At 46.4% G+C, this 243793-nt stretch overlaps 1 protein-coding gene and 1 pseudogene across 2 annotated transcripts; one reads left to right on the top strand and one right to left on the bottom strand.

Annotated features, from left to right (window-relative positions):
* Window positions 1-32811: 32811 nt before the first annotated feature.
* Window positions 32812-243116, top strand: PSD2 (pleckstrin and Sec7 domain containing 2). 2 transcript variants are annotated; one of them, XM_090020441.1, is made up of 15 exons: window positions 32812-32902; window positions 106231-106855; window positions 137067-137555; window positions 143309-143503; window positions 153585-153665; window positions 154565-154677; window positions 168792-168850; window positions 194395-194484; window positions 197384-197427; window positions 202857-203047; window positions 207420-207490; window positions 227117-227274; window positions 233033-233177; window positions 235773-235916; window positions 241494-243116. In XM_090020441.1, exons 1-15 carry the CDS (start codon window positions 32896-32898, stop codon window positions 241698-241700), a joined length of 2619 nt encoding a protein of 872 aa, XP_089876567.1. In that variant the 5' UTR covers window positions 32812-32895; the 3' UTR covers window positions 241701-243116. The 2 variants fall into 2 exon arrangements, with proteins under 2 accessions (XP_089876567.1, XP_089876568.1); XM_090020442.1 differs by having other exon boundaries at window positions 32863-32916.
* LOC149856421 (uncharacterized) lies at window positions 109167-124660 on the bottom strand (annotated as a pseudogene).
* Window positions 243117-243793: the final 677 nt, after the last annotated feature.

A 243793-nucleotide genomic window follows, 5' to 3' on the forward strand; every position in this document is an offset into this window, starting at 1 on the left:
GAATAGAGAAGTCATGAAAGACTGGGAAGGAAAGTAGCTTAGACTGGTAGTGGGAGAGTCATTTAGACTTTGATTATCTGAATACATACTTGTTGTATTCTAGGTAATAACACCCCTCCCCTCACCAAAAAAGAGCCTATTAAATTACTAATACATATTCTCAATATCATATAGTCTCACTTTAACTCTGTTTTAGGGGTAAAATATCATTATAGTGATATTGCAATTATCTCTAAACCACACAACAAATATTTTAATTTCTTTTATATGTTTCCCTTCATGGCCACTACTGTGCCTAAAAAAGGTATAAAAGGAAGTGGAGAAGAGTGGAATAGGAGTACAAGGAACCAGTTATAGCAAGATATCAGTTTGGCAGTGTCAGGCAATGAGGACAGGGGAGAGAGGAGGGGAGGAAGGGCCATATCTTTCCAGAATCAATTTCCCCATCCATAGTAAAATATTTGTGTACTAGACAGCTGCCCTCTTGCCCTACATTGGGTACCGAATAAGTGACATCCCAAGATAATGTTCCGCTGTTGTGGGAAGTTTAAAAGGCACCAAGAGTGTCAGAGAGAAGGAGGAGAGGGAACCCTGCTCCGGGTGGCTAGAGCTGAGTTGCAGGGACAGGGCACTGTCAAGGGAACTGCCAGAGAAGAGAGGACCCCAGCTGGGGTCAAGCTGGAATAGGGCAGGGAAAGCTCTAGGGTTCTGCTCCCTGAAGTGGGAGTGAAAGAGTGGCTAAGCCGGGCATTAAAGAAAGAGGGAGTCGTTGCAGTAATAGTTTTGTTGTTGTGTTATTATTGTATTCCATTCTAAAGAAGAAAAATAGGAAAGAAAAGGAAGGGAAGAAGACAGAGTAGAGTAAAAGGAGCCGAGAAAGCCTCTTAGTTCTCTCCCAGGGATGAGAGGTAACCTGGGAGATGAAGAAAGGTTGCAAGAGCAGTGAGAGCATCCAGATAAAAGCCTGAAGTAAATGTCAGTGGTTAAGTGTCATAGGTCATTATCTACAGTGGTCAGCGAATGGATGGGGTATAGGGGAGGGGGAGCCCCATGCTAGCCTCAGCAGTACCATCTAGACAAGATCACACTGAATCCCTCCTTTAATTTAATATCAAGTTGTGGCAGGTGAGTCAGGGAAAGGGTCTCACCCAGGAGGTTTCATAAAAATCCATGGAGCTAGCTGAGAGCGTAAGGAGGTTTCTACAAACCTCTGAGCATGATTCAGGAATGAAAAGAAAATTGGTTGGAGGGGAGGGTAAAACAAGGAAAAAAACTGCTTAAATTCACAGCATATTCTTTGATTATATCCAGAAGTGGTTAAGGAGCCTGGGAAAAGCTTTCAGCTGGGAGATGAGCTCCTGCTCTAAGTTAAAAACAGCTATGTGAAAAGGTCCACCAATATTTGCTTTTCTACTAGCAGTTGAGGTCAGCCAAGTTGTCCTTTTGTTGTTTGCATTCCATTTGAGCATTCATGTGGTTAGTACAAGTGCTGATACACAGTAGGGTTTGTGCTTGCTTTCTTTAAATCCAATCAGAAGGAATATTTTAAATTCACTTTCTACAAACACTTGCCCTAAACTGGGATGATGTAAACAGGTGTGATCCAGCTAGGAACAGGTGATTGGACTGGATGACCACCCAGTGTCTTCCCCAGCCCTAATTTCTTATGAAATTGGCAGTTACACTCAGAGAGAAATGATACCATGTAACTTCTGTGGCCAATCAGATATGAGCATTACAGTTCTAATAGCAAGCCAAGAGAGTAAAATGAAGCAGGGGAAGATTATGACACAATTTGTGATAATGACTTCCTCTGAGAAAGTGGCAACCTGTATGCAGACTTACCACAAACAGAAGCAGGCTAAACTCACCAGATGCCTGATTGGATTCTAATCATTCACTCAGCTCTGGTTCAAAGGGATGTTCAAACATAAGCCGTGCCTGAGCCAAGGAGAGCACCAAGCTAGGAAGCAGCTGACACATCCTTCAAAGCTTTTGGTGTCCTTCCATTGTAGGTTGGAGGCTAATGTGCCAAATTCAAACTGGGTAATTCCCTCCATACAGACTAGGGAGGAAGGGCCTGTTTGTTCAAATGCTGATTCTTTTCTAATAGAAAGTAGTGCTATTGAATTTTAAACAGCAAAGACAAAAGGCTGCAAAAGAACCCTCTTCTGTACTTGTTTGGCAAAATCACTGATCACAATGGTGCGTGATTCCAGAAAAATGCCAAGGTTGGCCTGATTTATTACTCAGTGTTGTCGGGTTTAGTTAACTGGACTTCCCCCATGCAGAATGTTACTCAAAGCAGCAACTATGTGCCCAAATAAGCTTTTGTGGGCTATGCCCAGACTAAGAGCACTTATTTCACAGCTGGAGTTTATAAAGGTGTTTCTTACAGTGACCCTTGGAGGGACATGTTGGTGACAGACTGAGACAAATTCCTGTGGAGAGACCTTCTCTGTGAAAATAAAAACAGGAACTTGAGGTTGGGAGTCCATGAGAGGCTAGGAGACAAAGAGGCTCCTTATATAACTATCTGATTTTCTTTGCTTACATTTAAAATAAATGCTATGCTGCTAGGCCGGCTGCCTGGAGACTGAAGTTCCCTGGTCATTCATAAAACTGGTCCAACAGCAATGCAAGCTTTTCTTGAACTTTTTCTGACCAGTGCCTCTCACAGGTGGGAGGGGCACCCCTGCTCCCAGTGCTCTGGACACAGAGGTAGGTCAGGAATGTAGAAGGGAGGCTGGAGTGCACTGTATTCTAGCTATGCTTTATTTCTTGGGTTCATAATCTGTCAGGCACAGGACTTCATGAATTAGAGTAGCTGTAAGACTGTTTCCCCACATACCTTCTATGTCCTGCCCCAAGGCCAGGCACAAAAGAACTGAGAATCAGGCCCCATGTCTGTATTTTCTCCTTGAACCACTTAGGTTTAAAATAGAACAATTATTCTCACAGAGGCAGGAACTAATTCTTTCCAATCTAGGGCAGGTTTGACAACTGCAGTGATACATTTTCAATGTGAGCACTGTGGCAGTTTCCAGCTCAGATACACTGTGACACAACATACAGCAGATACACTAATGGGGATCTATAAAACAGATCAAGGAGATGACTGACTTCTTCGCACACTGATGGCTTAGAGCAAGGACACACAAATAGGCCAAGGTTGATAGTAACTGAAGTCATTGCAACATGTGGGCTCTTTTGTGGCCTCTCAGAAACAAAGTGGTTGGACTCAGGCCAGTCCCAAGGGGTTAGGGCCACATCACAGCTGATACTAGTTAATTCTTTTGCTGGTGGTCAGAACAGAGACACCATACAGGAAATGCAATGTGGTGGCTGAGTCCTTGTGCAATAGGTTTTCCATGGATTGAGAGCAGTTTGTAGAAATACACATGTGGATTGTGTGTGCATTTACACTGTAGAAATACACATATGGACTGTGTGCACATTTACATTTATTAGCAGCCTACAGCCACAACAAGCATCACATTGCTAGGACAGTAAGGCTTTAATTGGCATACTATCTTTGTGTCCTCCCCCTCCCTCCAACCTTATGTCTCAGTATGATGATGTTCGCTCTGCAGCAGAGTAACTAAACCTGTTGGACAAAATTCCAACCAGTGTCATAAACCAGTGCCATAAACCAGTGGCTCTCAACTATTTTAGACTCAAAGCTCCCCTTGAAAATTAACAATGCTTAGCTTTCACTCTTTTTTTGACTATAGAAAAAATAATAAAAGTAATTCTTCTGTTGCTATAAATTCAGGAAGACCACACCAAGTCAGTATGTTTTTAATACTGTAGATTCCAATTGGACATCTCTGTCATCTCAAGAATCATGTATACATGTTTACACACTTACCAGTGATATATTGTGCAGCACCCCATAGTATCCTTAAAAAGATCTTGCAGCATCCCAGTTGATAATTGCTACCATAAAGGGACAAAGTTCATTGAATCTATTAATGGCAATAAACTTTTAGCATAGTGAAATTGACCCAGTTGTCTCACAGCAAAATTCAAAATGAAGCATAATATAGACAGGAGTCTTGCAAAAATGCCCACTTCTTGCATACGATAACAAATGATACAATATTGGTCAGAAGGTGTTCTCATTCTCAATCAGGGAACATGAACATTTTTTGTTCATAATTTGTTTTTTAAATATAACCCCACAGCTAAAATATAAGACATATTCTTAGAAATCTGCAAGCAGGAAAATGGGCTCTTCACAGTAAAGGGGTTTGGGCATATTTTTGTCTTCTAAGATAGATACTCACAAGATCATTTTATATGAAACCCTGCAACTTGCACTCATCTGTATCTGGAATCCTATGATGGAACCAATCCTGGTTCAGTGCTCAAGCAGCTGTGATAGGGACAGCTTTCAATTTGGCACTCTGCTGGAGCTGGTTAATGTACAAAGCCTCTAGATCATTCTGTTGTTGTAGTGCAAATTGACACCCAACTGCTGGTAACTTAAGTACTAAGCAAACATGGATTTAGGAGTGTATAAAGTTATTTTGCTTCCTCTCTTCCTCTTCCTTGGATGCCCTTGACATTTGATTGGGTATCCTGCTAAATGGGGACACTTTCAGTGTTTGACTTAAAAATTTTATTTTGTAAAAACAAACAGATTACTTGGGAATAAGGCTGTGGGATATTATGTATGCCTTCTAGGTCAGGCTAGTCTGCAATCTTTCATGTCCACTGCCCTTGAGATATGGTCAGGTCTTTTTAGCTGCAAGAGGATGGCCCGCTGTTCTTGCCTTCAGTGATGGGCTAAAACAGTGGGGACCAAAGGTTTAGGAAAATGAGTTCTTTACCCTCCCCAAGCACCACTCTGATCCTCTTCCCTTGCCTGATCTGCTGCTCTTTTTTCTGCTCCCAGTCCCATGCTTCCTGCTATGCTGCTTGTCCCCTCCCCAGCCTCCTGTGTGCTGCTGTCCATTCAACTTCTGGAACCCACTGGCCATGCCTAGACTAAAGTATCAGTGTAATTCATCCCTAGATGGATGGAAAAATGATTTGATCATGTCTGTGACTAGCGCATTCTATAATAACAGAGTGCTCTTTAATCCAGCAGACAAAATGCAGACCAAAATTTAACAGCTGGAGGTGAAAAACTGAAGTCAGACTAAAAATAAGCACCCATATTTAAATGGGACCAAGGGAGAAATAATTAATTACCCACTGAGCAACATGTCTAGGAATGAGGTTGATACTTTGCTTCTTGAAGTTCTTAAACTGCTATTCTGCCTTGTGTGCTACAGGTCACCTAGCGCACTGGCTTAATGAAGGAATTGTGGGATGAATTATATGTTCTGTGCTACGTAGGTTGGCTAGGCAGATAATGATAGGCAGAAATACTCATATGGACTATGTGTACATTTAATGGTATCTTCAGTGAATCTGTAATAGCCAAACTGTCTGTCAGCTGAAGTCTCAAGAGTGCTGGCTTTATTCCTATCTCCTCATTCACCGACTGAGCTAGCAAGGTGCGTATGTCAATGTAGTTAAGATCAGCATGTGCATGAAAAGAAAAGTAAAATTCAGGTCACCTAAGACTGAAAGAATGAAGGCTTTTCTTGATCTCTATACCTTGTATCACCTCTGTCCGCACGCATTCCTTGGTGTACACAATAGTTAAAGGAATATTTACAAACTCACCAGTAATCTCTAATGAGTACCTATATGACTTGTATTCTGAGGGCATTGGAAGACCTTGAGATTCTAGTTTCCTAAAACCCACAATGTGGACCAAACATAGAAATAGTCTTGGTTTTCAGAAAAGAAACCCAAAATTGGAGGTGTAGGTGGATTTTTGTGTTACATTGGAAAAATGAACTGTTTTGGGGTGGGGGGGGCAGGGGAGGAAGGATGGAATCATTTGGCACTTGTACATGTGACAAAAGCTGTCCATTCTTGCAGTTTAATTGTGTCACACTGTACACATGCAGGGCTGTCTTATGATTTAAATGCGTTTGTTACTTTGCAATCTAAACCACACCTACATGTTAGTTTAGTTTGTATTGTAGCTATATGAAAAGTTGTAGCCTTTTGATAGCTCATCCCCACATGCCATGGGAGAGATGGGCTGAAGACAGAAGCAGTGAGGGGCCCTATGCTTTTTTTTTTTTTACAGAACCTGCTTGTGTCTCCCATGGCCAGGGGGCACACTGCCACTGGGCCAAACAGCCCCTGAGCTGCAATTGTCCCTGGCTCTTCCCTCCAGAGTGGCGGCACCCCCTGGGGTTTTCTAGGTGGGCCACTAGCAGGCAGGATGCTGCCCCAGCTCAGGCTTGGGAAACAGTTGGATCAGACTGAGTGCTGCCTCCAAGCTGGGGCAACACCTGCCCACTAGCTGCCTGCTTTGGGGGTGCTATCACCATGGAAGGAAGGACTGGTGCCCCCTGCAGCTTAGGGCCTGTGCTCACCCCCGAGCCATGGGAGAGGTTGGCAAGCTTCAGGGGAGCGGGAAAGGGCTCAGGTCCCTCACTGCTTTTTTCTTTTCCTGGCAAAGCCTGCCTGTGTGAGCTGCTGCTAGGCTGCAGAGCCCCTGAGCTGTGGGAGGCCCAGTCCTTCCCTCCACAATGGTGGAGTCCGTGGGTGGGCCCTGGTGGGGCACTAGTGGGAGAGTGCTGCCCTAGTTCAGAGGCAGCACTCACTGGATCCAACTCTTCCCTGAGTCCACCTGCCAGAAGCCCACCGTGCACTACTCCCCAGGCAGGCTTGGGGAACAGCTGGATCGAGGAGGTGCTGCCTCTGAGCTGGGGCAGCCCCAGAAGGCATCACCACTACAGAGAGAAGGACTGGGGATCCCTGCAGCTCAGGGGCTGTGCAGCCTAGTTGCAGCTCATGTGGGCAGGCTCCTTTTGTGGGGGGGAAGTGGGTGAGGGGGCCCGATCCTTGTGTGTGTGTGTGTGTGTGTGTGTGCACGCGCATGCGCGCGCGCAGTGCCTGCCTGCTTCTTTCATAGCTGGGGGCAAGCTGCTGGCTGGCCCTCAGCTTCAGGGGGCTCTGGTCCTTCCCTTTATGGTGCTTGTGCCCCCCAGGATCTCCCTGGTGGGTGGTTAGCAGGTAGATGCTATCCCAGCTCAGAGGCAGCACCCAGCCCAATCCAACTCTTCCCTAAGCCTGAGCTGGGGCAGCATCTGGCTGGCTAGCAGCCTGCCCAGGTGGCCCTGGGGGCGATGCTGCTATGGAAGGAAGGACCAGGGCCCCTCATAGCTCAGGGGCTACTCAGCCCACAGACAGCACACCCCCTGGCCATAGGAGATGTGGGTAGGCTCCACAAAAAAAAAAAAAAACGGATTGGGCCTCTTGTTGTAACAGTGAGATGGAAGCCCCTAAATTGAAATGGTGGGTTTTTAGTCATTGCAAATAAAAAACCCACTATTTAAATGTAGTGGGCTAAACCCCATCACATGTACAAGCGTCCATTGTTTGTGAAAATCAATAGGCATTTTTCACCCTGATCTAATACTGATAATATGAATCTTAAAAGGTTTAATAAAAGTCAGCCTCATGGAATTTCATGCAATTCTGGTGAGATAATAAATATTCCAGGGCTCCAAGTCAGCTAACTCAGGAACTCATCCTCTTTGCAGTGAGGATCCAAGCTAAATCACCTGAATGCTTATAGTCCTCTAGTGCCCTTCCTGCAGTTCACCCCTGATGATCAGAAAGGTTCTTCCACAATGGATGCAGTAGACAGGAAAGAATCCTGAAGCATCTCAGCACAAAGTGCTAGGGGATAAGCCCCAGGCAAACACGGACAAATGTAAAACAGAAAGTATAGCATGAGATGGGTAGGCCTTTGCTGTGGGAACATTTATACACAATCTGGGCTAACCAGGATGTACAGAGCCAGGTATTAATATGGACTGTTCTGTTTTTGCATGGATGACAATCTCTCCATTCTAAAGGAAAGAAGCAAAACTTTATGGGGATTTCACTTATGGGCCAGGTTCCAAATTTACTGGATGGGTGCAGGCATGTCCTACATGGGTATGGTGCATTCACCAGCAGAAACAATGATTTTTTCCCCCCAGACATGTGGAAACAGCAGCTGTCACCCACAGCTATTCTCAAAGCTGAACACTGATGGTTTCACTTGCTGCTTTGCTCAGTTGCTTTGAAGCAAATTCAAAGGTAAAAGCAAACAATGGGTTGTTAGTCCCTGGAGTTACAGTAATTATATTTCATACCTATAGCATATAGCACCTTTCATGATAACAAGAGTCTGCTTAACAACTTCATTTAATGTGTTAATATTAATTTACAAGCCCTACAACATTCCTATGTGGTAAACAAGAAATGGTATTCTTATGCTAATGTTTAGTTGGGGAAACTTAGTCTCAGAGGGCCCAGACAGGTGTTCAGGCCCCACCACTCTAACTCGTGGTGCTTTACATAAAATGCCATGAGTCACAGCACCCCCCAACCCTGCGACGTAACATACATTCTTCTGTTGGATCAGTGGCATCAAGCCTACCTGACCAGCAGGCTGGGGTGCTCCAGCAGCCTCCAAGGAGGCTACCAAACTATCCCTCTCCCCAGCCCCACTCCCTGCTTCCAGCTTCCAGCTTCCAGCTCCAGGGCCATCTTAGGGAGGGAGGGGGAAGCGAGCAGCAGTGAGCTGCCAGCTGGGCTTTGCCTTGCCTGACCTGGGGAAGGAGGGTGGTTCAGAGCCCCACCCCCACCCCTGCCTCCCCAGCTAGGAGAAGCTGAGCCAGGGACACAATGCAGTGAAGCTCTAATCCCATGCGCTGCCCCCCCAACTCAGACTGGGAAAGGAAATAGGGGGAAAGGAGCAGCACAAGCTGCCAGCTTTCCCAGACTGAGCTGGGGGAAGGGTGGATTGGAGCCCCCTTGACACGTGAGCCCAGTCCATCTTCACCCAGGGAGGCCTGGGGGGGCATGTGCCAAGGGGATTCTGATCCACTCCCGACTCCAGCTCAGGCTAGGCAAGCTGGCGCTCAATACTGCTTATTTCCTCCTCCCCGCTCCCCCCTTTCTTCCTGCTGACAGCCCCAGGAGCAGAGCTAGGCTACACCAGCCCAGCCCCAAAGTGCAAATAATTAACCCTAAGGAACACATGTTCCCTAAGGTGCTCTAAAGCAGAGTGCCTTCATCTAATACCTCATTTGAGGAAGGTTAATTTTTCACACCATCAGCCATTTTAAAAGTGCTCTACAGCTGTGCATGTGTGTCATGGCATGGCTGTACAACACTCAGGAGCCTGACTGCATGAAAAATGTAACTTGTGTAAGCACACAGAGAGGTGAAAGGAGTTGATTAAGCCCTTAAAAGAAACCAGTGGCAGAGCTGCAAAGAGTACCCGGCAGTCCATAGAGTTGTGCCTTATTAGGTCACTATATTACAACTTGACTCTCAGGCACTGGTAGCTGATATAATACATAAGCTGTTAAAGTAGAGAAAATCACCCACTATCTACTATATTGAGACTTACTTCCCAGAAGACAATGGCACGCCTAATGCCAGTACATGTCCTCCATATTTGCATATGACATGATCTATTATATAAATATTTGACACACTGTTAGACACATTAATTATAAATATGAATGGAAATGTTTAAAGCTTCCTGAAGGGTTTGGACACCCAATTTTCATTAATTTTAATGAGAACTGGGCATCCAAATCCCCTATGTGGCTTTGAGCCATAAAGCTTTGTTTGACCCCCAACTCTGCAATTTAATAGCAAGATTTGCAAATATGTTATAAATCCTGCAGACTCCTGAAGTTATGCTACGGCCATTGTTCTCTACTGAGGATGGTTTGGCTGGTAGCTTCAGAGGTATTTATAATAAATTCATTTAATCTGTCTCATTATATCCCCACTAGCACTTTGTACTTTTCATGCCACATGGTGCCTGACTGAACCCTAAAGCTTTATAGTTTATGACATAGAAGCTTTGATGCTAGAGACTGACAGTTGCATAGAGCAGGCCTGAAATGAGTGGTTATTGAATTATCTGACTGTTCGACTAACAATGGTCTGTCTTTTGGAATATCATACAGCTAATATTCACTTATATGGCTGACATAAAAAAGTGTGTGTCTGTGTATGTGTGTGGTGGGGGGACAAAGGTGAAAAAGAATGAGAGAGAGAGCGGGAAAGAGAGAGAGAATGCAGCCAGTGGAATGCTACAACATTTATGGGCTGCTTGGAACCACAGCTTCTTTAAACTCAGCACCATTTCAAAAGCTTCAAACCTTGCACCCAGTGTAAGGTAAAACTCTGTGTGGCTGTGGAGATAATCATTATTTAGATGGACGTCAGGAATGGGTTTGGAAATTCATATTGAGTTAAAAGGCACCAAGGGCCTTTACAAATCTGCAGCTGAGAAATGCTGAATTATCCTGCTAAAGTTACCTTCAAATTTTGAGTGTAAAGGAATGCCTTCAATGGACTGACCAGCTAAAAATACACTCTGCAATTGTGGCCATTGTCATGGAGATGAGACTGAGTGAAAGGATATATATTCATGATGAGGAAATGAGATTCAGTCTTCTTCATAATTGTGACCCTGGCCATGATGCCATCTGCAACCATAGTGGTGGTTCTAGTGGTAACACTAAATACCAGAATTGGCTGTTACTCTCAGAAGTCCTCAACCCCCAGCTCCAGAAATGGAGGGTTATTCCAGGAGGAAGTCAGTGCCTCATAGGCTCATGTTCTAATATAGTTCAGGCAAAACTATGGGTTGAAACTGTTTTTCACCAGAAAACCAATTTGACTCACCCCAAACAATTCCAAACACATGGAATTCAACAAATTGTTTCACAGAAAGAAACATTTTCAAAAAGTCCAAATGTCTTCATTTTCCACTTTTCATCACCTTTCATTCTGATTGCCCCAAAAGCAAAGGAAAAGACGTCCCCAGAACAAAATGAGACTTTTTCATTCCCTTTTTTATGTTTTAGTCCGACCAATGAATCGCAAAATCAGATATTCACCTGGCTGTCCACAGCTGCAGTGATGTGGAGCAGGCATTTGTCATTCTGGCAGTGGCCATAGCAACAACATGAAATACCACGTCTGAGCCTTTCAAGAGGACTCCCGATTCACAGTAAAATTAAACAGGGCTTGAATGTCCAGGTCTCTTTGGCTACTCCAGCCAATCAGCGAGACTGAACGGAAAACACTTGCCTTGCAGCAGGTTATTCCATAATTAGCCACGGGTGAGTTTTTTGCCCCTTCCCCAGAGGAAGAGCTGTTTGGCAATTTTCGAACAGAGTGTTGTCTCCTCCCCCCCAGTTAGAAAATGCCAGTTTGTCAAAAACTAGCTATTTGGTGGGAACTTGCCAATTTGATACATCTTCCAAGGGATTAAAGGGAGGTCTTAAAGTTTGCTGCTGGAAACTTGCCTGCTTTCCTGCCAGCTCAGTGCCTGGTTGCTTGCCAATCTATCTGGATTATGGTTAGGGGCTTACGGCTTCCAAGTGTCCTTCTATAGAGTTAGGAACTTGAAAGTCTGGGGAGTCTAGAAGTCCTGGGAGCTTCAGCTGTTCTTGGATCCAAGGAGCTTAGCAGAATTGTATTTTAAAATTTTCTAAGTGCAACGTTTGATTGTTTTCAAACTTTTAAAAAATTTCCCTTCCATGGGAAATGTTATGATTTCTACTTTCTACTTAGAAGCAAATTTATTCACCCTCATAAACAATGTCAGAATTTCCCACAGAAAGGGAAGTCTGACATTCAGCGAACAGTTCTTTGACATACGTGGTGCTGCCCATAATTAAAGAAGGGATATTCTGGGGCACTTGTACATATGATGGGGGTTTAGTCCTTAGGGTTGCATCCTGTTCCCCCTAAATTGAAATGCTGGGAGTTTAACTGAAACTCACCATTTCAATTTATGGGTTTCTGTCACTGTTATGGTGAAAGGCCCAATCCTTTTTTATTTTTCTTTTGGCAGAGCCTGCCTGCAGCTGGGGGGCAAGCTGCCAGCAAGCCAAGCAGCCCCTGAGCTGCAAAGGGCCCCAGTCCTTCACTCCACAGTGGCAGGGCCCCCTGGAGCTGCTCAGGTGGGCTGCTGGCAGACTGGGTGCTGTCCCAGCTCAGAGGCAGCACCCGGCTGAATCCAACTCTTCCCCAACCCCGAGCTGGGGCAGCATCTCGCCTGCTAGCAGTCTGCCCAAGCAGCCCCAGGAAGCACTGCTGCCATGGAGGGAAGCACCAAGGCTGTCGCAGCTCAGGGGCTACTTGGCCTGCCAGCAGCTCGCCCCCTGGTCGCAGGAGAGGAGGGCAGACTCTGCCAAAAATAAGAAAGGATTGGGCCCCTCACTGCTTCTGCCTTTAGCAGGCACCTGCGGAAGGCAGAAGTGGTGAGGGGCCAAACCTTTTTTTTCCCTGTGGAGCCAGCCCACCTCTCCCATGGTCAGGGGGTGAGCTGACTAATAGCTACAACACATTTTTGCAAAGTAAACTACATCAGGATGTAGTTTAGTTTGCAATGATGCAAACTTATTTAAAAAAACCCCAAACTCTTGCATGTGTACAGCACGTTTCCATTAAGCTTCAGAAAGTGACATTTTCATCACGTGTGCATGGTAATGGTGTCATGTGTACAAGCGCCCCTGGACTACACAGAGTTCCAGCATGATCCAGTGTGTCAGTTCCTGTATCCTCTCATCCTTTCATAAGAAGAATAAATAGATGTGCCATTGTCCACCAGTACATAGCAAATATTGTGTGCAGTGTGTATGCCAGTGTGTATATATGGTTTTAGATGGATTGGTCACAAAAGTTATGATCAAATTACCAGTAGTTCTCTTTAGCTCACCCAGTTTTCCTATTCTGAACTGACTTCTGCCAATGCCCTTTGTGGTCATGTCAGAAGGTCCTAACTTTCTTTGTCTGTGGCCTTGTGTTTATGTCATTGTATTCTGCTTACCCTGCTTTTTCTGAGGCCATAGTTCAACTTCTGTCTGTAGCACCCAAAAGAGATGGCATATCCTCAGTATTCTGGATGGTCTAGTGTCCAAAATAAATCCTCTTCTTTATCATGCCTGCTATGGGACAGGGAAATCTGGGTGAGGGGGATCCTCTACCCTCCATCAATGCTGACCTCGTGAAGGAACACCTTGAGAAGCTGGATACCTTCAAGTCAGCTGGCCCTGACAATCTGCACCCCAGGGTACTCAAGGAGCTGGCGAGCGTCATAGCCCAGCCCCTGGCACGGATCTTTGAAAACTCCTGGCGCTCTGGTGTAGTGCCCGAAGACTGGAAGAAGGCCGATGTGGTGCCGATCTTCAAGAAAGGGAGGAGAGTGGATCCGGCTAACTACAGGCCCATTAGCCTGACTTCTATCCTGGGGAAGATCTTAGAAAAGTTTAGTAAGGAGGCCATCCTTGAGGGACTGGCCCAGGCTAACATTCTAAGGGATAGCCAGCACGGGTTTGTTGCGGGTAGGTCTTGTTTGACCAATCTCATTTCCTTCTATGACCAGGTGACCTATCACCTGGACAAGGGAGAAGAGATTGATGTCATATATCTTGACTTCAAAAAAGCTTTTGATCTGGTATCCCATGATCACCTCTTGGCCAAACTGCCCAGTTGTGGCCTTGGCTCCACCACAATCCGCTGGCTGGGAAATTGGCTTCGTGGTCGGACCCAGAGGGTTGGGATTGATGGCAGTCACTCATCATGGTGCCCTCTGACCAGTGGGGTCCCTCAAGGCTCTGTCCTGGGACCCATACTGTTCAACATCTTCATTAACGATGTGGACATTGGAGTCAGAAGCAGACTGGCCAAGTTCGCCGATGACACCAAACTTTGGGGCAAAGCATCCACGCCAGAAGATAGGCAGGTGATCCAGGCTGACCTGGACAAGCTCAGCAAATGGGCAGACGAGAACCTGATGGTGTTTAACACTGAAAAATGCAAGGTTCTCCACCTTGGGAGGAAAAACATGCAGCACCCTTATAGGCTCGGCAGTGCTACGTTGGTTAGCACTACAGAAGAAAAAGACTTGGGGGTCATCATTGACCACAAAATGAACATGAGCCTCCAATGCGATGCTGCGGCTAGTAAAGCGACCAAAATGCTGGCGTGCATCCATAGATGCTTCTCGAGCAAATCCCGGGACGTCATTCTCCCCTTGTACTCGGCCTTAGTGAGGCCGCAGCTGGAGTACTGCATCCAGTTTTGGGCTCCACAATTCAAAAAGGATGTGGAGAAGCTTGAGAGAGTCCAGAGGAGAGCCACGCGCATGATCAGAGGCCAGGAAAACAGATCTTACGATGACAGGCTGAGAGCCACGGGACTCTTTAGCCTGGAAAAGCACAGGCTCAGGGGTGATCTGATGGCCACCTATAAGTTTATCAGGGGTGACCACCAGGATCTGGGGGAACGTCTGTTCACCAGAGCGCCCCAAGGGATGATGAGGTCGAACGGTCACAAACTCCTGCAAGACCGTTTCAGGCTGGACATAAGGAAGAATTTCTTTACTGTCCGAGCCCCCAAGGTCTGGAACAGTCTGCCAGCGGAGGTGGTTCAAGCACCTACATTGAACACCTCCAAGAGTAAATTGGATGCTTATCTTGCTGGGATCCTATGACCCCAGCTGACTTCCTGCCCTTTGGGCAGGGGGCTGGACTCGATGATCTCCCGAGGTCCCTTCTAGCCCTAATGTCTATGAAATCTATGAAATGTCTATGAAATCTCAGCCTCATCCTTTATTTGCCCCAGCAAAAGCCTGTCTAAGTTACAGTTTATATCATGATTTAAGCAGCACTCTTGTCCAAGCCCAAAACAGATGTGGGCATACACATTTCTGGTATGATGCACACAGAACTGAGGCCTAGCACTAGTAACATGACACATCTGGGGCAACATTTCTTGTCATAGCTGGGACTGACACAGAAGCCACATACACACACAAGATGCTACTACAAAGTTGTCACTGTACATTCATTTAGTACTTCTATAAACAAGTACTAAATGAATGTGTAGTAACTCAAGTTACTGCGCAGCAGCACTGACTAATGGCTTTTTTGTGATGCTACTGCACAGTAGCCTAATATTACTGTGAAGTAGTGTTTTGTCATGGGTTTTGCCATGCAGTGCTACTATGCAATAGTATCGAAGAGGCTATTGCTCAGTCAGCATCTTGTTGAGACAGCCAGAATCAAGACGATTGTATCTGAGAGAAGGTATCTGATGTATTTTAAGGTATTGGCCAAAACTTATGCACGCTGGTACCTTCAAGTATAAATTATATCTCTCTACACCAGGTGCTCCCACTGCACTGAGGGAAGAGAAGCCTCACCTGAAGGAAGACATGTGGTTTTGCTTTCACCTCCTGTCCCTTAGGCATTTGTCTGGGTGAAGGCATTTCAGAAGCCAGACTTCTCACAAGATGGCCTTGACTGTCCCAGCGAGACCTTTATCCCAAGCCAAAGGTGCAGCAATAGTGCTGTCCTCGCCCTCTACATTTTCCCCAGCAGAGGGAGGTTTCAGGTCTTTCCCACCACTGCAGTTTCACCCTTCAAGGACCCCCTTCCTGGGTGGAAGTCAAGGCAGAATCTAATCCACCCTGGCTTGGCTCTTCATGTCTCTTGCTTCTAGATTCAGCTCTCTTCAAAATATGGTATACTGTACTCTTGCAATGAGCAATGGCATGTCCAGGAAATCTACTAGGTAGGTAAACACTCTTCTGCCAGGACTGTCTTTGTAGACCTATAGCATCAGGATATTAAAATCCAGCAGCAACCTTCACAGGATGTGAATGTGAGGAATGTTAATACCACTTTCTTGAACTGTGTCACAGACCTGGAAGTCAGGTTGAGAAATTGGTGCTGTGTTGAAGCAGGTATAGAGCACTGGACAGCAGAAGTCTGAATCTGAAACACTGAGGGAGGTATACTAAAGAAGCTTTTCAGTTGCCTGCACACCAGTGCCAGAAGCTCAGGCAATAAAAAGGAGAACCTGGAAGAGTGTGTGTGAGTACACACACACACACATACACACACACACACACACACAGAGTCAGACTGACGAATCCAATCCAGGATCAACAGACTCTGTTCCATATTGGGCACGTGTTTCCATGGGGGGGGTTCATAGATTTCATAGACATTAGGGCTGGAAGGGACTCAGGAAGATCATTAAGTCCAGCCCCCTGCCCCAGGGGCAGGAAGTCAGCAGGGATCATAGGATCCCAGCAAGATAAGCATCCAAATGTCTCTTGAAGGCATTCAAAGTAGGTGCTTGAACCACCTCCGGCAGCAGTCTATTCCAAACCTTGGGAGCTCGGACAGTACAAAAGTTCTTCCTTACATCCAGCCTGAAACAGTCATGGAGGAGTTTGTGACTGTTCAACCTTGTCATCCCTTGGGGTGCTCTGGTGAACAAATGTTCCACCAGATCCTGGTGAGCATCCCTGATAAACTTATAGGTGGCCACCAGATCACCCCTGAGCCTGCGCTTTTCCAGGCTGAATAGCCCCATTGCTCTCAGCCTCTCATCATAAGGTCTGTTTTCCTGACCTCTGATCATGCGCGTGACTCTCCTCTGGACTCTCAAGCTTCTCCACATCCTTTTTGAATTGTGGAGCCCAAAACTGGACGCAGTACTCCAGCTGCAGCCTCACCAAGGCCGACTACGACAGGAGAATGACATCCTGGGATTTACCTGAGAAGCAGCTATGGATGCAAGCCAGCATTTTGCTCACTTTACTAGCTGCAGCATCACATTGAAGGGTCATGTTCATCTTGTGGTCAATCATGACCCCCAAATCCTTTTCATCTGTAGTGCTAGTCAGCGTAGCACTGCTGAGCCTATAAGGATGCTGCAGATTTTTTCTCCCAAGGTGGAGAACCTTGCATTTTTCAGTGTTAAACACCATCAGGTTCTCATCCGTCCATTTTCTGAGCCTGCCAAGGTCTGCCTAAATCACCCTTTTGTCCTCAGGTGTGGATGCTTTACCCTGGAGTTTGGTGTCATCAACGAACTTGGTCAGTCCACTTCTGACACCAGTGTCTACATCATTAATGAAGATGTTAAAGAGTACAGGACCTAGGACAGAGCCTTGTGGGACCCCAGTGGTGACTGCGCACCAAGACAATTGACTTCCATCAACCATCACCCTCTGGGTCCAATCACGGAGCCAATTTCCTAGCCAGTGGATTGTGGTGGACCCGAGGGCACAGTTAGGCAGTTTTGCCAAGAGGTGATCATGCAATACCAGCTTGAAGGCTTTTTTAAAGTCAAGATATATGACACAAATCTCTTCTCCCTTGTCCAGTTGATAGGTCACCTGGTCATAAAAGGAAATTAAATTGGTCAAGCAAGACCTACCTGAAAAAACCCGTGCTGGCTATCTCTCAGGATGTTGTCATCAGCCAGTCTGTTAAGGATGGCCTCTTTTGATAATCTTTTCCAAGACCTTACCCAGGATAGAGGCCAGGCTGATGGGCCTGTAGTTTGCTGGATCCACTTTCCTCCCTTTCTTGAACGTAGGCACCAATTGGCCTTCTTCCAATCTTCAGGCACTACACCAGAGCACCAGGATTTCTCAAAGATCCATGCCAGGGGCTGGGCTATGATGCTAGCCAGCTCCTTGAGTACCCTGGGGTGTAGACTGTCTAGGAGTTCCTCTCAAGGTGTTCCTTCATGAGGTCAGCATTGATAGAGGGTAAGGAATCTCCCTCACCCAGGCCTCCCTGTCCTGTAGTAGGCAGGGGTGTCCCATGGGACTGGTGGAAAACTGACACAAAGTACCCATTTAGCAAGTCTGCTTTTTCCTGGGTGTTGGTTGTCAGTTGTCCCATCTGGTTTAGCAGGGGTCCAATGTTGCCATTGCTTTTCCTCCAGCTCCCCACATATTGAAAAAGGACTTTTTACTGTATTTGATATTTGTATCTAGCTGGAGTTCCATCACAGCCTTGGCTTTCCTGGTTCACTCTCTGCAGGTCTAGACCAGTGCAGAGCATTCCTCCTTGGTGGTGGATCTAGTCCTCCATCCTTTGTAGGTCTGTCTTTTTAGATGCAGGAGGTCTGCTAGTTCCCTGGAGAGCCAAGGGGGCTGTTGTGCCCTTTTGCTGCCTTTCCTCCGAGATGGGATAGACTTTGCTTGTGCATCCAGGATTGCTCTCCTGAGGAGCAACCAGTCGTCCTGCACTCCCCTCCCCTTTGGGTTGTGGCCCTTTAGAGCCTCACTGACAAGCCTCCTTAGCTTGTCAAAGTCAGTTTTCCTGAAGTCAAGGACTTCTATATTACTGACTGACTTGCCAGCTTTATGGCGGATGGTAAAGGTGATCAGCTCATGGTCACTTAAACCAGCTTCCCTTTGATCGTTAGGTTGCTGATTAGGTTGTCCCCAGTTGCCAGTACCAGGTCGAGCAGCGCTTTATGTCTCGTTGGCCTGTAGACTTCCTGCGTCAGATAGAGCTCATCCATGCATGAGAGAAAGCTTTGCTACCACTCGGATTTGGCCGAGAGCTCTTCCCATGAAATGTCTGGGTAGTTGAAGTCTCCCATGACAACCATGCACTGGGAGCGTGCAGCCTCAGCCAATTCCCTGGCAAACTCCTGGTCAAGGTCTTGATCCTGGGTAGGGGGTCTGTAGTAGACTCCCACCATAGTGTCCCCTGTGCCGTGTTCCCCACAGATTTTAACCCAGAGGGTCTCAAGTCATCTGCCCTGGGGCCCAGAGTCGGCTTGCAGGGACACATAGCTTTTCTTGACACCCTCTCTCCTGTACAGGGTGTAGCCGTCTATACCCATGGCCCAGTCATGGGTGTAGTCCCACCAGGTCTCCATTATCTCTACAACATCATAATAATTTGTGTTTTGCAGGAGGATAAGTTACCCCTGTTTATTCCCCAAGTTCCTGGCATTTGTGTATAGGCATGCAAGTGTCCCTTTGGGGGCCCTTGTCTTGTCTACATTTCATTCCAGGGCTGGGGAAAGGGTAGGCTCTCTTAAGTGTCTTGGCCTGCTGGCTTTGCAAGGGTTGCTCAGTGGGCCAGCAGTGACAGTAGTCCCCCCGTCCCCCGGCAGGCTTAGTTTAAAGCCCGGTGGAGCAGGTTGAGAAGAGCCTCCTCCCCAGCGGAGAGAGGTGGAGGCCATCCCTTCTCAGCAGCTCACTGCCTCTCTCTCCAAAGAGCGGACTGTGGTCATGGAAGCCAAAACCTTCCTGATGACACCAGCGCTGCAGCCTTTGGTTCACTACCTGGATCCTCTTCTCCCTCTTCAGCCCATAGCCTGAGACTGGGAGAATTGATGAGAACACCACCTGTGCCCCCAATCTCTTAAGCCCCGCTCCCAAATCTCTGTAGCATTTCATCACCCAGCTGGAAGCACTCTGAGCATAGGGTAGTGGTCAATGGGCTGGAGGAGTTCAGGGATCTTCTCTGCAATGTCTCGGATTTGGGCTCCTGTGAAGCAACAGACTTCTCGGGCTAAGGGATCAGGGCAGAAGATTGCCTCCTCAGTCCCCCTCAGGATGGAGTCTCTCACGAGAAACACTTTGCGTTTTGTCTTAGGGAGAGCAGGAGCTGTAGCTACAGTACAGCCTGTGTTGCCTGCAGGAGCTGGCAACTCAGCAGGCTCTGCTGGGGCTGCAAGAGGCTCATACCTGTTGCAAAGCTCCAGTGGGATGGGGACCTTGGTGCGCTGGGCCTTGGGGCCCTTGATCACCTTGATCCAGCCCCTGGGATGGACACCATGGGAGGTCCTCAAGTCCTCCCTTGTCCTGGAAAGTGACCATGGTCTACCCTCTGCCTCCCAGGAGAGAAGGGCCTGGCAGTAAGAGTCAATCTCCTGCTCACAGTCCCTGATGGCACGCAGTGTCTGGACTGCAACCTGGAGCTCCTCCAGCTGGTACTCCAGAGACCCCAAAAGGGAGCAGACCTCACAAGGGGAGGTGACCATGCTCCCGCACCCCAGAGCCTGAAAAAGTGACAGGCAGCTCCCGCAACCAAGAACCAGGGGCTCTGTCTGTGTGGAGCCTGGAACCATGGGCTCCGCCTCGGTGCAGGCCTCTGAGGCGACAAAAGGGGAGGCCACAGACCCCAAGGAGACCCGAGGGGTGTGGCGTGTGCCCATTCATGGCATGCTGCTAGTAGGTCAGCTATGGCTGGGACTGCCTACACTTGGGGGCTCACAGGCAGGGCCTTGGGCCCCCCCATGCACCCTCCTGTGCAAACTCCCATGCTAAGTCACACACTGGGCCCAGGAGCACACCTGTTTGCATGGCCTATTCGCGAGGCTCTGGTCACGCGGCTTCCTGGGTGAAGTAGGACCTGGTGGGCGGGGACAGGGTGTGACCCTCCTCAACCCACTCAGCCCACTCCCAGCTGTCTAGGTCCCTCCCAACACAGGCCCCTGCTTAGCTACGGGCAGGCCAGGGCTCGTCGGGGGTCCTGGGGTCTCTCCTGGGATCCCTTGGCTCACGGGAGCACAGCGGGCTTATACCTATGTGTCTTGCACCAGAGCTGGGACCAGTATGAAGCTTCTGTTGTTGCCAGGCCCTTTTCAAACTCCGCACATGTGCAGAAGGGCCGGCTGGTGCCTTGCTGCTCTTGGGGGGCTAAGGGGGTTCCCTCCCCTGCACCAGAGGAGGGGACAGGTAAATACTCCTCCCCACTCAACCTGGCTCACGCACTGGCAGCCTGGTCATGTGGCTCCCTGTAGGGCCGGGCCAAGTAGGAGCTGGGGTGTGACCTTCCTCGGCCCACTCAGCCCACTCGCAGCTGTCTAGGTCCCTCCCACCACAGGTCCCTGCTTACCTGTTGGGAGGCTGGGGCTCGTCATCAGTTCTGGGGTCTCTCCTGGGGTTCCTGGGCTTATGGGGGCACAGTGGGCTTACACCTGCGTGTCTCGCATCAGAGCCAGGACTGGTATGAGGTGTCTGTCATTGCTGGGCCCTTTTTAAAACTGGTTGGTGGCTCTGGAGTCTTGATTTGGTTCAGAACATGCTGTTTCTGCCACTCCCACTCTTCTATCTCCTGTTGTCATCATAAGGTTTCAAAGAAGTGAGACTCTCGTGGAAGATTCTTCCTCCATTTGGGGTGGTCCTGAGTGATAGTCTCCTATGAGTTGATGTCGATATTACATGTTTTCAAGTTGGCCTTGACGATGTGCTTTAAATCCTTTCTGTGCCCTGCTCTTAAGCATACACCTTGATTGACCTGGGAGAATAAAACTTGCTGCTGGAGTCTGGAGTCAGATATCTGGATGACATGACCAGCCCAGCAAAGTTGATGTCAGATGATCACCACCTCGATGTCCATGGTATTTGCTTGTGAGAGGATGCTAATGTTAGTGTATTTGTCTTCCCATGGGATTCAAAAGACCTTCTGCAGATAGTACCAATAGTGACTTGAGGTGTCTCCAGTGATTCAAAGTGCATCCTGTACATTGTCCACAACTCAGATCCATACAGTAAGGGTGGGGTTCATGACTGCCTGATAAACTATGAGCTTGGTTTCCGATCTGATGTCATGTTCTTTGAACACCCATTTCCTCAGGTGTCCAAAGGCTGCACTTGAATTTTCAAGGTGATGTTGGATTTCTTTGTTGATGTCAGTCTTCTGCAAGACTTGGCTCCCTAGGTATGGGAAATATGCAGTGAGTCCCCACTGTAAATCTGAATTACTGGAGCTGGGGACTGCTCGCTAAGAGCTTCACAATGGAGGATTAGTCTTCTCAATGTTAAGCATCAGTCCCATTTTCTTTTATGCTTTGATAAAGACATTGATGATTGCCTGAAGATCTACTTCTGAGTGAAGCCCAATGACTGAGCTTGGGTTGGTCTTGGTTTTGACTTGTAGTTGGGTGAAATTAAACAGTTTACCACCCATTTGATAGTTTAGCACCACTCTGACTGGAAGCGTGTTGGTGATTGGATGTAACATTGCAGTAAGGGATATCAAGAAGAGTGTTGGAGTGATGATGCAGTCTTGCTTAGCTCATGCCTTAACCTCAAAGAGATATGTGAGAGGTTCGTTACTGAGACCCACCACACTCATACCATCATACAGCAGGCAAAGAATGGTGATGAATTTCGGTGGTCAGGCATACTTCAGAAGGATCCTCCACAGCACTTCTCTCAGCTGACAAAAATCAAAGGCTTTTGTGATGTTAAAGGAGGCCATGTAGACAGGTTTATGTTGTTCCCTGCATTTTTCCTGCAGCTGGCAAGCGGTGAAGATCACATCAGGTGTGCCCTAAACCAGGGCCCCTTGATGCCCTTAACCAGGGATGGACAAAATGGCAGATATGGCCAGAACCAGACTCCATTTTTCAGGAGCCCTTGCCCACATGGCTCCCAGCTTGTCTCCATGGAGACTGGATGGGAGCTGCGCAGGCAGGGCATGCATGTGAGCAGGGAGCTGCTCTAGGACCAGGATCTTGGGGCAGTGACAGCAAGGGGCCAGGGCAGAGCTGCAATCCACTCCATGACTGCCCTTGCCTGCAAAACCTATGGTCATCACAGGGGTGTGTTGGGCAGCAGATCACGGTTCTGTCCTTGATCTGCCCCGTTCTATCAAGATCCCATGGTCCCCCGACAGGATGGGATCCTGCCCACCCATCCTGCTTCCAACTGCAGCGCCATCCCAGCTGCCTGGCCACATGCCCTGCCAGTGTGGGTACAGGGTGAATGAGCCAGGGTGCCCAGACAGCAGAGTTGGGTTCAGCAGTGGCAGCCAGAAGGAGCTGCTGCTGCAGGGGATGCTGGGAAATGGAGTCCACCAGGGGCCTGATCTAGGCTATGGGCCGGACTTTTCCCACCCCTGCCCTAAGCCCACAGTAAGATTCTGGGAGGAGCTCTCCAGTAAGTGGATGGAGATGGTTCAGGAGGGTTCTCACCATGATCTTCCCTGTGGTGGACAGCAAGGTGATCCCTCTGTAATTTCCACAGTTGATCCTGCCTTCCTTCTTGAAGATTGTCATGATCATGGTGTCCCTAAGGTCACCTGATATTTCTTCATCATTCCAGATCCTTAAGATGAGCGTATGAAGCTGTGCTGTGAGCTTGTCTCCCCACGCTTGAAGATTTCATCAGGGATTCCATCAGTTCAGGGTGCCTTGTTATTCTTCATCTGCTTGATGGCTTTATTAACCTTGTCAAGGGTTGGAGGGATTCCAAGATCATCTCTGACTGCATGTTGCAGGATGGAGTTGAGAATAATGTCATCAACAACAGTCTTGATTGAGAAGGTCTTAAAAATTCTCCTTCCAATGAGTATTGATGGCTCCCTTTTCCTTGAGCAGGTCTCCTCCATCCTTAGGTCTGGAGGGAGTCGGTCCCTGAGTGCTCAGGCCATAGATGACTTTGGTGGCACTGAAAAAATTGTGCATATCATGGACATCATCAAGATGTTAAATCTCCTTCTCTTATCTTCCCACCATCTCTTTTTCATATCATGAGTCCTCCTTTGGACCTCTGCCTTGGGTTGCTAGTGATTCAATTTCTTTTGCTTGGAATTGGTGTCATTTTACCAAGCAAAAAAGGCTTTGTGATTTTGGTTGACCAATTTTGGAACTCCCAGTCATTCTCATCAAACCAGTCTTGATGTTTCCTGGTAGAGAATCCAGTGTCTCTTCACAGGTGCTGATGATGGTGGACATGAAGGCATCCCATGTGCTGCAGACATTCTCCCATTGTTGCTGACTGGAATTCACCAGGTTTTTTTGATGCACTGGTGAAAAAAATCTTGCTTGATTGGGTCTTTGAGTCCTTCAGTGTTGATCTTTTGTCAGCATTGCTTCTGCCGCAGCTGTTTGAATCTATATGAATGACCTAATTAAGCAGACGAGTTGGTGATTTATCCAGCAATTGGCAGCTCCTAACATAGGTTGGGTGATCCGAACATCTTTGTGATCCCAGGCATGAATAATGACATAGTCAATTAAGTGCCAATGCTCAGATTGTGGGTGTTGCTGTATTATCATAGAAGATTTCCAGTCTCTGAGGCATGTGCTGAAGGACTCATGCTGTCTTGAGGGAAATGTTGGAGTTTCTACAGATGACCATTTTAACACAAGAAATATGTAAACTATTTTGGGTAATTTCCAGGGTAGGTGATTGGACCACCTCTGGTCCACAGTCTGGACACCCTAACTGTGAAGAAGTTTTTCCTAGCATTAAGCCTGAAATGGTCTTCCAGGAGTTTGTAGCAGTTACTCCTGGTTTTTTCCAAGGGTGCCCTGGTGAACAGCTGTTTGCCGAGCCCTTGATGTACTCCCCTGATATAGCAGTAAGCTGCTCCCAAGTCCTCTGTCAGCCTTCTCTTTTTTGGGGGCTGAAGAGACCCAAGTCCCTCAGCCTTTCCTCGTATGGCTTGCCTTGCAAGTCTCTGATCATATGGGTGACTCTTCTCTGGACTCTCTCAAGCTTTTCCATGTCCTTGTTGAATTGCAATGCCCAGAACTGGATGCAGGACTCCAGCTGCAGTCTCATCAATGCTGAGTAAAGCAGAAGAATCACTTCCCTGGTTTTGTTTGAGATACATCTGTTGATGCATGCCAGAGAATTGTTTGCCCTGCTGGCTACAACATCACACTGATGGTTCATGTTCATACTATGGTCTATTATTACTCCTATGTCCCTTTCAGTCATGGTTCTAGTTAGTTTGGTGCCACTGAGCCTGTAAGTATGTTGGAAATTGTTTGTCCCCAGATGGAACACTTTACACTTCTCAGTGTCAAATTTTATGTGGTTCCAATCCTCCCAACTTGTCAGCCTGTCTAGGTCCACCTGTATCTGCAGCCTGTTTTCAAGTGTGACCATGCTCCCCCATAACTTGGTGTCGTTTGTGAACATGGGCAGTGAGCTTTTCAACCCCACATCCAAATCATTGATAAAGATGTTGAAAAGCACTGGACCAAGCACAAACCCCTGAAGGACACCACTGGTCACTTCTCGACAGGACAACACAAATCCATTTATTAGAGCCAGCTTCCTACCCACCTAAATGTCGAGCATTTAAGCCCGCAATCCTCCAATTTTCTTGGGAGAGCATCATGAGATACCAGCTCAAAGGCCTATTGGAAGTTTAGGTATACAGTGTTGACCCTCCTCTCTTTTATACATGTGGTGAGCTACTAGAGCTGTGTGAAACACCATCATTTCATTTTGACGTCCATTTCACCATTTCAAAGGGCCAGTGTTTTGTTTCATTTTGAAGCACTGTCCCATTTAATTTTGACAAAGCTGTTTTGTTGTTTTGACTCGTATTGACATTTCACCCATAGGCTATAATGAGGAATCATGAAAATGCCTAACACATTGTCAGTTGTTGTCTGATTCAGATGCAAATTGCAGGGATGGTAGCCCCTTCTGAGGGCATGAAGTCTGCCAAGTTTCAAAGAGATAGATGCAAAGGTTTCCCAGAAACTGCACCTCAAAGTCTTGAAAGCAAAATTTGCCAACAGTGGCAGCCTCCTCTCATCTGGGTACAGATCTGGGATCCCACACCCTCAGAGGGCTGCAGGGCTATCTGGACTCCTCCCAGGGGTGCAGGCCCCCCGATCTGTGCCCCGAATGAGAGGAGGGTGCCCTGTCACCTGGGAATGGCACTGGGTACAGGCTACACCCAGCACCAGAGAAAATTGCTGCTGCTGCCTGTCCCAGGCAGCAGCGGCAGTCTCCCCTCATCCTGCATGCAGTTCTGGGGGCTTACAACCCCAGGATAAACCCAGCAAATCCAGGCAGACCTCCTGGGGGGTGCAAGCCCCTGGATCTGCACCCTGGATGAGTGGAGGTGAGTGCTGCGCCTAGCACCAGACAAAATTGCTGCTGCTGCAGCCTGAGCTTCCTCTCATCCAGTGCAGATCCAGGGGCTTGCACCCCCCGGAGGAGTCTGGCACAGCCTGGCAGCCCTGCTGGGGGTGAAAGCCTCCAGGTCTGTGCCTTGGATGAGAGGAGGATGCTCTGTTACCTGGGACTGGTGCTGGGTGCAGGCTGTGCCTAGCACCAGAAAAAATTGCTGCTACCTCCTGTCCCAGGCAGCAACAGCAGCTTCCCCTCATCTGATGCACAGATCTGAGGGCTCGCACCCCCAGGAGGAGTCTGGCACAGCCAAGAGGGCTTACCAGTCCTTCTGCTACCTTTCCTCTTCATGGGAATGGACTTCTTTTGTGCTTTGAGGATTGTGTCCTTGAGGAATGACCACTCTTCATGCACACCTTTCACCTTCAGTCCTTGGTCCTGCAGCTGACTCCAAGCCAAAACCCAGACCATCCCACCAGTGCTTCTCACTTCCGACCCGCAGTGCCATGCCCCCCACCCCAGCTATGCCAGAAGGGGCCAGCGGTGTCTGAGCTCTATCTGCTGCACACAGGAGGTGGTAGCTGCTGAGCCTGGAGAAGAGCACTGAGCCTGCCTTCCCCCCACTTTCCTCCCCCCGTGGGTGGCACACCCAGAGTGGAGCCAAGCAGAGCCCACAGGGGGCGGGGGCGGGGGCAGGGGAAGGATGCAGGCTGCCCACTGTGGAGCTCAGGGCTCCTCACCCAGCTGCCCTGCCACCACAGGGCCTCCATGGCCAAGTGGGAGGGACCTAGTGTGGGAGGACGGAGCAGGACAGGGAGACCCAGTGCTGCCGCTGCCACTGCCAGGAGCCCTGTATCAGCTGTGCAGCCCTGTCAAGGTGCCCCCTTTTCACCTGGCAAAAGTGGGAGCAGCAGGGCAGCGCAGAGTTGTTTCCCTCCCCAGCCCCAACTGCTGCCAGGAAAGAAGGGGCACCTCACCATGGTGGCGTAACTGGCATGGTACTCTTGGCAGCAGAAGCAGCAGCAGGAGCAGCAGCAGCAGCAGCAGCATTGCGTCTCCTCATCCCATTCTGCTTTTCCATGCTGGGTCCTGCCTCCTGGGCCATGGAGGCTGCCAAGCTGCAGCCCCATGCCCACTGTGGGTACACAAATCTAGGGGACATGTCCCCACCATGCCCCTCAGTAGTTTACTCTGGCATCCAACCCATCCCTGGGAGTGCACACAATTTCAGGGAACCAGCCCCTTCACTGCCCCCTGGATGAGCTGCCCATGGATCTGCCCCATTCCCCAAGCCAGGCCCCACACCTGGCCCCAGGCTCTGGGCATCAGCCCAGCTGGGTAGCACCCCTAGCCTCAGCCCCAGCTGCCAACCCTGCCCCATTCCCTGCTTCATTGGGGTCACCTCAGTTGCTACCCCCCACACCCCTCCAACATTGCCTATGCCCACCTGACCCCTCACAGACTGATCAGCAGGCAGCTGGGGGAGTTGCTCTCCACCACTCCCTGTCTGTATTCTAGGCCACTTGCATGTGTGCGCATGGACATGCACATGGTGCCCCCTGTGTCCCACTCCTCCCAGCCTCAAGCAGCCCCTTGCAGGCTGGAACTCTGGCAGCCTGCAAGGGGAAACCCACAGTTTCTTACACTTTTTCCTTTAAAGAAGAAAATTCGCATTTTTCTGCAGAAATGGAAAACCCAGATCCCTGCTGAAAACCAGGGACCCTGGTTTTTCCTGATAAAAAATGGCAAATTCTTTGATTAAAACCCTAAAATCCATTATTAAAATAAAAGGCCACTATATATATAGGTATCAGTTGAGCACAATGTTTTCTTGATACATTTACAATTTTAAAGCAATTTGAAAGCCTACCAGTGTCTCAATCACTATAATAAAATAAATTGTAAATACCTATAAATGTTGGTATTTCATTTTGGGTTTTTTATCATGGAAAATTAGAGCTCTACCTGCCCCCTTAGCTCGTCAGGATGTGGGTCCAGGTCCCTAACTCCCAAGCCACAGCCCTTCATTCCTGCTGGTGCTCCTGACTGCCCCCACCCAACAACCCCCTGTAGCCCTGCTGGTGTCCCTCCTCCCCAAGCCCCCATGGTTCTGTCAGTGCTCCTCATTCCCCCCCCCCCCCCGAGTCCCCCAGCCCTGCTCGTGCCTCTCACTCCCCTCCCCTGAGCTTCCTGGCCCAGCTCATGCCCCTTACCACCCTGCACAGCTCCCCCAGCACTGCTGGCACTCCTCACACTTCCCGCACAGCCCCTTCCCCCTCCCCCACCCCTGCCAGAGGAAGCTCCCAGGTACAAGGGCTACAGGGCCAGAGACCCAGGTCCAGAGCCTCCTGTCCCCTGCAGCAGCCTCTAAGCCCCGGCTAGTGTCCTTGGAGGTGGCAGTTGCTGCACCAGAGCAGAGTGGGGTAGGGGAGATGGGGGCCAGCACCTGTGCTGGCTCCAGCAGCCTTACCTGGGGTCCTGAGGGCCTTCCAGGGCAGCAGAGATGCCGACTGGGCCACTTGGAGCCTGGCCACTTGGAGCCAGCTAAAGTGTGGTACTGGCCAGCCAGGCTGTTTTTGGCAATGTATGCTACTGCTGTGTGCACTGCATTTCTTCCCTCCGCCTTTTTTGACACCTTTCAGTGTCAAGTTTTGGCACTGTGCTGCAAATTAGCAGTGCAGCAAATGCTTGCACATGCACTACATGCAGTTTGCAGCACCTCAAATAGCTTTGAGGTGCCACGAACCACATGTGCATGCTCATCTGGACATGCCCATTGTGTGCATCTACTCATACAATTAAGGCAAAGCCATGGATTCTAGAGCACTTTGAGCTGGAGTACACTGTTTTGGGGTGCAGAGCTTACATGTGTGCCCAGGACAGAAACATTTTGAGCCAAGGCAAAGCAGGCCTGGGCTTGCAGCAGGCTCAGGGGGGTCAGACCTGGGTTCTGGATGGCAGTGGCAGGTGGCAGAGGGACTGGCTGAGGTACAAGAGTGCTGAATGTGCAGAGCCTTGGGGCTAGGCAGCAGGCAGGGGTCTGGACCCCTGCTGCCTAGGCTGACCAGGTGCAAATTACACCTGCTGTCACTGTCTTTATGAGTGTGTGATCGCAGTTAATTACTCTGTTGTAATTACTCTGCTGGTCTGAATTATTTCTTTGTGCGGAATGATATTTTACCACAGAGCTAATTAGTCATCTCAGCAGTACAGTGCATGTGTAGATGCACCCATTTAGTGTTAAAGAATCATATATAACAGAATAAAAGTGGACAGCTATGGAAGTCTGAGACTGTCCAAGAGAGTCTGCCTTACCTACAGAAAACAATTCTAGACCATTAGGTGTATACCAGCATTGAGATGGACAGATTTTGAGTCTGGGAAAGGGGATTCAGAAGACCTGAACAAGAGGGGACAACATATTTCCCCAAAAAATATCTGGGGAAAGGAAACAAGGATTAATTTTTATGAGAAAAGAAATATATCAATATTTTTTGCCAAAAAAATTACAAAGGCTGCTTTTAGGGGAAAAACCCCCATAAACTGAAAATTTTGACTAGCTCATGTTAATATTTATATTTGTATTGAATAGCATTTGTATTTGAATATTTGTATTGAATAGTAGGTTTAATAATTACTAATTACTAATGTATTATACAGGCAAAATATGAATGTTGGCTGAGGAGGAGAAATGACACAAAATGTTCCTTCAACTGACAGTCCTTCACTGGTCAACAGATATCTAGGCTGTATGGCATCATGTTCCCTTTCAGTCTAGTGGTCTGAATTATTTCTTCTTTGTGCAGAATGACTGGATATTCATATCTAGAAAGTTCCAGGCTCACACTTGTAATGGTTTCTTGAGCGCATGTGGCTATATAATCAATAGGCAGCTACTACATCTAAAAAGTGATTCAGCTAAGGAGATTGTGGAAGGAGACATTTACTGGTAATAGTCACAGCTTCCAAAAAACATTGCATCACAGCTAGTTAGCCATTCAGTTAAAAAGAAACTGTAAAACTAATGGTAATGGTGCCACAATGAAATTTTAAAAAATGAGACAACCAGGACACAGAATCTAATGTGGACCTTCTGCCAATTAATTATTATTAATGGTGTTAATTATTTATCATACACTGTAAGGACAAATACACAGGTCTGTAGAATGGGTGAGGGAAAATTTCTTCCTGACTCCAGCTGTTGATGAGTTCATTCCCTGAAGCATCAAGATTGATAGCTCTTGTCATTTGTATCCCAGCTAGCATATGTATTCTTCTTAGAAACCAGAACCTCATTTTCTCGTGCTTCAGAATGTCACTTCAAAGGACTGGCTGCACAGAAATTGGATTTTGCTACTTGCTTTCAGACCCCAACAGTACAACATACTGATGAATATTGATCATGTTTTTTTAAAGCACCATAACCTGATAATTGGCTGATTACAAATACATTAAAATTGATCAAAGAGATGAGCAAGACTGATTTTCCTCATAGCATAACAGGATCCTTGTATTTTGGCCAAGAAAATCCAGAGGTTAAAAATTCCATGCCTGAATTTGTCAGGCTAACTTACTGGTTGTGCCCATTGGCATGATATTTTTCATCTCTGTCTACGGTGTGGTAACCTTCATTCACACTTGTATTTGTTGGGGAACTCATGAGCATAGCTGCAGGGTGGCTCATTACATGGTTCATTACAGATACTAACCTTGGCCAACAACCCTGTATGCTGTGTTATGGGGCTACCCCTTGTGGGAAAATAGAGCTGTGTTGTACAGAGATGCCCCTGGATATTTCCATTTCTAGTGATCTCACTTTAGTATTTGAAGGCATTACTGTAGATTGATGCAGTCTATTTAATAAGGAGAATTAAGGATTTAGCCATCTGCCTATCATTCTGCATATAATCCAATGAAGAGCCAACAGAAGACTCTTTATTGGCATGCTTCCTATAAGACAAGAATTCCAATAGGATTGTGGTCTACTGAAAAGATCTTTCATGCCTAGAAAGCTGGCATGAATGCTGCAATGAACACACAGCTGTCAGGTATGTCACAGAGAGCACAGAGAATAGGATCTTCATCCCCAAAACATAATTTAGCTGCAGGAGAATCTCCTTTAGTTCTGTATGGTAGAGCAGGTCTTTGGTCCACTGTAAGTAAGCCTTTCACCACTTGAGGGCAATGGCACACATGCTTTTATATAGCATTGCCAAGCAACCCCTTTACACTCCATTATGCTCTTAGGACCCATTTGGGCTACTCCATGCTCCTGTGTAAAACCTGTTATATCCCAGAGAATTTGTATGATTGAGGGAGCCATTCATGCTTCACACCAGAACATGCAGCTTTCTATTGTAAAAGTGGTAATATTTGGAACAAGCATAGACATTCTTATGACTCAGAGTCTTTGTGGGGTTTGCTCTTTTTCCAGCAAAATTAGCTTTATAGCAAGATGTGGTGGCATTTTCCCTTTGGAAGCCACCCTCTTGTGTCTGCAGAGAAACTCAAGGTAGGATCAGGACAAGAAACTGTCATTTCATATTCTTTGGAATTATTTAAATCCCAAACAGACCAGGTTCAAGGGGCCTCTTTTTCCTGGAGAGGAAAAATGTTGCACTCTAGCTTCATTGAAAGTGTTGTCAAGTCAAGAAGGTGGCTCTCTAATAAAAACAACAGAATAAATCTTACAAAGTAAGGGGAGGACCAACATGAAAGGGGAAACAGCTGTGAAGGGGATGAAGCCATCTGAAAGCAAGGTGGGAATGAAAAGAGCAAAGGACTGAAAAGGCTGGGTGTGATCTGTTGAAAGTTCCAGCCAGGCAAGGGTTAAAGACTGTGGTGGTGATAGGGAATGTGTAGGCCCTGTGAATTCATTCACCAGCCTTGTGAGTTTTACCAAGGTTGCTTTTTTTTTCTCTCTCTCTTTACATTTTTTTAAAGACGGCTTGTCTGTTTGGCAGGATTTCTCCAGCTCCAGTTTGAAGGTATTTGATTGGCTGGCAGATAGTAGCTCTATCCCTCCAGCGCTTTGAGAAAATGTTGAATATTCTTAGCAGTTTGCTCACACTTGCTGTAGTGAGTGTCTTTTAGCCAAATGCTGAATTGCTCCTGCAATATATTCCTCCTAGGGTTTATGTAGCAAGGTCTTTTCCTCCACCCTTTCATTGACTGCACTCATCATCACTCTCTACCTCCCCTTTCAGACTTACTCCCAACCCCTCCTCCCTTTTTTTTTCCTTTCCTTCCCATCCTTCCTGCTGGATCTCTAACAATCTCTTGACACCTGAAGGAAAGCCTGGGAGGTGTGACCCATTGCAAGGGGAAAAAAACCAGTACAAGGAAAGTCTATGAAGGTGTGGGGGATGGGGCGACTCCTTGTGTGTAGCTGCTGATTATTTTGCATGGATTGTTGAAGAGAAAAGAGCTGCATTTGGGGGGGACAAACCACGCTCATTGCTCTGGTAAGTGCAAGCACAATGCACACCGTTGCCATTGTTAATCACTTACTTGCTTCATCCCCATGGCATCCTGTATCCTATGTTGCTTGAACATTTCATTATTATGATTATTATCATTAGGTGTATCAGCATCATGCTTCAATCACTAGAGACTGAATTGCCTCTAAAAACACACGTGTGTGTGTGTGTGTGTGTGTGTGTGTGTGTGTGTGTGTGTGTGTGTGTGTGTGTGTGTGTGTGTGTGTGTGTGTGTGTGTGTGTGTCTCCCCGGATGACTATTCTCTGAATATGCTTTTCAAATATTTTCTAACTCAGCCAGGTGTCTGGATTGGGAATGCTAGGTGCTGCACTAGAACACGTTACTGGATAAAAATGATGATCTTTGCTATTATTGATTTCAAAATCCTACATTCATTATGAGGAACACATTAATTCTTGGGATTACTTAAATATCTGGAGTGTTTGAAAGCTGAAAATTAAAATGGGGCTATTTAACCATATCCTTCAGTTATGGGGCTAGTTTTCTTTACCAAGTGCCTGATATATTCAGTATTATGTTTTATAACAAAGCTACATTTAAAGATCAATTCAGCAGTGGTTATAGCATCCAAATTACATGGTTGTCATGGAGATGGTACAGAGAAGCTGAAGTGATATGACTGCATCTGGACTATGGAAGGTCTTTACTGATAAGTGAGATTTTTTTTCTTTCCTCCTGTGTCTTTTTGTCTGTGTTACGTTGCCATTTCTTTTAATCTTGAATGAAGCAATACAGTATTACAGGATTTAAAGGTTTAGCATGTAGGAAGGTTGTGTTTTTGCCCCCATAGCACTGTATTATTATCTTAATTGTTATATTAGCATCTGTGTCTCGCTCTGTATGAGTGTGGATATTTTTTTTTGGTCAGACTTGGAAAGAGGAAGGCACAAGAAGGATACTTTGCAGATCCATAGCTAGATCTGAAAGTACTTTCTAATGAAGTGCCTAAAATGACTGAATCGCAGTGACATTTTTCACATTTTGGGGACAAAAGGAAATATTCTGTATTACTTTAGCCATATTTCATTCCCATTTTTCCTGGTCTTAACTTTGAGAATGTAGAGATATAGTCACCTGAACCTTTATAACCTAGGCAGTATGACATTTTTTGCAACTGGTAAAGGGAATATATTGGCAACTAAAAATGAAAATACATAATTTATGAGGAAGAAATTCTCCTGCCTAAGGCTAGCTAGAATACAAAGAGTATTTCTGTGGAAAATGCCTGTTATATGTTACAGATGTGTATTTCTGTAGAGTTTGTGACTAAATCATACTATTATACCCTTCTTCATTATATTTGGTGTTCTACCGGTTTTAGGCAGCATTTAATCTGATCTCATTGTGTGCTCAAACAATAAATGTGTAATTTGGAGCTGGACTGACTTCCATCTATATAAGACACTGGGAATGCATGGGGCATTGTCTTCATAAATACAGTTTCACCCTTTTTGTTAGCCAGAGTCTATTGTAGAGATGTAAATAAAGTAAAATACATTGGTGGAAAAAAAGCCCATCAGAATGGCAGTGTTTCTGTAATTATAATATCACCAAGCATAGGGGAGAATTAATTGCTAGGATAAACAGAGCTTTGTGGCTGTCGGATCAGGGTAATATTTGCATGATGTTCCAGGCCTGCATTATAGTAGCTGGTATTATAGCCTAAATTCTCCATTTCCAAATGGATAATGTTTTTAGTCCCAGAATGTATAATATTATTATTAGGTACTTTATTAAAAAATCTCCATGTCTCTATCCAATTCTACATTACCAACTATGTCAAAGTGTGCAGTTCAGTAAAGATTTTCTTTAACACGATTTTTCATGTTCAAGTCAAGAGCATACAGTGAGGAAGTCTAAAAGTGGGAGCTCAGCCTGTAGGGTATGTCTGTGAGACGGCTCATTCACAAAATGGATGATTCTCGTCTGGCTGCTTCTCTCCCCAAAAGTTATGCATGGGTATAAATGGCAACCTGTTGTATTGTCTCCAAAAACACCACAAAATGCATAGGAGTGGTCTGAGGTGGTTGGAATGACATGGTGCCATCTTTCTTTGGATCGTATCTACTTTCTGCCCATATTAATTTCTCCGTCTCAGGAAAGCTTTATTATTACCTGGGGAAACTGGTTTGGTGGGGCGCAGGGACAGGGGGAGGGCAGCTCCCGCCACTGCATGCACTCCTGGGCCAGCATGGAGGGAGGGGCTGTGCCCCCCTGGATCTGGGCACGGGGCAAGGGCAGGCTGCCATTGCAGGCTTTGCCCTAGGCACCAAACTTCCTTAGACTTCCCAGACATTAGGGCTGGAAGGGACCTCAGAAGATCATCATTCCTTGCCATGGCACTGGGACAGAATGTCAAAAACATCCACAACCTTGACTTGTAAGATGTTGGTACGCCAGCAGCAGACGGCAGGGGAGCTGCAAGGGGCCCAATCCTTGTGGCAGCACAGCACCAGACCCTTCCCTGCTGTCCACTCCGAGGCACGCTTGCCGAGAAAATGTCTTTGCATGCCACACCTTAGAAGCTGTGCTGGGGGTTGCTAATGCCTACCCCTGTTCTAATCACTAGACTGCAAGCTTTGCAGAAAGGGTTGCACAAGCACTAAAAGACACTATTGACCAGTGTAGAGTTTAAAAGCAAGAGTGGGAGGAAGCAGTATTTTTAATAAGAGACTTAGTCGTTGAAGTAAAGATACCATTTCTTCACTAACACTAGGATTATGGCTGCCTACTGGGTGGGGGAAAGTGAGTAAGGGGCCTGGCTTCATCCCACTGGGTTTCCAAGGTGTGGCCTTCTTCATGTATGTTTGGCCATACATGCTTTCCTCCATGAATCAGTGGTTCTTCCCTCATGCACAAGTAGGGAGTTTCCTGTGGGGCTACATGACACCACACCAACCTTTGCTGCAAGCAATGACTGCATGTGACACCTCGCTCTGAGCCTGTGTTGAGCCTTGGCACAGAGAAGGGTGATAGGTAGAGCATAGGGCTGGGGCAGAGCCATTTTCCCTGAATTTACTTTTCATAACTCAACAGGAAACTGAAATGGAGAACACATCCATCATGCCTGGAGCCATGATTGTTTCAGGCTCAAAGGCCTTGCTGATTACTCTTGATATAAACACCCTAGAGGCTCTGTCATCTGATTATCCCTGTTACTGGATATGTGCTAACATACGTCCATGCTTCATAAATCAGCTCCGTGCAGCCAAATCAAGCTCAGAAGGAACAATATTACGTAAGGGCCACATCTACGTGAAACGCTGACTGCTCAGTACCCCATGACTACTGTGCAGTAGCATGGCATAGCAGAAAGTGTGACATGACACTACTGCACATTAGTCTCAGGCTACTGTGCAGTCAGCATCACGAAAAAACCGTTCAGCATCACTACTGTGCAGTAACTCCAGTTACTAAATGTCTGTGCAGTAACAACCGTGCAGTCAGCATCTCATGTAGATGTAGTCATGTTGCCATTTAGACACAAGATACTGGTTTCAATTCCATAACCAGGAGCGGGTGAGCAGGGCACTAGCCCTAGGGCTCTGATTGAGGGGATACAATATTGGTGGTCACTGCTGCTGCCCAGAGCAGCAACAAACACTGCACTGGGCCTAAGAGGGCAGCATTTCAAAGGCATTTAGGCATCTTCAAGGTCCTCCCTCGACCCCTGTGGTGCAGGGGCTAAATACAAGGTAAAGAGTCCATTCTAGCCCAGTGTGGGTATTACCCTATTGCCACATTTACACACCACCCCACACAGCTGACTGAGCCTCTAAGGAAACTCACTGCCTTTATCTGTAGCATGAAGGAGCTGTCACTTCCAGACAGAAATTTGTCTGCACTGGGGAGAACTCCTAGCCCTCCCCCGAACTTGGGTGCTTTCACGCCCTGACAACAGATGGTCAGAGCTTCTGGGTGCCTTTTAGCCCTCCGAGCACCATGTAGTATTGATGGACAGCGCTGCTTCTCTTGGCCTCCTTCTGCAGGAAGCAGGCTGCCAGTGGCTCTTCTCCAGGGCTGGCTCCTTGCCCATGTCTCAGGACATTTTTACACCACTGAGGGGCAACTCTGTCAGCAGTAACTTCTGTGGGAGAGCCCTGTAGGACTGGTGGGAAGATAATGATGCCAAGAGCAGCCATGGCCCAGCTTCCACCCTAAACTTGCCCCAACCCAAAGACTGTCCTGGAGGTGGCACTGACCACACCACTCAGAAGAGGAAATCTTTTGTTCTTCACAGCACAGTGTGGAGGTGATTTGGCCCTTGCTGTTAATCTTCACTGTGACCTATGCTCTTTGCAGAGCAGGAAGCAGAAAAACCAAGGCCCAACGATATGTAGGTGGGGCCCAATTTGGGGCTGCGAGCAAAGAAACTGGCTCTTGCTGTTTGAGGCCTGCTTTGTTCTGGGAAACAGAATGGTGTCAGCAAACAGGACGGCATCAAAGAAACGCCTGACTCCATCCCCAATTTCTTCTTCTAATTGGGACAGTCCTCAAGATCTTGTCTTTTTGGCTACCTGCTCACATCAGAAGGGATTACAATAATATTGCCTCCTAAATAAATAGCCTGAGACCATACCAGAGTGTTTTTTTCATGGTGGGATTCTTTTGCCAAATCTTGCAATTTTATCCCAGTTTCATAATATTTGGTGATTGTCTTATACCAAGTTCCTAGAGTTGTATTTCAGTTTTAATGAAAAAAAATCAGTTTTCCTTTAAAAACTTTAGCAAATTTCTAGCCTTCACTGTTGCACCAGAAAAAAGGAAAATATAATCTCAAGGCTCCAAAAACTCAGAAAGGCCAGTAAATAGAACCCCACATTAATTATGGTTTATATACTCCAATTTTAAGCTCACCTCATGCCTTCAGTGACTTGGCTCATGATTTGCAAATGCTTGGAAAAGGCAAAGGGAGAGTTTTTTTGTGGCAATGTATGGCTTAACAGAAAGCCATGAGCCTCTAAGTTCAGGGAAAACGAAAGGAGAAAGAACAAAGCTTCAGATGGCATTACCCAGACTCTCTTGGTGTTTCTTTTGAAATTCAGCCACTGCCCATTTCATTTCATAGGCACTACCTGGAGAGTAGTGCAGTGGACAAATTTCTGTCCTATGAGAAGCATGGGTAAACTAGAACCCACAGCCAACTCACTTAGAGGCTCACTGAGTCACACACCCTCTGGCAGGCTCTTTTTCTTTTGGACCTATATACTTCCCTGTCTTGCCTACCCTGGGAACCAGCCTCTAAAGAATCACTGGCCCAGAAAACTGACCTTTGGCATAGTGGCAAGAGCAGAAATCAGAGATGCAGGTTTAAATCTTCTTTAGGTGAGGAGAACACCTAATAGTTATGGGTTTCTGGCAGCTGATAATTTTAAGCCTTATCAGCTTACGTCCACAATGGGTGCATGCACATAGGCATCTACGTGCTGAGCCAGTGAGTAACCTACCTTGTATGCTCAGTCTGTGTGGACATTTAATGCGCTCGCACTGTGAAGGAAATAGAATTGTTACTTGTATGTAAGTGGTATGCAGCTAAAAACCTGCCATTCTGATGCATGATTCTGATTTAACTGGATGTGATTTGGATGCACTAGGCTAGCAAACTTAATAAAAAGGATGGGTGGGGTTTTCTTCTCCTAACTGCTTTTTTGTAACTCAAAATGGTGTGTTACAAAAGTAGGTACAATAATGGGCTTTTAGAGATTGGAACAGGGTGGAATAGAACTGCACTTAGGCACCTAAATCCACTTAGACACCTAATTCCAATTACATGGAATAGAAAATGGCCTCCTGTTCTCATGGCCATTTTCCTTTGGTGTACTGGAATACGTTTATACCACCTCTGTGAAGCATGCTCTGTCCCCTGCTCCCATTCCACAGGCACTTAACTCCTGAAAATGAGGTAGCATAGTGGTGCTGAGCACATGCATAGTGCTGGAGTTAGGCTCCCTGAGCTAGTTAGGAAGAGCTCCTTGGGAATCCACCCTGCACAGGACACTTCCTTGGCCAGAGTTAAGCCACTGTAGGAGCTTAACAGCTATCTCAGCCCCCAGTCACAAGAGTAGGAGATGACTTTGGGGGGCGGGGGGGCGGAAGGCCACAGCACACCATGTTATGGTTATTCCCTGCTTCCTAAGTCTGTAAAATATTAAGTGGTGTTATGGTTAGAATGTGTTGTGAACAGTCACATATTAAGACTTCTTTTCTGCGTAGCTCTGACTTGCTACTAGAGGGCATGTAAGAAGGGGCATGGTTAGGAACCGGGACACCTGGGCTCTATCCCTACTCTGAGTCAGGGAAGGGCTAGAAGCACTGCATCTTGGGATGCCAGAGGACTGCAAATTGCTTTTTTTAAACCTCTGTGGAGCAGACTGAAATTACCCTAACATGAGCTAGGTATCACAGGCCAGAGTTAACCTTTGCCTGAAGTGGTGTAAATCTGAGATGTGCAGGGGACCCTTAGAACAAGTTAATGAACTTTAACATGTGGACACTTGCATTATAAGTGCCTGTAGTATCTAAGTGTAAAATGTAACTTCACCCTTACACTGGGAGCCAGTTGCAAAGCCTAAAAACAGATAGTATACAGATTCCTGACCACGGGAATGGAGTAACAAACATTCAGATGCATATTTTTTTATTTCCTCATTGCTGCCCTTTGTTTCAGTGGTGGGCTGGCCGTGGAAAGGTTCTGAGGCAGCTTCCACCGGGAAGCTGGGCAGACTGGAGCCCTGCAGGTGACTTGATTGTAGGCTGCAAGTTGTTTATGAGCTACATTATGGCTACCAGTGTTCACCCAGAGCACTGAATCTACTCATTGAGTTTTTGGTACTACTCTAAAATTCAGATGAGAATTTCGAGTTTTGAATAGCCACAGTTTACCCTAGAGAGCTCAATGCATACTCACAGTAGGCAAAAAGAGATTTACAATTATTTCCATACCATGACATGCAATTTTTAACACATCTGGATGAGACCTGGTAGCGAAGAGTGAAGTCTGTTACCCTATAGGTAGGGATCTACCTATTCACGGTTTCACATTTTTTCATGGAAACCTGTGAAAGCTAGCCCATGAAAGCTTGTGTTATATCTGTCTGTCTGTTTGCCTGTGTACACACACACTTTGATTAGTCTATAAGATTCAATCTACTCTGCCTTTATTTAACTTCAAACTAGCACAGGTAACTATGTTACTTTGTTCATGCTCTTTGATCTTCGCCAACTTAATTGGCATTGGTTAGTCTATAAGGTGCAAATCTACCTTGCCTTATAATTGGAGCAGTCCCATGTATCCCAGTTGCAAGTGTAACCCAGGTACTCCAAGAGGTACCACCTCTCCAACTGAAGGAATCAAAGCAGGTGATGTCTATATGGGACACTGATTGTGCAGTTGTTACTGCTCAGTTATTTAGTACTTGTATAAACCAGAGTTACTGTGCAGTAATGCAGTAGCATTGCATAACAGCTTTTTCATGATGCTGACTGCACAGTAGCCCAAGACTACTGCGCAATAATATTGCATCATGCTTTCTGCCACATGACACTACTGTGCAGTAATCCCAGGCTACTGGGCAGTCAGCGTTTTGTGTAGACATGGCCACTATGTCCCTGAAGGAAAAGGAATTAGCAGCAGGGAAGGCCAGTTCTCCAGGGCAAACCCTTAGGAAGAGTCAAACTCAAAGGCAAGGGACAGAAGTTACACGTAAACTGTCTTAAGTGATCGGAAACTGGTTTAAACCTGTAACAGAACAGAGGTTCAGTGCACGTAAACCAGTATCAAAATGGCCACAACTGGTTTAAAATAAACCTGATTGAATCTAGTATCAGATTGAATGTAGTATCTTAAACTGATTTAAGAGAAACCTAGGTTGAGTCAAACTGGTTTATGGAACTTCTGTTCCAGATCAGAAGAAAGCTTGGCCAAAAGTTTGTTTTAGTGTCATTTAAATGAACATTTAAAAGCCCTTTCCGCCTGCTGGAGCTAAGTTTCTCAGACTCAGCGTGTTAGGAGCTGGGAGAGTTGAAGTTCCGGATGTCTTAAGAAGCAAAAGTGTTACGTACACCAAGCTATGTACCTGAGCTATTTGCCTCGTCATTGTGGTTCTGGCTCCGTACTCAGTCAGGAACAAGCTGCTGTGTGTTTGTGGTGGTGGACAGTAAAGCATTCCAGCGCAGTTCTCTGAGGATATTTGGGGCCTCTTGCTCCATGTGCTTTCTCTGTGGTCTGTATCTCTCTGCAAGAAGCAGTCTAGTTAATGTACTTTCTTTCCCTCCCGTCAGAGGCTGCGTAGAATGAGAGACAGAGGCAGGGACCTCCCAGAAAAAGAAACAGGTTTGTTCTGCTCCAAGAGAAAAATCCAGTTCTCTGCTCCATGAGGAAAGGGGTTGGAAAAGTAAAAATCCCAGTGCTGCTTGTCCCCCGCCATACCAATTCATTATACATGCTAAAGACTTTAATTAGAGCTGTGCAACTAATTGATTTCTTGGTTTGCTGGCCAAGCCAAAAAATCAAACAGCATTTTAGATTCAGAGAAATCCAAAAACAAAGAATTCTTGATTTTTTTTTTGTCTTTTTTTTTTTTGGAGGGGGCAGAATGAAACAACAAACAATAAAAATCGAACTTTTTGCAGTCTGACATTTCGCATTTGGGGATGATTTTTTATTCTTTTCTCAAAATTAAATTTAGACAAAATGTTAAGTGAAAGACTCTTTCCAAGCAAAATAATTGAAGTGTCATTTCTAAAATGTTGAATTTTTTTTCTTTTTTTGTCTAGTGAAAACTATTTTTCAATCAATCCATAACAGCATTTCAGATAAATAAACAATTTATCCAAAAAATGTCATCCTGCCCTAAGCTACCCAGAGATAAACCTAATGCTTTATAATGAAACAAAGCAGCACCTTTCCTTGCCTGTCTATAAATGAAATTCTACCCATACTATATTTCTCCCCATAGTGTAGATTTTGAATATTTTGTTTATGAATTGCAAACAGCGGGCACCTGGGAAACCCTGGCTGAGACAGGGACCTTGGCATTGTTTCGGCTTGTTGTTGTTTTTTTTGGCATTGTCTGCCTGCCAAGCCAGTCCGTGTTTAGGGACTCCCCAAGCAGAACCCAGGGAGACAGGGACGACACACAGGAAGGCAGGCTTTTGGTTGGCTGGCAAGCAGGGCATACTTGATGTAAGGGATTTTACTAAATTCCGAATATATTTGTATTCTGTGGTACAGTAGAGGCTGGAGGAGCAGGCAGGAAAAGAGAGCTTTATTTAATTAGATTATGAGGCCCCAAAGGCTTCAGACTCATAAAAAGAAAAGAAAAGAAATGAATTTTGTAATTGAGGATGGGGTTCCTGCCAAGGGATGCTTTAATGAGTATTTAGGGTTTATCTCAAGGTTAGCTTTAGCAGGCATGGGCAGCTATTAGAGCCACAGTGTGCTGAAGGCTTTCAGGCTGCAGAAGGTGATGGCTGCTTCTGCTCAAATCCATACCCATTGTTTTCACACCTTTCCAGTAATGAGAATCATTTGCCATCTTTTATTCCTAGTCCTTGATGTATTCTTCTGATATTGAATCTCTGGGAAAGATGTGGTATCTCCATTGTACAGGTGGGTACACTGAAGCACAAAGACAGCAAAGGGCAGGGAACAATTAGTTCAGTGAAACTATCCAGCCAAAATGTTTTCACTATTCTGCTCTCGATAAGCTCCTGTATATAGGGCATTCTTGAGCCAGCTATATAGTATTACCCGGATTCTGGCTTTCTTCATGGCCCATAGGCAATCCTATATGGACCACCACAAATTAAAACAGTTGGGGCCTTCAATGATAGGTTTGAGAATCACACATGCAAGTAGCAGAGTAAAATATAAGTGAAGCCCAGGTAGCGGGCTTTTTAAGAGATTGATGCGTAACCACTTCTGAATGTTTGCTCAGGCTTCTAGCTATGAAGGGAGAGTCCAGGCTGGAGAGTTGAGGCGGCGGGGTCTACCAGACATCTGGACCAGGGCTGGACACTCTACATGGAAGTGCCTAGGGTCCAGAGATTGTTGCAACTGCAGAAGAGAAGTAGAAAATGGCCCAGGGAATTGTTTAGTGAAAGGAGTGGGGCCTGTTTGACTTCCCCTCACAGTGCTTCAGGAGTTTGGCCTGGGTTTTGCTATCTCAACACTTTTGGTCTGAGAAAGAAGATAGACAGTGGGCTACCTACACATTCATTAGAAAGTGTTTGCTAATGCACATCAAATTTAGCATCTCCATTGTGAGATACTAGAAAAAGGCACATTAGCCTATTTTAATACATATTGGTGAAAACATACAGGTGTTTTGTGATGCTTTAATGCAAATGCGCACATGTAGACATGTTGACTGTAACCTAATAGTGCCAGTGGAAGGACTGGAGCAGTAGTACTTCTGGGATGAGTCCTGGGAGCAGAAGAAGGATTTAGGGGCATAACTGCTAACTAAAGGGAGGGTATGCAGAGCCACATGGACTCAGAAGGAAGGAGTACTCACCTCCTACCTTGCTACAGTTTGCTATAACTGACATCTGGGCTGTCCGGGTGCATTCTCATTTCTGGAGCAGTGGTACTGAAAAACAAACTTTCTCTTATACTCTGTGGTCTGCACTGTATTTTCTGTGCCATGCCCATTGGATGTGATACAGCGGACACCAGCCTGGCTGTTGTGGCCAAGAATACATGATACGGCTGTGGCAGAGCAGGGATTAGAGCTATGGTGTTTCTGGGCTCCAACACTGTACTCGTTTCCCTAGAGCTGACCTTGTTGTGGGATGATGTCATATGGAACGGCATCCAGAAACAAAGGTGTTTCAGGTTGGGTACCTGAAAATAGAGGTACTTTAAAACCAGTGGCTACCCTAGAAAGTGTTGTACTCAATCCTTTCCTGAGGGAGATCGGGCAAGTTGCTTTCTCCATGACCCTGCTATTAGCTATCATTCCTTCTTTAACTCAGCAGGATTCATCAAGATCTCCTTGACACCTCTAGCTTCTGGCACTGTTTCTACTTGTGCCAAAAACAAAGGAGGTTTCACATGCCTTTAAGGAGCACTTCACATTATTTGTTTGTCACTAATGCCTGGGCAGTTTTAAGAGTATCAGCAGGAGGCTCGTCCAGATTGGCCTGTCTCTCACTTCCAAAACCACATGTTCATGACCGTACTAGTTCAATTGCTGAAGGCCCTGGTTTTAATTTTAGTTATGGTTGTCAGCTTTCTTTGAGAGACAGAGAATGGCCTCAACTCTCCCAAATGGGAGCTTCATTCAATAAATATTTCTCAATCTGTTCTAATTTGTATGAGTGTGAATTTAATTAGTACTGGCCAAAGGGAACAGGCCAGCTGTCTTAGGGTTGGTGTAGATGAAATGGGGGCCCTAAATTGAAGGGGTGAGTTTTTAAAAACACTGCCTCAATTTAGGGCCCTTTAAACCTCAATGTTGTGCACACACCCTGCTGACTTACCTGCCTCTCCGGTGGTGGGGAGGGGAGGGCGAGCTGCCAGCAGGCAGAGTGGTCCCTGGGCTGCGGGGGGACTAGTGCTTCCCTCTGCGGTAGCGGTCTGCCCTCCCCCCTCCCCAACAAGTGACAGCCGCCCGCAGGCACCTGGCTTGGGCAGTCCAGGGAGCACCACTGCCACGGAGGGAAGCACCGGGCCCCGTGCAGCCCAGGCAGGCAGGCTCCAGGGGGAAAAAAAAAAGATCAGACTTACCACTTTTCTTGGGCAGAGCCTGCCTTCCCAGGCTGCCTGCTTTTCCTCTGTGAACTGCACAAAGCCTGGTGCTTTGCTCCGCGGCTGTAGGGGCAGCAAACTAAAACTCCTCAGAGGACTTTTAGTTTGCTGTGCCCCAAGTCATTTAAGGCGCATTACGCTGCTGAATTTCCTACAGCGGCTGTAATTAATGTACAATACGCCGCCAATGCATGCAAACACCAACACCATTAAAGCGGTGAAAAAGCATTTAGCCCACTTCAAAGTGTTGTGTACACATGCCTCTTGTTTCATCTACACATGGCCATAAAGAGCAAAGACCTCTTATTCACCTGCAGGTCTAGCACTGACCATGTCAATGAAGGCCCCCTCCAACCCCTACACCCAGAGGACTTCATCTCATCATGGACAAACTAGTCCTTGATATAAAAACAGAATTCATTCTCCATGTTCCTGCAGCTTTTAGCTTCCTCTGATGCACATGCCAAAAAGGAGGCTTATTAGAGTCCTTAAGGAAAGGATCTGAGGCTGCTGCCTTATTTCCCACTGTCTGTCAAGCAGCTGTCAGTTGGTGGTGGCACCCAGTCACTCCCATCCTGTGCTATGTTCAGACCGGCAATTGGGATGTGAAAGTCTTGTTATCCTATTAATGTTGCTTGATTAATCTAGCTCACAGTGAAGATCATTCCACTTTAGTGACTGGTACATTTATAACTAACTTATGAAGAGTTGAATGATTACTGGAGGTTTTGAAAAATGTTGGCAACAATTTTTACACAATTTAATGGGATGCTTCCAACCCTGGCTTATAATAATTCATCATTGTTTCTTCTGAGGTGCCTATTATCACCTGCAAGTAATATACTGATACTATCAATTAATCCTTTATTAATCTTTTATAAATGTTTTCTAAATGTGTCCTTAATCTAAAAGGGTGACCTTTAGGATTGTACATCTTTTCCTCCAATTTTGTATCTCAAGGGTTGGCTGCTGTATCTGCCTTTCGGCTTTCCCATATACTTTCAATGGATTGCAGCCACTTTTATTGGTAAGAAGACTTTCTTGAGAAGACTGTATCATTTACTTCCAGAACAATATCTGCTCTTTTCTGAAGTGAAGGACTGTAGGCTCTGGAACTCATATCACCCAGGGTTGTGCAGAAGCTGAGTTGTTGTCCTGCAAGGTACATTTTAAGCATAAACTCTTTATTCTGGGTGCTGCCCCAGGGAATGACCTTGAGTTTCTTGACTGGGGTCCTGGAAGAGGTATCCCTATGTGACAGTGCTTGTGTTTAAAATGATCACAATTCTACTTCTGCTTGAACCTAAATAAGATGCTGGTGAGTACTGTTCATTCTAACAATGCCTTCATTAAATAATGGATGACCTGCATTTTCAGTAGTACTTTACACTAAAGCAAAGAGAATCAAAACACTGCCATGTTAGAGTGAAATAGACATTACCAGTGGACCCAAACATTCAGCGTTCCTAAGTTGGTCCCCCCAAGTCATAACAGCAACTTTACACACAGAAACAATATGAAGTTTAAAATAAAGGATGGGGACACACGTACGTCGGTAGGAGCACAGTTTTCACAGAACAATCATTCCCTTTCTGACCTCACTATCTTCATGCTCAAGGAAAATCTACCTGTAACAGGGAACCTTGGCCCTGTTACTGGAGAGTGGTGTGGCCTGTTTAAGAGCAGAGTCCTTATAGCGCAGGTAGCTAGCAGAGCAGGGGTTAAAGAACAACCCTGAGTTCAGGTCAGCTGACCAGGGCCTCACACCACCAGAAGAAGGCTCAGGCCACAGCTATATAAGCCCAGGGATGGAGCCAGTCAAGGAGGCCAGCCCTGAGAGTCACGAAGTGTGGAGCTCCTGGCAGCAGCATGGTGCTTCCCACCCTCCCCCCCCAAAATTTACAAGGAGGCTGGGAGAAGTGGCTCTGCAGGTGTGGGAACAAGAAAGCTACAGAGAGAGAGAGAGAAAAGGCTCGCTCACGCTCGCTCTCTCGCACTCTAAGTTTTATGTTAAGACTGGTGTCTTGGGTTTGGGACTAGAGGGGTGGTTCAGAGGTCCTATTAGTGCCCTAGGGACATGTGATTGTCTTGGGCCCTGCTGGGGTAGGTTCAAGGCAGAGCAGGGGCTGGGGCCCAGAAGCCCAGCTTAGAGCGATGGCCCTGGGCTTCAGGACCAGCCAGAGTAGAGGGGTGGAAGCCAGGAAGGCTTACCGCATGTTACCCCATGTTGAATTTTTTCACAATAAACTGTTGTAAAGGGAGGTGCTGATGAATAGTAAAGATTTTTTTTCCTCAAAGTGAATAACAATCATTTAAAAAATAAAAAAAACAGTTTCATGCATGAGTTATGATAGAGTTCCATTCTGCTGTTGTAAAAATAAAAGGATGGAAATGCTTTCTTCCAGGTAAAAGTTAAGTTCCTTTCCTGGTACCCCGCCTAAGTAAAACTTTGATCTAAAGAGGACAACATAATAACAATAAAAGAATGCACATACTTAAGTGTTTGGAGGTTCATTCATTAAATTAATCTCCACTGAGCAAGAACACTGTCTCCCTGCATGTGTATGCAAAATTCACCATACTAGGGTCCTAATAAGAGTCTTTAGTTGCTGCTACAATCATAACAGTAGTAAAATAATAACAGTAATAATAATAATGCTACAATGGCATGCTATTTTATACACCTAATGGAATGTTAGTCCTTACAGAAATTAATCCTGCCTTCTTTTTAGCTAATGTAAAACAGTGTTAAGTGCAAGGAAAGGGCCAACCCTATCTATAGAACATTGTAACTATGCCAACCAACAATTCAACATTTACCTTTTCAACATACAAAAATGATTCCTGTCATAGAAGATCCCTCAATCCCTGCTAGATGCTGTAAAGCCATCATTTCCAACAGTGAATCTGATCAGGAATTTTCCAATAAACTTTTTTTTTCCTTTTGAAAAACATTCATTCTTTGAAACCACCTTAAGGGAATGTGTGCACTGGTTTTGAAATAAAAGTTCCAAAATGAAATTTCTGGATCAAAGCCAAGGAGAAAAGTGATTTACTCCAGAATAGTTAAGAGGCTGCAAGTCAACATACTCATGGGAGAGGTGGATGACTGAAGTTCAGGGCTCAGTTCTGAATGCAGTAAATGTTCTAATCAGTGCCTTAGCAAGGAAGTTTGGCACCTGAAGCAAGAACAAAAAACATTGCCTTCAAACTTTAAGATAATTATAATTTTAATTGTGTGCCTAAATGGGAAAAATATTACATTTATTACCATATATGCAAAAATTACAATTCAAAACCACTTTCCAGGCAGGCTTGGGCAGACATGTCTTTGCGGGTAGTGTGAAAGGTGGACTCTACTAGGGCATGAGTGGGCCATACCAATGCCAGTGGCAGGGGGGAAGCATGGGCTATACTAGTGCAGGTGTGCAGCCCTACTAATGCAGCCAGGGAGAAGGGAGGGAGGCAGCGCTGTGCAAGTGCTGCCAGGAAGCGAGTGGACTGTACCAGTGGTGAAGGGTGGGGTGATGGGCCGTGCCAAGCTGGGCTTCGGTGAGGGGGTAGAACCTCCCCCAGGCAGTCCCAAGTGTGGTGTGGAGATGGGGTATGGCAGCTCATGAGGAACCATTGCCTTGTGGAGAGGGGTGGCTGCCCCACCTGGGTTGTCCCACAGGTGGCTCCCTGTGCCACCCCGACCCTCCTGCCCCACCCCGCTTCCTGCCGGGACACATCAGAGGCACAAGGCTGCTCGCTCTCAGCTTGCTAGCACGATTTCGACTTACAACTCACCTGTTGGCGCCCCTTCGCTTTGGTTGCCCTGCTCATCTCACCCTCGCTACGATACTGGCTCTAATGAACGGGATAGTGACTACATAGAGGATCCATGCTATCTCTGATTTGTCAAAAAAAAAAATGCTTCTAAAGCTGTGGGAAGGACAAAAAGTTTTGACACCTAGAAATCCTGTGGCGAGTAGGAAAATCATTTACCATTTATCACCTAGCATCCCACAATGTCCTTGTGGGAAAACTGGAAGATTGTGGGCTCAGCTTCTCAGGGGCTCAGTGGGTGGGAAACTTGCTACAGGGTAGGACCCAAAGAGTTCTCATGAACAGATCTGTGTCATCCTGGTGTGAAGTGGCCAGTGATGTCCCTCAGGGGTCCATGCTTGGATCTGTGCTTTTCAACATCTTTATCAATGATTTGGATGGGGGAGTGAAAAGCTCACTGGGCAAGTTCATGGATGACACCAAATTATGGGGCAATGTGGTCACGTCAGAAGATAGGTTGCAGATACAAGTAGACCTGGACAGGCTTGAGAACTGGGCAGACGGAGAACCAGATGAAGTTTAACGCTTCCAAGTGTAAGGTGCTCCATCTGGGGGCAAGCAATTCTCAACATACATACAGGCTCAGTGGTGACAACTTGACTTGCACGATGGCCAAAAGGGACCTAGAGGTAACGATTGATCATTGCATGAATATGAGCCATCAGCACGAGGCAGTAGTCAGCAAGGCAAATAACACGCTGGCATGCATCAACTGATGCATCTCATGTAAAACTAAGAAAGTGATATTCCCACTGTATTCAGCACTAGGGAGACCACAGTTGGAGTACTGCATCCAGTTCTGGGTGCTGCACTTCAATGAGGACATGGAAAAGCTTGACAAGGATCCAGAGGAGAGCCATCCGTACGATCAGGGGCTTGAAAGGCAAGCCATATGAGGAAAGGCTGAGGGAGCTGGGCCTCTTTAGCCTAAAAAAGAGAAGGTTGAGAGGGGATTTGATAGTGCCTTACTGCTATGTCAGAGGAGTACCTCAGGAGCTCGGTGAACAAGTGTTCACTAGGACACCCCTGGGGAAGACCAGGACCAATGGATACAAACTCCAGGAAGGCTGCTTCAGGCTTAATACCAGGAAAAACTCCTTCACAGTCAGGGTGTCCAAACTGTGGAATAAACTCCTTTCAGAGGTGATGCAGTCACCTACCCTGGAGATTTTCAAGAGGAGACTGGACAGTCACCTCGCTAGGGTCACTTAAGCCCAGTTGTCTTCCTGACTAGAGCAGGGGGGCTGGACTCAATGATCTGCAAGGTTCCTTCCAGCCACTAACAATCTATGCATCTATGAATCTATGAACCTATTTCTGTCTAGTAGAAGTTGATTCACACCAGCCTGTTGTATTGGCAAGGATGTTCCAACAATGCTGACAGCTGATCATCTATCCCACCTGCTCACCTCACTGGCTTCTGCTTGCCTCTTCACCCAAAAGCGTATGTTATCTTATCACACTGTTCCTTCACATTTCTTTGTTAAACAGGTCCTGTAGATGGGCAGAGACTTAACTGAAAATTCCAATTTCTATAACCATAGACAGAAAAGGTTCCAGCTGTGTTGGCTCTTGAGGATCTGTGTGTGTGTGCTGTACCTCCTACTGTAGTTTTAGACCTCAACTTGTAAAATATGGGTTTCTTCCCCTTCCTTCCCTTTTCTTATATGTAAACTGAGGATAGCCCAAGTGATATAACAGATGTTACACGTACCATCTCATTGTGTCCCATACAAGTTGGTCTTAATGTTGCATCCTGTGCCCCAGAACAGAGTTCATATGATTCAGCTGTTGGATTTACTTGAAGATATCAGTGGAAGCTGTCCATCCTGAAAAGGGTTTCCACACAGTCTTATGGTCTTGAAACCAAGTCAGTCTGCAAAGTTTAAGATCCTTCTTCATCCCTGAGCAATGCATAAATGAGGCTCACAGCTGAGCTTGTAGCCCATTATGGCATTGCTAATGTCAGCCTCAGCCTGCACTCCCCCACATCTTTGAAAGTACCTGTGAGAACCAATGTCCAGGGGCACAGAAAGGAATGGTTCTTTAAGAGCCTTCTGTATCTTCATACAATGCTCTGGTGCTGCTTAAAGGAAAGTCTTTTCTGAGTTAGGCCTTGTGTCCTATAGAAGTATTTAACTTCCAGCAATCTGGCAGCTCTCTTTTTCTTTCGTACCTCCAAGGGACTGAGACATCCTGCTAGCCTAATTCTGAATGTGTTGGCACCAATGTTCGTTGACCTGAAGTCAGCCTGGAAATGGTAACTATCAGCCTGATAGCTTTATTCGAACAGAACATTGTGGCTACATAGAAGATATTTGCTCCATCCCATGAAAGCAGTTTCCTAATGTCAATAGATCCATGGCACACTCATCTCCATGGATGTTCTGGAAGCACTAAAGTTGAGGCCTTGTGTTTCCACAGTACTGAGAACTCTAAGTAGCCTTGGTATTAGGCTGATTTTCATCTAGATGAGAATGGTCTGCATGCCACTTGGACACAGCAGAAACTTTCAGAGGCCAGATACATAAGTCTGCTGGAGGAGACAATTAAGGCAAATCATCTCAATGAGAATATGGCTAAGGCCACTTCCTTCATTTTGGAGACTGTCCAGGACTGTAGAAGAGGCATTTTCCAGTGTTTGTAAATGCCCACCCCTATCCCTTGCATATATGGTAGCAGACCCATCAACATGATTTTGAGGAAACTGTCTTTTGCAGAATTTTGCACTGGATGTTTCATAGGAGGCTGGATACAAATGTTTCTAGTATAACAACATCCTTTGCTATTCCCCTTCTCTTCCATGGAAGTCTTGTAAAGGAAAAGGCTCTTATTAGCTGGCTTGCAAAGTCAAGCCACCATCATGCTGACCACAACAGGCAGCTGCTGTAAGGACTGAGTCATGGGCAATCTTGAGGAGGACAGGGTTAGACAAGTACCAGAATCAAAGAAGGATCCAGCCTAGGGGCCGAGGCTGCACAAGAGGGTTAGAATCAGAGAGTCAAGTCAAAGTCCTAGTCAGTAAGCAAGGTCTATGTCCATAGCACAGGCAGTGCCAGAAGTCAGGAGCCAGAGAATCCAGGACACCCAAACAGGGCAATCAAGTTTGGAGAACCAGACAGGAGCCAGGCTGAAAGAGAACAGGCTGTGAATCACTGAGCAGCCAAAGCCTAAATGCAAGATCCAGGCTTTATATATTAGGCCCAGCCTATTCTTCCGCCAATGAGCTTGATCCCAATGAGGGTGCTTATTGTCTTCCTTTCAAATGAAGCCTCCCTGGGTAACTGCTGCCCCTTCCCCTTTCCCACATGAGCACATGTCAAGCTGTGGAAGGAAGAGGGATGTCACTCTTCTAGTTCTTTCCCCAAAGAGCAGAAAGTTTCATTCCATTTGCTGTACTGGGAAGGTATTCTGGCAGCCAGGCTTTGGCTGCAGGCATTCAGTTTTGATGTCAATGATGTGATAGCTGTTTCTGGCAATGATGCCTGTGCACACATAGCTACCTTCTGAGGAGGATCTGGAGAAACTTAAGGACATGCACTATTTGTGGATAGAAGATGCCAAACTACACACAAATGAAGTCTCTGTCATACCATCCAGCTGGTCATCAAGTCCTCATCCTCATATGGAGGAAAAGAATGGTTCTGTTTCTCATCCATGCAGCTTGCCTGGGTAGATCTGGATTGTCCAGTGTAGCTACAGTCATGGCTGCTCAGCAGAATCCAAAAAGTTCTGAGAAGAATGTGGCAAATACAGCCAAAAAGCGTCCCAGTTATTCATAGGAGGAAGTCTCACTGTTGCGGTCTTCTCAAGCCTTCTTTCTTATTTACCTAAAAGCAGTCTTTCAGCAGTGTCTGTGAATAAATGTTGGGGAGAGCAGTCACCTGGGAGCATTGCTGGTGGCCATTCTGAAAAGCTCTGTTATCTGCAAAAAAGCCTTGTTGACCAACTGTGAATGTTGGTGGATAATCTGGGTACTGGGATGGTATCACCTTTTATAAAGGTTAGGTTATCGAATCACAAAACAGAATAAATACCAGGGCTGTCCAAAGCTTCAGCCCCCTGATTTAATTTGGCAGAGATTTGGCCCAATTCAGTGGCCGAATCTCTGAATCTGAATCGAATCAGAGGCCCCTTTAATGTCTCCAAATCAAATCAGAAACCTCCAAATCAATTTGGAGAGATGAAAAATTCAGAAAGATTCATAGATTCGCAGATGCTAGGGTTGGAAGGGACCTCAACAGTTCATCGAGACCAACCCCCTGCCTAGGCAGGAAAGAGTGCTGGGGTCAGATCCAACCTTCTCTTAAAGACTCCCAAGGTAGGGGAGAGCACCTCCTCCCTTGGAAGCCCATTCCAAATTTTGGCCATCCTTACAATGAAGAAGTTTTTCCTGATATCTAGCCTAAATCTGCTCTCTGTCAGTTTGTGACCATTGTTCCGTGTTATCCCAAGAGGTGCCCTGGTGAACAGAGCATCTCTAATCTCTTGCTGTGTCCCCCTAATGAATTTGTAGGCCAGCCACAAGACCACCTTTCAGCCTTCTCTTGTGGAGGCTGAAGAGGTCGAAGCCCCTCAGCCTTTCCTCATAGGGCTTGTCCAGTAAGCCCCTAACCATATGGGTGGCCCTGCTCTGGACCCTCTTGAGTCTATCTACATGCTTCTTGAAGTATGGCGCCCAAAACTGGACACAGTACTCCAACTGTGGTCTGACCAGTGCTGCATAGAGGGGAAGTATCACCTCCTTGGATCTATTTGTCATGCATCTACTCATGCATGATGAAGTATAGTTAGCTTCACTGATGATTTTGGCACACTGATAACTAGTGTTCATCTTGGAGTCCACTATGACTCTGAGATTCCTTTCCACTTCTGTGCTGCTGAGAGGGTCACTTCCCAGACAGTAGGTGTGGAATTGGAGGTTTGGACATAGACACAGCTTTAAATGTTTTTTCTACATACCTCTAGGCAGCAGGTGGTTCATGAACACTGTGATGTTGAGGCGAATGGAGTATCCTACAGAAGTGCAGGGGGCTTCCCAATGCGCTCGGCAGCAGACCCAGAAGTGGAACAGAAGCACTTTGTGTCCACATCCAGGTCCACTGGGGAGCACACTGTGCCCATCCCCCACACTCCCCCAGCTTGGCGACTGGTGCCTTCTGGGTCTGGGAGGCACCCGGGGTCCGCCCACAGCTTATTGCTGAGCTGTAGTTGTGGGGCCCCCCAGCATGCTCCCCAGTGGACCTGGAAATGGACTAGAAGTAGTTACAGCCCACTTCTGGGCTTGCTGCTGAGCACATGGAGGGCCCCCCCCACAGTCCTGTGGGATGCTCTATCCACCCCAGTATTGCAGCATTTACAACCCGTGCTAATACCTTGAGGTATGTAGAAAAAACATGAAAAGGTGCAGCTATGGCCGAATCACTGATTCTCTTAATCAGCATTGAATCTTCAGATCTGGATTCAGCTGAATTGAATCAGGGACAGTGATCCGAATCAACTAATTGAGTTGCTGTCCCAGATTTGGGCTGAATCTGAATCAAAAAGGGCCCACTTCATACTCCCCTGATTTGGACCAAATCTGAATCAAAAAGGGCCCACCCCTAATAAATACTGTAGTTTCATAGTTGGTAGGGTTGGAAGGGACCTGAGCAGATCATCAAGTCTGACCCCCTACTATGGCAGGAAAGAGTACTGGGGTCAAACGACCCCCGCTAGGTGATTATCTAGCTTCCTTTTGAAGAGCCCCAGGGTAGGAGTGAGCACCACTTCCCCTGGAAGTTGTTTCCAGATCCTAGCTACCCTGACTGTGAAGTAGTGCCTCCTGAAGTCTAGCCTGAACCTACTGTCAGTCAACTTATGGCCGTTATTCCTCATTACTCCCAGTAGTGCTCGGGGGAACAGGGACTCTCCCATAGCCTGCTGCTCCCCCTTGGCCTGTTTGTAGATGGTCACTAGATCCACTCTCAGCCTTCTCTTGTGGAGGCTGAGCAGGTTCAGGTCCCTTATCCTCTCCTCAGGTCCCTTATCCTGCCCTGCTGTCCCCTGATCATGCAAGTGGCCCTCCTCTGGACCCTCTCCATGTTGTCCACATCCCTCCTGAAGTGTGGCGCCCAGAACTGGACACAGTTCTTCAACTGTGGCCTGACCAGTGTCACATACAGGGGGAGGATCAGCTCCTTGGACCTGCTTGTGATGCATCTGTGGATGCATGACAAGGTGCTGTTAGCTTTCCTGACCGCACCCTCATATTGGTGGCCCATGTTCATTTTGGAATCAATAATGACACCAAGATCCATTTCTGCCTCTATGCTGATGAGAAGGAAGTTCCCCAGCCTGCAAGTATGCTGCTGGTTCTTCCTCCCCAGGTGCAGTATCTTGCACTTGTCAGCATTGACTCCCATCCTGTTTTCATCCGCCCACCCCTGTAACCTGTCTAGATCTAGTTGCAGCCCGTCCCTCTCCTCCAGCGTGCCCGCTTCTCCCCACATTTTAGTGTCATCTGTGAATTTGAAGAAGGTGCTTTTCACCCCTCGTCCAAGTCACTAATAAAGATGTTGAACAGTGCAGGCCCGAGGACTGAGCCGTGAGGGACCCTACTGCCCACATCCCTCCAAGTTGAAAAAGACCCATCCACCACTGCCACTCTATGGGTGCGGCCCTCCAGCCAATTTGCGACCCATCTGACTGTGTAGGCATCGATGCCACAGTCGCCTAATTTCTTAATGAGAATGGAGTGAGAGACAGTGTTGAAGGCCTTCCTAAAGTCCAGGAAGACTACGTCCACCGCAACACCTGTGTCCAAGGATTTTGTGAGCTGGTTGTAGAAGGCCAAGTTGGTCTGACAGGACTTGCCTCAAATGAACGTATGTTGATTGCCCCTAAGCATGTGGAGGCAAAGAAATTGTTAAATAGGTTAGCTTTGTCATCTGGCATGACCACCAGATTTCCTAACGTATCCTGCAGAGGCCCTATGTTACCCAGTACCTTCTTTTTACCACCTATGTATTTAAAAAAGGACTTCTTGTTATCCTTGATCTGGGTCACTAGTCCCAGTTTCATCTCCACCTTAGCCTTCCTACTAGCCCCCCTATAATCTCGGGCAATGGAGGTATAATCCTCTTTGGTGATGGCCCCTCCCTTCAATTGGGTGTACGCCTCCTTTTTAGCTTTGAGACGTTTGTGGATGCTTTTGGTGAGCCATGGGGGCTTTTGAGCACTCCTGCTCCCTTTGATCTGCATGGGGATTGTCACCCTTTGCGTCTGGAGGATCATCTCCTTAAGGAACGACCACTCTTCCTCTATGTGTCTTAGAGGCTCATTCATACAATACAAATACCAGTTCCAGTGATCATTTTTCAAACAAACCATGTGCTCAAGTTTGTGCATGCAAATTGCTCTTTTAACATTTAGGAACAACACAAATTCTGTCAAATCATGATTTTTTCAGAGATAATTTGTGACAAAAAATGTAAGTGAGAAAATGAAGCAGATGTCTATTTGCCACGAATTACAAGCTCTGGTCCTAAGATCCAAGTACCACAAACAAGAGAAACCTCAGTTGTTTTCAAAGTTTCTATAAACACACCAGCCTTTTTGCCCCCTTCTTTACAAATCTTTCTGACAGAAGAACAGCAGAGGTCATTTATCTCTAATGACCCTTAGTCATCCAGGACACATCAATCTTCAGCACTACTCAAGAGGGCTACAGATGCTGCATCTACATGACTACTACACAGTAGCACTGCATGGTAGAAAGTGTGATGTGACACTACCGCACAGTAGTCTCAGGCTACTGTGTAGTCAGTGTCACAAAAAAGCCATTTGGCAGCACTACTGCACAGAAACTTCAGTTACTGCGCAGTCATAGGTTCATAGATGTTTGGGTTGGAAAGGGCCTTAGTAGATCATTGAGTCTGACCCCCTGCCCTGGGCAGGAAAGAGTACTAAGATCAGACAACATTGCCCCCCCCCCGGATGAATTTGTAGGCGGCCACAAGATCACCTCTCAGCCTTCCCTTTCAGAGGCTGAAGAGATCCAGGGACCTCAAGCTCTCCTTGTAGGGCTTTGCCTTCAGTCCCTAACCATACGAGTGGTCCTCCTCTGAATCCTTTTGATGTTGTCCACATCCCTCTTGAAGTGTGGTGGCCAAAACTGGACATTTATACAAGTACTAAATGACTGCACAGTATCGATTACATAGTCAGTGTCTCACGTAGACACAGCCAGAGTCACTTTAAACAAAGCATGAAATGGTAATACAGAGTAGGTGTCCATTTAATCTAGGGTTCTGCCTCTAGTATTAGGTGCCTCTAGCTGCTTCAGATGAAGGTTGCAGAAGTCCTAGAGTGAGCTATTTGTGAGAAACTTCCTCCGGGAAAAGATTTCTCTCATCCATCAGTGGTTAGGGGAGTCCGAGAGTTTATAGCCCTTCCAAGGCTCTTGTTTATTTTTCAACATTTACTGTTATCAGGAAAACTTTGCTATCTGTATGAATGTTTACTTTATTTTGCTAGTTTGCTAACATGCTGGTCCCAATGACACCATGTGAGAAGGAATTATATGGGCTCATTGTGGATTATGTGTCAACTATTACCTTTTAATAGTTTTGAAATAGTCCCTTACTCCTATTCCACTTTCTTGGATAATGTAATGATCTGGTAAGTGTGGATCAAAGTAATAGGGCAATAAATTGGGAAGGTCCCTTCCATTTATAGCCCATGGACGCATCCAGAGAAGTGCACACATGCAGTTTGTGGTACCTCAAACCTGTTTGTGGTGCCACAAGCCACACATGGTGAATGTGCGCCTGTGTGTTGCACTGCATATTTTCAGTGTGGCACCAGAATTTGATACCAGAGTGTCCAGGTATCAAAAAAACAAAATAATTCTCACAAAAAGCAGCATGGTGTATGTAGCAGCAGTGTGCACCACCAAAAACCCATTGTTTTGCTATAAAGTCTCTGAACAAAAATCTGTTCCAAGTTTACAGCCACATACAGATTTTTCAGTTAGGAGCACAAGAAAGAGCCAAACGCATATTGAGGGAAAGATGGAGATGGTGTAAAATGTGAACAATGCTACTGTAGCTCATAAAGAAAAAGAGGAAAAGACAGAAGCACCTGAATTCTGAAAGCTCCGCACTATAGATTTTAGCTCATATCACGAAGAACAGTGCAGACCACCTGACAGAATCTTGTTCCACCATTGACCATTAAATCAGTTTTGGACAGTAGGACTCATTGATAATTGGTTATAGTAAATTGAGCCTCTTATCTGATGCCATTTGAGTTGACAGGGCACCTGTCCATGGCTCTGGATATTGAACATTAATAGAGCAAGCAAAGCAGTTGTAAGTGCTGAGCAAGATCACTGGCTGCAGCAAAGAACCTCTGATGCACTCAGCAGGATAAGAATGCAGATTAGTGTTAGGCCACCTGTACACTCCAAGGAGTCTGTGGTCACTCTGAGCTGTTCAGATTCCTTGACAATAAATTTGAGCACCCTAAAGGTTGCTCTGAATGACACCTAGTGCCAGTGGCAGCTGGAGATTGTCAGGGGATAGGAAGAGGCCATGGTTCTTTTCCTTTAGCCATATCCTAAGCAAGAGGTGATATGACTCTTCTTATGTGAGGGAATCTTCCATTGCTGAGCAAGGCAGCTTTAGATCAGATTTGGGCCAAGAGAGCAATGCACCATTCCTATGGCACAGGCAAGGATCGAGCAAATCCCCACCAAAATACAAACCCAACCAAGACCATACAGACAAACCCCTGCCAAAATACAAACACAACCAAGACCATACAATCTGGAATGTTCACTCCCCTTTTTCCTGTGAAGTAGCTAATGAGAAGTCACCTTTCTCCCCAGTTTACTATAACTTCGTTTGTTCCAGGCACAGAACTGGTCCACCTGGCCTCTGTTTTGACTCCTTTATTAAGTGTAGCTTGGAGGAGGTAAGGGAACTTCAGCCTTTCTCCAAGCCTTTGGTTCTTTTACAGATATAGCAAGGCTCAGGAACAACTCTTCCCTTGACCAGTGATGGTTGGCTGTCCGTCCACCAACTGACATTTAGAGTCTGTTTACAGTAGACCAGCAAGAGCCTAAAAAGGTAAACTGAGCCTCCAGGATGGTTCTGATGACAAAATGCCAAGGGCTCTTCCATCCAAGTAAGAAGTTTTCAGCTTACCAGCAACAACACTGTGGTCCAACACATCTGAAGTTGCTTCCATCTTGAACTGATATTTTGTAAACAATCCAATCCCCAGCTGAAAACAATTATTTTGCCTCAGAGATGCTCACTAAGTTCTGCACAGTTGCAACGGGCTGCTCATGTGGACCCAACTGCAGGTTTGGACTCTTCAAGAATAATTTAGACTAGACATTAGGAAGAACTTCTTCACAGTTAGAGTGGCCAAGGTCTGGAATGGGCTCCCAAGAGAGGTGGTGCTCTCCCCTACCCTCGGGGTCTTCAAGAGGAGGTTGGATGGGCATCTGGCTGGGGTCATCTGAACTCCGCACTCTTTCCTGCTATGCAGGGGGTCATACTCAATCTATTGAAATCCCTTCCGACGCTAACATCTATGAATCTGTGAATTTCATGGTCTAATAATAGCATTCCCTTCTCATTGCTGAAGCCCAAGTTAGATGTCCATAACAAATATCTTGTTTCACAGGGCTCTAAGGAGGAATGTGTGGAACCAGCTGAGATAAGTGAATTGGTATGAAATGTCATCCAAATCTTGACTGTTAATCTAAATTTATATGGGTAGATCCAGGAGGGTACAATGGTGCTTCTCTTTGCTTCCTGCTATACCCAACCAAGACCATACAGACAAACCCCCACCAAAATACAAACACAACCAAGACCATACAATCTGCTGCAATGGCACTCCCCTTTGCTTCCTGCTGTATCCAAACTTTAAAACTAGCTAGTGCTACCTGGGGGCAGGCCGGGGGGGTGGGGGAGAGGGGCAGCATTTCTATTTAGGCAGCAGTGAGAGAATCAATTGATTTTATGGCTCATTATCATCTACCTGATTCCTGCCCAGGCATCCCTTATTCCTGTCTTGGAAAAGAAGTGGACCCATTTTTCCAACTTGAACTCTTATCCCAATGGGGCAAAAACTTCTTCATTACTTTCCATCTATTTTGGCCAATGAATAGTAAATACAGGGTGTAGTGGCTCAGATTTAGAAAGTGAGCTGCAAAATACCTAGCCTGTCATGTAGACTTGGGACAGACATTACACATAAGCCAGTTTAAGTAATCAGAAACTGGTTTAAACCTGTAATAGAGCAGATGTTCAGTGAACATAGACCAGTTTGAGAATGGCTGAAATCGGTTTGAGATAAACCTGGTTGAATGTAGTATCAGAATTAACTGATCTGGCTCAAACCCGTTTGTGCAATTTCTGTCCCAGGCCCCTTCTCGGTTTAAGATAAACCAGACACCCCCACCATCCTGGCATGGTCTCTGGGCTGGGTGGGGCTCTCTGCTCCACAGGAGGGTTGGCGCCTCCCCTCTGTCCCCTGGATGCAGCTCCCCCACCACCACCGCTCCCTGCTAAGCAGAAATTCCCCACTCCCCTCTGCCTTGCTGAGGAGGTGTTTGTGTATTAGCTAGCAGACCACATGGTGGCTAAATCAGTGCTGAATAAACAGGAAGAATCAACAAGTAGCTGGTAATGTAACTATGTTGTTTTCTTAATTGGGTGATAAACACTGCTATCAATTCCCTGCTGGGCTAATCAGAGCTCCTTCCAGAGCCTGGCCACACCCCCCTCAGCTCCATGCTATGGAAGGAAGAGAGGGCTGCACTTGCACAATAGGTATGTGGACAATTACTCATTCACACTGCATGTGGAAGAGGATCATTAACTGCTCCTAAGTGCCCAAAATAACACCTATGTGCCAGGGCAAGTGCCACCTGGGTGCGTAAAGTAAAAATGGATTCCGCCTATAGTGTCTTTCTTCTGCTTAATATATGTTACCTGGAAGGTCTTTTGGCAGTAGTTAGGGCATTGGTGGTGTCCTGACCTCTCCTGCATGCTATAGATTCCTTGGAGATGCTTTGCAAGAAGGGTCAGAGTAGATATTCTTGTAGACATTTTTGGATAAATGGTTGCCTGTAAATGCAGGGACAAGACTGGATAGGTGGCCCAGGTGGCTCCTTTCAGTGCTATACTCCTAGGCTGCATCCCAGAAGGTGTGCACATACAGTCTGTGGTACTTCAAACCCATTTGAGGCATTGAAAACCACATGCAGTGCACATATATCTATTCTCTGCACTGAAAATTAGCAGCGTGGCAATCCCAGTGTAAAAAAACCCTGCTACTAAAAAAAGTGGCGTAGCGCACATGGCAGAAGTGTGCACTGCCAGAAATCAGAGCCTGACCAGCCAGAGCTATACTCTGGCTGCCAGCCAGGCTCTGAGTGGCCAGCTTGGTACTGCTGCTGCCCTGGGAGGACCCAGCACCCCAGGTAAACCTGCTAGGGCCAGGACAGGTGCTGGTCTGAGCCTCCCATACCCCACAAGGGTTACTTTGCAACATGCCAGATTGCACATGCAGGGGTATACCCGGGGACAAATAGCCGTGTCACATAGGGCTGTGCAAAATAGTTTCATAGTTTCTAGGGTCGGAAGGGACCTGAGCAGATCATCACATCCGACCCCCTGCCATGGCAGGAAAGAGTACTGGGGTCAAACAACCCCAGCAAGGTATACATCTAGCCTCCTCTTAAAGACCCCCAGGGTAGGAGTCAGCACCACTTCTCTTGGAAGTTGGTTCCAGATCCTAGCTGCCCTGACCATGAAGTAGTGCCTCCTGATATCTAGCCTAAGCTCCTGATATCTAGCCTAAAATGTCGTTGGCCATTTCGTTTCGACACTATTGTGACTCATTTCGAGGTCAAAACAGCAAAATCGAAGCAAAGCAAAGGGCGTCAATATAGCCTTGAAACAAAACCAGGCTAGTCAAAATATTTTGAAAGTCGAAATGTTTCGACCATAGTGCTGGGCATGGGAAGTCAGTCCAGCTAGACTAGAAGTCAGCCCATCCCCAACCCAATCTTTCCCCAGCGTGATGGACAGGAAAAATATCAAAACAGCGTTAAAACAGCCTCACTGTTTCAACAAAGTGAAACAGTAAGGCTGTTTCGACTCAAAATGAAATTTGATACAAAACACTGTTCCCTCCAGACCTTGGAACTGAAGTTGGAATGGAATAGTGCCGTTTCGCACAGCCCTAGTGTCAGAAATATGTACTGCTGCAATTTGTGGTGCTATTTATCCTATGGGAAATGCACAGTCATATATGTATGCACTCATCGGGTCATGCCCCTAAAGCATGAGTTTGGGAGTCAAGATTGAAGGGATGAGAGCCTCATTCCCTGCTGGGTAAAAGTGACCTTCAAAAAACCTCTTTCTGGCTTGGGAGATTTCCTGTGGTGCAAGAATTGTGGTGGACAGTCATAAAGCTAAAGCCTTCTGAGGATCCATTTGCAAGTCCTGGCCTTGGGGAATATGTTGGATTTATTAGCAAAGTGTGTTGAGTGTAAGGCCTCCAAGCAGCCTGGTGGAGATAGGGAATGCTGTCATAATTAAAGTAGCCTCAAGAGCTGTCTGTCTTGTCAAGAAATCTCCCCACAGCAGCCCAGGAGTGGAAAGGCATATATGTAGCTTAAAGTCATCTTTATACTCCTTTCATCTGGGCTGTGATTTGGGCAAATGACAGAACTTTACCTGGGGTTCTGTTCCCAGCTCTGCCATTTGTGTTCTGTCTAATCTTATGTGGCTCATGTGACCTTAGTGACTCAGCTGCCCTCTGGAAAAGGGTTATTGTTTCTTTCCCCCCTGTAACAAAGATATAGTAAGGCTTAACTCATTATTGCCAAAGGCTGGAGAAAAGCTTAGTATATTAAGCAGTTGGACTCTCAGTACATGGTAAGGAATAGATGAAAAATAATTAGCTCTTTTTATTTTTCCCCTTTGAGTAACTGCAAAAAGAGTGCAAGCATTAAAGCAGTTACGGGTTTTATGACCTGGCTTTATTGTTTTTTATAAATAGAAAAACTGGCATTTTTCCCCTCCCAAGATGAAATTTTGCTGAGGTCATTTGTTTCCAAATATGGAGTAATTGCTCTGCAGGCTCTAATAAAAATTAAAAATAAGCTGCCATAGTATTTGGTTTCAAGAAAAAGCTGGTTATAGGCATGGTGATTTCTGATTACCCAAGTAGGCTTTTTTTTAAGCATGTGGCTGGTGGGTTTGTGTCTGTGGGATATGTTTGATCTGCAGACTGTTAGAGTCTGAAACTAACAAGGCCAGTCATGTTGTTTAAGCTGACAATCAAGATATTAAAAATACTAGGATTGGCAGAACAGCAATTGTTCTAGTAACAGTCATTGTAAACCAAATGGATAGAAACATGCATACCAAAGGAGGCATTAACGTCTCAGTGTTGATTTTGTTTTGTTTTGTTGCCGTGCATCTGATTTCTAATAATGAGGAGAGGCAGCAGGATGAAGCATGAAGAGGGTGTGTTGGGGGAGAGTTATGGCAAGCACTGGTAGTCATCTATCTGAGGTACTTATCTTGCCTTTATTGCTCCTGTTTGAACCTCTCACAATCTTGGATGCACCTGTCTTCCAGAGATTTGTGCTATTACCCAGCTGGGGAACTGAGGCACAGCAAGGCTCTATCACTTGCCCAAAGTCACATAGGTTATCTGTAACCAAGCAGAAAACTGAGCCTGGGTTCACTGAGTCCCAGCTATGATTTTAACGTACAGGCCAGCCTGCCTCTGGTCAGATTAGACTTCATATCTGCAGAAAGTGTGGTCCCTGCTGTATTGAAAAACTAGATGCTGGGTGAGCCTCTGGCAGGAGTGGGCAGGGGCATTCTGGACATGCATCATTCCTCCTCCATTAAGTTACAGGTTTTGTTGTCTTTCTCATATATTTTTCCCCTTCCACCCACCAAACAGTGTCCCAGCTGCCTGCGGAGAGTTTAGATTGAGAGTGTGGTTGGGGGTAGAAAGGTAAGAAAGATTTATTGACTTAAAAAAAAAAACAACTACGCATAATAACAACACAAACGATGACAGACAAAAGCAATTCACATCGGCAACTTATCGGCAGTCCCTCTGATGCCTGAAACACAGCAAGCTTCTCTTTCCACAAAGTTCAGCAAGGTCAAGCGTCCCCAAGCAACGCTGTCTGACGGGTGCCAGGAAGGACCCTAGAATGCAGTTCTTGGGCTCCTCGAGGTCCAAGGGCCCACTGATCCAGGCAACAGCTAACTACTCTTTTTCACAGAGCTGCATCTTCCTTCTAAAAGGTTGCCAGATATTTCAGCTAATTTATAGCTTCTGAAGGACACTGATAACATACGACTACTTAGATTTATTTTTCTTCAACTGTCCATAGACTGACCAATAGCAATACAAGCCTTGCATTCCTTTGATAAGGTAATTTTAACTGTGCCACAGGGCCTTACTACTTCTAGGCTTTGCTAAATTTACTAGGCCTTACTTTATACAAGGCCTTACTACATCTTAAACTATAATTAGGCTTTTAGCAACAATTTATAGCTTAATAACTAAACAAATACAGAAAAACACTTGGTCTAATCTTCATAGAGCCTTCAGCAAGCACTTTTATCACACAGATATACTTTTCAGCTGCCACACACAGTGTCCTAGGGGCTGCTAGGATTGAGGGAAAGTCCTTGTTAGCCCAGTTCCAATTATACATACTACCAGAGAGCTAAGGACAGAAGGGAGTAAATCAGGGGCACAGAGCCATAGGAAAGGTACACGGCATTTGTGTGGTAGTCACAGGTTCGCTGAGATCTGCCAGAATTGAAGATAGTTCCCCATATATTTGTGTAGCAGGTGTTATGGGAGGTCACAGGCAGCCAGGTCTTGAGGGAGTCTGAGCATAGGGAAAGGAGAAACCAGGAGATCCATCTGAGGAACTGACTCAGAGATCCAGAGGCTCAGGCAGAGTGCAAGGTCAGGAAGCTAGCTGGGTTAGGTATCCAAAGGGTCAGGCAAAACTCAGGATCTATGGACAAGTCAGGTCATAAATCCAGAGATTCTGTCAGGAAACCAGTAGTAGCACAAGCCAACAGTGCAGCAGCCTACCTAGGTAGAGGGTTGAAATTTGTTGTGCTGACACTTCCTCTTCCAGGTCCAGGGTTTATATTGGAAGGGGTGAAGGGTCAGCTGAGCTAAGCTGGCTACTCCAGTGGCAGGGATTGGACATGTGGCTAGGCTCAGCTCAATGGTCCTGGCCAATTATGTCCACCCCAGGGTTCTGTTGGGGAGATAGCAGACTGGAATGAGCAGCTGTCCCAGGCATGCTAGCACCCTAGATTCAAAATCACAGCCTGACAGTGGGTAAAAAAACTCTCATTCACCTGGTGAGCCAACTGAGGGAGGCTCTGTGAGATATAGATGTTGCTCCCACCTCACAAACACAGATCTTGGACTTGATTCAGAGTCTATCAAAGTCAGTATAAATTTCTCTTTTCAGGGGTGGATCCAGCAATATGGTTATACCATTGTTTCACTACCACTGACTTCAGCTGAGCCTGGCACACCATGCGGCCTATCCCTGCAGCTGGAGCCCCAGGACCAGCTGTGGGGTGGGACAAGGAGCACACACAGGAATAGGGGACCTGCCTGTGGCCACTACAGTCTTCAGCTAACTTAGGCCTGAAGGAAAGCCCCAGGAACACTCCAGGCATGGGGAGTGGCTGAGCAGGATAGGAGACAGGCTTGGTAGGAGACATCAGCAAAGGCAGGTTTCCTCCCCCTGCACCTGCTCCCTGCTGATGCCAATGCACCATATCTCCTGTTGATTGGGAGCAGGCACTGGAAGAAGGGTGACGTCATGGTGGGTGTGTACTATAGACCACCACTCCAGAAGGATGAGGTGGATGAGGCTTTCTTCAAAAAGCGGCAGAAGCTTCCCAATCACAGGCCCTGGTTCTGATAGGAAACTTCAGTCAGCCTGATATCTGCTGGGAGAGCAATATAGCAGTGCACAGGTAATTCAGGTGGTTTCTGGAGAGTGCTGGGGAACAGTCTTCTGGTACAAGTGTTGAAGAGGCCAGCTAGAGGCTGTGGTCTTCTTGACCTGCTCCTCACAAACAAAGAAGAATTGTGGAGGGAATGTAGTAATGGATGGCAACTTGGGCAGCAGTGACCATAAGATGATTGAGTTCAGGATCCTGAGGAAAGGAAGAAAGGAGAGCAGAAGAGTAAGGACCCTGGATCTTAGAAAGGCAGATTATGACTCACTCAGGGAATGAATGGGCAGGATCCCCTAGGGAGGCAGTCTGAGGGAGAAGGGAGTCCAGAACTGGGTGTATTTTAAAGAAACCTCACTGAGGGGACAGGAACGTTACAGCCTTCCTGATGAACAGGAAGACTAGCAAGTATGGCAGAAGACCATCTTGGCTTAGCAGGGAACTCTTAAATGAACTACAACACAAAAAGGAAGCTTAGAAGGAGTGGAAATCTGGACAAATGACTAGGGAAGAGTATAAGAATATTTCTCAGGCACGCAGGGATGAAATCAAGAAGGCACAATTAGAGTTGCAGCTAACAAGGGACATGAAGGGTAACAGAAAGGGTTTCTACAAGTATGTCAGCAACAAGAGGAAGATCAGAGAAAATGTGGGTCCCTTACTGAATGGGGGAAGCAAATGATGCAAAAAAGGCTGAAGTACTCAATGCCTTTTTTAATTCAGTCTTTACAAGTAAGGTCAACTTCCAGACTACTGCACCTGGCAGCACACTCTGGGGAAAAGATGAGCAACTGACAGTGGTGAAAGAACGAACTAGGGAGTATTTGGAAAATGTGGACATATACAAGTCTACGGGGCTAGATGTGATGCACCTGAGGGTGCTGAGGGAATTGACTAATGTGATTGCAGACCTGCTGGCCATTATCTTTGAAAACTCATAGAGAAAGTTCCTGGCTGATTAGAAAAGGGCAAATATAGTGCCCATCTTTAAGAAAGGGAAGAAGTAGGATTCAGGGAATTATAGACCGGTCAGCTTCATCTCAGTCCCTGGAAAAATCATAGACTAAGTCATCAAAGAATCCGTTTCTAAGAACTTGGAAGAAAAGAAGGTGATTAGGAACAATCCACATGGATTCAGCAAAGGCAAGTCATGCCTGACCAACCCGATTGCTTTCTATGATGAGATGACTGGTTCTATGGATGTGGGGAAAGCAGTGGATATGACGTACCTTGATTTTAGCAAGGCTTTCATGTATTCATCCACAACTTTCTTGAAAGCAAGCTAAGGAAGTATGGTTTGGGTGAATGGACTGTAAGACGGATAGAAAACTGTTAGCTTTATTAATGATTTGGATGTGGGGGTGAAGAGCTCATTGGTGATACCAGGTTATGGGGAAGCGTGGTGACGCTAGAAGATAGGCTGCAGATTAGAAGTGTGCAAAGTGGGCCCTATTTGATTTGGATTTGGATTCGGCCTGAATTGGGGAAAGTGATTCAATTAATTGATTCAGATCACTGTCCCAGATTTGATTTGGCCAAATCTGAATCTGAAGATTCGATGCTGATTCGAAGAATCAGCGATTTGGTCATAGATACAGCTTTAAAAGTTTTTTCTACATACCTTGAGGTAGCAGGCACGGCTTGTGTTCACTGTGATGCTGGGGCATGTGGAGCATCCCACAGGACTGTGGGAGGGCCCTCCACGTGCTTGGCGGCAAACCTGGAAGTGGACCGGAAGTATTTCTGGTCCACTTGCAGGTCTGCTAGAGAGCGTACTACCCTCCCCAACCCCCACCTCCCTGGCTTAGTGATTGGCAACAGAGGTCCCCGGGTACCCCCCCACCCACCCAAGAGGCACCAGCCACCAAGCCAGAGGGGGAAGAGGGGACCCCCAGCACGCTCCCTGGTGGACCCAGAAGTGGACCGTAAGTGCTTCTTGTCCACTTCTAGGTCTGCTGCCAAGCACATTGGAGAGCTCTCCATGCTTCTGTGGGACACTCTATGCACCCCAACATTGCAGCACTTAGGAGCTGCCTGCTACCTAGAGGTATGTAGAAACAACATTTAAAGCTGTCTCTATGTCCGAATCTCTGAATCTTTCTGAATCTCTCCAAATCAATTTGGAGGGTTCCAATTGGATTCGGAGAGATTAAAGGGTCCTCTGTTTCAATTTGGCTTTGGAGATTCAGCCACCAAATCAGGCTGAATCTCTGCCCAAACAAATCAGGGACCGAAGCTTCTCACAGCCCTACTACAGATACAGGTGGATCTAGACAGGCTAGCAAATTGGGCAAATCAGAATTCGATGAAGTTCAACATCGAGAAATGTAAAGTGCTCCACCTTGGGACGAGCAACCCCCAACACACCTCCAGGCTTTGTGGCATAAAACTGACTAGTACCACGAATGAAATAGATCTGGGGGTAATAATAGACCACAATATGAATATGAGCTGGCAGTGCGATGCTGTAGTCAGTAGGGCAAATAATACTCTGGCAATAATACTCATTAATCCATCTCCAGCAAAACCAAGGAGGTGATTCTTCCACTCTACTCAGCACTAGTGAGATTGCAGCTGGAATACTGCATCCAGTTCTGGGCACTACACTTTAACAAGGACATGGACAAGCTTGAGAGAGTCCAAAGAGCCACCTGTATGATCAGTCTTACATGGAAGGCCATACAAGGAAAGGCTGAGGGATCTGGAACTCTTCAGCCTGAAGAAAAGAAGGCTGAGAGGGGACCTGGTAGCAGCTTACCGCAACACATGGGAGCACATCAAGGGCTCGGTAAGCAATTGTTCACCAGGGCACCCAAGGGGAAAACCAGGAGTAATGGCCACAAACTCCTGGAAAACCGATTCAGGCTCAACATTAGGAAAAACTTCATAGTCGGGGTGTCCAAACTGTGGAATAAGCTCCCGTCAGACGTAGTGCAATCACCTACCCTGGAAAGCTTCAAGAGGAGACTAGACAGTCACCTTGCTGGGGTCACCTGAGCCCAGTTATCTTTCTTTGTGCTTGGTGCAAGGAGCTGGACCTGATGATCTTCTAAGGTCCCTTCTGGCCTTACAACCTATGAATACATGAACTGCCTGGATCATTGGGCTCAAAGGGTAGTAATCAATGGCTATTTGTCAGGCAGTATCGAGGGGAGTGTTCCAGAGGTGGTCCTGAGGCTAGCTTTGTTTAAAATCTTCATTGATGATCTGGAAGATGAAATGGAGTGCACCTTCAGTAAGTCTGTAGATGACACCAAGCGGAGGGGAGTAGTAGATGTGCTGGAGGGTATGGCTAGGATTCAGAAAGACCTAGACAAATTGGAGGATTGGTTGAAAAGAAATATTTTGAGGTTCAATAAAGACAAGTGCAAAGTCCTGCACTTAGGATGGAACAATCCCATGCACTGGTACAGGTTGGGGACTGACTGGCTAAGTAGCAGCTTTGCAAAAAAGGCAGTCACAGTGGTCAGTAAGGTGACTATGAGCCAACGGTGTGCCTTTGCTGTGAAGAAGGTTAACAGCATACTGGGTTGTTCTGGTAGGGGTGTTGCCAGAAGATCTAGGGAAGTGATTATTCCCCTCTATTCAGCACTGGTGAGGCCGCATCTGGAGTACTGTGTACAGTTTTGGGTGCACTACAGAAAAGATGTGGACAAATTAGAGAGTTCCACAGAAGGCAATGAAAATGGGTAGGGGGATGGGGCACATGACTTATGAGAAAAAGCTGAGGGAACTGTGCTTATTTAGTGTGGAAAAGAAAAGACTGGGGTGGGATTCAATGGCAACCTTTAAATACTTGAAGTGTGGTTCCAAAGAGGATGGAGCTAGACAGTTCTCAGTGGTGGCAGATAACAGAACAAGAAACAGTGGTATCAAGTTGCAGCAAGGGATGTTTAGGTTAGATACTAGGAAAAACCTTCTTACAAGGAGGGTAGTAAAGCACTGGAACAGGTTACCCAAGAGGTTTTGGAATCTCCATCCTTGGAGGTTTTTAAGATCTGACTAGACAAAGTCTTGGGTGGGATGATCTAGTTGGGGATATTTCTGCTTTGAGCAGGAGGTTGGACTAAACAACTTCCTGAGGTCCCTCCCAACCCTAATTTTCTGATTCTATGATATGCTTTGGGAGCTGAGCAGGGACTGGCTGCAGGAAGGAAGAACCTGACCATCACTGTTGCTATCCGTGGCTGAGCCCAACACCCTGTGCAATTGCTCCCTGCAGCCACTCCTCAGTCCATCAAGTCCTATGAAGTAAGAGGAGCAGCTCAAAGGCTTCCCTTGTGCCTGGGTCAGTTGTGGACAGTGGCATTGGGGGCAGATCACCCCTGTCTTCACTTGCTCCCTGCCCTACCCCCTAGTGTTCCTGCTGGCTCAGGGACTCCAGCCACGCCTTGCCCTCATCCCACACCATGGTCCAAGGAGCAGTGGGTTGCATTCCCATTTTCGAAATACTAGATACACTCATACCCCTATTAAATTCAGGGAGCTTTGGATAAGCTTGTACTGAGCAGAGAGGGGCCTGATTTGGCCTATATTTTGGAGTTGTGACCCAGCAATCAAGGAACTTCAGTGACTCAGGTGAGCTAGAACCTTAAAGTATCCAGCACAGCAGAGCTAGAACTATCAGATGCATCATAGGTTTAAATCCCAGCCTGTCTTGCTCTGTAACTTGGGAAAACATCTGAGTTGGAGCAGAACAAGTTGTGGGGGTGGGGTACCTGTGAGTCTGCTGTTGCCGCGAGTATTGCCAAAGAGGCGCAGCCCTTTAAAAGGCCAGGGCGAGTTCCCAAACTAAATTACTGAGTAATATTAAAGAGCGCCAAAGAAATGTCATCTGTGCAAGACAGCTGCTGTGGCCATCCTGCTGTTCCTGGCTGTTGCCTCTACCAAAACAAAAACACAAAGAAAGGAAGAAATCAGAGTTTCCACAGACAGAATCTTAAAGGAATATTTCTTGTTAGCTGAGGACCAGAGAAGGACAGAAGATTGAGGCAGAGTAATAGTAAAAGAAAGGCTTATTTGGAAGACAAAAGTAGCCAAGAATGACAACTGGTCTCATTCCAGTCCCTTCATAGGAACTGCTTCTTGAGCATGACCAGACATCCAGATGTTCTCCACTAGTTTCACAACCAGTATGTCCAATGCATATTGTATTAACTCAGTTGTAGAGGAAGTCCCGGCAGTTTATTTTTACCAACAACTTGCCTTCCTTACAACATGCCACATGCTAAAATAACAGCAATCCTGGCAAACATTCCTGTCACACCTTTCCCTCCTGAGCAAAGGCAACAGAAGCAATAGGTCAGATCCTGCAAAACGTAAAGAAGTAATCATTATACCCAGGTATCCAATGGGTTCACATGAGCAAGGATCATTGCTCATGTATGTTTTTGTTGTGGAAGCACAGGTGTTACAATGTGCTCTTGTTGCACAACTTTGTTGCTGTGTGCTCTTGTTGCAAAAAAAAAAAAAAGCCAACAGCATACTGCCCCCCAGACCAACCACCTGAGGCCCTGTCCCACTCCCCACCAGGGTTCTGTGCCAGGGCATTCTGGCCCCGAGTCCCAAGGCCCATGTACCACCCAGCTGGGCAGCAGCCCCAGCCCAACTCACTCCCTCCATCCCTCCCTATGGGGGCCTCAATCCCTCCCCCTTTCCCTCCCCCCCCAAGTGGGAGCTACTTTCCAAGCTGCGTGGTGGCCATGTGCATGCACATGGTGCCCCCTGCCTCACCACCCATCTCCCACTCCCCACAGCTCCTTGCAGCCTGGAACTGAACATGAGGTTCAATGAGGACAAGTGCAAAGTCCTGCACTTAGGATGGAACAACCCCATGCACCAATACAGACTGGGGAATGACTGGATAAGGAGCAGCTCTTCAGAAAAGCTGAATATGAGCCCACAATGTGCCCTTGTTGCCAGGAAGGCTAACAGCATACTGGGCTGCATTGGTAGGTGTGTTGCCAGCAGATCAAGGGAATGACTATTCCCCTCTATTCAGCACTGGTGAGGCCACATCTGGAGTAGTGTGTCCAGATCTCCACCCCCCCCACCCCTGCAGAAAGGATGTGGACAGATTGGAGAGAGTCCAGCAGAGAGCAACAAAAATGGTGAGGAGGCTGAGGCACATGACTTGTGAGGTGAGGCTGAGGGAATTGAGCTTATTTAGTCTAGACAAGAGAAAACTGAGAGGGGACTTAATAACAGCCTTCAACTAGCTGAAAGGGGGTTTCAAAGAGGATGGAGGTAAACTGTGCTCAGTGGTGGCAGATGATAGAACAAGGAGCAATTGTCTCAAGTTGCAACAAGGGAAATTTAGGTTAGATATTAGGAAGAATTTTATCACTGGGAGGGTAGTGAAACATTGGAGCAGGTTACCCAGAGTGGTTGTGGAATCTCCATCCTTGAAGGTTTTTAAGACCCAGTTAGACAAAGCATTGACTGGGTTGATTTAGTTGAGAGTGGTCCTGCTTTGAGGAGGGGATTGAACTAGATGGCCCCCTGAGGTCCCTTCCAACCCTAATTTTTTATAATTCTATGATTCCATGATTCTAACTCTGCCAGCCTGAAGACAGCTCTTTGCAAAAGTGGAAAATCCATGCATTTCACCATTAAAATGAGAAATCCACACTTTTCTCAGTTAAAAGAGAAAATCCACATTTTTTTTCTATTTTTTCATGAGAAACAGAAAACCAGGATCCCTATTTATAAGAAAAGGTTAGAAAACATAGTGTGAATTTAGAGAAGAGAAGATAACAGTCTCCAAATACCTGGAGGGAGATTATAGACAGGACGGAGATGGGTTTTTGTCTATGGCTGTAGGAGACAGGACTAAGAACAATGGCTTCAAGCTACAGCTGAGAAAATTTCAGTTGGACATGAGGAGGAACTTTCTGGCTATGAGGGTAGTCAAGCATTGGAACGGACTACCTAGAGAAATTGTGGAATTTCCATCCCTGGAAATTTTCAAGAGCTGGTTGGACAGACATTTGGCTGAGGTTGTTTTAGTCAAAGATGATTCTGCTTTGAGCAAGGGGCTGGACTAGAGGACTTTGTGAGATGCCTTCTAGCCCTACTTTTCTACGATCCTATTTCCAGGAGTAAATGTTTTCAGGATCTGACCCATGCACATGCGTAGAGAGACTTACTTCTCCCACCAATCTAATGCAGCCGCAAGCAGAACACAATTTGAATTTTAACAGTAGATGTTTGGGATTGTGAATTCAAAAAGATGACAAAGCCAGTAGGGAAATACAAATCATCCGAGTGAGGGACTAGCATTAGAGGGATGAGGTTACAGAAAATATAATGTTAGCCAACTGAGTCGGGGGAGGACGGGAAGGGGAGGGAGGGAGTTTGTGACGCTGAGAGAGAAAGAAAATAGATACACACAAACCCGTACAATGGTCTGCAATGGTGGAGGAAGTAGGTCGAAGAAAGTGTCTCAGCCCATATAGAGTCTCATCACGGGGTCCTCTTCAGGTGGAGTGGGGGTGTCCATTGCTGAAGATTCCTCTCGAAGTGAAGTCCATCAGGTGCAGAGCGGGGGTTCAGGCGGTCCCCTCTGGGTCCAGTCTGACAGTGGTTGATCTGGTGGGGTCAGAGTACTGGCGGTGGCCCGTGATGTGCTCCACGTAGATGTCACGGGACCAGCGGATCATGTCAGACACCAGGAGGCAGTGCATCAGCTTGGCATAGCAGTGGGAGACACGGCAGGCATGCAGGATGATCTTGTTGCTGGGGTCCCAAGCTCTGAGCATCCCACGATGAATGCGTCAACCGTCATGTTGTAGCCGCAGCCCCTCAGACTGTCAGCCAGCAGGGCACCACTTTGGGACAAGAAATGAAAAGAACCGCCTCCAGTTGAAGCCAAGTAGGGATTTAGAGTGGTGGACTACTCTCCAAGCTGGAATTTGTTTAGCATAGTGAAGTTAATGTCTGTACATCTCTGTGGAACATTTCAAGGAATCTTTCAGGACTACATGTGTTCACAAAACCAGTTCTATGTGTTACCTAAAACATTAAAGAATTTTAAGAAGCTCCTCCCACAAACAAATGAACAAAATTAAACAATATAGTTTTATATTGCCATCTCTATAGACAAGAATGGGGTAGCATTTTGGCTAAGGGAGGATTATAAACATGAAGTTATTAGGATGAGCTACAGCAGGGTGGGGCAAGCCTTTTTGGAAGTTGAAACAAACTATCCCTGCACACTCCCCAAGTCCATTTCAGTTTCCTTCCTCTGCACAATCTGCTACTCTGCTTTCTGCTTCCTGCCCTACACTGTTGCTTGTAGGTGTTGTAGGGCTTCCACCTCTTCTTGATAGGTGCCTTGCTCCCAAGTGACATCAGGGTGAGACTTGGGCTTAGGTGCCACCTAGATGGTATGGGTGCTGCTCCTACTCACCTGCCATGTCTCTGATGTTCCTTGTTGGGGAGGCAGTTCCCATCAGGTGGCTCCCACAAACAAAAAGGTTTTGACCCCGATCTTTTCTTCGTGGGGCTCCAAACCTTCCCTTTACTCCACCCTGACCACATCCATGGCCTGGACAAATGCTGCACTCTGCAGGTCTTCCTCTGGATGATATCCCCTTTCACCCAGATTGCCTGTCCTGGGATGGGTTGGACCTTCTTGGCCAGTACAGTCTTCCCTCACAGCCGGTTTCTCAGCTTCAGGCTGACTTGGGTACATAAACCTGCCCTGCCTTAGGGCTGACTAGGACTTCAAATGAATCTAACAGAAAGCATCTGGCATCCACCAACAGACCCCTCAGATACTGTCTCCCAGTACCCGCTTGTTACTTAAAATAAAGGAGAAAGAAAAAGGGGGGACTTGCTCGTCCCTTCCCTCCTAGTGATTATGGGGAAGGGCAGCCGCCCTGTGTCCCTCCCTGATCCCTCTTCCCAGCGTAACCGCCTCTGGATCCGTGCTGACCCGGGGTCACTCTCTTGCTCTTCGTGAGCTGGTAGGGCATGCAGTTCCCACGCCAGGCTGCTCTTTCATTCCTGCTGAGCTGCTTGTGAGGACTAGCAGCTCCCTGCTGCCTTCCCCAGCCACTGTACCTGTATTCCCTGGTGGGGCTGCAGCGGCACTCCCGGGCATCTCTTGGCTCCCCAGGCTTGGGTTTCTTCCCTGCCCTGCCAGAGCCCTTTGGTCACCAGTCCGCTCCTCTTGCCTGCTCTCCAGCCGGGCGATCCTCTGCTCAGCTGGTGGCATCTCCTGGCCAGTGTCTCGCTCTTTCCCCACTGGCCACTCAGCTGCTCTCCCAGCTGCTATTTGAGCAGCCCGCGTCTTGCCAAAGCTACACCCCCATTCTTCATCAATCTGCACCTTCAGGGAGTTCCAGAATCGCAGAGCCTGCGTCTGCATTTCCTCCCAGCTGCTGCTCGTTTGGGCTTCTGTGGTGAATATCAGGGTTTGTGGGTCTGGGACCCAGCAGAGGGGCTTTTACTGCCCCTTTCCCTGCCTGATACCCTGCTCTACCTTCTGCTTTCTGCCCCATCTGCTGCTATGCTGCCTCTCCCCTCCCTGATCTCTTGTGTGCCACACAGAAAGAAAGGCTACCCATGCCACGTGGCATTCATGCTGCAGGATGGCCACCCCTGAGCTACAACAATTGTGTCTGTGTCTGTGCATACCCAGATGGTCTGTGTTTTGGAGAGGACAGAGGAATTGAGAAAAAACTGCCAATTATGAGTTCTACTGATTCCTTCCACCAATGTGTAGGCTCTTGTCTAACATTACATTTTATTCCCAAAATGATAGAACTTGAAAGGTAATTTTTTTTAACAACCTAGTGAGGAGTATCTTGCAATAGTGTAGCCAGCAACAAAACAGGACACAATTGTTAGCAGTGACATATCAGCATGTATCTGTATTTTGTGCTGTTCAGCAAATGGGGTGGAGGGAATAGGAATCTGCCCGGGCAATGAAAAATACCTTTGGAAATAACCCAAAGACTAGTATTAAAAATTCTAAAATCAAACTCCTGGGCATTTGCCATGTGAGGCAACCTAAGTTAAGAGGACAAATATAGTCTAGGCCTGAAGGTTTTTTTCCAGACTCACAGGTTCTTCACATGTTGCTGCAAAAGGCTGTCAGTGGACTGGTATCAGGGGCTGATACCTCCACTTTTACCCACTGGAACACTCATCATCAGCACCCATAGACTGAGTGAAGCATGCACCCTCTTCCCAAGCCTGTGCAGTTTGAAGGGATGGGCAGGAACAGAGCTATCCCTTGTGGGAGGGGGGGGAAAAATTGGGGTGACCACTCCAGGTCCTACACTTTGGGGGCCTCTGTGGGCAGTGCTATACAAGTCACACAGACAGTGTCATTGACATGTGCCAAGGGTGCCACCACTTGGCACGACCGCCGCACACTGCCAGCTTTGCACTTTCCACCCCGCCACCCACAGGCCCCGCACAGGCTGATATGCCCTGGGCCCTACCCACCCCCTAGGATCAGCTCTGGGCAGGGAATAAGTACAGGGATGGGAGTGAGGGTTTAGAACCCACAGGAGAAAGGAAGAAAGTAAGGTTGAGTCTGAAGGTAAAAATAAGAGTCTGAAGAAAGGTCAGACTGCAAACAATAGGGGTGTGCGAAGCAGCCATATTCAATATGAATTTACATTCAGCCCAAATCAGGAACAGTAATTCAATTAGTTGATTTGAATCAATGTCCCTGATTCAATTCAGCCAAATATGAATATGAAGATTCAATGCTGATTTGGAGGATCAGCTTTAAAAGTTTTTTCTACATACCTTGAGGTACCTAGCGTAGCTTGTAAATGCTGCGATGCTGGGGCATATGGAGCATCCCACAGGAGTGCAGAGCGGGGGCCTCACATGCTCGGCAGCAAACCCAAAAGTGGACCAAAAGTAGTTCTGGTCCACTTCTGGGTCTGCTGGGAAGCATGCTGGGGGGACCCCCATACCCTCCCAGCTCAGTGATTGGCTACAGGGCCCAGGTGCCCTCCCCCAGACCCAGGAGGCACCAGTCACTGAAGCAGGGGATGTAGGGGGGGGCCCCCATTGTGCTCCCCAGCAGACCCAGAAGTGGGCTGGAAGTGATTCTGGTCCACTTCTGGGTCCACTGCTGGGTGCGCTGGGGAGCCCCTCTGTGCTTCTGTGGGATGCGTCACGTGCCCCAGCATCACTGCACTTACAAGCCCCTGCTACCTAGAGATATGTAGAAAAAACATTTAAAGCTGTCTCTATGTCCATATCTCCATATCTTTCCAAATCATTTCAGAAGGTTCCAATTCAATTCAGAGAAATTAAAGAGTCCCCTGATTTGATTCAGATTCAGAGATTCGGCCATCAAATTGGACCGAATTTCCACCAAATTGAAACAGGGACTAAAGCTTTGCGCAGCCCTAGAAAACAAGGGATCCTGAAGAGTTTTGGCCATGTCTGCAGAATAAACTTAGTCTAGCCAAGAGCTGCACCCTCAAGCATATGTTGTGCTGCTCCATGGAGTACTGCTGCCTCCTGAACCAGAAGCACTGCTGCCCCATCTGCAGGCTAATTAACACTGTTCAGTGACTTAATTAACTCACGGGGCCACTATTCCTCCTGGATGCAGCTACACTGCTTCCAGTTCTGGAGGCAGCCCACATGGAGAATCAGCCTGCTGTAGGGCACTGCTGCTGGGCGCAGTGAGGTTACTGTGTAAGCTAGGCCTCAGAGTGATGATGAACAGATACATTCTTAAAAGAGGAAAAATTACAAAACAGTTATCCTGGGGGGCAAAGAAGAGACCCTGAATAGCAATGGAGAAACCTTGCCATAAGCTTTAGGTGTGTGTAGAGTGCTTGGCTCACTGCCAAAGTATACAGGATAAATGATAAGAGTGATGGGAATGAAAGGGGCAGAAAGTAGACAAGAACAGTCAGTTCTTTTGCTTTGTCCTTGAAATACTGCTTTGTTCAAAATTTGGGCCAGATTTTGTCCCCCTTCTCCACATCTGCCATGCAGCATTGGCAACTCTTGTGATTTTTCCTGCAACTCTGATGATATTTGGTGGTTTTCTTATCGAGTCACATAATTACAGGAGACTCAGCTTTCTATGAAAAAATGAGCATGGTTCTAGCCCTCACAGTCTGTGCTATGTTATGAGTACAAAAACAAAGGAGGTTGCTCCTGTTTTCACAGTGGTTTGGATCCAGGTGTATGAGAGCAGCTGCCATCTTTTCTTGTATAAATGTCTTAATAACAAGTTGTTTTGACCCAGGAGTGAATCTAAACAAAGTAGTCACCTTACTGTAAGGGCCAGTCCCAAAGACCAATGAAGTCAATGGGCAGATTCCCACCACCTTCAAGGGCCTCTGGAATAGGCTCTAAATGCAGTCACTGTCTGCCACTGGTCTTGTCACCACTGCGGAGGAAGTCTTGTACACTGCAACCACTGTTGAAAGATCCACAGGTCTAATGCGCTGTCTTTGTGTACTGATTAGCACCAGCGCAAAGTGAGTATGAGGCAGCACCAAGCCACATCCTTGACAGAAGTGCATATCCCCTCTCCCTCCTTCACAAGTCACAGAGCAGGGGAGAATCAGTTTAGGAGTGTAAAATCAGTAATGTTCCTTCCTTCTCTCCCTACTTGTTATCCTTGGCTGTCTTCAGGCCTTGGCTCAGAACTTGCCATAGAAAAGTTGTGTGCTGTTTGTTTTTTCCTTCCCCTCCAGTGTCCCAGGAGCTTCATCATAATATGACCATCTTTCTCTCTCTCTCTGTCGCTAGCTCTTTGTCTTTTTTGGATCTCACTGTCAAACAAGAACTAAATCTGTCTCCTTTCAAAGACAGCCAGTGCAAATAGCATCCTCCTTTTCCATCCCCCTCCCCCTCCCCTCCCCTCCACTGCAGAGAGATAGTCCTTTAAGCATGAAGGCAAGAAAGGCAGAACTTAATAGCCTGGCCTAACTGTATTTTTGCCTCTGCCCTTATCTTCCCACCTTCATGGAGAAAAAAAGAACACAAAAAGAAAAGAACACAAATAACCTGCAGTACCTTTTCCAAGCTTTTCTGTAGGGTAGCAGCCAGGCAGTTATACAAAACCAATTTGCCTGGCAGTGGGCAATCTTCCAGATCTGAACACAGAGAGGAAAATTAAAAACAAATACTTTCCACCAGCCATTCAGCTTCAACAAAAACTGGTCTGATTCCAAACCATGCTCCTGAAAGAGCTGCTATGTTGTTACCAACCCTAACTAAAATGGGGCAAACTTGTTTCACTTTGCACACATATCTCTTGTGACCAGCTGTCTGCTAGATCTTAAACCAGCACTATTCTCTGCTCCTACTACACACAGCATGAAGAAATAGGCAGAGACCACCTGCAGTGACCACAAGAGATGCTCCCAGATCCTAGGCATCTTAATTTCAAAGCCATCCTTGATTACTGTAATAATCCCTCCCTTCCCTATGAACCCCAGGGCAAAGCAATTAAATAACATAAAAACTACAGCGTCTAAAGAAAGATCTGACAGTTGGGTATATACTTGTGTAACAGGACACCTGAGACGTTGCCTCTTACTAAAAGGGAGAAGATTTAACCGCACCCGAGCTGCAGCAGGAAAAGCAGGATGATACAGGGAATTGGCAGGAGCTGGTTTGTAAGGCAGTGGGAGTGAGGGTGATCCCCCTCCACTGTAGAAGCAGCCCAGAAAGGCTAGGGACCAAAAGGGGGAGTTAAAGAGACCCTTGGTGACCCTTGGTGTGTCCCCGCTAAGAGAGACAGTCAGGCACGGGGACTATGAAGAGTCAAGTGCCGGCCAGCAATGTCATCACCAGCCGGAGGACCACTTATCAGAGACAATGGAGGGTTTGTGAAGAGAACAGCCTGAAGGGGAGAGTTGCTCAAGGAATGCAGTTCAGTTGAAGGCAGCAGCAGTCTGATACTTAAAGGACTGCTAGGGAAGGACAGAACTAGGACCAAACTGAGGGAGAGGAAGAGGGAGAGTCCCAAAGTAGGCATTTGTGCCCAGAACATCACAGGTGTAGTGAGGACAGGGTGTAGGGGTTGGAGGAGCCCTGTGAAGAGACCTGTGTCATGACAAGATGCATAGCAGGAAGGTCACCTCCCAATTAATTTTCCTTCTAGTCTATTTACTTTTCATCAAGGTGTGGCAGGAGAGTGAAGAAGGAATGTGTCTACCAGATGGATAGTGACCACAACATCAAGGGTAGCTGCATGACATCTTACAGTGGTGCATTGGCCAGGGATCCATGGAGACACCAACCTGATAGCAGGGGTCCCAAAGGGCTGGTAGCAGGCGCACCGACTAATATTAAAGTTGTTGCAAGGACAACAGATGCAAATGGAGGAGTTGATCAGGGTGAGGACACAAGAGGTTGAGGCAAGAATCACCATGTTCAGTCAGCAACAGGAACGCAGTGAAAGATTGAGGCACAACAGGCCCCTGCATTGGGGTTCTCAGAGAGTTTAAGGATCCCCAGGATGATGGCAGAGGATGATGTGGAGACTTACTTAAAGCCTTTGAGAGAACCACACTAGCTGCCAGCTGTGATCAGAGACAATGGGCACACCAACTAGGTCCATTACTAATCAGCAGTGCCTAGGTGGCCTACAAGGCATTAGCATGAGACGAGTCTAATGATGATCAAGAAGTGAAGAAGGCCATGCTGTATCAATACAAGATTTTCCCAGAATTCTACCTCCAACAGTTCCAGGCAAAGAACAAAGCAAATGAACAGTGTCCTAGACTATTGACCCAAATGCTTAGAGACTGTGGAGCAGTGGGTCCAACCCAAAGGCAAGATGGTGGTCGAGGTCTTGGACCTATTCACACTTGAGTAATTTCTCAAAGATCTAGAAGAGGATATCCAGTGTTGGGTATGAAGACATCAACCCCGAGGTATGGAGGAGGCTTTCTACTGACTGAGGCCTTTATGGCAGCAGAGAAGGTAGGCCCTTGGGGAAGAGGCCACAAGAATGTGGGACCTCCAGTCCTGACCAGGCTATGGGTGGAGGCCACAAGCAAGAAGACAGATGAGACTAAGAGCAGCGGCAGAGCAGCAAAGGGTATAGAACCACAGAAGATAACTTGCTACATGTATGGGGCCTTGGGGCATATTGGTACCACAAAGATATCAGAGGAAATTAGTTCAGATAGCCCTAATGAAGCTCAGAAAACATCCCGGATGGTGAACGTTAGTGATGGAATGCTAATTTCCCCCTTTAGGGAGTCACGTAGGATGGGGCAAGACTGTGGCCTGCCTCACCCAATGTGTGTATTGGCCAGGGCTACATAAAGAAGTCAAGTGATTTTGCTGGGTATGCCCAGAATGCCAGTGGTGCTCAGATATCATGCCTGGTAAGGTACCTTTACAACCGCTGCTCATCATTGCCAAGCCCTTCAGTAAGGTGGCTTTAGATATCACAGAACCATTTCTAAAGAGTTCCACAGATTACCAGTTCATGTTGGTAATAATGGACTATGCCACTTGTTCGCCTCTCCATGCAGTTTATTAATCAGGCATTCATCAATTTCCTAATCAACGCATCACTGTAGTGATTTTGCTTAGGATACCCTTTCCTGTACTTGCCACTATTCTATGAGCTGACACTATGCCCTGACTTTCTTGCACCACTCCGAGTCTTTCTGGGAATCTGTCCCTTTCTTCCCTCACACATCAAAGAAAACCTAACGAGCTTCCTCACAGCTCCATCAAAGGGTCCCTGGACATTTCTCCTTCCTTTGTAGGCTCTTCTCTCTCCTCTCTTAGTCTTCTGAACCCTTGTGATCTGCCGCTCCCCTGCTCTCTTGGGGCTTCTTTCCTCACCTGGCAGCAGTTCCAGAAGCAGCGTTCTCCACTCAGCTCCGTCTGACCCACCCCCGCCTCTTCGCCCATACTTGCTTCTTCACAAGGGACTTTAAAGATGTCTTAACCAAAGAGCCAAGCAAAGCAAAAGGGGTGTAACATAGAATAATTATGTCTCCCGGGAGTATAGTGAGGGAACACTGAAGGAGACTACCCCAATCCTTATACAAATCCATAAGAAAGGAATTGGATATGATGCTGGAGAGCAGTGTTATCAAGGCATCACAAAGCCCACAAAGAAACCTGATGGTGGTAGTCCCCAAAGCAGATGGGAAAATCAGGCTCTGCATAGATTTCTGAAAGGTTAATGCCATCTCCTTTTTCAGCATATTCCCTATGCCAAACATAGAAATCATGCTAGAAAGGATCGGGCAGGTGAGGTACATCTCCACATTAGACCTAACAAAAGGGTATTGGCAAATACCCATGGCCAGGGAGGACAAGGTAAAAACTGTTCAGGACCCCATTGAGGCTGTACCAATTCACATACATGCCCTTTACACATACATGTCTATATGGGGCAGCCACCTCATTCCAACATATAATAGGCCGCACATTGACACCACATCAAACATATATGGCTGCCTATATAGACGACATCATAATTTATTCTGAGACCCAGGAACAACACATGCAACACCTAAAGCGCGTATTAGGGGAGCTGAGAAATAATAGCCTGACAGCAACCCCAGAAAGTGTGCTCTGAGCCAAAGGGAAGTGAAATACTTAGGATTCAAGGTAGGCCAAGGGAAAATTCAGCCGCTCACAGATAAAGTAGAGGCCATGTGGTCCTATAGCATCCCTAAAACTAAGAAGCAACTATGTACTTTCCTCAGTTTGGTAAAGTATTACAGAAGGTATATCCCTTGGTTGTCCAAAGTGAGTGCCCCATGAACAGATTTGGTCAAAGGCTCATAAAAGGGGCCAGTGTGCTGGGGCCACAGGTTCAGGAAGCCATTGAGAAGATCAAGGAGGCCCTGTGTCAAGCTTCAGTGTTGCTCACACTGGACTTCAAACAACCCTTTTGCTTACAGATGGATGCTTCCTCCATGGCTGTAGGGGCCATCCTAACACAGTGATTACAAGGGGAGGAACACCCAGTAGCTTTTGCTAGCCAAAAATTATCAGGAACAGAAACACGCTACTCAACAATAGAAAGAGAATGCCTAGCAATTAAATAGGGAGTAGAATTCTTCTGGTACTACTTGCTGGGGTGACATTTCATGTTAATGACAGATCACAGCCTCCTCCTGTAGTTACAATCCAAAAAACCAGAAAATGCTAGGGTGATGAGATGGGCCTCAGCTCTGCAACCATTTTCTTTTTCCATAGAACATCACCCTGGAGAACTGAACATTGCATTGGATGTCCTTTAATGAATGCAGAAAGGAGTGGAGGAGGCAAAGACAATCATCACAAATAGGACTTTGTAGACTGTCATAGGGCAAGGCATAAGAGGTGTTTCAGGTCTGGAAAAAAAACAGCCTTCACATGGGGTGGAGGGAAGTTTGTAACAGGACACCTGAGGTGATGTGTGATACTAAAAGAGAGAAGACTTAACTGCACCCAAGCTGTGGCAGGAAAAGTGGGATGGTACAGGGATCCAGGAGCCCAGGTGAAGACCCGCCCAGCCCCCACTGGGAAAACATGTGAGGGTCAGGCCGGGCAGATTGACTTCCAGGAAAAGCTGGGGGATAAGGGGGAAAGGGGGCTAAAAGGAAGACCCTGGAGAGTGGACTGGTGGCACAGCAAGGATGGTGCAGACCAGAGGAGCATGCCCCTGAGAAGACAGGTGTCCAGACCCCACTGCAACACAATGAACACAGGTACTTACAGGGGGCCAGGAGAAGGTAGAGACATCCATGCTGGAGAAGAATCTGGTGAAAGGGGTGAGGGAAAACTCATTAAGGGACTCCAAGAGAGAAGCCAGGAGGAGCCGATTTGTAAGGCAGCAGGAGTGAGGGTGATTCCCCCTCTGCTGCAGAAGGGGCCCAGAAAGGCTAGAGGCTGAAAGGGGGTTAAAGGGACCCTGGCTGTGTCCCCACTGAGAAGGACAGGTGTGCACTGGGACCCTGAAGAGGCAATGTCATTACGGACCAGAGGGCCGCTTATCAGGGACAGTGCAGGGTCTGTGAAGAGAACAGCCTGAAAGGGAGAGCCATCCAAGGAGTGCAAGCCAATTGCAGACAGCAGTGGTGTGAGACTTAAAGGAACCACTGGGGAAGGACAGTACTGAGGGAGAGGAAGAGTCCCAAAGGGGGCACTTGTGCCCAGAACATTGCAGAACTGGTGAGGACAGGGTGTAGAATTAGAGGACCCCTTTGAAGACACCCATGGTCATGACCCAGACACATAGCAGGAAGGTCACCTTCCAATTATTTCCCTTGTGTTCTATTTACTTTCCATCAATTCATGGCAGGAAAGTGAAGAAGGAACACATTTATCAGCTGGATAGTGACTGCAACATCACGGGTAGTCACATGACACCTTACAGCTTGGATGAAATATGCTACTACTGAAGAGTGTGAACAACATTCATTTTTATGGTATAATAGTAAATGGCTTTATTACATTAGCTTCCAAAGTCTCTGGGATCTCTGCTGTGCTGTGTGCCATACCAACACAAGGCTTCAAGTCAAAAAACAGACAAGCAAAGGGTAAGGAGTAGTACATAACTCTGGTCCAGTGCATACCCAATTATGTACTCACAGAATAGCATGCTTGGCTTTATTATGAGGACTTAGGCTCTTCCATCCTCCTATTGCTCCCACATGGGTTTGTTATAGGGCTAGAGTCTGGTTCTTCACCCTTTGCTGCTGCTATTGCCTGCCACTGCTATTCTCTGTCATCCTTATTCTTTACCACCCCCTCCCCTCCAATACAGTTTGACAGGTGTCAGTAGGTTGGGAAACTGGCAAATTGTACAACTGGAGCTCCTGGGAAGCTTCAGCTACCCAACTCCAGGCTGCACTTCAAGCACTCGAGATGGTGAGCATTAAACTTCTGGTTAGTGACCTACTAGGAAATTTGTCATGGGGTAATAAACACTCAGCTAGCCAAGAAGTCTCAGACATGCAGGAAAGGCTCCATCAAGGCATAGGAGTAATATGGATCTGCACATAACAGGGACAGGCAAAATATGGCCCACAGGACATGTCCAGACAGCCAGGCCATTCTATAGTTTCATAGTTAGTAGTGTCGGAAAGGACCTGAGCAGATCATCAAGTCCGAACCCCTGCCTTGGCAGGAAAGAGTACTGGGGTCAAACGACCCCAGCAATTTGATTGCCTACCCTTGTCTTAAAGACCCCCAAGGTAGGAGCCAGCACAACTTCACTTGAAAGTTGGTTCCAGATTCTAGCCGCCCTGACAGTCAAGTAGCGCCTCCTGATGTCTAATATGAATTTACCCTCTGCCAGCTTGTGACCGTTATTTCTAGTCACTCCTGGTAGTGCTCAGGGGAACAGGGACTCCCCCAATCCTGCTGTTCCCCTCTGACTAGTTTGTAACAGGCCACTAGATCCCCCCTCAGCCTTCTCTTGTGGAGGCTGAACAGGTTCAGGTCCCTCAGCCTCTCCTCGTAGGGTCTGCCCTGCTGCCCCCTGTCATGCGAGTGGCCCTCCTCTGGACCCTCTCCATATTGTCCGCATCCCTCTTGAAGTGCAGCCCCCAGAACTGGACGCAGTACTCCAACTGCAGCCTGACCAGTGCCGCATAGAGGGGGAGGATCACCTCCTTGGCCCTGCTTGAGATGCATCTGTGAATGCATGACAAGGTGCGGTTGGCCTTCCTGACTGCATCCCTACACTGCCAGCCCATGATCATCTTGGCATCAATGATGACTCCAAGATCCTTTTCTGCCTCTGCACTGACGAGGTGCTATTCTATCTCATTTAGAGCCCATAAGGCCCCTAAAAAAATTTAGAAAATCAATATTTATCTTCCCCTGGCTGCCTGTCAAAGATGACAGGAGTCAGGGGCAGTAGGATTCCTGCTAAACCAGAAGGGACAACTGACAACCAATGCCCAGGAAAAAGCCAACCTACTAAATAGGTACTTTGCGTCCATCTTTCATCAATCCCACAGGAGACCCCTGCCCATTATGGGATGGGGAGGCCCGGGTGAGGGAGATTCCTTGCCCTCCATCAATGCTGACTTTGTGAAGGAACACCTTGAGAGGCTGGACACCTTCAAGTCAACCAGCCCTGACAGTTTACATTGCATCAGCCTGACCTCTATCCCAGGGAAGGTCTTAGAAAAAATCATCAAAGAGGCCATTCTCAATGGACTGGCTGATAGCAACTTCCTGAGGGATAGCCAGCATGGGTTTTTTGCGGGTAGGTCTTGCTTTACCAATCTCATTTCCTTTTACTACCAGGTGACCTATCACCTGGACAAGGGAGAGGAGATTGATGTTGTATATCTTGATTTAAAAAAAGCCTTTGATCTGGTATACCATGCTCACCTCTTGGCAAAACTGGCCAACTGCGGCCTTGGGTCCACCACGATCCACTGGCTGGGGAATTGGCTCTGTGGTTGGACCCAGAAGGTGGTGGTTGCTGGAAGACAATCATCATGGTGCCCTGTGACCAGTGAGGGTCCCTCAAGGCTCTGTCCTTGGGCCTGTATTGTTCAACACCGGCATTAATGTTGTGGACATTGAAGTCAGAAGCAGACTGGCCAAGTTTGCCAATGATACCAAACTTTGGGGTAAAACATCCACACCTGAGGACAGAAGGGCAATCCAGGCTAACCTTGACAGGCTCAGTAAATGGACAGATGAGAACCTGATGGTGTTTAAACACCAAAAAATGTAAGGTTCTCCACCTTGGGAAGAAAAACTTGCAGAATCCTTATAAGCTCAGCAGTGCTACGCTGGCTAGCACTATGAATGAAAGGGACTTGGGGGTCATGATCGACCACAAGATGAACATGAGCCTTCAATGCGATGCTGCGACTAGTAAGAGAGCAAAACACTGGATTGCATCCATAGATACTTCTCAAGCAAATCCCGGGATGTGATTCTCCCCTTGTACTCAGCCTTGGTGAGGCCGCAGCTGGAGTACTGCGTCCAGTTTTGGGCTCCACAATTCAAAAAGGATGTGGAGAAGCTTGAGAGAGTCCAGAGGAGAGCCACGCGCATGATCAGAGGTCAGGAAAACAGACCCTATGACAACAGACTGAGAGCCATGGGACTCTTTAGCCTGGAAAAGTGCAGGCTCAGGGGTGATCTGATGGCCACCTATAAGTTTATCAGGGGTGTTCACCAGGATCTGGGGGAACGATTGTTCACCAGAGCACCCCAAAGGATGACAAGGTTGAATGGTTATGAACTCCTGCAAGACCGTTTCAGGCTGGACATAAGGAAGAATTTCTTTACTGTCTGAGCCCCCAGCGTCTGGAATAGCCTGCCATCGGAGGTGGTTCAAGCACCTACTCTGAATGCCTTCAAGAGAAAATTGTATATTTATCTTGCTGGGATCCTGTGACCCCAGCTGACTTCCTGCCCCTGGGGCAGGGGGCTGGACTTGATGATCTTCCAAGGTCCCTTCCAGCCCTAATATCTATGAAACCTATAACTCAGGGGGAGCCAGTGGCAGAACAAAGCAGCTACAACAGCAAGGTCTGCCTGGCCCTGACCGTCCCCCTCCCACCCAAGAGAGAAGCCTGTGCCTAGCAGGGGCTTCTGACACAGGGGCTTCTGACCGAGGGCTGTTTCTGCATCCCGGCACTGGAGGGAAATACAGATTAGACAAAGGTGGGAAGGGAGGCAGGGGAGGACCATGATTGATTGCCTCAGCCCTCAGCGCTGGGCCAGGTTGGCTCGTGCAGTACCAGTGCTGCACCTGGGAAACGTAGTGCCTAAGCGGCTTGTGGGTGGGGGGGTGCAGGGAAATGGCTACAGAAGGCAGAGGGAAGGGGCAGCGAGTAGCAAGGGTCTATGGAGTCAGGCTGGCTGCCCCACCTCCCTTCTGGTGCAGCACAGCCAGACTCCATAGAGCCCCTGCCGACCCAGACCATTCACTCCTGCTGTCTCACTCTGGGCCCCACCAGTGCTGGCCCTGGTGCACCAACACAAGCCCCCACTCCCACCTAGCTGTCGCTGCGCTCTGCACTCCCACCTCCTATTCATGAGCTGTAGTTAAAGTGCCCCCACCACCATTTTGAAACACAGGGACGCTGAATACACTTGACACAGAGGTTGCTGGAGCACACTAATTAGCATGTTCCAGCAGCCTTTCAGCAGACTTCATAGTTTCATAGTTTGTAGGGTCGGAAGGGACCTGAGCAAATCACCAAGTCTGACCCCCTGCGATGACAGGAAAGAGTACTGGGACTACTCAAATGACCCCAGCAAGGTGACTGTCTAGCCTTAGCCTTGTCTTAAAGACCCCCCACGGTAGGAGCCAGCACTACTTCGCTTGAAAGTTGGTTCCAAATCCTAGCTGCCCTGACAGTGAAGGGGCACCTCCTAATCTGAATTTACCCTCTGCCAGCTTGTGACCATTATTTCTAGTCACTCCTGGTAGTGCTCGGGGGAACAGGGACTCCCCCAGTGCCTGCTGGTCCCCTCTGACTAGTTTGTAACAGGCCACTAGATCCCCCCTCAGCCTTCTCTTGTGGAGGCTGAACAGGTTCAGGTCCCTCAGCCTCTCCTCGTAGGGTCTGCCCTGCTGCCCCCTGTCATGCGAGTGGCCCTCCTCTGGACCCTCTCCATGTTGTCCACATCCATCTTGAAGTGCAGCCCCCAGAACTGGACGCAGTACTCCAGCTGCAGCCTGACCAGTGCCACATAGAGGGGGAGGATCACCTCCTTGGACCTGCTTGAGATGCATCTCTGGATGCATGACAAGGTGCGGTTGGCCTTCCTGACTGCATCCCCACGCTGCTGGCCCATGTTCATCTTGGCATCAATCATGACTCCAAGATCCTTTTCTGCCTCTGCACTGATGAGAAGGGAGTTCCCCAGCCTGTAGGTATGCTGCTGGTTCTTCCACCCCAGGTGCATCACCTTGCACTTGTCAGTGTTGAATCCCATCCTATTTTCATCCGTCCACCCTTGTAACCTGTCTAGGTCTGATTGCAGCCTATTCCTTCCTTCTAAAGTGCCCATATCCCCCCACATCTTAGTGTCATCAGCAAATTTGAACAGGGTGCCTTTTACCCCTTCATCCAAGTCACTGATAAAGGTGTTGAACAGTGCAGGCCTGAGGGCCGAGCCCTGCAGAACCCCACTGCCCACATCCCTCCAGGGCAAAAATGACCCGTCCAGCACCACTCTCTGGGTCTGGCCCTCCAGCCAGTTAGTGACCCATTTGGCTGTGTGGGTGTCGACACCACAGTCCCCCAGTTTTTTAATGAGAATGGGGTGAGAGACAGTGTTGAAGGCCTTCCTAAAGTCCAGAAAGACTACATCCACTGCCACCCCTGCGTCTAAGGATTTTGTGACCTGGTCATAGAAGGCCACCAGGTTGGTCTGACAGGACCTGCCTGTAATGAACCCGTGTTGGTTGCCCCTAAGCATAATCTCCTCCGCTGGCCCCTTGTGGACATGCACCAGAATAATTCTATCAAAAAGCTTACCCAGGATCGAGGTAAGACTAACTGGCCTATAGTTTCCTGGGTCCACCTTCCTCCCTTTTTTGAAGATGGGAACTATGTTGGCCCTCTTCCAGTACTCTGGCACCAAACCAGAGCACCACGAGTGCTCGTAAAGCCCTGCCAGGGGTCCTGCAATGACCTCAGCTAATTCCCTCAGCACTCTGGGGTGGAGATCGTCTGGACCAGCTAATGTAAATACACCCAGTCACTCCAGAAGTTCCCTGACTAGATCCTCCCTGACTCTTGTCTTGGGTGCGCCTCCCCTGGGGCCTGAGAGGGTTCTGGTGCGGGGGCTGATTCGGTCCCTGCTCAGGAAAATAGAAGCAAAGAAGTCATTAAATAGGTTAGCCTTGTCGTCTGGGGTGACGACCAAATTCCCTAGCGTGTCTTGCAGGGGCCCCACATTACCTGGTACCGTCTTTTTGCCCCTTATGTATTAAAAGAAGCACTTCTTGTTTTCCTTGATCCGGGTAGCTAGTCCCAGTTCCATCTCCGCCTTGGCCTTCCTGACCGCCCCCCTGCATCCCTGAGCAACCGCAGTATAGTCCTCCCTGGTGATGGCCCCTCCCTTCCATTGGGTGTACGCCTCCCTTTTAGCTAGGAGACATTCCCAGATGCTTTTGGAGAGCCACGGGGACTTTTGCCCCCTCCTTCTCCCTTTGATCCATGTTGGAATTACGTCCCTTTAGGCCTGGAGGATCGTCTTCTTAAGGAGTGACCACTCTTCTTGGACACCTGACTCCCCTCCCCTCCAGGACCTCAGTGCCTCCCTGACTATTCTCCTTAGCTTATTGAAGTCCACCCTCCAGAAATCTAGGGCTGGTGCCTTGTTGCAGGCCTTTGCCACCTTGCACTGGATGGTGAATTCCAGCAGGCGATGATTGCTGTCGCCCAGGTGGTCGCGCACGCACAGCCCCCTCACCAGGTCGTCACCCGTGGCCAGCACCAGGTCCAACAAGGCATCTTCCCTGGTGGGGCTGTGCACCTCCTGGGTTAGATGGAGGTCCTGCATTTTGGCTAGGAACCTACGTGAGCAGTCAGACCTGGCTGACTGCTCTTCCCAGCAGATGTCTGGAAAGTTCAGGTCACCATGATGACCACATCCTTTGACCTAACTACCTCTGTGAATGGACTTGACTAATTGAGTTTGCTCTGACATGTGCTAATTAGCATTCATTGTGGCCCATAAGCTTTAGTTAAAACTCAGTAAGCCAGGATAATGTGCATTTTCTCAGTACCTCACAATGGAGGTGTATTAAAGCATATGTAGATGCGCCCACTGAGTGGCAATTGCAACTATAAGGGAGCACTTGGTGAAAATGAAACCACTTGGGATGAAATTTTCTTCAATAGGATTCTGCCTCAGATTGAACTTCTTTGGATTCTAGAATCAAATCCTGGTGTCAGAAATTGAGAACAATAGCAGGATATGGAGAGACAGAGCATGGCTGGCTACAACAGGTTGAGTTGAGAGAGACTTGGACTTGGACTGGCTAGGCATGAAGACTAGGACAGACATACTTGGAGCATGGAATAGTAAACTAACTGGGAGCCAAGAGAAGAAGCCCAGGGATCAGGATTGGAGCAGAGGGAGCTGAGGGGAGTGTGGGGAGGGAGCCAGTCTTTGTGCTGGAGATTGAACTCAGAGAAGTGTGGGGAGGAAGCTGTGTCTATCTGAAAGGAAAGTGAGACTACAAGCAGTGGAAGGACATGAAGAATAGTGAGACAGATCTGCTGGGGAGCCAGGGTGTGGAGAGAGGCCTGGGACTGGCCTGGGCAAAGAGCCTGGTGTGTGTATACATCCACATAAACAAGTTGGTATATGGGGAAGCATATTCCTTTACAGTTCTTGTTGAACTTGATCTGTTGATAAACTCATGCCATCAAGTCTTCCATTAGCATTTAATCAACTCCAAAAAAGATAAAATAATCTAGAATGTGAAATTAACAGCAGGAAGGGAACCAGAGGCTCACCTGGAGGGTAAGCTGCTTGGGTAAGCACCAGACATGACTTGAGTAAAGATTTCCTAATATCATGGGCAGATCTCAGATTTTGAAAGGAGCATGCTTCCTACCTGGCTCCTTTGGGTATCCCTGAGTGACTGGGAACAAGCACTGGAGTTGCAGGACTGCCCACTGTCATCCCGATGCGATCTGAGGAGTGACCTGAGGATCGATGGCAAGCTTGGTGACAGTGACCATGATCTGATTACTTGCTCTGTCCAATGCAGTGTGGGCAAGTCCCTCAGCAAAACAAAAATCCTCAACTTTGCGAAGGCTGACTTTCACAAACTCAGAAGACTGGTCAGTCAGGCACTAAGGGACCATGGTCCCCTAGAAAAAGGAGTCATAGTTTCATCGTTTCATAGTTGGTAGGGTTGGAAGAGACCTGAGCAGATCATCAAATCCAACCCCCTGCCATAGGCAGGAAAGAAAGCTGGGGTCAAATGACCCCGGCTACGTGATTATCTAGCCTCCTTTTGGAGACCCCCAGAGTAGGAGCGAACACCACTTCCCTTGGAAGTTGGTTCCAGATCCTAGCTGCCCTGACTGTGAAGTAGTGCTTCCTGATGTCTAGCCTGAACCTACTCTGTCAACTTGTGGCCATTATTCCTAGTTACTCCTGGTAGTGCTCGGGGGAACAGGGACTCTCCTGTTCCCTGCTGATCCCCGTTGGTAAGTTTATAAATGGCCACCAGGTCCCCTCTCGGCCTTCTCTTGTGGAAGCTGAACAGGTTCAGGTCCCGTAGCCTCTCCTCACAGGGCCTGCCCTGCTGCCCCCAACCATGCGAGTGGCCCTCCTTTGGACCCTCTCAATGCTGTCTACATCCCTCCTGAAGTGCAGTGTCCAGAACTGGATGCAGTACTCCAACTGTGGCCTGACCAATGTTGCATAGAGGGGGAGGATCACCTCCTTGGACCTGCTCATAATGCATCTGTGGATGCATGACAAGGTGCTGTTGGCCTTCCTGACTGCATCCCCACGCTGCTGGCCCATGTTCATCTTGGAATCAATAGTGACTCCAAGATCCTTTTCTGCCTCTGTGCTGATGAGAAGGGAGGTCACCAGTCTGTAGGTATGCTGCTGGTTCTTTCTCCTTAGATGCAGTACCTTGCACTTGTCAGTACTGAATTCCATCCTATTCTCAACCACCCACCCCTGTAACCTGTCCAGGGGGAATGGTTGTTCCTAAAGCACTCAATCCTCAAAGTGCAAGGGAAGTCCATCCTGTCCCACAGGAAATGAAGTCAGAGGTCAGGGAAGCCCCCTTGGCTCAAAAGGGAACTTCTGGGTCTTCTGAAACAAAAAAAGAGAAGACTACACCAGATGGAAAACTGGAACCATCACCAAGGAGGACTACTCAGGACTAGTCTGTACCTGCAGGGAGTGGTCCAGAAAAGCCAAAGCAGTAACCAAACTCATGCTAGCCACCAGAATCAAGGATAACAAAAAGTCATTCTTCAGATATGTGGGAAGTCAGAGGAAAAACAAAAGCAACATTGGCCCCCTGCAAGATCAAATGGGGCAGCTGATGTCTGATGCCCAAGAAAAGGCCAATCTCCTAAATGATTACTTTGCATCAGTTTTTCACCTGCCCAAGGGGGTCGTGCTGTCAGACAGGACGCAAAGCATTCAGGGCTCAGGAGATGGGCTCAAAATTGATGTAGATCAAGTGAGAGAACAGATGGATTGCACCCAAAGAGCTAGTGGATATCATAGCATGCCCTATGGCCAAGATATTGGAAAACTTGTGGCGCTTGGGTGATGTACCAGAGGACTGGAAAAGAGTCAATGTGGTTCTAATCTTCAAGAAAGGGAGGAAGGAAGATCCAGGGAATTACAAACCTATCAGTCTGAGATCCATCCCTAGAAAGATCTTGGAGAAAATTATCAAGGGGTCCATCTGTAACAGGCTAACGGAAGGCAACCTACTGCATGCCAGCCAACATGGTTTTATTACTGAAAGATCTTGCCTGACCAACCTCATCTCCTTCTATGACCAGGTGATGCATTGCCTGGACACGGGAGATGAGGTTGATGTCATTTATCTGGATTTCAAGAAGGCCTTTGATGTGGTCTCCCATTATGTCCTCATGACCAAGATGGGAAAGTGTGGCCTCGACCATCTCATGGTCCAATGTCTGGGAAACTGGTTCCAGGGTAAAACCCAAAGGCTACTATTTGATGGGAACAAATCAACGTGGCTCAAGGTTACCCTTTGAGTCCCTCAGGGCTCAGTGCTAAGGCCCATGCTTTTCAGTATTTTCATTAATGATCTGGATTCAGGCATTAGATGTGGACTGGCAAAGTTTGTGGACAATGCTAAACTCTGGGGGAAGGCAGTCACACTGGAGGACAGGCTGGGGATACAGTCCAACCTGGACATGCTTGCAAAGTGGGCAGACCAAAACCTGATGACATTCAACATAAGAGAAATGCAGAGTACTCCACCCTGGGAGAAAAAAGCAGCATCATACTTACAGGCTCGGTGGTGCTATGCTCACTAGCACTGTGACCAAAAGAGACTTGGCAGTCTTGACTGATCACAAGATGAACATGAGCCACCAATGCAATGCCATGGCCAGCAAAGCAAACCAAACTCTGGCATGCGTCCACTGATGCATCTCAAGCAAAACCAGGGACATCATCCTCTCACTTTACTCAGTCTTAGTGAGGCCACAGCTGGAGTACTGATCCAGTTTTGGGCCCCCTACTTCAGGAGGGATGTGGATAAGCTCGAGAGAGTCTGAAGGAGAGCCACCAATATGATCAAAGGCCAAGAGAACAAGCCTTACAAGAAGAAGTTGAGGGACATGGAACTTTTCAGTCTGGCAAAGAGAAGGTTCAGGGGGGACTTGGTGGCTGCCTATAAGTATGTATGGGGGGTGCATCAGGATCTGGGAGAACACTTATTCACCAGGGCTCCCCAAGGGATAACTAGGTCTAATGGCTACCGATTCAGACTTGATATAAGGAAAAACTTCTTTACAGTCCAAGTGTCCAAGGTCTGGAACAGACTCCCCCCAGAGGTGGTGCAAGCACCTACTCTGGACTCATTCAAAAGGCATTTGGATGTTTATCTTGCTGGGATCATTTGATCCATGCAGATTTCCTGCCTCTGGCGGGGGGCTGGACTCAATGATCTCACAAGGTCCCTTCCAGCCTCTAATGTCTATGAAATCTATGAAATCCCTACCCCAGCCCAGCACCTACATAGCCACTTTTTACAGCTGGAGTGCTTTGATGGGCAGGGGAAACCTGGGGGAGGGGACAGGGACTTAGGGATCTGGCCACTACCACTGCTGCCAAACTTAGCATCTCATGAAGTTGTTCCCAGAAGCCCTTGGCTGTAATGGGGAACCAGCAGCCTGAGGCTTCCAATGCCCCTGGTGAGTGGTGGTGACCAGCAGGTCTCCCCTTCTTCATACTTGCATAGTTTCATTGTTTGTAGGGTTGGAAGGGACCTGAGCAGATCATCAAGTCCAAACCCCTGCCTTGGCAGGAAAAAGTACTGGGGTCAGATGACCCCAACAGGGTGTTCATCTAACCTCCTCTTAAAGACCCCCAGGGTAGAAGCCAGCACCACTTCGCTTGGAAGTTGGTTCCAGATCCTAGCCGCCCTGACAGTGAAGTAGCGCCTCCTGATGTCTAGTTGAATTTACCCTCTGCCAGCTTGTGACCATTACTTCTAGTCACTCCTAGTAGTGCTCAGGGGAACAGGGATTCCCCCAGTGCCTGCTGGTCCCCTCTGACTAGTTTGTAACAGGCCACTATATCCCCCCTCAGCCTTCTCTTGTGGAGGCTGAACAGGTTCAGATCCTGTAGCCTCTCCTCATAGGGCCTGCCCTGCTGCCCCTGATCATGCGAGTGGCCCTCCTCTGGACCCTCTCCATGTTGTCCACATACCTCCTAAAGTGCGGCGCCCAGAACTGGATGCAGTACTCTAGCTGTGGCCTGACCAGTGTCACATAGAGGGGAAGTATCATGTCCTTGGACCTGTTTGAGGTGCATATCACCTCCTTGGACCTGCTTGAGATGCAGCTCTCTTCTTGCTCTCTTCTTGGACCCTGTAGCAGGAGCTGGGATGCAGCCCCTGCTAGATCCCTGTGGAATTGGCAGCACTGGCAGAAAACTCACCTGGTGGTGTCCAGGTGAGCAGCCCTTCTCTGGTGCACCAGAGAAGATCTCCAGGCAGAAACATGCCTGGCAGGGTCCAGGCAAGCTGTGTTTCCCCAGCACACCAGAGAAGAGATCAGGGGAAAAACTCACTTGGTGGGGTCTGGGCAAGCCATGCTTCCCCAGCACGCTGGACAAGAGACCCCTGTGGAAACTGGAATGGCACACTGGCTCTATGGTCGGAGGAACATGTGCCCCCAGGAGCCAGCACTGATTGGCCCAGACAGAAGACCGGTTTTTTTAAAGGGAGATGCCAAAAGAGGCATGGCTGTACCAGCCACCTGCGGAGGGTTCGGGAGTGACAGTGTGGTCGGGGGTAAAAGGTAAGAAAGGTTTATTGACTTAACAAAAACACGGCTACGCATAGTAACAAAACAACAGACAATGACAGACAATAACAATTCGCACCGGCAACTTATCGGCAATCCCCCTGATGCCTGATGTACAACAAGTTTCTCCTTCACAAAGCTCAGTGAAGTCAGGTGTCCCCGATCAGCGCTGTCCGAGGGGTACCAGAAAAGACCCTGGTATTCAGTCCTCAGGCTCCTCAAGATCCACTGGCCCACTGATCCAAGTCAGCAGCTAATTAGTAGTTTCTTTCACAGAGCTGCATCTCCCTTCTAAATGATTTCTGGATGTGTTAGCCAATTTATAACTTCTGAGCTATGCTGATAACTTACAGCCATCCAGATTCCCCCATTATAATTATTTTTAGGACTGACCAATAGCAGTACAAGCCTTGCATCCTTCTGATAAGGTTAATTTTTACTGCACTACAGGGCCTACTACTTCTACAAGGCTTTGCTAAATTTACTAGGCCTTGCTACATACAAGGCATCAATACATACAAGGCCTCACTAATCTTTGACTTTAATTAGACTCTTAGCAACAACATATAGCTTAATATCTGGACAAATGACAGAAAAACACTTGGTCTAATTTTCACAGAGCTTTCAGCAAGCACTTTTATGACACAGACATAATTTCAGCTGTCACACATGGTATCCAGCATCTTCAGGAACAAAGGTGGTGCAGCAGGACTGGAAGGGAGATCCACAGCACCACAGACCCAGCCAACCAAACCCTCATGGGATACCGGGATCCAGTGACCATAAGTGACTGACCCACCCAACACATCCAGTGAGATAAGTGGTGCTGGACGGTAGAATAGTGGTGTGTGGTCCTGCAAGCCAGAGGGCAGAGGACACACAGAGGGAGTTCCCCAGGAGAGAGACACCCAAGCCCAGTGGGGAAAAGGGTGAAAGTAGACCACCAAGTTTAGGTTAGATTTCAGGGACCCCTGAATTAACCCAGACAAAGGAGAGATTTGTCTGGATGGACTGAGTAATAGTCACCAGATCTAAACCAGCAGCAGGGAGCTGAGCTGAACCGTTGAATCCAGAGGCTCAGAGTTTTCTTTATAGCCTTCTGGAGTACATACTGCAAGCAAGGTGGGTGAGAGCCTGGTTTTTTTGTTTGTTTGTTTGTTTTTTAGTACCCCCAGATGGAGAGACAGCAGGGGAAAGGAGGATCCCCTGTGCATCTGAATTACAGTTTATTGGGTCCTAAGCTGTACACCTGAACCCTATAAGCCATTAAGAGTCTTGGGGACTGGCAGGGAGAGATTTCATCACACAAGACCTGACAATCCAGGGAGAAGCACCAAATGCAGAACTTCATGATAAAGGAGGCTGTAACAAAGGGAGTGTGAGAAAGGGGAAAAGAAAGATGATCACATACTATAACCAAACATCTAAACCTGAAGAGAGAGACCTATCTCAAAGAGAGGGACACCAACCAGTTATGGGGCGAGTAATTGAACTGACTTGGGGAGGAATTGAGTTACAATGACTCCCACACACCATCAACAGAACATTACTTGTCACCTGAGAGGAAAGGTGCAGGATGTAGGGTTGGTGGAGCCCTATGGAAAACCAGCCTCTTGTCAAGTGGACCAACACTTGTGATACCATTCATCTTCCCAGAGATTATCATAACATCAAGATGTGGCAGACAAGAGGGAGGAAAGATGAGGCAGAAGTCCTGGTGATAATAACTTGACAAATGGAAGCAAGGGGATACATATGCCCACAGGCCCCCATGTATCTCCTGCCAGCTCATGGCTCCAGGCAAACCTTGCACTCTGCTGGTAACCCAGGAAACATCCTACACTGTTGAAAAAGGGTGCAGTCACACCACTGTATCCCCGCTGAATCTGCTTCTTCCTAGTATTAACCTTTGGCTCAACCCCTGGAAATCAGCCTTATAAAAGAGCTCCACTGGGATGAAAAGGCACCAAGCCTAAGCAACACTCATATGGCCAAAGGCCGCCACACCTACCCAGCAGAAAACCTCCTTGTTCCACCATATTTCCCTTGGCACCCTAACACATTCTTTACACACCCCTGATAGTGTAATGGTGAGTAAGTGGGGCATGAACCTTGAGTGCTGCCTAAAGATGGGAGGGGCATCTCCCCCTTCTGTCATCCTCACCCCACCCTATACCCTGCATCTTACAAACTCTGGCTCCAGCAATGAGGAGGGCAGAAAAACGATGATGCATGGTGAAGTGCCCAGAGGTTTGCTGCTGTGAGGGGAATATGTCACCCCCTTTTTTGCCACCAGAAACCAGTGGGTTTTTTGGCTGCTTAGCATACATACCAGTGACAAAAAGTGGGGGGAGGGTCATATCTCTCCCCGCTGCAGCAGTGAACCCTTAGCCACTGCTCCACTGTGTTCCTCCACTTTTTTCTGCCCTTCCTGCTGCTGAAACCAGAGCCAGAGTCAAAGTTGGGGGTGGTGCACGTACTGCCTAGTACTTGCCAGTTACACTTTTGCTAATTCCTCTGCCTCTGGGGCCATGCACACCTCTGAGTGGAGAACAACCCTACTACATGTATGACCATCAGGAACCAACATAAGTTCATAAACCCTGGAACAATCTGATAAAAGGAGAGAGGGTGTTCCTGTGCTGCATCTCTGACTTCCCATTTGAAACTTGGAGGGAAGTAACTGCAGATTCACTGAGCTTTCCTCATTCGTTTGGGTTGGGGGCACAAGGAACAGGATGAAGCTGGATCTGCAAGCATGAATGTGAGACCACAACAAAAGAGGAAACAATGGCAAGTGAAAATAGATCCTAGGCTTTCCTGTTCTAGGTCCTTGCTATGATCTGTCTCCATGATGTCTGACTACTTCAACATTCTTAATGAATACTCCTTCACACAACCGCGAAGAAGGACCTTTTACAGATGGGAAACAGGCACAAAAAGATTAAGTGGTATGCTTAAGGTCACATGGGGAGGTTATGATGACGCTGGGAACTGAACCCAGTGTTCTCTCATGCCAGGTCATCACTGGGCAATCCTGCTCATCACTAAACAGAAAAGAGTCTGAATGTCTGAAATAGCAGCCAGCTGACAAGACCCACAAGGGCAACAGGGGGCAGTAAGGTATCTTGCCCTGCTGACTAGGCCTTGAAAAAGATGTAGGTAGTCCTCTGACAAACTATAAGCTGTTCCTTCAACCTCCCCTTCACCATACCAGTCAGACACTGCACATCCAGTCTGAGCAGCATGCAGGATGCCCCTGCATGGCAAGAGCCACAAGGTTCATTCACTAAGGCCTATCATAGTGATAGCTTTGCTTACCGTGGCCTGCATTACTGTTGCATGTATACAACCTTCAGTCCAGTGCATGTACACAACCTTCAGTCCCCGTGTCATTGTTGTTTGTGAGATTGTAGTGGAAGTATGATTAGTGTCACAAGTGCACGAATACATATAGATTCTTAGTATCTTATTGTATCTGCAAGCACTTCTTTTCCAGATACTGCTGCTGACCATGAAACCCCAGGAGTTAGGATGGATGCACCCTTTTTGAACTCAGCCTTACTATAGCAAAGAACATTAGACTATACCTAAACCAAACTGTGCACCCAGCTGGGGAATTCCATTCTGCTGCATGTATATAAGAGTACCACACAAGTGAGGGCAGTGTCTTGTGTTGAAGTGCAGGTGGCAAATCCAGGAAACTGCCCCAGAGCTTTCACTGTTGAGGTGCTGCAGAGCATATCATGGAGGCTACCTTTCCTCTAAAGTGGGCCACTAATTCCAGAGGTGTCAAGCTGGTTGCCTCCAAACCAAGGCACTGTCCACTCCAGAAAACCTTGGGCAGCCTTAGAGGTAGAAGCAGCTTTTGGGCAGTGTGAGGGTGATGGGCTGTGGGATTTTGAGACATGTTTTGTATTTTAGTTAAAAAAAAACCATATTGATGACAAACTAATTTTCCTGAGGGTTTCAAGTGATGATACGGGGATTGCACAAGATCTAAACCAGAGTACAATTTAGCTCAAGTTTGGTCAAAGGACTGCATTTCCTCTGAGCCAAATCATTAGATGCTTACTCAGTATTTCTTCAGCTTATGATTGGGAAATGCTCCCTCTGAAGTGAATGGCTGTTTTGCTTAAGTAAGGGCTAAAAATTGAGTAAGAAGCATAGAGAAAAAAACTGATCCATTAAACCTTTCTATTCTGGAAACTGGGCTCAATGTCAATATTGGGTTTTCACTAGTGGAGGCAGATTGAAATTAATGCAGCAGGACTCTAATGGCAATTTCAGCTGACTGCTATGTATCTGTTGGTCCCAGGTGGATTTTAATGGTCTCTGTAAGTGTCTAGTGGATGAAATGGAAGATCAGTAGCTTCAGGAGCCAGTATCTTAAGGAGCCAATGGACAAATAATCCCATTGCTGCTCTCCAAAGGCTGGTTGGTCAACTGGAACAAGTAACAAGGGACCCGTGCCAAATACTTAACATGGATTTCCACTAGAATGTAGGGCAGCAGCTCTCAACTATCATCTGATCCTGTGTTGAACCTAGGAGAGGGCCAAAGTGAGCAAAAAGCAATCATGGTAACTGCACTCTTTCAAACTTTGTCTATATGCACATATGGGGCAAGTTCTCCACTGAGGTTGAGAAGAGTAAAATCCAGGGCAACTGGCTAATGGAGTGGGTCAGATTCTTACACAACCTGTGCCTCACTTTATATGGTACCTTGCTAGAAACTGTAGTTGTACATTACTTGGGGCAAACTGCCCAGCATTAAAAAAGTAAGTATCTACCAGTGTCCTGCAGTGAGCACTAGCATGACTGTGAGAAGACAGATGCACTATATGGAGCTGTACACTCAGAATAAATAAAAATGCCTACACCAAAAAGGATGTTGCCTGTGGAAAGGCCTTCTCTGCTCATGTGGTGTGTAGGAAATGCCCTGTTGGTGTCTCCTGAGGCACCTTGTGATGTTGTTCCCTTTGTTGGGGTGACATGTTAAATTATTCCTCTGTGTACTGAATAGATTATTAATGTGGTGTTAGAAGTGATGAACATGGCTTAAGTCCCACAGGCATCAGAAGAGCTTATTAACATATTCTGTTGATTTCCAATGGCCCTCAAAATAGCTAATGAGGGGCTTTGCATTTCCAAAGGGACAAAAATGAACCAAATAACAGAGATGACTGTGAATGTATATCAGTAAGAACAGCCTTGTTCCAGGTTCTAACTTGAGTGATAGGGAATCTTTGGCACATCTCTATCTAGGTCCAGTAAATTCCTATTTATGAAATTAGGGTGAGGACTGCTTCTTAATCTTTAAGAATAAGATTCATGACTACTGTCTGCAGTACAATGATAATGTTTGCCTGGGCTGAGGTTTCCATCTCATTTTCACTTGTGTGCCCCACTCTTACGTCTATAAACCAGGAGTAGATACACACAATGCATAGCCCTATTCTGGTGTAACATGATAAACTAGGGTAGACAGCCCTAGGAAAATCAGGAGCAAATACACATCACTGAAAATTAAACCAGTGTAGGTTTTGTGTGACCCCCTCTATCACAGAATAGCTGTTTGCTCAGTGCAAATAAGCTGTTACTGCCACCTAATAGCAATCATCTTTCCATACCAGGCACTGTTGTAACTTACAAACCAATGTAAAGTATACTGGTGTTAATGTGTCATATGTCCAGGCCCTCAATCTATCTGTCATAGCATTCATTGAGAGACAGAAATCTAGATCTTCAAAGATATCAGAAATATTATGGATGGCAACGGTCAAGCCTTTAGTTTAATCTTGACCTGTTCTGTGGGACAGTGGAGGTTGTTACTGATTTAGGCTGTGGAAGCTGAGAGAACATCATTGATCTAAGCCAGTGATACCCAAACTCTAGCCAGCATGTCAGAACCAACCCACGGAGCCATATCATCCAGTATAAAAAGCTGCCCTGTCCTGGCCCCAGCAGTACAAAAACCTGCTCTGGCCAGCAGCTCAGGGTTACTTGACCTCAGGAGCTTCTGGGGCCCAGGCAGTTGGTATCTGGGGACACTAGACCCTTGTGTCAGCTAGACTGCTGAGGCAGCATCCCATATTCACTTTTTAAAATACCTCAATATCCACATTCTTCCACAATAAGAACAAAAGAGAGAGAAAAAGGGGGATTGATCAGATGGACAAAGTGTTATTGTTATATTTACAATGTTAAAGAAATTTGGAAGCCTATCAGTGTCTCTAGCATCATAATAAAATAAATCCTAAATATCTATATGTTTTAATGTTTGCTTTGGGTTTCCTTATCACACGGTGGGTGTGTGATGGGTGGATGTGGGGTTTGCAGGAGGGCGTGGGAAGGGGGATAGGGGGATGCAGGTGCATGTGGAGGGATGTGGGGGGATGTGAGTCACTGTGTGGGTAGGTGGGGGGGGACTATGTGTGTGTGGGCTGCTTAGGAGGGGTGGGTCCCCTGCATGAACGCTGCATGCCCCCGGCGGCTGGTGGGGCACAGTGACACTGACAGTGGTGGGAGCATGGTGGCAGTGGTAAGCAGGGAGCTCCGGCAGATGCTGCCGGCACTGTCGGCAGCGGGGGGGGAGGTGAATGGTGAGCACGCACAGAGACCAGCGACAGCGGTGGCCAGCAGCAATTGCTAACTGCCCACAGACACCACCAGTGGCAGGGGGTGGCAAGCGGCAACCACCTGCAGGCACCACTGACAGTGTTGGCAGCACCTTTTTTGAGGGGGTGCACTGCCATGCTCAGAGAGTACACGTGCACCCCCTATGCATTGCCAATGGTCCCCTGCCTCCCATAGGGGAGAGCCCCCCCTCACAGCACATGGACTACCCTGCCTGCAGAGTCCCAGGCCCCCACAGGGGTGACAGCTCCCCTCCCACCCCCCGATGGTCTCTTGCCCCCTGCTCATTCCCCTGCTTTTCTCCAGCCTCTGGATGCTGCAGATGAGCAGGAGAACAAACAGGAGGCTGGAAAGAATAGGAGAATGAACAGGAGGCTTATTCCCCCCCACCCCCATTCATTCCCTGGTTCCCTCAGCTCCCCATTCATTCCCCTGATCCCCCTCATTCTCCCCACCCTCTGCTCGTTCCCCCATCTCCCTGCTTGCTCTCCCAGCGCCCCCACACTCACTGGCAGTAGCAGTGAATGAGCAGGAGGCTGGAGAGAGCAGGGGAAGTCTCCAGCTTATCTCCAGCCCCCTGCTTGTCTCCAGCCTTGGAAGGGAACAGGAGGCTGAGACTGCCCCTGGAGACATTCCCCTGCTGTCTCCAGCCCCCTGCTTCTTCCCCTGCTTGTCTCCAGCCTCGGGAGGCTGGAGACAAGCAGGGGAAGGAGCAGGGGGCTGAAGACAGCCCCGGAAGCATTTGCCTGCTGTGCCCTGCTCTCCCAAGGCTGTAGACAAGCAGGGGAAGAAGCTGGAGGCAGCAGAGGAATGTCTCCAGGGCTGTCTCCAGCCCCCTGCTCCTTCCCCTGCTGTCTCCAGCCCCTGCCTACCTGGTCAAAGCTGGGTCCCTGCAGCTTGCACCGCTGCCTGCCCTGCTACAGGAGTGGGGAAGAGCCAATCATAGAGATGCTCTGGCACTGTGCCAGAGCATCTCTGGAGGACTGAGTCTCCGGTTGCCTCATGGCACAGTCCCAGACTGTGCCCTGATCTGTTTCCCCCCCCCCAGGTTTTTGTCTGACACCTGTATATCCAGGGGTCTAATTTTCTCCCCACACTGGAAGTTTGTCATTCCTGCATGTGCATTTTGCCTCACCTCAAAGGGGTTTGAGATGGGGCAAGAGGCATGTGCACACCTGGCTGGACAAGCCTAGTGTGTCCAGGCTGTGGGAGCAGCTTAGTATTACTATTATTAATATAGTTGCATAAAGAATCTCAATGCCTTTATGCCAGTGGTGAGAGCACCACCATAAAGCATGACCCACCTTCTCACTCCTGCACTGTATGTGCCAGTTCCCCAAAATGAGGCAGGGTAGCTTTATAAAGCAGGCTCTCTGTCTTGGTTGTGCCTGTTAACAGGTGCTCAACATTACTTGGAGCAGGAGCATAGTGGGGCAAGTGATCCATGGGGCAGTGTTAGCTACAACACTGCCAATTGTGGTGGTGGTTGTACTTTTTTGTGCCACTCTCTCTTAAGGTCACATCCAGGGCTGCTTCCATGTTCAGCCAACCTGGCTAGCAAAAAGACAAGCTGTTTTCCTGATGGTGCTCCTGAAGGCCAGGTGGACACACCCAAAGCCTTTTACAAACTCACAACCTCTCAGATAATAAAATACTCATCCCTATTTTACAGAAAGAACTTAAATGGTTTACTCCAGATCCTGGGTGAACAGCAGAATTAGGAACAGAACCCAGGAGTCCAGCCCCCTTGTTTCCTACACTAATTAATGTTCCATGCTCCCTGCTTAGGGGAAGAAATCATTTTTCTCTTTGACTTACTTCATATGTTCCTAAACCTCAGTCTGAATCCCAGCACCCAACCTGCCGTATTTAATTTGCCTGTTTTTAGGTCACTTGTTTCAAATTGTATTCAAAGGCTGGGATTTTAATAGGAAATATTTCATTTTTTAATCAGTCACAAATGACTTTATCTGTAGGGCTGACAGATTGTATATCCATATCTATGCTAAATAATAAGGAGCTATTTTTCGGTAACACTACAGGTAAAGTATGTCCAGTACAATAACTTGTCCTTTTGTCCTCCATAGAGAGTACTTCATAGGCTGTGGATAAAGGATGCATTTGTGACAGTCTTAACTGGCAACCTGGTGACACTTTTAAGCAGTATTTGTGTGTAGGGGGAAAAAAATGTGTTACTCTGGCAGTATAGAAACTATTTTTATGTAGAAAGAGTCGGCAGGAATAATTTTGCGAGTTTGCACATCTCTCCTGAACTTTAAGGTGTTAAAAAATTGAAGCCAACCCCTCCTTTCCCCCCTCCTCCCCAGCACATTGTGTCTGGCTTTTAACTGAGAAGGCAAAGTATCAGCAGACTAATCTTAAGAGAAAGACCCAATACTGTTGAGGTTCCAGGAAGCCTGCAGGGCAACTGAACTTTCATGCTGCAGTACTTACAAATAGCCCTGAGCTTCCATGAATTTCCTAACCTAACACACTATCCCTACACACACTGGCAGATGTACAGTCCCTTCTATGATATCCTGGCTCATCTTCTAAATAGCTCTGTGTAATCACTGCTGGGATCCCCTGAGGTACATCTAGCAGTACAGACCCTTCTCTCTACTGATAAGCTTCTCACCATTTTAGCTTTTCACCCCATTCTCCTCTTTCAGCCATGCCAACCTTTCAGCCAGGCTAACCTGTTCCACCCTCTGTGGGTGTCAGTCCCTTTGGCACCCTGATATCTTTGGGCACCAGCAATCCAGGACTTGCAATGATGGGACAGCTTCCTCAAAAGCTGCCTTCTGGGATGGCATTGCAATGGCAGACACCAACACCATTCCTGATTGTACAGTAACTTCTTATTTATGTTGTCCTGGCATCTCAGGACCCCGTCATGGACCTGCATCCCACTGTGTAGGCACTATACCAAAACAAAACAAAAGCCCCTGCACCAAAGAGCTAACAACAAGTGCAAGACAGAACAACAGGTGTATTCAGATATGTAGAGGACTACAAAGAAACAATGAAACAGCATTGGCAGGCAGTGATGTCAGCACACCAGCAGGACTTTGTAGGTATTAGGGCAAAGGCAAGTTTTAAGCATTTTGAAGTTTTAAGTTGAGCCCAAGATAGGAGAACAGACTAACAGCATTTCCTTCCCAGAACTATGGCAGTCTTAGGGGCAGGTACTGGCCATGATGAAACACAGTATAGTAGTCATGGCAGTACCCACCCCCACCAAGATAGCTTCACAGCCTGAGAAAGCCAGGGATGTCTTTCAGGTATCTGCTTGTGTGTGTCTTTGGATAAGAGGTGGCTGTTCTATTATAGCTCTGATATGGTCAGGGGTGGTAGACTTTGAGAAAGTAAGCAATGCCAGCTGTCACTGAAACCTACCCAGTGCTGTGATAGCTGGAGAGATATTGTTTTGAGACATCGTATTCATGGAGCTATCAGCAACCAGTTTGGCACTAGGGCACATTTTCTGTAAGGAAACAATTTCTGCATTTTAAAAGAAAGGTGTAATGGGTGATGCATGAGTACCCTAGGAGGCAGTGCCACATGGGGTACCATCACTACCTGTGCTGCCAGTGGCATGGCAGTGGCCAGACCAGCAGCACAGCTGCTTCTTTTTCTTCCACTTCCCCCCTTGTTACATGAATGTTTCAAAGCATGTATTTTAGGGGTGTGCAAAACAGGCGGTATTCAATTCAGATTTGGCCCGAATCGGGGAAAGTGATTCAATTTGTTGATTCAGATCACTGTGCCCAATTCGATTCGGCCAAAACCAGATCTGAAGATCTGATGCTGATTAAGGGAATCAGTGATTCAGCCTTAGACAGCTTTAAATGTATTTTCTACATACCTTGAGGTACCAGGTGAGGCTTGTGAATGCTGCAATGCTGGGGAGGATGGAGCATCCCACAGGAGCGGTTCACTTCTGGGTCCACTGCTGAGTGTGTTGGGGAGCCCCCCATGCTTCTGTGGGACACTCCATGCACCCCAGCATCGCAATGTTCATGAGCCGCCTGCTACCTAGAGGTACGTAGGAAAAACATGTAAAGCTGCATCTATGTCCAAATCGCCAAATCTTTCCAAGTTTCTCTGAATCGATTCAGAGAGCTCCAATTCAATTTGGAGAGATTAAAGGGTCTCCTGATTCAATTTGGATTCAGAGATTTGGCCACCAAATCAGGCCAAATTCCACCGAATCAAATCAGGGTCCAAAGCTTTGCACAGCCCTAATGTATTTCTATTGCCTGCCTGAACTAAGCTAGAAGTTTGCCCCTTCACTAGAGATGGACAGAAAGCCCCAACACTAGTCTTGCATCTGCATTTGCTGCCTGTTGATATGGCCGGGGAGAACCACAGGCACTGGCTTTTCTTTTTCCTAGGAGGATTACTCAGGAAAAGAGGCCACATTGGGGCCTCATTGCAGAGAGACCACTGTGTTTAGATAACACCACTGTTTTCTTCAAGTGGTCTCTGCTTGTATCACAGGTTGTAAGCATGAAGATTTTGACAGGCATCCCCACACTGGGCTTTATTTTCACAGGAGTGATTGAGTTTTCGTAAGTTTTCTTCCCACTTCAGCAATCCCTTGCAAGGAGCTGAACCTTCCAACCACGGCCCCTGAGTGAGACTATCAGGGAACACATTTGCCTTGTTTCTTTCTAAACCATTTGCAAGTAACTGCTTTAATTGTAATCCTTTCAGACACTCATGACTCTCTGTTTCTCTCCCTTTATAGATAATACTAAGCCTGAATTAACCAAGGGAAAGAAGCAGTGTAAGCACTGTGAAAACAAGCTGAACATGACTGAGAACATTCACTTTCCATTATCTTCTGCAGAGTATAATGAGACACAAACTTCAGGCTTGCAGCTAGCCCCAGAATCCTGTAATAACGGGAGTGAGCAGCTAGCAAAGTCCGCAGATTCCTCCAATGAGAAACCTAGCCTCCCAATTAATGTGGAGCCATCCAGAGCAAAGGAAGACACAAGCTCAACCAATGACAGCATCAGGCATACAGCAGACCATCTGGAAATGGAACCAGATATGTGGAAACAGACTGAAATGCAGAGAAACTTGGTGCAGCAAGAACAAGCAGAGGGTGACAGCAGCAGAATCCAAGGTCTGGTGATGACAAATGGCTTGCATGCAGAGTTCGTGCTGGGGAAGGAGAGGGACTTTGATGACAGGGAGGTAACAGAGACGCAGAATAGTGTCCTGCCAAGCAGGAGCGATGTCAATTTAGAAGGGAGGGACTCACCAAACAAGGAGATATATAGTGAGCCGCTCATCAATGTGCATTTGCAGACAGCCCTGGACTCTCTGGAGGTGCTAAGTACTGACAACCCAGAGGAAAAACTAAGGTAATTGGAATTCTCTACATTTCTTCCCATGCTCCAATTAATGTGCATGTTATTGTTCACCCTCAAATCTATTTGCATCTCACTATGTAACTCATATGATCTGAAACTTAAAAGATGTTCTAATTGCTAGCTTTAACCCCTGAACATATCCTTTCTTACTGCTTTTTTTGCTAATTATACCCCTCTGCAAATACCTGTGGAGTAGTCACCATTACAAATTCAGCATTTGCCAGCACTTAAGGTTTGAGCCTCCTAGGTGCTGGGAGTTGCTGATTGCCTGGGCACCCTCATTTCACAACAGCCTGATCCTAAACTCACTGATGTCAGTGGAAAGACGTGGCAATTTCAATAGGCTTTGGATCAGGTTCTTCAGTGGAAAATGAGAATTTCTGCCATCAGTAAAGATGATCCCTTATTTCCTATTAAAGGAAGAGGGGAGAATTTTGATCCTTCATTTGCTACTTTGCAGTAACTATTGCTAGGGTTGACCTTGTGTCTGCCTGCCTTGCATTTAGGAGATGTAACTGCATCTCATGTAGCCATACACAGGCTATCTTTAATTTAGTCAGCTTACCAGCAGTAGCACAGAGCTCAGTCCAGGTAGCAAAAACCCATTAGAGCAACTCAAGTCCACAGCACCATGGCTTCATAACTATGGGTATATGAACTGGCTTAACTAAAAATAACTTGGTGTGACAACTACCTTCAATAGTTTCACTTTGTTGAATAAGTTATTGTCAATTTTGATGCTGCGGAGCACAATCAAGTGAGGAAACAGATTTACTTTCCCCTGGTTAAGGGTGAGAAACAGCAGCTAAGATAGAAATTATTTTTTTGAGAGACTAAAAACATACTTGTCATTTCTTTTCTTTCAGGAAAGGTTTCAACACTTAGGGACTTGTTACAGATTAATTTTAGGCAGCTCTTCATCCACAGACTGTCCACATATTGACATCTGAAACAAGTTTTAAGCACACTTTAGGCAGCTTAAAGTTACACCATTCAAGGGCAGGTTTCTCTCTGATCCATATTACCCAGCTCATGTTCCTTTAATGTATAGCTACTCCCCACATATAAACCATCCAAGTTGCAGTCTGACAGTACCCAGGATGCAGTGTCTCCTCCCACACCCTTGTTGTGTGGACAAAATTTTCCATCCCCTGAACTCTACTGCCCCGGGGATGGTTCTGGCACCAAGCCAACTTCCCATCCTATCCCTGGAGTTGTGACTTTCCCCCTCCCAGGGGTGCAACTCCATACAAACAGCCTGCAGAGTCCATGCTAGCTTGCCAGATCACAGGGCATAGCTGAGTCCAGGAATGCAGTCAGGAGCGAGGGGAGAGGGGGACAAGGTAGGGGGCTAGATTGGGTTTCCTTGTGCCACATGTAACAAAGCCCTTATATACATTTTCCTTTGTGGGGGGAGGGGTTGTCCATCAGTGTTCCTGTTTATTCTGTGGCATGTACTGAGGGAGCTCCAGAAAGTGTTAGAAGGGACACAACAGAGGAGGAAGCAGAAGTGAAGATACAGATTGGTGGCCACTCTAGCTTTGAAAAGCCTGGGCTTACGTCTATGGCCATGTTTATGCTTAATGCATAACTTATACAGTAGGATAGATCTTTGTCTCTGTTCAGTATCTGGAGCATGTTTAGAAGTTTGTGTGTCTGCTACAATTTGGTGTCAATAGAGATGATCCCTTAGCTCAAGCAATAGAAGCTCATATTTTTACATGCTGAGAGGCTGTGCTCATTTCCTGCAGGTGTCCGGATTGATGAGGTTTTCACCAACATACTCACCAAGTCTGGTTGTGGAAAAGCCTGGGGAGACCTTTTATATATACAGCCAACCCCCACTTAACACTGTTTCACTTAGCGCTATTTCACTACAACGCTCATTTCACTTAGCACTCAGCAAGTTTTGTTACAACGCTCACAGGTGCCATCTTGGATCATTAAAAACAATTGCAGTCACCATCTTGGATCATCAAATACTTTCCATTTAACTTAATGCTCATTTCACTTAATGGTCAATTTTTCAGGAATTCACCAATTAAGAGCGCTAAGTGGGGGTTACCTGTATAAATCCTCTGGTTAATCCTGGATTCTCTCTCAGCTGATTTCCTACTTTTGGTGCCAACGAAGCAGGGGCTTATGCAACCAGAAATATGTCAGCAAGTTGCAGAGGGTCCATAGGAGAGCATCAACAGTGATTAGGGGGTTTACAGTCTGATTTAAAAGGAAATGGTCAGTACAGCCATTACAGTACAATAGTTAGTACAGCTATTAAAGGGGATGCAAGAATCATCTAGATTCAGAAGGGCACAGACTGTCAGGAGGGAGAGAAAAAGATAACAGAAGAAACAGTCTTTCCAATCATCTGCAAAACAGCTGCGTGCCAAAGCATTATAGCTCAAGAAAGACCCACCATTACCCAATCAACTTTGGTTGAGCATTAAGAGAGAAATAGAGGTACTGGCACATGAATATGGGGGCAGTACAACCCAGCTGTGTTCAGTATTCCAGGAAATTTGTTCTTGTTTATATTTTTCTTACATGATAAACATGCTGGCCTTCAACTCTAGGCACAATATTTGGGAAAAAATTACAGATTAGAAACAAGTTGGGAAACTTCAGCAATATACGTGACTAGGGCTATGCAAAGCTTTGGATCACAATTCGGATTCAGAGATGATTCAGATGATTTGGAGGCCGAATCTATGAATCTGAATTGAATCACTGGAAGTTTTAAGCTTTCTGAATTGATTCAGAAAAGATTCGGAGATTTGGCGAAAGGGTGTAACAGGGAATCAATGAAATATTTATAACTTTGTTGCCTTTTAGCTGATTCAAATGAAGCTTGCAGGGATGATAGCCTCTGCTGGAAGCATAGTGCATACCAAGTTTCAAGACAATAGGTGCAGGGGGTTCTGGGAAACTGCACCTTGAAGTTCTGAAAGAAAAACTCATGTCACGTGTGTGTTAAGCCACAGTGGGGGTAAAACTGCAGGGATGGTAGTAGTTGCTGAGGCCACAAAACCTGCCAGGTTTCAAGGAGATAGGTGCAGGGGTTTGGGGAAACTGCACCCCAAATTCTTGAAAGCAAAACTCATGTCGTGTATGTGGTAAGCCACAGTGGGGTCAAACCTGCAGGGAAGTAGCCCCTGTGGAGGCCACAAACCTGCCAAGTTTCAAGGATATAGGTGCAAGGGTTTGGGAGAAACTGTACCTCAAGCTGCGGACAAGCAAAACTTGTTACGTGGGTGACACTGTGTGTGTTAAGGCACAGCAGGGTAAAAGCTGCAGGCCTGCTAGCCCCTGCTGAGGCCACGAAGACTGCCAGCTGTTAAGGAGATAGGTGCAGGGGCTTCTGGGTTCTGGGGCCCTGCACCTCTGGCTGCTGACAGGCAAAACTCATGTCATGGGTGTGTGTGCAACTGTGTCTGTCTTGGGGCATGGGGAGCAGGAGGGGGAACTACTGTAGGCCTGGCTACTAAGCTACTGTGTTACCAATTAATCATCATTCACTCAAGGACCAGCTCAATATACAGTAGCTAGTGAGGATAACAAGTTAATGAGCAAGGATTAACACCTACAAAACCACAGACTAAGAAGAGGAAAACATCAATACAGAGCCAGGAACTGCTTCTGCCCAGAGACAGTCAGTTGCACAAGCACCCATTTCACAAGTTTTGCCTGCCAGCAGCTAAGGGTGCAGGGCCCTAGAACCCCCCCTGCACCTATCTCCGTAACAGCTGGAAGGCTTTGTGGCCTCAGCAGGGCCTAGCTGCCAGGCCTGCAGTAGTTCCTCCCCCTCCCCCCTGCCTTCCATGCCCCAAGACAGACACAGTTGCACAAACACCCATGACATCAGTTTTGCCTGTCAGCAGCTATAGGTGCAGGGCCCCAGAAACCAGACTCCCCCCGCACCTATCTCCTTGACAGCTGGCAGGGGCTAGCAAGCCTGCAGTTTTGACCCCGCTGTGGCTTAACACATACAAATGACATGAGTTTTGCTTTCAAGAATTTGGGGTGCAGTTTCCCCCAAACCCCTGCACCTATCTCCTTGAAACTTGGCAGACTTTGTGTCCTCAGCAGGGGCTACCATCCCTGTATTTTTCACCCCCCCCTCCCCCGTGCCTTAACACACACATGTGACATGAGTTTTTCTTTCAGGACTTTGAGATGCAGTTTCCCAGAAACCCCTGCACCTATCACCTTGAAACTTGGTACATATGCTCTCAGCAGTGGTTACCATCCATGAAAGTGTCTGAATCAGCCAAAAGACAACAAAGTTATAGCTATTTCATTGATTCCCCATTATACTCTATGGCCAAATCTCTGAATCGGCTCCGAATTTTCCGAAGCAATTCGGCTGAGTCGAATCGGAAAAACAATTCAGATCCCAAAACTGAATCTCCGACATCCAAATTGGCTGAATCTGAATCTGAGTCAAATAGTTGCCTATTTGCCCAGGCCTATAAGCGACCTCTTAATAAACAAGCGCTCCTGGGAAATATCTCTCAGCTACTGACATGGACCAAATTCTCTCCCTTTCTTCAAACTAGATTGAGCTGCCCGACATAATCTATTGTGTCTCAATTATGCAAGCATCATAGTTGGTGTTTGAAACATCTGTATGATCCAAATTCAGTGCTGGTATTAGCAGATGCATTTACATTAATGTCCACAGAGACCCTGATTCTTGCACCAAGGTAGAATTTGGCTTGGCATGATTATAATCAACATATCTCCATGGCTTCATTAATTTAACGTAAAACTGGCCCTTCCCAGCTAAAGTCAGACCTGTCTCTGTGATTAGTTATGCAAGTAACTAAACCATTGAAAGATTCACATTCAGAACTGAGAGGGGGTTGTGGTGAACGCTTGTCGGAGAAAGTGGCTTTGCACCAACTTTGCATGTGACCTCCTCTTCATTGTTTCAAACAGATTCGATTTTTTTTTTTTTTTTTTTTTTTTTTTTTTTTTTTTTTTTTGCAGCAACCCATTTTGTTACTAGGATGCCTATTACAGGGCCTCTAATCCTGCCTGGATAACATTTCTAATGAATAGCCAATAATGAACAATTAAACTTTTTCAGTTATACTTATTCATTCCTTTGCAATTTTATACTGCATTTCATTAATAGATTTCAAAGCATTTCACTAAAGCGGGTCAGTCCAGTTGATATAATTTGCAGGAGAACAGGCTTGTGTGAGGGAGAGGGGGAGAAGTGAGTTGCCCAAGGTTATATAGCCACGATAGTGGCAGAGATGGGGAAAGGCCTACAGTTTTTCTACTCAGTTACTGATCATCTGTTTGTGTTAACATTTTTGCATAAAATATTTATTAAGTAGGAAACAGCAAGAACTTTGAATATGTGTATTTTCATTTGCATAAATCAACATATATTGCACCGCCTCATTTCTATGTGATTTTAATTTATGCAGATTTAGATCCGAGCACAGCTATCAGACCCTAAGGTATATATGTTGCCTACAAGCTTCAGAACTGAAGCAAGCTCCCTTTCATTTATATCCTGCCTGTCTCCTGAAAGAACACAAGAGCCAAATGCTACCTTCCCCCAGCTGAGAGGCTAGGGAACAAATTGCACAAGGACCAGAGCCTGCATCTTCACTGAATATGAAGGCCTCTGCCAATAGGGAAGTATTTGATTTGGATTTGGAGTCAACCAATTTGGAGGACAGTGATTTGATTCAGTGATTCCCCGCACTCATTGGCTCTGGCAGTGGCAATCGGGGCCTCTGAGGGCTCATGGCAGTGTCCCCCCTGTGCAGTGCAAATCCCTTTCATTTACTACCACTATGTGGCTCTGGTTGTGCTGAGAGAAAGGTCAGGGCTCCACTGAATTAACTGTCCTACATACAAATTAAGAGACAGTTCCTGCCCCATGGAGCTTACAGTTTAAGTAGGGAAGGCAGACAAAGGGCAGGAAGGGAAAACAAGGCACAAGGATACATACTGACTTGCCTGGGTCATCTATTAGGGATATAGAGTACTGATCTCCTGACTCACATTTAAGTGCCTTATTCTATGAACCACACTACTTTCTGCTTTTTCCTCGTAGTTTGATGTATAACACATCTCCAGTAACTAACCTCAAGGTGGAAGGCAGGATGTAAGTGGGAGTTTTCTTACTAGTGAGATCCAAAGGAGTCATTTCTACAAACTTTCTGAGTGATTTGAGTGTGTGAAAGGCTGTTGTTTATTGGGATTTTAAGGTCAGGTCTCCCTGGCCTCTGTACTACATGCAGGTCTCGTGAGTCAAAACTTGTGGCAATACAGAGTGGCAAGCATGCACTAAAATCCCATCCTTCTGCAAACCAGAGCAAAACGTAGTGAAATGTGGGTGACCTAAACTTTGTGATGAAAATATTTGCAATTTCCCATCCATTTCTTCCAAAGAAGTTCTACAACCAAAAAAGCTCACATTCCATTAAATCAAGTCCTAAACAAACTTTTCAGAGGCCTCTGCCTTTTCTGTGGTATATCAGAAGCCTGATTTACACTCTTTACAGATAATCCCAGTAATCCCAGCTCTGCATATACAGAAAAGCGAGTTCTGTTTTATTATGACTAATTAAACAGCAAGATATGAAATGTAAACAACTCAATGCATAAAAATCAAGTTCAGTTCACTTGCAAGCATAACCACTATAAGCAATAAAGCCACATTTCAAAGATGATTGGAAGGGACAGCATAGGCAATTAGATACAGCATAACTCCAATGCCATTACAAAGACATAATGCAAGCAAAAAAATATGGATCCGACTTTACTTAAAGTAATCACCTCCCTTGCTGTTTAACTCTGTGGGAAAGTTACTCCCTGTCACAGGACCAAAATGAATTCAGATTTAGGATCTCACATTGCCTTAAATCTCTAATGAGATTTTGTTGCATTATAAGGTGGACTTATGGGTAGGAGTGCGTTGTTTATCAGAGAAAGTATATTTCTAATCCCTTTGAAAAATCTTTCCTGTTATCAGATAGGATACCATGATAGATGGTGATGGGTCAAACTTCTCTAGTCTTGGCAATGCTGATTAAAAGTACTACTTTGTTTTGTTTTCCTCCTGGGCCTAATGACATTGGCAGGTTGCAGGCTACTTCTTCAGGGTCCAGGGTCTGTGTCAGTCAGTAAACCTCGGCTGCATACACTTAAGTCCAGGGATGGCTTCCATGCTCCCTAAATATAGTCTGTTCTTGATGTTACTCCAGTGGCAACATTAGGGGGTGTACGGGGGTACATGTGCACCTCCTGAGAGTGCTGGTGAATCCCCGACAGCAGTGTTTCCTGCTTAGGTGGTGGGCGGGGGTGGCAGGTGAGAATGCTGGTGTTCCCCCTGAGAGCGCCAGCCAAGGATTGGGGGTGCCACGAGAAGCAATCCCCGCAGTCTGCCTATGGCCTTCTACATAGGGAACGCAGGGTGGAGACAGAAGTTACATTTGTTTTGTGATCAGCCCCTTAAAAGTGCTGTACAGGCATGCCCTAACACAGGAGCATGGCTGTAGACAGTTTTCAAAGTCCCTAGTTACATGATAAATTAACCTGAGTGTTCAAATGAAGGCTCTCCAAAGCAGAGCACCTTCATTAACTTCTATCTGCTTGGGTGGATGAGCTAATGCAGCCCAGCCCCACCCCAGTGCTGTCTGCATGATATTTTCCCAGCCTGCGTTAGGTGGGGGTGGGTGGATTGGAGACCCTGCCTCAGGGGGTCTGAGCTCCCTCCCTTCCCTTCTCCCTACTCCCCCCCCCCCATCATGCAGACAGTACCAAAGCTGGGAGCGGGGGGGGGGGGGCTAAGGAAGAGAAGCTGCAGACACGCAGCTCCTTAGCTGGACTGCCTCCAAAATGGAGCTTGGTCCCCCACCCTCCCAACCCAACAGCAAATGTCTGTTGCGTTGGAAGGGCCAATCTAACTCATAGCACTTTGTGTTAAGCACCATGAGTTAGACCACGGAGCTGCACTTCTGTCTGTGCCCTCAAAGACCAGGAACAATAAAGGTAAAAGATTTGAAAAAAACTGAGCACCATGTAGATAGGTAAAGATAACTAGATACATTCATTCTGGTGAAAAAAAAGCTGATGGGGTAGGAATCGGCAAACTGGCTTACGGACTTAAATTGCTTGCAGACGTTAAAAAAATGTGCCTTACCAGAAGAAGCAGTACATTCCTTGAATGCAGCCCTGGAGCATCTGTAAAGACTGGGCATTTCAGTGGGGCTTTTGGCACTTTTAGCTAAAGTTGGTTCAATCAGCTATTAGATAAAAGCACCAAAAAAGCCCCACTAAAGTGCCTGATCTTTACAGACATTGGGCAAGTCAGGTTAAAGTAACATGCTGCCTCTTCTGGGAACATGCCAAATTTAAAGTAAAATGCTGTTTTGGGGGGGCAGGTGGTTTATATAAGCAAGCACCCATAGTGATAGATCCTCACCTGTGACCTATTAGTTACCCATCTGAATTTAGCCCAGGTCATTAGTAATCAGAAGTTGCTGGCAGTTGATAGCTATTTGTATGTGAGATGAGTAGGCAGGCATTGTCTCTGTTCTCAATGAACCCATATCCACACCACAGCACCTACCACAACTGGCACTGGATAGTAGGAACTGGCATCCAGAACCTATTTCATCTATTAGACATCTAAGTAAAATAATGTGATCCTATTCCACCCTGCTCAAGTCCCTGAAAAGCAATGAAAAAGGTGATGGGTCCTCCTTCTGCTTGCTCCTTTTTGTGGTTTAGTCTTAAGGCTCACCAGAAATAGACATGTCAACTTTTTTCAGAGACTTGAGAAGGATGGAATAGGATCTTGCTTTTGTTAGATGCCTAAGTCCACTTAGGCATCTAACAAATGGAATAGGACCCAACCATTTCAACCCTAGAAATAGTCTCTGTGGAATGTCATGGACTCATTTCTGGCATTAAGACAACTTGCACTGCTATATAGATGGAGAATTATAGAGTTCAGGGCAGCCAACAAGCTGTGTGGCATGAGAAATTATATTCAAACATCCATATCAACAAACCTAAATAAATGACAGCAGACTAGAGAGAGATGCAATAATGCTAGGAGGCTGTTGTCAGCTAACAAGGGCCTGGTACTTCTCATTAGTCAGTGCAAATAGAGCAGAGTACCAGAGTAATGAATGGGCTTAAGTTGCAGCAGGGGAAATTTAGGTTAAATATCACAGTAATTGATGCAAACAGTTTAGCAATGGAACAAGCTACCCAGAGAGGTAATGGAAATGTGAGATCACAATGCAGGTGGACAGACTCTTTAAAGTTCCACCCTCTTTCTAGGAAGTGAAGGTTTTCTCTCATCCAGCAGGTGAAGAGGGAATTTTAAAGAAAACTAGTGCTATAGATGACCCACCTTGTAACTCAAATGATTTGAGGAGCTCTTGAAAGTCAACAGACAGTTTGTAAAGATGTTGTGGGCTGTGTCATTCATGCTAATGTCTGGTTTGCATTGATGACTGGTGTCAGTATATGTTAAAGCCCAAGCTCCTGGGCTTCTAAGATGATTCTAAGAGAAACTTTGTCTTTATTTCAAACATAGAGGAAATGTCTGGCTCTCATGTTTGCAGAAAAAAGTTTGAGCATGAAAGGATGGAGAGAGATAAAAGAACCCAAGATTTACTGCTGTTTAAAACCTAATTATTTGGTGGTAGGATGACTCATTCTTTTAATGCTTGGAATAGGCAATGCTAAGTATATCCTCCTGTGTTATCCTCCAGTTCATCAAGTACAGGGTTCTTGTTCTCATTGTTCAATCCCCCACCAGATAGCCCTACTTCATCTATCCAAGGATGAGGGACCTGCAACCCAGTAACTGTGAAGTAATTTGCCACAGATTTTATGCTATTATAAATTTGTTTCATTGTAAGGAGTAGTAGGGCCTGTAAAAGAAAGTTGGGCCCTTCGTACATCCTGATAGCCACTCCCATTTGAGGCACAAGACTGATGTGACACTAGAGGGCCTGGTACAACTGTATCCTCATTCCTGTTCTCATAGGTCAGGGGTCAGCAACTCCTGGCACATGTGCCAAGCGTAGCATGCAAGGCCATTTTGCTTGGCACGCAGCAGCCAGCCCTGGCTCCGGGTAGTTGCTGCCAGCAACACAGCCTGGGCTGCTCCCAGCAGGGCTTGCAGTATCCCAGCTGCCTGCTGGGAGCAGTCCGGGATCCCGGCTGGCAGCAGGTCTCCAAAGCCGGGGCCGGCTGCAGCTGGGAGGCTCTGAACAGCTGTGCCGGGCTCCAGCATCAGCTTTGCACTGGCACGTGCAGGCACAGCTGTTTGGAGCCAGCCTGGGCTCTGGCAGCTGCAGCAAGCAGTGGGCATTGTGCAAACAGCTCCGCCGGGCTGCACAGCTCCGACATCAGCTTCATGTTGGTGGTGATTGCATGGGCACCTTGGGGCGGGCTGCGCTGGGTGCAGAGCTGATACTGTTTGAAGCCTCCCAGGCTGCAGCCGGCCCCGGCTCTGGGGGGCTGCGGCCAGCTGGGATCCCGGGCTGCTCCCAGCAGGCAGCTGGGACACTGCAAGCCCTGCTGGGAGCAGCCCAGGCTCCAGCAGCTACTCAGAGCTGGGGTAGCTGCTGACAGCCACAGACCCCGGGCTGTGGGGCAGGGGCTTTGGGTGGGGGCAAGGGGCAGAAGCAGGGAATCCTACCATGTACCCCTTGCCTCATTTTGTTTTTCTGCCATACCAGCACTCTGGCACCTTCCGAGGTAGGCCTTGTGGTGTTTTTTGGCACTCCAGCCAAAAAACATTGCTTACCCCTGTCATAGGCCTTGGAGCATAGGCACACAATGGGCTTTCCCAAGCTAGCTACCTGAAGCAAACACTATTGCAGAGCCTGGCCACTAGGTGGCAGAGGAGACTATTTTTACTGAACAAAGGACTTTCCCCAGGGATGGCTCTTTTGGGCAATATCTTTTAGTGGCCCAACTGCAGTTGGGATACATTTAGTCAGGCTTTGTTAGAGAATTCCTGGACCATCACAGCTACAGTGCCTTTAACACTTCACAGGGATGAGGAGTGGATACCCATGTGCAAAGTAGTCTGCATAGTAAATTTCCCACATGGCAGTTACTATACATATTTGCGTGATTTCTTATGCATTAGGGCTGTGAATTTCATGTTCATTCCACTTTTACTATGTAGTAAAGTCAGTTTCCTATGTAGTAAGTGTGTGGTGCCTCTATACCTTAACTACTTGCTCAGTACTGACCTCATTTTCTTCCTGCCAGTAAGACTTGCTTTGATTACCCACTTGCCCATTTCTCCAACATGCACATATACTTTTTCCCATGCTACCTTTATGCACAGAAGAGGTCCCTGTTAAAGCCCAGAAAGCCATTTCAGTATCTTTATTTGAAACCTTCCTTGAAGCCTGCCTCTATCTCAGTGCCATCAAACTCCCATTCTTTAAATAGGAAGCTACCTACAGCTGTCTTTGTTACAACTCTTTATGCACAGACACCTGTCTCCACTACAGCCTTGACTTCCCCACATCTGTTTCTCTGTTTATTCGCTTGTCAAATCTTGTCTGTATCTTGTTAAACTGCAAGCTGTATGAAGCAAGGAGAGATTTTGTGTTATTTGGCTGCATTTTGCCTACTGTGTTGGGACCCTGCTCAGAGTCCTCAGGAAGTATAGAGATGATAATAATGAAACCATTCACCTTCATGCCCAGTAATGCTGTTCATGGCCTAATATAAAATCCTGAGCTGTGGCTGGGCCTTTAATGTCTCAGAAGAGCTAGGGTTATTAAAGGAGTTAGAGGGCAGTCTGTGTCACAGTGTCACAACACAGCATCACCACCCTGACTTTGAATTCTCTCAGCTGAAGAAGATAATTACAGTGAAACATTGCAAATAGAAGCAGTGAAAAATTCAGCTTTTCAGACAGACATCATTAGAACAATTAGCTACAACCAGCTGCATGTTAACTAGTTTAAGGGGCCAAGGAATTAGAAAGTGGCCAGTGATTTTAGATACTGAACAGGAGACAACTTAAAAGGACCAGCTTTACAGAAATCACAGATTATCCACCCTGTGATAGTACTGAAGTGCCTCAGGTTAAGCACCCAAAACCTGCAGTACTCAAACTCACTTGGGCACTTCTCATAGGTGTAGCCCAGGTAACTCAGATATATACTCCCCTTCTCCAACTGAAGGGAAATGTTAGCTGGCAGGTGTGATGTGGGGGGAACTGCAGACTGCTCAGTTTCCCTCCGTCCTTATAGAACCAGGGCAGGACAGTCAGGGGACTTAACTATATACAAATGTAGTTACATTAACTTATCACAAGGAAAAGAAACATGGATATAAACATATGTACTATATATGTTCTATTTAAAATAACATAAATAATACCCTCTGGGTAAATGCTGTAAAACCTTACACCAGTGCTCCAGATACAGGTAAGTATCTGATCTGAAACAGATAAATCCCAAAATAAACATGGATAGTCAAGAGATAAACTATAGATAAGCATGGGTGAACAATAAATAAGCCACAAATAAATACAAATAAACAACAGGTGAAATAATAGCAACAGGGGGTTCCAGCAGAGCCCTCGGACTCTACTCATCTACTAATTTACAAACATGAGAGGTCACTAAATATGAGGCATGACATCATACCACTTACGGTGCAAGAACCCCAAAGATAAGCTTAATCCCAAGGGGAAATCCCAATGCCCTTTGCTTTTCCCAAGCCCTACAAGAAACCTGGTAACTTTAGGGGGGCCCTTCCAGTAGGACCTATACTTTCAGGAGCCTTTAACTAATCAGAGGGGACACCCTCTCCCCTGTGGGAATCCTCTTTTCCTTGTAACTCACAGCTCCCAGGCCTGGAGGGTGGCCCTCTTCCTCTGTGCCAAGCTGCTCTCTTGCCTGCAGTGGGCTTTTGGCGGGGGGGGTTCATAGTTTCATAGCTGGTAGGGTCGGAAGGGACCTGAGCAGATCATCAAGTCCGACCCCCTGCCATGGCAGGAAAGAGTACTGGTGTCAAACGACGCCAGCAAGGTGATTGTCTAGCCTTGCCTTAAAAACCCCCAGGGTAGGAGCCAGCAACACTTTGCTTGGAAGTTGGTTCCAGAACCTAGCCGCCCTGACTGTGAAGTAGTGCCTCCTGATGTCTAGTCTGAATCTACCCTCTGCCAGTTTATGACCATTATTGCTAGTCTCTCCTGGGAGTGCTCCCAATGCCTGCTGGTCCCCCCTGACTAGTTTGTAATAGGCCACTAGATCCCCTCTCAGCCTTCTCTTGTGGAGGCTGAACAGGTTCAGGTCCCTTAGCCTCTCCTCATAGGGCCTGCCCTGCTGCCCCCTGATCATGCGAGTGGCCCTCCTCTGGACCCTCTCCATGTTGTCCACATCCCTCCTGAAGTGCAGCACCCCAAACTGGACGCAGTACTCCAACTGCGGCCTGATCAGTGTCGCATAGAGGGGGAGGATCACCTCCTTGGACCTGCTTGAGATGCATCTGTGGATGCATGACAAGGTCTGGTTGGCCTTCCTGACCGTGTCCCCACACTGTCAGCCCAAGTTCATTTTAGCATCAATAATGACTCCAAGATCCTTTTCTGCCTCTGCACTGACAAGCAGGGAGTTCACCAGCCTGTAGGTATGCTGCTGGTTCTTCCTCCCCAGGTGCAGCACCTTGCGCTTGTCGGTGTTGAATCCCATCCTGTTCTCATCCACCCACCCCTTTAACTGGGTAGCAAATGGGCAGAGGAGAACCTGATGGTGTTTAACACCGAAAAATGCAAGGTTCTCCACCTTGGGAGGAAAAACCTGCAGCACCCTTATAGGCTCGGCAGTGCTACATTGGTTAGCACTACAGAAGAAAAAGACTTGGGGGTCATCATTGACCACAAGATGAACATGAGCCTCCAATGCGATGCTGCGGCTAGTAAAGCAACCAAAATGCTGGCATGCATCCATAGATGCTTCTCGAGCAAATCCCGGGACGTCATTCTCCCCTTGTACTCGGCCTTGGTGAGGCCGCAGCTGGAGTACTGCGTCCAGTTTTGGGCTCCACAATTCAAAAAGGATGTGGAGAAGCTTGAGAGAGTCCAGAGGAGAGCCACGCGCATGATCAGAGGTCAGGAAAACAGATCTTACAATGACAGGCTGAGAGCCACGGGACTCTTTTAGCCTGGAAAAGCGCAGGCTCAGGGGTGATCTGATGGCCACCTATAAGTTTATCAGGGGTGACCACCAGGATCTGGGGGAACGTCTGTTCACCAGAGCGCCCCAAGGGATGACGAGGTCGAACGGTCACAAACTCCTGCAAGACCGTTTCAGGCTGGACATAAGGAAGAATTTCTTTACTGTCCGAGCCCCCAAGGTCTGGAACAGTCTGCCAGCGGAGGTGGTTCAAGCACCTACATTGAACACCTTCAAGAGTAAATTGGATGCTTATCTTGCTGGGATCCTATGACCCCAGCTGACTTCCTGCCCTTTGGGCAGGGGGCTGGACTCGACGATCTCCCGAGGTCCCTTCTAGCCCTAATGTCTATGAAATCTATGAAATCTATGTAACCTGTCTAGGTCTGATTGCAGCCTATTCCTCCCTTCTAGCATGCCCGCTTCCCCACACATCTTAGTGTCATCTGTGAATTTGAACAGGGTGCTTTTTACCTTCATCCAAGTCACCGATGAAGATGTTGAACAGTGTGGGCCTGAGGACCGAGCCCTGAGGAACCCCACTGCTCACATCCCTCCAGGTCAAGTAAGACCTGTCCACCACCACTCTCTGGGTGTGGCCCTCCAGCCAGTTAGCAACCCATTTGACTGTGTAGGTGTCGACACCACAGTCCCCAAGTTTTTTAATGAGAATGGGGTGAGAGTGTCGAAGGCCTTCCTAAAGTCCAGAAAGACTACATCCACTGCTACCCCTGCATCTAAGGATTTTGTGACCTGGTCATAGAAGGCCACCAGGTTGGTCTGAAGAAATTGTTAAATAGGTTAGCTTTGTCGTCTGGTGTGACAACCAGATTTTCGAGCATGTCTTGCAGAGGTCCCACGTTACCCAGTAACTTCTTTTTACCTCCTATGTATTTAAAAAAGGACTTCTTGTTGTCCTTTATGTGGGTCGCTAGTCCCAGTTCCATCTCTGCCTTGGCCTTCCTGATCACCCCCCTGCATCCCCGAGCAACCGCAGTATAGTCCTCCCTGGTGATGGCCCCTCCCTTCCATTCAGTATACGCCTCTCTTTTAGCCAGGAGACGTTCCCGTGTGCTTTTGGTGAGCCACGGGGGCTTTTGTGCCCTCCTGCCCCCTTTGATCCATGCTGGGATTACCTCCCTTTGGGCTTGGAGGATCGTCTTCTTAAGGAATGACCACTCTTCTTGGACACCTGGCTCCCCTCCCCTCCGGGACCTCAGCGCTTCCCCAGTTGTTCTCCTTAGCTCGTTGAAGTCTGCCCTCCTGAAATCTAGGGCTGCTGCCTTCCTGCAGGCCTTTGCCACCTTGTGCTGGATGGTGAATTCCAGCAGGCAATGATCACTGTTGCCCCGATGGTTGCGCACCCGCAGCCACCTCACCAGGTCGTTGCCCGTGGCCAGGACCAGGTCCAACAAGGGATCTTTCCTGGTGGGGCTGTACACCTCCTGGGTTAGATGGAGGTCCTGTATCTTGGTTAGGAACCTACGTGAGCGGTCAGACCTGGCTGACTGCTCATCCCAGCTGATGTCTGGAAAGTTCAGGTCACCCATGATGACCACATCCTTTGACCTAACTACCTCTGTGAGCTGACTTAAGAATGCCCAGTCTAGCTCTTCCCCTTGCTTAAGTCCCTTTCCCCTTGACTGCCTTGTATTCTAACCCAGAGCACTTCAGTCCCTTGCCCCTCCTCTGACCCACTGCTACTCGTTGAGGGTGTGTATTCCTCCTTGAAGTAGAGCGCCACACCCCCTCCTTTCCTCCCTGTCCTGTCCCTCCTGTACAGCCTATAGCCCTTGATATTCACCGCCCAGTCATACGTTGGGTCCCACCACGTTTCTGTGAGCCCCCCTACATCTGGGTTGGTGTCAGCTAGCAGGAGGGTAAGTTCCTCCTGCTTGTTCCCCATACTATGAGCATTTGTGTAGAGGCATTTGAGGCCTCCTGAAGATGTGCACACTGGCCACCTTCTCTCTGTACTGCCCTGGCCCCTGTTGCTTACCTGGGTATTTGTACTGCTCGTCATCGGTCTAGGCTGGGCTGTTCTTGTGGGTGATGCTCGAATTAGTGGTCCAAGGCTTCCTCCACCCTTGTCTTCCCCTTCCCCCGATAAGCCTAGTTTAAAGCCCACCAGAGGAGATCCGCCAAGCTTGAAGAGAACACACACTTTTATCTTGGGGGAAAGGTGAAGCCCATCCCACCCAAGCATGTCTCTCGTCTTGATGTGCAGGTCGTTGTCTAGGAAGCCAAAGCCCGCCTCAAGACACCATTCCTGAAGCCGCCAGCTGGTCTCCCTGATGCAGGTCTCATGTCATCTTCCACGTCCGCTCACTGGTAGGACAGAAGATAATACCACCTGTGCACCTATCTCCTTCAGCATGCCCCCCAGAGCATGGTAGTCTGCCATCAGGTTATCGGGGGTTCTCCTGGCCACATCATTGGTACCCACATGGATTAGGATTATGGGGTAGTAATTGGTGGGCTGGATCAAGGCCTGGATCATCCCCATCACATCCTGAATCTTTGTTCTGGGCAGGCAGTAGACTTTGAGTGTTGAGGGGTCCTGGCAACAGATGGGACCTTCTGTACCTCTCAGGATGGAGTCACCTATGATGATCACTCGACGTTTCCTCCTCCGGGTCTGCTTATCTCCTTTGGCCTGTTCAGAGTGTGGAGAGTGTGGAGTTGCCTCCTCTCCGGAGGTTTTCTCCTCTCCTTCCTTCTCCTGCAGTGTTGACAGGGCCTTGTACCTGTTCTCCAGCCGGACTGGAGGAACTGCTACTGCTTTGCTGCGAGCAGCCCTGGTTCTAGAGGTGACCATCTGCCACTCTGCAGCGGAGGGCACCTCCCGAGGTGTTTCTTCCTTGGATGCATGGCCCCCCTTGGATGCACGGCCCTGCAGGGAAAGGAAATTACCATCAATTTCATCCTCCACCTCCCTGATTCTCCTCAGCCTGCTAACCTCCTCCTGGAGCTCCCTCACCTACGCCTCCAGGGACCTAAGACAGGCACCTGCAGGACAGGTGTGGGGGCCCCCAATCCCTGCCCCCACACCCTACCGGCCATCCCCCGCAGGCCAGGGGGCAGGGGGACACCAGCCCCCACATGGGCTCTGTCTGGGTGGAGGCCTCAGACAAGCCCCAGGCAGAGGCCCTGGCAGCACTTCGCGTCAACACCATTGTATGAGTTGCTGTCTGTTTATACTTTAATGTGGTGCCTTTGCCCTACCCTTGCAGGAGTCTCCCTTCTGGCCCTTCCTGCCCGCCTGCCAGTGCGAACACTGGCACAAACACCGGCATGCTCTTACAGATCATGACTGTTTGCGTGGTCTGTTCATGTGGCATGGCTCAGGAACGCAGCTCCCTACCGGCTCAACTAAAAGGGATCTGGGGGGCTTCCCCTCCAGATCCAGCTCAGCTGTGCCAGCTTCCTCTGCCCCACTTACCACTGGGGGATCAGCTGTTGCTGCCCCTGCTGCTGGCTCCGCTACTGCTGCATCCAACTCCACCTCAGGTTGCTGTCCCCTGGGACAGGGCTCCTCTATGCAGGGCTTCTGGGGACTCTGGCTTGGCCCTGTCTGCTGGCTCAGTAGCCTGAGCACCATCTGGATCCCTGGATTCAACCTTTTGCTATGGGTCAGAGGCCTGGGCTGCCTCGTGCAGCACCAGGCTCAGTCTGCTCCTGGACCCTGTGTGCAGCACCTCCTGCACCGAGCTCCCAGCCTTGTTCCGGAGGTTGAGGACCTGAGCCACCCACGCACTCCAAAGGTCCTACTTTGTGCACCAGCCTGTGCACTGAGCCTGCACTGGAGAGGGGGTGAGTTCAGTCTACCTGCCCCACCTCCAGTGCAGTCTGGGCAAACCCCAGACCAAGCTCCCTTCCCTCCCTTTTCCCCACTCCCATCCCGAAGATAGCACTGGAGCTAGGGGTGGGGGGAGGAGGGGGAGGCTAGGGGAGAGAGACTGCAGACAGGCAGCTGGCTCCAAACTGGAGATGGATCCCCCAAGCCTCCATCAGAGAATGCCTTCCTGTGAAGCGCTATGAGTTAGCGGGAAGCTTCATGTCTGTCAGCACCCTAAAGTTTAAGCCAGGCACTTGAACTGAAGAGTTGGTTTTGGGCCTTGGATCAGCCTTCAGATGCACAATCTGGGATGGGGAGCAGACAGGGAGAAAGGGAAAGAAGAAGAAGAGGGGAAAGCATATGGAATAAAAAGAGGCAGGCAGATAAGAGGCAGACTACTGACTTCAGCTGCATCTCCAGCCAAAACCATTCATATTTAAAAGAAAATACTCCCAAATTACGATGATAAATGGAGTAAGTAGAAATTGGCAAAAATTGAATTAAAAAAATAGTTGCAGTTCCTGTATGGATGTTATTTGCCAAGGATTTTTAAAACCTTGGGTTAAGCCCCCTTTTTTGTTTGTTTGGTACTTTATGATAGAAAGAGGACTGACAGATCAGGATGGGAAGTTTAAGTGTGGATGTGTGCTAGAAATTTTACAAACAACACATGTGGTCATCTTTGTATTCTCCAGAGGATTTCTGAGAGGTGTTCAGATGTTTACTTGCACTCCCCCACCTTAGTGGGAAAGTTCAGGGCCTGGATCTTTAACTAGAATATGCTTTCTGAAAAATGTGAGTAAGTCATTGATGATAAACACAGGGCAAGAACCCCCAAAAAACACATAGCACAGGGGGAAAGGATACCAGAAAACTAAAGCAACCTTCACAATTTCCAGTCTTGACCTGATCTGGCACCTGGAACAACCCATGGCACAACCTGGACAGCCCTATGGGCCTTTCTTGAGTTCAGACTCCCCAGGCTGCAGTACTACCTGGCACTTCGGCTACATGTTCTGTCCTCCATCCCATGCATGATTTGAGAGGGGTCCTCAGGAAACAACCTTAGAGCTATCTACCATAGTGTCTGCACCAGAAGTATCCTTCCTCAGCTGCTACAAGGACATTTAGGGCTTTGTTATACCACTTAACCCCTTTTTAATAAAGCACAGAGGTGCCAGGATAGGGGTGAGGATCTGACCCCACACCTAGATTCTCACTTTATTATTGTAATCAGTCCTCTAACCATCAAGGAATCTTCTAGGGCAGATAAAACCCAAATTTCTCCTGTAAAATTCAAGTAGAAAAGAAAATTTTGGGAGGGAAATGAAACAAGAGGTCTCCATTTTGCATTCTCAAGGAACAAAAGGAATAGGCAGAGGTTTTTTTTTTCCTGTGCAGGTCATATTTAAAACAATGAGTGCTAGGTTTTTATTCTTGCTTTTGGTGACAAGAGTCCCACTAGTAGCAGCTGGTGATTATTTTAACACTGAAAGAGAGACAGACCAGATCAATCAGCCTGTTTCTTTCAGTAATCAGGGACTGATCTTCAAGAAGGCAAGGATGCACTGGCAGGCATAAAGAGGTATACACATGATTATACAGACAGCTTAGGTAGTTGCATGCAAATAGAGTTACACCTACCTGATGCAGGTATAAAAGATTAGTCAATTATGCCTAGAAAGCACATGTAAGCCTCTCAAGCATTCAAAGGAGGCAAAGGGCAAAGGAGACATATTCATGATGGCAATTTGGAGCTGCAGAAACATCCTTCCTAGGCACTGCCTTAAGCTACACTGGAAACGGTCTTCCTGGTTCAGGAAATTTTTCTAGCATTTGCAAGTTTTTCTGGTCATGATGTGGGAAGAAAAGTTGAAATCTTGAAATCATCTGTAAATCAGCAAGCAGGGGAAAAAAATTCAGTTCTGGTCCAGCAAAGCATTTTGTTTTAATAGCTTAAAACCATTGTATTTAGATTTTAACTTTCTATAATGAAATTACTCTAATTTATATAATTAAATTATATTTCTAAACAAAGTGATTTTGAAGCTAAAAATAGAATATTTTGCTATTTTAGAATTTTTCCCTAAAAAAGGTTTTTGAACTGAGAAATTCATGGAAACTGACCCTTTCTGATACATGCTTTTGGGTTCAGTGAATTAGCCTTTTCCAACAAAAATTGTTTAATTAAAACCATTTCCCACCCAGCTGTGTTGCTTATGTATTTTAATAATAGGCAACTGCAAATAGCTGAGACTTAGTTGTGGAAGCTGTTTGCTCTATCACCTGGGTGGTATCACCAATGTCACAGCTTATGATTGTTTTTTTCGCAAGGAAATGCCTCTTTTTCAGTGTTCCTTCTAGTCCTGGGGAAACATTCACAAACTGTGATCCTAATGAGGAAACATACCTATTTGATATTTCTTTCAGTCAATGAAATCAGTGAGTAGTTGCTACAGGAAGGAACATCATGAAAAGTAGCTGGCCTTTGCAGCTGCTTGGGCCAACAGCAAGTCTTAGTGAGGCTGCTAGCATAATAGCTTGGCCTGTATCACTGTCGGAGTAGGCTCACTGATTTCTGCAAAGCTCCTAAGTGTTCTCTGCTTAGTCTTTCCTTACACATCACTAGCGGCAGTGAATCTATGTGTTGCCAGGGCAGTTCAGGTCATTGTCTAAGTGACCTCTTTTGCAAAGGGCTTTCTGGTATTTAGCCTGTGGTACATCTTCCTTCCTTGAACAGTTCTTCATCCTCCTTTAATGAGAACACAGGGGAGAGGGGTTTTTTGCCCTGTATCTGTCTGAGCCTCCAAGCTGGCAAAAACTAAGACCCTGGACTATTGGGAATGGAATTCTATCAAAGCTCCAGCCTACGATCCTCTTCACAGTGTGCTCTGGGCGCTGGCTTTCTAGTCTCTGCTCAGCAGTCTGCCCTCAGAGACGCTGGTCCCCAGTGTTCCACAGGCAATGCAGGAAAGTTTGGAGTCCCAGATTGTTTCCTGCACTGCAGCACTTTATGCTGCACCACAGTGACAAATGGCCCACAAGGCAGCATCACCTGCCAAGAGCAGGCTCTACACCAGTCCCTCCCTGCAACGGGCTATTGGAAAATGGCTGGGGCAAGAGGTACTGGCAGTGTAACATGGTGACCCCCAGCTATCATAAAGGCTCTTCTTTCTACCTTATGTTAGGCCACTTCTGTATTGGGGAATATTGTAAGCAGCCAAAACAATGTAACAAGCATATTCAACAAGTTTAGGGAGGCTTGATAACAAATAGACAACCACCTCCTTCAGAAGGCCAGAGGCAGCAGAGCGAAAGCTCTGGGGATAACCCAGTCTACAAATACTATCATGGTTGAAAGAGGCAATGTAACAACAGATAGAATTCATTCTTCAGGCAAAGCCTTTCTAAATGGGGCATGGGAAGTGGCCAGTGTGGCTCTCAGAGCCCAGGCAGAGCTTACAGGATTGGCAGTGATGCTTTCTTTTACCTTGACCTGGAGTCCCTGAGACAAAATAAAAATGGGCCCCACATTGTTACAGTCACTGGTGTATTTTTCACAGGGCTCTTGGTTGTCCAGGGCCACAGATGTGGCACAAAACACAGAGGACTCTCCAGCTTAGACCAAAGTGGTGCTGTCAGCTAATCAACTAAAGTGTTTTACTGGACCCTTAATTGCCTAAAGCCCGGTGCTGTAAGCGATGGGGCTATAGGACAGGTGGGCAGCACTGGGTTGCCTGCACTAGCAATGGTTATGCTACTGATATGCGTATTAGCATGAGATAAATCCATGTTACAGGGCCTGAGCACCTAGAGCCATCAGTAACATCCCTGGAAGATGGGACCAGAGGTCCATGGGCCTGGGATAAGAGATGGCCAAACTCCTGCCATTTGTCTGCCCAGGACTGGGGTGTCAGTTTCTGTTTCTGTCCCTCCCTGTTCCCATCTCCGAACTGGACATAGACACAACGTCCCCTCCTGCCAGTCCAGTCCTCTCACCATGATAGCTTTCAGGTTCTGCTACAGTTCTGAGCTCTGAAAGAAAGCAGGAGCCTGGCAATGAGCTGAGATCAGCGCCCTCAGTTTCATAGTGAATTGATGAAATCAGGCACCGACAAAGCCAGCACAGCACCGAGTCCAATTTAAACCCTGACGACATGTCAGCTTTAATTCTCCAAGGCATTACAAAGCCCTAGAAAATAATCAAAATTATGCAGATATAAAATGAATCCCACTAAAGCATGATACAAACCCAGCCCAGATCGTCCCCCTCTGTGTGTGTTACTGCATGGAGCATGAGACACTCCATGCTTCAGCTCACAGAAGGTGCAGACAGAAGTGTAGTTCCCCAATTTAACTCTTGGCACTTGACAAAAAGCACTATGAATTAGACCCATCCTCTTGACCCAATAGACATTAGCTGTTGGGTTAGGAAAATGGGGGATAGAACCCCAATTTGAAGCCGATCCAGGAAGAGAGGCTGTGTCTTTCTAGCCTCTTCCCCTAGCTCTGCCCCCACAACCCCCAGTGCTGTCTCAGGATGAGAGAAGGAGAAGGCAGAGAAGGGAGCCTGCACTGGAATGGGAGGGGTGGGTGTGTTGGAGTCCCCACCTCAGGGGAGCTCCAGTCTACCTTCTCCACTCTCCAGTGCTGGCTGGGCAACTCCCGGTATGATCTCCCTCTGCTCCCTTCCCCCCCTCCCATTCTGAAAACAACACTAGGAGCAGGAATGGGCTGTGTCAGCCTGGCCTGGCTCTCAGGGAGTACAGACACAAGTTAATGAAAGTGCTCCACTTTGGAGCACAGCATATAATGAGGGTTCAGATTGTTGCAGGATCAGGCCCTTTTAAAGAACTCCGCAGCTGTGCACTTGTGTTTGGTCATGGTTGTAGAGTGTTTTCAGGGACTAGATCATGCAAAAATTGTCACTTCTGTCTGCACCTAGAGCTTTCCTGGCAGCGTTCATTACTGAGGAGGAGTTTGTCTCCCACATTACATGGAAAAGGTTCATGCATCATTGTGGAGACATCCCTGCACAAGTCTCCTGGCCCCTGGACCAGGTCCTCGCTATGTGGTGTGGTTTCCTCAAGAATTATATTCTCTTATTTTCCCCCTAATGCCCTCTGGCTCCAGTGGGTTTCATTGAGCAGAGGAGCCGCTAGCACCTGAGAACATTTCCTGTGTTCTCATTGTCCGACCATTCTCATCCATTATGAACTTAAGTGAAGATGGTACCACCCAAAGTAGCTCCTTCCGATGTCAGGCTCAGCCTATGTAGCCCTGACTCCCGAGTGCTCAGATGGGTTGAGTTTCTTCAAAACAGGAGAAAGGGCAGCAGATTTTGGTGCCAGCATGCCCCAGACCAACCAAGTAGTGCCTAATATGACTTCCTTTGCCACACAGCATAGGAATGGGCAAATGGTTCTACACCCGGGAGCCCCTGAGTACTCTCCTAATTCTTATACATTCACCATACATTAGAGAGAGTTTCAGAACCGGGAGATAAATGCATGGCCTTAGAATGTGCAATATTTCTAGGACATGAAAACTCTACATCTCTTTACATATGGGGAAGAGATATGAGAAGCAATATCTGTAGGTCTGTGACTAACAGCATGTCAAATAAAGGCATGATTCTTTGTGCACTTTCAGTACTGTTTGAAGGCCACAGAACCATCTGTCTCAGGTATTTCTCAGGCACCTATTGCCCAGATAACTGAGTGCTTGCTGCATGAAAGATATTAGAGGCCAGTTCACTTCTCACTCACACTAAGGTCAATTGAACTGGTATAAATCAGGAGTGATTACACTCAGGTCAGTGGAACCACACTGAGGTAAAACAGCTGTGAGAAAATAATCAGAGCAAGAAACCAGTCACTGGTGGAGACATCCCACTCAGCTAATCCATGTCTTGTGATTGCTGCTTTGTACTGGAGGAGAATGGGCCAAACTGTGCTCTCAGTAACATTCCTTAGATGTCAGTAGAAGGCCAGCCAGGCTGAGCCTCTTTGCTGCAGGACTGATGACTTGAACCAATGCCTGCTGCAGTCTATAGGTATCTTCCCTTTAGCTCCAGTGGGCCATTAGAGGGAGGAAGCAGGAGAAGGAAAAAGACTCTCACACTACATAGATACCAGAGCTATACAAAAGGCCCTTGGTCTTGACAGGGATCCAGGCTCTTTAGAGACTCAGACTAGGAAGGGAAAACCATACCATGGCCACACAGTATATGATCAAGTTAAAATCCAATATAACCTTTAAAAGAATGTCTGAACAGATACTGACCTACAGGCCCAGAAAGTATGAGCCTGTATGTGGTATATGGTACCTGGGATAAGAGCCTGTGAGGGCCTAAGTGACCTTGCTGCTCTTTCCCCTCCCTACAAGCTATGACTTCATGAACCCCAATACACTGCTGTCTCACCTGGCTGTCTTCAGGGGAGGCAAGCCATGCTTTGCTCCCATTTTATTCTGAAGCCAGTCACCCTCTGTGAAGCAATTACCCAGCCCCTCCTGCAAGCCCATAGAGAAAGTTCTATGGGCTTGCAGGAGGGGCTGGGTGATCGCTTATCCATAAATGAAGCAAACCATCTTGGGGAGGCTGCTTGGTGTGACCATTGCTTTCCCAATCCTTACCAGATTTGGGGACAAAATGCTGCCCAGCAGTTGTGGTAATACCCTACCCCCCCACACTCCCACTGCCTGACAGCTGGCAGCAGAGCACAGGGGCAAACCCACTTTGTAATCCTTCATGTGGTAGCTAAGCAACCTTGTGTGAAGGATTATGGGGCAGTCCAGCCATCACCCAGTTGCAAAGGAATCCCAGGATTCCATAGCAACCATCTTGGGGATTATGAAGTGTAACCCGGGTGGTATGCAAAAAGGTACCCCCTCTCCAAATGAAGGGCTCATCTGTGGGTACAGGTGTGCTGTGGGAGGCATGGCTGCCTTAGTTGTATGCAGCTCCCTTCCTCTGCCTACATACCAAAGAACCAGGACACTCAGTAACTATCTTAACTACGTACAGATTTAACATTAACAAAGAATTTACAACTGCGATCATCAATTTATGTATATATATATTTACAGTTATAAATTCACCCAAACATACTCTAATTAAACCCCAAACCCATGCATAGGCCTGGTTCCCTGTGGCCTTCAGGTTAGACTGCAGCAGGCCCTGCAGGCCCAAGGGGAAAGGGGCACCCAAGAATAAACAGGGGTCTAGCTGACAAAATCAATAAACAAACCACTGGCAGCAATGGGTCAATAGTGAAATATCAGTATAAGAGATTACATGGCATATAACACCTATGCATAAAACACTATATACAAAATAGAGGCAGCTTAGAAGACTCTCCTAATACAATAGGAAAGGCACAGGGTTCCCAACAACATGGAGGAGGGAAAAGAACAGGAGGCAACTGTGGCACTCAGCTGTGCCCAACAAAGAAATGACAACCGGACGAGGAACCCCTTCACGCAATAGAGAAACCTAGACTCCACTCAGGCTACTCACCTGACAGGGCCCCTTAACCTGGGAACCCCTCTTAGCAAGCAGGGGCCCCAGATCCCTTGCTATACCCCAGGGCAAAATGCCCCCCTCTCATCAGGGGCTTCCCTTCTGTCGCCCCAGCATGGTGGGCCCTCCTCCCCTGTGGGAATCCTTTGCCAGAGGGACTCACAACTCCCAGCGGGCCTGACAGGGCCTTACTCATCTCCAGGGGTGAGGCATCTCCTACCTCTGTGAGGAGGCCCCAGCTGCCCCATATGACTCTCCTGGTCTGTCAGCCTACTCCCCGCCCTGTGCACCATGGGCCCTTTTTCATGCCTCGTGCAAGGTTGGAGACCCGCGCAGCCATGGTCCCCTCAACTCTATGGCCTTGTGCACTGTCCTGTGCACCTATGGCCCGTTTCCTGCCATGTGCAGGATCAGAGATCTGCACCACTTTGTGCAAGCTGCCAAGGTCCGGTATGCTTCCTGACCCTCCATGCACCAGCTTCTGCATTGTCAGCCCTAACTGATGTATGGGGTTGGAGACCTGCACTGCCTTGTGCAGCGGGTGGGGTCCCATCCACTCCCAGATCCTCCATGCACCATCACCACAGCTCCCTCCACAGCTTGCTGCTCCCGTCTGGCAGAGCTGTCTTCTAAGCGCTACTGAGGCAATTGCTCTTCCCCATTGATCAGCTCCATCAACTCTTCGTGAGCTCTCTTCGTCGTCTCTAGTTGAAGCCACCCATGTACCAGGCACGCTGGCTTTTTATCCCTTCAGGAGGCTCCGCCCCAGATTGAGAACAGACTAATCAGAAGCTGGAGGGGTTAGTTCCCACTCTGGCCCTCCTTTTTGCCTTGTCCCGGGGTTGGGGAGGAGCAAGCCTCTCTCCTTCCTTTTCTGGATTGGCGGGGAAAGAGAATGCCCCCACCGATTGTGCTGAGTCTCTCTGCTCCAGCCAGGGAGCGAGCAAGCTTGTCATAGAAGTATCTATACTCCTACAGTCAACAGAAGGCCGGCTTGCACTGTCAGTGCTCCCCCTCCTGTTGAAGAGAACAGAGGTGGAGCTGCACATTTTTGCGGCCTGCCAGAAGGCACTGTGATTTTCTGAAGCAGGGGCCCTGCAAATATTTGTACAGCTCTAACAATCCCCTGTCCTCTGAGCCAGGCAGCTGGACCTCCGTGACGGCCGCCATTCACACTAGTTTTGTTACTGCCAAATCTTGTTGTAAGCACAAGTCTAGCTTGATGCCACTGCAGTCCAGGCCTGAATTGATTCAATCTTTGAAGATTAGTCTAACCTGCCTAGTCTGAATCAGTTTGTAACCTCACATCCCCTCTGCACTGAAAAATGCAGACACATACCTGCAGTTGCTCAGGCTAGAAGCCAGGGAGCGCTAGAGCTGCCCTTCCTTCACTGCAGTGCTGAGCTGAAGAGGGGCGTGGCCAGGCCCTCTCAGGACACTGATTATGGAGGGGTTCCTCCTACACTTGCTAGTCAGCAGGGATTTACATAGCATTTACTTACACAGAAGGGAGTATTTATCCGCCCATCAGCAAAATGAAAGGATCTCTCAGTAATTCAAGCTCTTCATAAACAACTTGCTCCAAAGAAGGAAAAGAGGGACATTATTAGCAACCTGTTGATTAACTCCAAAAAGCCCTAAGTGGCACTGTCCTGCCTGCCTTTGTCCTGTCTCCCACAGCACTGATCATAGCCAGCATGCGGAATGGTAGCTGATGCCTAAGGCAGAAGGGAGGGGGGGAATCCGTACTTGAGCAGGGAGTAGTGAGGGGGAGGGCAGGGAGCAGGAGGAAGCCAGGCAGACACCCTATACCTGCTGTCTCTGCTGGAGCTGAAACCAGGGAGCAAAGGGGAGGGGCCAGCTCAGCCCTCTGGAGCAGAAAGCCCCACCCAGCCCAGAGAGCATGCGAAGATGGTGGGTGACTCTAATTTAACTTAAACCAGGAAGGGGTCTGGGACACACATTGCATAAACTGGTTTGACCCAAATCAGTTAAATCTGATACTACATTCAGCCAGGTTTATCTCGAGCCAGTTTCAGCCTTTTTCAAACCAGTTTTTGTGCACTGAACACCTGTTCTGTTACAGGTTTAAACCAGGTTCTGATCACTTAAACAGATTTATGTGTAATGTCTGTCCCTAGCCTTGGAGATCAGCCAGTTTCTGTAAAGATTCAGCTCACTAGGAGCATCTATATTTATAAAAAATAACAATTGCTGGCCTAAGGCTGTTTTTGATCATTTGCTCAGCTTGTGGTTGACTTGTCCTGGTGGGAAAATGTTAGAGTGGGTTCCTTATTTTCTAGTTCAGGTCACCTCATTTGCATGTCCCCTGTTGGGGCCAGGGGTTTATGACTGTTTATTTATATAAGCAATGGTAGGATATGCTGACACCATATTGCCATAACTTTGAAAAGAAGGGAATGTTCATCTAATGGCAAGTAGTATAGTGCAGGAGCAGACTACAAGGCTGGCTGGGCATTGGCAGCCCATCAGGCAGTGGGAACAAATGCAATCCAAGTGGTTTGAGTCTGGCAACATTAAATTCTGAATTCCTATGATTTTCACTGGCAGTCAAAATTAGGGGCTCTTGTGAGAGCTCATGCCATCCTCACACATCTGTTCCAGGCATTTTGCATTGTGGTGACAGCTTCTTAACTGTGTACAATCTTCATGGGCTTAGTAAGTAAAGTGATAACGCAATACATTTCCAAAAGCCAACATCTGAGATTTGACAATAAACTGGGGATAGCTTAAAGAACTAGTTAGTTATACACAAGGGCTGTTTACAGGTTGCTTTCAAAGAAGCACTATGTGGAGTGGCCAACCTATGGCATAAATGGCACAGGCAGTCTCTGTATGTGGTCTGTGGCTGGTCAGGGAGAGTATAGGCAGCAGCAGCAGCCTAATAGCAGCAAATAGGACAGGAAGCAGAAATCAAAACAGAAGATCAGACAGGGAGCAGAAAGCAAAGGAGCAGATTGGGCTGGGGAAGGGGATCAGAGGGGCCTCCCATAAAAGTTCGGCCTCAGGTACCTAGTGGAGAGCACACTGGCTTGCAACTCAGAAGAACGGGGTTTTAGCCCCATCTCCGTTCCTGGCCTGCTGGGTGGCAAGTTGCTGCACCATCCTGAATCTGTTTCCACACCTGTAAAATGAGAGGACTGATACCAACCTCCTTCATGAAGCACTTTGAAATCTGAATCAAACTGGGTAAACTGATGGTAAAAACTGCTAGATGCGAGGTAGGTGTTATTGGAAGAGAAAGGTTTTTGGCTGTAAGAAAGCTGGAAGTTGAGACTCCTAGAAGATTTTAATCAGTTGTTCTAGTTTGACCCTAAGTGGGTTGTCAAATTCTGCACCAGAACCACATGCTCCTTGGTTTCAATCCCTGAGGTACAGAAAGGTTAGGGTCAGTGGTACAAAACTTGCTCCAAACCCCTATAGGCCATGCCAGTATCAGGTTAAAATGCCTGCACGTTTATAGCTGCTTGTGAGATGCTTTGGGGATCGTTTGCACCCTTTCACATGTTTTCAGGTTCACTGGAACCAGGAATGGCTTGGCTCTGGTGTACCTTCAGAACCCATCTGAGGGAAACATATTTCTCCATGTAAGATTAGACAGTAATCATTAGGATGTGAGCCAAATACGGGGGGATAATGAGACAATGCCAAACAACCTGAGGCAAATGCTGGGGAAGGAGAAAATGCATTCTTTCCCTCTGACTTTTCCACCTGGATCATAGCATGGAAATGCAGTCCTGCTCTCTGCCAAAGCAAATGATAATCTGGGCTGGAAGTCTCATGAGATTTTAAATACAATTCAAACTGGCCAGTAATACTAGCAGAGTAATCATCCCACACTCTCATTCCTTGGTAGTTTTTTGTGAAAGTCCTCACTCTCATTTTCTAGGTTTTCAGTATAGTTTACCCACTTTGATTCAGATGGATTCTTACCTTTTGGGTTCTGAACTTGTATAATCTCAAAAATTCAGCCAGCCCTAATCAGAATTGCCGAGTCTCATCCACTTTTTTCTGTAACCGTTAGTTCCTGTCATGATTTTGAGACAGTCTCTAATGGCCCCAAAATTGCTTGAAAATAGGACCATAATCATTTGATGTAAAGATTAGACTGAATAGAGAGTGTAATTTAGATCAAATGTTTGGTGCTGTTCAAAGCAAAGATTAGACAGTTTTGCTCTGAACAGCAAAACTGTAGGTCTGTAGGAGTAGGTTCTGATGGAGATGTGGCCACTGAAGACATGGGGAAACTGAGCATCATCAAACTCCTAGTAGTAAGTGGCCTAAGCAAGACTCAGTCCCTTAGGGAGTTAGAACCCATTACAACATTCAGATGCAGATCGGGGCTTTGGTTCAGCACATTATAAAGTTCTGGATTCTTGAGTTCTGGAGTCTTAGCATCAGCCCTGTCTCTGCAAAACTGGACAAGTTTGAGGTAAGTTTGAAGTTTGCAATTAAATCAGAAATGCATTGGGTTTAGCAAAAAAATTTTCCCGCATCTTTATTCATTAAGTCACATTCTCTGCACATTTCTCCTGTCTCTGAGATGCAATTTTTTTCTGGACAAATAATGACACCTATTTACTCCATCTCAGTGACCCAAGTGTTTTATATATCTTTGTATTGCAGGTTTGCACCTGGAGAAGCCAAGTTAAGTTGCACTGATGATGACAAGGAACAGTTTCAATTCAAAGACATCAGGGATGGATTCAGTTCTACCTTTGAAAAAATTGTGGAGTCAGACCTTATGAAGGGCACCTACTACAGCAGCCTGGACTCTTTAGATGTGCTCTCCCTCACTGATGAGACAGACAGCTGTGTCAGTTTTGAGGCCCCACTAACCCCATTGATTCAGCAAAGGGCTAAGGAAAGCCCTGAGGTTTTAGAACAGAAACTGATTGCCCAGCAGAAAGAGTCCCTTCAACACATGGCAGCTGATAAGCAAGAGCAGGCAGCAGCAAAGCCTGCAGAGGGAGATGTTGGAAGTCCCTTGAGGCACTCTATTACCAGCAGTAGGTCAGAGAATGTGTTGAGCCGGTTATCCTTGAAAAACATCCCCAATGGGTTCCATGTTGAGGGATCTGAGGAAGATGCCTCGAAGCTGATTAACTCCATCAGGTAGGGATGAAAGCATCTTTTTGTTCTATGTTTGTACAGCAGCTTTGCAGTGAATTCAGATAGCTGTCTTCATGTTCCATCCGCAGTGGTCATGTGTGTAGGAATCATGCAGCACTGCCATTATTTAGTAAGCTGTTGACCTTTCACCTTTAGAAACAATATAAAATGTCCATTTTCAGACCTTATGCAGCAGCTTCTCTGCAAGTTGAACAGTGACAACTCTGCCCATGTGCAGCAGCATCAGTGGACCCTAAGATGTAGGCATGAGAATCCTGCTGAATTCCTTAAGGTGCATGTACTTAATTGTAGGCAGGATTCAACCCTTACACCCAAATTGTAATGCCTTCACTCTGTATTTATTCAGTCCTTACTCAACCAAATCTGCCACTGACTTCAGTGCAAGTTCTGCTTGGGTAATATTGGACAGCATATTTGCTGGGGGCATTTCCTGGTTGTCCAAAGAGAACTAAGCACACATCCAGAAAAGTGGCTCTAAGTCATCCTTGCATTACTCAGATCCTGCAGCCTTGAGGAGCCTGCCTGGTCCTCAAACAATTTACTCGTCCAAGGGGTCATGAAGGCACTCAGACTATATTCAGATTCAGTGTTGCTGTGGCAGCTGTACTGCTTCTCTACCAGCCCTGGCTTCCCTCCAGGAGAGGGAGTCCTCCACTAGCCCGATTTTCCAACGGGGCTTTGAACTACCTGAGTGACTGACAGAGCCAGAGCAATTGTGCAAATTGAAGTTTTTGTCTATAAAGATTTTTATGCTTCTGGTTCCTCTTAGTTTAGCAGAGGGATGCAGACAAATATCCCATTTCTGCTGCAGTATTTCATAAATGATGGATTATTGTTTTCTCTTCTTTGATTTGGGCATCCTAAATCTGATTGCATTTTGGAGCCAATCCTGCAGAGCACTGAGTAGAGCTTTGAGGGTGCTGAGCACCTCTCAGATCAGGTCCTTATAAGCTGGACTCCCCTTTTTAGTATGATTTTTGATGAAACATTTGTTTGCCTGATCCCCTCTCTTGTTTTTAATCTGTTCTGCAGACTCCCCTCTGTGTGCTAATTCTGTGCCTTGTAAAGAGTCTGTTGATTATTTTATTATGGCAAAAGGCCACAAAATACGGGATTGCCTCTCTCTAGACACAAAATAGCCAATCTTTGGTTTGTGTATAGCAGGCTGGTTGGCAAAGGCTTGCAGCAGATTGCTCACTCCAGGCTAGAGGAGTCTCCAGGCTTGTAAGGGATGACAGCCAGCTGCAGGCAGTCAGGAGTGATTGCAGGCTGCCTAGGAGAACTGGATCAGCTGCAGAGGATGATTAGCTGGCTACAGGAAGTTAAAGGCTTCAGAAAGTTATTGATGAAGTTATTGATGATGAGCTGGATACTTATTCAGGAAGTTTTTGATGATTAGCTATTTACAGGAAGCTAAACGAAGAGGATCCTAGGGGTGGAGACTGGGAGAAGGTGCTTGGCTAGCGGTGGCAGAACTAAGCCAAGAATTCTCTCATGGTCTGGCAAAAGACCCAGGGCTGTAAGGCTGGTGGCAACAGCACCACAAGAGCAGAAGAGGGACCTTTTACAGGAGAGAGAAGGAAGACTGCACTGGTGTGCTGAGGGAACAGAATGAAGCTGGCAGCATCTTCTTGATGTATAGGAAGAGACTGTAGGACTCTGAGTTTCCCTGTATGGACTATATCTATGGGTGTGTTCTGAGGACTGGTTTATGTTGATCCCTGTGTGGCAAGGGTGCCCAGGAATAAACATACAGTGGGAGAGGTATAAATTAACCAGCTGAACTGAGCAAAATCCTTAAGCCCACTATGGTGTAATTCATACAATGTGCCTGTTATGAACTACAAGCACATATGCAGTATGCAGTTCCTGAAACTTACTATAATTTGATGCTTAATGTCCACTAAAAGGCTAGGATACACTGTAACTACCATTACCCTGTATACTAGACCCCACATTGGACCCTTGTCAGTTTTCTGACTTTTCTTTACACTCTAGTGATCAGCAAATTTGGACTTAGCACAGGAATGAACTGATGATTCTCAGCTGGGTCATGAGGGGAAATGAGTCTGGTGGTATCGCCCAATTACAAAACTACCAACAATTGGCATGTTTCAGCCCCAAACACTCAGACCAGGACTAGAAAAGGGACTGCTGGTCAGGATTGGGTTGGATGTACCACGGTGGGAAAACACTAGACAGTCAGAAGCAGTGGTGGTGGGTGGGAACTCGGGGCTGGACAAGGCTGTGTGTTCCATGTAAGCACAGAGAGACAAAAAGCCTTTGACCAGCTTTCTCCAAAACTATCTTAATTCTAAGGGGTGGCTGGCACCCACCTGACTGTCCTTTCCTTGGTGTTTTCTTCTGTGAACTTGTGCCCTTCTGTTGCTCTTCTGCATTGTTGGGAAAGGTAGTTATTCAGATCATAAGTTCTTTTCTGTTTTCCCTGGGGCTTTCAATTGAGCCCAGTTTTGCTATGCCTGCTTCAGGCTTTTGCTCTCAGGACTTCCCTAGTATGACTCCCAGCAGAAATACCTGGCAGAATAAGGTCTGATCTCTGATGTGCTTCTCCGAGCAATTTCCAAGAACAGACTGGCCAATCAGTGGTATTTTCAAAGTAGCAAAGATAAAGAGCCAGCTTCAGATTGAAATACTTTAAGAGTTGCTGTCCAGATCAAAGCAGATTACTCCTTGCCACCAAGAAAATGAAGGAGAAAAGCAGAGGTGAGCAGAACACCCTCAGAACAACAAATACCCATCCTGCCATGTAATCCTGCAAAGGCAGAGGCTGCATTCCAAGTTGTTCAGTTTTAAGTGGAATAAAAACCACTTATCGGTACCAGTAAGTGATGCATGGGCTGAACAAAGTTTCCATTTCTACAAAAGATAGGTGTAAGTATCAGGGATGTCTGTTTGTGTTGCTAATGAGGCAAACGTCTCAAAGGAAAATTTGGCACAAAGGGAGAGAGCAGGTCTAAATGTGCAATAAAATACATTAAATTAGTTACAAGAGTCCCAGCGCAACATCAGCTGAGTCTACACTGGCAGTGACAGCCTAGTCTATACCTGTCAATCAACTGTGTTGTGAAGCCTTGAGCTTGACCTCTGCTGGCTGTTCAGCTCAAGCTAGTTATAGAAGATCTCTGAGGCTGACCCTGGGCTGCTTACCTTTCTGCATTGTACCCTTCTTGCAGTGTGTTTGAAACTCACCCTAACATTTAGGCTCTCAACAGCAATCCCATAATTCTCTGCTCTTGATTTCTGGCCTTTCCAAAGCCTCTCTCTATCTCTATTCATAAATAGAAACAGATGTGAAAAGGAAGAGAAGTATACTGCAGACCAATCCATAGAAGGGCTCTGCAAGAGAGTCTGGGATACATAGTAGTGCCACACTGAAAAAATAAGCAGCACAATGTGGAGGCTTGGATGCAGGACTCAAAGTGTGATATAGAAAGGGAGAGAGATGACTTATAGAGGTCAGGCTAATTGAGGATAACCTCAAGTTCAACCCTAAGTATCAGGGCAGATATACCCAGACTCTCTCAACCCTGTGTAAATCAACTGATTTAGAGAGTGGATTGGAGCAAACTAAGAAAATGGTTCTATACTTACTTGGATTGACTAATGCTACCATGCCAGGCAAATGTAAAAGAGTTTCTATGGTAAGTACTGGACAGGGTACCAGATGCTGCTTGGGGACAGGAAGTGAAACAAACCCCTCCACTCATACAGTGAGCAGTGGTGGAGCAGTTACGGGAAGTTGGTCCTGACTATCTCTCACTGGACCACAAGGCACTTCAATACTCAGGATTGTCAGCCAGCACTGAATTCACTGTACAAAGATGCCCAAAGTTCAGTGAGAGGAAAGAAGTTTTGGGGGTGGTATCATTTATTGAACCAAGTACATCACTGAACTTAGATTATAAACATGCTTTTGGGCACAAGGTACCTTTCTTCAGGTATGAAAAATGTCTGCTACCCATACAAAATGAAACCCTTCTGCTAGGCACTGGACAACAGGAACAAGGTCTGCATTCACATTTTGTACACAAATTTTCCATCTTGGCTCAAGCCCTCACCAAGAAGCTTGGGAAAATAAATGTTACCTGGGTGTTCCAATTTGAACAATATAAGGAATAATATCTTGTGCCCAAAAGCTTGCTTAAAATATCTACCACCTATATAGGCATTTCAATAATAGATATTACCCCCAAAAATCCTTGTGTCTTGCATGTTTCCTGGACCATCATGCCTACACCAACACTCCAACACTACCAAAGTTCAGTGAACGTTTCAAGCCACAAACAGGAGGCAATGAATAGGGATGTGGGTTGATGCTTATGGCATTGTAACTATTTTACCCAACAGTACTTAACCTGCTTAGACAATATGCAATTTGCACGCAGTACTGCAATTACTTTTTTGTTGTAAGTAAATTCTGCGTGTCAGTCAACAATACATTTTCAGGTTCAATTTTAGGAAAAATAGCTTGTTCCCTAAATAGAAGATAAATAACTGCAGATATAACTCAACTTGGTACTGCCCTTACAAAATCCCCCAGGAGAAACAAGTCACCAAGGAAAGGACCATAAGGGTTTTAAATTCATAAAAACTTAGAAGGCAGCCAGGGAGGCATACTCTATACCAAAGATAACTTTGTCCAAAGCTTGCAATAATGCCTTCAGCCTAAAATTCCATGGCAATGTGTATCAAGGGAAATATTTTTACTTAAATAAAAACAGTTTACATGTTTAAACAATCTGTATTAAAAGGACAGATTTAATTGCATTTCCAGATTCATTCTTCATATGACAAATAAAGCCAAGGCCTGGAGACAAACAGCCTTTGCTTTAAGGATTCAAAATTTAAATGTTCTTACTTTTTGAAGGGTGTGGACAGGAAAAGCAGATGTTGTATTTATAGCCTTGTATGTGCAGGTGTCAAGTCAGATTTATCCTTCCTAAAAGTGTGAGCAAAGTGGATTGGAAAGAATGAGACATACTGTTGTCTTCTGTGTTTTTTAATTTTAATCTCAGACAGTTTTTAGTTTAGTGATATAAATGTTCAGGATGTGTAGTCCTTTCCAAATAATAAATGCATGATTAATTTTAAAAATATTCATACACACTTAAATCAGTGTTTCTCAATCTTTTTTAGTATTAAGGCATCCTGAGGTACCCCTCAGAAAATGCCAGCTCTTGGTTTTCGTTTGTTTCTTGACTACAGAAAAAATAATAGAACAATTCTTCTGTTGTAAAGAATGCAGAAAGACTTCAAAAGGGAAGACTGTTTTAATACCGTGAATTTGTATTTGAAATCTCTGGGTTTATCATGTGAATTATGCCTGTACACCTAACAATACTAAGATTGCATGGCACACCATGACACCCTTGAAAGGATCTCAAGGCACCCTAGGGTGCCACAGCATCTTCATTGAGAATCACTGGCTGGATGGCTACTCACCAGCTGTGAAGTTCATAAGTTGTCTGATTTTGGAAGTGTTGCATCTGGTAATGAAAAGATCTACCTGTGTTACTTTAAACATCCTTTCACTTTCTAACAAAACACCCTCTGGTCCCTGAGATGGGGTGCTTTGAAAAGCAGGTCATATTTCCCTAAAAACATATTTATGCCAGAGCCCTTTGGAGTTTAAAGGTAATAACCTCCCAGGCTTTTTCAGAGTTTCCAAAAAAGCACTGCCCTGTTTCTTTAATCACTTTCTGTTTATCGCACAGTGACGCCAGCTTAAAAGATGCTCTTTCTGACTCGGACTCTGACATGGGCAGCACTGAGCAGCTAGACCATGGCAGCACAGACACATTAGCAAATGGCTGCAAGGCGGATAATGAAGCTGCCAAGAGACTTGCTAAACGCCTCTATAACCTCGAAGGATTCAAGCGCTGTGATGTTGCACGCCAGCTTGGGAAAAAGTAAGTGACCTGAGCCCAAGGCATTCATTGGAAGACATGGGTTCCAGGAGATATGCACAATTATTGATTTTGATTAACAAATTTGAACTTGTAGCCTGAGTGAATGTAGCCTTAATACATGGGAGAATGAAAGTGCAGATGGCTTCACTGCTTGGAACAGGATAAGGTAAAGGCAGAAATGATTTCTTAAAGGATTCATTCTTTTAGGCAGTACCTGATTTAGGCTTAAGCTACTTAAGCTACATCTTACGTGACTTGGATGAGGGAGTGAAGTGTACTCTGTCCAAGTCTGCGGATGATACAAAACTGTGGCGAGAAGTGGACACACCGCAGGGCAGGGAACAACTACAGGCAGACTGGGACAGGCTGGACAAATGGGCAGAAAACAATAGAATGTGATTTAACAAGGAGAAATGCAAAGTGCTGCACCTAGGGAGGAAAAATGTCCAGCACACCTACTGCCTAGAAATGACCTGCTCAGCAGTATGGAAGCAGAAAGGGATCTCGGAGTCCTAGTGGACTGACTCCAAGATGAACATGAGTCGTCAGTGTGACGAAGTCATCAGAAAAGCTAACTGCACTTTATCATGCATCAGCAGATGCATGACAAACAGAACCAAGGAGGTGATGCTTCCCCTCTATCGGGCACTGGTCAGACCACAGTTGGAGTACTGCATGCAGTTTTGGGCACCACACTTCAAGAGGGATGTCGATAACCTGGAGAGGGTCCAGAGAAGGGCCACTCGTACAGTTGAGGGCTTGCAGGCCAAGCCCTACAAGGACAGACTAAGGCACCTGGAACTCTTCAGCCTCCGCAAGAGAAGGTTGAGAGGAGACCTGGTGGCTGCCTATAAATTCATCATGGGGGCGCAAAAGGGAGTTGGTGAGGCTCTACTCACCAAGGCGCCCCTAGGGTTTGCAAGAAATAATGGCCATAAGCTAGCAGAGAGCAGATTTAAATTAGACATTAGGAAGAATTTCTTCGCAGTTACAGTGGCCAAAATCTGCAGTGGGCTCCCAAGGGAGGTGGTGCTCTCCCCTACCCTGGGGGTCTTCAAGAGGAGGTTAGATAGGCATCTGGCTGTGATCATCTGAACCCAGCACACTTTCCTGGTTATGCAGGGGGTCAGACTCGATGATCTATTGAGGTCCCTTCTGACCCTAACAGCTATGAATCTTAGGATGGCACAATATGAGGGGATTCTAAATAAGAAAAAAAACTGACTCAATATCAAGTTTTATAATAATCAGTTGTTAAATAAAGGAGATATGGGAAAATGACTCTCTAAATATGGACAATTTTCATTCTAATATAACAATAATATACATACATTGGATTATTTTTATCATATGGGGCCTCTTAAGCTGGACATAGTTTAGGGCCTCAGCATGTCATAATCCTGCACTGCTTTTAGAGACCTTTTGGGCTTGCTTTAGAGTCAGTTCTAGTCAGGAGTTTGGAAAACCTTCCAAATAAAAAGCAGTTTATGAAGTCAACATCTGTCCAAACACCTAAATCCAAGCTCTTCAACTCTTGGGGATGTTCAAGTCTAGAGGAGGATCAGAATGTGAATTTCACAGACAATCATTCATAAACACCTTTATGTCCTTGCCCCATGATCAAAGGCCCTTGCCTCTAGTTAAGCCCAAACAAGACCACTGAAATGAACAAGAGTCTAGTTATATTTTGAAATACAGATCTGGACTTAAAGTTACACTGAAATTTGTTGTAAGCAACCACCAAGGAACAGAGAAAAACCGGTTGCTTTGGAGAGAGGGTGGTAGGGCAGAAACCAGCAAAACTCTCATCACTATTCATTTCATTGACTATCTTCAAGCAACTTAGTCCAGGACAGGTCTCAGGGGCTCGGTTGTCCCTTCTAGAAAATTAACAGCAGGAGTTGGTGTTGAGGCTACAGGAAATACCATTTATGCTCAGTACAGCTGCTGCTGTACAAGAAGCGCTGTTAACAATTTTCAGATGTAGAGCAGTTATCGTTTATATTGTTCATCACAGTTCCACTTTCACTTTGTCTGTGCAATTATGCTAAGCATTGCTTCTCATGCTATTTTCTCTAGTTGTTACTCTGTCATGCCTGTCTCCCTTTTCCTTTCCTTACTCATGACTGTATCACTCACACTGAGATCATCAAAAGGGGTTGACTACGGTGTGAAGAGAAAGACCAAACTTCATGCACAGCCTGCTTCTCTTGTCCTGTCCCTTTGTATCCAACTTTGGCATAAGGGCCAGCACAAGGTGTAGCAGACAGCACTGGTCAGTAGGCCTGTGCTTAGTGGCTAGTATTCACTTCAGATTTGGATTCAGCTGATTCGGGGGACAGTGATTTCATTTGGTGATTCAAATCACACCCGAATCTATTTGGCCAAAACTGATTCAGAGATTTGGCTGCTGCCGAATCTCTGAATCAGCCAGGCCCATCTCCCCCAGCCCAGCAATGGCTGCCCTACCTGTCTCAGCTTCCAACTCTTTGGGGAAAAAAAGCCCTGGTTCACCGGATACTGCCAGCCAGTGTGGGGGAGGGTGATCCCCACTGCCCCACACTGCATGGGATGCTCTGCACAAGTCCCCTAATCCCCGCCCTCGCTCCCCCAGCTCCCCCACCCCTTGGGTGCCCCACCCGGGGCAGCTCTGGCCCTTTAAGAAAGAAAAAATAAATGATAAAAGTCGCAGGACTCACCACTTCTGCTGCCGGGGGGTGGGGGGCAATCCCCACTGCCCCCTGCTGCCCTGCACCATGTGGAGGACTCTGCATGAGCCCCCAAAGCCCCGAGGCTGCTGCAGGAGTGGTGTGTCCCAGGGCTTTTCTCATTTTTTTTTAATTTCATTTTTTTTCTTGAAGGGTCAGACCTGGCCCGGATGGGGGGGCCTGGGGGAGCGAGGAGTTAGTCAGGGGGGCTCATGCAGAGCCCCCAATGCAGTGGGGGGCAGCAGGGATTCCCCCCCGCCTGGCAGTACCCAGTGAGAACTGAGGCTTTTCTTTAAAATACTGGGAGCTAGAACAGGCAGGGGGTGGGGGAGCGGGGGGACTGGGGTGGCTGGCAGGGCTCCCCCCCTGGTCCCCTGCCCCTAGTCCTTACCAGCTCAGAGTCAGCTGCAGTTCCCTGCTGCAACCACTAGGGACTGCCTGAATCATCAAAGCTCTCTGAATCTTTTCTGAAGATCTGGAGAGCTTTGAATCAGTTCAGGCCTTTTAAATGATCCCCTGATTCGATTCAGATTCAGAGATGCAACCACCAAATTGGGCCAAATCTCCTCTGAATCCACTCACCACCCGAAGTTTCGCGCAGCCCTATTGGTCAGGTGTTCCACTCCAGTTAGGTCAGTGGATCTCTCCCCTTAAGATGCAGAAAACTACCATTGATATATATACAAGCCCTTTAAAGAGCTGCACTGCAAGCAGGTATATGAAGGGTTTTCAGTTTTTGCCAAACTAAAAACCAAAAATACTTTGCTTTGAGTGCTGGCAAAATAAAACACTTCACTGTGTTTTCAGGTTTCTAAATCCAATTTATTCCCTTTCTGTTTTAAATTTGAGAATGTAGTAAACAAAAGCATCATTCAAAAATGAAAAGTCACAGCACTTCACTTAGAAAATGTGGAAACCAAGGGCCAGATTCCATTCTATTAGGTGTCTAAGTAGACTTAGCTGCCTAAGTGCAATACTACTCCAACCTGTTCAAATCCCTGAAAATCCATTACTGTGTCTACCTTTGTAACACTCTTTCATCTGACCCTTAAGACTGAGTCAAAAAGACCAGTGAGAAGGAGGAGGACCCACACGCTATTTTTTGCATTAAGTGTTTTTCAGGGATATGAACAGAGTGGAAAGAAATCTCACTTAGATGTTTAAGTCCATGTAGGAGCCTAATAGTTGGAATAGAATCTGGCCCCAAATATTTCAATTTTTGTACATTTAAATGGTTTCTTTTCAGGTGCAAATATGGATCAAATTCAACCCAAATGTTGTGAACTGTTTTAGTCCCCACAGCATTGTCTTTTGGTGAATAAACTATTCACTGAAAGAAAAAATGATAACGTATAGCTGCAGCATCAGATCAGCTCTCATCCTCTCCTGAGTTCTGGGGATCTGTAGTTCCCCTTCTCTTGCTAACTCCCACCCTGGCATGGAATGGTAAGAAGAAGCACCAATGGATTGTATGCTACAACAAAGTCTCAGTCTCTAATCAGGAAACCTACTGGACGCAGAATCAAGGTGTTTGTATTACCTGCCATAAAGCAAGAATGCCATTGCACCAGTAAAGAGTATGTTTACAAACCACTTTTACAGCCATGGAGCAAACACCACACCAAATAAGTCATCTGTCCTGGGCTATGTCAGAGGGTCCTCAAAGGCACATCCTTGAAACCAAAGCCGTGTGTAGCAAGTCATCTTCTCTGGCATGTAAGTAGATTTTATCAACCTGAATTTTTTGCTGTTGAAAGGAAATCTTTGTTGATTCAGAATCCAGTGCAAAAAAGTGAGCTTGGGAAATAACTACTTGGTTATGTTGAAAAGTATTATTCAGTAATGGTTTTTAAAAGAGTGTAGTATAGTATATATTCATTCAAAGAAGGTCAAGATATCCAGGGGAGAAATATGTGGAAAAAGCCATGTTCTGTTCCCAGGTCTAGCATAGGAGTGTTAGTGACTTAATACAGTCTAATAGGCTGTTCTAACATTTGCTGTCTTGCAAAAGGAGAGAACTTTATATAGGGGCAAAAGCAGCAAGCTTGTGTGTACTGTATGTAATGTGGCATACAGTTCTTATGTAAGTGTCTGCTTTGCTGGCACATCAGCCCAGTGCATCCTTATGCCTCGGGAGGGAAGTCTCATTGCTTGCCCTTCAGTAAGTTCCCTGTGTAGTGTAAAGTATAGCCAGGAATGAATCCCTGTTCCTCAGTTCGCATTGATCTAGGGCTGAATCTGGAAAGATTCCTATTGACTTCCATGGGCTTAACATCAATCCCTTAATCTTCTATGATTGAGTGCTGGCTGCCACAGAAACCTGTTTGCCCATTAACATGGACTCTGTTGCCTTGCAGGGATTGGCTGTCTTCAGCTACCTCACTGGGAGCCTGGTTGGAGTTCATCTGCCACAGGTCATCTAAGTGAAGTGGGGCAAGTAATAAAACAGAAATGAAGAAAGGAAAGGGGCATAATGGAGCCCCCACCATATTTAACCTGCTTGGTAGCTCTTATTTGCAGTCCTCCCAGACTGGGGTGAATAGTTTTGGGGTTTAGTTAAGAAGGGGCTGGTTGGGGCTTCAGGGCTTTTGAGTATGTTTTCTGTTTTGACCCACCTAATGTCAGACTTGATGGATGTTAGTACATGCTGCAAGATCTGCCTGCTCTCCCAGGTTCCTCCAGGAGGGAAAGGAAAAGTGATTGGGAAATGGAGCTCACGTCTTTGTTTAAGGATAACTCTACAGGGATTGCATTTCTCGTTATAAATCTCTCCTGTTTATTGTGATGAGCTGTGGTATTTACTATGTGCATTGTGCCTAGAGCACAGGTTTGGCATCATTGTAATATTAAAAATAAATGCATCCACTGATAAAATAAATTGTGGCTTCTTTTACTGACAGACGGTCGGATCTCCTGAGCTAGGGGAGTAGCTTCTGAGCAGAGTTTTATTCCAGAAATAGCTGCATTACACCAATGTGCACAGGGATTCCTGTTTCTTGTTGGAATATCAGCTTGTTTCATTTGTAGAATGCTTTGGGAAGAAAGTTGTAATGTAAGCAGGGGCTGATCCAGAGCGGGGTGCGGTGGCATGGACGCAAGCACTCATTCAGTAGATGACATTGTGGGAGCAACTTTTTTATAACTCTGACTTGGGATAAAAACCCCTCCTCCCTTCCCCTGTGTGCTCAGAGGCACCTCCCCTTCCCTACCTACTTCTCTGAGTGCTCCCAAATGTCAGGGAAGTGAGGGGAGGGTTCAGATTTGCTCCTGCTCTGCTCCAGCTGGGCTAAGCTAGGGACAGCAGTAGTGGCAGGCAGGTTCCTCCTCCCTGCCAAACCCCCTAATGTTTCCCAATGGTCTTCTAGGTCATTCCTCAAACACACCCCATGTCATGATGTGAAAGTGGGGTTGTCATTATGAAAGGGCCACTTACAGCTGCCCAATGCAGTGCCTACACCAGGGGACTCTGACCTTGTCTCCTCAGAGCCATTTAGGGCCCTATATGCTGCCCAAACGGCAGGCAGATTTCTGACCTGGACTTTGGAGTCTGTGTGAAATCTTGTCCTAGAATTCACAGCAGAATAACATTGCATGTGACTCAGCATGGTTTTTTATAATTAGATTGTAGTGCTTATTTTCTGGCTAAATTATCCCCAAAGACTCTCTTGTTAATTTGCAAAGTCATATTAAACGCCATGATATGATTGCACCATCAAACAGCTGATGAGCTACTTGGGTATCAAAAGCCTTTTCAAATGATGCCCTTCGGGGCTGGATGGCATTGCTTTTCCTCCTCCATCCCTGACTGAAAGGTCATTAGACTTTAATGGACAGGACCTGGAAATGGAGCACTAGATTCAGCTGCAATTGCAAGTCTGACAGTGACATCTTCTTGATGTTTTGTAGACACAGGAGGAGCCTGCTTTAAAATGAAACCCTATAGTCAGTGAAAGTTGACCCTCTACAAGTTAAATAGGTCCCCTGGTTATCTCCCCTCAGTGGCTGTCATGGCAATTTGGCTACATTTTTCAAGTTAAAATGCCTGGTTTTTCACTGGGTCTGTAAACTGAAGCTGGGAATTAGAAGCTGAACTATGTTCTTCCTGCCTCTTACTGGGCATCATCCACAGTTGTGCAACAATAGGCCATGACATGGTATGCATTGGGCCAGATTCTATTCAATTTATTAGGCTTATAAATGGACTTAGGTAACCAGTCGGATTCTGTTTTGCCCTGCTTAAGTCCCTGAAAATGTGTCAATACAAAAAGTGGATAGGTCCTCTTCTTCCTTGATTCTTCCTTGTGATTTATTTTTAAGGGTAGGATGACAATATATTACAAAAGTTAAGATGTATTACTGGATTTTCAGGGGCTTGAACCAAGTACATTTAGCCATCTAAGTCCATTTATGCATCTAATAGGTGGCATAGGATTTGGTCCTTGGTGTGCAGCTGGGGATATTGCAGCAGAGAGCTTCCCAATATCTATAACATGCATCAATATCCTGTAATACTCTGCAACAGCTTATTGTAATCAGCATATGGCTCATTGATATCACATTGCATCTTATTCTATGAAAATCTTTCAAAGGAACTTTATGGGAAATGTGTACTGTATGCGTTCCCTGAGAAATGTCCTTCTCATAAAGAGGAGTGGGAGGTGCTTTTCCTTTTTTTTCTTCATTCTGATTTTGAGAGGATTTGCTGTTTGTTGTTTATTCCGATCCTTGTTTATGGTTCTCTGATTTTTCTTGGATTGTGGCTGTCTGTCCTATGGACTAGCTGGGGAATTACCCAAAAGAGCAGAATTGGAGGGTTAGCATTTCTGGAGCAGATTCATGTTCAGCATCCACTCTTCAGTTTTGGTGGTTGACTAGAAGAATGTGGAGGAAGGAGGATGGCAAAATGCATTTTGCCCGGGGTGCTGAAACAGCTACCATGATCTGGATACTCTTCCCCTAAACCCACTGGGTTTAGTGGAAATCTTTTTTGCCTTTCCCCAGAAACCTCTTTTGCCCTCTCAGCAGCAATTAGTGGCCCGGCCTCCAGAAGGAGTTTAATTTAAGTTTGATTTAATTAGCTTTACCTGTTTAGCCTATCAAAAAGATCAAGAAGTTAGTTGACTACAGTGTATCTGTACTTTTCCATGAAGAAAATGTAGGATGCCAAAGGGTTCCTTAATTTAGCTGAGAGACACAAGACAAACCAGTGGCTGAGAGTAAAATTCCAATTAGAAGCAAGGCACAAATGTTTTAATGGTAAGAGTGATTAACCATTTGAAAAAATCTCCCAAGGGATGTGATGGGTTCTCCATCTTGGCACATCAGTAAATGAGTAAAATTCAGTGATCTGAGTTATATAGGAAGTAAAACTAGGTGATTGATTGATACCTTCTACCCTTAGCGTCCACAAGTCTATGAAAATTAAAACACGATATAGCAAATTGTTCTTAATTAAATGTATTGGTGCTAGAGACAGAACTGCACTGTCAGCTTCACACTTTGGGAGAGAGGACTTTCCTAAACTTCTTTTCTCCTTCAGCTCCTAATTCTTTCTTCACCCCTACCAGATACCGCACCTTGTCATCACCACAGATCTTTATTATGTTTCTTTTCCTCCACCAGCATTTTTTCCTACCCATTGAACATAATGGGCATAACGGTTTTGTGCTAGTATTTTCTAGGTCCTAGCTGTGTACCTCTGCATATATATACCTATACAGGACATCTTCAGAACAAGCTCAACAAGCACACTGTATCAACCTTCTGCATATAATCATGTCTCCCTCTAGTGGCTGGCCCTTGCAAGAAAAAGACCCTGATTTAGACTACCTGGGCGCTTGTACATGTGACACCATTACCGTGTACATATGACAAAAATGTCATTTTATGTGGCTTAATGGTGTCATGCTGTACACGTGCATGAGTTTTGGGGGTTTCAAATGAGTTTGCATAATGCAAACTAAACTACATCCTGTTTGTATGTAGTTGCAATGATGCAACTGTCAACTCACCCTCCAGCTGCAGGCAGGCAGGCAGGCAGCCGCAGAAAAAAAGGATCAGGCTCCTCACTGATTCTTCCTTCAGCAGGCTCCTGCAGTCAGCAGGATGCCCAGGGCCATATGGGAATGGGCTGGCTTGCCCCTGGGGCAGCAGAGGAAGGCAACAGGAGGCCAGCTGAGTTTCCTGGTGGCCACAGAAGGCAGTAGGGATGGTGTGAGGGGCACTGGAAGCCCAGGTTAGCTGCTGGCTGGGTGCTGCCTCAGCTTGGAGGCACCCGATCCAATGCTTCCTTGAGCCTGCCCAGGCTTCCAGCACCTTGTGCACCATCCCCGCCACCTTCTCTGGCCACCAGCAAATACAGCTACCCTCCTGCCACCTACCCATACTGCTCCAGGGGCATGCCAGCCCATTCCTGGGCAGCCCCAGCCATCTTACCGGCCACAAGAGGCTGCTGAAGGTAGAAGTGGTGAGGGGCCTGATTCTTATTTTTTTTTTTTTTTGAGTGGAGCCTTCCTGCCTATCCTGCGGCCAGGGGCTGAGCTGCTGGCATGCAGTGGCAGTGCCCCCCAGGGCCGCCCAGGTGGGCTGTTAGTGGGCTGGGTGCTGCCCGAGCTCAGAGGCAGCACCCTGCCCAATCCAACTGTTCCCCGAGCCCACCTGAGGAGCAGCACCCAGTGGGGTTCCAGCGGGCTGGCTCGGGGAACAGTTGGATCAGCTGGGTGCTGCCTATGAACTGGGGCAGTACCCAGCCCCCTATTAGCCCGCCTGGGCAGTCTCAGAGAGCACCACCACTGCAGAGGGAAGGACCGAGGCCCCTCGCAGTTCAGGGGCTGCTTGGCCCACTGGCAGCTCACCCCCGGCTGCAGGCAGGATCCAGCACCAAAAAAAAAAAGAATTGGGCCCCTCTCTATAACATGACAGAAAAATTGAAATGATGGGTTTCAGTTAAAAACCCACTGTTTAATTTAGGTGGCATAGAATAAAATCCTGAGTACTAAACCCATCACATGTACAAGCACCCCCTGTCACTAGCTACCTTAGCTTGAATGGCAGAGGCTTTTTCTGAGACCACTAGGTCCCAGAAACTTCTGGGTCTGTATGTAGGCAATACAAGGGCAGAAATCCATTGGTGCAAATGAGTTGTCATGTCTCTCCCAATGACTTTAAGTGGGAGTTGCCCATCTTACTGTCTTTTGTGTCTTGGAAAGTCTCCTTTCAAGAATTTAAGGCTGGAGAACTGACTTCTAGATACAAAAATATTTCTGAAAACACCTAAGGGAAAAGTTGTATGATACAGATGAAATGTTGATGGTCCTGTTTTAAAGTGTCTCTCTCCCTTCTGAATTAACTGACTCTTCCTTCTTTAATTACAGTAATGAATTTAGCAAGTTGGTAGCAGAAGAATACCTCAGCTTCTTTGACTTCACTGGACTGGCACTTGACAAAGCACTCAGGTAAGCTGATATTAAATTGATTAAATCAAGTGGTCCATGTGTTTTTCACCCATTTCTCATGAAGCGCAGGTCCCTTGATTCAATTAAAATTTGATGTCTGGTTGTACATGAAATGACAGCTGGAGACTGACAGATTTGTTGTTGCAACAAGAATACAAGCTGTGGTTAAATATTTACCTTGACGTAATAATCAGCTCAATATGTTTCCTCTGAAAATGGGCCTGGTATGCAGAACTGAATCCACATTTCCCAGAGCTGGAAGGGGGTTGAATCTAGCATTCTAGTTGGAGCCCATCTCTCATTTGAAAACAAGAGTGAATTAAATAATTCTCCAGTTTACTGCAGGGCTTTACAACTCTTCGAAGCAAAGCTGAGGCCCATTCCACTATATAAAGAGTAGTCTTGGATTCAGGGACCTGAGCTGGAAGTATGTACCCTTTCATGGCACAGAGCCCAGCTGCCTGAGGACTTTTTGCCTTGCAGCACACAAGATACAAAGAGAAACAGAGAGAGCAACAGAGTGCAAAGCAGCGTGAAAGGGTACATAGTCCATGGCAGTGCTCCACAGACCAAAATGTTCCAAAACTGCTCCAAGGATTTAGCATATTTCCCCCTTCCCATAGATCAGGTTGAGCACTTGGGCTCCAGCTTTCATAGAATCATAGGGAAGTACGGCTAGAAGGGACCTCACAAGGTCATCTAGTTCAGCCTCCTGCTCATGGTAGTATCATCCGTCTAAACCATCACAGATAAGTATCTGTTTAATCTGATTCTTAAAAGTTTCACACACAACCTTTTCACACAGCTACTAGGTGCAATGCCTGAAAACATGGACAAAACCCCAGTTTTGGCCCTAACCCTCTAGACCTTTAAACTTAAATGCCATTTTCTATTTGCAGAACATTCTTAAAAGCTTTCCCTCTGATGGGAGAAACCCAAGAACGGGAGCGTGTGCTGATCCACTTCTCCCGGAGATACTGCCAGTGCAACCCAGAGGAGAGCACTTCAGAAGGTACCTGATTCTTCTGACACCTTGCCCTAACTCAACACACTGTAGTGTACCCTGCTCACCGCGTGCGTCCAGAAATGTATATGTGCTGTAGACAAGATCTGAGGTCCCAAACTGCAGACTGGGCATCACTAGTGGCTGGGAGAGCACTGCTGGTACTTTGCAAATTGCTGATGGGTACTGACTCTTATAGCATGAACAACTTTCTGAAAGAGTCATGCCTCACGTAAGGGGACATTCAAAAATAAAATGTGGTTAATAAATGATTAACGGATGTTATGCCATGTTACATAAAGGAGTTGTCCACTCTTCAGGTGGTGATAAGCACAGCAAAAGGAGGCACATATGAGTGATGTTTAAGTGCACAACTTTGCCAAAAACCTCCAAATTTGAGACAACAAAACTATTTGAATTTGTGGCAAACTTGGTGTATAATTTTAGCCACAAAAATACATTTTTGGAATGTCAAAATATTTCATTTTGCTGTTATCAAAACAGAATATTTTGAATCTTAATTTTAAAAATGACTTTTCAAGAATAAATTGTAAGGTAAATTAAAAAACCCTGAAAAATAAAAATGCCCTCTCTCTTCCCCATTGAAATGTTTCAGGTGTGTGTTTTACAAGTAAAAAAGAATTGGCTTTGGACAACTCAATTCTCTTTTTGCCGCAGCCCTAAAAGGCATTATAGATGGTGGTAGTGCACAGGAGTTTCTTAGCATGATGCAATATTTCACATGCAACATTTCTGTTAATATACAGACAACCCCCGCTTAGCACTCCTAATTGGGTCCTGAAAAACTGAGCATTAAGCAAAATGAGCATTAAGCGAAACAATGTATTTGATGACCCAAGATGGCGACCGCAAGTGTTTTTAATGACCCAAGATGGTGACCGTGAGTGTTATAGGGAAACTTGCTGAGCGCTAAGTGAAATCAGGTATCAATTTAAGATAAGCATTATAGCAAAATAGCGCTAAGCGAAACAGCATTAAGCGGGGGTTGCCTGTATTTGTCATCCCTTTTTGCAGAGTCAATAGCTACACTTGCAATATGAACGACTTCCTCTTCCCAGTGAATGAACATGTTGGCACTCCCATTGATCTGTGCTCACTATTCCAGCAAACTATAAAAACAGCCTGGAGTAGGTGGAGGGGGTTTCTGTTTGAAATGTTTATTAAAGTTATCCCCAGTAAACAGATGAGACCAGACAGATGTTTGGACTTTGCGTACAAGATAAAAGTAATGCAAAATGAAATGCCCAGAGCACAGTTGGCAAGCAGAAGTTTGGACAACCCTGTGAACATGAGTTTGACAGCTTCATCATTTAGTTGAGACATTATTGCTTTCCACGGAGAGGAAAACAGACCTTAGGAGAAGATATTTGCACAAGTGCAGTTAGATGATGGGGCTTTAGACCATGAGGAAGGAGGTTGAAGAGCTGGAATTTCACCTGATAGGACTCTCGGTAACAGCCACTGCAAAGGGACATGTAACGTTGCAGTTGTTGCTATTGGAATTAGATGTTTTGCTTGTTCATGCAGTTGAACAGGAATGATTCTCCTGGCAATAGATTTGAAAATTTTGTTCTTAAAAATGTAAGGATCAAATTATTTTCTTTTGAGCAGTGCTTTCAGAACTGCTTTTCTGAGTAAACAATACTCAGTACAAGTACATCTGGCAAACTCAGGCTCTATATATCAAACCTAAATTGATCAACAAGTGTCTCTTTAACAATACTATAATCACTTAATAAGAAACTGGTATACGTGTCTAAGCAGCTCCTCCCTTTCTTAGCCAATTACCAGAAAGAATATTCTTATGGTAAATTGTACATTCACTGACTAAATGTACAATTGTACATTCACTAACTAAAATGCTAGCAAATCAAGTCTCTGATTTAGGAACACTAATTTGCAGGGGCAGGTATTTTTCAAATGTTTGAGAGTGCTCAGGTCAAACACAGGACAAGATGTACAATACATGGAACATAACATACTGTGTGCAGTTGGCTTCCTAGGAGGGCACTCTCCAGAACATGACACACTACAGTTACTTGGTGACATTGGCTTATGCTGTGCAGTCAGTAATAACATACTTGTGTAAGTCGTTAGGTCAGTGGCTGCAGACTGCCATCAGTCTAATCTATTAGACCCAACATTTGGATCTAAACACTTCTCAGACAGCTTTGTCTGGGTTAAATTCTGACCCTGTCTCTGATACTGGCCACTTTTGGGGTGCTGACTCCATGACTGGTCCATTGCCTGAAGCAAGGGACTACTTAGTTCACTTGCCTTAAGGTCTGAGACAAGCACTATAACTTCCATTCTCCCCCCCGCCCCCCCAGTCACTTATGCATGCTTCCTAGAGCTCCACCCCGATGGGCACTGTGGTTTGTAGTTAAACTTTTCATGGAAACTTGGCAGATAAAATAAGGAACAGAGGCTTTGTGAGAAACTTCTCAAACACACACACTTAACTCTCCTGTACTATCTGAGAGTAACAAAACAACAAACAACTGAATGCAGTTTCCCCGTCAGGTTCCTCATCGCTCCTGAGAATCTTTGGGTTTGGCCATTACTCTTGGCAAGGACAAAACCGCTTTTGTCTTTACTCCTCCAGCTGTGTCTTTTGTTTCCAGCAGTGGCCTGGTTCCCTTTGCTTATAGAGCATCAAGTCTAAAACTAGTCTATTACTGGGTGGATTTTCCATGCTTCAGTCCTTTTGGGTTGGGAGGGAGCCCTTAAAAGGCAATGGTTATGTTGGTAGTAAGACTACTATTTTACTGAGAAAGGACTATTAAACACTGATGGGCCTGTGCTCATGTCATACCTTCTTAGACACAGTTCTTCACTGTGTGCCAGGTTCTGTATACAAAATAGATAAACTAATTCACAAAGACTGTTACAAACATAAATAGTGTTCAGAAAAGCAAATGGAATTCATTGCTGGGCACAAATATATCCACCCAAACTGTTGTATATGTGTAACTGTACATTTAATGCCAATGGCCTTTGACAAGAATGTAGATTCTGTCTCTTTTATGTGAAGGAGCATAATGTACATTACAGTGCACATTTAAAAACAAAATACATTTGTACTAGATTAGAAGTGACACAGCTGCTAGTTGTGAAGATAAGGAAGTTTGAGAGCAAGATTTTCTTTGACATGTGTCACTTAAACAAGTAACCTGGATTCTTGAAGACTCCACTGAATGAAGGGTGGGAATTATGGCAAGGGAAATAATAGACAGTCATGGAAATCTGGTAAATTCCCTTTGTCACATTTTTTCATGTTCTTTAGTGATACTTTTGTAATGACATCATGCATTGGACTGCTTTTGTCCTACCCTTCCCAAAAATACTTGCCTTCCAGGTTCCCTGCTGGCTCTATTAGGTGAACTCAGGCAAGTCATTTAACCTCTGTGACAACACAAGGAAACTAACTAATTAGCACTGGATAGGTGTCAGTGCTTGTGACATCCTAAAATCTTAGTCAATGCAAGCTTTCCATGAAGAACCTCTAGCCCATCCTGGAGGGATCAGTCTCTCCAGGGCTAAGACAGTGGATTCCCTGTTTGGCACTGGAAAGAAAGGTTTTTCTAATTTGACCCATGGCATAGAGAGGTCTGGTACCATACTTCATGATCACCAGGGATCTGGGTTTTCTGTTTGCCATGGAAAAATGCAGTAAAACATGGGTTTTCTTTTTTAAAGGAGAAAAACATGGGAAACAGTGGGTTTCCCTTTGCAAGCTGGCAGAGTTCCAACCTAAAAGGGGCTGGAGGGAATGGGAGGCGGGCGATCAGGCAGGAGGCACCACTTGCATGTGTGCACACACACACGCACGTGGCAGCCAGGCAGCATGAGAACAACAGCTCCTGCAGCTCCACACAGTTAAGCTGGGGTGGGGATTGAGGCCCCTGTAATGTGGGTGGGAGGAGGCTGAGCAGGGCAGGGGCTGCAAATGCTGCTCAGCCAGGGTGGTGGATGGGGCCTGGAGCCGGCAGGAATGTGTGCCTGCAGGGCCCAGGAAGGGAACAGAACGGAGCCGTGAGTGATTCATCCAGAGGGTAGTGGTGGCTGGCTCCCCACCACTGTACTCATGCCTGCGGGGGGCACGAACTCCTCAGATTTGTGCGTGGGGCAGGGGTGCATGTGGACTGGCCACTGTGGGCTCAGGGTTCCCTGTCCTGCTGCCCTCCCCACAGAGGCCTCCATGGCCCAGCAGGCAGGAGCCAGAGCGGCAGTGCAGGGTAGGGCAGAGCATGAATGACTGCTACCCCCAGTGGCTGCGGGGGCATGGTGGTGGCAGGAGCGTGGCAGTGGAAGCCCAGTGGCGGTCAGTGAGGAGCTCCCGCAGACGCTGCCAGTGCTGTTGGTGGTGGGGTGAGATGGAGTGAGCACTGACCAAGGGTTGTTGACCACTTGCAGCTGCCACCAGCAGACACCACTGGCACTGCCTTTTTCTAGGGGATGCACTGCCATGCTCAGGGGTGCATTTGCACCCGCATGTACCCCCTGTGCATCGCCCCTGGGGCAGAGAGGGGCAGGGAGGCTTGCTGCTGCTGCTGGTAGCCCTGTGCCACCATGGAGGGGTGCCCCCTGCGTGCCCGGCAGCAGCAAAGATGGTGGCATGAAGCTGTGCCCCTTGCTACTGCCAGGTGGGCAGGAGACGACCCACAATGGTGGTGTGGGGCTCCTGGCATGGAACCAAACCTCCACACCCCACTCTGCCATCCCACACTGTGTCTTGCCTGCTGGGCCATGGAGCCCCCAGGGGGAGAGAAGCAGGGCAGGGAGCCCTAAGCCCGCAGTGGGCAGGCTGCAGCAGCCATCCCTGTCCCCATGTGCTCTGCTCCAGCTGTGCTGCCCGTGTGGGAGGGGGAGCCAGGTTCCACGCTCTGCTCAGACTGCAGCAGCCGCCACCTCCCACAGGCAACAGCCAGGGCTGCTGGGGGGAAGCATAGTTCTGGCAGCTGGGGGCCCCTTCCAGCAGGGCTGGATGGAGGGGGCATGAGACTGTGGATCAGGAGAGATGGGCACTGGCAATACCAGGGGGATGTGGTTTGGGAGTGAGGGACACCAGCAGGGCCAGGGGTTTATGGATGGAGAGAGAAGAACACAGGGCCAGTGGGCTGTGGGTAGATAATGAGGGGCACTAGCAGGGCCACAGGGCTGTGGGAGGGGAGTGAGGGGCACAAGTAGGGGCTAGGGGGCTGTGGGCTGGGAGTAAGAGGCACCAGCAGGGCCTAGGGGGCTGTAGGTCAGGAGAGAGAGGCACCAGTAGGGCTGGGGAGCTTCATAGATTTCATAGACATTAGGGCTAGAAGGGACCTCGGGAGATCATCAAGTCCAGCCCCCTGCCCAAAGGGCAGGAAGTCAGCTGGGGTCATAGGATCCCAGCAAGATAAGCATCCAGTTTACTCTTGAAGGTGTTCAATGTAGGTGCTTGAGCCACCTCCGCTGGCAGACTGTTCCAGACCTTGGGGGCTCGGACAGTAAAGAAATTCTTCCTTATGTCCAGCCTGAAACAGTCTTGCCGTAGTTTATAACCATTCGACCTCGTCATCCCTTGGGGCGCTCTGGTGAACAAACGTTCCCCCAGATCCTGGTGGTCACCCCTGATAAACTTATAGGTGGCCATCAGATCACCCCTGAGCCTGTGCTTTTCCAGGCTAAAGAGTCCCATGGCTCTCAGCCTGTCATTGTAAGATCTGTTTTCCTGACCTCTGATCATGCGCGTGGCTCTCCTCTGGACTCTCTCAAGCTTCTCCACATCCTTTTTGAATTGTGGAGCCCAAAACTGGATGCAGTACTCCAGCTGCGGCCTCACCAAGGCCGAGTACAAGGGGAGAATGACGTCCCGGGATTTGCTTGAGAAGCATCTATGGATGCACGCCAGCATTTTGGTCGCTTTACTAGCCGCAGCATCACATTGGAGGCTCATGTTCATCTTGTGGTCAATGATGACCCCCAAGTCTTTTTCTTCTGTAGTGCTAACCAACGTAGCACTGCCGAGCCTATAAGGGTGCTGCAGGTTTTTCCTCCCAAGGTGGAGAACCTTGCATTTTTTGGTGTTAAACACCATGAGGTTCTCGTCTGCCCATTTGCTGAGCTTGTCCAGGTCAGCCTGGATCACCCGCCTATCTTCTGGCGTGGATGCTTTGCCCCAAAGTTTGATGTCATCGGCGAATTTGGCCAGTCCACTCCTGACTCTAATGTCCACATCGTTAACGAAGATGTTGAACAGTATGGGTCCCAGGACAGAGCCTTGAGGGACCCCACTGGTCACAGGGCACCACGATGAGTGACTGCCATCAATCACAACCCTCTGGGTCCGACCACGAAGCCAATTTCCCAGCCAGAGGATCGTGGTGGAGCCAAAGCCACAACTGGGCAGTTTGGCCAAGAGGTGATCATGGGATACCAGATCAAAAGCTTTTTTGAAGTCAAGATACATGACATCAATCTCTTCTCCCTTGTCCAGGTGATAGGTCACCTGGTCATAGAAGGAAATGAGATTGGTCAAACAAGACCTACCCACAACAAACCCGTGCTGGCTGTCCCTTAGAATGTTAGCCTGGGCCAGTCCCTCAAGGATGGCCTCCTTAATAAACTTTTCTAGGATCTTCCCCAGGATAGAAGTCAGGCTAATGGGCCTGTAGTTAGCCGGATCCACTCTCCTCCCTTTCTTGAAGATCAGCACCACATTGGCCTTCTTCCAGTCTTCGGGCACTACACCAGAGCGCCAGGAGTTTTCAAAGATCCGTGCCAGGGGCTGGGCTATGACGCTCGCCAGCTCCTTGAGTACCCTGGGGTGCAGGTTGTCAGGGCCAGCTGACTTGAAGGTATCCAGCTTCTCAAGGTGTTCCTTCATGAGGTCAGCATTGATGGAGGGTAGGGGATTCCCCTCACCCAGATTTCCCTGTCCCATAGCATCCCGTGTGACTGGTGAAAGACTGATGCAAAGTACCTATTTAATAGGTTGGCTTTTTCCTGGGCGTCAGTTGTCAGTTGCCCCATCTGGTTTAGCAGGGGTCCAACCTTGCCCTTGCTTTTCCTCCGGCTCCCCACATATCTGAAAAAGGACTTTTTGTTGTCGTTGATGCCTGAAGCTAGTTGGAGTTCAGTTGCAGCCTTGGCTTTCCTGGTTTGCTCCCTGCAGGACCGGACCAGTGTGGAGTAATCCTCCTTGGAGGTGAATCCTGTCCTCCATCCTTTGTAGGCTTTCCTTTTTAGCCACAGTAGGTCCGCTAGGTCTCTGGAGAGCCGGGGGGCTGCTGTGCCTTCTTGCTGCCTTTCCTCCGTGTTGGAATAGATTTAGCTTGTGCATTGAGGATCGCTTCCTTGAGAAGCAGCCACTCTTCTTGAACTCCCAACTCCCTGGGGTCATGGTCCCTGAGGGCCTGACTGACTAGCCTCTTGAGCTTGTCAAAGTCAGCTTTTCTGAAGTCAAGGACTTCTGTGTTGCTGCCTGACTTGCCAGCTTTACTGCGGATGGTGAAGGTGATCAGCTCATGGTCGCTGTCACCCAACTTCCCATCAATCACTAGGTCGCCGATTAGGTCGTCCCCCATAGCCAGTACCAGGTCAAGCAGCGCTTTGCCTCTCATTGGCCCATAGACTTCTTGAGTCAGGTAGAGGTCATCCACGCACGAGAGAAAGCTTTGCGCCCGCTCAGATTTTGCTGAGTGATCTTCCCACGAGATGTCTGGGTAATTGAAGTCACCCATGACAACCAAAGTCCTGGAGCAAGCGGCCTCAGTCAGTTCCCGGGCGAACTCCTGGTCAAGCTCGGGACTTTGAGTGGGAGGTCTGTAGTAGACTCCCACCATTGTGTCCCCTGTGCCAAATTCCCCATGAATTTTTACCCAGAGGGTCTCTAGCTGTCCATGCCGGTCGCCAACATCAGCTTGCAGGGACATGTAGCTTTCCTTGACATAGAGAGCTACACCCCCGCCCGTTTTGTCAACACGATCCCTCCTGTACAGGGTATAGCCCTCTATACCCGTGGTCCAGTCATGGGTGGAGTCCCACCAGGTCTCCGTTATCCCAATGACATCATATTTCTTTGCACTGAGCAGGAGGACGAGCTCGTCCTGTTTGTTGCCCAGGCTCCTGGCATTGGTGTACAGGCAGGCAAGTGTGCCCTTGGGGGCCCTTGCCTTGCCCACAGATTGTGCCAGGGCTGGGGCAGGGATGGGCTCCCTTAAGTGCCCCTTTAAGTGCCTTGGTCCGCTGGCTTTGCAAGGGCCGTTCAGCGGGCCAGCAGGGGCAGTGGTCCCCCCATCCCCCAGCGGGCTTGGTTTAAAGCCCGGTGGAGCAGGTCAGCCAGCCTGGCTGAGAATAGCCTCCTCCCCAGGGGGAGGAGGCTGCCTCTCTCTCCAAGGAGCGGGCTGTGGTCATGGAAGCCAAAGCCTTCCCGATAACACCAGCGCCACAGTCTTTGGTTCACCGCATGGATCCTCCTCTCCCTCCTCAGCCCATAGCCCGAGGCTGGGAGGATCGACGAAAACACCACCTGAGCTCCCAGACCCCTAAGCCCCACTCCCAACTCCATGTGGCGCCTCATGACCTGGCTGGGGGTGCTCCGAGCCGTGGCTCGGAGTCAGGGGCAATGGCATAGGCAGTGCACCAGCATATTAGGGCTGCTCAGCATGACAAAGCAGTGAGGGGGGACAGCCACAGCTGGCCCCGTGTCATGGTGAGCGAAGGGGCAGGGACAGCTCTGATTCTTCATGATAAAAAACCCAAAATCAAATGCCAGAATTTACAGGTATTTAGAATGAATTTGATTATAGTGATTGAGGCACTGGTAGGCCTCCAAATTTCTTTAAAATTGCAAATATATCAATAAAACATTGGGTTCATCTAATACCTGTATATAGTGTAGCATTTCATTTTAGTTGTGGGAAAACATGGATCGTGGGGGTTTTTAATCACAGAATTTGTGATTTTTTTAAACAAAGAAAACCAGGATCCCTGATGATCACCTATGGAGTGATCCTTGCCTCTGGATTTAGGCTGGTAGGTACTGTTACGATGAACTGTTGGCCCTTATATGAATGTCTGATCAGGAAGTTTATGTGGAATAAGCTAAAGAAAGTATGAGGTTGTCCACTTTTCTTTTGCACAGCCTGCAAGCAAGAAGGGCCCCTTTACCCTTGCTCCTTTAGTGACTGATGCCCGGAAACAAAAAGAGAACAGTGCAGAAGACATGGTCAGTAGGTCTGTGCTTAGCGGATAGTATTTGCTTCAGATTCGGATTCGGACAATTCAGGGGACAGTGATTTGATTTGGTGATTTGAATTGCTGTCCCGAATTGATTCAGCAGAATCTGATTCAGAGATTAGGCTGCTGCCAAATCTGTGAATCACACAGGCCCCACCCCCCATCTGCTTTCCCAGCCCCGCCTGGCCCCAGCTCTTCAGAAAAAAAAAAAAGCCCCCACTCACCAGCTGCTGCCAGGTGGGGGGGTGATCCCCGCTTCCCCCCACTGTCCTGCACTGCACAGGGGGCTCTTCCACAAGCCCCCAGACCCCAACCCACTCTCCCAGACCTCCCACCCCCTATGGCTGCCCCGCCTGGCCCCAGCTCCTAGTCCTTTAAAAAAAAAAAGTCCTGACTCACTGGGCCCTGCCAGGCGGGGGATCCCCACTGCCCCATGCCACATGGGGGGCTCTGTGATGAGCCCCTGAAGCCCTGAGATTGCTGCAGCAGCTGGTGAGTTGGAGCTTTTCTGTTTGTTTGGTTTTTTAAAGGGCTAGGAGCTGGGGCTGGGTGGGGCAGCCATGAGGGGGACTGGGAGAGTGGGCAGGAGTAGGCGGGGGGCTCATGGCAGCGCATAGGGGGCAGTGGAGATCACCCCCCCACCTGGCAGCACCCAGTGAATGAGGGCTTTCTTTTAAACAAATGGGAGCTGGAGCGAACAGGGCAGCCATGGGGGGTCTGGGGAAGCAGGCGGGGGTCAGGGGCACAGCAGGGCTGGGAGAGCAAGCAGGGGATGGGGCCTGGCAGGGGTCCCCCCATGGTCCCATCCCCCTCCTCCAGTTCATCCGCCCCTACCCCCTACTTACCAGCATGGAGGCCGGGTCCAGCTCCCTGCTCACTGAAGCTCTCTGAATCTTTTCCAAACTGATTCAGAGAGCTTCGAATTGATTCAGTCCTTTTAATTGGTCCCCTGATTTGATTCCCTGCTGGACCACAGGGGGTCAGGGCTGCATGATTCCCCCTGCCTGCACCATGGGGCTGGTGGGGCACTGGGAGTAAACAAGTGCAGCAGCCAGCGGGAGCATGGGGCCCACACTGATGTCCCAGGGCCAGTGCTGGTGGGGCCCAGAGCAGGGTGGCAGGAGCGCGGGGTCCCAGCCAGCAGGGGCTCTACGGAGCTGGGCCAGCTTCCCCCTCTCCCTGCGGGTGCAGCCCAGCCTGGCTCCACAGACCCCTGCCAGCCTGTGCCCCACTTTGAGCCCCACCAGTGCTGGCCCTGGGACACTGGTCTCAAGATGGTGACCAGGTGGCGCACCTGTCAAGGGGCAGAGCTACCCATGCAACCCTCAACAGCTTGCCAAAATTGGGTAAGTGGTCTTCCACCTGAAATAACTGCCCGCCCTTGCTATATATGCATGCACACACAAACACACAGATCTTCACTCATAAAGACACACACACACATACACACACACACACACAGATTTAATCTGCTAGAAATATAGAGACTCTTTCATGCATTGGGTCCATTTCTGTGAAGAGTTTTGGCCAAAATATGGAGGAAATATTTTTTAAAATATCAAAACGTTTTAACGTTTTTTAATGAAATGTCTTATTTAGGAAATGCTGAAGTGTTCTCTGACAGTTTTTCCTGATTAAATGTTTTGACTTGGCATTTCATTTCAGGTTGAACAAAATATTTGGACTTAAGCAAAATGAAATTTTCTTTTTCAAAAAATTTTGGAAAATTTCTGTTTCTATTTGAGTCAAGTCAATATTTTCCCCAATATTTCAGCTCATTTGAAAAAAAATCCATTTATCACCCAGCTCTAGCCAGACAAGGTCTCCCTCTGGAGATGCACAGACATTTCTTTGTTCCTATAATGGGGGCAATAAAGGGGCTCCTAAAGGGTTAATAAATTCTTTTCCATGTGTTAGTTAGGTATTTCAGAATCGGTCACAAGCTGCACTTTAGTTATCTACTAAATGAAATTGAATTTTGCCCCTAGGTATTCATACACACTCATATACCCATGAGTACACACACACACGCATATACAATCCCTTTTACATGCACACAGACACTGCCAGAACTAGAAAATTAGGCCACTTGGCTGCCCTCAACAAGGAGCTCAAAAATGTCAATTGTTTTTTTTCCTCCTTTGGTTTTTAATATGCCAGTTGTAACTGAGAAGCTAATTTTCAAATCTGCCTCACAGCTTCCCAAAGAGCTAAAGTGGTTAGCACCATGTGAACTTTCAAATTGCTCAGCCAAGCATAATGGGCACAAGCAATTTTTAAGTCATAACAATCTCATTGCTTTTATTGGTGCTATTCCAATATGTATATTTTTATATTCCAGTCTGATGGATTCCTTTCATGTCTGTGTGTTTGTGTGATGGTCTCTCCCACTCCACTCAGCAGAGAGGCATTTCTATTAATTTGTACTTGGGAATGCTCACAGAGATCTTAGGTATTTCATTGCAGACAAAATCCTACAGACTTAGATTTTGCTCAGTCCTACTTGATCCAGCAGGTATCTACCTAAATCTGGAGTGGGTAAAGCTGTGCAAAGGGCTCAGAAGCTGACTCCCTAATCCTAGCATCACAGAGACAGCAAATAGCTTTGTATTAAAGGGGCATTGATGCATTCAGTCATACCTGTTTCATCATAAGCAAGGAAACAGCCATGTCCTCTTGGCACATGGGCTTATTCCAGATACTTGAGGCCTTTGATACTGTTAAACTGCACAGCAATGATTCGAATGTAGAAAGGGTCCACAAGCACTCCCACCACTTTGTACTGCTCTAGGACTTCCTAGCCTGGATCATGTAAGGGGAAATCGCAGCCGGGCTATCCAAGTCAACTTAGAAACAAAGGAACATGTCCTTTGTGCGAGATACGAAAATGTGTTGAATCTGTATATATGAATCTTAAGTTACTTTCTGTTGAATCTGTTAATGCCAATGCATGCATAGTTTTACTATATGTTTACAATATATTCTGTGCATGCCAGTCTGACAGCATCCTTTTCCACATGTGTGACTGTGGAACATTTATTTGTGAATGCCTTGGGCAAACATAGCACAGAAGCTTCACAGAAATCAATGTTCGTGCATGAAGATGGAGGTGTTCAAGGAAAAGGGCTTTAAAGATAGAGATAAAAACATTTTACCTACCTCCAGGGATATGATTCTTTCCCTGCTCTGTTGCTCTTCAACCCATTTGTGATGTGTGAAGAGGTTCATATGCACAGGGCTGTCCTTAGGTCTTGCTGCACAAAGGGGTGGACACTTGTGTATACTGGTTTGTGCCACACCTAGTTGCACTGCCAGGAAATGTGTCTTGTTCCCACTTTGTGCATACCAAATCCAATAAATGAATCAATGTAACTGTCAGAGAGTCCAGCAATAAGCACACCCGAGACAGGGAGACTAGGAGGAGCTCTGGTGCATGTTTGGTCCATAGTAAGGGACATTGCTTCATTCCTGGAAGCCAGTGTGTACAGAGTGGGTGGGATATGCTTCATGGCCATTTTCCTGGGTGCAGCAGAAGAGTAGTTTAGACCTGCCCCTTGTTTGCTGGAGGGATGATCTGTTCTTAGATTGTGGCTGTATGGTACATGTCTAGACATAGCAAAGGCTCTTGAGAATGAAGGGGATAAAATGCTCACAAAAGCATAGGTAGACAAAACTCTTTGGGTAGAGGTGATATCTTTTATTAGACCAACTAGATAGTTCCAGAAAAAGCTATTTTTTTATTTGCAAGCTTTCGGGCCCAAACACCCTTTGTCAGGCAAAGAATTCAAAGATTAAAATTTCTGCCAGGTATTAAATCAGTGACTCAACTAGCCAGCTGGGGTAGCTAATGTTTTGCCTATTCAAGTGATAGCAGTCCAGATAGAAGTAACAATTCAAGACAGAGGAGTAATTATGTAAATGTTCATGTCCTAATGGAGAAAATCAGATTGACTTCTGCAAAGCAAAATCGTGTCTGCTTCATTCTCCATTCCAGTTTTGGATTATATTGACAAAAAAAAAAGGAATAAGGAAAAATAGATATACTGTACTGTGAATTTCCATCAAGTTTTTAACAAAACTCTTAAGAAGAAGTTACTAAGGACATTAAGTCAAGGGGTGAGTGGCAGAGTCCTAAACTGTTCAAGAGGCAAACAATAGTATGTAAGAATAAACAGTCCATTTTCAATATAGAAGGCATGTAACATGGAGATTCTACATGATTGTATATAGAGACTATGTCAATTACTACATTTAATAATGATCTGAAAAAAAGGGATGAACAGTGAAGTGGCATAAGTAGCAGATATCCCACAATTATTAAGGTTAGTCTATCCTGAAGAAGACAGTGAGGGACTTCAGAGAGTCCAAGCAAGTGGAGAAGCATCAGTATAGTTACTGAAATGTGAAGTAATCTAGATCGGAAGGGACAATCATAATGACTCATACATTTCTGGATACTAATTTAACTGATCATTGGGAAAAGAAAGATCTAGGCATCACAATGAACAGCTTGCAGAAGTTTTCAATCCAACATGCAATGTTGACCCAGAGAGCAATCAAAAGTTAGGATATATAAAAATGTATTAGAAAGCAATACAGAGGTCATTAATGTTTTTATACAAATGGATACCTGAGCCCAGAGCCAGAAAACACTAGCATACCAATAATCATTCTTCTACATCTCTGCCATTGTCTGAATTCTTTCCCTCTTTGCCAACTAGCAGATCTGTTGAATATGTTGTAAAATCAAATTCTATTAAAACCTTGACAGGAAACAAAACAATTCATCTTCCCAGGTTGTTCAATAGAGGGAATAATTTGCTCTGAAGAAAACAGTGTGCAGAGATATAATTAACAATTGATTGAATGTATTAATTGAATTTCAGATGGGATTCATACACTTACCTGTGCCCTGATGCTGCTAAACACAGACCTTCATGGACATGTAAGTAAAGCTTGTGAAAGCGTCCGCCCTTCCTTCCTTCCACCCTTAGAGGTCTTTACATCTTCCGCTAGGATAGGCTGCCAGAAAAACAAATAGTTGGAAGAGAAAGAGACTACTCAGGAATCCTGAGACTAGGCAAGGGGAATGCATGATGGCATCTGAATGACAGTCCTAGAACCAGTGCTTCTATCTATGCAAAATGGCAGATCTGAGACTACCCACTGATGTCAACCGGACTAGGAGCTGGACTTTTGTGTATAAGTGAAGGTGCAAGTTTGCTTCCCAAACCTTATGATGTGCTTCAGCCCTATGTTGGAGAATTCAACAGAAGCAGTGAAGTAATTCTGTTCTTCTTCACCATTCATTTCTTGTTCTCTGTTGAGATTGTCATTGAGGGTCCTGACTGTGTATTTGCTTTCTGTGATGTGAGCACTAGAGGGTACATTCAGCTGAGCTGCTTCTCCAAGGAAAGGCTCTCCACATGTCTGAATTTGTTCCCTCATCCCTAGGACCTGAACTAGACTGACATCCACCATTTCATTTCACACATGGCACCATGCACCAAGCACCTAAAGCAGAAAGCTGTTACTCTCTGTGTGCCTGAATGGCATCTACGTAGTCATGTAAAAGATGTTTTCAGCACTTACACACAGATTACAATATTATTACCCATGCAGCATGGATGTGAAGTGTATACAGCTACTGAACTGGCACAGTAAGCTATGCACTGGATGGGCAGGTACACAGCCATGTATGCAAGTAAATCTGGAGGAAGACTGCATTCCCGTGTTTTAGTTCCTGTAGCTGAGTGGGTAAGGCCTTTTGTCCAGAAAGTAGGATACCCTTGGTCTACTCCCCCTTCACTCACAGGCAGTTTGAACTGGTTTGAGCATGATGATTTAGCCAGTTAATTGTCTATACTGCCATAGTTTTGTCTAAACTGTATTTTCTTAGGTTACTAATGAGGCTGTTATGGGAGACAGTGTCAAAACCCTTGCAGAAATCAAGGCACATCACACCCACTGCTGTCTCACAATCCACAAAGCCCATCACCTATTGTAAAAGGGGAAGTCTAATTGGTCAAGCATGATTCGCTCTTGACAAATCCATGTTGGCTGTTTCTGATTCTCTGATCACCTTGGTATGCTATAGTGGTGGCATTCTACATTTGGCAGTCTACATGGGGCATGTCTGCATGTCACCCTATATCACCATAGTGACATGGTCCATTGCCATATGACATACTATGGCGACCTAGCAATCACATGTGTCTACATGTGATCATCAGCTATTTCACTGTAGCAGCATGCTCCTCTATTTTAGCATGCCACTACAGCAAAGCAGCAGCTAAAACTAACCATGTGCCACACACATAGTGCAGTACAGGCAGTTACTGTACCATGCTTTAGTTCTTCCCAAAGAAAGTACTAAAGCACAATACAGTAACAGCATCTCTGTAGGGTGACATGTAGACATGCCCATGGTCATGTAAGTCGTAAAAATTCCACTTAAGTACAGGTTGGCGTTCCATTCATGCATAGCCTCATGCACATGGACAGCTACATACAGGTGAGCTTCTATCTTTTCCCCTAAATAGCTCAGTGGCTGAAATACTTACCTAGAAAGCAAACAGAACTAACTTCTGGGCCATGCCCATACCAAAAGGCATTTTGAACCTGAGTGACTGAATTCCCAGCATAGTACTCTAGCCACCATGCTGCAGGTCAACTATTTTCCAGTTTTTTACTAGTGCTTCTTTTGAAGACAGTCCCCTGGGAAGCTATGACAGAGAGGTCTGTGAGAGATACCAGTACAGGGGCCAGGGGGAAAGAAGCAATCCAGCAGGTATGTGGCTCAGTGGACTGACTTCTAGCCTGGAATGGGGGAGGCTCTGGTGTCTAGGTGGGGCCCTTCGTCCCAGTAAGAGAGAAGCTCTCCCCTGCACTACCCTTCACCTATTTTTTCCAATGACTATATTAGTGTCTCAACTTCCAAAGGAGCACTGGAGAAGGAAGTGAATAATAAATGACCTGGAGTATGGTGAGTGGAGTACTGTGCTTGGATACCTCAATTTAACTCCTCACTTGGTGAAAGAGGATGTCTAGTGTCCCAGGTGAGAGCCCTAGCCACTGAATTATGGGGCTGAGAGGGAGGGGGCACACTCCTTTCACTTGCTTCTTTTCTGATACTTAGTCTAAGTCTAGTAGTCTTGGGTTTTGGCTGATTCAGTTTCTGGGCATTTGATCTTAGCCAGTATGGGCTGGTTGTTCATGATCAGCTTTTCCTCCTCCAGATGATTCCAAATGGACTTTGTATAAATTGCTCCAGTTACTTCCGAAGTACAGAAGTCAGGATAACTGGTCTACAGTTCTCCAGATCCTCCTCTTTGCCTCTTGTAAGAGGGCACTATGTTAGCCCCTTTCCAGTCTTCTGGTACCTCATCTGTTTCCCATGACTTAAATATAATTGCCAAGGGCTCTGAGATCCCTTCTGCCAGTTCCTTCAGAACTCAGGGATGTAGATGGAGATTCCACAACCTTTCCAGGCAGCCTGTTTCAGTGCTTAACCACCTTCACAGTGAGAAGGTTTTTCTTAATAGCCAACCTAAATTTCCCTTGCTGCAGTTTGTGCAATTTTTGGAACTGCTCCTTATCCAGTTGTCTCTAGCCCAGAAAATAGTGTATTAGCATCCTCTATATAAGCACCCTTCAGGTATTTGAAGACTGTTGTCGAATCCTCCCTCTGTCTTCTCCAAACTAAATATTCCCAGATCTTTTGGCCTTTATCCATAAGTCATGTTTCCCAGACCTCTAATCATTCTGGTTCTTTACTGGACTCTTTCTAATTTGTCTGTGTTGTTCTTGGAGTGTGGGGCCCAAAATGTGATCCCTGAACTAGACCGCTTCCCAGATGAGGCCTCACCAGTGCTGAGTAAAGTGGAAGAATCACTTCACTTGACTTGTAATTGACACTCCTGTTAATACACCCCAATATGCTATTGACTTTTTTTTGCAACAAGACCAATGTTGGTTCATATTCAGTTTATGGTCCACTATAGCCTCCAGTCTTTTTCTGCAGTATTGCTTTCTAGCCAGCCATTCCCCAGCCTTATTTGTTCATGTAACAGTTCTATCCTAAATGCAGGACCTTGTTCTTGTCTTTATTGGTTTTCATTCAGCTGCTTTCAGGCCATTTCTCCAGTTTATCCAGATCATTCTGAATCCTAGATCTATCTCCAGTGTCTGCAACTCCACCCAACTTGGTGTCCTCTCAGATTTGCTACGTGGGCTCTCAATCCAGTCTTCCAAATCATTAATGAAGAGGTTAAACAATATCTGATCCAGGACAGACCCATGGGGAGCCCCATTAATCACTTCCTCCATGTAGTCATTGATGACTACTTATTGAGGTAATGATCTAACAAATGATCCAGTCAGTTATGTATCCACCTACAGTACTTTCATCTGGACTGGATTTTTAGTTTACTAATGATAATGCCAAAAGCTTTGCTAAAATCAAGTTATATCATATCTATAGAGCCAGTCACTTTACCATAGAAGACAATAGAGGACAATCAGGTTCATCAGACTGAAGACTTGGTCTTGATGAACACATGTTGGCTGTTCCTGATCACTATATACTCCTCCTGATACTTAGAAATAGATCCCTTTATGGTCTGCTCCATGACCTTTCTAGGTACTGAGGCCAGAATGACTGGTCTATAATTACCTGAATTTTTTCTTGACTTTCTTAAATTTGGGCACTATATTTGCACTTTTCTAGTTATCTAGACCCTCACCCAATCTCCACAAGTTCTCAAACATAATAGCCAAGTGCCCTGCAGTGACCTCATCAATTGCTTGTGTACTGTAAGATGCATCCTGTTTTGTCCTGCTGAATTGAAGACATCCAGCTTCTCTAAATAATCCCTAACGTTCTTCCACTACTCTGGTCTGCTTATATCTTTCCTAATCTTTGATGTCAACTGTGCTTGTCATCCACTAACTGACCTTATTCATGAAGACTGAAGTAGAAAAGGCATTAAACACTTCAGTCTTGTCCACATCATCCATTACTCTATTGCCCTTGGTATTTAGTAAGGGACCTACACTTTTCTTGGTTTTTCTTTTACTCCTGACATACTTTCAGAATGCTTTTTTATTGTCTTTTATGGCCCTTTTTCTTCTGACATGCTTTCAGAATGCTTTTTTATTGCCTTTTATGTCTCTTCCTAGTTGCACCTCAGTTCATGCCTGGGTCTCCCAGATTTTCTCCCTGCACACCTGTGCAATAGTCACACTCTTCTCTAGTACTGTAACCAATTTTCCACTTTTTGTAGGATTCCTTTTTGAGTTTCAGCACATTGAAGATGAATTGAAGCTGTTTAGGCAGGTTGGTCACCTACTGCACTTCCTATCCTTTCTTTGTACCAGAATAGCTTGCTCCTTTAAGTATACTCAGCACTCCTGAACTCATTTTCCTCTCAGACTTGCCTTACAGGAGGTCCTGCCCACGATTTTCCTAGTCCAGTGTCTTTATTCTGCTGATTTCCTTCCTTCCCTTTCCTTAGGATCTTAATTTGTGGTCACCGTCACCCAAGTTACTGTCCATCTTCACATTATCACCAGTTCCTCCCTATTTGTTATCAGCACATTGAGAAAGATTCCTCTCTAATTGGCTTCTCCACTCTACACCAAAAAATTATTTTTGATGTGCACCAAGGACTTGATAGAAATGCTTGTGCATGTTTGTGTTACCTTCCAGCAGACATCATAGTAATTAAAGTCCCCAGTGGAAATCAGTTCCTGCAATTTGGAAACTGCTGTGCATTGTTTAAAAAAAGCCTTGTTCACCTCTCCCTCCTGGTTTGGTGGTTGATAGCAAACACTCACTGTGCCACCTCTATTGTTCTCCACTCTGACCTTGACCGAGAGATGTTTTCAACAGGCATACCCCTCACTTCATACCACACCTTAAAACAACTGTATGTCTTTTTTTTATTGAGAAAGCAATGCCATTCCCTTTTTTCCTTTATCATTCTTGAAGTTATACCATCCAGTTATGCCAGCAATCCCACCAAGACTCAGTTATTTTAATTAGACCATACTGTTATGATGTACTAGGATTCCCAGCTCTTTATGCCTATTACCCTTGTTTCCCACATTGTTATATAAATTTCTTGGATAACTAGCTATTTATCCTGATCATTTTCCTCTGAGAACACTGTTAAGGCTCCCCATATTCTCTCCTCTTTCTTGGGGTCACTTGCTCTTTACTTACTTTTGGCCTTTTGCCTCCATACCCCATTGAATCTAGTTTAAAGCCCTAATCACTATATTAGCAGGCCTGCATGCAATGCAGCTTTTCCCCCCACTACATCAAGGGGACCCCATCTATGTCCAGCCGTCCTTCTTCCTGGAACATTCTGGTCAACAAGTCAAGGCCCTTTTGGTGAAACCATCTACACAAGCCACATGTTGGTCTCCAGGATGCATCTGCTTCTGCCTGGGCCTTTACTCTTGATGGGAAAGATTGAGAATACAGTTTGATCCCCTAAAACCTTCACTCTTGCATCCAGAGTCACTTTTGATCTTATCAGGGTTACTCCTGCCAGTGCCATTAGTGCCTAAGTGAATGAACATGGAGGAGTCATCCTACTCCTCCAGCATCCAACACCTGTCTTGGGTTTTTGTCCAGCTACAATTTTGTGCTTATATGCATACACTGGGTGACTCTACATTGCTGTGTACCTCCCTGGCCAATGCATAGCCTGTATACACTCAGTATACACCTGAATGGTTATGTGTCCACACTGCAGGGGTAATAGAGGGTAACAGAATTGCAAACTGTGGATATGGGCCCAATAAGCCACTTATCACAACTGGGGTACATCTACACAAAATGTTTATTGTGGAGCAAACTAACTGGCTGCATATACACATGCTTGGGGGTGCAGGAATGTGTTTAATTCAAGCAGTTCCCAGGCAGGCACTCTAATTAAAATGGTTCATGTGACCACCTAGTCTCAAACAGCCGTTCGTGTGCTGCCATGGCCCGGAAGTTTGGTAACGGATGTCCTGAGATCTCTTGTAAACCCTGAGGTAGATACTTATCACCTAGGTGGCCACCCCCAGACTCTCCTTCCACGACTTTGAATGTAATTTCAGTGGGAGAGCAAACCGCCAAGGGCTCCTCAGTGGTGGGTAGTCCTCTAGACAGCTGTCCGTAGGGCTCCACCTCCCCTACACCCCAGCCTCATGCCAGCCTTTGGTGAGTCACTGGATCTTGTCGGCCATTCCTCCAGTGCAGCGGTGCTCTTGACCCCAATGTTCTGTTGAATCTTGTGTACCCAGCACTTTCTCCTATGGTAGCTCAACTGATGCACTGTCTAGCCCAAGCTGGGCCTCCTCCTACCTTAAGCTGCCTCAAGCCAGGAACCAAAAGACCAAACAACAAACAAAAAAAAGGAAAAAGAAAAAGAAAAGGAGAAGGATGGAAAGGAGCTGCCCTGCCAGTGCCTCTCTGCTGTGCTCTCTTCCCCTTAACTGGGACCTCTTCCTTGCTAGGGGACTTAGTCCCTTGGTATCGTCTATCCTGCCACACAACCCCTCCAAAAGGGGAGGGACGGGAAAAGAACAAAACAAAGTTACAAGTATGAGAGGGTCTGCCTGGCTTCCTCCCCGGCCCTACCACTAGGATACAGAGGTGCATCCTCATCACTCTCTCTACGATCTCTTCGTCCTTGTCTCCGCCAGTCAGTATCCCGCACCCAGTACCTGGGAACTCTCTGGGAGTTGACCCATCATCTGGTCAGGGGTGGCTAAGGCTTCTCTTCTGGAGCTAGTACTCCCTTCACACCGCCAAAAGCGGTTTGCGGAGTCGCTCTCCCCCGACATCGTCTGAGGTGTTCTGCTTCCCACACCCTGTAGTCCTTTCTGATCTAGTCAGCCGCTGCTTGCGCTGTGGTCTGCCGCCAATCCTGTTACTGCCCTGCCAGGCTTTTTCTTTTGCTGCTCACACCAGTTTCCTCTGGCGCAGACAGCCTCCTCTGGTTCTCCTGCCTCCTGGGCACACCAGCCTTCACGGGTGCAGAGAGCCCCTGCCGGCTCTCCCTCGTCCTGAGCACGTCGTTTGTCGCTGGTGTAGAGAGCCTCTGCTGGCTCTCTCTCTCCTTCTGGATATGCCTGCTGTCACCGGCACTGAGAGTCTCCATTGACTCTCTCTCCTCCTCTCTTCCCCAGCCTCCGCAAGTGGTCCTTTTTAGTCCTGCCGGCTGGTGATTGCCAATGACGTCACCGGCCGGCCTCAGCTGAATAAAGGCGCAGCTTACAACCCGTGTGGGTTCCATCCTTCACTCCAGCTGCGCTGTGGGCCCTGCTGCAGGTAAGTGGTTTTTTTAATTTTTTTTTTTCCTTTCATGCATGGTCCCCACCGTAGGATCCCCCGGTGTGCAGTTTGGGACTCTTTCACCTGATCGTCCCCATTACAGCTCACCATTTTAGAGGGACCTATAGAGTGGCTATACCAGGATGGGTCCTGCATGCTGCACACTCAGCAGGTATCTCTCTTGCTTTATTGTCTTGCCCACCACAACTTGCTGTAACAACTTGCTGAAAAAAGGTATATCAGGACATGGTACCTGAGTGAAGAGAGTTGGCTGAGCTCAGCATAAGTCTAGACGTCTATGGATCTTCTGTGGGGCTCCTCCTTCCCTACACCTCACCCTGTTCCACTCAGGTGTTCTTGTCGGTGCTTGATACAGACTCTGGGCTGTGCCAGGCATGCTCCCTCATTGCTTGGGTAGAAAGAGTCGGGGACGGAAAGGGATTGTGTTTCCTACAGTCAGCGTCTCTCAGCTGAGTTCTCCATATTTTGCTGGAGTTCCAGTGTCAGTGGGGTTTGGCTTATGTAAAGAAACAAATAAACTAATATAACTCAAATGGCTATGCCCCTTTTGGGGTTGACACAGCCTTTCATAAGAAGTTCCAGGTTGGTCTAAGCCAACCCTGTCTCTGGCTTGCCCCCATGTGTCCCACTGCCAGTGGCAAGTGCTGAGAGCTCATTATCCCCTGCACCTGCCACCTCCTGGCCCTAGGAGGTGCTTCCCGTGCCTGCTTTTTGCCTTCCTCTCTGGAAGCAGCCTGTGCTCCCACAGGGCTGAGCTCTGACCCTCCCCCAGCCTGGGAGCAGGGCCTGACAGGTGTCTGCTGCATGCCGGCTGTCTGCTCAGCAGCACAGCGAAGCATGCCTTTGGAGTGTGGCTCACCATTTCTCAGTGAGCCCTTCTAGGAATCAGCCACCTAAGAAGCCTGCTGATGGCCATCATCCCAGTGAATATGGATCTCAGCCTGGCACCTGCTATAGACCCCCATCTTCAGATTGGTGGGAGCACTTGCTGTCTTTTGCTCTGTACCCTGGTGTATCCATGTTTGTAATCTGGTTGGCACCTCCTCTTCATCTTTGCATAAGAGGAAGTCTGCTACAATATTTTTCTTGCCTGGATGGTGTGGGACTGTAAAATGAAAAGGTTGTAGTGCCAGCACCCATCTAGTGATGCATGCATTATCTGATTTGCAGACTGGAGCCACCTAAGTAGTTCATGGTCTGTGACCAGAATGAAGAGTCTCCCCAACAGGTAATAGCAAAACTGTTTACGGCCCATTTAACAGCTAAGCGTTCATGTTCTAGTAACTTATAGCTGGCATAGACAGTTGGGTGCTTGATGCCTTCTTTTTCTTGCATCAAAACAGCCCCAAGGGCCACCCCGATACATCCATCTGTAAAATAAAGGTTTGGTTAAAATCCAGACTATACAAGACCAGTTTTTGGCACAGGGCTTGTTTTATTTGTTCAAATGCCTTCTGCACTTCTGGATTCCGTTTAATCTTCTATTGCACATTGGACCTAGTGAAGTCCATCAAGGGTGCCACTATTTCCAAAAAGTGGAGAATTAATTTACAGCAGTAATTTGCAAGACCCATGAGGGACCTGACCTGCTTCTTTGTTACTAGCTGTTTCTAATCTTTTAAATCCTGCATTCTGTCCACTAATGGTTGTATCTTCCCTTGTCCCATTTGAAAACCCAAATACTGAGTTTCTTTTTGGGCCAGCCTACATTTGCCTGGATTGGCTGTTAATCTGGCTTGCCACAGCTCTTGGAGTACCTTACGTAAGGCCTCCAGGTATTGATCCCAGTGTTCTGATAATATAATCACATCATCTATGTACACAGAGGTGTAGGCTTAATATGGGGTTAGTAGACAATTGCAGCCTGAACAGCATGTGGCAAAATTCAAATAATCCCCATGGGATGCCAAAGACCATTTTCTCATGGTTTTCTGCAGCCATGGAGATCTTCCAGTACTCTTTCATCATAACCAAGTGGTTATGAACTTAACTTGTCCATTTTGTTCAAACATCTTTCTCATGTAGGGCATTGGAAAAACATCAAATTTAACTACTGCATTGACCATTCTAAAATCTATACACAGGCATACACCTGTCCTTTTTAGGGATAACCACAAGGGGGCTTTGCCACTGACTTCTGGACTCTCTGATAATTCCCATGTCCAGCATTTTCTGTAGTTCCTGTTTAATGGGCTCATATAAATGCAGTGGAATCCTACGCCAGGTTTCTCTAACCACATGACCTGGAGGGTTGGTGATCTTGTGCACTACCCCTTTTGCATGCCTGGGTTCCATGCAAAATACATCAGAATATTCTTGTAATGAACCTGGGAGTTACCGCCATGGTACAACATTTGTTGCTCACCCAGTGTAGCTTCTCTGACAGATTCAGGCTCCTCTGGTGACAGTCCCAATTCTAAGTTGTCTGGGAAAGGGGTTATTAGGAAACCCTTGTGGTTGTGCCACCTCTTTTAATAGATTTATATGAAATATCTTTTAGAGAGGTCTGTGCCCTGGTTGGATGACCTCATGATCCACTGGCCCAACTTGGCACAATATCTCAAAGAGACGCTGTCACCTTGACAGAAGCCAGCTGTTCTGGTTGGGTACCATACCAGAACCCTGTCCCCAGCTTTAAATGTGCACTCTCAGGCCTTGCAGTCATGGTAAGAGTCTTGCTTAGTCTGGGCTCTTTGGAGGTTTTCCTCCATTATTTTTCTATGCTTGATTAACCATTGCCAAAGTTCTGTGAGGTGCCCAGAGACTTGAGCTCCCAAGGCTCATTGTTGCTCCCAGTCTTCTCTGACCATGTTCAGCAGGCCCCTGGGCTGATACCCATCCACCAGTTCCAAAAGAGAACATCTGGTTGAGGCTTGAGGAGCCTCTCATATTGCAAACATTAACAGAGTTAATATCTGATCCCATCTTTCTGGCTCCTCCTGGATGCATTTCTGCAGCTTGGCCTTCATAGTTTGATTGAACTGCTCGACGAGGCCATCGGTTTGGGGATGATATATGGAGGTGCGAAGGTGTTTTATTCACAAGGTATCACACAACCCACACATCACTTCAGCTATAAAATTGTTTCCCTCATCAGTGATAATCTCTTCAGGGAAGCCCACCCTAGCTACCCATTTAAGCAATCCTCTGGCTATCCTGGGAGCCAGAGATAACACCTCAGGGAATCTTGTCTCATGATCCATGATTACCAATATATATTGGTAGCCTGGTATATATACCAATATATACTGGTAGCAATATATACTGGTGCTTTTGGGAAGAGGCCTAACAATATCTACGGTAGGGGCTTGACAATAGGGCTGTGCTCAAAGGACTTCCCAGTGATAGCAATCACAATCAGGGGAGTTACTAGAGGCTTTTCTCCTGATGGTTTCTGGCAAACTGGGAAGGTCTCACTGTACTACCTGACCTCCTTGTGTAGTCCTGGCCAATAAAACCTCTGCATCTAGCATGCCCCCATTTTATCTCACGAGAGATGTCCATCCAAGGGGCCATCATGGGCTAGCTGTATTAGCAAAAGGATATTGCTCCAACATCTTTTGAGCTACTAGGAGCTGAACAATTTTCCTTTCCCTTATCTATTCTGTAGAGGAAATCATTTCTAACTTCAAACCGAGGAACTTGGCTTGCTTTCTCCAGCTGCAGAAGCTCTTCATTACATCGGACCAGGTCTTCAATGTATGTGTGGTGCAACACTGATTCCTCCATCTAATCCGCCTAGAATTAACTCAATTTGTCAATTCCTTTGAGGGATCTCAGGGGCCTCTTTGTCTGAGGTTGTCTCTCCAACTAACCCCTCTGTGTGACAGCTTACCTCAGGAGCTTCATGGCCTGCTGCAGCTGCTTGCTTTAGGGCATGCCATGAGACCTCCTGAAAATTGGGCCAGTCTCACCTCAAAATCATACAGCATGGGAGGTTGTTGGAGATCCCAATAAGCATCTCATGGGTTTTACCTGCTACCTTGACCCACAGTCTTCTTAGCTGATATGTTGTGGCTATCCCATGAATACAAGCCACTGTTTTCTTGCCAGCAGGAGTCCCCAGCTGCGGTGTTAGGGTGCCAGCATATATTATCAACTGCACACATCCACTGTTCACTATAGTGATAATCATCCACCCACCTATGTATACATCCACAATGAGTTGTGGATGTGCCTGTCTAGGACACGCGTGTCTGAAACTACAGTCTACTTGTTCCTGTTCAGTCTCATCAACTCTGTTTCCAGCATTCTGTGGGGCAGGTCACATCCCAAATGCTGACCTAAAACACTCCTTAAGCATTTCCAAGAAGAATGACTGGACAATCCACACTGACTGCACTTGTCCTTATGGGATGTCACCCCATGCTTATTGTCCTTGAACTCTCTTCGAGCTGGGAGTGCAGGATATCATGATTCTATTCTTACCCACATTCTCTGGGTGCTTCCTCGTCCGCCTCTGTAAAGGCATCAGCTAACTTAACCACCTCCTTCAGTGTATCTGGTTGGTGCTGCTTTACGTACTTTTGGGTCTGCACCTCGAGGTCCCAAATGAACTGCTCCAGTCAAATATCTGGAGATTCAGTGCCTCTTCAGGTTTCAGCCATTTTGCGGTCATGTCTCTGAGTGTCTGAGCCAGTATCTGGGGGGGCGGTTCTCTCCTTTATTCTTCTTTTCTCAGAATTGTAACTGATAATGCCTGGGGGAAGCCTCAAGGTGGTATACTATGGCTTCCTTAACCTTCTTATAATCAAGAGCATTAGTTTGCAACAGAGCTCAGCATGTGGCTTGAGCATACCCGGTCAGCAAAGGTCCTAAATGGATGGCCCACCTGCCAACATTCCACTCTGCTGTGGAGGTGGTGCACTCAAAAGATTCAAGATAGGCCTCAGGGTCATTTTCTTTTCTCATTTTCATCATTCAATTTCCCATGGCAGTGGACATTCATGACCTGCATTTTTGGCTAACCTTTCTGCCAGGTCTTTCTGTCATGAAAACAAGGTGTAGTGGGCATCCATGTTGCTTGCTCAGGCCTGGACCTACTGCTATAGCAATTACAATATGGTTTCCTGTGGCTGTAGCCTGGGGGCTATAGGACCAACCATGCCAGTGGAGGAATCTTCCATCACCTTCCCTTCTTGGCCCACAGGTTAGAACCGGATCCTCGCAGATCCTATGCAGCCCTCCCAGGCAATGCACCAATTGTAGAGGAACCCAGGTCGAACGGCTACACCAGAACAGGGCCCACATCCTGCATGCTCAGCAGGTGTCTCACTCTATTGTTTTACTATCTCACCCACCAAGACTTGCTGTAACTGAAAAAGGTGTATCAGGAGGTAGAACCTGAGTGAAGAAAGTTGTCTGAAATTGGCATGGGTCTAGACATCTATGGATCTTCTGTGGGGCTTCACCTCCCCTACACTCCACCCTTTTCTACTTGGGTGTTCTTGTCAGTGCTTGATACAGATGCCGGGCTGGGCCAGGTGTGTGGCTTCATCACTTGGGCAGGAAGAATCAGTGATGGAAAGGGACTGCATTTCCTAGAGTCAACCTGTCTCAGCTGAGCCCTCCAGATTTTTCTGGAGGTCCACTGTCAGTGGAGTTTGGCCCATGTAAAAAAACAAATAAACTAATATAACTCAAATGGCTGTGTCCATGCCTGCCTTTCAGCCTTCCCTTGGCCCAGCAGGAAATATCAGTCACCTTTCCTCGAGCAGCCCTAGCTCTTCAGGTCTTGCCCTTTATCTGGGCTAAGTTAGAGTGGGCCAATTCTTCCCAAGGCAAACCCCTTTGGATAATGTGGGACCAGGGGTATCACAAAACCTGGAGTAGCCCCAAAAGGTATGTGACCTTCTATAGTCGAGCATCAGTCAGGATTCTGTCCAGAGAGCTGGAGTGGTCCTAGTCCTCGGCTCCCAGTCTTCTGTCTCCATGGAGAAATGCTGCACTTGGTCTGGCCTGCATCAGTGTTCCCCCTCTCCTGGGGTTGGCACAGCCTTTCATAAGAAGTTCCAGGTTGATCTGAGACAACCCTGTCTCTGGGTTGTCCACACGTGCTCCACTGTCGCTGACAGGTGCTGAGAGCTCCAGATGAGCTCATTATCCCCTGTACCTGTCACTTCCTGACCCTAGGGAGCACTTCCCATGCCTGCCGCCTATCTTCTTCTCTGGCTGCGGCCCATGCCCCCATGGAGATGGAGCTCTGACCCTCCCAGCCTAGGAGTGGGGCCTGACAGGTGGCTGCTGCGTGCTGACTGCCTCCTTGGCTGCACAGTGGAGCATGCCTTTGGCACGGAGGCTCACTGTTTCTCTGCAAGCCCGACCGGGGATCTGCCACCTGAGAAGCCTGCTGATTGCCATCATCCCAATGTGTACGGGGCTCAGCCTGGCCCCTGCTACAGTCACGTATATTAAGTCCCCACAGATTTAAAAATAGCCATGGGAAGCTTTATCTAAACCTCATGCAACAAGGTTTAAATAAAGTGCCATTTTTAAATGCATGGGGGATTATACACATGACACAGCTGGAGCATTCTAACTAGAACTTGGAGACTTGATTAATCAATTAACTTGATTAATCTAATTAGAATGCAAAGCAGCATGTAGATAGGCGGCCATTAGTTCCACAGTAAACTTTGTGCACCCACAAGTGTGCCCCTATTAGACTGGAGTAAACTAATTAACTCCACAGAACTACACGTGTAGATGCTGCCCTGGCTGGCTAGGGCACAAGGTTGCTTAAGTATGGGGGCTGCCTGTAAGCTAGTCCCACACTGAAGCACCCTTGTGTCCCAGCCAGCCCCTCCACAACACATTGAACCAGGGTGGGAGAGCAATCCCAAGCTAGTAGGCCGACCCCTGGAGCCCTGTCAGCTCCAACCAAGCTCAGTGTGCTGCGGTCTCAGGTGTACACACACCCAAGAGCAATAAGCTCTGGATCAATAAGCTCTTGTGTTGACTGTTTCACATTAATTGCATGTGTAGGTGTATCCCTGGAAACTGTTTTGAGCTCAGTGTCACAGCAAAGGGACCTTCAAAAACAAAGTGTAAGTAGAATGGGCTCAGGCTGCTCCCCTAATGGAAGATTGGTTTGAGAACAGCAACTAACTATTGCAGGAGATTATATACCAAGTGATAAAAGATTCTCAGAGCTAAACATGAAGGAGTTATTCCTAACGGATAATGAATATGATCTAGGGGTTCTAATAGGAGAGAACACTTTTGTAATGGATATAATTGCAGCTGGGCTATGTATAAGAGGGAAAATGTAACTAAGAGTAGGAGAATCATATTTGAAAGCAGAGAACCCTGAGAAAATGCCTGGGACTGCAATCTCAATGAATATGCTGCCTTTCACTGGGGGGGATAACTGGAACCCTGCTGCTTGGGTCTGTTGTTGTATCAGGTTCCTGAAATTGTTAATTTGACCCCAGAATGGCTCTCTCCATTTATCACTGTTATCTGATCCCCAATCCTGTATGCCAAACGTGCATAATGTGAAATCAGGCCTGTATTCCTGCTCGTGGAAGTGCTAACTTCATCAGTCTCAGATCTCCCAGTTTTATTTTCCTTCTCCTCTCCTAGAGGCGGTGATTTCCAAAGAAGTAGAAATTAAACCATGGGACCAAGGGAGTCCCTATATCCTATATGGATCACAGGGATATCCTACAAATACCTTTTTATACATACAGCTGTTAATTGCCTTCCTGTGCTCCTGACACCTCTTCATTTGGTACTCCTCTGCCTGCCACTGACCTTGCTTCTCTTCCACTACAAGTTTTTTCAGCACAGAGAGACAGTTGGTACATTTTGGCAGAAACCTGTTGTATAGAAATTCACCCCGCTTGTTTGTGTGAGTCTGTAGACAGCATCTATTAGGTCTGTCCACTCTCCAGCCCTAGCCCCAGCTTAGAGTGTGCCCTGGACAATCTATCCTTAAAGCTACATCTTTGAACTTGTGAGTAGCAGGATGACAACTTGGGTAACAGTCCCCAGGAATGAAGCAAATGAGAAGGCAAACAGAGACAAGGGGAGCTGATCTGGGAGAAAGGGGGGAGAAAAACCAGGAAGTGATATACAGAAGAGGAAATAAAGGAATAGCAGAGGTAGAATAAGATGGGGAAAAAGCAAAACAAGCATGAAAAATAAATAAAATACAATGGAATAAGGCAAAACTGTACATAGTGGAAGGAAGAATTAAATCAGAGGAAGGAAGCTGGCTTGGGGAAGATGGTTTGGGATTTGTGCCCTGTTTGCTTTCAGCATCACCCTGCATTTTCCTGTCACCATGTTGGCATTAATGGAACACTTATCCTGGTCATGACAACAGAGCTAATTTGGAGTCCATTACTTTTAGGATTTTAACATCATGTTTACTAGGGATGCCTTGCCCCTGGCCCCACAGTGATTGCACAGAGCTGCACAGAGAGCATAGGCATGACCCAGCTCCTTCTTCCACATTAGTGGCAAGTACACCAGGAAAGTTGGTGGGGGGTTGTACTTAAGTACAACGCCTCTTAGAGGAAAGGTACAGATCCTTACTGCCCCCACCTCAGGTTTGTGACTCACCCTTCAAATCTTAATTCCCCTCAAAAAAGTTTTCTGAAACCAAAGCTCCTGCACTGCACAGTTCTGGGAAAACATTCCTCATGGCGGTGAATCCATGAGATACGCTGAGATGCTCCTCCCTGAAGAGCTTGTTACTGGAGGGCACTGGGCTTCAGAGGAGAGAGCTGGTTCTTGTGGACAGGGTCAGATAACATCATGGCACACTTTTTCAGGAGACAGCAGGGCTCGCTTTGAGTGCAGTCAGGCTGCGCTCTGACCATTAGGCACAGACTTAGAATAATGCTTCCTCTTGTGTTGTTGATAACTGTGCATTAGCACTGAAGTTATCAGCCTCATCACTGCCAACCCTACAATAACCCCATGCCCTGTAAGGAGCAAAACTGAAAATCCTCCTCACCAGTATCAGAGTTGCATTTCCTTACTGCCATTGGAATGGGTGAAGGCATTGGTACTCCAATGACATGGGTAGTGAAAAAGGAGCCAGCTGCTATGGGCACAGACTGTAGTACATGCTGCTTTTTCCTCTAAGGACAGTCTTGTCACTGAATTATTTTTATTTTCCTTTAAAAGTATTTAGTACTACATTTTTAGTAATAGATCAAATATGACTGAGGCTCTGAGAAGGCACCTCCTTCTTCCTGTCTTGGACCAACTCCATTCATGCTTTGAGAGTAGATTACCTTCTCCTTCTCTTGCAGGGAGAGCTAGCAAATAAGGTGCTAAAGAGAGAGAGATCAGGTCCACAAAAGACTAGACATAGCCAGAAGCAGCAGTGGTTAAACAGCTTTTCAGATGCAATTTTAGACAAGCATACATTTGAGACAGATATACATAGAGTGAGTTAGGTTATTAGGGATAGAAATAAACCATACAACAGAGGCATGGAGAAGGGCCTGAGAAGGGCATTAATGTAACTATAGGACTGAAAAGAATAATTAAATGGACTGCAAGATAGGATAATGTTTAAATAGGGGCACAGGGAAGAAATTACAGAGTAGTGAAGTTGTAAACAGCAAGTATATCTCACTGAGACAGGCTTCCTATGAGCTGGAGTACAAATACTGTTTTTTTAACTTTGCATTGAAAGGCTACCGTAAGTAGAGCCCTGCGATTTCCCAGAGCTCAAGTAACCCACTGACAACACGTAACCCAGTGACAGGTGAATCTCAGATTCTCAGAAGTAGTCTGTGTCATACAGCTCTGACAACATTATGTTACATACTAGACAGTAGATTTCCAAGTGACTGTCAGCACAATAATTACGCATGGAATAAGGTGATTTGTGCCCTTGAATATAGGTTTGGCATAGGACTGTGGAAAAAATCCATGAATCTTTGGAATAAAATTATTGGAGCTCATTGAAATTTTATCATCAAAGGCATTTTTTTAATGTCAAATTGTTCATTCTTTGAAGAAACAAAATTCCAAAACCTGCCGAGAAAGATGGAGGTTTTTCAAAGAGCACTAATTTTTTCCCTTTGTTTTTAATTGGGAAACTGGATAACATCCAAGGTAAATTTCAAGACATTTCAAAAGAAAGTTTTTTAAATATCCAGGAAAATGTGTGTTTGTTTCCTGGATTAAGGCAGAAAAGGGTCTCTTCGCTGTGAAAGTTCTTTTCTTTATTCTTCTGCATGTGTAACATTAATTTCTTCTTCTCCTTCTTTTCCTCCTTTTTTTTCCTTCCTTCTGCTCCTGGACCCTCTTTCTGCTCTTTAATCCTTTACCAGGTGGTAAGTGCAGTCATTGTAGTGCTTTGCTTTGAAACAATGGCATTTGATTTATTTTCTTCTGTGCAAAAAAAGGCATTTTGTTTGTGTGTGTACCTAAATAATTGTGCAGTAAAACAATGTACTTTATAAAGTAGCCAAATGACACATTTCTGAGGGCACTTTTCCCGTGGTGAGCTCAGAAAGACAGTTCTGTTCCTAATGAATGAAGTCAGTGGCAAAACTTGTGTGGATTTCATAGGAGTAGGATTTCCTCAACTGTAATGTTCGTGATTGAACATGAGTATCTGCATTCATATCAATGATATTCAGAGCACCTGCCCTGACACCAGATTACAGCAGCTCCTAAAATATGCTAAGTGCTTCCTCCAACCTATGTTCTTTCCAGTGGGTTTCCATGAATCAAGAAATCATCTTCTAACTAAAGATCACTTACCAGAAAATTCTGCAAGGGGAAGTGATCTTTATAAATACAGTATCTGTAAATTATCTGCCCTATCATTTTTTATTTTAAAACATTACATGAGAGGTGGAGTGGATGAGTAGGGCACATTTAAATGGCTCGATCTACTCTCATTCCTAACTGTTTTATTGTAGATGCTGTCATAACATCCCCAGTTGAGTTATTTTAATGTCACATATACCTGCATTTCAGCCTATTACTGCACATACCAAAGCTGTGAAAAATATAATGAGATACTGCTTGTTCAGAAGGCATTAATGTCAATTGGTTACTGGCATAGGTGTGCATCTGGAATTGGCGAGTCTCTTAAAACCCTTAATTCTGATATAACGTAAGTCAAGACTTAAAAAACAATGAGACTGACTTAAAACAGTGAGCTATACACAGGCATAGAAGAATCTTTTCACCACAATTGCACTGGAAAACTGAAGATGGAAAAATGCGAACAATGGTTCAAAAACAAATAACAGTACAAGTAAAAATGCTCCAGCTCTTGATTTTTAAGCTAGTCTTGTGATTTTGAGGGCCTGATTGATGATTTTTTGCCTGCCAAAGGTTGCCAATATTGTAACCCTTGAGACTGGATTATATGTAACTTTATATCAGGGTGGGCAATTATTTCAGTTGGGGGCCAGTTCAGTTTTGGTGAGCTATCTAGGGCTGTACACATAAAATATTTCAGAAAATATCATTTTAACAAACTATAAATAAACAAATCATATAATTAAAATCAAACATATACTACATCATATTTTAATTTCAAAATTTTTTTGTCCTGATTTATATTTTTTTGAGTAGGGAATATAGAGGCAATTGCATAATAGGGAATGCATGCACCAGAGCTTGCCTGAGTGGTGCAGTGCAGGTGCAGTCCACCCCACCCCCCCATCCAGCCCACGGCTGCCCCCAGGGTGATCCGCATGGGGCCAAGCCCCAGTTGTTTCTACCCTGAGCAGCCCACACTGCACTTCTGCCCACACCCACACTGCACCCACCGATGGCCCCAGCCCCAGCCAGTGTGCACAGCTTCCTGGCAAGGCTGCTCCTGCTGCAGCCACCCAGATACTGCTCAGCTCCTCCTCCTACCACTGCTGGGTGAGACTCCAGCTCCAATGCCTTCTACCCACTCGGCCACCTTCAGGTAGCTGATCATTGCACCAGACAGGTGGAGTGGGTGGAAGACGCCTGAAGTTGGAGCCCCATACACTGAGACAAGAGCTGCCCAGCTGCAGCTTCCCCTCTGCCTGGTGCAGTGCAGCAGCAGCTGGAGGAGGAGCAGGAGGAGCCACTGGAGGCAGGGGGAGCTGTGAAGAACTGGGACAGCTGCAGCAGGAGCAGGAGCAGCTCTGCTGGGAAGCTGTGTGTGCTGGCTGGGGCTGATGCCAGGGCAGCGCCATCAGTAGATGCAGGCAGGAGCAAGGCACAGGTTGCCCCAGGCAAGAGTGAGCAGGACACAGCCCCATGCAGAGCACCACAGGGGCAGCCATGGGCCAGTTACAATCAGTTGGTGGGCTGGATCTGGCCTGCAAGCCATATTTTGCCCACCCCTGCTTTACATGGGCCTAGTCTTCCTTAGTCTGGCTTGCCTGAGGCCCACAAAAATAGGCTCTATGCCTGTTTTGTTTTGTTTCTCTGATCTAGATTGCAAATCCTTTGCGTTAGGACTGAGCTTTCCTTATCTTTGCAGTGTACAGCAGTGTCCAGCAAAGGCACATACCGAATAATAAACCAATTAGCTGTTTTCAGTAAATGTAAATGTTCACACAAAATGTATGGTAATTTGCATGTGCAGTCACCATGTCTATCTGTGTAAGCTGGGGAATTTACTGTGCATATTTCCCTATTTAGTTATTTGTGCTCACAGTTGTGTGACTTAGGAATCTGTCATATTTCAGCCTATTGGTGTCCTTTAGGTTTTTCATAGATCGATTGAGAGAGAGACAGATATAATTAGGCAGGTCTACATGTGCCCCCTATGGTGCAATTGTTACTGTACCATTTAGCACTTGCTTTAGGAAGTACTAAATGACAGCGTAGTAACAGCCGTTACTACGCCATCCCGGTGGAACATGGTTATTCTTAGCAGCTACATTACTGTAGCGATGTGCTATAACAAGGTAGCTCATTGTTATGGCAATGTAATGTTGGTGTCACGGTTTGTTCCTGCTGACACTGCGTAACCATAGCAACGAGCTACATCGCCATAGTGTATCATTACGGTGATGTAGCATCTCGTGTAGGTGCACCCACTGTGGAGTAACTCCATTGAACTCAGTGGAGTCACACTGGTGTAAAACAAGTAGAGAAGATGCCGAGTTTCAGACTCTTTGTTCATTTCAAGCTTTGTGGCTAAATCTCAGCTGGTCTTTAGGCTGCATCTTGTCTCTAGCATAAAGCTCATGTGAAGCGTTCATACTTATAAATTCTCCAAGGACTGGAACCCCCACATCAGCAGAGTCAGTCAGTCATGGCTAACTATAGCCTTCAGGTTGAAATAACATCTATGGACTCCACTTTCCCTGCACTTTTCCATAGGTCCACTGGGAAAGCATCTACCCATCCCTGTCCCCTTCAGCTACACAAGTAGTGGCATAGAAATTCCTGCAAGCCTTATGGTGCTAGGGACCTTCTGTGGGTCTGTATTTCCAGAACTGTTCCATACCTCCTCCTTAGAAGCATTAATTTTGGTGAAGACCCCACTGATTTCCCATGGAGAAACCATTTCCCTGTAATCCCTCACAGTAGATTTATGCATATATTTAGTCCATAGTTAGTTAATTAGTATGATTGCACTGCTCAGTTTCCCCACTCTCATTCATCATCTTCCATTTTGCATTCTAGAAGGCCAAGGGGACAACACAGGTTTCTAGCCAGGAGTTCTGTTGCAGATGAGACATGGTTGCTTATGGATGTTTAAAAAAACAAAACAAAAAACTCGGCACTTTAAACTTGGTGCACTAACATGCCAAAGTCAGCGCATGCCCAAAAGAGGCGTTGCGTTAGTTAGACCAGGCCCTCCCAATGTCTGTATAGATCAGGCACTTTAGGGGAGCTTTTTTGGCTCTTTTATCTAATAGTTGATTGGATCAATTTTAGACAAAACTGCCAAAAAGCCCTGCTGAAGTGCCTGATTTATACAGACACTGCAGAACCTGCTTGAACTAAGGTGCTGCTTCTTCCAATAAAGTGCATTTTTGGTTTTATTTTTAACATCTGTAAGTAACCTATAATGCCCATTGTACTTGGCCCTGGGCTGGCAGGCAAGTGATGTGAGATCTATCCCCCACTCTTCTGTCAGTTTCCCAACAACCTAGGTCTCTTCTAAGTATTTGAGTTTCTTCATCTATAAAATGGGAAGGCAAAATGACCCATTACTGCTTTACAGAGGCAAAAAACCATACAGGCCAGATGTTTGGCTGAAGTAAATTGGTGTTGCTCCACTGATTGCCTGGAGCATTTTGGGAAAAGCCAAGGAAGGCATGTTGTTCCATGACGTCTTCTGATTCAGTTTCAACACTGAGGCAAGCCCACCAGGTCCACAGAAACTGCAGCTGTTGCTAGGAAGGGATGGCACATTATAGGTGCCGCAGTGCCAGCAGGGGCAGAAGACCCCACAGTACCACATGGATGAGAGGTCAGGGTACAACTTCTATAGCATGCATTGCCAGACACCTGCCTCATGTACTTTTGTGATAGTCTTGCCAGGCAGAGATTCATAAAAACCACTCTGATCCAAGAATGTTCTCCCCTGGAGCTCCCTGAACCCAAGCAGCATCTAGGAGTGCTAAGAAATCAAACTGTGTGAAATAAGAAGCCTCTCAAGGTGAACCCACCTTGAGAAAAGATTTCAAACTACAGGAAATATAGTAAGACCCTCCTTTTCCAGATGATGTGTTGGTTAGTTTTAGGCCTCCTCACTTTAAAACTTGTCTGCCATAAGACCAAACAGAGATAAGAAGAGAGGGGGCACTGCTTAGCAGGAGCATCTTTATATTCAGCTCCTAGCTATGTCTCAATTGCCTCGTTTTTCTTCTGAGCAAAGAACTTTCCAAATTGGGGCCAGAATACACCTTTGCTGATCCGCCAGTGGATCAGTTCTTTTGCTTATTTCTTGTTCTTGTGTTGAGCCACCTAATGATGAATGAGACCCAATCTCCTTAGCAAGAGGTTGTACAGCAGGCTCATAGCTAGGGACCTACTCAAATCATGATTGTGTGGATTGCGCAGAAACTGTGAAATTGGGCAACCTCCACAAAATCCATGGGGAACCCCCCCACCAAAAAAAAACAACCTAAAAATAAAATGCTGGCTCCTCAGTAGGAGCCAGCAGTCCTCCCAGCCGTGCAGCCTGGCACAAAGTGGGCTGCCAGCATGAAGGTGAGCAGGAAAGATGGCTGCCACCCCTGCCCTTTGCTGCTGATTGCTGAGAGGGCTGCTAATCATGCAGCCCTGCCCCCCTCCACCAATTAGCAGCAGGGGGCTGGGCTGCATGACAGACAGCCTTCTACACCAATCAGCAGTGGAGGGAAGGGCCACTAGGACCCTTTGCCCAATCAGAGATGGGGGGCACCACAATAAGCCTGTGAAAATGGTGGCTGAGCCTGTGATCTGCCCGCAAAATCATCTGTCCGCCTACTCGAGTTGGGTAGACCCCTACACATGGCCCACATCACCTAGGGAAGGAAGGAGCAACTGATACTTGATCTCATCTTGGTCATGGCATCTTAGATTGATCAGCTCTTTGTGGAAGGGCACATAATTATCCAAGCTGTCCCAAGAAACCAGCTTGGGACTTATTCTGCTTACACCAGAATGAATAGCACTCCACTGAATATGTAAGAGCAGATTCAGACATGATATAGCTAACTAGCTATTGCAACATATATTGGGTTCATAGCTATGCTCTGTATAGAACTAAGTTGTCAACTTCAAGTGATTTTTCGCTCTCCCTCTTCAGGTCCAGGAACATGTAGGATTGGGTGAAATTTCCTTTCTCCTAGTTATGATCCACACTTGGCTGTGCGACAGGCCTCCAGTATTCTCTTCCTCTCATATGTGTTTCTCTAAACTGTGTAAGCAATTACTTACATGGAGGACCTAATTCAGGAAGGTAGTTTCATTTATTTCATTATACACATGAAGCAGGATTAGGAACCCAGAGAGACAGACCAAGTTCAGACCTGCCATAAGCAAGCACAACTTTTGCTAAAGCCTGCTAACACCTGGACTGAATCTAGCCCATTATAGTGGAGGAGTTCAAACAGCCAGTCCATGCCAATTAATGTTGCCAGGAGCCTGCCCTAGGTTCCTACAGAGCATTTTTTGTTGTGAAAATAGGAATAGATGTATGATTTCATCCTCTTCAGTAGCTCAAGAAATGACTGCTTTCCTCAATGCTGCTACAGGCTTCGTCTTGGCTAAGAAATGTTCATTGTACAAGAGGAAGCACAAAGAACTGTAACACGAATACCCTTAGCTGACTCAACAAGTGTACTGCCTACACTCCTGTCCTCCCTGTGCGCAGGTATTCAATATTTCAGGGCCACCAATAACATTGCCCTCTCCTGGAAGTTCATCAGTATTATGCCCCTGTCTCTCTCTTCCTCTCTCTCTCTTTCTGTTTCCTCTTTTTTTCCATACCTCCATCCACACATTTGTTCCAGTGGCTGTTTCTAACCCACTAACTCACCACCAAGCACATGTGTGTGCCTCCCACTGCCCTCTGCTCAACAAAAACAGCACCGCTTAACTTTTGTTATCTCCTGTACTATTAGAAGTCCATTAGAACAAGCAAGCAGAGGCCTGGAGCCATGATTGTTAGAATATGAGTCTAAATTTAAGCTCCTAAATAAGAACTCAGTTTTTCAGTATTACCTTAAACATGAGCAGCTGCTGCTGCTGGGCTCTAAGCTTTCTGGGAATCAAGTCTTTTTTAGTTGAGTTTTATGTACTTAGGAGCCTAATTTTAGGAACCCATGATTGACAACACAGGCACATGCTTTGGAACAAGAGGATATAAGATGCATTCCTATGACTGCTATGGGAGTCTGTACGGTTGTGGTGTTCAGCACAATGATGACAGCAATGTCCTAGGAGGCTGCAGATTTGTTACAGTACTTTACTTCTCTCTTCTGTGATCTCCCTGGGGTACCAACTAATCCAAAACCTAGTATTGATAGTACGCATAATTAGGAATATCAGACAGAGTCATTCAAATGTGGCACCAACAACCAGAGGAGCTAAAAGAGAAATATGTCTTCAATTCAGCTGCAGTTAATGAGACAGCAACGGGGCGAAACTAGACATGTTAATCCCAAAGCCTGCCCACATGGTACTACATAATGCTGTGGACAAAAGGGGCTCAGAGCTGGAAGCAGTGACAGCTGGGGAGCTTTGAATGCCATGCACAGAGATGAATACCTCCAGGGAGTCAACAAGTTCCCAGTTAGCTTCTTAATTTGCTATTGTTTTATGAGCTTGCATTACATTCAAGTGCTTAATTCAAAAACAAGTGCCTGGGGGCTGCTCCCTGGATTTGATTGCATTGGGAGAGCATTTTTGATGACATATTTGTTTGTTCTTAGAGATTTTTCTCTTTGGCCAACATTGACTTAAATCCAGGGACTCATCTTTCTACATTGATTAACCTAGTCCTTCCGAAGGGGGACACACAGATTTCACCCAGCCAGTCATCATCCTTGTCATTGCTTCTGAACAATAAACTTTGTGTTTTTTCATTTTCCAGATGGAATACATTGCTGAAAAACAGCACAGGCTAACCACAGCAGACAGCCCTATTAGTCTATGTAGAGCCTCAGTCACTGGGGCTAGCCTGCCTGAATCTTTCAACAAAGCCTGTTGTATTCCACATTGCTAGATCTCAATAACAGAAGATCTTACATAGCCACAACCTTTGCATTGTCTGATAATTCTCACCAGAAATGCTGCAGGTTCTTAGTGCCACCAGAGGATGAAAACAATAGTCCAGATTTCTCATTGCCCTGCCCCTTACTCATTTCCATCAGGGCCAAAAGATCAGTGCTACTCACCACATTGGGATGATGGGCCTTAATGCCCACTTTCCTTTGCAAAAATTACCTCTCATTCAATAGGCTTTTGGCTCGGCCCTTTATAATGAAAGAAGCTATTTAAGATACTGCATCAAAGTTCAGATTTCAAATACCAGGCACCAGAGTAGTGAGCCCAGCAAGATTTAAATATAATGGAAGAAACACAGCATTCCTGAGCATTAAGCTTTGCGCTGTTGGGTCAGACCCAGCTCCCTTCAAATAAATCTCTCAAATCTGTTCTTTAAAAATTGTTTGATTAAACGAAAAACTGTCTAGGATTTAATGATCTACTACTGTGTATTACAGAATATTGGAAAGAAGATGTCATGCCAGCAATTTATAGCAAACCTGGATGGCTTAAACAATGGGAAAGACTTTGCAAAGGATTTGCTGAAGGTAATGTGATATAAAGAGAGAGGAATGACGTCTTATGGTAACACCTAAAAGTCCCAACTTAGAGATAGGCTCTATTGTGCTAGGAGCTGTACATAGGCAGAGAATGAAGAATTTACACTTTAGGTAACCAAAAGTTCAGATGGACAACAGAAGCCAGAGAGGAAAGCTCACACAGCAGCTCAGTGTCACAGTTGTTCAGACTCCTAATCAAAATATCCTTGCTACCGAACCACAGAGAAATAACTGCAAGAGCCATCTTAACCAGGCCTTCCATCCAGGCTCCATGTACCATTTATATGTTTTACTTTCAGGATGTTTTCAAACTTTATAGCCCTCACAACTAAAACAACTATGCCTTAAACTGAGCTGAGCACATACCAGTTTTTCTGTTCCCCAGAAAATGCTGGATTTTTTAAAGAATATTGCCCTGAATCAAAAGAGATGGCAGAAATGTGACATTTTCTGCAGAAAAAGTAGTTTGAAAAATTCTATATTGGAAGAAGCAACATATTTTTTGAAAACTTGGGACTGTCCAGCTACCACTTCACTCTCAGTCTGGTAGACCAACTCCCCCAAATCCATACCTCCCTACAGATACAGCTGACCAGCCATTGGGGGTGAGGGAAGCTAGATAGCCCAGCCCTCTCACCTGCTGATGATCTGGCAAGTAGGCATACCATTTTGTTTCCATAACATTTTCCACAAAACGGGCACATTCCCAAGGAATATTCTAATACAATCAAATTAGTAGTATTTTCCATTGGAAAACTATTCCACTAGAAAAAAAATGTTATCAGCTCCAGTATCTAAAGCTTGAAACACTTTGGCCTGTCAGAATGAGTCACTGAAGGTCTGTTCCCTGCACAATTTTTATTCATACTAGTTGACTCCTTTCCCTCCTCATAAGCTACCAAAGCATAACTCTGTTTTTGTAGTTATTAGACTCGCATCACCATGCATCTGAGCACAGAACAATACACCCAAATGAATACAACCAGCCCGCAGATGCACCATTCCCTCCATACACCTCCATCTTGGTTAAACACAACACATGCAGTTGCAGGGAAAAGGTTATACATACTACAATGAACACTTTCTCTGTTTCAGATAAATTAACCCAACCAACATTATTATCTGTTGCAAAAATGTTAGCAGCCTGAAATGGAGTACTTTTGCACAGAAGTTGCTGGGGAACGAAAGCCAGCTAGCTCTGTGATTGCAGTTTCAAGTATGATGGCCAGAAGGAACATTTCCAGGTGCCCTCTAGAGGCCACATATTTTACTAGGTTCAGCCCAAGAATGAGAGCCTGGACTGCCCTGAGATGCTTTCAAGGGTGTTGCAGGGCACTGCACAATGCTAGCGCTGTTAAGTGTATAAACATGATTTACAAGAGAAACCCAGAAATTTCACATATGACATCATGACCTGTTGTAGTCTTTCCAAATTCTTTGCAACAGAATTGCTGTGTTATTTTTCTGTAGTCAAAAAACAAATAAAAACTACCATCTGGCATTTTCTGAGGATGCCTTCAGTCTAAAAAAGATTGAGAACTACTGCCTTAATTCCATCAAAGCTTCTGGCATGGTATATGCAAACCTTAGGTATTTAGACCTCTCAGCACCCCAGTAAGGTAGTCAGACCCCACTGTCCCATTTCACACACTGGGAACCTGAATCACAGAGAACTGCCCAACGTCAAACACCAAAAGCAGAATGTAGGTCACCTGCTTCTGGAGCCTAGTTTCAGGTGTTAAACTTCATTGCCCTAAGCCAGTTCTCAAAGAGTGGCATTTTATTTTTTCCTTGTCATCTAAGTAGCCATTTTGAGATGTATACAGAGTACTTATGCATCCATGGGTATACTGTTCCTGGACATGTAGCCCTACACATGTGACAACTACATAGTCAAGCAGACTGAGCATTCATGGTAATATCTGTAGCCTACACATGCCCACTTTGTGGATGGGTAGCAGACTTAGACATTTAAACATGGAGTCATCCAGGGTGCCTATAGGCATGATTGTACATGTTCTAATTAGAATGCATCAGAGTAGACTCGATTAATTGAGTCTGCTCCATGTTCTAATTGGAACATTTTGCCTCACTGTCATGTGTGTTAAGCCCCCATGCATTTCAAAATGGCCACAGGACCACTTTATCTGAACCTTGTCAAATGAGCTTTAGATAAAGTGTCCCAACGGCCATTTTGAAACATGCAGGGGCTTAATACATGTGATGGTCTGGGCTCTGCCATCTTCACTCTGTGCTAGGTGTTCATCACTTACTATTGGGTCATTTCAAATATCCCTCTCTGCACTTTGCCTTGAGGTGGCAAAGCCACTGACAACCTTTGGGGAGGCAGGAATTCACCCAGGAGCAGCTCCAAGTCACAGAGCCTATTCAGAGCCTTTAGGCTCTGACTGGAAGGCAGGGCTGACCTGCATGGTTTCGCTGTTGAGATGTGCAGCAGAGATCCCTACACCTGCTATGCATCTAACTTTGCTCAGGACTTCTTCCTTCACCAGACCAAGTCTACAGTTCTGCCCTTGTCATTTGGGAGAGGCAGGCCAAAGGTCTGTTTAGGCCTTTTGCCCCCCACAGGCAAGAGTGGTTAGGACATGCCAGTTTCTATAGCCAACCACACCCTGATTCCTGTTCCCCACTCAAATGGCCAGGTGTTCACTTAGAGCATGAATCCAGAGTGACCCTCACTCTTATGCCTTTCTGTTACAATAGTTGGCTGCTCCAATATTTCAAACAGCTGTCCAGGAACAAGTCAGTACTTGGGCAGCTCACTGAGACCGTCTTGTGGCACAGAGGTGGTATACAGCAGGTTTCTACAGAAAGGACTAAGTTCTTGGAGGACATGCTAAGGGCTAATATTATGTTCTTGTTTCAGACGCTGTATAACTCAATAAAAAATGAGAAGCTGGAGTGGGCAATGTAAGTATCACTTCTAAGTATTATCTAACTCCAGAGGCACTATCATTTCTGTAATAGCTGTAGACAGCACCAGTATTTAGCCCAGGAAGAGTCAGGAAAGTGCATCATTAACACAGGCTGGCTCTGGAAATGCTCCAACAAGGAACTTTGCCTCTGAAATTAAACCCCGTGCACTCAGCCAGTGGAGGGCATAGGTGGCAGTTCAGGCAATGAGCTTGCCCAACTCTACACAGCAATACATTTCACCCACTCACAAGCACACACCCTTGCTCGAGCATCTCCAATGAAGAGGTGACTGCCATCCTGAAGGACCAAGGTCTGATTTTTTAGCTACTCAGTAATACAAACATTTCCTTTTCAGCTTTGAAATGTACCTGTCAAATCCCTGGGTACTCGAACACTGCCCCTTCCCATGGTTAGATTTATTTATGTATCAGAAACCTGCAAAAGGAATCCATCAGCATCCAAGTGCCTAGATGATGCTCACTAGGAGTAGATGCCTGTGCTGTTGTTTCTGCAGGAGGTCTCATGTAAAGGGGGTGATTACTTGAGTGACTGAGTGATTTGGAACAGTACCCACCATGTGCCACCTACTTTCCAAACACTTTAATATGGGTGGTCTTTGATCAGAGAAGCTCTAAATCTGAGGATTATGTTAGTCACTCAGAATTATATTCTCTTCCATGTGAGCTTGGTTTATATTGCAGTCACACCACAGAAGCTTCTCCATTTGGAAATAAGCTTCAGTCCCCACCAATTGAGGCACCTGGAGTTATTTTCCTGATGTTTACCCAGGTAGGAATTGGATGCAGTTTAACTAACTGTGATGATAAATCTCAAAACAGTTAATACCATAATCACACCACCCATGATGACCATGTAGTACATATGTTAATAACATGCTGTATATGATTAATATAAATTATAATACATTTTGCAACACCCATACCCAAGCTCTGCTTCATTTCTCTATTTTAAATTTTATTCCTTTATAAATTAAGCCCACTTGTGGTCTGAGTGTGCAAGGCAAGCCCCATCGACTTCTATGGACCTCAACATGGATACATAATTTGTCTTGTGGGAAACTTCTTGTACGGGTGGGACTTTAAAGGTCAGCAAACAAATCTCTATGCTTTTGGGGGACCATCTTCAGACAACAGTTCGTTTACATCTAGTCAAAGGAACATGGCACTGCAAGGGGCTTTCTGGGTTATCGAGTCTAGCCCCCTGCTGTTTCAAGCAACCATGTCATATAATCCAGTTCATAAATTTACTAGGCTCTGGTAACTGTTTGGCCTCTGTCTGCTTCCCTTTGCCTTGCCAGCTGCCTCCTGCAGTTATGCACTTGTGGCCAGACTTCCAGAAGTTCTTAGCACATGCAGTTTCTGTTGACTTTGATGTGAACTGAGTGTATCGAACTGCCAGCAGTCAGGCCATAACTTCTGTGCAGTTTGGAGTGAAGTATGCAGCGCCCTCTCTCAGTGAAGATGATCACATTGTCCCGTGATTAACCGCTAAATACAAGTTTGGAAGGATATTCTGTCAAGAACCACCAGAGGGTAACTCAGGAAAAAATTGTACAGCTACTAATCCTCCTTCAGCACAATGTCCTCTGGCCCATTACAGTGTACAGAGTTGGTTGATTTGGGGAACCTATGGTATGATGCAGTCAAATAATGCAGCTGGAAAATAGGAATGCAAAGGAATGTTGCCTGGTAAGCAAACTCTTGTTTGATCTGCCATCTCAGTCAGAAAATGTAGAGGTATATCGCTAATATGGCAAAAAGCCCTCTCCCAACAATACAGTTGATCCAATTAAAAAATCTCACAAAAATCCTTGCCTCTCCTACATGGAGCACAGGGAGGAAGCAGACAGCAGAGCAGCTGATTAGGTAAGGGAAAGGAATTGGAGTGGCACCTGGGGAAGGTGCAGGGCTTATTTGTGGCACATCTGCCAGAAAGATTGGCCTCGACTAGCATACCATGTTCAACAGAAAGGAACCGAGAATATTACCAAAAGTTAGTCACTAGAGGGAGCCATCCAGCTCCACTAAGGCAGCTGAAATGCACTGGCATCTGGTAAGAAAATTTATATAAGGGAGTTCAGAGAGAGTGCAGCTGGTTCAGCTGAATACAGGAAGAGTCGGGTGATTATACAATTGTTGCAAAACACCCAGCTTTTGGGAGGTGGAACCTTTCACCCACACAGCAGACATCGGGAAAGAGCCCCTGCATGGGGAAATGCCAAATGCTAGATCAGTTCAGCTCCCAATTGGATTACACTGGTTTTTCTGAGGTCTTTCTTCTCCACCCATCCTCCCATTTCCATGCACTCCCCTTTGTTCCTCCTTTGTGTCAGTCTTTGATCTGGGAGGAAGGTGAGGTGGATGTTGCCTTGCTGCAGGGTTTCTTGCTTTATTACAGGGAAGCTGGCTGTAACATGAGAGATCTCTTGCCTTCTCTGCGCTGAGACAAATACTGCATGGAGCAAGGAGTTCCTGGTGTGGTAGCAGAGACAGGTTTTGAGCCCATACTCACATGGGCTAAGCAGACCCCATGCCAGGCTGTCTGCTTCCTCCTCATTCCTACCAGTGAGGCAAATAACACCACCCCCCACTATCGTCAGATCTGTCTCCCATTTGTCACCTCCCCATAGTCATCTGCCACCCTTACTGCCCTGCCCCCTAAATAGTCCCCTCTCCAAAAAGTCTGTAATAGGCTGAAATAACACTGTCACACCCAGACACACAACCAGGGCTGGCCCACAATTTTTGGGGCCCCCTGCAAGATTTAGTTTTGGAGCCCCTGATGCAAAAAAGCAGGCGCAGGAGGTGGCAAATGGCTGGACATAAAGCCAGTGACAATGGCGGCATCACAGAGTGGTGGCAACCACCCCACCCCCTTTGCTGTGGCACTGATTTGAAGTGTTCATGGCCACAGAGGGCCTCTTGGCTGCGGCACGCCTTGCAGCCACAGGTTCTTCAGAGTAGGATGGGCCGGCCTTACACACAACCCCAACATGTGGAAGGCAAGTCTTTGTAAGAAGGCTGTGGGCTCAGGATCCACAGCTGTCCTGCCCTATAAGGGAGCTTAATTGCCATCAGACAGGCAGGCTTTCCAGGAACCCAACATCCAGAGGTTCAGAGACAGACAGGGGAATGTAGCAAAAGTGACATTCAGATTCTTTCAAAATAATTAGCGTTTTCCAGCGAGTTCTATTTCAAACAGCTGAAGTGGAGGAGGTCACCATCTGTTTGGATGTTTCTTTGAAGCACCAAAGCTGTAGAGGCAGGGGACTTTGGTAGTTTTAACTTCATGCACTGAAGCTGTCTGCAGAAATACTGTTGCTTCCTGCTCCTGGTTTGTCAGCCATGAACTGCAGTAAAGTTTTGTTTAGAGTTTCAGTTCATTCTTACTTTATCCAAACCAGCTAAGAAAAAAACCCAGACAGGTGGAAGGTTTACACTTGTGTACTTAGCATTACACCTATTTTAAAAAGTAGGAGACAGAAAACACAACCCTCTAAACCTGGGTAATATTGGAGAACTGCTCCTGAAAGAATCAGGGGTAAAACAATACCTGGAAATCTGTTTCCTTCCTAGTTATCTAAGTATCCAGATTTAGGGATCTATATGGCATTTTTGGTCTTCTAAGTGTCAAAAATGGCACTTACACAGTTTGGCGTTCTATTTCTGGACATATTGACCTGCACACATGAACAACTGTATGTGACTAATTGTTCAGACTGGGCATTCATAGTTGTAGTCAAGGCACATATGCACACCTCTTGTGAACACATAGTGGCCTGAGAGGCCCAAAAGCAAAAAACATGACTACCCAACTTAGCACCAAGAGTGGAAAAGGGCTGGATGGATGTGCCTTTCCCCTCCATAGCTGAATTTCTATGACAGTCACCTTGGAAGCTGTGGGGTTTTTTCTTTCCACCCTGTCCCCTAAAGGGGGCTTGAACTTGGTCTTCCTGACTGACAAGCCAATAGAGTACTCTAGACACCATGTCATAGGACAGCCATTATCTACTTCTTTCTCCAACGCTCCTTTTGAAGCTGAGCTGCTAATACAGTCCATGGGGAAAATAAACAAAGGGCAGAACAGGGGGTACCTTCTTTGTCACAGGAAGCAAGGGCCAACTAGAACTCAGGTTCCCATCCTGCCAGACCAGCAGCCACCTCATAGAGTCATGCATACTCTGGCTCCTCTTATGCCCACATATCTCCCACCTATCACCCAGCTCGAAAAGGAGCACTAGAAGAGGGCTGGGCTGATATCTGCCCATGACATGTTCATTAGAGTGCTCTATTAAGACATCAGAGAGACCTAGGTTTGAACCAACTCTGCACCGTTTGCATAACGGGGTTAACGTCCTAGCCACTGAATTCTTGGAGAGAAGTATGAGGGGTATATATGGTTTTTCTCCTCCATTTTTTTACCACTGCATATGCTCAGCCTATACATGTAGTCACCCACACATGCAGGACTACATGGCTAGGAATAGCATTCCAGCCTGACACATGTTTGATAATGTCTAGCCCAGGGGAAGGCAACCCTTGGCACACGTGCCAGTGTGAGGCATGCAAAAGCAGTTTGCTTGATACGCATGCCTCAGGGTGGACAGCAACGGAGCTGTGAGGGGCACAATCCTTGTTGTGGCAGTGCAGCTCCAGCCTGTTCCCCTCCATCCATCTCAAGGCACACATGCACCCACTGCCAGCAGTGAGCCAGGTCAGGGCTCCACAGACGCTGGTGCAGCTGCTTGCAGTTTCTCCACTGCCTGCTGCAAGAAGCCTGGGCTCTGTGGCAGCGAGTAAGTGTCTGCCCCAGGCCTGTGTTGGCTGTGGCAAGCAGCTAGAAGGCTGCAAATAGCTACACCAGGGTCCACGAAGCCCTGGCCTGGCTCATTGCTGGCGACAGGTGTACTCATGCCTTGGGGCAGACAGTGGGAAAGGAGCTAGGTCTGCACTGCCACAACAAGGATCAGGCCCCTGTGGCTCCTCCGCCATCCACTTCTGGCATGCCAACAACTTACAAGTCAGGTTTGCAGGTGTTTTTGGCACTTTGCCCAAAAAGTCACCAATTTCCAGCCTAGCACCTCCTTTGTTTAAGTATTGTCACAAAGCTATAATGAGGACAGTCACAGACTGTCCAGTTTGCAGTTATGCTCAGTGCAATGCCTTTTGAGTTGACAGGACTTCAACTGTGCTTATGAGTGGGGAATTTGACAGCATGCATTATATTTCCTAGGTTAGCATTATTTAAAAATAAAATAAAATAATGACTTGTTTTATTATTCCACCACCTCTGTAATAAGTAATTCACTCACATCAAGGACAGTTAATGCATGGCCTGTTACCTGTATTTTCAAAATCACATGATCTTTGTCCAGTGTATTATTCTCTGGATTTGTTTCCAAGTGATGAAGACGAATTGAGAAAATCACTATCGGAACTTGTGGATGACAAATTTGGAGCCAGTGCGAAGAAAGTGACAAGGATCATCGATGGCAGCAATCCTTTCCTGGACATTCCCCAAGCGCTGAATGCTATTACCTACAAGCACGGTGTCCTCACACGGAAAACCCACGCTGACATGGATGGAAAGAGAAGTATGTGTTAAGACACTAAAAAGAGAAGTTCAGAATCTGGCCTGACATGCCACTAAAGGACATGTATGGAAGAGAAAACTGATTTGATCAGAACCTGCAGTAAAAAAAGTATGTATAGCATCAGGCACACGCCTGGGTAAAAGCAGCTAGCAAGAGTCATAGAAGACTGTAGGTAAAGACATGGTTTGCAAGGTTGGTAATTTTGACCCTTGCTATTCCCTTTTGAGTGATTTTTGCCTTATTGCAAAAATGCAGTACAAGACACATGCAGAACTTAAAACCCTATTTTGAAGGTGGCGTGATACATCATCCTGTAATGATGCTTTACATAGGCTCTTTCTCCCTGGCATATATTGAACTCTGCCATCTAACTTAGTTATTTCCCCACCTGATTTCTAGCAAACAGAATGTTTGTTTTAATTACCAAAAGTGGTGACAACACAAAGTGAGAGATCTCATTGGCTCCACATGGGGACAGGAGGACTGAAGACTTTTCCCCTGGAAACGCCCCCCCCCCCCCCCCCCCCCATCTACAGACCTAGCCACAAGAGCAGTCTTGGCCCAGGAGCTTGGAGAGGGGGAAATACCTGCAGACCTAGCTGAATAATGGATGGAGTGCATGTAGTGCTCCAAATGGAGCAAGGGCCCTTTTCTTTTGGTACTTCCCCATGGGGAAGCTTAGACCCAGGACTAAAGTTACAGACACACAACATTTTGACATCCACACAATTTACATTAGTTTAGTATACCAGTGTACCAGGCAGCAAAGCCAGAAAGAAGAGACCCAATGACTGCATGTTGCCTCTAGATGGTAGGGGAGTGGGGGGAACTTGAGCAAAGAGTTGCTCCAGGATAGTCAGTCAGATTCTCTACAGCTGCAGAAAGAAGGCATTTATATCAGTGTAACTTAAATTGGAGTGTGGTGCTATAGTTTTTTATGGGCAACTTCAAACTGAATCACAGTGATTTTTTAGTGTAGAGCTTTATATGGTTTGTCTGCTCCACTTTTAAACTGGTATAAAGGCAAAGTACCTTGGTGTAAATGTGTTACGTATCTTCACCCTATGGCCACATCCCAATGTGCAGTGACAAAAATAGCAGCAGCACAAATTTGTGCTACTACTTTTTGCTGCAGCACATGCTTCTGTATGTGTGTTTTGCACAGGAACAAATTGTCCTGCTTCAGGAAAACTGCCCATGCCCAGCTCCTCCTAGTTTCTGGCATGCTGGAGGAGCCAGGGCACAACTGAAGGAGTGGAGATGCTCTGGCACATAGCCAGAGCATCTCCCTTGACGATTAAGCCCCCATGTCTTTGGGTGGATACTCCTGTTGCATGGGCCATGCTATATTTTTCTTACTACTTTTTATTTGCTACTGGAATTTCCCAGTAGCAAATTTTGGCCCCATGCTTCCAACTTGCAGTCAGCAGCACATTTTAATGTTACCTACCTGCAGTTTGTGGTGTCACAAACAAGTTTGTGGCGCCACAGAACACAAGCCCCTGTTCATCTGGATTCAGCCTATGGGTGTGTTTACACAAGACACTTTACTGAGCATTAGACTAATCTAACATACAGTAAACCATCACCATCTACGCATGTGCAGCAATGTGTGTGTAGTATATTAGTCCTATGCACCGTTTTCTAGAACCTGTAGATACATTAACTAATGCACAGTAGTACACATGTAGATGCTGACTGGGAGCAAATTGCTCCCAGTCAGCTTAGACAGCAGGGGGACCACGGGGGTACAGAGAGCTGTCCTGGCTCAATGGGATGCTGCCTGCCAGCCATGTGGAGACTGGGACCTGTTTTAATCTTCATGTGGGTAGGAGATCTGTCCTGGCTGTGGGGCAGCTACCTCCCAGCCATGAGGAGATTGGGAAGGGTCTCAATCTCTGCCCTCCCTGTCCCCCACCCTCTGGAGCTGAGGGCTAAGCCCCAATGCCCCCTGCCAGCCTAGGACTGGCACCCCAGGGAGGCTGGAATGGGCTGCTCCTGTCAGACTCAATTTGCTGCTGATGGGGGCACATGTGTAGACGTGCACTGGGAGAGCTTTAATGAGCCTGAATTTTCTGCACAGAAAATTCAGGCACGTTAATTGCACATGTAGATTCACCCTTGTGTGACACAACAGAGACCCAAACACTTCTATTAAAGAAGTAGGTCTTAACCAAATCACTGCAGGCATATCCCCACAGACTTCGGAAAGTCAAAGTTTAATTGCTGGTCCCCATTTCTATTCTAGACTTAACCAAGACATTGCAGCCCAGCACTCTGAGCTATAGGGGAAGTTCAGCTCTAGATCCTTCTTCTTTAAAGGGCTCATCCAGATCCAAAGATGCCAAAGTTGAAGAAAATCTAGATATAGACCTCAAGTCTGAGGCTTTTGCTCATTCACATTCTGCCATCACATTGTACATGCACAAGATCCACTAGTGACAGGGTGCTAAGTAACATTGATGCCAACTGGGAGTACAGGAAAGATAATGGAAAATATATTTGGAAACTGTTGTTTAATTACCAATGATTAGTAAAACCTTTGAGGATTTTTTTTGTTAATGGAGATGGATGGCCCAGTCACTGAAGCCCATTAAAAGCCCGTGAATACATAAGGTTATGGCCCAAGGTCTCCCTTCTCTTGGCAGTCTCTAAGTAAGCATAAGGGTACTTTTGTCAGCCTCTCCCATCAGTGCCTTAGCATCTTTCTTCTTTGCCTGCCCATGGTGGACTGTCCCCTCTGCAGTACCATACATTGCTATAGAGATGGCTGCAGGGAGAGCTGGTTGCTTAAGCGCCTATCACTATATGTTTGAAGGAACAAGGGAAGACCTCAGCTGCCTTACCCATGACATACACAGTCACTTGATCCATGCAGCAAGCATATGGAGGTTGTGATATATCTCATACCCTTACCCTGGAAGAAAATGAACCAGGCTTCTAAGGAGCAGTCATTTCCCCAGCCTGAAGCACCTGGCTGAATTACTGCTTTCCTTTCTCCTCTCTAGTACTAACACCAGCCAATACCTAAGCTACAGTATTTTCACCTTGTCCCAACTCAAAAGAGACAACAGAGACAGACTGGGTAAGATAACAGGGCACAGCTGATAGGGCACTAGGCTTGGGATCAGGAGCCTGGCATCCCATTCCTTTCTCTGCCATTATCTTGCGCCAGATGCTCCATGCTGCTGGGTGAGTCACATAAACCTCTCTGCTTCCATGTTTCCTTATACATTAAATAGATCTAATGACCTCTCCCTCCCTGCAAAATACCTTGAGAGCAAGCACAAAAAGGGCTAAATTGGTGCCAAGCATTAACTTAACACCTGGACATTGCAGTAATGAGAATGTGCTAGTTTGGGTGTATAACCAAACAAAGCAAGGAGGGCTGGGAGTCTCTGTGACTCTTTATCTGCCTCCAATTTCTTTCCATCTGGATTTGATCCTCTAAGAGTTACAGAAATCCTTAGGGATTGCCACAAAAACATGCTGGCAGCTATGCCCACCAGTTCATGCATCACAGACAAAGGACGTGCAGTTATCTGGAACAGAGGCGTTGCTGCTCCTCAGTCTAGCATGCATGAGTATCACTGTCAGCAGCAATTGCTAGAGATTGCAGCTAGAAAGCCCACAAAGCCCACTGAGCAGAACAGTAAGGTATAAACTGGGATTTAGAGATTCAGCCTAGCATGCAGCATTTGGGTCTGTGACAGCAGGTACCAGACATGCCTCCAGCTGAACCTGGCCATCTGCTTTACCCAGATTTTAAGCCATAAGGCCAGGAGTTCATCCAAAGATCTATAAGCAAAACACATTTCCCTCACTTACAAATGTTGAGCGAATTTCAGATTGAAAAATTTAGTGGTGTGGCCTGTTTGTGTAGATACTCATCAGTTTGCCTGCATACCCAAAGCCCATCTGAATTTTCAGAGCCTTTAGCCTACAAATCTCTCTAGAACAGGGTGTTCCCTGTAATATCCAGTTTGCTTAGCTGAAGTGAAGTTTCCCACAAAAACACCCACCACTTAGACTTTTCTAATTCTAGGTATGGATGTCAGGCTGAGCAAGAATGAGAAATAATGAAAATCAAGAGGTCACCTGGACTTCAGGTGAAGGCCTAAGGGGTCTTGCACTTGAATGGTTCACCTCATTTTTGAATGTCAGTTGGGTGTTGGATGCTTAAGTGGTTCAGATTCCCTAGTTAATATGGGTAGAAGCCCAATATACTGGACCTGAGAAACCTTTGGTTTAGTCGGGGGATATCTGTGGTGGGTTTTCATAATGGTGATGTATTGTCTTCTTCCAAACTGTGAAAACCAAGTAGTAGTGTCATAAGCAGGAAAGTATAACAAATTGGTTTTCTTCTTTTTAGCTCCCAGAGGAAGAAGAGGGTGGAAGAAATTTTATGCTGTGCTAAAAGGGACCATTCTTTATTTACAAAAGGTAAAAATGACCTGTCCTATGCTGGTTTTAGCTCTTTTATGCTACCTCCAAAGGAGTAATGCTTCTGCATTGCAAAGTGCTCATGAACTGTTGCAGATATTAGAGAATGAGACATTCATTCTGGATCCACACTCATGATGCCACCATTGGCTTCTGTGGGACTCCTGCATAGGAACCCACAAGGAGTGATATATAACCAAATCTATGACTTGGGATGGAGAACATGATCATCTTTCATGAATAACTTAATTGTCAGGATATATAGAAGGGAACTATTCACAGCCTCAAAAGAGTAACTCATAAGTAGCAATGGCGTAAGGCTAAAAAAAAAGAATGTCAGACCTAAAATTACCAGGATTTTAATAGAGATGGCTGAGGCTCTGTCACTGCAAGTAATCCAGAATTGGTGAGATAGGACATTACAGAGCCATGCTATATTTTATAGTTCCACAAAGTTGAGATGGATGGAGAGTCAAACTGGGCTTGTCTTGTACTGTTATTCTATACTGCAATAATTTACCTGAGCCTAACTAGTCCTGTTGACCTCAAGAGAGGAACTTATATGCTTAAAATTAGATACATGCTAAAATACCTTTCTGAGTTGGGTCCATAATAATGATGGATACTATGGTATCTGTCTGCTTCCTTCCTGGCAGTATCCTGAGGGTTTTTTATAATAACATAATGCCATATTTCCTAAAGATGCTGCCAGTTCTAACATGGCCAAAACTAACTCTACTTAATATAACCCCAAATTAACAGTTCCCCATGGAGGCAAAGATGAAAACTAGATGAGAAGATCAGTTTTAGATGCCCTGATATGGTGTTCACATATACTGTCAGTTGTAGCCTTCACCTTTCTGCCTCTGAGGCCATTTGGATGATACTGTGCTAAATGGTCTTCAGGTTGTTGTGATTCCAACTGAAAAGCTCCCAGGTGAAAGGACTTTACTAGACTCTTACATATCCTACAGCAAGGTCTGTCCAAGTCTGCCCTCCTTGCATTCATTGTACAGGAACATAACCCACTGAACTAGGACTGAACTACATTAGCAGCATGTGCTGTACAGTAACCCACTGAACTCACCTTGCTGGAGCAGCACTTCCTGTAGGTAGATGTTTGCGTGTACTGCATTAGTATCTCCACAGCAGCAAGAGCAAGCAAATAGTGGATTATACAAGAGCAGCATAAAGCTTCCTCAGGGCAGCATGGAGCTATGACTCAGAACCCTGATCACACCCTCATGATTGCTGTGTTTTGTCAGATCCTATGAGGTATGTGATGAGGCTCTTGGAAATCTGGCATGAGTTAATCTAAATTTATGTTATGGGTTGCTCTTAGCTAGTCTGGAGTTTTACATGCATGCCACCTTACGCTGTGACAAAAGCAGATCTTGAAGAGTCAGGCTGGGTCAGTTCTTGGGTAGGAAAATTCTAACATGTAGATACCACCACAAGTTGGAAGTGAGCAATATTGTCTTATTTCCATGTACCCATGTTTAGTGCCAAGAATTATAATGCTGGTGAAGATGTTTTTGAAAAGCATGGAAAAGCTGAGGCCCAAGCTATCTGTAGTTCTCAGAAAGATCCTATGGCATTTTCTTAAGAGCTGCAGTGTTAACCACAATGTCCTGGCCATATCCCAACAAGGGAAATGGAATCCACTTATTTATGATTCCCTAATCCAATTGTTCTTCATTTTTAAACTAACTTGCCATGTGTTGTCTGAGAGCTGCTTGTTTCACCCCAGAGGTAGCTGCATTGCATATAGTTTCTTCGTTGGTTATACTTTAAAAGAATATTAGTGTTTGTTTAAATGCAACATATTATTATTATTAGAAATGGACCACTGAGCCACAGCATCCTGGGTATCACAGTCAACCTGACCCTGGACAACCAGGCAGCTAGTCTTGAACAGTATGTAACCTGGGTGTCCCCAAAGTCAGTGTCCCCCCTCACCAAAGGAAGGGGAAAGCCACCAGGGCACACGTGCAGGGGGTGGAAACTGCAGTCTACTCACAGTTCCCTTCCACCTATCATGTCTCAATAGAGAAGAAACAGAAAGCAGTGTCTCAACCAGGTACAAATTATGTGCGCGCGCACACACACACACACACACAGACATATATATATATATATATATAAAAAGAAGTAGTGAAGTAAGGTGAGTATTTACAGGTTAGAAGTAAATATAACCATAACTGTATACATACCCAAATGCAAGCAGGTAAGCACAACAGTCCCAAATGGTATGAACAGGTATTAGGGCTGTGCGAAATTTTGCCATCAGTTTCATTTTGACCCTGTTCCGACTCGTTTCAAGCTTGAAACAGCGAAATCGAAATGAAACAAAGAGCCTTGAAACAGCCTTGAACCAAAACAAGGCAAGCTGAAACATTTCAAAATTTTTTAAACGTTTCAAGTTTCAAAGCTCAAGTCGGGCTTGCCTGCAGGGAAACAGAAACTAAAGTAACCAGAAGGAAGGGGAAGTGGGGGGAAGAAGTGCTCTCATAATTGACTGTGTAGCTGGCCAGTGACTGTCATCCTTCCCTGAGGTCTCTTCCAATCCCAGTGCTCTGGGGGAGGGATGGAAAAGCTACATAAAAGACAGCATTGTTTGAACTGCCCTGCTTTCTGCCTTGGTGTCAGCTGAGTGAGCTGTGTGTTCCAGTTTTGCCTGTCAGCAGCTGGAGGTTCAGGGCCCCACAACCCAAACTCCCCCTGCACCGATCTCCTTGACAGCTGGCAGGCTTCGTGGCCACAGAAGGGCCTAGGAGGCCTGCAGTTTTGACCCCACCATTGTGGCTTAACACATACACATGACATGAGTTTTGCTTTCAAGACTTTGAGGTGTAGTTCCCATGAAACTCCTACACCTATATCTTTGAAACATGGCAGGCTTCATGCCCCCCCAAGGGGCTACCTACCATTCTTGTGTCATTCAAATCAAGCCAGAAATGACAAAGCTATTGGCTTTTTTGAGCTTCCCCATTATAGCCTATGGGCAAAATGTCGAAACAGCATCAAAACAGCAGTACGGTTTCAATTAAATGAAATGGAACAATGGTTTTGAATCAAAACGAAATTCAGAACAAAATGCTGTTCCGCCGAAACGCTGAAACGCGAGTTGAAACAGAACAGTGCCATTTCACACCGCCCTAGTGAGTACAACAAGAAATGGCATTCTGAAAAACAAGGCATACAGTTAACAGTTAATAAACATCCCACACATGCATAGTGCATATCAAACAATCAGGAAAATACTCCAAAACATGAGGCACAAGAGTTCTCTAGTGGTCCCCCTCCTTTTAGAGGGTTGCTTCCTCCTGCCTCTTTATTGAGTTTACCTTCCCCTGAGTGTCAGTCCCCAGAGGGAGACCCATTGCCCCACTGACTCGCGTGTCCCAAGGAGCTGGGTGGAGGATGTCCATAAGCTGCCCTGGCCTGGCTAATGTTTCTCCAGGGGAGAGCTCACTTCCAGGCCTCAGAGGAGTGGCATGACTTGCTCACATGTCCCAGTGGCTCAATCTTTCTCAGGAGTTGCGGGCCTGGGCTGCCTCATGCATGCCCAGGGCTGTGCCACTCCGAATACTGCTCCCCACGCTCGGGATCCACTCCTGGGGCCCTTGCGGACCCACTGAAGGGGATAGGTCCCAGATCACCCAGCCCCTCCTTCTCCAAGGCCTTCTGCCCCACAATGACTCACCCCATGGTAGTGCTGGCTCCCATGCCCAGCCTTACGCCGGGGTTAGAGACCCGAGCTGCCTCGCTGCAGCTTCCTGGGTCTGGGTCCCTCACGGACCCTTCTTGCAGTGATGCCTGCACCATCCACTGCTTCCATCCAGTGGTGGAATCTCTAGGGCTCTTCTGGGCAGCCAGATATGCCCAGTGAGCAGCTCTCCCAGCTCTTCTTGGCCCTGGGACCTCTTTCTTCTTTTTCATCCCTTGCCGACTGTGCCACATGCTCGGCACACAATGGCTTATATCTTCTTCTGGGGCTCCACCTCTGGATTAAAAATGAACCAACTGGGGGGCTGCAGTGGCAGTTCCCAGTTAAGTCCACTTCCCAAATAAGCCCACCCAGAGTAGAGCAGACTCTCCTCCCCTGCCTGTCTCTGATTGGTGGGTTTTGCTCCACCAATCGCATTCACGGTTTCCTAAGCCTGGAGAGTCAGGCAAAGCCCAGCAACCTGCCACAGATATATGCATCCAAATCCTACGAAGCATTGCCCAGGGTGAGAACATTAAGTTGTGTTTCAGGAGATGCCAATTCTCCTATTGGCCCCCCAGGCTTCACCTTGGTTATGTCACTGAACCTCTTCATGTCTCCAGTTCCTGTAAAATGGGGATCATGATGCAAGCTCAGGGTTGACATGAGGCAGAAGGGTTTAGTTTTGCCAGGCTCTGAGCAGAGCTGCTGAAAACCTTTCAAAAGAAGAATATTCCCTTGAAAATTAGCATTTCATAAAAGTAAAAATATTTCACCAGATCTTGTCAAATTTCAGTGGCATCCTCAATGGGATTGTTTTTATTTCTACGTATTTGTAGAGTCTCCAAGATGCCACCTGGCCCTGCCTTCTGCCAAACTTTTCCATGGAATGGAAATTCACACTTCCAAACAACTCTAGTGCTATATACTGCCAAATTATGAATGGCACATGCCCCTGGTGGCTGGGGGCATGGCAGCGGCAGGAGCGTGGCGGCAGGAGCACAGCAGTGGTAGGCAGGGGAGCTCCCGCAGCCACTGCTGGCACTGTTGGCAGCGGGATGGTGAGCAACCGATCAAGCATCAGCAGTGGCCAGTGGGCTTTTTGAAGTGGGTGCACCACCATGCTCAGGGGGTATATGTGCACCTGTGTGCATCCCCTATGCATTGCCCCTGTGCTAAATCACTGATGTTTCTAGAAGTACTTTGAAATTGTTAAAATGATGCCATGATTCAAATGCATAGTGTCATTGTTATCAAGCAAAGAGATGTTTGTTTTACATTTACTTTGCTAGAAGACCCAATGTCTCAAATCCGCTTGCTGTGTCATGTATGTGTTCACCGATGAGAGTCCTTCTGAGGCATTGTGGCACACAGGGAAAGTCAGAGCATGTCAGTTTTTTAATTCTGCACTACTTCTTTCCATATTAAATGAACCAAGCCCATGTTAAGTGGCTCGATATGTATGTGGCATGTCACAGGAAGATGTATTCAGGAAAAATTAAAGCCTGAGTGGCTTTGGATGCAAGGAGAAGCCAGAAGCAAGGGATTCATTAGAATGTGTGTCACTTCAGTGGCAAGGACGATCAAGAACAATGCAGTACAGGCATCCATCCAAGCTAATGTGGGGCTCCAATGCAGTAAGGATTTTAGTAGTGACCATACTGTTTGCACGTGAAAATACAGATTGTTTATACCAATGATAGAAGTTTATCTTAACAAATGTGTGGTTGGAAGTAGCTAGCTTGGGGAAGAAGAGAAAGTGTGGCAGAAACTTGAACAGAACTTAAAGAACAACAACTCGTGCACTCCATAGATTCATAATAGTTGAATTCCTGTAACCAGGGTCAAGGGCTTCTTTTACTTTAAGAGGGAAAGAGCAGCAGGCAAGGACTGCAGTGTTTTGTGGGCAGCTGAGTAAGGGACAGATGCAAAAAATTAAGGAGCCAAGGGAAATAAAAGCAGAAGTCACAGAGGTGCAAGCAACCACTGGGGCAAGGTGCCTTGCAATAAGCTGCAGGGGTACTGCTCTAAGCAAGCACATAGCTGATAGTAGTTGAAGGGCAGCTGAGCAGACTGCAGCAGATGAGAGCAGCCTGAGTAATGGGCAGAAAGGAAACCTCTGTGCCCAGCTAGAGGAGTGGAGCCTGGGATACTAGAAGCCCGACTCCTGGGCCAGAGGGAAGACCTGTAGGCCCAGGCTGCTGGAGAGGGAAACACAAGCAAACTCAGGTATTTTGGAGGGTTGGAAGAGCCAGCTGATAAGGAAAGGGAGTTTACTGGGATACAGAGACCCAGAAGGGTTTAAAGAAACTGTTCCAGCAAAATACTTAGTTTGTGTGTTGAAAGCTACAAGGCATGGGCATGGTAAAATGGAAGCAGGTGACCATGGTGGGAGTGCAAGGGAAGGCACTCTGTCCTTAGAGTTGTGGACTTAGACCCCAGGTGAGACCAATGGTCAGATGGGCTAGTGAGAGAAAGAACCCCAGTGGGACCAATAGACAGGTCACAGTGGGGCACCAGTGAGTCACATAACATTTTAATTGAGGGCTTAGACCCAGGGAATCAAGGTAGGGCTAAGAATCCAGTGAACAGTGCCCTCTATGAAAATTGGAAGTAGCTAAAGGGGAGACAGGAGGCCTTAGTGAGGCTCCCTGCATTTTGGACTGTGGTCTTGAGGCCCAGTGGATCAAAGTAGGACAAAAAGGACCCCACAGACTGAGGTACAGCCAGAGGCCTGGTGCAGAGAGAAGAGGTCAGGCTGAATCCCAGAGAAATTCTGTGTCAAGGGGCTAGAGCCTAGAGAATTAAGCAAGTGGCATAAGCAGGCAAAATAAGAAGAGGTGTCCTGCTCCAGGCACGGAGCTGAGAGCCCACTGATGAGCAGGGTGGAGTGAAGCAGCCAAAGCTCACTCTGGTGTTCTGAAGGGCAGCCCCCAGACTTATATATCCCTTCTTTATCATCAAAGCGTGGCTGGTGAGGCAGCAGAGTGGTACTCTGGGGCTAGGGACAGAAGTTGCACATAAACCAATTTAAGTGATCAGAAACTGGTTTAAACCTGTAACAGAATAGAAGTTCAGTGCAAATAAATCAGTTTCAAAATGGCTGAAACATTTTAAAGATAAACATGGTTGAATGTAGTATCAAACATAACTGATTTAGGTCAAAGTGGTTTATGAAAGTCTTGTCCCAAACTCCTTCCTGGTTCACCTTAAATCAGAGTGTCTGTATTGAGCCAAGGAGGCAAGAGTTGTACAAAACGGGACAAGCTTGGCCACAAGGGGTTGCCCCAGCTGCTTAAAGGCAAGTTGTGCTATAGTCTTCCTGAAGAACACAGACTGCAATGATCCAGGGTTGGAGGGATAAGCTATGGAAAAAGAATTAAAGAGGGGAAACGCACACAATTTTGCCAACTTACTGGGAGAAAACTGTTAACTTTCTAGGAGTGATTAAATTTTTTTAATTGCCAGGTGGGAAATTAATTATGTAGGGTGGTTGAGCTAGGAGTGATAACATTAAATTAACCAAATGATCACTTGTGCTTTGTGTTAGCAGACTATGTGGTAGGGGTTTTTGTTTTTGTTTTTTTGGGGGGGTGGTTGTGTTTTGTTTTTAAGTAAATGGTGTCAGGCTAGAATGGTCTTATAGAATCATAGGAAATTAGAGTTAGAAGGGACGCCAGGAGGTCATATAGTCCAACCTCCTGCTCAAAGCAGAACCATCCCCAAGTAGATCATCCCAGGCAAAGCTTTGTCTAGCCAGGTTTGGAAAACCTCCAAGGATGGAGCTTCCACCACCTCTCTGGGTAACCTGTTCCTGTGTTTTACTACCCTCCTAGTAAGAACATTCTTCCTACTGTCTAAGCTAAACTTCCCTTATTGCAACTTGAGACCATTGTTCCTTGTTCTGATGTCTGCCACCAATGAAAGTCAAGCTCTTTTGAAACCCGCTTTAGGTAGGTGAAGGCTGCTATTAAATCCCCCCTCAATCTTCTCTTCTGTAGACTAAATGAGTCCAGTTCTCTCAGCCTATCCTCCTAAGTCATGTTCACCAGTCCATGAACCATTTTTGTTGCCCTCTGCTGGACTCTCTCCAATTGGTCCACATCCTTTCTGTAGTGGGGGGCCTAAAACTGGACACAGTACTCCAGATGTGGCCTCACCAGTGCTGAATATAGGGGAATAATCACTTTCCTAGATCTGCTGGCAACACACCTACCAATGCAGCCAAGGATGCCATTAACTATCTTGGCACCAAGGGCACACGGCTGGCTCAAATTCAGCTTATTGTCCACTGTAACCCCCAGGTCCTTTTCTGCAGAGCTGTTGCCCAGCCATTGAGTCCCCAGCCTGTACTGGTGCATGGGATTATTCTGTCCTAAGTGCAGGACTTTGCCCTTGTCTTTGTTGTACCTCATGAAATTCCTTATGGCCCAATCTTCCAATTTATCTAGGTGTCTCTGAATCCTAGCCCTATGCTTCAGCATATACACTGCTCCCCCCAGCTTGGTGTCCTTTGCAGACTTGCTGAGGGTGCACTTCAAGCCATCTTTCAGGTCGTTGAGGAACACAGTGAACAAAACTGGCCCCAGGACCAAGCCCTGGAGCACTCTACTTGATACTGACAGCCATCTAGACATTGAGCCATTGATTACTACCCCATAAGCCCAATGCTTCAGCCAGTTTTCTATCCACCTTACAGTCCATTCATCCAACCCATACTTCCTTAGCTTGCCTGTGAGAATGTTGTGGGAGACCATATTAAAAGCCTTGATAAAATCATGGTACACCACATCCACCCATCTCTCTGCATCCACAGAGCAGTCACTTCATCATAGAAGGCAACCAGGGTCATCAGGCATGACTTGCCCTTGGTGAATCCATGCTGATTGTTCCTGATCACCTTCTTCTCTTGCTCTCCCACTTGCTCCAGTCAACAAGTAGGAAAGAGGTGGGGGTGGGGCTTGGGCAGAAGCATAGAGTGTGGAGCTGGGGCTGGGACTATGGAGCCCATGCCCAGGTGGGTGGTGGCAGCATAGAGCTTGGCTGGGTAGCATGTGGGTGGGAGGGAGTATGGGAGGTGTGGGGATCCCCCCACACACATACTTCCCCATGGTGTGCAGCCCCAGAAGGTGGTAGCAGCACCAGCAGCAGGTAGGATGCTCAGGGCACAGATGCCCAGCAGGGCATGGCTCTGGCTAGCACTGTACATTGTGGCAAGGGGCACTCCCTGCCACTCACTTGCAGCCTCTGCACTTGCCAGGCACAGAAGGGAAGCCCCAGGCACTGGAGCTGGCTGCTTTCCTCACTGGGGCTGTGAGGCAGGGGAGGGAAGCCCCAAGCTCCTTCCTTTGGGGGAAGGAAGGCAGGCAGCTCCAGTGCCTGGGGCTTCCCTCCCATGCCCAGTGAATGCAGGGGCTGCACATGAGTGGCAGAGAGTGCTAGCAATACAGACAGCCCTGGGGAAGCCGTGATGTGCAGTGCTGGTTGGAGCTGCGCCCCACTAGGCACCTGTGCCCTGAGCACCCCGCCTGCTGCTGCTTCAGCATGGGGGAAGTATAGGGGGAGTCCCCACACCCCCCCGAACCCTCCCTCACACCCCACACCGTACCATACATACACCCACACTCCCCCAACACCCAATCACACACACATACCATACACACACACCCCCACACAATATAGAAGACTAAAAGTTTATTTTGAGTTCTTATGCAATCACCTCTATATATACAATGCAAACACAAGTCAGGACAAAAATATTTTTCATAACTAAATTAAAATATGTTATAGTAGGTGTTTGACTTTTAGTGTATGGTTTGGGTTTTTTCTGGTTCTAAGATGTGCCCTGTTCAAATTTGCTGATGACATTAAGATGTGGGGGGATGTGGGTATGCTAGAAGGGAGGTATAGGCTGCAGTCGGACCTAGACAGGTTACAGGGGTGGGCGGATACAAACAGGATGGGATTCAACACTGACAAGTACAAAGTGAAACACCTGGGGAGGAAGAGCCAACAGCATACCTACAGGCTGGGGAACACCTTTCTCATCAGTGCAGAGGCAGAAAGGGATCTTGGAGTCATTATTGATGCCAAGGTGAACATGGGCCAGCAGTGTGGGGCCAACTGCACCCTGTCATGCATCCCCAGATGCATCTCAAGCAGGTCCAAGGAGGTGATACTCCCCCTCTATGCGGCACTGGTCGGGCTGCAGCTGGAGTACTGCATCCAGTTCTGGGCACCACACTTCAAGAGGGATGTGGACAACATGGAGAGGGTCCAGAGGAGGGCCACTCACATGATCAGGGGGCAGCAGGGCAGGCCCTACGAGGAGAGGCTATGGGACCTGAACCTGTTCAGCCTCCACAAGAGAAGGCAGAGCGGGGATCTAGTGGCCTGTTGCAAACTACTCAGAGGGGACCAGCAGGCATTGGGGGAGTCCCTGTTCCTCCAAGTGCTACCAGGAGTGACTAGAAATAACGGTCACGGGCTGGCAGAGGGTAAATTCAAATTAGACATCAGGAGACGCTACTTCACAGTCAGGGTGGCTAGGATCTGGAACCAACTTCCAAGCGAAGTGGTGCTGGCTCCTACCCTGGGGGTTTTTAAAAGGAGGCTACACAAACACCTTGCCAGGGTCATTTGACCCCAGTACTCTTTCCTGCCATGGCAGGGGGTCGGACTTGATGATCTGCTCAGGTCCCTTCTGACCCTACCAACTATGGAACTATGGCAGCCCCTCCCCCAAAGGAGTATTTCTGGGAGGGGAGGAACTTTGAGTGACAAAGGTCAGGGGCTAGGGGTGGGACTTCTGGTCCCAAGATGGCAACAAGGGGGCAGGGCAACCATCGGGGAGGGGCAGGGGACCCATGCGGCCCTTGACAGCTCACCAAAACTCGTTAAACGGCCCTCCACCCAGAATAATTGCCTGCCCCAGCGCTACTACTTTCCCCACCAATTCATCCTTGTTTGTGAGCAGCAGGTCAAGAAAAACATGGCCCCTAGTTGGTCACTTGCACCAGGACGCTGTCCCTAACGTTCTCGAAAAACTTTCTGGATTCCCTGTGCACTGCTCTATTGTCCTCCCAGCAGATGTCAGTGTGACTGAAGTCCCCCACAAGAACCAGGGCCTGTGACTGGGAAACTTCCACTAGTTGTTTGAAGAAAGCCTCATCCACCACTTCCTCCTGGGCTGGTGGTCTGTAGCAGACCCCCACCATGACATCACCCTTGTGGCTTTCCCCTCTGACCCTAACCCAGAGATTCTCAACAGGCCCATCTCCAATTTCATACTGGAGCTCTGAGCAATCATACAGGTCTTCTTTAAAGCATGGGTGTCAAATTTGCCCCAGGCCCTGGGCCAGATTTGGACCATGGAGAATCCTCCCAGGCCCAATCTGTGAGGCCAGTAGTAGCTGGGCAGAGCCAGCAGCAGGAGGGAGAGTGAGTCTTGGTTCATATGGCAGCAGTGACATGGGACCTGGGGCCAACAGCAGGGGTCAGGCAGCTGTGCACAGCTGTCTCACTCATTTCCCCCTCCACCCCACCACCAACAGCTGTGTACACCAGGACCCAGAACCCCCAAACTGTGTGGCGGGCCACACCCCACTAACCCTCCTCCCCAACGTCTGGTAGGCTAGCAGACTGGAGCAGGCCACAGTGGTTCCATAGGTCTTACGCAGCTCTCAGGCTGTATATTTGAAACCCTTGCTTTAAGGGAACACCTCTCTGCTCGACCAAGTGCGCTAGACAATTTACTGTGGATGATAATACTAAATTTAGTGAAGAAGAAGAAGAAGGACATAGACAAGTCAGTTTAACCAGTCTTTTCCACTCAAATTTCATTTAATCCTCTTTCTGGTGATAAAACCTGGTGATTCTTAAAAAAACATGTTACTGCCTATAGGAAGGACAGGGTAGTTTGCAGAGAGCGGAAGTTGCATGACACCAAAAGGGAATCATATCTGAGCTACCAGAAACTCTTTGCAATGAGACAATTGTAGGTAACCACAGGGCAGAATCTGCTTGGTTACAGAATACATGAGAAAATAAGTTCTAGAAAAGGTAGAGAGAGATACCAGCCTCTAGAATGATACTAAGGAGCACAGAGCTGGCCACACCAGACCAGCTGTCACCCAGCAAAACAAGACTTGGGTACATACAGTCAGAAACATCCTCAGATCCTTGGGACCACATCCAGCCCAGCTACGCTCCCTCCAATCCTGGAATACAAGTCTGAATGGCTCTAAGGCATCCCTAACCTATAGCAGTTTCTGGTGGAAGCCAAGAAAACTTTCTGCTAGCTGTGGATCACAAAAGTATAAGGTGCTCTGATTCTGTCCAGTACCTCCCCTTCACTGGAGGGGGAGTGAAATAAAACTGACAGAGCCAGCAATGCATCACCCAGGGATTTCCCTACAAAAGCCAGTCCCCAACAGCTCACACAGGGCAACTTCTTTAGCACAAATGAGCTGCATTAGGGACCAAGAATGTGGCTCTTAGTATGAGGTACAAGGCTAGAGATTCAGCTTGGACCCTGGTTTGTAATTAGGTCAACAGACCTGCAGACAGAGTAAGAGTGAGAGCGTGACTGATTCAAGAATAACAATAAACCTGCAAGTGCTGTGATGCAACACATTGTTGACTACCTACTATTAATTGCTGGATTAGCATGTTGTAGCACAGTTTGGAGAAGCAATTTCTCAATCCCTTACAGGAATGTAGGATGGATGACCCTGAGGAATGAACATAGGTATAGGGGCAGGGACTTCTCTCTGCAATTTAATCCTTGCTAGGTCGCTGACTCATTCTATGGCCTTTGGCAAGTTACTTCACCTCTGTAAAAATGGGATAATGACCCTTAATTACTGCACTTATTGGGGTGTTGAGAGGAGGAGTGATGCATGTTTATAAAGTGCTAAGTGTTGCTGTAGAGCAGCTGTAGAACTTCAGCCCTGGTGTACAGCAGGAGAATACACTCCACCTGGGCTACAGACTGTTCAGATGGCCCTCTTAAAATCACCACCATACTGTTTGTGCCAGTCACCCCATCCCTGCTAGCAACATACAGCTCCCTGCTCCCTGCCCCATGCTGGTGAAGGCTAGCAGCACACAAACCCCATGCCCCGCCATGTGGGCTGAGCAGATGGTGCAGGGACCTCTGGGCCCTGCCCCACTGCTCAGCAGGAGGAGAGGACACTGCTGGGGCCTGCAGGCTGCATGTCAAGTTCTCCCAGATCACATACAGGCTGCCTGTGGGCCTGCAGTTGGACAATCTTGCTATACAGGACTGTTTGAAAAAGTTGCTGGCTGGTCTGGGCACCTACCGAAGGTCTTGACCTGCAGCCCATGCCTACAAGAGAAATTGATGGGTCTGGTCTTGAAACCTACCAGCAGGTAACTGGCAGAAATAGAGGTAACACTGCCCACTGCGCTGCAACAAGGGCAATAAGGGACTCTCCAGAGCTAATATGGCCAACATTGTGCCTCAAAGGACAAAATTGGTGCCCCTTGTATAATGATTAGCACAGGTCGGTGGCTATTTAAAAATCTTATAAGCCATGGAATGGCAGGTGGCAGAAGTACTTCAAGAAATGAGGTCAGGCAAGCCTTCATAACAGAACCCAGCTGAGACAGGCTAATGAACTGGTGAGAGTCAGCCCCCACCAACTACCTTGTAAATTGAATCATGAAAGACATCTGTACCTTTTCTCTATGAATGTTAGACTTAGTCTTGGTTTATATTGTTATACAAGACAGACAGCAGGATCAAGCTCAGTGGGCCTGATTCTGTCACCTTATACAGATCCTTAGATGGAGGAAAGGGACTAGAAACTGGCTAGCTGGAGCACTGCAGCCTGATGGCCCATCATACTCTTCTCCAGTGGATACAATATTCTAATGTAGATTCATTCTGAATAAGGGCCATTCCAAAATAAGAGTATCAACACTGTGAAAACAGATCTAATAATAATTCTGCAATACACAAAACACAGATGTTTGCATTAAATTTTTACAAATACTATAGAGGAATGCTTATATCTGACTATAAGTCTGTTTTTTCCTGAAACTGGACCTGCATCTTCTGTTTGTATTCTATTGCTATTACATTTGTGGACACACAGACTCCAATTCAAAACAGTACTTATGAATTTGTTTAATCTGAAATGTTTAAAATGTGATTCAGAGACGAATCTAAAACTCCCTGTAGTCAGTGGGAGTCTTTCCTTTGACTTCAGCTGGCTTTGTATTGGGGCTTGAAGTGCTCTGCTGAATTCAGATGGGATTACTTTTGTGGTTAAGGTAAAATACAGGCTTGAGCACATTGCTGAATTAAGGTAATAATTTAGTCCAGCCCTAGGATATGTCCTTGTAAGAAAAACACCTTACAAACTTAGTCTTACTTATAGCTTTGAGTCAGATTTGCTTACAGTGCTGACTCAGATACTCAGATATGCTCTGGGAGAGATATCTATTCTATTCTCTCTCTTGCATCATTGACAAATGTAACGACTCAGTCCTGTAAAAACTTGTGACTGTGTGTATGCAGAGTGACATGGTGACTCTATGATTTCAGTGGAATTCTTATTGTTGCTGTTGTTGTTACAGGGGTTCGGGTCCCATCACAATGGCCACTTTACACCCACGTAAAAAAAAAAATCTACTGTCCTAAAAGGGCCACCACATATGAGTAGCTGTGAAGGCTCTGGCCCTAGCTTCCAAATGTAGAATTGTTATCATTGAGGATATTGATGATGAGCATCATACACAAATCAGAAAAAGATCCAGCTTGACTCTTTAGCTCCCAGTTCATCTTACACCCCCATAGGTCAGAAGAAATCTTTTTTAATACGTGTACCAGTGGCGATGTGTAGGGGGTGCATGGAAGTGCTCATGCACCCCCTGAGAGTGCCGGTGCATCCCCTGACAGGCCACGCTTGCTGCTTAGATGACAGGCATGGGGGCAGGCAGGGACCCTCCCCCTGCCGAGTCGGTAAGATTGGCTGTGAGGGACTGCCCCCCCACCCCCACCAGGGTGGCACCAGTCATCCATGATGTGTACTCAGCACTTCAGATGTTGGAATCAGTGAGGGACAATAAATATGGAAGCCACTGATGCTACTCTGATGCTACTACCTTTTTTTCTTTAAAGCAGAACTGCACTTTCATTTTAACAGGTTCTCCTTAACACTTTCTGCCCTGTCACTTTCCTCTGCTGTTTGGCTCCAAGTGGGACATTAAAGAGAGGTGTCAGAATGCCAACAAACAAGCTCTTCTATCCATATTTTTAGGACTTTTGGAAATAAGAGGCACTGGAAACCTCACAGAAGTGCCTGTTCTTATAGGAATCTTCTCAAGAAATCCTGCTTTCACAAGGTTCCTAGTCAGATTTTGAAGACCAAAAGTTTGAAGAAGAATCCATACATTTTAGATCTTTCAGAAATAATAGCAATGTTTATGTAGCACATTGCTCTTGGTGTATAGCAGTGTCTCTCCAGTAATATAGGAGCCTATCTTTTTGGTGGTGAAGACCTTGTGTTCAATCCCTGTTATCATGATTGTATCACACCACTTGTGATTTATTACTTTAGCTATGAGAGACTTTTCATAGATTTCATAAGGGTCGGAAGGGATCTGGCAGATCATAGAGTCCAACCCCTTGCTCCAGGCAGGAAAGAGTGCTGGGATTAAGTAACCCCAGCCAGATGCCTATCCAATCTCTTCTTGAAGACCTCTAAAGTAGGGGAAAGCACTACCTCCCTTGGAAGCCCATTTCACATTTTAGCAACCCTCACTGTAAACAGTTTCTTCCTTATGTCCAACCTAAATTTATTCTCCTTCAGTTTGTGGCCATTACTTCTGGTAACCCTGAGGGGTCCCCTGGTAAACAGAGTGCCCCCTATTCCCTTCTGCGCCCCCCTCCCCCAATGAGTTTGTAGACAGCCGCAAAATCAAGCGGAGGCTGAAGATATTCAGGTCCCTCAGTCTGTCTTCGTAGGGTCTTACCTGCAGGCCCTCAACATATGAATAGCCCTCCTCTGGACCCTCTCAAGGTTATCCGCATCTCTGTTGAAGTGTGGTGCCCAAAACTGGATGCATTACTCCAGCTGCGGCCTCACCAATGCTGCATAGAGGGGAATTATCACTTGCCTAGACCTGCTTGTGATGCACCTGCTGATGCAGGAAAGAGTGTGTTTAGCCTTGCTTATTACCTCATCACACTGGCAGCTCATGTTCATTTTTGCATCAGCCAGGACTCCAAGATCTCTTTCCACTGCCGTGGTACTCAGAATGGTACCCCCCAGTCTATAGGTGTGTTGGAGATTCTTTCTCCCCAGGTGCAGCACCTTGCACTTATCCTTGCTAAACTGCATCCTGTTCTGATCTGCCCACTTCCCCAGTCTGTCCAAATCTGCCTGAATTCACTCCCTGCCCTCCAGTGTGTTTACTATACCCCAAAGTTTAGTGTCATCTGTGAATTTGGACAAGGTGCTTTCAACACCTTCATTTATTGCATGATTCATGTGTTCATTGATTTATTGTGAGATAAACTGTAACATGCCATGTTCAGGCAATAAAATGGCAAACTATCCACACAGAAGTTCCACATTAAATGGAAACCCACTACTTGATAATTCTACAGCTTCCAGGATTTTAATAAAGCCACCAACCTGCTGTACAAGGAACACTGCTGTTGCCCTTTGTGGCATCATGTATGCTGAATTAGCTCTAGAAGGTCCTTTTTGTTCTGGTTGCCCACCTGTAGGTGCACTGCTGCATTCACCAAATGTGGAACATCTTTGCAGTTGCTTCATATTGCACTTTAATGTGAATATGTGACATGCAGCTCAGTGTCAGTTTGATAGATCCCTCATCCCCAGCTGCTTTTGCCCAGTGCATGTGCGCTGTATGCCAGCTGTGAACTGGGTAGCTTTCTGTTCACAGCTTCCCACACCCAGATACATGTGCAACCAACTGTATGCCCCTGCCGACATATAATGGGATGTGGGGAATTTTATACCGGATCCCAACATTTGTTTATCCTGCCATGCCAAACCTCATACTTCTGGCATGGCAGGATAGTTGATTGTTGTGGTCCATGATAATATTCCCCAGATCCTGTCACACAGTTAAATTAACATCTGTCAGTGGCTACCATCATCTTGCCCTTAAGCATGAGTCCCAAAAAACAGCAAGGAGGAGGAGAACCCGCACACATCTTTTGTGTTAATAGGTTTTCAGGGTCTCAGGGACTGTGGATTAGAATCATGCTTAGGTGTTTAAGTCCACTTACATGCCTAATAGGTAGAACTGAATCTGGCCCTAGGCATGCTCTTGGGTGCACTGACTATGAAACCTGGCATGCATTACCCACACTAGCATAATGGGCCAGCTAGGTTTGGACAAACTTTTGATCTACCCCGTGAAGTAGTAAATTAATTTCAGCCCAGCTCCACAATGTGCTAGATTGTCAGAGCATGTTAGGCAAATTGAATTTACACACACAAAAATCACTACTGTAAAGAAATAAACCTCAACATTTACCCTTTCAGCAATAGGCAGCGAATTCTTTTCCCTGCTGCCCAGGCTGTTGGAATGCTGAGATTGTTCTTTGCAGTTAACCTTAAAGAGTCAGCCACATCAAGGTAGGAGTAGCTGCCAGACTTTTCTTGGCATGGGTCTTTCCCACGTCTCACCATACGAGGCCTCCCAGCGTATGTGCTTGTACACGAATCAGCATTTCAAACCTCACATTTTTTCCTGACTACTTAAGAAAAGCAGCTAAGAAAACACATTTCAAGCTACCTGTAGTAAAAAATGTGGCTCTGTATTAATGGCACTTTCTTACACAACCTACTGCATTTGCAATGTCTTTGCACTTGTTTGTATGTATCTGGGGCATTTCCCACGGTTCTTTATGCTGAGACGCTCTTGGACTCTTTCCCTGTCATTCACAGGAAAACTTGTCTGTCACTGGGGGAAATTGTGGGAAGGGCATTGGAGTACTGTCAGCACTTGACTGACATAGTCTTCATCCTTCCTGTTGAGTGGTCAGGTTCCACTCCAAACTGGAGAGAAGTCCAGTTTCTAACCAACCATGGGAGAAGCTAGCCTGGGTGTATAGCTCCTTCAAACCCAGATGAGAGGTTTTACTGTGTAGACGGGAGCGGGGTAAGGGTCGAGCCCCAGGTAAGAATCCACATAGACACACTCACATGCACATGTATGGGTCTGACTCTAAACATATGAGTAATCTGCTTGAAGTCCCCATGACTAAGTGAAGCATGCACATAAAGTGTTGTCAAGATAAGAACTAAAAGCTGTGGTTTAAATAATGCCTTTACTTAGGGATGTACATTTACAGCAAGTAAATGACCAACAAAACACCAGGGACCAGATTTTATTCCACCTATTAGGCATGTAAGTGGAATTAGGTGCCTAAGTGCAATTCTATTCCACCCTGCTGGCGTCCCAGAAAAGCTGTTAATGCATAAAATAGGTGTCTTCCCTCTCCTCATTGCTCTTTTGTAACTTAGTCTTCTGACTAAGATGCTAACTGCTAACGGGTTGCAAAAGTAAAAGTGTTAATGGTGTCTCAGGGTCACAGGCAGGGTGGAATAGGGTTACACTTAGGTGCCTAAGTCTATTTAGGTCCCTAATATGTGGAACATGGGCTGGCATCCAACTTCTGGAGATTTATCAGAAAAGGAGTGTGAAGGGAAGAGGAGACAGAATCTAAGTGTACCTTGATAAAAGGCCCATCTAATCTAGCATGCTCTTTTCTTATGCTTTTCCATCAGAGCCCGTACTCATGAAACCAGTCCAGCCTTCTCCCTGAGCTCTTTCTTTGTAGCCTTCCCCAGAGATTTAGACCACGGTTGTTTCCCTTTGCCTGCGAAGCCCTGCCAGAATTCTTGTGCATTGACCTGCCTACGTCTCAATGCCTGGTTACAGGACTCCAGATCTCACAATCTTCTTGGGATTCTGTATTCAGTGGGAGTCCTGTCAGAAACAGACCACAGTGTAGATTCTGCTGATGCCCTGACTGATACAGCTCTGTCTCATCCAATGTCCCAACATGGCATTAGATGACTGTTGAAGGTATCATTTTTGGAGTGAGTCGTAAAGCCAAGATCCTTGACCACTTTCTAATTTGTTATTATTATTACGTTTCCTTTACTTTTGAAAGCCCCTGATACTGGACAGATTCAGTAAACCAACTGGCAAGCATGAGCTCAATGATATTGTTGAAGCCTCTAAAGGTTCACATACTGAGTTACATCACCTGAACTTAAATGGAATGAACAGTTCCACAATGATAGAGAGATGTAAGAGATGGAGAACAGGGTAAGAAGTTTGAGCCTAACCTCCAGTTAGCTTTCTTGGGATGTGTCTGAATCCTGTATAGTGCAAAGTATTTCAGTCCAGAGATACATAAAGAAAGTAGATACCTTTAGATCTGACCATTAAGTACTATTTTTCCTCTGCTGTGTACATCAGTGCAGCTTCAGTAGCTGATGCAGTGGTGCCCAGTTATGCCACCTAAAGATCACGCCCCTTCATTTTAAAGGGGCTGCACACATGAGAGATTCTTATGTGGGTGAAGATTTTCAGGAGCCCAGGGATGCTTCTTCCTTGGCAGTCCATGGAGTGTGTGTGACATGATGGAGATAAATATTGATAATTATTTTTAAAACTTTCGTGTACTTTTTCACATCATCCTAGTGAATATAATGATGGAGGAAGGTGCCAGATAGATGTTAATTATTATCATTATCACCTCCTAAAACTCACAGTACTAAGGCACTCTTCCCCTTCTCAGCATTCTGTGATTATGGCAGAGAGAAAAGGGCAGTTTTGTTAAAGAAGCCTATGGATGCCAGCACTGTCATTATTCTATTAACACTCCTTCTTAATAGGATGAGTATAAACCTGACAAAGATCTCTCTGAAGTGGATCTCAAAAATGCCATCCGAGTTCACCACGCCTTAGCCACAAAAGCCTCTGACTACAGCAAAAAGTCAAACGTGCTCAAATTGAAGACGGCAGATTGGAGAGTTTTCCTCTTTCAAGCACCGTAAGTACTCTGGTACATCTCACGTTACTCTTATCAGGATAGTTTTACTCCTCCTATAGCCAACAGCAAAGCAGAATTCAGTTTCAAGTCATTATCAGATTTTTTCCTATATTAACCAAAAAAATGAGAAATAGGAAAAGAAGGATTCACAGATAAAAGACAAGATATCATGAGGCCTAATTGTTTCCTGTGCTGTGAGTTGATATTTACATCTGTGAAATGGGGGCATAATTATGGATTAAACCAAATGGTCATGCCTTTTTCCCGCCTTGCATGAGGTTAAAGGGTAAAGGAGGTTTGGGGTCTTAATGTCTTGTGGCTAAATCCTGAGGTCTTTACTCAGTCATTATGTATATATATACACAACCTTTACTCAACAGTTCACTGGTTTCTACCTGCTAGAGGGCTAAGTAGAAGCTCAGGAGGAACTTCTAGATCCGCCCTTCAGTTGTAGAAATTGAACCCCTACACCAGACCTTGGGTATGTCAAGGCCAATATGTTGTGTGACCCATGCTGAGCCCACATGCACAGGCAATTATCAACCAGGTCTCAGATCCCAGACCCTTGTTAGTTAACTGTTATGCTGTTGTTCACGGTGTGCAGCAGTTCAGTTTTCTCAAGTCTCTGTTTGTCCTAATTCCACTGAGGCCCAAAAGCAGAAAAGGCAAAGTTCTGTCGACTGGGCTCTGACCTCGCTGAGTCATACCTCAGAATGGAACTCCATTCACTTCAATGGTGTTACACTTAATTTATCACATAGAAACCCTAGAACAGGCTTGTTCACTGTATTTCCAACTAGAGCAGAAACCAAAGGTACCAGCCCAGTTTCAGGGCCTCAGGAGTAATATTCTGATCCCTGCAGCAGTGGTGCAAGTGCAGAATAACTCATATTGCGTCTACAGCACCAAAGAAATGATGTAAGTGGGATCAGAGCAAGGCCTTGGGGAGTTGCACACTTTTGACAAAGCCTCATAGAAAGCTAAGATGTGGGTTGTTGGTCCACCGTTCTTTCACTTTGCCCCATTTTGCATTTTGTACCCAAGATGCATGCCCATCCAGCAGGAGGCAGGGTCTGATAACTTTTTGATAACTTAGCAGGGCATTCCTTGTTTAAGGTCAGATTCACTCACAAATGTGTTTTGCTTCCATGCCGTCACTTGGATGGAAGTCGATTGTATTTCTTATGGGAGTGGACCATCCCTGAGCAATTGGGTTAGATTAGGTGAACCAGAGCCTGTTGAGATTTGACTAGGCAAGTCAATCAGTGAACTAGTCAAATGTTCATACACATTTTCTTCTTTGATTATTTGCTTTCAAATATTCACGTGTTGGAGTTTTACTTTTTTAAAAAGGCAGAGTCATATTCAGCACTGCATGCAGTAGAAAAGATGAAACACCTCATTGTGTAGTGTAAGATCTTAAGTGCCATTTGACAAAATTCAGTTTAATCTTTTCTACTGAATGCAGAGCTGAATATTAGAGCTGTGGAAAGCTTCAGGTGGTGATTCGATTCAGAGGAGATTAGGCCCAATTCAGTGGCCAAATCTCTGAATCCAAATCGAATCGGGACCAATTAAAAGGTCCAAATTGATTCAAAGCTCTCTGAATCAATTTGGAAAAGATTTGGAGAGCTTTGGCGGTTTGAGCAGTCCCCACTGGCTGCCACAGGGCACTGGACCATGCTGGTAAGTAGTGGGTGGGGAAGTGGGGGACTGGAGGAGAGGGGAAGGAGACCATAGGGAGACCCCTGCCAGGCCCCATCCCCTGCCTGCTTCCCCAGCCTCCCCCCCAACCCCCATGCACTGTCCCAGCCCCTCCATGGCTGTCCTGCGCAGACCCAGCTCCCAGTTGTTTAAAAAAAAACCTCTCTGGCTGCTGCCAGGCTGGGGAGCAATCCCTGCTTCCCCCCACCGCCTCATGCTGCATGGGGTGGTCTGTCATGAGCCCCCCGCCTCCCCTCCCAGCCCCCTCCCATGACTGCCCCACCCACCTCAGCTCCCAGCCCTTTAAAAAACCCTAAACAAACCCGACTCACTGGCAGCTGTAGCAGCCTCAGGGCTTCTGGGGGCTCATGGAAAAACCCCATGCACAGCATGGGGCAGTGGGGGGCAACAGGGATCGACCCCCACCTGGCAGGAGGTGGTGAGCCCTGGCTTTTTTGTTTGTTTTTTTCAAGGGCTGGGAGCTGGGGCAGGGCAGCCATGGGGGGGCCTGGACGAGTGGACAAGGGTTGGGGGGCTCATGGCAGAGCCCCCCCATGTGGTGTGGGGCAGGAGGGATCGCCCCCACCCCGGGCAGGAGCCAGTGAGTGTAGACTTTTTTTTTTCAAAGAGCCAGGAGCTGGGCCAGGTGGGGCAGCCATTGAGATCAGGCGGGGGATGGGGCCTGTGTGATTTGCAGATTTGGCTGATTCAGCAGCAGCCAAATCTCCATATCAGATTCGGCAGAATTGATTCAGGACAGTGATTCAAATCACTGAATCAAATTAGTGTCCCCTGAATTGGTGAAATCCAAATCTGAAGTGAATACTAGCCACTTCGCACCGGCCTACTGAATATGGGTCTGCCTTTTTTTTTTTTTTAAACTCCAACAAGTAACAGACTATCCCTGTGTTCTGTAAATTATTGTGTATCTGTATGGCATCATGTAAAGCTAATAATTTTTCTGTACAGATAACATCCATTCAAAATCTAGATAAAACTGGAATATTTGTCTGGTTAATTTATTGACCTGATACCCCTCTATTTGACCAGAAAGCAGCAATTTAAATAGGAATGCTCAGTCCTATAAACTTAGCGATATCTACTGTTTTTTCTATTACATATAACAAACCTGGGTGTATGTTTACACTACAGTCACGGGAATGGATGCTATGAAGCATGGACATGCCTGAGCCAGCTTTAAATTGTCTAGTTAAGATACCAGTAACAGTCAGGTCATTGCATCACGGAGCTCAGGGCAGACTGCAAAACCTTCCCAGAAAGCAGGGTAGATGATTCTTCACTGAGCTACGTGCTCCTGCTAGTTTACTATTGCTATCTGAACTAACTAATGTAAATCTGGGTTGGCTAGTCTACCCTACACTGCAGTGTCTGCAGGCTAAATGGACCTAAACTAATTGAGAATCTGATCCTTCTCCTATTGAAATCAGTGGGAACAGAAAAAATATCCAGGTTTGGAGAATGAACTGTGACTTCTGAAAGGTCTGTGGAGCCCCCCAGTCCAAAAGGTGCAGATAGATGGTATCAGGAACCTAGCAAAGGACTAACTTGATAAAGAAACTTTGCCCTAAATTGAACAAATTAAAAACAATGTTTGAAGTGTTTCACCCCCTTACATTGCCCTAAGGTTGGGTTGGGCCTCTTACCCAGGATTCCCTTTCCTGGTGGATCCCTGTGGAATGAACATGTTCAAAGGCAGTGCATCAGTGCAGCTTGCAGTCCCTAATTGCACCACATCAATAGTTTGTTTTAAAATAACAGTCATGAACAGACATGCAAACTCCAACCTATGTTCCCATTAAATATAATACTTTGGCCCCCCAAATTTGAAAGTATTCTTGTCATAAAGCTATCTGTCTGCTTGTTTCATCTCTGTCAGTCAGAGCAAGAGGCAGAGAAATCACAAATGAATCTTTAGCTAAGTAGCTGGATCTGTACCTTTGTCTTTTTGTCTGCCTCAAGCGTGGCAAAGAAGCACTCCAATTCAGGCATGCCCTTGTGTCATTCTCTGAAGGAAAGGCCACCGCACTGAGGAGTGACATCTGTGATTCTTCCTAATTGCTTTTCCCATCCTCTTCCCGGAATCCAAAAAACATGATATGGTAGGGCAAAATATGGGGTTCATGTTACAGTATTAAATATTAGGCTATATCTGAACATCCAAGTCCAGGAAGCAAAGTTCTCCATTGGACTCAAATGGGAACTGTGCCTGAACAAAGAATGGAGAATTATGATTAAGGACCTCCTAATTTAGCCCATTAATATCTGAATGAATTAACTCTAGTGCCTGTTCCTTGTGCTTTGTGGGCTCAAGTCTTCCAACCAACGAAACAAAGGGCAGGCTTCTGCTTTACCTGGTGCTCTAACCACCAACCTACAGAATCAGCTGTCATCCGGTGCCATCTCTAGCCTGCTTCTTGAACCTGAGCCATTGCAGCTTGCATTTAATGCTCACTGGATAAACTGGATGGAGAGCAGAGCAGTGAGAGGCTTCTGCCCCATTGGGATCAATGGTCCAAGTTAGCTTGTTTACTTCCTCTTAACCCAACATCTCTCTTTGTCTCAGCTGCTAGCTTCAGAAGTAGAACTGGGTAAGACTAATCCAATGGCCTGATAACTGAGCACTCAACTCTACTATGAAGTCAGAGCAAGACAGGTTCAAAACATCTTGGTGGGGTGGAGCAGGCTACAGTTTGTAAGAACCACTAGACTCTTGGATTGTAAACAGATTCTCATTTGAAATAGTCCTGATGGATCTGAGTCAAAATCCAGGTAAAAGAGGAGTGGCACAGCCGTTTACACATGTAGTCCTTCTAAGCTGCAGCGATGCTCAGTGGCCAGAGACAAAGCACACAGCCTGATGGACTTGTCTCTGGAATGACTGGCAGTTAATCTGTATGAGCCACTATTAACTTACAGACGTAGACAGCATTGTCCCAAGAAAAAATGTTAGTACATTTTGACTCTCATACTTTATGAGTATTTAAAGTGGGGCAATGGACCAGTACGTCTACGTCTGTAAAACAAAAGGCTTTCTCCCAGGAGAAATGTGACGTCCATTTACACCTGATTCATAATGTGTATAACAGGATGCACTTCCTCCTCTTAACACCTGCTAGTCATGATTTAGGTGATTATAGTTTCATTACTTATGCTTGCTCAGTGCAGGCACATATGAAGCCACATACCTATCTAACCAGAATGCAGCCAACTGTGCGTGCTAATGTGCCCTGTGGACACATCCACATCCACTCTGCAAGATTGCATCAAAAATGATAGTTATGTAGCTGGGTAACTGCCATTTGGGTATGAAAAGTGAAATAGGGTTCTGCCCAAGATGAAGCAGCTCAGATCCCACTGGAATTTTGCCTCTTTCAGTTGAGACAAAATAGTCTATAGCAATTGCCAATAGGAAAATAAAACCTTTTGCCTTTGGGTCATTTCTCTATGTCTAGCACAGATTGGCAATGATCAACAGATTTGAAACTAACTGGCCTGATTGTGCGTGAGATACTCTGATCATGAACAGAATTTCACAGCACAAAAATCCTCACCAGAATCAGCAATAATCCATCCCTGTGTTGGCTTTCTTATCTGAGAGGCCAAAAAATGAATGGGCCACAGAAACAATTCTCCTCTCAGCCTGAAAGAAGCTGTACACAACAGGATGGGGCCCAGTGGTGAGGGAACAGCATGTGAGGTGGTGAAACTGTAATACGGCATCTGGATAAACAGAATATTATGGATCAGTTTGTGTGGATAAACAATAGGAAGAGCTGATGTGGGTCTCCACGGCTGTCAATCTCACCCACATATTAAATTCCCTAGGGCAATTTAGAGGCAGGAAACGAACACGGGTTCTAGAAAATATGGATGCTGCCATGCCCAAACATTGACAAAGTCAAAATGCACAGGTAAACAGGGTTTCAGTGCAAGGCTGCCTGAAAACCTGCTTGAGAACAGGCTGCTTCAGTACCATCTTGAACAGCTGCTTGCAGGCACTGTTACAGAAATAAATTCTCTTTCCCCGTAACAGAAGCAAAGAGGAAATGCTGTCCTGGATACTGAGAATAAATCTGGTTGCTGCCATTTTCTCTGCCCCTGCCTTCCCAGCTGCTATATGTTCCATGAAGAAATTCTGCCGTCCCCTCTTACCGTCTTCAACGACAAAACTCTGCCAGGTAATGCATGTATGAGGGGAGGGGCCAAGTGCAGCCGAGTGCCAAGACCAAGACTGAGTAGTTGCTGGAACTGCTTTTGGATTTAGCTAGGCTGGTCTGATCCCAGTTTCATTCCCAGCCTTCTTACGATTAACATATAAAATATGTCACCCCCTCACCACACCCCACCCCATGCCCTGCCATCTGCTGGGCTATGTTTGGTCATAGCTGGAGATACACAGAACATGGCACACCAGAGTGTCAAACTGGTTCCCAAAGTGAGCATCTGTAGGCCACTGGCATAATATGTCATACAAAACCAATTTCCATATGCTGAACAGTGCTGTGCCAGCTTGTCTATAAAAGCTGAAAGGGCATGGTTACAATGGGCTAATAAGCATGAAAATATGGGAATGCCTTTTCTTCAACAAATCATGCATCTCACACTATTCCATCCGAGAGCAAGAGTAAACTACGCAGCATGTGTGTGTCCTGTTTGCAGATTGTCCTACCGTTATTTTATGGCAACTACTGGGTTACACTGCCATTCTTTAAGGTGATTTGTTCTTGTCCTCAAGTCCTTTCTTTTTTTTAATATGTATATTAAGTCACCCATTGCTCTGCATTTCCCAACCTCATATCATTTTTGAAGTCCAAGGGGATGATCCTATTGCCGCTAAACTCAATGGTAAAATTCTCTTTCATTTCAGTGGGGTCAGTTCATGATTTTAATGCTGAGTTACTGGATTATTTGTTTGTAAAGAGCAATGATGAGTGTTTATGTGGTTACTTTTCAGGCAAAAAAAAGTCTCCAATCCCTGTCCCTGATTTCTTGGCAACCTTGTTATTTCCATGCTGCAAGCAAAAGTACTCAATAATCTATTCATGCTATGGGAATGGTATCAGGAACGCAAAGGGCTCCTATATACGCATTAAGGTGCTCTTTCTAATGCATATTAAATTTAGTACCTCCAATGCAGGGTCCTAAAGAAATGCACAGTAGGCTGCCTTTATGCACAGTAATGCATGTGCATGGTTTTTAAGTAATGCTTAATGCGCAGTAGCCTATTTTACTGTGTATTAGAATAATTATGTTTTTTACATGATGCTTTAATGCACAATAAAATAGGCTACTGAGCATTAAAGCGCATGCATAGACATGCACAGAACCGATTACTTTTCTGAGTCAGCGGCTTGTAGAGACACCTATGTGATATATTGTTACAAGTATGCATGACAGTGCCCATTCGTAACTAGCTTTAGTATTTAGATGCCAGATTTATTGAGAAGGTGGAAGCAGTAATTACCATAACACGTTGTCTTATTTCTAGGATCCATTCTGGTTCCTGCAGTCCATTTTCACCTTGTCTTCTTAGGTCCCTCATTGCCATGGGATGCTCTTATGTAGTGTGTCAGACTGTCTTCTTTGCCCACATACTCAGCTTTTACCCATCTTAGCATTATAGCACTTGCTCATCCTGTACCCACTTGCCAATTTCTCATCAAGCTATCCTGAATCCCAGTCAGGTTGCAATACTGAGGGTGACACATACACTTGTTGGTGCCCACTTGGTGTTTGCAGTGGCCAAGTGTCTAAAACATTGCAAGTCATCTGCTCTCATACCGCTTCCATGCTGTCCGTCTACTCTGTAAAGTTATCTCTCTGGATTCCTCGGCTTTTACTCTGGTCAGCAAGAGCAATTAACCTCTCTGATACTTTACCAGCAATCCCTCTCCCTTGGTGCTGTACTGGCATCGAGCACATTAATGCTGTTCATACCTCATTCTCCAGTTCAAACGCTCACCCACAGTGCGGCTGGTATAGTTCCAGATTTCTTCCTCATCAGAAGCTGAAGTTTCACTGTGGCTTTGAGAATGGGGAAGAACACTGAGCCATAGTCCAGTTAAGGTATTGGAGTTGTCTGGAAGTACTGGGACATAGCATCCTCCAAAAATAAAAGGATTGATGTGTAACGTGCAGCTACCTTGCAGTGGTAGGCACCCACACTCTATAACATGGTTTTATGACAGGCAGATTTCATTTAGATAGCTAAGCTCTCCGGAGAATGCCAAACACATTACAGTATTGTGTAAGGCTTTCTAATGAGTAGAGAATACAACCCATACACTTCTCAGCAGAAGGGGGGAAGGGGCAATATCCCAGCTCCCTACTGCAGTGATTGAAGTGGAGAGATACATATCTTTCTCAGAAAGGATGCCATGTAATGATGTCAACTGTCTCACAGATCAGAGACAGGAGTGCCCATTTCTGCTGAAGGAGCATGACAGTTCTGAAGACACTGCCAGTTCTGTCTAAGTGTTAAGTGATGTACTTCATGGTTGCATTGCAAAAATACCTATGACATCATGCAAATCCACTCTTGGCGATAATGATTGATAGGCTTTGTAGGAGCTCAGATACCCATAATTTGGCTGATACTTATCAGGTAAATTTGTGAGTTAAATGCATACATTTGGCTCCAGCACAAAACACAGGGTTGATTCCAGCCATGTGTTTCAAATCCTCGAAAAGAAGAGTTCTGCATCTACAACCTGGCAATGTCCTTGTTTGTACATATTCATACCTTTTAACAGTTGACATGCTTTTCTCTACAGGAGGAACAGCTGAGGTCCCATGAAAATAAAATGAGGCAGATTGAAGACGAATTAGCAGAACATAAATTACATCCTGTAGAGAAAAGCCTCAAGTCAAAAGAGGCTGAAGAGTACAGGCTGAAAGAACATTACCTAATATTTGAGGTAAAGGATATTTCATCTGTCTGGTGATAAATGAATCCTTGGATAAGTCTGATGGGAGATGATAAGGCTGTAATGGGTCCCATGTGTCTGTCTGAGTGCGGCAGGCATTTGTAGGTGGGTGGGGTGCTGTGTAATGACAGGAATTCTCATTTTTGTGCACTGAAATAAAAATCAAAAAAAGAACTATTTTTACAGCCAGCTTCTAAAATGAACAAAAAACAGAGGGAGAAACAGCCAACCTATTATCCCAGAGCCTGCAAATCCCCACTGTTTTGCAGGAGCAAAAAGAGTGAATGCCTACAGGCAGGATAAGTCATACTCGGGGCCAGACCAGAGTAAAGGGGATGGTTAGCTTAGCATAGAGGGCAGTGACATTTTTGGACAAAAGCTTTTTCAGTGAAAAATACAAAATTTGGCAATGAGGCAGAATTTGGAGACTTCATCCCAGTTTCAGCAAAGTGCTCATGTCAAAGACCACTGAAAAACTAATTTCCAAATTTATTTGAAAAAAAAATCCCTTTAAATGCAACATTACCTATTTTGTTTGACTCCAAATAATTTTTTTCAAGTTTTTGATTCACCAAAAATTTCAGGTTTCTATATTTTGTCTTGAATTAACCTCAAAGCTTCTGCTTTACAATAACAGGCTGAAAGGCTTCTTAACATAACTGAAAGTGAGAATACGTTCACCACAGCCCTCCCACTCGGCTGCTGCAGTGGCTGCACACTACCTACAAATTCTCTAGCACAGGGAAAGGCTGCTGTGTGTGACCCACAATTTCAAGGGGGTAATCAGTGGCAGGCCTAGTGACAGGACTCTTGTCTAAGCCCTGTTTGCAATCCACTAGACCAGTGGGTGACCAACCTTTTTAGCAGGTGTGCCCCAAATTAAGCCCTCCCCACCCTACCCCCCCCGGCCAAGTGTACCTGATAGAGTTTGCACCCAAGGGTGCCAGAATGAAGGTGGTGGGGCTCCAGCCTCCAAACACACTGCTGAGTGTGTAGCAGGGGCAGAACACTGCTGCAACAAAAAGTGTTAATGCCTAGAGCCAAGCTAACCCTTCCTTGGCCCCATACCTGCTATAGTTTTGTATAGCCAGTGAGGATTGAAAGCCCTGAATTTGGTAACAGCTGCAGGGTCAGGAAAGTGTTAAACTGTCTCTTAGCAGAGACACTGGCTGTGTACTCCCTCACAGCAGCAGCATCCTGCTCCTGCTCCACTCTACCAGTTGCCTCCATTTCTGTGCCTCCCTGAACCGAGCACTTAGGGATCATGGGCCACATGCAGCAGCTGCCCATGCCACTAGTGGCCTGCATGCCACAGACTGGCTACCCCTATATTAGACCTCAGTTGCACTAGGTTGCGGTGAGCTACATAACATGCCTTCTTGTTGGCAAAAAATGGTTTCAAGTTCTTACCCCTGAAATTGAAGTACCTTGTAGGCAAAAACACCTGGGCTTAGGTCCTTCTAAGGAAAATCCTGATGAATGGAAACATGTGCCACAATCAATACAATGCCAAAAACTCATGTGGTTTAGAAAACAGGATGGTGCATTCACTGGTAGCATTAACACATGCAATATCACCACCTCACTTTAAATGAAATTCACTCCTATGCAAAAAAAAGCCAGCACAAGGCCATTTAGCCCAATACAAGAGGTCTAGCCCTCTCCTCAGGGATAGCACTATGCTTGAGAATAGGCAAACTGCCTTCTGAGAAGCTAAAATCACGGAGGTCCAGGGAAAGGCAGAGTTGGTTCAAGGAGTGGCAGGATTCATATCTTTTGAGGGATAGTAAAACCTGGTCTAATCTAATTTTCAAGTAAATATGAAAGGGAAAGATAGTAGGGCTGTGCAAAACGGCAGTGTTCGTTTGGACCTCCTGAAGGAACAGCGTTCTGTTTTGACTTCTGTTTCAAGCTGAAACGGCTGTTCCCTTCCGTCAAAATGTTCTGCCATTTCAACTCTGTTACACTGTTCCACCCATAATGGGGAAGGTCAAAACAGGCTATAACTCTGTCATTCCTGGCCTGATTTGGATTAAACTTGCAGGAATGGTAGCCCCTACATCAGAAGTGTACATCTAGGGCTCGGTTGAACAACTGTTCACCAGGACACCCTTGGGGAAAACTAGGAGTAATGGTCACAAACTCCTGGAAGATCATTTCAGGCTTGTTTCAGGCTCAGCATTAGGAAAAACTACTTCACAACTCTGACCGTTACTCCTAGTTTTCCCCAAGGGTGCCCTGGTGAACGGTTGTTCACTGAGCCCTAGATGTATGCTTCTGATGTAGTGGTAAGCTGCTACCAAGTCCCCTCAGCCTTCTCTTTTTCAGGCTGAAGAGTCCCAGGTCCCTCAGCCTTTCCTCATGGCTTGCTGTGCAAGTCTCTGATCATATGGGTAGCCCTTCCCTGGACTCTCTCCAGCTTTACCATATCTTTGTTAAGGTGCAGAGCCCAGAACTGGACGCAGTACTCCAGCTGCCGTCTCACCAGTGCTGAGTACAGCAGGAGAATCACTTCTTTTCACTGGTTTTGCTGGAGATGCATCAATTGATGCATGACAGCATATTGTTGGCCCTGCTGCCTACAGCATTGCACTGCTGGCTCATGTTCATACTGTGATCAATTATTACCCCCAGGTCTGTGGTTGCAAGAGATGAGGGATCTGCAGTCCTGCTGCATGATGAGAGGCAGCAGTTGCACAAGCACCCTGTCATGAGTTTTGTTTGTCAGCAGGCAGAGGTGCAGGGCCCCAGAACCCAGAACCCCTGCACCTATCTCCTCGACAGCTGGCAGGCTTCATGGCCTCAGCAGGGGCCAGCAGGCCTGCAGCTTTCACCCTGTTGTGCCTTAACAGCAGCTAGCATGCCTGCAGTTTTTGACCCCGCTGTGGCTTAAAACATACATGTGACACAAGTTTGGCTCTCAAGACTTTGGGGTGCAGTTTCTCTGAACCCCCTGCACCTATCTCCTTGAAACTTGGCAGGCTTCATGCCCTCAGAAGGGGCTACCATTCCTGCAAGGATCATCCAAATCTGGCCAGAAATGACAAAGTTATAGGCTGTTTTAACCTTCCCCATTATAGCCTATGGGCGAAACGTCAAAACAGCATCGAAACAGTGAAATGTTTCGATTTGTCTTGTTTTGTTTCGAGGCTGTTTCGACCATACCTGTTCTGCTTTGATCTTGCTGTTTTGACCTCGAAACAAGTCGAAATAAGGTCGAAACAAAACTGGTGGCAAAATTTCGCACAGCACTAATAGGGCTTCCTTTTATACTGTACCCTATAATACAAGTTTAAGACATGATTTAATGGTAACAATGAACCATTTAATGGTAACAATGAACCATTTCATGAACAAAATGCTGGACAGATGCGTTTAAATCAAACAACAAGAAATGCTTCTTCTCACAGATTGTAGTTACTGCCATGGGGCACTTGTACACGTGATGAAATTGGCCTGTTAAGCAGTTTAATTGGACTTTTTTCACTGGTTTAATGGAGTTACAGTTTACACCCGCAGCAGGGTATTACATTTCAATTTCATCACGCTGTACACGTGCAGTGGCATATTTAGATTTAAATGACTTTGTTATGTAGCAAAGTAAAACACATCTGCTGTATTTTAGTTTACTACATAACAAACTGCAGCGATAGACCGGGAGAAGGTGGTTGGGATGGTGCACAGAGCACTGGAAGCCCAAGCATGCTCAGGGAAGCTTGGGCTTAGCAGGCTTCCAACACCCTGTGCACCATCCCGGCTGCCTTCTCTGGTTGCCAGCATACCTGCTGCCTTTCCACACTGCCCCAGGGGCAAGCCATCCTGTTCCCAGGTGGTCCCTGGTGGTGGGAAGGCAGCAGGGATGGTGCACATGGCTCAAAGCTTGAAGAAGACCACCACGCCCAAGCTTCCCTAAGCATTCCTGGGCTTTCAGCACCCTGTGCACCACTGGATCAGGCTGGGTGCTGTCTGCAACCTGGGGAAGCACCCATGCAGCTAGCACCCTGCCTGGGCAGCCCCAGGGGGTACCACCATCATGGTTGGAAGCACCGGGTCCCCGTGCAGCTCAGGGGCTGCACAATCTGGCAGCAGCTTGTGTGGAAAGGCTCTGCCAAGAAAAGAAAAAAAAGCAGCAAGGGGCCTGTTCTGGTTTTATTTTTCCTGCCCACCTCTCTTGTGGCCAGGGGATGAGCTGCCAGTGTCTCCTGAGCTGTGGGGGGTCCCAGTCCTTCCCTCCATGCTGGCAGCACCTGGGAGGCCCTGGTGGGGCACTGCTGCCATGGAGGGAAGGACCAGGGTGCCCCACAGCTCAGAGCTCCCCTGGCCATGGGAGACATGGGCAGGCTGTGGGGGAAAAAGAAATAAAAGAAGGATCAAGCCCCTCATCACTTTTTTTTTTTTAATCTGGTAGAGCCTGCCTGTGTGAGCTGCTGCCAGACCAAGCAGCCCCTGAGCTGCAGGGGGCTGATCTTTCCCTCTGTAGTGGCAGTGCCCCTCAAGGCACCCAGGTGAGGTTCTAGCAGATGGATGCCACCTGGGGGTGCTGCCGCCATGGAGGGAAGGACCGGGGCCCCCCACAGCTCAGAGCCTGCCAGCAACTCACTACCCCCAGGCAGAAGAGAAGTGGACAGGCCCCAGGGGGTGGAAAAAAAGGGTTCAGGACCCTCACCACATTTCTTTCTTCGTGGTGGAACCTGCCCACAGCTGGCTGGGCTGAGCTGCCAGGGGGCTGTCACTGGTCCGCAACAGTGTCGGAAGTCCCTAAATTGAAATGGTTGTTTTTTAATTGACACAATTAAAAACCCGCCATTTCAATTTAGGGAGAACTAAACCCCCATCACATGTACAAGCAGCCATGGAAAGTAGGATGAATAGGTACTGTTATGAAAGCAAGATAATTTTACACTGGTGTATTTAACGCTGCATCAATTCAGACATATTGGGCATTTGTCAGAGATTGTGCTTCTTGCTGTCAGTAGGATCCCAGCCTTATGGCATAAAAGCACTTTACATTTATACCTATGTAATTTACCTCAGTTTTGTACAGTAAAATTAATCACACCAGGCCCTAGAATGGACAGAGAAGCTGCAGTCCCCAGGGTAGCTGTATAAGTGTCTAGTATAGTGCTTTGACATGGTGTTGGGAGGGTGCAGGTAATAGCCTGTTTCCTTAAGCAGACAGCAGCCCTGAGATAAGCATCAAGAACATAACAGTTACACCGGTGTAACATACAACAGCAAAGACTTACCCCTGATTTTTCCAGAGCTAACTTAATTCTACACTGGATTCAGTTAAGTTAAACTGGTCCAAGGCTTTATGTCAAAGGCTAATTATACATTAGTGGTGCAAAAGTCAATTAAACACCAGTGTAAATGTGTGTTGCTTACTTTGGATTCCTACTGTGTTCATATCCCACAAGGTTAAATCAGTTCATAACAATCCCCTGCCCACAAGCCAAAGGTTTATCTGGTGTAGTGTGCTGGTGATGGCTGACTCATTACTAGATGCCTCCAGCACCCTGGCTCTTCCCTATTACCACACTGCCTGTTCTCTTCCGTTTCCCTCTACAGAAAAGCCGCTATGAGACATACATAAGCCTGCTGTGTATGAAGATAAAAGTGGGGACAGACGATCTGGAGAAAATTGAAGCCAGCTTTTTCACAGTGGAAGTTGATGATCTCTCCTTGCGGAAGACACATTCAAGCCCTTCCTTGAGCCAAGGACACTTGTGTGTACATAGCAAGGCAGAAAAGGACATTATAGAGGCGAACACTTAACATGTAACACTAGTGTGGGGGAAAACAGTCAGTGATCCTTAGTACTCCTTAGATCAATGAGCACAATTTTACCTAGGAAACCATATGAACAAAAACTGTAGAAGTATATGACGTGGTGACTACTCAAACAAAAGAAATCAAAGAAGCTTTAGTTTACACTTTGCTAATTCTTACCCAGTGCTCCGGCACTTCAGTGTCATAGACTCTCCACTTGTTCTTCACATCTTTAGCACTCCTGGCATTTCATTTACTACTGCGACCTGCATACGCAATAAAGGGACAGGTCATGTGTAAAAAGGTTGGGCTGCTCTGTCGCCTTATTTCACATGCAGCATTTCCATCAATCCACTCCTGCAGTTTCTGACAACTTGGAGACACGACCAAATCTTGGGTTCTCTAATCCGTCCCTTACCTTTTAAACAATCAGCAGCAGGTCTGCAACACCACCAGCATTTACAGTGTACAGGCAAGAAACAGCAGGAGGAAACAAAACATCAAGGAGCAGAATTCAACATGTTGCAATAAGACAGGTTCCACAAGACATTTATTGAAAAGCAAAAGGTGTTATTATCATGTGTGTGCAAAAAGTGATCTGTGGGTCGCAATAGTGGCACCATAAGCCCTATTGCTTTCTTTTTATACAAATAAATATATATAAATAACTATATATAGGGAAACTTTAAAATGCTTAGAAAACTTGTTATTAAAAGTACCACACTGAAATGCAAGATGGCTGGGGAACATTGCCAGGAAAACAATTTGAGGATACAGGGGTCTTAATTATCTTGCAGAATGATTTTTAAAATGCAGTAATCTATGTTTCTTTTTCTTTTCCTAATGAAATCCCATATGGCTTTGCTGTGAAACATTGCTCTATTGTTGACGCTTATTAAACTAAATAGCCAAACCACTGCTTCTTTTGTGTCCATAACTTCTGCAGCTTTGAACAGAGGTGCTATCTGAGCAGTGCTTCAGATACAAGCTTAACTACATAAGTGGGGTGGGTGGGAAATCTAACTTCCGTCCATTGATATTGTACTTACTCCATTTTGCTATGAGCATACTATACTCCTTTAACAGAATATTGTGTTCCTGTTTCTTTCTGTTGTCTGTGGTCCAATTATTTACTGTTATAATAGAAACAATTGCATTGCATTTCAGATGCCCATGATTGTCTCATGTCACTTTATTTATTTATTTTCATTTAGTATTTCTAGGCATGTTCACAGTAATCAAGTTCCAGTTTTAAAGGATCTTGTAGCTGCTAATTACAGTAATTTACAATTTATATTTTTGCAGCTTTTTTTAAGGAAAATAAAAGGAAAATAAAAAAGGAGATTTGTTTAGACTCTGTCAACTTTTGGGAGTTTATAGACTTTTGGGTTTCCATAATGTCTCATACCACTTAAAAACCTCCACCCAATTTTACCTCTTCTTCTTTTGATCTCTTTGGTTCTTTGTACAGTTTGATAGTTTATTTGAAAGGATGCACTAAGAATCGTGTAAAAATAACAATAAAGCTGAATCTGTTGATAAAGAGAATTGGCCTGAAATTGTTTCCAGTGTCTCTGTCCTGTATGTAAGCGCTGCTAGTATTCTGAGGGTGAAATTCTGTCCCTACTTATAACAGGGTCACAAGCCAATGGGCAAAGCGAGGGAAAAGGTATAAGGAGAAACAGCAACACTACAGTAACTCAGCACTTAAATTTCCCCCCCATACCTTCAGATGTGTCCCCAAACAAGACTTTAGTCCCTAGAGCACTCAAACAGCACCCTGCAACTGCCCCCAAGTCTTAGTCCAGCTCCTTCAGTTGACAGCCCTGGCTGACTCAGCCAGTGAGATCTCCAGCTCCACTACGCACTGCTCTGCATAGGGCTGGCCAGGTCCCACCTGCTTGCTGCTCTCTCTTCCCCATACTCCTTACCAGCCTCAAGCTTCCTCTTCCTTTTTCCCATGCCCCAACCCTGCCAGCCCTGCAGGTTTCTGGGAGTTATAGTCCAAATTAAGAGTCAGCACAGCTCTACAGACTGTCCCTGGTTCCTCCTGTTCTCACACATATTTCATTCACATAACAACTGATTTGTGGAACAAA

The sequence above is a fragment of the Crocodylus siamensis genome, chromosome 10, assembly GCF_052110815.1.
Source record: "Crocodylus siamensis isolate JL-2025a chromosome 10, ASM5211081v1, whole genome shotgun sequence".
Lineage (NCBI taxonomy): Eukaryota > Metazoa > Chordata > Crocodylia > Crocodylidae > Crocodylus > Crocodylus siamensis.

Excerpts from the sequence above, each read along its gene's own strand:
- PSD2 (XM_090020441.1), top strand. Across the intron at positions 106,856-137,066 it reads AACCCAGAGGAAAAACTAAG|GTTTGCACCTGGAGAAGCCA; the intron begins GTAATTGGAATT and ends TTTGTATTGCAG. Across the intron at positions 137,556-143,308 it reads AAGCTGATTAACTCCATCAG|TGACGCCAGCTTAAAAGATG; the intron begins GTAGGGATGAAA and ends TTTATCGCACAG.